Here is a 288358-nt window from a genome sequence, read left to right as displayed (position 1 = left end):
ACAAGCGATTAATAAGTTTGTAGAGTGGGCAGACATGCATAAATTAAGAATTTCCGAAGAAAAAACTACTATGTTGTTTATCGGTAGGAAAAGAAAAATGCGTCGAAATAGGTCTATAAAAATCCATGGAAGGCCAATAAAATGTGCAAACACCTTGAAATATTTAGGCTTTGTTATCAGCAATACGCTGTCTTGGTTTCCACATGTGAAACATCTTAAACAGAGATGTGCCGTTCTTACGAATGGCATGACAAAGACTATGGGCCTTAATTGGGGTACTTCCCCAAAAATCTTGCGGCTGTGGTATAAAACAATCACTGAAAGAGTTCTTTTGTACGGAATCTCCATTTGGGGTTTTGATATGAACAAAACTATGAGTGGCTTACTGAATTCAATACAGAGGCATCAACTATTACTTATTTCCAAAGATTATAGAACAACCTCGACAGCCTCACTGCAGATTTTGGCGGATATACCTCCATTAGATCTGCAGGCTCAAAGAGACTCTTTCTTAGGACGGATCCTACGATTACGATTGAATGGGGATTTATGGAACCAACATCACCTAGTAAATGATTATGAACTACGAGTTCCATCTAATCTTGGCCATCCTGCCTCTTTAAAACTCAAATCTGCAGTCAATTTATACTACACGGCTCCGGTAGCCAATGACATTGCTCTATTTAAAGATGGTTCTAAAACTGAACGTGGAACAGGTTGTGCATTTTGTGTATTTAACAATACTCAAAAGGTATATACATGGACTCGAAGGCTTGGTAACAAAAATACTGTTTTTCAGGCAGAACTTTTAGCAATAAACACTGCTCTCACTTATGTTAAAAGAAATCTATCGGGCAAGACTAAGATCTTCAGTGATTCATTATCTAGTCTGCAGGCTATCTCAGACATTACGAATAGAAATCCGATTGTAAAGTTATTCAAGAGAAATTGCTAAGATTTAATTCATCTGAAAGACCACTTCTTACCTGGGTACCAGCTCATGTTGGCATACTGGGCAACGAAGAAGCAGATACTTTAGCTAAATGGGCTGCTAATCATATCAACAGAATTGAAAACCCAACGAAATTGCCTTTTTCACACTTGAGCAAGACTTTAAATGCATTGCTTCTGAAATGGCAAGAAAGATGGAATAATGACTCCACAGGAAGACGAGTCTTCTCTTTCTTTCCAAAAGTTTCACTCAGTCAAAGAAGCTCATCGAATTTTTATACTCAATTTTTCACTGGTCATGGACCTTTTAATACATATCTCTTTCGATTTGGACTACGTACGACTGAGCTTTGTTCTTGCGGGGAGTTGGGAGACCCTGAACACTTTATCTTTCACTGTCCATTTACTAAAAACCTTCACTTTATCAGGTTCAATGTTCCTTCTAACCTTCTTCGGGAACATACAAGGACCTGACTCGGAACAGAGAGCTTACTAAAGCTATGTTCACTAATTGTGGTAAGTAGACAGGATACAGACGAAGGGTATACAAAACCCTTTATTTTTCTCTATATACAATAACTTCCGTACTTCGGAATACACTGACCCTCCACTCGGGGTCTAACGTAGAAAAGTATAAAAATAAAACTAAACTCTAATTTAACTTTAGAATAATACACGTGGAAGATTGGCCTTATAATAACAGGAAGCGTATGTAGCACAGAGACTGTGAACACTACAATACGTTTAATTTATCAAGAGGATTAAAACCTCTGGCCTGGAAGGCGAACAGCAACTGCGTAACTTCTAAGGTAAGCGGCCTGCGTTGACTTACTGCTTCCTCTCTCTCGCTTGGCAAAAGGCCACACTTAAATACTTGGCGTTCGCCAGACAAACTTTGCATAAAAACCTTCACGCTTATAATTCTGGCCGGAAGTAGAAAATAAGAAGTGATAGTAAAGATTTAAAATAAAATAAACGTTAGTAAAACTTAAGATCCTTACATACTTCCCGCCAGAGTTAATTAGTTTGAAACTGAGGTCTAAAACGACCTTGTTGAAAACTTTTAGCTCTAGAATCTAACGCGAGGCCAACCTTTTACAACCATAACTTCGTTAGAAACTAGAAAATTTAAAAGAAAGAAATTTGTTACAATAGCAGCTCCCAGGATATACAACAATCTTTTTTTCATCTGTACTGCATCTAACCAGGAGCTTTTATTCAATTCTGGTTCCTTCCAGAGATCTGGAAGGAAAACTAGTTTAATGAAATGTTACACAATGACATGGCAAGTAACATATAGAATTATACTGCTCTTAACATTCTTATTTCATTCATGACTATTTTAATTATCTCTCCCCGTGCTCTCTGACATGTGTTGTAAAAGAACACCAAACACGAATGTGTTTCTGTCTACGTGTGCCACACTTCCTCCTACAATCAGAACACTAACGTGTTAAAATTCAACATAACGAGACCTCTTAACACACCCTAAATTCAACTCTAAACCCTGAGGTAGTATTCTAAAAGTGGCTAACTCTAAAGTGTAGCGTCAGAGAGCCTAACTACATCATTCAACCTTTACCACATATTCGCCATGATTTAATCTTTACAGTCACACGAATAACAAATTTTTAACATTACTTTCACTTTTACCATATCACGGTATTTCTTAACATTTAAAATAACAGAACATATCAACATGCCGTTAATTTTACAGATTTGAAAACATACATTAGTAGTACATTGTTAACTTCTAACCTTCTTCGGGAACATACAAGGACCTGACTCGGAACAGAGAGCTTACTAAAGCTATGTTCACTAATTGTGGTAAGTAGACAGGATACAGACGAAGGGTATACAAAACCCTTTATTTTTCTCTATATACAATAACTTCCGTACTTCGGAATACACCCTCCACTCGGGGTCTAACGTAAAAAAGTATAAAAATAAAACTAAACTCTAATTTAACTTTAGAATAATACACGTGGAAGATTGGCCTTATAATAACAGGAAGCGTATGTAGCACAGAGACTGTGAACACTACAATACGTTTAATTTATCAAGAGGATTAAAACCTCTGGCCTGGAAGGCGAACAGCAACTGCGTAACTTCTAAGGTAAGCGGCCTGCGTTGACTTACTGCTTCCTCTCTCTCGCTTGGCAAAAAGGCCACACTTAAATACTTGGCGTTCGCCAGACAAACTTTGCATAAAAACCTTCACGCTTATAATTCTGGCCGGAAGTAGAAAATAAGAAGTGATAGTAAAGATTTAAAATAAAATAAACGTTAGTAAAACTTAAGATCCTTACAACTTGAATAAACCTTTAGATCAACACAGGCCAAAATGGGCTGAATTGATATTAAAAAACTCTAGTGAGAGTAAGAAATGTAAGGAAATTATGCTTTTCTGTCAGGAATTAAATTTTTCTGTAAATAATTCTCTCAGATCATCTCTATTGGGAGTGAGTAATTGACTTTCAGCGACTGTTAGATTTTTACTGTATAATGGTAATTGTTTAACTTTTTGTGTTTGATGCTTATTATTATTCAGTTTTGTTGTTTCCACTACTTATGTTACTGATTTAAAATTAGAAATGGTTTTACGTAGAACAGACGTATCTGACATTGAATGCATCTATGCTCTTATAAATTGTAACGGTTACTTGTAGCCTATTACTTTCTTATATTGTACAAATAGTCGGTTTTATTTGTGATGCACATAGTATTTTTTGTATGGTACTGTAATCGTTCTTAATCATATATATATCATGATTATTTTGTTCAGTTTTGTAATTGTTAATTACATTTAACAGAAAATTTTTGTGACAATTTTATTATTTTGCATATTTTAATGCGTTCTTTTGTAATTGAATTGATTCACTTTGGTGAATTTGATAGGCATTAATTGTGCATTCTATTATAAAAATTTGCATTCATGATAGTTATTTTATATTAATTTTCTTTACTTTAATCTTGAATGCATTTTGTATTTGATTTTGAAATTCTGTAAAATTTTATGTCGGCATTTTTCTAGTATTGCATTTGTCTTAGCGATGCCAGCAAACCTAATCTAGAATAATTATTTTGTATACCTTTTTGCACTTTTCTGAATTGAATAGTTGACCTGTTTTTGTGAATTTGATTGGTTTTACTTGAAATCTCTATTGTAAAATGTGCATTTAAGGCAGTATTTTATAATAATTTTCTTTGACTTATTTTTGAATGTTTGACTTATTTTTGAATGAATGTGGTTTTTGGAATTGGAAATTTTTCATATCTTAATGTTGGCATTATTCTTGTACTGTATTTCTATCGCGTTGCCAGCAAACCTGATGTAGAGTTTTTATACTACTTGGAGTGGTTTTGTTTTTAAACCAAATTTATGTTTTGCATTGTAATAATATGTCAGGTTCAGTGTATTTTATGATAATATTGTTCAGTTATCAAAGTTATTGGTTCTTAATTCTGAATTCATATGAAAAAATTTTATTTGGCAGTTTATTATTGTCTTAGTTTATCTTTATGCTTTTTTTTTTTTTTTTTTTTTCTAAATTGAATGGTTCTTCTTGAAATTGTGAATCTAATTGATATTAATTGTGTATAATGCAGTAATGGATGTATTATATTTTGTTTGTACCATAGTTTTTTTTTTAAATTAGTTGGACTCAGTTTTGAAAGTATTTCGTATTTTCAGTACAAATTATGAAAGTATACTCGGTTTATTGTTTGAATGCTATAGGTACTACTTGTAACATGCTTTCTTTAGGGTCTTTTATGACTACGTTACTTATGTTCTTGTGTTCTTGAAGGCCTTGTATGCCACTGTAAACTTATTCTGCTTAGTCATAATAAATAGCTTCTGGAGGCAGGGGCTTTAATCCGTGTAAGGCAGACATCATGTCAGCTAGGTAATGGAGCCCCTGTTCTCTGGTTAACAGTAACAGTTACGATTATAGAGCCTCATAGATAGTGACTTCGTTATTTATTCATCCTGTCATTTATTTTTAGTTGTACTTTTCTATTTTTGTTTAACCGCCGGGTCGGCGTAGTTTGTGAGCGTCAAGTGAACGCGACTGTGATTTCTAAAGTGAAATAAAAAGGGAGTTAAACCCTTCTTAAAGAGTCTGTGTAATTTCCAGTTCATAGCAGTCACTACTACTATTGCTGACAAGTTGGGGCCTCCCAACATCATAGCGTTTTCAAAGTATTTAGCGTTTTCAATAAAAGGAGTATGTGTTTCTTAAAGTATTCCCACTTGAAATATTATTTGAGCGTCTCATGCAATATTCTTTGCAATATTATTTGAGCGTCATGCGTATCATGCAATATTCTTTGTAATATTATTTGAGCGTCATGCGTCTCATGCAATATTATTTGAGCGTATCATGCATTCTTCTGAAATAAATGCATAGCTACATCTTGAATAATTAAACCTTTTCTTTAATAATTATAAGGTTATGCACAATTTCGTTTAATCTAAACAGCCTTTTTAGTTTACGGGACGGACCATTATCTCTTCTGTATATTTCAGTACCAGAACACAAAATAATTACAGCATAAAACAACAAAAGAATTTAATTGAACTTCGGGTAAAAGTTACAGAACTAAAACAGTTAACGAAATTAAGTTCCGCTTCTTTCGGGTTAAACAGACAACAATGATTCAAAGCATTTACAAGAACAAAACTTTAATTTATAAATTGTAGCAACCTGGTTTCTTTTTTCCCGGACTGACTTAATTTTAATGAAAGGCTCTCACAAGCCCATAAACAATAGCACTAAAGACATTCCCTCTCCTAAACTTAGATTAACTCGTCTCCGTAAAACTCATTTCATTTGCTTATGCTGGTGAAATGGACGAATGAGTAGAAATACAGGAAGGATTTAACATAAGAAATAACGTGTCAACTAAAATAAAGCTTGAAAAAATATGTGCGGAAGCCTCCACGTACAGTTAACTTGCCATTTTATAGTATCACACCTATTCATCTATCGCTTGGCTTCACCGTTTCGAACATCTGATTTTAATATAAGGTTTATGATTTACATTAGCAGTTCTCGACGCTTCCGCGCCACTTTCATTATAGCTACACTATTATTCTCCACCCTTCTTTCCAAAATTAAAAAAATATATACATATTTATTTAAATTAAGATTATTTTTAAAAATTTTTTATATGAAAAAAAGAAAATCTATAGAAAGTAATGATAAATACAAAAATCTGAATAAATATAGCTTTTTACAATCAAAACAAAAATTAAATAGTTAAGAGGTAAATAAAAGGCTGATAACATCCCCCCTGCAGTTATCAAATTCCGCCTGGGGTGGAATTCCTCACCTAATTGAGAAAACTTTAATTTCAAGTCTTAAAAACTAATAAGTCGGTCTGTAATAAATGTTTTGTATAAAATTGTTCCACACCTTGAACTGAAATCGACATATCAAGATCGGATTGCAATTTTGATTTTTACACTTCTTAATATTTTAAATTTTGTTTTCAAAGTTTAAATACTAAACTCTTCAAAGATGTGTTAGCCGATTTAGGCTTAACAAATTTTAGTTTAGGTTAAACAATATGGATCTTAGTGTGTGTTAGCCTAAATCGGCTAACACACACTAAGTTTAGATATTCCTCTTTAATATATTATTGTTACTATTATTTACTTGAAGTTTCAAATAAAAATTCCTGATTCTAAAATTCATTTCGTAATTCATAATTCTCTTTCCAGCTACTGACTGCTATTGTGTTTATATATATTTTAAAAATTAAATAAAAAATTCTCATGTGGACACCACGTTACGTCGTTGTGCAGCCTATTAAATTATGCACATTTTTGCTGCATTTCTTTTAAACTTATTTCCTCGAATTTAATCGGAGATATATTTCTCATCCAATTAATTCAGTTCTCACTTCACGTCAAGGCAAAAATACATAAAAAATCAAAATATCTTCATTAAAAATTCCAAAATATTGGAAAACACAAAACACCACATAGATTAAAAGAAAAAAAAAATAGAATTAAAATTAGAGTTTCTGTGCCAAAAACAACCAATTCGGCCAGCGGGGAAGAAGGCAAATTTTTCAGTGTTTAAAACTGAACTTTTTTTTTTTAGTCCCACTCAGCAAAAAGACACTGAAAGTGCAGAAACTAACTTATTTTACTGTTTTGCTAAGTTTCAAATGTAATCTAACATGGCCGTTCCATTAGGCTTAGCAGCATTTAAACAACTTTTAAATTGTTTATAATTCTGTAAGTATTGCATGTAGATTAACTACAAGGAAGTAGTTAAGGCATAAAAATGTTAAACGGAACATAAGAACAGCATAATTCAGTCATATATATATATATATTTATAAACTTTTGGTGTGACCGATTATAACCAAAAAGGGAAATTTGCGATTGAGTCATTCGAGATACATACGTATATATGTACGTATATATGTACGTATATATGTACAATGTTGTACAGACATCAGGAAAAAATCTCTTCTGAAGCCACCTTACAATTAGTTTTGGGGGGAAAAAAGAGTTCTTGCTGTCCTTACGTAGAGATGTCACTCAGAAACATCATTAAATTGCATTCGATAGTGGTCAAAATGGATATTTTCGTTGAAATATGTTACCGAAAATTTCTCGAGATTACAATAATTTCTTTACTTTTCATACAAGGAAGTAAAAAGAAAACGATTACAGATATTTGTCTGTGTTAGCTTCTCGAGTTTTCTTTTCGGTTTTATCAGAAACAATTTAAACCAGAAAATACTATTCGACATAAGAAGATTCTCCTCTAAAAAACTGACTGTGAAATTCCGAAATAAAACTTGGAAGATGTACATAAATTATCTGGAATATGGAGCAAAAAATAAACTATTTATAAAGTTGCCCGTCTAGAAATGTTTATTGCATTACAAAAAGTCTTCCCAATTTTAAACATTTTATTCTTTTAGTAAGCGTTAAAGATACGTGCACAAAACCTCTATTTCAAATTTGCATTTACATTGAAGCTAAAAATCATCTTACGTTCCACGTGACTTTTTAATCTAATGCTACGTATGCTTAATTTACAAACGATCTATAGTATATTAATGTGACCGAAAAACAGAAGTTTCAGAATATTGCGAGCTATGTTTCAAATAGAACACCCTAAACATCCTGTATAGTAATGTGTTGGTTAAGTCAATAAATAAAAAAAAGAACAGTTAGTATATGCATTTTAACTGTACTACAGTTTTCCAACGTCTATTAACTACTGAAACTTTCACCAGAAAATCTTAGTGGACTTAAAGGCCATTAAGTTGCACACAGTATCTTAGAAAAACTCTTTCTGCAATTGTTTACATGTATCAAAATGGAACACACAGACGTATAGTGTCTTATACATTGTCGGAAAAATTGGTTACATTTATCTTTTGACGATCTTAACAGTTTGCAGAATCCTTCTCAACTCCTTATCTCAAAAAATTGAAACTCATTGTTACAATATGAAAAGAAGTTCATAAGCTTTTTGTCTTCTGAAAATCTTTTGGACGATCTTTCTAAACTTGTTTTCCTTCAAAAACCAGAACTTCTTTTCGTAGTATTTCTTAACTTAGTGATATTAAATATATGAGTCTTGAATTTTGAGCATAGCTCAATCAAAGAGCTCGAACGGAATCCAAGAAGAAGAATCAGTTCCCATTCAATGTCTTTGCTCGAATGCAATGCAACAATTGTTCATTAGTTCTACGCATTGAACAATAGGAGCTACTAAGGTACTAAGATGAACCTTAAATGGTGAGCTGTCGGTCAACTCAATCAGGGAACTTGAATGGAAGTAAAGAACTTGCTCAACAGCGTTGAATGGATACCTCAATCAGAGAATTTGACTGGAATCTTAGAATTGAATCATTCCTATTCAATTTTTTTTTTTTTTTTTTTTTTTCGTGAATGCAACAATAGTTCGTTAGCTCAATGCGTGGTACAATAGGAAGCCCGTTGGTATTACGCATAAACCTTGAATGGAGTGTGGTCGGACAGCTCAATCAAGGAACTCAAATGGAAGGAAAGAACCAATTCAAATTCTTTGAATGGTCGATGTCCCTTTCAAACAGTGCATAGCAGATTAGGATCTCATAATCATTAAGCATCACCCTTGAACAGAAACAAAGAATCAAAGAACTGGAATGAAACCCATGGACCCACTTTTTCTGAATGGGTCACTGGTTCGTTAGCTCTGCCTTACAAAATAAGATCTCCTAAGGCAGCTATCTGTTCAAGGCTGAGGTTAGCCTTGAACTTCAGCCTTGAACAGAGGGCTGCCTGACAGCTCAGTGAAAGAATTCGAATTGAATCAAAGAATACAATCCCATTTAGTATCTCTGTCTGAATTCAACTATGGTCCTTCAGCTTAATGCGTGGCATAATTGGATCGCCTAAGGTATTAAGCATGAGCCACGTATAGAATATTCTCGGCAGCTCAATGAATGAACTCGAATGGAATCAAAGAACCTATTTCTACTCAATGTCTTTGTCTGAATGCAATAATGGTTCCTTAACTCAATTAGTGGCACATTAGGATCTCCTAAGGTATCAAGCATGAGTCCTGTCTGTTGTCGGAAAGGTCTGGAATGGAAGCAAAGAACTGATTCAAAGTCTTTGACTGGATCAATGTTCCTTAAGGATCAGCCTTGAACAGAAACAAAGAATAAGGAAACTTGCGTTTAATGAAAGGAGCGATCCAGTATCTTTGAATAAATCATTTGCTCTTTAGCTTTGCGTAGTAAAATAGGATCACCTGAGGTATTATACCTCAGCCTAGAATAGAAGGCTGCCTGACACCTCAGTCAAAGAACTGAAATGTTGTCAAAAACATATTTAACGTCTTTGTTTGAATGGATCAACTGCACTTTAACTCAGTACGTGGCACAGGAGGATCCCCTAAGTTATTCAACATCAGCCTTCAGCGTAATGCTGTCTGAGACCTGAATCAAAGACATATCAATCAAAGTCCATATGAATTGATCAATGATCCTTTCGGTCAATGCGTAGCAAAATATGATCCCCTAAGGTACCATACATCAAATTGAATAAAGTGCTGCCTGGAAGCTCAATCAAAGACCTAGAGTCAAAGAGCTGTTTGATTAACCGATAATGCACATGTGGGATGTCATAAAGCGGCAGACGCCACGTTGTTGGAATATCTCGACTTACAAATTGTCTCCGGTCATCTACCAAGAACGTCTGACATCCATGCCAAGGCGAGTTGCAGCTGTTTTGCAGGCCAAAGGTCACGCAACGCGTTATTGAATAGATGGTCATAATGTTTTGGCTCTTCAGTGTAAGTTATTCCATTCCCAAGCAACAAGCTGTTAAAGTTGTTCAGGACTTTGTGGACACCCTGTATTATTTATTCAATCAGTTTGTTAATGAAATAAGTTAGATTAGTTCTAATATATAATTAATTTCAAAGATATTGTAATAAAATCTCTGGGGTAAAAAGAAATGGTTCTCCCTAAAACATATTAAAATATTTAACACATGCAAAACGTTTGCATGACATTTCCATGAACTACAGTCAAAAGTCGTTAATCCGGACTCGTCGGGACTTCAGTGATTCCGGATTATCGATTTTTCCCGATTATAGATCATCAGTTTAAATCTCGTAAGATGACATGCAGAAATTCTAAAATTAAAAGTATGAAACCGTAATTTATGAAATAAAGAACAATTATGATCTAAAGGGTATCAAAATTTGCAAAAAGAAAAAGCTTAATATTTATTTGTTTACTTTATTAAACATTTCTTTCAATGTAAGTTGTTTAAGTTTTGCTTGGTTTCATGTGATAATACTTTCTCTTTAATTCTATTAAACAGACATAATTTCTTGTTCAGTTACAAAGTTCCGCTGTTCAAGTCCTATAATTGCTGTGTCGAGAATACTGACTAATTTGTCAATCGAAATTTTTTCGTTTTCAATAACCTCTGTCACTTTCTTCGCTATCGGAAGCGAATTATAATGACGAGGAACTTGTTTTAAATCATATCAAAGACGGAGCACATCGAGATGAAATACTACATTTGATAAGGAATTATAAGCCAAATAAAATAAAAACATCTGCCCTGAAGATAAGGATAGTGCTGACAGATCAACTTCCAATTCATCACGCGCCCGCCGCGGCGTTCCCCCCGACGAGCAGCGTGAAATTGATAAACAGATTTCGGATTTCAAAACATACTTTCGCTTTAGATCCTTTACATATTAACAAATATATATCGGAAATTCTATTTGATATAATCGAAAGTTTAAACTTACTTTTATAAAATTGCTCTTACAGTCTGCAAAAAATAATAAGCCGGATCCAATTCGAAAATTAAGGAACAACGCAATCATCAACATTAACTGAAATAGATAATTATTTAGCTTATACGTCCATTATACATAAAACGCGCACGCGAAAATGTATTCTGCACTTGCGCACACTCATATGCGCAGTCGTAAAAGGTCTTACGCGCATGTGTCAACGCGGCGCATGCGCTGAAAGTTTTAGTTTTGAGGTCCGGATTATAGATCATTCCGAATTATGGGTGTCCGAATTAACGACTTTTGACTGTATAACATGTTACGATAACAAGTATTTTAGTCAATAATTTTTTGTATACTGTTGCTTTTAATATATTAACACTGGACTACATTATGCATACGCTAACTTTATTTCAAAACATAGTTAACACTATTTTCATAAATAATATTTTTAAAAACATTGACCTAGATTCAATAGTCTGAAAAACATAAGACTGTATTTGGCTCTATGAAATCTGTCTAAACTTAAATAAATATCCTTATATGGGCCTTTTGAGCCAGCTTATTATTAATATTAAAAGAATCTTCTAACATATTTTCTCACTAACTTTTCCTTTTTAATTAATTTTGTTCTTAATTAACAAGATATTTTTAATTTCTTAAACCGCATACAATATTTTGTAACTTTACACGCATCGAATCCGGTCAGCAATGCTTCACTAATTGGCCATGTAATCACGTACTTTTACTTTTCAAGTAGTAAATTAAATGTTATTAGTTTTTATGTAGCACTTCTGCTTCGAAATGTAATTTTATTTTATTTTACGAATTTATTCTTCTATGTTGTTAGGTATTGTTTCTAAACAATTTTGAATTAGACTTCAAAATACACTAAACGACATTGGAAAAGCACCACCAAGAAAGAGTGACCAGAAAGTGATGAAACTTGGCAGATAGAGACAACAACGAACAATAAAACTATCTTTATTTCGAAATGATAACCATAATACAGAGCTAGAACAGAGTTGGCCCAGTAGTTTGTTGTTGTAGTTGCCAGTGGTGGAACCCCTGGTCCCTGGGCTAAAACACGTTCAGCCATCAGGCCGTAACAGGGGCCAACCTGTCAAACAATAACGGAGGACAGCAAGCCAACCATGTTCCATCAAAATCCCTACCGTTTCTCTATTCTGATTATAATTCTCATCCTAATTTCTTCAGCTCTTTCTTTAAATTTCTCATACCTTTCAAAATCCCCATTTATATCAAACTGGTGTCTCTGAAATCATGTCTCTCCAGCAAAATAACAAGATTCAAGGAAGTGGCAACATTACAAAATTTTACATTTACATTACAAAATTGACAGTTTTCAAAGTTTATGCTCAGTAGTACAATCCTCGACGACAATACCTGAAATAGTAGCAAACCTACGGAGAATGCAAGAGATTAGATGAGGCATAAACACGAAAATACAAAAGCTGAGTTATTTCTCTGTAATTCAGAGAAATAGCTCTATTCGGAGTAGCAGTTTTGGGCAAACCAATGTCCTCGCGTGAATCCCTCTAAGCGGCAAGGGCGTATATATACGGCCTGGAATATTTATTGTGATATCTGTAAGAACGTATATATACGTGCATATTAAAACATGTCAACGAAATTAAGGCGATATATCAAAAGAAAACAAATCCAGGTATGAAATACCAGGAGACTTTTTGCATTAAAATCAAAAAAATAATTTGTTCTCATAGTATTTTTGGGAAATTCGTGTTTTCTTAGAGAAAACCCTGGCCGCCCAGAGGGTTAAGAAAACTGCAAATAATTCAAAGACCTTTTCTTCTCAATTACATTAGAGAATATAAGACAACACCAAATGCTGCACTGTGACAGATTGTTAAAATTTTCCCTCTCTTCATAGCAGCAGAAAGAGAGTACATTGAAACAGCTGTACTGCACTTACGAAAGATCTGCACTCAATAATGGAAAACAATTCAAAGCAGAATGCCACTCAACTCCCGTAGGAGCGACATCCTGCAGTAAAAAACAATATAACTCTCTGCATCAACAAAGGGCCATTCATGAACAAATTCCCACAAATTTACACATGGCTCCGGTCTAGTATGTGGAAAGGTATTTGTACTAAAAGTATATCTCAACGGCCAGTCAACAGAAGAAAAAACGTTTCAACTAAATATAGAAAATAGTTTTCCCAAACAGAAGCCATCAAATACAGTATTCACCACTCCCTTTAAATACTTCTATCTCTTTTAAGATAGCTTTTCCGCCTTACATTCAATTCGCTCCCTGTCTTTTCAATATAATTTTATAAATGACCTGCTGATCCCTTGAATTCCAAGATTTTAAAATACGCCGATGATACGGTGGTACTTACGGATTCTGTCACCTCGCCTCTTGCCGTGGAAAAACTACAATTTAAAGTCAACATCGTTACGAAATGGTGGGAGGATTGGAAAATCAATTTAAATTCTAGTAAATGCTATGTTGTATTATACAGACGCTACAGGCAGAATGTAGTTGTTAATACGGACAAACAAAATTAAATACGAAACAGTTCTGATGGCAGACTCCTATAAGTATTTAGGAGTTATAATAGATAGCAAGCTCACCTTTAAATATCATGTGACAGCAGTAGCTGAAAACGCGAATGCTGCATTCTGTGCCCTTTATAGCCTGATAGGCAGAAAATCTAAATTGTCATTAAAAATCAAAAGAACTCTGTATCTGTCCTTAATCAGACCAATTATGTTAAACACCGTTGCAGCATGGGCGACGGCCAATAAAAATGAACGCGCAAAACTTGACGTAATACAGAATAAAATACTAAAATCGATTGTGGACTCACCATGGTTTGTGAGGAATTCCCAAATTCAGAATGATCTGAAAGTGAAAGCCATGCATGAGCAAACTTTGACTAATCTTTAGAATATGGTAACAGGTAGTTTGGCGACATTTTGGTAAAGCGATAAAGGTTACTAGCTAGGACTTTAGCAATAATCTGAGAAGTACACAGTTCGAATCGCAGATTATTTTGTCTCAGAGAAATGAGACATCATGAGACACGTCATGTGACATTTTTCGGAAAATTCCGATCGTGATTTTAGCTAATAAGCACTTAGAAACAATTTCGCTGCTAAAGTGCAGAATCGACCACTTATTTGTTTGGCGCTTTTTACAAGAGCAAGAAGAATTGGATTTTTGTCAATTTTCTTTGACTTTTTAAGTGAAAATAGGTCGATGTGTACATAGTTAAAGTCAAGAGTTTGCGCAATGCCGTTTTTGTACAATTCTGGGATGTTTTTTTAAGTGAAAATAGGTCGACGTGTACATGGATACCGTGTATGTGCAATTCTTAAAAACGCGGCAAGCAGTTTGCGATTCTGCACTTTCTCCTTATTTCGCAACTAATCTTCGTCATTATTAAGCATTTTTGTTCCATAAAAGTTCTAGTATAAGCGTAATTCGGCTAGCAGATTGTTGGAATAAATGTTGAGTAAAAAAAAAACATGCCTTTACTTCGTGAAAATAAAATGGCGTCCAAAGCAAAACTGGCAGTTTGCTGTAGCAGGGTTAGTCGCCAAAAAATCGCCAATACGGACTTTGCGTCCGTCGAGGGCAGAGAACTGTGTTTGTAAATATTTACTTATTTATACCTTCATTTATTCAAGATTAGTTTTATTTTACATTTCTTTTGTGAGTTTTTCATGTGTTTACCCAGATGTGCAGTGATAAGTGTGCTTAAATCGTGAATTATCAAAGTATTCAGAATGCGTCCGCCAATCGTAAGACTCGTGTCTAATCATGTGACTTGCAAAATTTATGATTTGCAAATTAAGTTAAAAATTTTTTCACGCATCAGCTTTGTTTTTTTTACTAAAGCTACCTGAACGTTCTTTGGCACGTTGTTTCTGCAAATGTCAAGGACTGATTGACTTTGAATAAAACTGTACTAGACTGAACGCAATACTTGTAACTCGCGTGACTATAGTGCTCTCTAACCCAGAATGCTACTCTTACTTTACACTCCTTATAAGATTGAATACGACCTATTGATATTGTTCCTAATTTATTGAGTGCAACACTTGTCACAACGACCAGAAATGCCAGACCCCAAGGTCTGAAAGTTTTTACGCCTCCGGGTGACAGATGTACCTTAAAGTACAGCTTTTACTTTATTTACTACCGTGATTGGCCTTTGGCAACTTTGAACTTTTGGTAATAACTCTATGTAGTTGAAACCATGTGAGAGCGAAAGCAATGAGCAATGATTACATGCAATAGCCTGCCCAACAAATAGATCCCCAATAATCCAGGAAAACTTCAATACTGCCTCTAACATAGCCAACCAACATTTCCTACTGACGTAGATCAAAGCGCCCATTGGCAGCAAGGGCAATGAGGAATTGGATGCCTTAGGATTATTGCACATATCGCCAAATTTGGTGAAATTAGCGCGTATATCAGAGACTTTTTTTTTTTTTTTAGTCCAAAGGGATTTGAATCCCGAAGGACTATTAGTTTCGTTTTGGCATTTTGCGTCGGACTCATAAATGTCGGTTCACTTTTCAAACTGTTGCCACAAAATGTTAGAGTCCTGCATTATATTTGAAGAAATTAAATAATGAAAAATCTGCATAAATGTATGTATATTTCTCGTATTGTGATAAAACAACGGTACATAGAGTCATCGAATTTTGAATAACGTAATCCTCCAACGAATATGAGTATGTGGAAGACCAAATTTGAAATTTGAAATTTGTTTTATGATTGATTTCCTATTTTTTAAAACTTTGACGAATTTTTGATTAACAAACTCAAGGATTTCAAAGCGAGCAATGGCAACGTTGTGCAGAAAAAACATTTTTATCTCCAGCGCGTGAGTCTCTGTATCGGAAATTCTAAAGATATGCTCGTTTTAAAACTATTTTGCGATATTGCTGTTGCACTGGATCTTATGGTTTAAGTGCGAGGAACATGATATTTAATAAAGAAAGGTAACACTCAAAACGTTAAAAAAAACGCCCCTTTGGACGTAATTTAAAATCTGAAACATTTCAGATTTTTTTTTTTTTTTTTTTTTTTTTTTTTCAAAGTAAAAGTATGCCTTTTCAAAATTGGCAACGAGAATGCGAGTTCTAAAGACGTAATGGTCACATTTGTTTTTGTTTATTAGCCCAAAAGGATAATTTGGCCATAAGGGCTATTAATTTCGTTTCGGTATTTTGCGTTGGCTTACAAACGGCGTTTCACTTTTTAAATTGTTCCTAGCAAATATTAGAGCCCTGCATATTTAAAGAAATTCAATAATGAAGAATCTGCACGATTGTATGTATGTTTCTCGTACTATGGAATAGCAACGGTACCTAGAGACATCAAATTTTGAATAACGTAGTCCTCCACTCGAATATGGACATCAGTAAGCCCAAATTAGGAATATGTTTTATTATTTTTTTCATACTTTGTAAAACTTTAAACGAATTTTGGATTAACATACTCAGCGACTTCAAAGCGAGCAGTGGCAACACTGTACAAGGAAAAAATAATAATTCCAGCGCGCGAGACTGTGTGTCGGAAATTCTAAAGATATGGTATTTTTTAATTATTTTCTGATATTGCTGTTGTATTGAATTTTGTAGTTTGAGTGCGAAGAACGTGATATATCTATAATAATAAAAGCAAGTGTAATGTGTCTGTCTGTCTGTCTGACCGAGCTCTCCAGCCAAATCTATAATAAATAAAGGTAACACAGAAAACTTTAAAAAATTATTATCTCATTTTATCAGTATTTAGAGTATTTATATATAAAAAATAGCTATACCACTTCCAAAGGAAAAACAATTATTGAAAGAATTCGATAACAAATTCGGCGCAACATAATTATAAAAAATACAAAATATCACTAAAAAACTAGCGATTTTTGAAAATAATATAGGTTTGCAATGGAAAATATCATTATTCCTAAGGAGACGTCTAAACACCGACAGCTACCCGAATTCACTAAAAATAAACAGGTACAATAAAATTTGCAGGTATGATTTGTTGTGATGAGCTCATTTATCGCTATTATTTATGACCTTACCGTCCCTTACGTAATCTATTGTGGGAATGTTTATACATGCGTAGTACTATGTATAAATAAGCGGCATAACAAACATACACACATGTAGTAACTCGTATTAGCTATGTTTCCCGCGTTCTACAACCAGTCGATAAAAAACGTTTTACTACGTGATCCGTCCTCTATGCACAGTTGGTGAAAAACGTAGTTTTACGTGTCCCGGCTACAGTGTGTTAAGACATTTTAAATGATATCCGCAGTTTCATACCTTCGTGCTAATTTTAATTCGGTAACAGACTTTTTTAGTATGTGATTTCTTTCGCACGTTGTTTAATTTACATTAAAAATTTGAAATTTGTCGAACATCCATTATTTTTTCCCCTCTTCCATTTGAATATTTTGGCGATTATTTTTATACTTAAAATTTTTCTCTAAATCACGAGCTTTTAACTCTTTGCAGCACAGTGTGTCCGGCCTGGACACACCTAAAAATTTCCTTCTGTACGCACAGGAAAATTGAATGAAAAAAGATTTATAGGTTACTATACGTTACTCTGAACCTTCTTTATTTATAGTAGATGGCAGCTCAACACATACCAGTCCATATATTTTAGCCATGTTTAGTTTTTAAGACCCTCATTTTTCAAAGAAATCTTCCAGATTTTTTTTAGGGTATAAAAGGAATTGTTTGAAAAAAAAATTCTATGTTATTCTTTTGGCTGTATGCTAATCTCCTTATTCTATATTGGTTTTAAATTTTTACCTTGAAATCTTGCTTAAAATCAAAGGATGAACCCTAGGTGTCCCCAGACCGGACCTGTTAATTTTAAATAGCCATTATAAATTTAAAACCAGTGACAAAATGTAATCCGGAAATACCTTAATAGCATAATACGAAAAAGCTAATTTGAGATTTAAAATGGGAGCATTCAAGTTTTTGGCAGACGGCGTTTTTGCATTGGTTTGCAAGCAAACTGGAAAAGTTCAGCATAAAATTCAAATGTATCGATATAAATTGCCTAGTAAACGAATTCTGTTAAATTTTTTAATTATTAAAATATGTTCAACTTATTTATCATTATAGTGAAATTTTAATGAAATTATAAATAGTCTGTAATGTTTTTTCTGCTCAACATAACTTCATTCGGGATAAAAGGAGTTACGAAACTTTATTTAAAATATTACTGCTTCATTCTATGATTATTTTAAAACAATTTAGTAAACATATTTCTTAGCATAATTTCCAGACCAATAACGTAATTAAATTTGGTACTTACGTATTAACGCAACCAGGCCAAAATTCGCATAAATTGCGAAATTTGGCGAACCTACTTACGGCAACCCTACGTGTTATACGTAGTTTTGTAAAAAGAGCATGTGGAGATTCACAAAATTTTCCTGCATTTTCGTGCAAATTTTTGTAATTTATGAGAAAATAGCAGTGTACATGGATAAAGTGACGAGTGTTGCGCAATGCCATTTTTGTGCAATTCTGGGATGTTTTTTTAAGTAAAAATAAGTCGACGTGTACATGGTTATGGCGAATACGGTTTTCAATCAGTGCTAAAAGCAATAGCCAAAAGATTTCCGCCGAAAAAATAATTCTGCAACTTATTCAAATTCGAAACCGGAAGGGTTTAATTGCTATTTTGTATTTTAAAACAAATTAATATAAAAAACTGTATTAAAAATTATCTGTAATTAATAAATGTACATTTTCTTTCTATTCATACTTTTTTACTCAAACTTACAAATCGCGCCAACCTGGTTGCGATAATACGTAAGTAACAGAATGGCACATACACGGTATCATCCATGTACACGTCGACCTATTTTCACTTAAAAAAACATCCCAGAATTGCACAAAAATAGAATTGCGCACACTCTTGACTTTATCCATGTATACTATTAAAGTCCTAGTTAGTAACTTTTATCGCCTTACCAAAATGTCGCCAAACTACCTGTTACCATATTCCAAAGATTAGCTGGGAAAACACTTATTGTATAATATTTTATAAGATAAGAATCAAAAATGTAATTGTAACTATCACGGCGGAGACTCCTTCAAGTCGCAGGGAACTTCTATTACGTAGTTTGTCAACAACATTACGTATTTCTACAGCTGAATAAAATACTCTTCAATGACTTAAAAGTATTCTTTTTATTTAAGTGTTGTTCATCTCTTTGAATTATCTGTGGAAAGCGAGATTTTCGAGAAGCGATGCGAAAGTAGCCACAGTATTTTGTACTCTCAAGAAAATAATTTGTCTTACAAGCATTTTTAGTAATTAAGACACAATAACACGTCGAATAAATACTAATTCAGAAGTCAAACAACAAAAATCAGCGTTATATTCACAAAATTTTCACAGGACTAGTTTCGATGGTTTTACCGAACCATCATCTTCAGCTGCAAAACCGCAAATGAACAAGATAGGAAATAATGATTAGATAAGATAAGGAAGCCTGGACAAGAAAAAGCAAGTGGCGCCATCTGTTGGCGAAACCAGAACTAAAACATAATTTCTCTAAAAGCCGAAGGCAAATTTGGATTGGAATTAGGATCGTTAACTAGAACAGAAAGAATTTTATGAATGTGAAATGCCTCTAGAAAATCCAGTTCTCCAATGGAAGATGTTTTTTGAATAATTTTGGCAGCAGAAAAATTGAAAGTGTGATTTTCGGACCAACAATGTTGAGCAACAGAAGACTTCTGTGTTTCCTTTTTTCTAACATATGCCTCATGTTCTTTGACGCGAAATTTTAAGGCTCTCTTAGTTTGACCAATGTAAATTAAACCACACTGGCAAGGAATCCTATAAATACCCCAGGAATTCATATCCGGAATGGGGTCCTTGAGTATAGAAGTTGGAATTTTATTGATGGGAGAATAAACAACCCGAAAGTTAAATTTCTGCAAAATATGTGCAACTTTATAGCTAATTGATGGAAAGAAGGGAATGACAACAGAATTTTTATAATCTCCTAAAATAAGAGTGTGGCTTTTAGTGTGTTGAGATGACAATTTTTTAACTGCTTGATTAATAATGTTGGGTGAAAAGCCCCTGTCAATAGCTATTGCTTTTAAATAATTTAGTTCTTCATCAAGGGCTAGTTTGGAGGAGCAAACTTGAAGAGCACGGAAAACATAGGAATAAAATGAAGCTAACTTTTGTTTAGTCGGATGACATGATTTAAAGTGTGGTGGAAGGCAAACCGATGAAGGTTTACGGTAAACTGTAGTACTGAAGTTGGATGTGTTACGTGTGACCAGAATGTCGAGAAACGGAAGAGAATTGCAAGTGTCAAGTTCAAAAGTGAACTGAATAGCAGGATCAATAGAATTCATTGTTGAAAGAACTTTATTTAAATCATCTTTATTACCTTCAAACAGGGTAAAAGTATCGTCTACGTAGCGGAACCATGCCGGGAAGTTTAAAGTTTCAAACAATTTTGATTCATAATAATGCATGTAGATATCAGCCAGGATGGGACTGAGGGGGCTTCCCATGGCTAATCCCTCAGTTTGCTTGTAATATTTATTTTGGAAAACAAAATGTGTTTGTTTCAAACAGAGTTGAGTGAGAGAAATTAGCTCATCAATTTCGATGCAAGAGAAATGAAATTCGCGAAGTCTGGTTTCTAGACATCTTAATGCACCCTCCACTGGGACATTGGTGAATAATGATTTTACATCAAAAGAAACCATGAGTAAATTACTAAGAGAAATGTTTTTAACCTTTTTTACAAACTCTATTGAATTTTTTATGGTGTAAATGTTATTGTCTAATAGAGTGGAAAATCTAGAAACTAAATATTTAGCTAATGGATACGAGGCAGTACCTAAATTTGATACAATAGGGCGGAAAGGAATACCACTTTTATGAATTTTGGGAAGAGCATATAATCTGGCACAATTCGCAACAGATGGGATAAGCGAATGTTTTAAGTTGCTTGAAATGATTTGCGAAGATTTGATCGCAGTTTTTATTTTGGATAAATCCGAAGGTGAAGGATCTTTAGGGATCGGATTATATGGTCCTTCGTTTAAGAGTTTAGTGACACCATCGATGTAAGTGTTCTTATCCATGACGACTATCTGGCCACCTTTGTCGGCCTTTGAAATGATAATATCCGGGTGAGAATGAATTTCGCGAATTGTAGCTCTTTCTCTCGCAGTTAGATTTGGTTTCAAAGGTTTATTATTGAATTTCACATTATGAGGGATAAGATGCCTAATCATTTCTTTCTGTGAATCTGAAACTTTACTGAACTTGAAAGCTTTTTCGATAGGAGCCAAAATCTTTGGAATCGAGGGTTTACAGGTTTGTCAGAAGTTAAAATTATACTTTAGAATTCTCTCTTGTTCTTCTGAAAGACTAACATTAGAAATATTAACTACTAGCTTGATGTTTACAATGGGAAGATTTTTTGAGCTACTTGAACTGGAAGACTGTAAAAGAAGTTTTTCGAATTTAACTGCAAGGGTGTTTTTATGACGGATAACTGCATTCTCCGTTCTAGACCAAGACTTTTGTTCAAGGGCAGTGAATTTTGGATAGGATTTAGCGAGTTCCAGATGAAGCTTATAGAGTTCATGTTCAATTTTGGACAATTGTTGACGTGTATCCCTTATCACGGACCGAAGTAAGGCAAGCTTGCAATTTAACAGAATTCTTGAAACGCGACTCGAAGGTTTTTGATTAGATTTGATTTGAATAAAATTGGGGATCAATTTTTTACATTTACATTTAAGTAAAAAGTCAAGATGATTCAGGAATTTTTGCCGTTTCAGGCGTAATTTAGTGAAACGATTAACGGATGAAGGCATGATAAACAATGCAGAAAATCAAACTAAATTAACTGAGCATAAACTAATAGCATAAACATAATTAAATTAAATAATAAAGTACACACAATACAGCAGAAAAATCCCTCACTGAAATGAATAGAAAACAAAACGTTTGTAAGAAAAATGCAATGAAAACTTAAAACATTCGCTTATCCCATCTGTTGCGAATTGTGCCAGATTATATGCTCTTCCCAAAATTCATAAAAGTGGTATTCCTTTCCGCCCTATTGTATCAAATTTAGGTACTGCCTCGTATCCATTAGCTAAATATTTAGTTTCTAGATTTTCCACTCTATTAGACAATAACATTTACACCATAAAAAATTCAATAGAGTTTGTAAAAAAGGTTAAAAACATTTCTCTTAGTAATTTACTCATGGTTTCTTTTGATGTAAAATCATTATTCACCAATGTCCCAGTGGAGGGTGCATTAAGATGTCTAGAAACCAGACTTCGCGAATTTCATTTCTCTTGCATCGAAATTGATGAGCTAATTTCTCTCACTCAACTCTGTTTGAAACAAACACATTTTGTTTTCCAAAATAAATATTACAAGCAAACTGAGGGATTAGCCATGGGAAGCCCCCTCAGTCCCATCCTGGCTGATATCTACATGCATTATTATGAATCAAAATTGTTTGAAACTTTAAACTTCCCGGCATGGTTCCGCTACGTAGACGATACTTTTACCCTGTGTGAAGGTAATAAAGATGATTTAAATAAAGTTCTTTCAACAATGAATTCTATTGATCCTGCTATTCAGTTCACTTTTGAACTTGACACTTGCAATTCTCTTCCGTTTCTCGACATTCTGGTCACACGTAACACATCCAACTTCAGTACTACAGTTTACCGTAAACCTTCATCGGTTTGCCTTCCACCACACTTTAAATCATGTCATCCGACTAAACAAAAGTTAGCTTCATTTTATTCCTATGTTTTCCGTGCTCTTCAAGTTTGCTCCTCCAAACTAGCCCTTGATGAAGAACTAAATTATTTAAAAGCAATAGCTATTGACAGGGGCTTTTCACCCAACATTATTAATCAAGCAGTTAAAAAATTGTCATCTCAACACACTAAAAGCCACACTCTTATTTTAGGAGATTATAAAAATTCTGTTGTCATTCCCTTCTTTCCATCAATTAGCTATAAAGTTGCACATATTTTGCAGAAATTTAACTTTCGGGTTGTTTATTCTCCCATCAATAAAATTCCAACTTCTATACTCAAGGACCCCATTCCGGATATGAATTCCTGGGGTATTTATAGGATTCCTTGCCAGTGTGGTTTAATTTACATTGGTCAAACTAAGAGAGCCTTAAAATTTCGCGTCAAAGAACATAAGGCATATGTTAGAAAAAAGGAAACACAGAAGTCTTCTGTTGCTCAACATTGTTGGTCCGAAAATCACACTTTCAATTTTTCTGCTGCCAAAATTATTCAAAAAACATCTTCCATTGGAGAACTGGATTTTCTAGAGGCATTTCACATTCATAAAAATCTTTCTGTTCTAGTTAACGATCCTAATTCCAATCCAAATTTGCCTTCGGCTTTTAGAGAAATTATGTTTTAGTTCTGGTTTCGCCAACAGATGGCGCCACTTGCTTATTCTTGTCCAGGCTTTCTTATCTTATCTAATCATTATTTCCTATCTTGTTCATTTGCGGTTTTGCAGCTGAAGATGATGGTTCGGTAAAACCATCGAAACTAGTCCTGTGAAAATTTTGTGAATATAACGCTGATTTTTGTTGTTTGACTTCTGAATAAGCATTTTTAGTCTTTTTTATGATTTTTCTATAAACAGCTGTGTCTCTTTTATGCAATTTTATTTCCTTGTACGAAGTAAAAAGGAAGTATTGTAATCGCGAAAAGTTTCAGGCGGCATATTTCAACGAAAACATCCATCTTGACCGCTATCGAATGCAATTTAACGATGTTTTTGCGTGATATCTGTACGTAAGGAATGAATAAAAGACTCTTTTTTTCAAAAAAAAATTATAAAACTGCTTTAAAATGAATTCTGAAGATAATTTTTCGTGGCGTCTGTACGAATGTATGTACGTACGCACGTATCTCGCATGACTCAAAAACGAGTAAGGTCAGAAAGTTGAAATTTTGTATATAGGAAGGCTATAACATGTAGATGTGCACCTCGTATTTTGGTTGCAATCGGCCGCACCAAACGTACATAAATATATTTATATATATATATATACCCTTTGTTACTCGGCTCAGTGATCTCAGTTTCTTTACTCTTATATGTTTCTAAATTGTACATTTTTTGCTTTAAAAATGATTGAATTATGTTGTTCTTCTCTTCCGGTTAAGGATTTTATGCCTTCAGTAAATCTGCATGCAGTATTTTTAAACTTATCAACAATTTTAAGTTGTTCAAGTGCCGCTAAGCCTAATAATTTTCTAATGGCGGCAATTGCTTGTTTACATTTGAAACACCAGGATAGTGGATTTGTTGCCAATCTACAGAAACTTAGCTTCGCAACAACAAAGATAACGCCTTTATTTATTATTGCGAATTAAATCATGCTTAATCCTTTCTGGGATTTTTTCGAGGAAATAAGTGTTTAACATTTACATCGTAATTTTTAATACAGATATTTTGAGCTTTTATGTATTTTTGCCTTGTCGCGAAGTGAGACTGAATTAAATGAATGAGAAATACTCAATCGTCTGTGAAAAACTGTTTCTTTTTGGTTTTGTTTGCTTAATTTCTTTTATACATCGTTCTAGCTTTATTATAGTATTTAAATAAAATATGTGGCAACGAGTAGATAGTTCTTTAAATAATATCAATTTCGTGCATTCTGAGTTATAATAGGAACGAAATATAATACTGTTAAGTGAACCTAGCGCCAGAGTGTCGCTATGGTAAACAAATAGAGTGAATTTAAAAGAATGTATTTATTCTATTGTGGTTTATGCGCTATCGGCGAAGTAGATTTAATTCAATCCAATAAGTTTAAATGAAATGCAAGAAAAAAATGCGTATAATTTAATATTCCGTACAAGGAAATCATGTGGTGTACACATCAGATTTTTTTTTTTTTTTTTTTTTTTTTTTTTTTTTTTTTTTTTTACATTTACGACATTTTTTATCACTTTCGTTGGTTTGAAAGCGCTTTCTTAGAACTGGAGTTCTCCGTTTCAATTATTTTTAAGTTCCGGAGTCCACTAATAAATAAACACTTTTGTCCTTTTCCTTGGGTAATGACAAGTATATTGTTGCGTGGGTTCGGGTTCGTTACGAAATGAATGCACAAGTCCGATGAAAAATGAACAAAAAAAAATTTATTATTATCACAAAATGCTTAAATTCCCTCAGATATTCTTTCAGTTTTACAATATCTCACAGTAGTTATCTTCTAACTACTCAAACGTTCAAAAGAACATAATTCAAAACAGCTAGAGAAAGCTAATCCGTGAATTCGCTACAGTCAACAAGAGCAGTTTTCTAAACAACAACAAACTAAATAACTACAACGAACTGAGAGGTTTTCCTCCTTTTATAAGATTTTAAAATCGCGCGCGAGAATTTTCTAGTACTTTCTCGAAATCAAAAAGAGATATTTATTAAATGTTAAATGCACGCGCTCTTGTATTTTCAATTTTCCGGCTTTGCTTTTTTTTTAATATTCGTCACGCGCTGCACTGCGCGGGAAATAAAACCATTTAATTTACAATTTAACTAACATTAGCTGTTTAAATACCAAATCTGTAACAATATTTTTAGCTTTATCAATAATAAAATTTTCAAAATTTTCAATAAACTCATTAAACCTGTTTTTATCATTAATATTTTTAAGGCAGTTCTTCATGTGAAATATCTTTAACTTGATTAATTCCCAAATCTGCTGATTCTAAAAATATCTCTAGTAAAAATAATATGTGTCTTACATATAACGTGAACACTACAAAATTCAAACGAAATATAACGGTGATCACTGAGACTTTCTTCTTTATAGATCTTCATATCAGTATAAAGAGACGGTATTCCAGACGACCCGAGGCAGCCCACCAGTAAAGTCACTGAACTTGGCCGAGCGGTAAAGTCACTGAACACTGGTAGTTCGTCCGAGGTCCTAATCAAGAGAACGGGCTGACTGCATTGGTGTTTTCGTGATTTTCCCCTTGTGTAACGTGTATACAAGTCAGTTTCCCTTAGAAAGTCCTTCCCGAAGGCAACCCTCGACTTAGGCAGACAATCCTTGAAGCTTTGCCGTATTCTAATAAACCAATCAACCAGAGGAGCCGAGCGTCAAATCTGACCAACCCTCCCGACGGAGGACACAAAAGTAGGTTTTGAATCCATCCAATTAAATAAAATCAAATTTTGCAGCATAAAATTCACAGTTAAAATTTCACGACCCTCCGCACATTTAAAACCCAAATTAGAATTTCTCGAGTTAAAATGGCCAGTAATAATAAACATTTTATATATATTCAAAATATCTTCCGACTTGGTCAAATAAAAGTGTGAATTCTCCGCCGGGAAAAGTAAACCGAAATCATTGCCAAGGTTAAATCTTTAACCCTTGACGAAATGGCAATGATAGCATTTGACTTATAATCGATGATGAAATCACTTTCACCAATCCTGGCAACGCTAGCTGATATATCCTTCTCCTCAAAGATCGCTCTCCATCCATTCTTTTGTTGATGTGACTTATCTCCCTAGGAATGTCTCGAGAGGACTTTCAGCTCGCTGCATATTTAGAGTGTCCCCATGCCGCACGGACACTATACGTCTACAAACATCCATGCCTTCTCCGGGATTCGAACGCGTGCCCTTGTGGCACGGCAGTTAGCGACACTAACCACTGTACCGGTAAGGCGGTATTTCTAATTATAAACTCTACTATTTAAATTAAAGACATTAATATTTCACTTACTTTATGCGATTCGGATTGGTCTCACCGGAAAAATGATGTTGAACTCAGGATTTTTCTTCTCACTCGCACCACACCTGAAATATTATTAATGCAGTTCTTTAGAAATCGGAATATGTGCACCAGCGAATCATGGGTACTTACGTATTATCGCAACCAGGTTGGCGCTATTTGTAAGATTGAGTAAAAAAGTACGAATAGAAAGAAAATGTACATTTATTAATTACAGATAATTTTTAATACAGTTTTATATATTATTTTGTTTTAAAATATAAAATAACAATTAAACCCTTCCGGTTTCGAATTTGAATAAGTTGCAGAATTATTTTTTCGGCGGAAATCTTTTGGCTATTGCTTTTAGCACTGATTGAAAACCGTATTCGCCATAACCATGTACACATCGACTTATTTTTACTTAAAAAAACATCCCAGAATTGCACAAAAATGGCACTGCGCACACTCTTGACTTTATCCATGTACACTACTATTTTCTCATAAATTACAAAAATTTGCACGAAAATGCAGGAAAATTTTGTGAATCTCCACATGCTCTTTTTACAAAACTACGTATAACACGTAGGGTTGCCGTATGTAGGGTCGCCAAATTTCGCAATTTATGAGAATTTTGGCCTGGTTGCGTTAATACGTAAGTACCGAATCATGCAATACCAAAATATGAATACCGGAATATGCGGACTAGCGAATGAGGCAACCAAATTGTTGATTTCAACGCCCATTGACTGTTAAAACATATTATCTTTTAGGGATGTTCTAACGTGAGACAGAACTTAAATATTTTTACGAGTATTCAAACTAAATCTGTAAAGAAATAGTAATATGTCAGTCTTTGAGGTAAAATCTAAAAACCCCAACGTTAGTAGACCAGAACTACTGCCTGGGGTCTACTTTCGAATCCCCCACCCCTTTCCTATTCTACCCCTCTCCCCTTCCACCGAACAACACGACAGGACTTCCGGCTCGCCGCATATTTACAGTGCCGCCATGCCGCGCCGACACTATACATTTACAAGCATCCATGCCCCCTCTCTGGGATTCGAACTCAGGCTCTTCGACGCGGTAGTCACCGACGTTAACCACTACCCCGGTTGGGCGGCAATCCTTCTTTAGATAGGCAAATCTGTTCTCTATCAAATAAGGTTCCTGTATTTTAATCATATCATCTGGTGTGTATTTAATTATGGCAAAGCACACTAGGGCTATCTGCCTAAGGGGGGGGTTGCCTTCGTGGAGGACTTCCTAAGGGAAACTGGCTCGTATACACGTCACACATGGGGAAAACCACGAAAACACCCAGGCAGCCAGCCGTTCGCGGGATTCGAACCTCGGACCGAACTACCAGTGTTCAACGACTTTACCGCTCGGCCGCTAGTGGGCTTAATAATCATACCATGAAGGAGTAAAGTACGAGATAGAAAATGTAATAGCGAAAGGCATACACCAAATATAAAAATACAGTGCAGCCGCAGAGCTTATATTGCGCCAGAGAGCGGCTCGTGTACCTCTTCCTTTTTAGGATAAATCATAATTCTAGCCATAGCGCAGCGAAGCCCTAAATGAGAAGGCTGTTTTATGAATGCATGTTTTGAGCAACAACTTCAGCAGAAATATGATCTCGAAAATTTTGTTTTTAGTAATAAAATTAGATTAATAAAACACAGCAAATAAAAAAAAAATCTAAAAGGTTTCAGATTTTAAATTACGCCCAAAGGAGCGTTTTTTTAACGTTTTGTGGTATACCTTTATTTATTAAATATCATATTCTTCACACTTAAACCATAAATTTTAGTTTAATAGCAATGTCTCAAAATAATTTTAAAATGTGCCTATCTTTAGAATTTCTGATACACAGTTCCGCGGCGCTGAAGATAAAAAGGTATCCCCCCCCGTAGATTGTTGCCATTGCTCGCATTCAAATCGTTGAGTTTGTTACTCAAAAATTCATTAACGTTTTACAAACTATGAAATCGGTAATAAAACAAATTCCAAACTTCAAAGTTTGTTCTTCCACATGCCCATATTCGTAGGAGGATTACGTCATTCAAAATTCGATGGCTCTAGGTACCGTTGTTTCATCGCAATGCGAGAAATATGCACACATTTATGCAGATTTTTCATTATTTAATTTCTTCAAATATAATGCAGGACTCTAACATTGGTTGGCAACAGTTCGAACGGTGAAACGGACATCTATAATGATTGAACGCAAAATCGCTAAACGAAAACCATAGTCCTTCAGGGACAAAGTCCCTTTGGACTAAAAAAAATTCCTTATTAAATTTTAATCTATAAGTTTAAATTTAATTTTAATTATTTAATTACTTTAATCTTAATTATTTAATAATTTTTATCAATTAATTATTAGCCCAAAGGAGATTTAGCCCACGAGGGCTATTAGTCTCAAAACGGGATTTTGCTTTGAAACACTATAGAAATCTGAATCACTTTTCAAATTGTGCCACCAAATATTGTCGCCTTGTATTATATTTAAAGAAATTAGATAATGAAGAATTTTCATGAATGCATGCATGTTTTTCGCATTGCTTAAAAACGATGGTATCTAGAACCCCAAAAATTTTAAGTAACCTAATACTCCACCCGAACATGGGCACATAGAAGCCTGAATTTTGAATTTCGAATTTGTTTTATTATTTATTTCACATTTTATAAAAATATAACTAAGTTTCGGTTAACAAATTTATCAATTTCAAAGCGAGCAGTGGCAACACTGTACAGAAAAACACATTTTTATCTCCAGCAAGCGAGGCTCTCTATAGGAAATTCTAAGGGTATGATGTTTTTAAATATTTTATTGTGCGTTTCAAATTTTGTAAAACTTTAACGAATTTTTGAGTAACAAACTCAACGATTTAAAAGCAAGCAATGGAAAAACTGTAAGGAAAAATGATTTTTATCTCCAGCGCGTGAGTCTGTTTATTGGAACTTCTAAAAGCAGGCTGTTTTTAAATAATTTTAGCTAAGAGGAATATTACCTCAAATGCTCTTAAAACGTGTATGTGCATATAAATAAAAAAAAAAAAAAAAAAAAAAAAAAGGCTCCTTTGAGCGTAATATAAAATCCGAAAGCTTTCAGATTTTTTTTATTATTTTTTTAATTATTGATGATTTTATTAGTCATTTTATTCATTTATTTATTTATCCCTAGGCCTCCGGCACTTTTAAATATCATATTCTTCGCACTTAAACCATAAATTTTAGTTCAAACAGCAATGTCGCAAAATAATTTTAAAATGAGCCTATCTTTAGAATTTCCGATACACAGTTCCGCGGCGCTGGAGATAAAAAGGTATCCCCCCCGTAGATTGCTCGCTTTCAAATTGTTGCCATTGCTCGCTTTCAAATCGTTGAGTTTGTTACTCAAAAATTCGTTAACGTTTTACAAAATATGAAATCGTTTTACAAAATATGAAATTTGAGGACTTTATCTCTGCCCAGTCGCGGGTGAAAATACGTAGATAATGAAAACCTACATTAAATAAAATCTCAAAAAAGAAAATCTTAAAGCTTTTAGATTTTATATTGGGCCTAAAAGTTCGTTTTTATTTTTTAACGTTTAGTGTGTTATCTTTATTTATTAAATATCATGTTCTTCGCAATTAAAGTACATAAAATTCAATTCAACAGCAATATCCCAAAATGCTTTAAAACAGCATATCTTAAGAATTTCCGATAAACAGTTTCGCGCACTGGAGACTTTTTTTTTTTTTTTTTTTTTTTTTTTTTTCGTAGAAGGCTGCCCTTGCTCGCTTTCAAATCGTTGAGTTTGTCCATCAAAAATTCGTTGAAGTTACACAAAATTTGAAGTAGATAATAAAAAAAATTTGAAATTGAAAATTTGGGCTTCCAAGTGTCCATGTTCTGTTGGAGAACTACTTTATTAAAAATTTGATGGCTCTAGGTACCGTTGTTTTTTCACAATACGAGAAACATACACGCATCCATGCAAATTCTTTATTATTTAGTTCCTTTAAATATAATACATGACGATAATATTGATTGGCAACAGTTTGAAAAAAAGAATCTACTCAAAATCCCGTTTCGAAATTAATGGCCCTTCTGGGCTAACATTCTTTGGGCTAATAAAATAATTAAATTCATCAGGCAGGGAGAAGTCGATGTAAAATAGCTAAGTTCTCCGAAATAAATTTGACTTCTCTTTTATATAATTGACAGTTTTTCGATAATGTACTGTGGCCTATACCAAATTTGGTATCAAATCTAACATTAGAGGATTTACAACTAATACGAGTTTGACAATCTTTCTTACAATATTTATTCTCATGTGTCTCCAAGCATTTTGAACAAGTAACTTCGTTCTTACAATGTTTAGTAGTATGTCCCAACCTAAAGAATCGAAAACATCGTTAGGCTGAATAAAAAGTTTGTTCGTGTAGGCCCTATTATCTACCAAAATAGTTGACTTTCACAAAGAATTTACATTGTATGTGCAACTTCATCTTGATCTTTACATCTCAATCTAAAATGTGGATACACGCACGCACTCGGAAAGAATATTGACAATCTTTCTTTAATTTTAGTTACAAGATCTTCATCATCAACTAAATTTTAACCATTCTGAATTATAACTTTAGGTTCTATGAATCTTTTCTTCTGATTATACACTTTCTCTCTTAAATTCTCTTTTGAATTAATCAAAAATTGTAACTTATCAACCTCATTGTGATTCTTAAAATAGAACCACAACGTCGCCATTTGGTCAATATGGGAACTTATTAATCCCTATATTTGCTTCGTTTTTAAATTGGAAATTAACATATCGTAAACGTCCACACCAGGACATGGCAGACTTAACAATAAATTTATTCTCTTTTCATTTTCTTTATCCACCAGTACATTACTTTCCATCTCGATTTCATCACATGTTGTCAATTCTAGAAATTCAAGATCAAATTCTCATCACGGCGCATAACTTCTTTTAATAGTATAAACAATTCTCAAAACGAAGCCATCAAAAATCTTGTAAACTACGACCCTACAATTGAAAGTAAATTCAAACGACCACGCTCCATTCATCATAAATCAAAATGGTGAATGTGTATATAGTGTAAATATTTTCTAGTTTATTTTATTATTTCATTTTGAATTTGTAAAAATTTTTTGCACGTTATTGGACTATAATAACGAATGGACTTTGTGGAAATATGTTTAACTTTGTTTTGTGAATCGTTCGACTTCATGGAAAACTTCAATTCCAAGCTTTCAATTGGACCATGTGATTTCCCGCCCCTTTTACAACTACCGGAAGATACAGAAAATTCTAAGATATATGCTCGACCGAAAATTATTTTTCTACCAAAAGTGCTCTGCCTCAGTACTTCCATTATATTTAAATTAGAACTGAATTAACAAAATTTCGTTAAATCATCAAGAAAGTGATTTTATGCTCATACAAATTCCTACCAATGAAGAAGCAATGCTAGATCACGTGATTCTCGTTCTCCTCTCTCGTATCTGCTGCTAAGTTAGGAACCAGAGACGATATGCTTCCAGCACCTACTCATAAAATTTTAGACTTGAGTACTTGCCTGTTCATTTGTAGAACCCCTCATCTACGCGACCTCCTCTCGCCAACACTATTTAATATTTATGCGAACGACATTCCACATACACACAACACTACACTCGCCATGTACGCAGATGATACAGCGATTCTCACTCAAAGTGCTACACTTAGCTCAGCAATACAACAGATACAAGATCATATTCATGCTATTGAGTCCTGGCTGGTGGCCTGGAAAATACAGATTAACGTCTCCAAATCAGAAGCTATCCTATTCTCCTGGAAAAGAAACATACCTAACAGCTTCATTATGTTTAATGAAAGAATTCCCTGGGTCAAGCAGACCAAATACCTAGGTGTTATTTTGGATAGGAGACCCACATCAACCACTTAATTTCAAAGTTTCGAGGCAGTAGACAGACACTTGCCCCCCTAATCACTCGAAACAGCGTTTTGGACTTAGATCATAAATTACTCATTTACACGGCCGTATTGCGTCCCATCCTAACTTATGCCTGCCCTGCCTGGGGATATCTCTGCAAAACACACCTCAATAGACTCATATCACTGGAAAACAACACACTACGCATCATTTCAAAGGCACACTGGTATGTTAGGAACGAAGCCATCCACAGAGAATTAAACATCACCCAAATCCATGAATTCATGAAAAAGATATCTACCAAATTCTACAAAACTCTGCATAAATCAAATAATCCTAGCATACCAGCACTTACATATAACATCAACCTTCCCGCCAATAGAAGGCGACCCAGAGCAATTTTACGAACTGTGCCTTAGCTACAAATATATTTAAAATATATATATATATATATATATATATATATATAAAACGAATTACATGTATATATATATATGTGTGTATAAATGAGAAAATATACCAAAAAAATATGGAAAAAATGAAAAAAAAATTATATGAAAAAATAGAAAATACTTAGAAAAAATCTTTGACAAAAAAAATAATAAAAAAGAAAAATTTTTCACTCGACTAAGGCACATTACAACATTTAACATACAACACCACCCATTACAAACACTTCCACCAATCAACACTGTTTGCATGTGAAATCCCTCAGCTAAACCACAATCTTTCGCCTTGAAGAGACGCCATTGGATGCCAGAAAGCACGTGACTACCACCAGCTCCTCCAAAGTTCCAGCCCGACTACCTCAGTTCCAGTCAAGCCATCACCAAGGAAGGAAGCTCTGCTGCCCACTACTGCACGCCAACCGTGAAAAGCTGCCTCTGCGGACTTATCCTCCGGCTTCTAATTGCAGTCGCTTTTTATCATCTCACATCTCGATCATGCCATAACATCGACGCACCTACACATTTAAATTGCTTGAAAGATATGCCAGTCAAAAATTATCAGCATCAATAGTCGAAAAGGAAAGAAAAACATCGATAGGGATAGGACCCTTCAGTCCGGGAGCCCTTGGAAACGAACGAAACGTTCACGGATGATGCTCATAAAATTTCCACGACGAAAAATCTTGATAGATAAATTAGTAGATTTTGGATTGGATCCAACTCTTGCTTTCCTGAATGACTTGCCACTCAGACCACTTACGCCTTCGGGCGCGGTGCTCATGCACCTTTAATGTTTTTAAAATTTACGAAAGGCCATAGGCACACTTGAGATATTAGTAAAAACTCTTAGTAGTTGACACTAAAAATGCAACTGAAGATTCAAGATTCATGGACTTTGGATGCTACTTAATGATTAGTAGCGTGCAATATCCTGTATATAGTGTACATATTGTATATATTTTTACTCTTTCTGTATTTGTATTGTACTGTAAGACAATGTGCCTTTTCTTCAATTAACTTAGGACGTTCCACTTGCTGTCCATGATCGCGCGATTCCTCGGTCCCCGCGAGGAATTCCACCTCCTCCTCTCCCTCTAGGATACCACGGGCAGATAGTACCATGTGATGCTCCCATGTAGCAAATTTGATTGAGCCGAAAAAACTGCACATTGTGTGGTAGTCCGGCAATAAATTAATCAGTCAGTGAACTTAATAATTATAATTTATTGGATAATTTTATCATCATTATTTTCGTATATCACGTGACAGTCTACTTCCCTGTGAATATTAAGATATAGGTACGTACTTTCTCCTCAGATAAAAGCACAAAACTTTCTGCGGTCTTGTATATGTTATTTTCTATTTTTACTGTACGATACTGTGTCAAATATACGATAATGTGTAAAAGATATGCCAAAGTTATGCCTGACGATATCTAATTGCTATTATTGATTATCCAACGAAGACTTCATCCGTTGCCGATAGATGGCACCCTGCCTGATCAACTTCTTTACTACTGAAGACCTTGCATTTTTATTATAAATGCACAGGATTTTTCCATTTTTATGGAATTTAACGAACATTTACAGGTCCTTAGGAATATGATAAACATCCTTAGGGAAACAGTGGTAAAGGCCTTCGGGTTGAACATCACTTAAGGAATGATGATGTCCAATCTCCGAACGACATATCTTTCATTCCATGAACTCCGTTATTAGTTAATTGCAATTCATTAATTTTTGTATGCATAAAATCCTCTTCCATAATTTTTAAGTTGTAATAAGTTAACGATCTTATCAGCGCCAGTTGACAAGCCATCAATGATCTCACGTGAAACCTCTTTTTGCTTTCAATTTATCAACAAACGGGAAAAGCGCATTTACCGCTACCAAAACATCCTCGGCGTTACAGTCCACAGATTTATTCACCAACTTTTAGTTTATCCTTTTTCTCAAGCTTCTTTTCAATGATACCACTCCTGCTATGCAGTTCACTCATAATGATAGAACAGTCTGAAATACTTGTTTAATAATTGAAAAGATATAATAAAAATATTTAACCTAAAAAGCTCACCTCTAAATACTGCGACATAGCCGTAAGTATAAGACTCTAAATAATTAAAACATACTTACACACATACATCTCAAGTAAAAGCAATAGGTAGAAAGACCAAAAGCCAGTGCAAAATATTCAACAGGCAGGAAGATTAGACTTCGTGCAAAATACCAAAGTATACGACAATGCAGTACAAATGTACAATTAAAGTTCAGTGATGAAGAAAAAACGGTACTTTTCCGTTTTGAAGGCGCAAACGATGAAGTCGCCAATAATGGTACATCTGAGGCCAAATGGAATATCTTCGCTGGTAACCTTTTACGCTTCATTTTCAAAACAAGTCGCAGCCATTTCTTATCAGATTGATTGTTTCTTTCAATAATTCTTGTATTTAAACTATTATTCCAAATTAAAATTTAAGTTGAAATTAATGTAGATAATTACTGAGCAAATTAGATTTTTCAAGCGTAGTTTACGGAGATGAGATCACTTGGAGTCACGTGATAAGAAACGGCGAATCAGGATGTTGAACCATGAAAGCATAGTAAATTGGGTACTTACGTATTATCGCAACCAGGTTGGCGCGATTTGTAAGTTTGAGTAAAAAAGTATGAATAGAAAGAAAATGTACATTTATTAATTACAGATAATTTTAATACAGTTTTTTATATTATTTTGTTTTAAAATATAAAATAGCAATTAAACCCTTCCGGTTTCGAATAAGTTGCAGAATTATTTTTTCGGCGGAAATCTTTTGGCTATTGCTTTTAGCACTGATTGAAAACCGTATTCGCCATTAACAGCTTGAGGCCACATAAATTCGATAAGGTATGAGTCAAGATGATGACGGTATGAGTCAAGATGATTTTTACAAGTACGTTCGTTCTGTATAATTCCATATCCCCGCAACAATTCAACAGCATCTTTTTCACTCGCAGGCAGATCCCAAATACCCATAGTTAAAGTATTTCAGGGCATTCAATCTAACCAGTAAGAAAAATAATTTCTTTACGAAAACCTACGTATAACACGTAGGGTTGCCGTAAGTAGGGTCGCCAAATTTGGCGATTTATGCGAATTTTGGCCTGGTTGCGTTAATACGTAAGTACTGTAAATTCTTAAATTAATGTCTTTTTACAAATTTATTGTCTTTATTTATTGGCATTTTACAAAATTTTAAATCATATTAAAATTTAACCATATCAAAATAAAAAAATTCTTAGAACTAGCATTTCTTAACATTTTTTATGTGTATACTATATGCTGTCGCCAACAAAATCTGCTTGGCGAGATTTGAGTCGGCGAAAAGGAAAAGTACCGAAAAAACTCTATATTAGCTTTCGAGAGAAGAAAAAGAATCAAAAATAAACACATGTAATCATTTCAATCCTCTTTTCTGAATACATATGTTACCGACAAAGTTTGAAATCAGGCATTATATAGAATGCCTAAGCATTCTATACAGTGTCTAAAACTAGTCGGCAGTGTATGAAACGATTCATATTTCACACATTTCCTAGGCATTCTAGACAACGCCAAATCACAAACCGGCAAAATATGAAGGCTAATCTTTGGAATATGGTAACAGGTAGTTTGGCGACATTTTGGTATGGCGATAAAGGTTACTAGGTAGGACTTTAACAATAATCTGAGAAGTACACAGTTCGAATCACAGATTATTTTGTCTCAAAGAAATGAGAGATCATGAGACATGTAATGTGACATTTTTCGGAAAATTCCGATCGTGATTTTAGCTAATAAGCCCTTAGAAACAATTTCGCTGCTTGCTAAAGTGCAAAATCTCCCACTTATTTGTTTGGCGATTTTTACAAGAGTAAGAAGAATTCGATTTTTGTCAATTTTCTTTTACTTTTTAAGTGAAAATAGGTCGATGTGTACATGGATAAAGTCAAGAGTGTGCGCAATGCCATTTTTGTGCAATTCTGGGATATTTTTTTTAAGTGAAAATAAGTCGACGTGTACATGGATACCGCGTATGTGCAATTCTTAAAAACGCGCTAAGCAGTGGGCGATTCTGTACTTTCTCCCAATTTCGCACCTAATCTTTGTCATGATTAAGCACTTTTGTTCCATAAAAGTTCTAGCATAAGCGTAATTCGGATAGCAGATTGTTGGAAAAAATGTTGAGTTAAAAATAAAGCCTTTACTTCGTGAAAACAAAATGGCGTCCAAAAAAAAAAAACTACCAGGTTGCTGTAGCAGGGTTGGTCGCCAAATTTTCGCCAACAAATCGCCAAGTTACCATAATCCGAAGATTCACCAATATGAAATACATTTCCGATTCGTTTCGAAGAATCCAAACTACTTATCAGAAGTTAATAAATGATGTAAAAACACCAGAATGACTGCTAAGAAGGAACCACGGGAGTACCGGCTGTGCAATCGCTAAGATGCGATGCTTGTAGTAAACAAAAGTGCATTCATTTATGCTGTTAAAGAAAGCGTCTAAGTACTGTACAGTATCACGTCCCGGATGTTATTTCCCGTACTTCATGAAAACTCATTTGATTACCGCACACAGACGACGTGACAGAATATTGAAAGAACTTTCAACCAAATACAAAAAAATTTACACGTAGTTACATAGAACTCTACAGCCACCACTGTGAGCCCTCTCAGAAGAAACAGAAAGGTATTAAAAATTGACATTGTTGTGAAACTTACGACTGTTTCTGGAATGTAATTTCAGTTGCCAGGTAGATCTTACTGCTTTACAGTCTCAGACAGATTACAAATTTATTATGCGGTATCAAGACCATCTCACTATTTTTTTTTACATATTTCGAATCCCAGTTTGGTACTTTTCCGTTTTGCCGGCGCAAACGATAAAGTCGCCAATAATGGTACAACTGACGCCAAACGGAATATCTTCGATGGTAACCTTTTAGGCCTCATTTTCAAAACAAGTGGCAACCATTTCTAATCACATTTATTGTTTCTTTCAATACTGGCATACAATTACATAGAATTTTTACAAGACTAGCTACATTTTATGCCCTAAGACTATTCCGGTAATTAAGTCAATTAGAATTAAATCATACCGCCCACCCGAACGCAAAATATACGAGTAGAAAAGGCAAAATCAAGAGTTAAATTCATCCATTCTAATGAGAATGCACTAGCGAAGTGCACTACGGTTTTACATAATTTCTGAGTAAGCTTACGAATTGACGAATTGAAATAATTCTTGCATTTAAATTTGTATTCCGAATTAAAATTTAACTCGAAATTAATGTAGATAATTACTGAGAGAATTAGATTTTTCTAACGTAGTTTACGTGAGATGAGATAGATCACTTGGGGTTACGAACCGGCGAATCAGGATGTTAAACCATGAAAGCATACTAAATTCTTAAATTAATGTCTTTTTACAAATTTATTGTCGTTATTTATTAGCATTTTACAAAATTTTTAACCATATTAAAATGTTTATGTCTTCAAAATAAAAAATTCTTAGACCTAACATTCGTTAACATTTTGTATGTGTATACTGTATGTTGTTGCCAACTAAGTCTGCTTGGCGAGATTTGCGCCGGCGAAACGGAAAAGTACCAACAGTTTTTTAACGGAACTCTCATTAATTTTTCAAAATAACATTTGCGTTTTTGAGGAATTAATGGCTTTTAAATAATAGCCTTATTATAACCTTCTCTTCATACTTTGCGTCAAGAGCATTTGTCATTCTATAGAATGCCTAGGTATTATATACAATACCTAGGGAAAGTATGTAATAATTCTCATATTCCATACTTTGCCTGAAAACGCCTGCCATTGTATACAATGCCTAGGCATTCTATGGAATGCCGGCATTTCATAGTTTGCCGGTAAGAGATACAAACAAATTTGCATACTAAACTTAAAATGATCTAAGCATATAAAACTACTTTAAAATACATAAAATAGCAAGTACATTACTTATATTAACAGTCGTGAAATAAAAAATAATTAGAAAAAAACGCCATAAATTACCAAAATTAATATAATGTTTCCTTATGCACGTATTCAAAATTTGATAAGCGTAAGAATCATGTAAATCTTTCCAAATTACATATAAAAATGTACTTGCATAGCAGAGAAGGGCATGAAAGTATATAATATTACACAATAATATCAAAAAATGTTTAAAACAGTTAAAAAGAACTTTCACGCACATAATTCTAAGCTGATTCTCATAGAAAAGTCGGTCATGGCAAACCTTCAAAATTACACATAACCTTTAAATTACGTAATAAGGTGTGAAATTGTATAAGTATATACAATAAAATCAAAATTCTCAAAAGCAGTTAAAAAAATGCCTTCATACACAAACTCGGAGTTCGTAAGCATTAAAAAAATCGATCATGTATAGTTTTTTAAATTAAATATGAAAATATCATTGAGTTACATAAAAATACGTGAAAATACATGGAGATACAAAATAATCTCAAAAATGCTTAGAAATACTTAAACACCTTCATGCTCGAACTCAAAGCTGGAAAGTATGGAAAAATCGGGGAAAGTGCAGAATCACTCACTGCTTGAATTGCACATACTTGGTATCCATGTACACATCGATGTATTTTCAGTTAAAAAACATCCCAGAATTGCACAAAAATGGCACTGCGCATTCCCTTGACTTTATTCATGTACACATCGACCAAAAGTCAAACAAAATTGATAAAAATCCAATTCTTCTTACGCTTGTAAAAAGCGCCAAACAAATAAGTGGGCGATTCTGCACTTTAACCGAAAAATCAATCATGTAAATTCTTCCAAATTATCTATAAATATGTCTCTAAATGGCATAAAAAGATGTGAAAGTATGTAAAAATATATAATAATGTCAAAAATTTTCAAAAGCAGTCAAAAAATACTTTCATGCACGAAATTGAAGTTTTGAAAATAGCAACAGTCAAACACGTGAAATTTCTAAACTAAGTCAATCTATGACTATAATATTCAAATTAGACACACTAAAACACCAATTCACACCTATTCTTCAGCTCATTTAAAAAAAAAAAAATTCATAAAATGTCAAACTGAAAAGTAAACATACCCATCAGTTAGGCCTAACAGCGCCAGCACAACAGATAGTTCAAAATTCAATATGCACGCGATGTAATTGTACAAGCCTTTATTAAACGGCACCGGAAAGCAAAAATTAACATCAGAATCCAATCTTACGATCTTATTTACCACATAAATTCACAAGAATCAACAGGGCGAAAAAGCCGAACTGAGGCGATATCTGATCGCCGATTACGTGGAACGGTATAAGAACGCGCAACCAGATTTTGGCGAGATAGCGCAGGTGACTGGCGATTCAATCTCGGAAGTACTATAAACAAAGTAGTACCGACTATTTGTGTTTATTTTTTGATTTTTATTTGTGTTTTCTCTCTCTCTCTCTCTCTCTGTTAGACAATAAGGAGAATTCGTTACCAGAAAAGAAACCTGCAACCTTAAGTTCAAAATATTTTGGAGTATTTCAATTCCATGTTCGTTGATATAGCTCTTAACTTGGTTAAACTTACACACCGAATAACAACTGAGATTCGAAGTTGAAGAAAATCAGCGTAATATTCTATTTCTGCAAATTTATGGATATTACATTGATTTTTGTAGTCTTAGAACCTACAATAGCCTCTAATAATAGCTGAAATAATTAATGTTCAAAAGTGACATGCAATATATTAAAGACATAATTTCTGTCAGCTATTATAATGTTTTCAAAGCTATTAAACTTTATTCTGTAACGAAGGTATAATCGCTTTGTTATTGAAATAATTGCTTAGTGTTGTTTGTTGTGATTTTTCCGCTCGGATATATTTTAAAGTGGTTCGTTAACATCATTCGAAATGGCACAATTTACATAAACTATTTAAGTCGATCCTGTCATTTGTATTTCTGTCACAAATTAAGTCCTAAGGTAACCTGCTTTTGTTGATAATTTATTAATTGAATAGAAATTACAAAGATAGTATTACGGAACTTTTCATCAATCTTCCGCTGTTTTCTTGAAGTATGAAACAAAAAAATTCTGCGTAAACTAGTTTTTAAGTGAATTTCATGTTCCGTCATGCTAGGTGTTGGCACTACGTGGCCCGTCCATTCTCAGAACAGGCACAGGGTTCGTGGGAAAGCAATCCCACCCCCGAACCTTGGAAAGGATTGACACCAGCCTCCATATGTTATGAAGAAGAAAGTTTCGACACCAAGGTTAAATAGCTTTACTTCAGGGTACCATGTTATATCTGAAATTCCTATATGTTAAATGTTAAATATGAAACTACTTGCCGTGAAAGGTAGTGATCGTATAGTGAAACGTGTACATCATTTTTGCGTTGTGAAAAAAATGCATCCCGGGACCGCGCCGTGAGAGGATCGAAACATAAGAAAAACATATACAAGAAATATAGGAAAAAACATATTAAATGTATAAAGAAAACATACTATAAGAGGTTCCAGATTAAATATCAGTTTATTCAATTACATCACAATAAGAAAAATCTTAACCTCATCTGAGAGTCTTTTCATTTAAATTCATAAAAAAAACTTAAGGTTTGTCTGGTAATTTAAAAGAAAGGAAAGGGAAACAATTTAAGGCATGAGAGTTAAATTTTAGATTCGACGTAGTTTTTACTGCTAAGGACGTTTTGAACAGCTTGCCTAAAGTTCAAACACACCAAAAAAAATAAAACTTATCTTGAGGGGACATCTTGAAGTGGAGGACTCTTATCTTATCAAGCGTTGATGCCGGCCGGGCTCATCTTGACACTGGTTCTAAAAATGTAGACTCCACTTCACCACTGTAGAACAGAAACAGGAGCACTGCTGCCCAGGACGGCTATCCGCTTGGTCCTGAAAGTCCTATGTCAACACGCAGGTAACTCGTTCAAATTTCGCCTCTTTACCAGCACGCCGCAAGGAAGAGGGTTTTCAGCCTCAGGTCAGAAACGTTGTTTCTAGGCAATTACGGCTCGCCTGTTCTTACTCATCCCAAGAGCAAGCTTCACGAGTAACGTCCCAAGTAAGTTCCACCCGCCAGTCAGTAAGAGAGAGAATCCAACTCGAATTTCCTTCAAGCCAGTTTTCAAGAGCAACGTCCACTAGTCCAGCCGGCCCGAAAATCAGGGAGTCCAAGAGTGAGTTAGTCAAGAGTAAGTGTGTCAAAAAGTCAGTCCGTCAGTGAGTCCGTGAGTAAGAGAGAGTGAATCCAACTCGAATTTCCTTCGTCTCCTTCACAAAACGGGCTCCCACTATGGCTTCACTTATCGCCCCCTTAATTATGGCAAAATTTTCGCTTTCAACTCCAGAATGCGGAAATAAGGGTGATCGCGCATGCGCGCCCTTCTTCACTTAGCCAACAACCGGACCCTCAATCGCCAAAAACCTGAATGACTTACATTGAAAGACAAGTAGCAACCTTTGACCTTTCTGTCACGTACTTTCCTCTCTTAAGGTCAACTAACAATGAAAATTCTTTCTCGAACATTCTAAAGGACAAAGCGCGCGAAATCATGACTTGGCAAAAATTGCCTCCCTTTCCCTGCTTCTTTCACAATGAATAAAAGTTTGTACAAGATTTGCAAATAAAAGAAAATAAATAATATTCATTTAAACTAAATAATATTTCCAGAAGCATCTGTTTTTCCCCAAAATTAAAGCCTTAAAATAAATAATTCATAATCAAATAAAAATTAAGATTTCCATAAATCATAAAATCATTCACCTAATTTTTATAACGCTATCAGATAATTTCTCTACATAACACATACGACGACGCTGGTCGTATATTTGCTACCAGTCGCTCGGCCTGCCCGTCGCAGAGAGACATTACGTAGCAAACCCGGGACGCTAACTCCGGCCTACTAGAGCCTTCACGTGTAGGACATGCCAGACCCATGGGTCGGCCAATAAGTGGCCATTCTGGGGCCTCCAGAACCGGCACAGGGTTCGTGGGAAACCAATCCCACCCCCGAACCTTGGAAAGGATTGACACCAGCCTCCATACGACGACGCTGGTCGTATATTTGCTACCAGTCGCTCGGACTGCCCGTCGCAGAGAGACATTACGTAGCAAACCCGGGACGCTAACTCCGGCCTACTAGAGCCTTCACGTGTAGGACATGCCAGACCCATGGGTCGGCCAATAAGTGGCCATTCTGGGGCCTCCAGAACCACTAGGTTCGTAATTTGTATACTCCAGCGGCCGTGACTGCCTAGGTAAAGATCCTAGCCCGTAGCTCCTCAGAGTTCTCTGCACAGAACCCCCCCGTGGTGGGGGGAATATTGCGTAAAATATACCAATACATTACTGAAAGCAATTAGTCACATTTTAGACTTCAAAAATTTTAAATGTGTTCCACTACAAAAAATGGTACTACATCTCCTGACACAACCATATCACTCCAGAGGTGGGTCTACCAGGCAGTTTGTCGCTTTGTAGAGCAGCTCACCTAACCAAGACCCAGAACCCACACCTACCCGGGTCGTCGGATTTTTAAATTTACCTTTACTCAACCTTAAACTGTCTCCATGAGGCAGCAAGTCCATGAGCCAGAGATCACGAAAGGGTGGAACTATTTACCTGAAGATTTGACTGCTCGTTATTAAAAGCTACCCACCAGTAAGTACTATGCTGGTTACCCCGCACTGACTGCTGAATTCCTTGTAGTACATCATAACGTTACTTAGAGCATCACCACGGAACTACTGGTACAACCAGCTTGGGAAGTTACACCAACTTGTTCTGTGGAAGTATTGTTGGGTTTTACCCTATCCACCACAAGTTATGGAGAAACGACGAGGCTCCTCTTTTAATACCACGGGCCGAGTTCAGGACTTAGAAGAGTAGGACTGGCTCATAGAGCTTTCTTCTCCCCCTGAAACAGAACTTCACCGCTTTTTCGGATAGCACAGACTGTCTTTCACCATCGAGAGACAGACTTGTATCATCGATAAGCAAGTGAACATTGCTTGTAGTGTCGCTTCAGTTCCGTCAAGTTTCTAATTAAATTTAGTTAAAGCGGAATGGAAACACCTTCTACTCTCCGCGAAGAACGAAGTAAACAAACTTCAAGTTTTTGTCACGCGACACGTATTCCTATACAATAACATTAATAATTCGTCGCTACAGCCTGTCTATCTTGGACCGTATCCTGTAAGAACAAGAAAGGATAAGTACTTCGATATTGAAATCCAAGGAAAAGTTAAAAGAGTTTCAATAGACAGACTAAAGCCATGTTTCCTAGTGCAAAATTCTGATATTCCTTTTCAAAACTCCCATTCCAAGAAAGCGGAACTTGGGGAAACACCTGCACTCAAGAACACTGAAGAAAATTCAGAAACTCATCATAAAGCCAAGACTACTAGAACCGGCAGACATGTGAGGTTTCCCAGTCACTTTAAAGACTATCTTCCATAATCGCTGTCACTAGGAAGGGGGTGTGTAGTGTCGCTTCAGTTCCGTCAAGTTTCTAATTAAATTTAGTTAAAGCGGAATGGCAACACCTAGTCTCCGCGAAGAACGAAGTAAACAAACTTCGAGTTTTTGTCACGCGATGCTACGTGCATGTAAAATGTAAATAAATCTTATGAATAAGAATCTGTAACATCATAAGGAATAAAATATTGGTTCCATAGGAGTCAGAGAAGTGTTATTTTTCTATATTTGCACACCAGACACTTCATTGCTTATCGTTTACGACGTTTTCAAATAAATAAAATTCAATGATTCTGCTTTTACCATACATAAGTATTATTTTAAATCGTACATATACAATCACTAGATGATTGCCAATATCCATTTTATAATTATGCATTAGTTCTGCTTAGACAACATTACAGACATACATTAATTTTCATTATTTCTCAGGCTCATTGCACGCACAGTTGCTGTCTTTAATTAACAAGAGAACTGAAATAAGCATAGGCACGGTGGCGTAGTGGCTAACGCATCGCGCAGCAGTACCACAGGTCCGGGATTCGATCCCGGGATGGGCAAGGTCGACTCAGCCTTTCTTCCCTTGATTTCCATCACTTGGGTCGATAAAATGAATGTATAAAATGGAGGATTTTCTAAGAGAAACTGGCTCGTATACACGTTACACATGGGGAAAACCACAAAAACGCCCGTGCAGCCATACCGTTTGCGGGATTCGAACTTCGGACCGAACTATCAGTGTTCAGCGTCTTTACCGCTCGGCCGCTGGTGGGTCTCGTAAGTTAAGAGAAAATTATGTAGTTCCTGTATTTTATTGAGCACACTGCGTCCGTTCCGATCATAATTTGAATAGTGGCTCTTGTAATTCTATTTCGACTCGTTACTTGTGGAGTGGTTTTTTACGGACTGGTATTATTTAATTGTTTTATTTGTTGCGTGACTTGTAAGAAGCCAGCACTTTTAATAACTGCCACAAGCTCGGAGAGGTTCATGAAGATCTTTTCGGCTTCATTGATGGTCTCTGAGTATATCCCAGATTGAAGTGCTTGAGAATAGGACTTTCCTTCTATAACTCGTTTAGAATAGGATTTTTTTTTTTTTTTTTTTTTTTTTTTTTTTTTTTTTTTTTTTTTAGTATTGGTTTTAGGATGTTTATCTCATCCTTTATGACTTGAAGTGTAGGATTTCTTCTTCTTCTTCTTCTTTTTTTTTTTTTTTTTTTTTTTTTTTAGTATTGGTTTTAGGATGTTTATCTCATCCTTTATGACTTGAAGTGTGGGATCCTCCGCAATTCGCGCAACATAAAGGTTTTTCTGTCAGGGAAATCTTTAATATAAAATTGGCCACTACATCTGACGCATTTGGGTGCATAGTTGCATCCAGCTTGTGTGTGATATCCCTTACAGCGAAAACGCTGTATTAAGCCTTGTCTGCCTTTGTATTCTACGATTTTTACGACACGGTCACACAAATATTTTTCATAATAGATTTGTTTTGATGCTTCTGTCTTAGGGAGAATAACCAGGTAAAGTGAAAGCATGCTAATTTCTCCGCCTCTATGTCTCGACATTTGCTTTATATCTACAATAGCATATTTTAGTTTTTCTAGATCATTACGAATTTCCTCGATTTCTGTGGTGAGCAGAAGCCCATTTAATCAAAACCTTTAAATTCTCTTGAAGAATATAGGAGTGATGTTCTATATCAAGCTCTTTTAGTATAAGAACTATACATCTGTAACTATTCTCATTGTTAGCAAAAATTTTGACTCTATCCCTCAGTATGATACCTGTAAAGTTTAATTTGTTTAGATGGAAAATTTGTTTTATCTTGCTCCATGTACCCTTATGGTACTTACGTATTATCGCAACCAGATTGGCGCGATTTGTAAGTTTGGAGTAAAAAAGTATGAATAGAAAGAAAATGTACATTTATTAATTACAGATAATTTTTAATACAGTTTTTTATATTATTTTGTTTACCCTACTTACGGCAACCTTATGTTAATTTATTAAAGCGAGGTGTGCACAACCTGACAATGAGAGTCGTAGTTCGTAGATTCGTTCGTTGCCTACATTGTGCCATTCGTAGATTTTTTTTTTAAGTTAAAACATGTCACTGTGTACATGGATTCTTGTCAAATATTTTTGGTTAGAAACTTTACGTTTTTGCTATCTAAATTTTTTGTTTTTGTTTCGGATTTTTAGCTGAAATCGTGTGTTCAAAACGTAGTTTTTGCATGTGCGAAAACCGCGTTTTTGGAGATATTTTAGGCTTAAAGTTCGAAATATAGACAAGAATCCATGTACACAGCGACGTGTTTTAACTTAGAAAAACATCTACGAATGGCACAATGTAGGCAACGAACGAATCTACGAACTACGCACACCTCGCTTTAATAAATTAACATAAGGTTGCCGTAAGTAGGGTCCCCAAATTTGGCGATTTATGCGAATTTTGGCCTGGTTGCGTTAATACGTAAGTACCGAACTTATTTTCTTTTAATACTATTAGTGGGAGTTTCGTAGTTTTAGGTGCATTCTCATTGTCAGGTTGTGTTTTGTTTCCGTTGTTATTGCTTTGATTATTTTCCTCAGTATTCGTATCCATGTTAACACTAACGGAGTTAGCTGCATTCGCATGTGCGTCATTGTTAATTTCTTGATTTCCTACATTGATGTTATCTGAGTTATTCGTAATGGTGAGTGAGATTAGTTGTGTACTAGTGCTAAGTTTTACTTTCTTGGCACTCGGTCTGTAAATTTTGGTTCTTACCGTTTGATCACCCTTACGGCGTTCTGGTAAATCATCATCGTATCTTTCTCTAGCGTTATTTCGTCTGCGCTGGTGTTTGAGTCATCACGAATTTTTATTGTGCTACGGGCCCTCTGATTTTCATCATAACTGCTTCTAAAACATGGCACCGGTAAACCTTTAATATCTGAGTTATTTTTACTATGTTCTTTTAAGGCGTTTACAGTATCCAGTGAACTTATTAAGAAAGCATAAAATTTACTTTTAGTGTCTGAAAGAGTGAGTGCCTTTACCATTCTTGACTTGTTCGAGTTCATTAATCTGAGCTATGTAGATCTCTACAAGCCTTTCACTAAGGAACCTACTCAAATCCAACGCCGATCATTATATGCCAACCCAATGGCATATAATCTGCAATGAATCCCACTTTAGACTTAGAGCAGTTGACCATTGGGACCCTTTGTGGGTGGGCTAGGGCGTCACCATCGAGATAGATAAGGCCTGCGCGCTGAGTTACTACGTCACTGCTAGGGGACCGGTCTTCGCGCAGTTTAGCTTCCTTGCTAAACACACGTTTTTCTAAACCTATTCTATGAAATTGGTATCTCATACTATAAAATCAGTCTAAAACAAAATTACAAGCGGCAATATAATGTTTTACAAAGCTTATACGAATATGAAATATTTTCATTTTCTTTTGTTAATATTTATTTTCAAAACAAAATTATTTGAGAATGGTGTGGTGCTTTTAAAAGCAAATCATTTCTTTGAAGAAAAATTGGTTTTAAAATTCAAGTAGCTAAAATTTTTACTTTGATTTTTCTGCACTGTCTTTGTGTCTCTCGTTGATTCTCATCACCGCATCAAATTTTTTTGTTTCACCCACTACTTTAACAAAATGTTTGCCAGTGGGGACACATGTTATCTCTCATTCTATAATTATTGCATATTTTTATATCTATCATATTAATGTAACAGGATTATAAAACATCAAACGAATGCAAGAGACTACTTAATATTTAAATGCCTTACATCAGTCAGAAAATTTTTCTCAATGTAATAAATTAATAAATAGTCTAGTCTTAAAATTATTTCTTACTTACATATTGTATGTTAATCTGTATTACAGTTAATGTTTTCCTCTTAATGCTACATAATTATTCGACAGAATCTGTAGTTAAATTGAGATAATGTTTATTACATAGCTCTGAAGACTGTCAATATTAAAATTCCAAATAAGACAGGAAAAAAGTTTTTTAAATAAAGTTATACACAATTTTTTTGAAAATATTTTAAAAATATACGAAATACTTAAAAAACTTTTAGAAACTGAAATTTCTTGCAAATATTTACATCATACCTATTTAACTATAAGCGTTACCTCTGTTCTGAAAATATTTTTCTATTAATATTCACATGAAAAGAAAATATAAATCCTAACATCATGTTCAAAACTTTTCTGTATAATGTAAGCAATTTTTTTAACTTAACTTACATAGCTTTTGGTGGTGCCACGTACTCAAATTAAAGATTGTAATTTAAAAGATAATTAAAAAAATTGTTTTTAAAATTGCATTGAATTGAAATACAATGAAAACAAGTATGTCTACATATGAATTCAATTACTACTGCTTCTTCAATAACTATACATTTTTAAAATTTCATTTTGCAGTTTCGCAATTTAATTACCTTAATATGAATCTTACATACATTACTTTAGAAACTTTTCTATCATTCTCAGAAAGATTTATATTGCATAACAAATTTTAAACAAACTGATTGCATGATAATAACATATATAAAAGTGAACAGAAGCTATATTAGCTAAACATATGCATTTAAGTTTCATCATGATAAAATGATATTTAATGATTTGCAAAAAACATTGATATTTAAATTTAAGAACACAGTACTCTGTCAAGAATCAAATTTACTCTGCATTTGATATTCTACATATTATGTAATGAAATAAGTGTTATGCTTTTAACCCCTTAGAACAGTTATTTCATACAAAATTAGGTTCCAATTAAAATAAATAATCATAAATTTTGCTGACAATTTTTATATTACTAGTGTTAGTAATTATTACAAGGGATGATGCTTCAGATGTCAAAAGTAAACATGAATTCAATTATTAAAACATGATGAATAAAAAATTACAACTTATAAAAGCCAACAAAAAGTTTGCTGAGGGTCCCTTAACCGTGACGTCACAAGCCAGTTTCGTTTCAGAGCGCAGGCCTTATCTATTTCGATGGTGACGGCTAGGGCCAGTCAAAGGATTCTTTTCATAGTTTTGAGCAGTTACGGTTATAAATTTTAAATGATTTATTCATTATTTTCAATTGCTTGATGAATCTTAAAAATACATTTCCGAGAATTCTCCATCTGTACTGCGGAAGCAACACATCAGAACTATTCATTAAATAATTCTTTGAGAGAATGGGTTCTTTTCATAGTTTTCAGCAGTTATGGTTATAAATTTTAAGTGATTTGTTCAATATTTTTAATTACTTGGTAAATCTTAAAAATACATTTCTGAGAGCTAAACCGTTGTGTTAAATGTAAACAATGAACACAGCATACAATAAAGTAAATTTATAAAAAAGTATCTGAAGGCTTTCAGATTTTATATTACACGCAAAGAAGCCTTTTTTTAACGTTTTGTGTGTTACCTTTATTTATTAAATATCGCACTTAAAATACAATTCAGCAGCAACATCGCAAAATATTTTAAAAAGGCATATCTTTAGAATTTCGGACAGACAGTCTGGCGCGCTGAAGATAAAAATAATTTTTTTCTTACAGTGTTCCTACTGCTCGCTTCGAAATCATTGTGTTAATAAAAAGTACGTTAAAGATTTCCAAAATATTAAATAGATAATAAAAGAAATTCAAATTTCGGGCTTACAGGTGTCTTTTTTCGATTAGAAGAATACGACATTGAAAATTTAATTGCTCTAGGTGTCATGGTTTTATCACAATGCGAGGAACATGCATACATTTCATGTACATTCTTCATCATTTAATTTCTTTAAGTATAATACAGGGCGATATTATTTTTTGGCAACAATTTGAAGAAATGACGCTTTTAGTGTTCCGATGAAAAATGCCGGTTCTGAGACTAATAGCCCTTCTGGACTAACGCTTCTTTGGATTAATAAAAAAATCTCGTGCAGCAACATTATAAACCTAACATTTCAAGTCAGTTAAAATACAATTTAAAATTTCTTCAAATATGAAGCTATAGCATAACTTGTTTCTAGAAAGAGGTGTAGCCAATATTATGTCATAAAAGGCGTATCCAAGCCTACGACAAGTAAGCACCGTCTAGTATCTCCTAGGATTGAGCCAAGTCCTGGTTGAATGCCCGCAGTATGAAGACGTATTTTGTCTTAAATTAAAATTTATATTCATTTCGTTACAATTCAGTTACAGTATCGTATGTAACCATGGACCTTATAAGAGAAGGTCCATGTATGTAACAGTAAATACATAGACCCGCCCATCGCCACACCCACAGACGAATATATTAGCTAAAAGGAGCAGAATTACTGTCTTTACAGTTCATGTTTCTCCATAAAAATGCCAAAGAAGGTTCGTATTTCATCCTTCTGTAAGGTTTTCTTGAAAGTATTAAATACCACTGTTATATTGGTGATCCTATAGAGATAATGACGAATTCAGTAATATCCGTATCCGGTTTCACGATATGGATTTATCAAAGCTTGGAGAAATAAGAAAGCAGTTCGTTTACCTTCTAAGTAAAGAATAAAGAAACAAACAAACAACAACAACAAAACAAAAAAAAAACGGTTTCAGGTTTTAAATTGTGTCCAAAGGACCGTTTTTTAACATTTTATAAGTTACCTTTATGTATTAAATGTCATTTCTTTGCACTTAAACCAAAAATTTCAGTTCAACAGTAATGTCGCAAAATAATTTTAAAATTAGCATATCTTTAGAATTTTCGATACACAGTTCCGTCCGCTGGAGACAAAAAAGTTTTTTTTTTTTTTTTTTTTTTTTTTTTTTTCTGTAGAGTGTTGTCATTGCTCGCTTTGAAATCGTTGAGTTTCTTAATCAAAAATTCGCTAAAGTGTTACAAAATATGAAATCGATAATCAAACTCATTCTAAGTTATGCTTCTAGATGCCCATATTCGAAGGAGAATTACGTTATTTAAAATTTGATGTCTCTAGGTACCGTTGTTTTATCATAATGCAAAAAACATACCTAAACTTTTTAGATTGTTTAATTTCTTTAAATATAACACAGGGCCATAATATTTGGTGGCAATAGTTTAAAAAGTGATACTGACATTACAGTGAATCGACGCAAAACACCAAAACGAAATTAATTACCCCTTCTGAGGAAACAGAGTTTTGAAGCAACAGAGCTCTGAAATAAAAATGAAATTCTTACCCACCGGTCTTGTACTAAAATACGTGTATTAAGATTATTATATTCGGTAAATAATATTAAAGAATCTATAGTGAGAAGAAGTCAAGCTTCGACTGCACAGCAACGCCACGGAGAAAAACTGAGTCTAAAATGTGTCTTTTTTGACAACTTTACAGGCGTAAATTCAGGTTCTCTGAAATTCGTTCACGCATGCGCGCTAGAGCCAGAGAGTTTGTCAACAACATCGTAGAAGTCGTCATAGCGCGCCATATTGAACGCTAAGCACGAGGATTTCAGCAATTTTGAACATTTGGAAATGGAAAAAAATAATGAATCACGCTCTAGTGATCCTGCGTGTGAAAGGTACGTAAAAATATTTAATTCTTATACCTTTTCATAGTAGAATTATTTTTTAATTACCAGAGTTATGTTCAAATCCATTCCATAGCATGGGATGGTAATCAAATATCATGTAATGAACGATTATTAATTAAGTTGGCATTAAAAAAGTTAAAAGTTTCATTGGAACATTTTATTGAAAAATTATAATTCCTACTGTTAAAGAAATCAGAAGTATTTCGAAAAATCTCTATCAAAGCTTCTTACGCAAAATTAGTATATTTGTATATAATTGCGAGGATAAAATCAAGCAATCATGGATGATTTACTATGATTGCTAATGAAAATTATTTCAGTTCTTCATATCCGATCTTTCCTGCAGTTATATGTAATGTATATTGCAACTTCTTCTATTTTCGTTTAACCAGGTATCAATTTTTTAGTTCATGATATTTTCTAATTCTATACATTGAGCATTATTTATAATCAAAGAATCTTTATAATAAACTATTCACAGATATCATTTTTTTGCTACTAAGAACTGCAATATTATCCCAATTTTTAATTATTTTTTAAATTAATTTTTTAATAATTTTTCCAGTTTTAAAAATAAAATTATTAAAGTAAATTAGCTGCATAATTCTGGTGTCATGATATTCATTGGCTCTTTTTTATTTTATTTCAACCTTGCAACTTAAATGTATTCTGTAAATTAATTATTAAATATCCATATTTTATTTTTATATTCAATTTTTATATATTCTGTACTGATGTGATTTAAATCTTTATAATAATAATTCATTTAGGTTAAATGATCCTTCACCAAAGGCTTATGTGCGTTGTGTGGTGTGTAATGCCAATTCTTGGTATTTTCCTGAAAGAAAATTCTTTCGGTTTCCTAAAAATCCAGAGAGGTAAAAATTTAATTTTTATTTTAAGTTATAAGTATTTAAGTACAGTATGACAGATGAAGAAATTTTTTTAACTTTCTGTTATTTAAAAAAATTATTCCTTTTCAAATGAAAACGTTATATTCATTAACATACTTTGTGTGATATTCAATGTTGCCTTATCTGTTTAGCCTAATTATATATACAATAGTAATAAAATATTTATGTAAATATTACAAAATCGTAGAAGCATTAGTTGAATATATGCATCAGCTAAAATGAATTTTTTCATAAGCAGAATGCTTAAAAATTTAACATTAGTTTGAGTAAAATGCATAAATATTAATTTTTTTGTACATAAATTAGTACTTAAATGTTATCTACATGTCAAATTTCTGGAAAAACTAAAATATGTATTTGTTTTGCACAGTAATAAGTTACATTTTAAATGAATGCTTAAAACTAGTGTTCCCTGTGTAAAGTAGGTGTAAATTTCATGTTGTTTTAACTTTTATAGATCAGCACAATGGCTTGAAGCATGTAGAATTTACTTGATTGGACGTGACAAGGAAATATTAAAGAAGCCACCTTCTCTTTTATATCGAAGTCGTCTTTGTTCCGCACATTTTGAAGACAATGCATATTCCACAACTAAGAAGCATTTTTTGCATTCGAGTGCTAAACCAACAAAATTTGGTGAAACAGGTATGCATTAATTTCAAGTTTATATATTTCAAAAATTTTTAAAAATTTAACCTCTTATATATTGTACTGATCAACAACTTACTATGTTATTTTAGAAAGAGAGTAGTCTGCTGTCTTTAAAAAGAGTGATAAATCTTTTTCTGAAGGATAATTTAGTTTAATCTCCCACAGAAATTTCATTTGTTTACATAAATAATATAACTTATTTATTATGAAAGGACTCTTCTGCTGTTTCTTACATAGTCAATTTTGGTATGAGAGAATGTAAAGTAACCCTTTTTTAAAATCCATTAAATTTTCCTTAGTAAATCCTTTATGGATATAGCAGAATGTTCTTAGAATATGATGTAGCAGAATATATTTACCCAAAGTATAATTTTAGGCTTTGAATCAGATTTACAAACTCAGGATAAATGAAATTAACGATAATTAAAAATAAAATTAAAACTTCGGCTAATCTTTGAAATATGGTAACTGGTAGTTTGGCGACATTTTGGTAAGGCGATAAAGTTTACTAGCTAGGACTTTAGCAGTGTAAATGGATAAAGTCAAGAGTGTACGCAATGCCATTTTTGTGCAATTCTGTGATGTTTTTTTAAGTCAAAATAGATCGACGTATACATGGATGATACCGTGTATGTGCAATTCTTAACTCTGCAAGCAGTGGGCGATTCTGCACTTTCTCCCAATTTCGCACCTAATCTTCGTGATGATTAAGCACTTTTGTTCCATAAAAGTTCTAGCATAAGCGTAATTCGGTTAGCAAATTGTTGGAAAAAAATGTTGAGTAGTAAAAAAAAAAAAAAAAAAAAAACAACTAGCAGGGTTGGTCGCCAAAAAATCGCCAAGTTACCATAATCCGAAGATTAACCAAAACTTCTTTTCTTAAAACTAAATGTCAAACCGTGTTAAAGGTTAGTTAAATATTTATTTGTTTAGAGATGAAATATTCATAAAATAATTAATTGATAATGATTATATTATGAATTATTATGCATTAGTCTTGTTATATATATATAAATTTTCTTTTTCCTTCCTAGCTGATGAGCTGTCCAGAAACGAACGACAGAGTTGTAAATGTTCATCAGCTGTCTATGAAGTTGTGCTCGAAATTGCAGCAGCATGCAATCAGTATCGATGATAATTCAAGTCCTTTGGCAGAAACAGATTCTGGCACTTCACAAACAGATTCTGGCTCTCTAGAACTTGGTTCACACCAGCACTCCATAGAACTAAATAATATCACCGAGACACCAAAAAGATTAAAATGCAACAAAAATTTAACACCAAAATCTTTAAAAATAAGGCAGTTAAGTCATAAGCTGGCATATTTAAAACGAAAACATTCAGCAAAAAGGAAAGCAAACAAAGCTGGAGTCGAAAAGGCACTCCAGCTGATTAGCTCATTAGTTAGTTCTGTAGTTTTCACTTTTATAAAATCACAAATAAAAGCATCAAATGTGTCAAAATACGGACGAAGATGGTCACTGATGGATAAAAATTTGTGCCTTCAGATCTATCTTAGTAGTCCAAAATCATATAATACACTGAAGGCTTTTTTGCATTTGCCCAGCAAGCCTACATTATTGAAAGCTGTATCTGGTATAAAAATGGAACCTGGATTTTCAGTTGCTGTGCTCAATGCCATAAAATTAGTTGCTAGCAAACTGAAAATCCATGACAGGTATTGCATCTTATCCTTCGATGAAATCACTTTAAAGCAAAGCTTATCTTATGATAAGAAAAGTGATTACATTGTTGGATTTGAAAATTATGGTTCCTACACTGAACTAAAAATGTTTCCCGAATATGCAACTCATGGTCTTGTTTTTATGGTCCGTGGGCTGTGTAAAAAGTGGAAACAGGTCATTGGCTATTTTTTTTCTTCTCACACTACTCCAGGTTTTATGTTGTGTACTTTGGTCATGGAAGCCCTATCAAAATTATTTGATTGTGGTTTGATACCTGTGGCTGTTGTTTGTGATGGTGGTGCAAACAATGTAGTTTGTTACAAAAAATTTATGAAAGTCACAGAAGAAAGACCATATATTATATGTCAAGACAAAAAGGTATTCACACTTTTTGATGTGCCTCACCTTTTGAAGTGCTTGCGAAATAATTTTAGAAAGTATGATGTTAAATTTCAGGGTGGCAAAATTGCTAGTTGGAACCACATTGTATCTTTGTGGGAATTTGATCGTAAAATGCCTCACAGATGTGTTCCGAAATTAACAGACCGCCATGTAAATGTGGATTGCCTTAGTGCTATGAGTGTAAAATTAGCAGCTCAGGTCTTCAGTCATTCTGTGGCTTCAGGCCTGTGTTACCTTAGTGCACTAAATGGCTTACCCGCATCGGCTAGTCTTACAGCAGATTTCTGTTCAAACATAAATATTTTATTTGACAGTTTGAACAGTAGAACACTTAAGCACTCTAATCCTTTTCTTGCAGGAGTTACCAAGTCATCGATTCACTTAAAAACCTGGAAGGAAAAGATGGATTTCATCAAAGGCATTGAATTTCAAACAGAAAAAAAAATATCTTTCCCAAGTATATTTGGCTGGAAATTAACACTATCAGCAGTTCAGCAGTTAATTCCAGTTCTGTTGGAAGATGTACCATTTGTATTAATGTGTCGTTTCACCCAAGATGCCTTGGAAAATTTTTTCTCTGTTGTTAGACGTAGAGGTGGAAATAATGACCATCCAACTGCATATGATTTTCAACAGAGGATGAGAATACTAATGGCACAGAATATCATAAGCACAAGTAAGCTATCAAACTGTGAACCTGATAACGATACAGTTTTGATACCTACAGAGTTGCTGACAGTTATCGATAACACTGAGCCTGGAAATGGCAGTGATGTAAATGATATGGAAATTGACTTTGATGATCCCTTATTGGTAGCAAATGAAAATTCTGATACTAGTGCTTGTATTGCAAGTACATCATATGATGTATTTTCACAAAATTCAGCAGCTTATGTTGCTGGATATATTGCTGGAAGGGCATTGAAGCAATTTCCTTGCACTTTATGTAAGAATATTCTTCTTGTTGATAAATATTTGGGTGAACACACTTACTTTTTGTATTTTAAAGAATTTGATGTAGTGAAAAATGGATTGTGTTACCCCTCACAACAGTTTACATTTACTGTTTGTGAGATGGGTGAAAAATTTGTAACTTTGTTTGATAAAATATGTAGCCAAAAAGATGTGAAATCCAAAATTATATCCCAACTGAAACTAATTGATCATGAATGGCTTACATGCCATTATCATGCAGTAAAAATGTGGGAATATATTGTCAGTTCATATGCTCAGCTTATGATATATTATAAGCTGAAAAGTATAAATAACAGCTTGAAAAACAGACGTAGAGGAAAGAAAAAAATTACTAAATTACACTAAAAAGTCTTATTTGTATATATTATATGTATTATTTGTAAGAAAAATATATTAATGTAAAGAGTATGTGTGAGAAGTTTTTGATTTTGTATTTTTGCTATATTACTATTTGTTGGATTTTAATGTTTTTGTAATGTAATGTAATTTGTTGAATTTTACAAAAGTTCATGTAATTTAATTCTCTCTCTCTCTGTATATATATGAAATTTCTATTTATGTATATATATGAAATTTGGATTTATGTGTGTATCTTCAAATGTAACTTCAGTATCTAAATTGTCTGTAAGTACAGTGAAACCTCAGTTAACGAATATAGTTTGTTCCTAGAGGTCATCTGAAATCTTTGTAAACCAAACCTAATTCTCCTTTAGGAACTTCTGTAAAATATATTATTGATTCATTCCTTCGCCTCAGATGATTGCAGATTTTAAACTTTTGCATTGGTAACATTTGCACCAGTTTACAATTGAAAAACCAGTGCAAATCATTAAATCTAAACTAGAAAGAAACTAGTTCAGTAGTAGAGAAATATACATGTATTAAAAAGAGTTGGTGATATAATTACAAGATAATGAGAAATGAAAAGGGAAGAAATATTGTTATTAATCTTTAAAATGAAATAGAAATAAATCTTGCTGATAGAAAAAAGGGTTACTTTTCCATTATACTCCCGCAAACTTAACAAATATACTGAATTAATAGAAAATTACGAATTTAAAATAAACAAAAAAATATATATATATGTAAGAATTGCATTATATATAATTTTTTAACATTATTTTACAAGGTAAATCGTCAGAAAAATTTAAAATATAAACATTTATGTAATTTTTCTGTAGCAGTGAAAATATAAGTACCTACATAATAAGGACGTTTGGCTAAATGAGTAAAAAAACTCAGTAAGATAAGAATTAAAAAAATAATGTGTTTTTGTTGTTAAATTTCAAAGAAAAAAAAAATTTGTGACACTGTTCAAAGCATGTTTTGTCTTTTTGGTACATGCATAGACTCACATTCCATGTTTCACACATGTATCTTCTATGAGGTTTCTTCCTTGTGCTACAAAGTATACACTGCCTGGATCTAAATTTCACTGGTATATGTCCAGTGTTATTTAGTTTCTTTTCATCAGATGACGTTTGTGGTTTTTTATGTTAATGGGGAGGGCTTGGTTTTTTTGGCTTTGGTACGGATCATTCGTTTCCCATTCATACTTATTTTATTCATATTTCATCCCAAAATATTCAGAAAATATTTTTAATTTAAATAAAACTTTAAGCGATTTCAATTTTTATTATAGCAAAGTATATTTACATTAAATTTAAACCACAGGAAATAATTTATAAAATCACAATACTAGCTTGGGGAGCAAGTGTGTTGAGGTCAGAGAAAACTCTCTGGTAAAAGATCAGTAATAAATCAATTTTCATTCAAAAATTTCGGAAAGAAGAAAAAAAAAATTCCAAAATTGGTGGTTTCAGGGCACGACCACCGCGCGTCAAAGGATTTAGGCATTATATAGAAACAGAAAAATCCTTAACTGTCAACTTCTTCAAAATCTCTGGTAATAATTTCTTCTAGATTGAATTCATTGTTTCATTAGTTATGTATTACAAGGCTTTGTCCATGAAAATTGAATAATAGAGAATATTAAAACTGCTCATTTTTGTTAGAAGTGACCTCAAAACATGTAGGAAATTCATTTATTGATAGCTTGTATGTTTGTCTTTCGAGACAGTTCTTTTTTTTGGTTAGGAAATTTGTTCATCGTGAAACATATTTGTAACCTGAGGTTCCACTATGCATTGAGCTGTGTTATGCTAATAAATTTTGACAATAACAATGTTTATTTTTTTTTTTTAAATTTACATGTGAAAAAAATTCTGAATGCTGTATTTGCTAACATTGCATCCTGCTCTGTATTTTCTTCTCAAGTTTTTTTTTCAACGTATTTAGACATGTAATTTATAGCTATATACAAAGTATAGAGAGATAAAAAAGTGCATTATGTAACTTAAAAGAATACAGTAGACGCTGCTTATTGTGGTCATGGTTAATGTTATTAATTGGATATTGTCATCGATGTGGTGAAGTCTCACTCATTTGTATATGAAAACTTGGAAAATACTTTGTTTATCGTGATCAACAATTCAGTTAATATTGTTTATTGTGATCAACAATTTAGTTAATATGTCCAGATTCATACAGAATGGATTTTTAAAATTTAACATTGCCAAATTAGAGTAAAATAGATTTTAAAAAATTGTCAGGTGACACGGAAATGTTGCGAAGTGTGAGATTAGGTTTCCAAACACCTTGATTTCAACTTTAGTCATTTATTTAAAATCAGGTTTAAAAAAACAACAACTTTAGTTTGACGTATCCTATGAGGAACTCTATTGATTTTAAGAACAATCACACATAAGTCCTTTCTTTTTCCGATGCCACTCCCCCCCCCCAAAAAAAAATCCTGAAAACACTGATGGCAAATAATGGTTGCATTTTTGCTTAATTTTACACTGGCAGTCTTCAAACAAAAGATGCATTTTTAATTTTAAGATTACGTGTACAGAAGCAGTAAAATAATATCCAGGAACATTATGAGCAGTTCACAAACACATTTTTGCATTTTCTAATTAAAATGCTGTGAAAATACTTGTGTTCTTGATATTTTTTAATTAAATTAGTTAAATTCCATTTTCATTCTGAAGTGCTTTTTTAAAATTAATGTTATTATTCTGCTAATATTATGAAAATAGATATGAAAAAACATGATCACATTAAGTGGCACCTACTATGCAGTGATTTGAAAGTAATATTTGTATGTCTTCTTTGAAAATGTAGTATTTTAATTATTGTTACACCGCTTCATGTGTTCTTTTAAAACTGCTAAATTAATCACTGAATAAATTATAAATAACCATTTGCTTATTACCTTATAAAGTTAGAATTATCTTAAGCAGTATTTCTCACAAATTCTAAAGCATGATGAACAGGAAAGTCTTTGAACTAATATAAAAATGTGCAGAGGTTTTCAGATAGTTTTTAAGTTACATTTTAGGATTGGTAAACAAAGAATAATCTTATCACATATCTTACTTCTTTTCCTTTCAATATGAAATACTTTGTGAAGTGCATAATAGGAAATTTATTGCTACAGTATCTCATTCTATACAAAAAGATTCCATTATTTGAGATTTTATAATAAAAATTTCCTTCTTTTACTAGTTATGCAAATCATTTGAAAATTATCTTAATACAAAATGCATACCAAGCCATTTTTTATGGATAATATATTAAGATATTGTTTTCCATGTAGATGCTTTTATTTGTGATTTGATGAATGGAAATGCATTATACTGCTCAGACCCCTCAGTTGATGATTTTTCTCATACTCTTACAAATGTGCAGTTTTAAGATTCCTGCATTCAGCACGTTAAAAGATATATTTATTGACATTTTTATGAAAATTTGCAGCATTGCTGTAAGCATTGAATAATGGTGCTTTAACATCATGCATTATTATCATTGGTATAGAATGATTTAGTTTGCTTTTCTTTTTGTAAAATATATTTTCTTTTCAAATTTGCCACCCCCTCCTTTTTTGGGGGGAAAGTAAACAATGAATTTAATATGGAAAATAATCCCAAAATTTTCACATTCTCTCAAAACTGTTTTTAGTAGCCATAAGTGACAAATTCAGATTGTTTCCAAAACAATATTGACTGAATCTAAAATTTTCAGTCAGATATTGAATGTTTCTTAAAAAACTAACATAGATTGTTTGTTATTATATAGAAGTTATTTTTTAACTATTATCTCTTAATCTCTAATATGTGCTCCTAAACATTGGGTTAATAATTTGATTTCTAAAAGATATATTATTGTTGTAGTTTCTGCCATTAAAGCTATGCTAAGAATGTATGTTAGTATACATTCTTAGCATAGCTTTAATGGTTTCTCTCCTTTTTTTGTCTTTGCTATTTTTTCTGTATGATAAATCTAAAATTTTATATATCTCTAAAACAAAAATTTATGAATATTTTACCAAATTTTTTGTTTAAATAGTAGAAAAAAGAATTTCTAATAAAACACATAAATTACAATAAAATTTTAAAATGTATTATTCTTAAAAAACACGAAAATAATGTCATCTAATTATTGTTATACTGTGTTAATTGATATATCTTTAAAAGTTAGCTCAGAGAAAACTTATTTGAAACAAAAGAGGGAAAAAGATTTTATCAGCGATTGTATGAAAAATCATACATTTGCTTGTTATATATTATGTCATAGTGATTTGATAATTGTGTATCTTAGTATGAAATTTTGTGTAAATAAATTTTTTAATATCTTAATTTATATGTGTTGTCTTTATTTCTTTCAAGCTGAATAAGCAAAAATCTTTAATAAAATTGTATTGAAGAGTGCATCATTTATTTATTTTAAAATTGCTAACGGTTGATATGTATTTCAGACTATTAAATATATAGCCTTTGTGTGCTTTGCCATATCTCAGTAATTCTGTCATGTGCAATAACAAACGTTACATTTATTAAATTGCGTACATACGTACTACATGGCATTTAAAATTAAATCATATTTTAAAGCCGTAATTAAACGAAGTATTAAACTAATAGTAACCATTTATGAAATATTTAAGTATTAATATGAATAATTATGAAACGAAAAAAGTGGATGTAAAATAAAAAAATCATATACTGCAAAGCAAAATTTTCAAAAAAAATAGTAAAAGCTAATTATCAAATAAAAGATTTACGCTTTCTGCTTCACGAGCGTTTAAAGTAAGATCGATTTTCCGCCTCGACTACACCCTGCGTGTTTGCTTCACCGCATACTGACTTGGATTCGAAATTTGCCTGAGGGCGAGCCAACTGGTTTACATTGTGTCTACGAGAGCTTGCCTTCTTTTCCCCTAGAGATTCTTTGATAATATTGTCTCTTCTGCAACCTCAAATTTCTTAAAAACGGCGTGGCACTGGATACTGTGTCACGGCTGTAGGTAAGTGTCAGTTTCACCCCTTGCGTGAAAAACGAAGCCAAAGAATGTTTAAAGAACCTCCTTGACGAAGCGAAGGTACGGGACCGAATACTCTGAAATGGAACTCCGCCCTCGCCCCACTCATACTCAGCAATTAAGCCTATTTTTACAAAAAATTCGTATAAAATCCGCACTTAAATATAATGACCTCAATTTTTGAAGTTACGTACGTATTATATTAATATAAAGAACATCACAGTAATAGAAATACATGAAACATGCGAAATATTAACATTATAACTATAAGCATGAAAATAAGGGGTACAGTCTCTGAACACTGGTAATTAAGACATATGCTCGATTTCAGGCTGCATAAAGTGGCGTTATTGTGGTTTTCCCCTTGTGTAAGTGTACACGATTCAGTTTCCCTTAGGAAGTCCTCCATGAGGGCATCCCTCCCTTTGGCGGCTAGCTCTAGAGTGCTTTCCCGTAATCTTAACAATATGATGTAAACTGGTGTTCCTTTCATTTGATGAACATTCCATTTCCGCGACCCTGCATGGCGATCACCTCCACTCTAGGACCTTAGAAGAAAAGGGCTAATTCATTGAACTCCACCCCCCGAAACAGGAAGTGAGGAGTGATGACGTAGTTATGTTGATACTGACGCCAAAGACGCAAGTCTCAGCAAAGAAATAAACAATTTAAATTTGAAAAAATAGCCTTAAAAAAACTGTGCGTGATAACTGCGAGAATTGTGTTACTCTTTCTAAGATAATTATAATAATAGCTTTTCGAATGTTGGGGGGGGGGCGTAGTTTTGAATATATGTATATGTTATTATTTTTCCCACTTAAAGTAGAGGAACCTATGTTTGACTGAACTTGAAAATGATAGTTTTATTCAAAATTTAATATAATTGTAATATAAGATTGATTTTTGATCTAATTATAAATTTTACATCGATATGTTTCTCTTCCAATTATATATAATAACAGATATTGTAAAAAATGATTGTCTAACTGATATTTATACACATTACATAATATTTAAATAAATACAATATTGCTGCGTTAGGTTTGAAGAAACAACTTTACTCGCAATATATAAAGAGAAATACTTAATCTTTCAAAACAGGGGCAAAGGTGAAATTTCTTTCTATTAAAAATTTACGTATTTGTAAAAACGTACAAATAAAAATATCCCAAAGAAAATATCAAATTTCTACTTACATTTTGCAGATTGGTATGTGCAAGAAATATCTGTTGGTCACAATTCGGAATTCAAGCAGACGTTAAATATTAAAATTTGACAGCTAAATACACTGCTGGCCATTAAAATTGCAACACCAGGGAGGAATGTTCTGACGAAAGTCAAAATCACAAGAAAGGACGAAAAGTTTGGGATATGCAAATGACTAGTATTTCAGGTATAAAAGAAAAGTTTTAAAGTGGATTTCTCATTCGGAAAGTGCTTTGTAAGGTTGGAGTTCGCTCAAGATATCGTATCATGCCTCGAATAAGAAAAGGAAATGCTTACAAGCAAATTTCGATATTCGATAGAGGCAAAATCGTTGCCTAATCGAAAGAAATGACCGGTCCGTGATATCGCCAGTAGCATTGATCGACATCCAACCACTGTCATGCGAATATGCTATCAATGGATCGCTGAGGGTCATACTGAACGGCATGCAGGATCTCAACGCACTCCCGTGACTAAGGCCAGAGAGGACAGACATATTGTGAGGTCAGCCCTTCAAAACCGTACGATCACATCACGCACCACTAGTCAGGAAATGGGGATGTTTGCAGCACGCCTAGTATCATCCTCGTAAGGTGCTGATACTAGGCGACGTCTGCAGCAGCGTGGACTGTCAGCGGGGTTGACTATTACTTCGGTTTCCCTTGACAATGCAGCGTAGCGAGAGACGGCAACCCCTGTGCGTCAAAATTTTTCGGCCAATCACCTGATGAAAAAAGAAGCAAATTCTTGTGAGGATGCTGCTCAGTAGATGGACATTTTGTTTCTTCTTTGCTGATTTGTGGTTTGTGCATTGATTTCACTGTTTAAAGAAAGTACGTTTGAACCTACAGCATTCAGTAATAACGAACTTTAAATTAAATTAAGTTTCTATATTTAGCTATGTAATTTCGGCATAATATTTTTATGTAATTTCGGCTGAGGTGAATGAATAATGAAAAAGAATGAAATGCAGTAAAGTTTGCTAAACATGTGAATTAAGTTATTAGCATTATATTGTAAATTAAATATATATTTAATATAATTCACGAGTGAATACTTATTTCATCTTCAGATTTTGTTTTTTGCATAATGAAAATTTAAATCATACATATTCTGGGTATTTACAACACAGAACGTTAAATCCACTGTTAAAGAAATGCTTCTTATTTTATTTATGAAAAATAACTAAAAGGGAAGAATACTATTTGAAAAAAATTTATAATAAAAAAATATAATAAGAATTCTAAAAGGATGTTGTAGAATAAAATACAAAACATCAGAAAGCTTTCAGATTTTAGGGCGATTTTTTAACGTTTTATGTGTTACCTTTATTTATTAAACATTATATTCTTTTCACTTAAACCATAAAAATTCAGTTCAACAGCAATATGACAAAATGGTTTAAAAAGAGCATATCTTTAGAATTTCTGATACACAGTCTCGCTCGCTGGTTGGCATTGCTCGCTTTGAAATCTTTGAGTTAGTTAATCAAAAAATTGGTTAAAGTTTATGGATTGTAAAACACATTCTAAATTCGGGCTTCCGGATGCCGATATTCGAGTGGAGGACTACGTTATTCAGAACTGGATGTCTCTAGGTACCGTTGTTTTTTCACAGCGCGAGAAGCGTACATATATTCATGCAAATTCGCCATTATTTAATGTCCTGAAATATAACGCAGGGGTGCTAATATTTGGTGGCAACAATCTAAAAAGTGGAACGTTGTTCGTAGCGCACCAACGCGAAATGCCAAAACGAAATTAACAGTCCTTCTAGGCAAATTGTTCCTTTATGCTGAAAATTTTCCATATCATATTTAACAGAATTTGAATATTGCTTAATCGTTGCTACATTTTATATACACAGGAAAATATAGGCTCAAATTGATTCCGAAATTAATCGGTAGCAATTCTGACTACATGAACGCCTGGAAATAGCTAAATTTTCATCAAAAGATACCATCAGAATTGCATTAGTATTAAAAAAAACACAGCTGATCTCTATTATAATGCATGACATGCGTGATATTTATTTTTTAGCTAATATTGTAGCAGACGCAAGGACACGAATATTACATTTTGTCCAAGGACTGTTATCAAGAACTTTTAATGATAGCATACCTGACACCTTCATTTTAAATGAGAATAAGGAAAAGCGTTTTTCCTAACATAAATTTCAAAATACACTTAAAAATAATTGTCCTAATACATGTAACCATTATTCTTATATCTACGTTACTTTATGAGTTTGCAGGTCTTGATTTTATCAGTTAGCCACTAATGCCTCACAGAACCACTTAAAGATTAAATTTTTATCTTCTTTCTGATTCTTTGTCAGTCATAGTTATTCCTTACTTTTCAAGACATGCTAAAGTTGTATTTGTACTAAACCGTATTTTCTAGTGTCAACAATGCTAAATATTTTAGCCGAATCCAATTATCTTTTAGCCGAATGATGGTAAAACCAATAAAGAGTTCTGAAAAGGAAGTGTTAGTTAGTTCGTTAGCGTTCAGTGTTGGCATATATATATGTTGGCATATATATGTGATGTACCAGCTTTTGTCCGGAATAAATAGATTGGTGAAGAATCATAGATGTAGTCGTAGCTTAAATTATAAGACGATAAGTTTAAAAAACAGAGGAAATAGCAAATACAAAAATCTGATCTCCGGAGTAAATAAAAAAGAATTACTAATAACTTTTTGTATGAAGTTTACTGCATCGTTACATTAAAGAAAAAACCCCGATATTCCTTTACGAGTCCTTTTATAGCCTCTGGAAAGGCGGAGCTTCCAAGAAATGACGTCAGCCTCGTCAGCGATTCCAGTTCGCTTTAAATATCTCCAGAACATTCTATAAATGCACGTGTAGCAAAAGGCAGGAAAAACAACTTGACTACGAGGCTGTGAATTTAATTCCACACGTACTTTCAAATAAGAGACCGTCGCCATTAAAAAATGAAAAGAACATACAGTTAGAATTTTAAGTGTATTCTTGACTATGGAATTTTATTATTACATATATATTACATATTATTACATATATATATATATATATATTTCACTCTTTTCTCAGTTTATGATATAAATGTTCAGTTTTCTTACTAGGATGTTTTTGCAAAACTTTTGTCTTTGTATTATTAACGGTTATGTGTTTATTTTAGACATTTTTTCCCACTCTTCGCGCTTATGCCACACACAATTCGATTCAACAGCAAAGTCACAAAATATTTTAAAACAGCATATCTCTGGAATTTCCGATTGACAGTCCCGCGGGCTAAATTAGTTAAAAATGTGTTATTTCTTACACTGTTGCCACCTCTCGCTTTGAAATCGTTGAGTTTGTTAATCGAAAATTTGTTAAAGTTTTACAATTTATGAAGTGGACAATAAATTAAACTTCAGATTCCAAATTCAGCCTTCTAGGTGCCCATATTCGGGTGGAGGATTACGTCATTCACAATTTGATGGCTCTAGCTACCATTGTTTTTACACAATGCGAGAAACATACATATATTCACGGACTAAACGCATGCACGCAACTAATTTTAAATCTATATAAGCAAATAATATTAAATATATTCTACTTAATTTCTAATTTAACAAGCAACCGGGAATCCATGAAATATGCAACCGTAAAAAACAAATTCCTTCAAAAGGTTCACACTTTTACACTGCCGAGAGGACCTCCGTTCCAGGCAGTAATGCTGGAATTAGGCACGGGATCAAATTTGGTGACGGAAAATCTTCCCACACGAAGCCTTTGGGAAAAAAAAAAATATACTCTTGCCGCCAATCATCTGCTTGTAATCCGAAGTGACATACAAAGAGTTCGGATGTCTCCTGGGCTAAAATAATATCTGGGACTACTTCAACACCTTAAAAAAAAGGAAAATAAATTCGATTAAATTTCCACTTCATTGATGCCCGAGAGTGTGCTTTGGGTGCTCTCTTGAACAGATAGACACAATTTCATTCTTTCCGAATAAAACAGCAATCTTCTTAAAAGCTGTCATTCATGGACTGACTGCTACAAAAATCCACAAACCATATGGAAGGAGCTTACTGACAAGGAATACCCAGTCATAAAGTTAAATCAGTTCAAAGCAAACTGACAAGACCGGAACTTGTATTGCAAAACAGGTAACAATTACGGACGGTTTAATCTTTCCTCGTTGTCGGTATTGTTACCACGTAGCCGAAGACTTTATAAACAATTGTACGACTTCGAACATGGTCGCAGAGAAGGGATGAATGAAGCGGGCTGGTCGTACTGAGCAGTAGGCTGTCCCATGCACCGTACGGACACGTGTGTGCAAAAGTGCTGACAACAATCGCTGGTGCAATGTACTCTTGAGTGGAATCAAGGTTTTGAAGGTGCGCGAATGCTAGGCAATATCAGATGATTGTGCGACAGGTCCGAACTACCTCAACGACATCATTGTCTTATTAGCGTGCTGCAGCCTCTTCCATACCACTCGTGGCACCTTCCACCATGCCACAGTGCTTGCCTGAGACTGGGTTGCTTTCCTGGCCTTTAACCCCGCAACATCCACACATCCTCTGCAATAGTGTCGAACCCGATCATTATAACTGCCAGCCCATTGGCATCGCACACTGTTCAGCGATTAATCCCGCTTTAGTATTAAACCAGATCCAGATCCTGCGTGGATGGGCTAGGGCCAGCGAAAAGGTTCTTCTCATAGTTGTCAGCAGTTAAGGTTATAAATTTTAAATGATTTATTCAATATTTTCAATCGCTTGGTAAATCTTAAAAATATATTTCTGAGAGCTAACTAGTTGTGTTAAATATAAACAATGCACAGAGCACACAATGAACTAAATTTATAAAAATAAAATCTGAAGGCTTTCGGATTTTATGCTACACCCAAAGAGGAATCTTTTTCCCTGCGCATGCTGGAATCCATGTTGGATCGCCGTTTGTGTGCTCTATTTTAAAAGTGTTATATCTTGGTGAATTTTACTACTGTGATTGTGAAAGTGCTTTATTTCGATTGGTTTTATGTTCCGGTTTTGTTATTTGTACTACTTGTTTAAATAAGTGCAATATTCTTGAGGATAGAACGTTTTGAAAATTGAAGCTTGCCGAGCTGGTCATTTGCATGCGCACGTAAGTTTTTTTATTGATATCTCTTTCTATTTACTGTGCAAATTGAATTTGTGTACTGATTTAAGTTCGGTTTTATATTATTTAGCTCTGTTTTTAAAAGCACAAAACCAACTTTTATGGTTTTCGAATTATGTTATGTTATTTGTCTGAGTACTGTTAAGCCTAACGAGGCGGACAGTTGTTGACATTAGAACGTATTCGAGTTAGAGTAAATTTAAGCGATTTGCTGCACCACTCTAGTTAGTCTCTCTGCCCGGCGAAAGGAAAGTGTGCTTATTTTTGGGAAAATAGTTCAATACTAAAGATAAAATTGCGCGGAAAATTCCTAAAATTATTTTAAGCTATTCTAAAGCTTTTTAGTTAGCTTTTACTGTGATTTTGCTAATATTGAATTTTCTGGAAATTTTTAAAGATTGGATGATACATGTTTTAAGTGTTTTAGAAATATTATATTTCTCCCTACACCGCAGTAATTGTTTATTATTATATCATTGTAAATCGGATGATTTTATCAAAGACACTGAGGGAAAATGATAAAGAAATTTTCGAAGTAGTTAAAGAAATGTACAAAATTATTGAGGAAATAAAGACTAAACGTATACCACGAGAATTAGCGGGAGATCTCTGTAAACAGGTTGAAGCCGTTTCTAAATGGGCTCATAGGAATTCTTTGAAATTACTAGAAAAGGAAATGGTGAGAAGTAATGAAGAAACACTATCGGACTTTAAAGAAGAAATGAGACAGATGATCGAGGATAAATTTAATGGGAAAATGAATGAAGAAAGTAAAAATGTCTTTCCTGATAAACTAACAAAAGGAAAAAGGGAACAAGGAAATGAATTAATTATTAAATCTCTGGCCGAAGATGTCTATGAAGAATTAAGTAATCAAATACATCCCAACGAAATAGGTGTTAAGAACTTTAGCTCCTGTAGAAGAAAGAACGGGGACATGTTCCTTAACTTGAGGGATCGATTGGATATCTCTAAACTTGAGAATGCGATTCAAGATCATGCACAGCTAAACAATTTGGTTCGTACTCGTCGTAATAAATTTATTAAATCGAAAATAATCATTTATAATGTTAGTGATATGGTTGAGAATGATATCCTTACTACTACAATAAAAAGAGGACTGCTTTTGCGATGGTGATTGTGCTCGTTTACTCTTTCGTATGAAAACAAGTGAATATGGAATATGGCATAGGATATATGAGATTTCTGCTAAATGTCAAGAGATTGTAAAGAGGCTTTGAAAAAATTTGGTAAAGAAGAGGATTATAATCATGATACTTTCTGGAGAGACTGTCCGTCCCTGATAAAAGAGAAGTTTATTAGAGATCATTTGGATTTAGATCCTTAGAATTTTATTATATACATAATTGTCTGCGGTGGGGAGAATTTTTATGAGTTTTTCCTTTTCTTTTATTTTATTTTAAATTTGAGGAAGTTTCTTATAACTTCCTACGGCTTCTGCTTTAATTGACGAAATACTTTGTAATATATAATAAAGAATTTATTGTAAACGTTTCGAGTAATTAATTAGCAAGAATAAAAGACTGCTTATTCTGAAGGAACGACTAGAAGAAGAATTTATTTCCCTTGCCTTCCAGGGGGGTCAAATAAAATATTGATTTGATTATATTGAATTTTATTTTTGTAAATATTGATTTTAACTCTGTAAATACTGGATTTTAGAATTTTATATAACTATTTGGTTTTAATGATTTTACTTTAGATTATTTTACTCATTAAAATTTTAAACTGCAATGAGAATCATTGTAATGCTGCCGCATGCCGGCTTTCTGCGATTGATAATATCTTTGAAAGTACACCAGATATCATAACGCTGCAAGAACCCTATTATATTGGTGAAAATGTTGCTTTATAGTTGGAGAATTATCAATGCAAAAGCAGGGAGGGCAGCTATAGTGGTGATTGATCCGACAATTGAGTTTTCTGCTAAAGTTGTTACTGACATAATAGTTGATTTAGATCATAATAGTGATCGAAGTTTATGAGGATGGCAAAACTTTTGGAATAAGATCGGTCTACTTTTCCCCGGTGGAAAATTTAAATACCTACTTATTGAAATTGGAAGGAGTTTTAACTGTTTACACTGGAGATTTTATAATTGTGGGAGATTTTAAATCGAAGATTTTTGAGGGAGCGGGGGAGGCCAAGTTTTAAGGGGCTCATACACCATAAATCCCTTATAATCTTCGAATATGTGACTCTTGCAAGAATTGGGATATTTTATTTATTTTAAAAGCAATTACTTCCAACTTTTTATAGCTGACTACATAATATAGCTGCTTTGGGAACTACTGACCAGAAAGTTTGTGTTGCCAGAAATATTTTTGTAATTTAATCCGCTTTGTGACAAAATTGCTAATTACCATTTCCGAAATATTATGTAGTTAGCTGTAAAATGTTGGAAGTAATTGCTTTTAAAATAAATAAGTTATCCCAATTGTTGCAACAGTCACATATTCGAAGATCTTATGGGTTTTTAGGCGTATGATCGTGGTATTTTAACAGGCGATTTTATTTTACAAAATGATTTAGTTCTATTTAATACTGTTGACTCTAAACCTACTTTTTCTTCACCTGTTGGGGAAGGATGGACGAATTTGGTCCTAGGATCTCCAAGAATTGAGATTGACAAAATCAAGGTGGAGATACTTGAGAAGCCTACACTGAGCGATCATAATTATATTCTGATAGAAGTTGGAGTTGTAGTTGAGAGGACTGAGGAGAGATTCACTTTGATAAATAAAGAGGTGTTGTAGAAAATTGAAAAGTAAAATATTTGATATTGAAGATCAACTCATAAATATTTGTACAAAGGAAGATCTTAATGGATTGATTACTACAATGGAAAAGGATATAGTTTGTCATATGTGGAAAGATCTGAAATGCCGTATTAAAAGAGACATAACCTCCCCCTGCTGGAATCATGAATTGGATCATTACAGATGTAAAATTATAGCTACGCAAAAATGCTATCAATTCAAGGGCTTAGATTATATCATAATACTAAAACCGTTAGAAAAATTGAATTTAAAAAATGTCTTGCCTCCTACAAAAAAAAAAAAAAATGTATCAAACGGGTTAAGAAAGAGTATAAAATGCAATTTTTATGCAAAACAAAGAGTATTATGACAATTCTCTTAGAATGGCTACCAATAAGGCTAGAAAACCGATCATTATGAAAGATAATGAGAATTTGAACTTCAGATTCAAAAAATAGCTAACTCAAGATATGACCATATAAGGAAGCTAATTAATTATGATCCTACCCTGGAATGTGCTGCAAAAAGGCCCAGAAGCATCTTCCATAATGTGAAGTGGTGAATTGTAAATAATGTATATAAAAAATTATATAACATGAGACTGTATAATATCCCACAGCATCGGACTTTGGATTAAAGCTCATTTATTCTTCGTATTTTCAACTACCTCAGATGAACATTGCGACATCCCAATGGATAATGGCATTGCTCTTTGGTAGCTTTTTATATTTTTTATGTTCAATTTGTTTTCTACTACTTATGATTGACTTTGCGACATCCAAATGGGTAATGGCTTAGCTCATAGGTATCTGCTTCTGTGTACATATTGTGTATATAAAGAAATTCACCACTTCGCGTTTTGAGAATAACAGCTACAGAGTACAAGACTAAAACCACTGTGTTGTTGGTTCATCAAGTGTTCTCTTGCTGTTTCATTGTGTATACATTTAATTTACTATGCTTTACAAGTATTGTGTGTCTTCAAGTGTGAATTCTTCATTTTCACTTTATAATTTGACTATGCTTACCTGCAAGTACTGTTTTCTTTTTCCACCGGAATGTGAACTTTCAAGAAGTATTGGCCGAGGTCAGTTTACGGGAGGGTGACTCCTGTCATAACTGCCGCCGACCCACGACGTTTCAAGCCACACCCACTGGGTAGAACTCATTGCAATTCAGCCTGGCAAGTGCCATTTGATTTAATTTATGAAATTCGAAGTATTAGTGATTTAATTAGGATTGTTCATCACTAGCTTACTACATAACTTAATATATTTTCATATTTTGTTGCCAGCTCTAACAGTTTTCCCAGATGCACTTCTAAATTTCATTGTGTACTCATGTACTATTCTAGCTCCGCCTACAGAGGCGCGGCGGTTACCGCCTTATTCTCATTTTTCCAAGCCTTAGGGCAATACCACGACAGGCAGTTAAAGCAGTGGGCTGCTAAATGCTGTCTAAACCAGATAACTAAACTGAACTTCAGATTTACAGCGCTACGATGCCTGGATACCTCATCGCCAACCAGATGTCTTATCGCTTATCACGTGACATAGTTCTCGTAGTCGTACCCCCTGCATCTGCTATCCTGTCTCCAGTATATCACAGTATATCAGTATATCTCAGTATATCTCAGAAGAGCGGGGAATCTCAAAGGGAAAAGACGTCGTGCCGGTCTCGTGCCTGCCACCAATCCGACTACGATAAGATCTCTGTGCCTGATAAGATCTCCCTGTCTGGCGTTATCTGACTGCGATCTTTCACTTGCTGACTTTCTTTCACCATGAATGCTCAGTAGCCACCGCGTCTTGCAAGATTATGCCTTTAATTGTTGTGACTTTTTATGCCACTGCTTATCATTGACAGCGTATCTGCGGCGCGTTTTTAATTTATTTTGGTTGTTAATCTATCTAGTTACCCCCAAGTTCACTTAGTTAGGAGTGAGTCAGGGGCCTGATAGATTTCCTCTTGCTCATCCGTCTGCCGGAACGCCGTCGTGCGGGTCCGGTTCCGGTGCGCAGGCTCTTTCTCTTGCTGGGGCGCAGGATCTATGGATTCAAGGCGTCGAAATGGATGCGCACCAGACAATTGAAAAGCTTATAGAGTTTTACAACATACAAATCAGAGAGTTAGAAAAATCGAAACAACTCAATGGATCTTTTACCGATATTGAGGAGAAATTTCATTCCTTTCTAATCAGCTCACTGGGCATGATTAAGATTCTCAATGAGGAGAACCTTAAAAAATGCCAAGAGCACATTAACACACATCATAATCTTGATGCACATATTGATAATAATTCTCTTTCAGATAACGATAGAGGCCGTAGCCCTATCAAGCTGCACGATAATTCGTCAAATAACACCGATGATGAAATTACTTTAGACAAAGATATATCTTCGGACGAAGATATAACATGTAAGCGCAGAGGCGACCAAACTGTTAGAATTCGAAATTCGCACCTTGCGGCAAAGAAACTAAAACTTAGCATAAAGCATGCTAATTCTTCACAGCTAATTGATAATAAAAACCAAGGAACAAAAAATACTGCTAATGACCAAACCGACAGCAATGCCAAACAATCTATTACTAAAACCATCAGAGAACAAGCGGATAATCCGATCATGGACACTTCCAATCAGGAAGATGCTACTATCAATCTTGATAATACATCGACCAATTCTAACAACAAAAATCAGGAAACCAAATCAAATAAACTCCCTCCAATCATACTTCGAGAAAACAAATTCTCATATAGTAAAATTAGGAATATCTTTAATCAAAAGCACTTCAAATTTATAGGTAATAGTATTCCTGATGGAATTAAAATTACTACCACAGACCCTGATACCTATAGGGCTATGGTTAAAATTCTTAAAGACCTGGGGGTGGAACACCACTCCTACATTCTCCCCCAGGATAGAAAACTTAAAGTTGTAATCAAAGAACTCCTTAGGCGTACGGAGACAGAAGAAATCAAAGAAGAACTCGAGGAACAAAATTTCAAACCTGAGGAAATCAAACAGCTAACTAAAAGAAGGAATGGAGAAGTTACTAAACTTCCCTTATTTTTAATAACTCTACCTAAAGACGAAGCCTCCAAGGAGATTTACCAAACTAAATACTTATGCGGACTCAGAATTAACGTTGAGGAGTACAGAGGCAGACAAGGTCCCTTACAATGTTTTAAATGTCAGGGCTTTAACCATACACAGATTGGATGTAACTACCAACCCCGTTGCGTCAGATGTGCAGGCTCGCACGAATCTAGAGACTGCCCTGACAAAAACAATAAGGATAAACCCCTGCTCTGTGCTAACTGCGGCCAGAATCATACTTCTAGTTTCAAAGGGTGTGTAAAGTTCCCCAAACCTAAACAGGAAAAGCAGAAAACATACCAAAGCCGAATCATCGAAGGTAAGTCATATGCGCAAACTCTAGCTTCTGGCACTTACAACGAAACTATCAGTGAAGCAAAAAAGATTTTCTCTGACCTTGCGGAACTAGTTTCCATCATCAAAAGTGCAGGATTCCTGCAAATCACACAGCAAATTAAGCAGATAAATACTACCAATGAGGAGAAGAAAACTAATACCAATCTAAATAATGGGTCTTAACTCTATTATTAAAGCACCCATACAAGTTATGATCTGGAATGCTAATAACATCCTCAATAAAATCCCGGAACTTCAAAATTTTCTTCTAACTAAAGATATTGATATTGCATTAATTACAGAAACACATGCAAATCCCAGCAAACGGATAAATATTCCAAACTACCGGTGCTACCGGTGTGACAGACTTAGCCACAAAGGTGGAGGGGCTGCCATTTTAGTCAAAAGCTCTATACAATTCTGCCTCATAAAGGAAGATAGATCTAATAATCACGAATTAGTTACGGTTTCTGTTTTACTGCCTTCATACGGCATCATCTACTTCAGCTCTCTCTATAATCCACCACAAAACCCTCTCGACGAAGAAATTCTGAAGAACATCCTTTGTAATAATGATAATAATATTCTGGCTGGAGACCTCAATGCGAAAAATACTGAATGGGCCTGCCGGCGGACCAATAGCAATGGCAATACGCTCAAAAATTTCATTACCAACTATCCTGTTTATTTATACGCTCCAGACAACTATACCTACCTCCCTGAGAATGTGAGAGAAGGAGATATTCTCGACATTCTCCTCACCAATATTTCCATACCTATCTTTATTGATTCTACTATAGACCTCACCTCTGATCATATTCCTGTTATTGCTACCCTTGGCACCAACAAAATTGCTAATGAAAAATCCATCAATAAAACTGACTGGAAACAATTCTATGAAATTCTTGAAAATAACCCACCTAAACTCAATAGCCTCAAAACTACGTGTGACATCGAAGTTGCCATTGATATGCTCACTAACAGTATCAAGAAAGCCTACAATTCTGCCATACAGAAGATTCCAGCCAACAAATTCCAGGAGATTCTCCCCCATAGTATTAGAACACTTAATTAAAGAAAGAAATAAGCTCAGGAAACGCTGGAACCGGTCCTGGGACCCTCAAATTAAATCCGAACTTAATAAAATTAACCGATTAATCAAGAAAAATATTACTAACTACAAGACTGAGCTATGGCAAAATAAAATCCAAAAATTCAATGAACCCGGAAATGAATTCTGGAGCTTTGCCAAGCGCCTCAGAATTACTCCCACCTGTAATAAGCCCATCAAAAAAGATGACAAGATTGCAATTACTAACAAAGACAAAGCTACTCTTATGGCGGAGCACTTTGAAAATCAATTTATCCCGAATGAGACTCCTTCAGACCCTACCTTCACATATGATGTAAGGTACTTTGTTCAGGATTACTGATTTTACTAATCCGAAAGAGGTCATCGATATCATTAAACGTCTCAAAAATAGAAAAGCTCCAGGATATGATGAAATTAATAACATCGCAATTAAAAATCTTCCACTCAGCACTATCTCTAAGCTCATCAGTATTTATAATGCTTCATTGGACAAGTCCTACTTTCCCATGAAATGGAAAATAGCAAAAATTATACTCATCCCTAAACCAGGCAAAGATACCACTTCTCCCGACGGCTACCGACCTATCAGCCTACTGCCCGGACTTGGAAAGATACTAGAAAGAATCATTCTCAATAGAATGCAACAATATATTAGCAGACTTCCTCCTGAACAGTTTGGCTTTAGAAAAACATTATCCACCACCAAACAGCTTGTTCGATTAGTTGAATTTATCGGCAGTGCTCTACACAACCATCAGAAAGTTGCACTACTCATGCTCGATGTGGCCAAAGCTTTTGACCGCGTCTGGCATGAGGGGCTTATTTTCAAACTAATCAAGCTCAATTTCTCACCGGAAATGACCAAGTTAATTTATTCTTTTATCAAAAATAGAAAATTCTACGTCTCCTTCGGACAAGATAATTCAAGCTTCAAATACATCCGTGCCTCTGTGGCCCAAAGCTCTATTTTAGGACCCATCCTTTATCTTTTTTATGTCTCCGACTTTCCAAATCCTGACTACGAAATCAATAGATTCCTTGGCTGCTATGCGGATGATACTGCTCTTGCAGTAAAATCCCTTAGCCCCAATGCTGCAATATTAAAACTTCAAAATATCATGCCCTCCATCGAGCAATGGTGCAAACAATGGCGTATTGTAATTAATGCTGAGAAATCTCAACTACTCATTATCAGCAGAAATAGAAAGACGCATCAAATCATCACTAAGGATCTTAAACTCTTTGATAAGAATATACCCATTGTCAATAAAGCCAAATACCTTGGAATCACTATTAATCAACGACTTACCTGGACTGACCACATCAATATAATTAAAGGCAAGGCCTATGGCAACATGAAAAACCTCATGTCTCTGCTGGGAAAGTTCTCCGAGCTTAATCTCAAAAGTAAAAAGCATATATATACAGCAATCATCAGGCCCACCCTTTGTTATGCGTCGCCTGCCTGGGCTGCTATCAAAGATAAGGATATTAAACAAATCCAAATAATACAAAACAAGTTTTTAAGACTTATCACGAATGCGCATTTCTATGTTTCAAATGCTACCCTGCATAAGGACTTAAAGATTGACTACATTAAAGATTTCATCTTGAAGATGAACGATAAATTTTTCAATAAAGCTCTCAACTGTCCATTTATGAATCACTTTCAAGTTTTTAACTACGCTCCTTTACCTGAAGATAGAGACCTGAGGCCCTGGGCGGCCCATCAGTACAACCAAAATTTCCCAACTTGACATTACTGTACATATCTGTATATATTTATTTTGCAATCGTATCCTTATATATTAATCCAGATTTTGCATTTATTCCAGCTTTTTATAGTTTATTATTTGCCATGTATTACTTTTAATTGTGTTGTACATATGTATTATATTTAATTTTCTTTATTTTCAGGAACTCTATACATTATGCATGTTTTATCCTTATATATCCCAGAATTACTTTACGCAAGTATTTATGTTTATTCACTACTTTATTGATTTATTCAAATGTTTTATATTATGTATTTCTCCTCAATCTTGTACATTATTAGGAAATTATCAGGAATAGATAATGCTTTCCCACCACCGCGTTCTCCAATAAGTCTGGTTCTCATTCTGTGACGCAGGGTCACCCCCTTTTCTCTTGACCTTTAGTTACCACCACCTAACTGTAAGAACGACTGATTTCAGGTGCCACCACTCATCAGGAGCCGGTAAAGCGGCATCCACTAGCTGCACACCGGCCATAGCAACATGGATGGATGGATGGATCCTGTCTCCATGAGAACTACGTTCGGCATTTCCTTACCTGCAGCGCTTCTAGAAGCACCAAAGTTCGATAGCCGGAACACAACCTGCAATTTCGCAGGTTAATCGCGGCAAATAAAGCAAGTTAGAGTTGGATTTGACTATTGAAGAAAAATATAATCGTATTATTAGGGAGACTGTAAATATTGAAGATACTGACCATGAGGACGGGATTGATAATATTGCTTTTTTGAACTGTAGTGATAAAGAACCTGATTTTACATATGAAGAATTATATGAAGTAATCAGATGCTTGGGGGATAGATCTGCACCTGGGTTAGATGGAATTGGGGCTAGACTCGTTTTGAAATATCCTTCTCTTTTTCTTACGTTATATAATAAGTGTTTAAGATTTGTATGTCTTTCCTGGGGCTTAGAAAACTGGAAAACTAATTTTATTTCCAAAAATATAAACCATCGTTTTTATTAGCGAAGCACGACCCGTGAAGGCCTTTACCAATCTATTATTCTTTCCTATATACAGGATATTGTCATCTAAGAATATGAAAGAAAAGTTTCTGAGTGATCAGGAGAAACTTTGCGCTTTTCGCGTGTCACTTCTCGAGTTCTAGTTGTACTAAGTTGCACCAGGGCCAACTTATACTGAAGGCCTGCCAGTGTGAAAATATTCTTTTGTGTTTTCGGCGGCCTCCGTGAAATTTCTATTGATCGCAAGAGGGCGCTACTATTCCGCTACGCTTTGCGACGTTAACAATGAACAGAATGGTACCCCAGACAAATAAATGTTTTGTTATATGCAAAATTTAGAAACGATTAATCTGTAGTAGTCAGCAATTATACATTTCTTTTTAATAAAAATATTTTTATTTAGAAAGAAAGCATGAAATTTCAAATTACCCCCTTTTTTTTCGTATATAATCTCAGCTACTTGATTCTGATTTTAATTCCTGCTTGCAACTAGATATACGCTATATTTAATTGTACTTATTTGAGTTACCTATTCTAATTTAAGGGTAAGTTAGAGCACATGTTTTACTTTTAAATTATTTATATAGTACGAAGTTAGCAGGTAGCTTCAGAACATAAACTATTTCAGCGCAAAATTTCCATCGTATTAATGTGAGTTGTCCTGTGCAATAAAATAATTTGGAGCCACTATTAAATATGAAATTAATAAATGATGATCTAAAATTAATACATAAGAGAAAAAGTATTTCTAAAAGAGATTTGGTTTTAGGTACTGAAGGTTTTTTCTCTTTTTTAATTAATATAAAATACTTTTTTAGGAAATTTTAGACAAGTAAAATTTTAAATGATGCAGATTTAGAGTTCTGAAGAGTAAACACAGCACTACAGATATTCAAAATAATGCCAAGTATTTCAGTATTACCAAGTATTTCAATATCACCTACAGCATATAATAATGACATTAATTCCGATGAATCTTATATAAAATTTTAAGTCTGTTAGTGATGAATACCAAGCATTTCAATATTACCAACAGCATATAATTATAACATGTAGGACATTAATCACAATGCATCATATACTCCCTCTGTCCCAAATTAGTTGCTACATTTGAGTACTGATTATTGATACTGAAGATGTTATGATTCTGTTTGCACATTTTCCAATGTTTTAGGGTGCCAAGTTATCAATCAACAACAATTTTACTTACAAAGCATTCCCTCCTTAAATCAGTACCAAATTAGTTTCAAAAATCCAGCTTTCGCACACCCTTAAGCCGCGCCCCATTTTGTAAGGATTCATCCATCTGTAATCGCTTAAAATCTTCAGACTAATTAAATGTAAGTTAATGATCTGCCTCGTCTATACGAGCCAGTTTGCCTCATATATTTTTCCACGAAGTCATCCTTCACCTTAGGCAGAGAGCCCTCGAGGATTTGCCTTAATCACATAAACACGATCTTTCTGAAATACGGGCCTTACAGATCCCTTACAAAATGGGGCGTGGCTTAACAGCATGCGAACCCTCTACATTAGCGTCTATAAAATTGTCCCAAAATAAGTGTTACATTTGTGGAAAGTAGAAACTGGGAATGAAAATCTAGTATGCAGCGTTACATTCCTTGTAGCACATTGCGTAATTTTACTGATGGTTATCTACTAAACTGCATCGAAAGTTATTTTGACTCCACCTACTTGAAATGTAGCAAATAATTTGGGACAAAACTTTCGACAAGTGTAGCAACTTTTTTGGGAAGGAGGGAATATAATATTTTGAGACTGCTAGTGTTGAATACTAAGTATTTCAATATCATTGACCGCATATTTTAAAAAATAAAGCCATATTCCCTAAAACAAAAAGTATTACCTCAATTAATTATATAGTATATATATATATATATATATATATATATAATGTTGTATGATCTTAAATTCATTTAGTGCGAGATTAAGTTATTCTACTACATGCGCAATTGCTGCAAAGTAAGTTAATAATAATTTATTTACTAAATAAAATTGATTATATTATCTCCTAAGATTAATTACAGTAGAATGATCTGAAAAGAGTGAATCCATTCTTAGTAAGTTCTATTTCGAAGGATGTTTTTAAGTAACTTGAATGTAAATTGTTAAAAATGTTTAACGGGGACTGGATATAAATCATGAATAACAATTGTAAAAGGAATAAATTAAAATCAAGTAATCATTGTCATTGATCGGAAATTAGTTGACTTTTCAAAAGGAACAAACCAACTCCCGTTCAATGAACAATTATTAAGGAAAAAATACGAAGGTATTTCGTCCTTTACTCGAGCAATAAGGCGATGTCAAACCGGCAATTCAAGTCAGGCCAAACATTTCCGTGAATAGAAGGGATTAAGAACCAATCCAGAGATCCAAAGAACTCATTCCGATTAAGTATTTTAGCTAATTCAATTTTGAGTGAAAAGCAATTTCTGTAGTAAATGTGATATCGCTTGAGTAAGCATTCCCCGACACCCTCGTGTTTATGCATTAGAGTTCAATATTATTTGTAAAAATTAAACATTGGAAATTGTCATTATGAAATATAATTCAAAATAGTTGAAATAAATATTGGAAAATTACAAAATATAAGAAAATAATGCAATCTTTGTAAAAACAAATCAAAAAATAAAAAATGTATATAATAAGAAAAGTGAATGTACATGAAGATATAAAGGCCAGAAAAAGCATTAATTAACTTACGTTCTTCTAGTTGGGAGTGGGTAAAGTGTTCTCTTCGCGTCTGACTCAGAAGTGATGTGTTCAGAAAATTCTTTAGCGGCAGCGGGGGCTTTGAATTATATCAGTCGGTAAGACTTGTGTGAAGTAATTTATGGTGTGGGAGATACATCACACTAATTAAAATGAGGTATGTGCTTTAAAATTTTGAAGCTAGTACAGACAGCATTCAAATGTTTCTGCATAAAAGATAACCAATACGAGAGCTAAAAAGTAATAATATATATATATATATATAAGAATTTAATGCAATTAAAATTTAAAAATGCATACACATATATATTTTATACGAAATGCTAATATATATATATGATAGGTTAAAATAACATTTATGCAGGAAACAAATTATCTCCCGTATGATAAAAAAAAAAAAAAATTATGGTATATTTGTTTCAGGAAGACGAAAAAATGATATGAAGCTGAACACACATACACACACATATTCAGAAGCTTGTTTATATACAAAAGCTGAAGGAAAGAAACATATTAAAAGAATTTTAAAGCTTTAAAATTTTACGTGATGATAGCTTTTGTTTAAGAAATTTTGTATTTATGTATTTGTATTAAATCTGTATTACATGAAACTGATGGAAATGCTATCCGTCCAACATTTACATGTTGGCAATAATTATTTAAATACAATCGTAAAAAAAAAAATTTAAAAAGGAAAAATCTTTGCAGTATAGCACGCAACAATATACCATCCTATGTTACTATTAGTTACAGCGGCACGTTTTAATAAAATACACTTTTTGTTAATAACAAGCCACATTACAAATAGAGAACGTATAGCAAAAGTGTAGCAGAATGCGAGCGCCACCTAGTGATGAATTTCGCGAAAGCTACTAAAAACTGGGAACCGGAATTTCGTTCAGTCTGGCAGGCCTTGAGTATATAAGTTGGCCTTGCTTATACTCAGGGCCTACCAAACTAGTGGCTCTCGCGAAATTCATCACTAGATGGCGCTCGCATTCTGCTACACTTTTGCCATACGTTCTCTATTTGTAACGTGGCTCGTTATTATTAACAAACCCTGTATTTTATTAAAACGTGCCTCTGTAACTCACAGTAACATAGGATGGTATATTGTTGCGTGCTATACTGCAAAGTTTTCTTCCTTTAAAAAAATTAAACTCATAAGTTGGCTATGTAGCAACTTATCTTATCTCTTCTCTCCTGCTCCTGATTGGCTCCCGCTCTCTACTGCCTCCTTCTCGAATCGGTGAAGTGACGCGATTTCCGATTTATTTTTCTTTCTGAAAATACAACTCAACGGCTACTGCAATAAAACCTGACCGGCAGATGCGTACACCTGCGGCAAAGAATATGTATTGTTAAGAAGGAAAGCTTCGCAGCAGCAGGGGTGGCTCCCTCCGAAAGAAAAGGGACACAACTGCGCATGCGTTAAATATCTGGCGCCAAAGCTCAAAGTTGATGTCGAAGTTCGAACAGGTTCAACGGTCACGTTTGTCAAGAGTTTAAAGCTGTGTGACTCCATTTTTTTCCCTACATTTTGACAGATATAAAATCAGACATGAAACTGCGATATGGATAATACAAATTCGACTAGTAAAGCAAAAAAGCACGAAAATTCGAGTTTAAATTATCGCGAAAAGTCAAAGAACGATTCATCTTAACCCATCTTCCTCAATTTCCTGTACACGTGGCGAAAGTGGAAAATCTCGGCCAGATCTATCACAAAGGGTGAAATTCTCGCCAACAGGTTCCGTCGCCAAATCCCTTGGCGATAATAGTGCCTCTTCTTTCTAGCGGCGTAGAAGACAAACTGGTTTACGTTACGTCTATGGAGCCTTTCCTTCTTTACATAGACTTTCTTTGCCTGCGGTTTACTTCATGATTTCTCTGGCTATTGAACTCTTACTGAGACAAAGTGTCTCAAATTTCTCGCATACACGTTCGCGTTTTGAGCACTTTACTAAGGAATTTTCATAACAAGGCCCATTGTGGACAACATTGATAGAACAAGAAAGTACTGTCTTATGCAGTAGAATGCCTGTATAAAGTACCCTATATGGTCAATAATTTTTTAGTAAAGGCCGTATACTCCTACTCACCATATAAATTCAGAGTTCCCCACAGCACAATATAATTAGAAAGGAGTTTTCCTGGTGGATGCATTACCTTCTTTTGATAACTTTTTGAGTCCCTGTATTACGTCTATGAAATGCCCTTTAAATATATTAATACTTCTATCGTTCTGAGACCAGCGTGTGTCACATAAGTTTGGAATATTTACAATATATCTTCCTCATAGAACAGATTCACGAAAAAAGTTTATAATATCCTTTACAGTAGCAATAGTATTTCTAATTTCCGATATGTAGCTGAAATCGTTTAAAACTAAATTTAGTTTGTGACTGGCACAATGGAGAAACAAGGCTTAGCTGAAATAAAAAAGTTGCTGTTGAAGGTGTAAATTGTGAAGTTCAGTTGTTGAAGGTGTAAATGTACCTCCCTGCATCCCCCTGGCTACACCCATGGTTCTGAATAAAACAAAGCTTTAAAAAATATTTAGTCCAAAGGGGCAATTTGCCCTGAATGATAATTATTTTCGTTTTGGCATTTTGCATCGATTTACTATAAACTTTGATTCACTTTTAAAATTGTTGCCACCAAATATTATCGCCCTGTATTATATTTAAAGAAATTAAATAATGAAGAACATGCATAAATGTATGTATGTTTTTCGCATTGTTATAAAACAAGGATATTTAGAACCATCCAATTTTGAATGATGTAGGTTTCTACCCGAATATGGGCATCTGGAAACCCAAATTTGGAATTTGCTTTTTATTTATTTCATATTTTGTAAAACTTTAACGAATTTTTAATTAATAAACTCAACGATTACAAAGCGAGCAATGGCAACACTCTACGGAGGAGGGGGGGGGGAACCTTATCTCTAGAGTGCGGAACTCTGTATCGGAAATTCTAAAGATATACTCATTTTAAAACTATTTTGCGATATTGCTGTTGAACTGAATTTTATGGTTTAAGTGCGAAGAACGTGATATTCAATAAATAAAGGTAATAGACAAAACGTTAAAAAAACACCCTTTTGGACGTAATTTAAAATCTGAATCTTTTCAGATTTTTTGTTTTCTTTTTCTTTTTTATTCTTTTTTTTTACTTCTAAATTAGCATTATGCAACATTTTTATTTCTATAAACATCAACCTAAATAAGTATTTTAAGCGTAGCCGTGGTCAATAAAAGAAAGTATTGCAGAATCGCGCGTCCAATCCCAAGACACTTAATATCACAAAGGTGACGAAAATTTGCTTTATTTAGCATAGAACTAGCGGAATGAGGCGATTCATTCCGCTAGTTCTATGCTAGATAATGCTAAATTACGTTTTAGTGCATACAAGATCTTCTTTTAGAAATATCTGTGCGTGCATATATATACGGTGAAAATAGTTTAACACGAAACTGAGGGGACTGAAATATTTTATCGTTTTAAAACAATTTCATGTTAAAGGATATTTAAAAAAAAAAAAAAAAAAGCCATATATTCAACAAATTAAGTTTATTATAGTATATTTTATTTACGTAGGTATGGATATATGCATGTATTTAATAAGAATCAATGAAACAAAAACATCCACAAAAACTTAATTTAATACAAAATTTTCAAGTTTTTTTGAAAAAAACATTTATTGGAAAATAGTCTGATATTTTTCTGCACATTTTCTTTTTTAGCATCAAATGGTCAACAAATTTTTCGATGCCATCCATTTTGTTATTCATTTCACCATGGGAATGTGCGTGTAAATTACTTCACATACTTTTCATGAAGTTCCTCATTTCGGATGACGTGGGAACAGGAGCTGCATTTTTCATTTCATTTTCGTCGTCGGAATCTGCATCAATGATATTTTTTTAGCTTTGGAGAAACTCCAAAATGCTTTTGTCTGCCATAATTGGGCTATACACATATTATCATCATCTACCGCAACGAATTCTTCCGATAATACAGTAGGAGAGTCCAATAATACAGAAACTTTCTCAAACAATTTCATCAAGTGTCGGCTTAGATTCAATATCGTCCTTCTTTACTTCTTTTGGCGCGAATCAAACTCACTGATTTTTACACACACTACAATGTACTCGTCACCAAATTCCAAAGCCAATTGATGAGAGATGAGATGTTTTTGTGTGGCGTTTGTAGGGGTGGAGGGGGAAAGTACCTTAGAAAAACAAAATTGGCTCGTGTCACAAGGCGAGGGTATTTCAAAGCCAAGTTAGCCTTTTTTCTACGAAAACATGCGAAACCACCTCTCTTTCATTTTACATCTTTCTTAACCCTTTCGCAATCCTCTCCTGTCCACGAAAATTACTCCCCAGCGGCCCTTCGTTTTTCGCAGCGTGTAATGTTGTTTTCTCTATACATACATAACTTTCGCAGTGGATGAATGTAAATGAAAATTAAGTAAAATTATAAGGAAATAAAGCATAATGGAAAAGTAATAATATCTCTGCTTATTTCTAACAGCAGGACAATTTGATAACATCTGTTCCAGGCGGTCCACTCCTCCCATTTTGTTGTTGTAATCTTTTACAATTATTGGTGTTTTACAGTTCTTTTCCGTGTTTTAACATCAATCATAGAGTTATTATGGACTGTACACTATCAAACGTATATCCTTCTTGTCTTTCCAATTCTTAACATCATTTTTTCTCTTTTTCTGGTGAGAAGACGTTGAAGATCTCTCACTGTCTTGTATCTTATGTAAAAAGGCGCGAATATTCATAAAACCCGGTGAGGGGGAGAATTCAGTTAGAAATAGAATGCCTGATTAGTACTGCCCTCTAGGAGGTATTAGAACAAACAAAAATAAAAACTCAAACAAGTAAACATTTAGAAAGCGTTTTAAAATGTAGAAGAACGCTTGAAGCGCCTTACAAACGCACTGCAGAAGTTTCACTAGAACGTTTCCAAACTTCGGATTCCAAACATTTTTTTTTTTTTTTTTCCAGATTAAATTGACATACGGAATATATACTGTCCTTCTAGCCTCAACATTCGAAAGTTTTTGTTAGCACTTTAAAACATTATGCCAAGGGCGATTAGCTCTAGTTCCTAAACTAGAGGTGCATGTCTTACATACACGACGGCCGAAGCGTGAGAATCAAAGAATCAGTAGATAGCAATTTGACGGTCATATTCTGATAAGCAGTCGATGAGATGAAGTAGTAATTATAGTAGGATAAGCAATCAGTAGTATGCTGAGCAATGCAGCAGCAGAAACTTTAGCAATTACGGCACTTGAAGGAGCAGACGACTAAACTAGACCGTCAATCCCGGAACGGCTGCTTTTGTTAGCTGAGCGAGTTGAATATACGCTGAAAAAAGCAAAGATACCTGAATGGCTTTCAACGGAAAGAATTTTCGTTGTGGAATGGCTGTCTTTGGTTACTAGAGATGTGCTCGCTGGTTTATACCTAAATCGTGGAGGAACTTTCACTGCATATGTTTATGCTCTCTGTTTTATCGAGCATTTTGTTTAAGGAAAAAATTAATTTTTATCAATTCGTGAAATAAAAATAATATTTTGAAGAGAAATACATGTTTCCAGTGTGAAATTTAAGCATAAAATATTCTTAAATCATAACATTTTCGCAAAATTACATAATCTTATTTATTCCAATATTTACTAGAACTCTTATTTCGGTATAGTAACTAAGGGTTACATGACGCCATTTGCAATAAGATTAACTGTAAGCTTTATATTTATTTAATATGTCGCAGAAAATTTTAACAGTACATTTTTGATATATTTAATATTTGCTGCTAATATGATGATTGTACAACAAAACAAAATTATTTAGGTTTTTTTTTTTTCCCTGGTAGACAAAATAAATAATATTTTTTAGTATGATATATTTTGATGGAGCTTTCAAAGGCCTATCATTATATGAAAAGAGTACTGTATTCACTTGTAAAAGAAAATTCGAGTTTACACAGAAAAAAAGTTGTTTCTTGAAATAAGATATAGTAAAAAGGTCCAGGCATAAAGTAGACAGTACTTTATTATAATTAATTACCATCGAACCCTGTGCACTTTTTCAGTTGTTCATTAAGATGCGCTACAGTTTTGAGTCTACACATTTTGAAAATTAACTGTAAAACAGCTTTTGAAGATTTAGACGATTCAATCATTGGTAATCAAAAGGTCTTTCAAATTTCATTTTTCAAATGCATTTATTCTACATAGTGGAATATAAATGGTTATCTTGATAATTTCGCATTATTACAGAAGTATTTAAACAAAATTTATATTGTGCACTGAGAATTAATAAAAAATTCGTAATAAATATTTCTTATTTAAATTACCTTTTATAAGAAAAACTAAAGAAGTGTAATATATAAACTTGTATAAGGAAAACCCATATCCAAAATATCACATGTTTGGCATTAATGATAGCCATGAATATAAAATAACCAAGTGGTTGGCAATAATGATAATTAAAATTGCAGTATTGATGGTTGAAATGATATGTTCAGAAAAGAAATTATGTGAGGATAAGGTAAAGAAAATTTTAAGCATCTGAAAAAAATAATTTAACCGAAAAAAAAAAAAAAAAAAAAGGAAGAAGAAATAAAAAGAAAAACTACACAATCAGAATGCTAAATAAAAGTGTGAAAAATTTTTTGCAATTGAATGTGCAAGCAATAAGAAAATGAATATACTTTTTAAAATAAAATTATCTGAACTGTAAAGGAAAAGAGAATATTTTTCGCGCAAGTAAATTAATTAATGGATTAGTTATTTTGAGCAAAAAGAAAAGTAGAAAAATCCGAGTTTAAATTATCGCGGAAAGTCAATGAAGAAACATTTTCTCAAAGAGCGTTTCTTCTTAATACTTGCTCCTCAATTTCTTGTACACATCGGGAAGGAGGAAATTCTCGCCACCGAATTTACCCCCTCTTTCCAAATGCGTAATAGTATACTGCTTTAAAATACGCCTATGGAACTTTTCCTTCTCTATACAGACGTTCTGATGCATTTTCAAACGCTCCGCCCAGAAATATTCTGTTCTAGAAGCAGAGCGATTTCATTTTAATACTGCTAACGTGAATAATATAATATAAACGCATCTCTCTCGGTACTCAAAATATTCTTCAGAGATTAATTTTAGTGAAAGAGGGGTAGGTACTCTAAAAACCTTCCGATGGATTCTCAATCAAAAGTGAACAGGGGAAAATTGCGACTAATCAAAAGCGGAAGTCAACACAACCAAAATGCAAAAGCGACTGTTCAATGGCCTCTCTGTTATTGGTTTTTGCAACAGTTTATTTTTGTAAATAATAACCTAAATAAGATTTTTAAGCGAGTGGCATGGTCAATATAAAAGAGGTGTAACAGAACCGCGGTTTTAATTCCAAGATTTTAAATCACAAAGGTGACGAAGATTTGCTTTATTCAGCATAGAAATAGAGGAATGTGGTGATGCCTTAGGTTTTAGTCACCGAATTTCAAAGCCAACTGATGAGAGATGAGATGTTTTTGTGTGGCGTTTGTAGAGGTGGAGGGTGAATTAGCTTAGAAAAAAAAAAATTGGCTCGTGTCACAAGGCTATTTCGAGGGTATTTCAAAGCCAAGTTAGCCTTTATTCTAGGAAAACATGCGAAACCACCTCTCTTTCATTTTACACCTTTCTTAACACTTTCGCCGTCCTCTCCTGTCCTCCCCAGCGGCCCTTTGTTTTTCGCAGCGTGTAATGTTTTCTCTATACATACATAACTTTCGTAGTAGATGAATGTAAATGAATATTAAGTAAAATTATAAGGAAATAAAGCATGATGGAAAAATAATAATATCTTGCTTATTTCTAACAGGAGGATAATTTGATAACATCTGTTCCAGGCGGTCCACTCCTCCCATTTTTTTGTTGTTGTAATCTTTTACAATTATTGGTTTTTTACAGTTCTTTTTCGTGTTTTAACCTCAATCATAGAGTTATTATGGACTGTGTTCATCAAACGTATATCCTACTTGTCTTTCCAATTCACAACATCATTTTTTCTGCTGAGAAGACGTTGAAGATCTCGCACTGCCTTGTATCTTATGTAAAATGGCACAAATATTCATAAACCCCGGGGGGGGGGGAATTCAATTAGAAATAGAATGCCTGATTAGTACTGCCATCTAGGAGGTATTAGAGCAAACACGAATAAAAACTTAAACAAGTAAACATTTAGAAAGCGTTTTAAACGTTTAAAGGTTTTAAAATGCAGAAGAACGCTTGAAGTGCGTTACGAACACCCTGCAGAAGTTTCACTTCAGCGTGCGAGACGCGTTACGGGTGATGAAGAGGTTAAATCTCATGGGCGTGGCTAGTGTTTTCCGTATTTTGTTCATTTCCAGAAGGGAAGTCATGTTAAGTAATTTTCTTTTTGTGTTAAGAAGGGGAAAAATTCATGGAAATACATTAGTTCGTCGGGACCGTTGTATTATTTCGTTTCAAGTCTTAAGCGTTTGCGCGTTAAATTTTGTCTTAAGCGTTTGCGCGTTAAATGTATTTCACTCTTTATACACAGTCACGCATAAATTGTTTTCAGCATAAGATCGCCATGATACACTTTCCTACAATGGAAAAAAGGAAAATAAGCTATCGCAGCGGAAGATAAATTATTTCTAACCATTCTAATATGCCATATTCGATTGCTGTTATATTACTCAGTGTTATAAAGTACTTTACTTTCTCAAGGAACAGTATGAGATAACAACAGAGTGTTATTTAAGATGTACAATATTTGTAATCTAAATTATCAGCTCCATTTTTATTGGTAATCATATTATAGTGAACCTTTTCATAACCATTTCCCGTAGATGACCACCTATGAAAGTGAACAATAATTACTACAGTCGCCCTGTTGGCATGGTGGTGGTGCCTGGGTTTCGAATCCCAAAGAGGTTTTTTTTTACAGATTAAATTGTCATACGGAATATATACTGTCCTTCTAGCCTCAACATTCAAAAGTTTTTTTAGCACTTTAAAACATTATGCCAACGGCGATTAGCTCTAGTTCCTAAACTAGAGGTGCATGTCTTACATACACGACTGCCGAAGCGCGAGAATCAAAGAATCAGTAGATAGCAATTTGACAGTCATATCCTGATAAGCAGTCGATGAGATGAAGTAGTAATTATAGTAGTATGCTGAGCAATGCAGCAGCAGAAACTTTAGCAATTACGCCACTTGCAGGAGCGGTCAACTAAACTAGACCGTCAATCCCGGAACGGCTGCTTTTATTAGCTGAGCGAGTTTAATACACGCTGGAAAAAGCAAAGATACCCGAATGACTTTCAAAGGAAAGAATTTTCATTGTGGAATTGTTGTCTTTGGTTATTAAAGATGTGCTCGCTGGTTTATTCCTAAATCGTGGAGGAACGTTCACTGCGTATGTTTATGCTCTCTGTTTTATCGAGCATTTTATTTAAGGAAAAAATTAATTTTAATCAATTCGTGAAATAAAAATAATATTTTGAAGAGAAATACATGTTTCCAATGTGAAATTAAAGCATAAAATATTCTTAAATCATAACATTTTGACGAAATTACATTATCTTATTTATTCCAATATTTACTAGAACTCTTATTTCGGTATAGTGACTAAGTATTACATGAAGTCATTTGCAATAAGATTAACTGTAAGCTTTATATTTATTTATCATGTCGCAGAAAATTTTAACAGTACATTTTTGGTAAATGTATTTAATATTTGCTGCTAATATGATTGATTGTACAACAAAACAAAATTATATAGCTGGTTTTTTTTTTCTTTGATACACAAAATAAATAATATTTTTTAGTATGATATATTTTGATGGAGCCTTTAAAAGGCCTACCATTATATGAAAAGAGTATTGTATTCACTTGTAAAAGAAAATTCCACTTTACATAGAACAAAAGTTGTTTCATGAAATAAAAATGAATAATAAAAATGAATGTTTCATGAAATAAAAAGGTCCAGGTATAAAGTAGACAGTACTTTATTATAATTAATTACCATCAAATCCTGTGCACTTTTTCAGTTGTTCATCAAGATGTGTTACAGTTTTGAGTCTACACGTTTTGAAAATTAACTGTAAAACAACTTTTGAAGATTTAAAGGATTCAATCATTGGTAATCACAAAGTCTTTCAAATTTCATTTTTCAAATGCATTTATTCTACATAGTGGAATATAAATGGTGATCTTAATAATTTTACATTATTACAGAAGTGTTAAACAAAATTTATATTGTGCACTGAGAATTAATAAAAAAACTCGTAATAAATATTTCTTATTTAAATTACCTTTTATAAGAAAAACTAAAGAAGTGTAATATATAAACTTATATAAGGAAAACCCATATCCAAAATTTCACATATTTGGCAAGAATGATAGCCATGAATGTAAAATAACCAAGTGGCTGGCAATAGTGATAATTAAAATTGCAGTATTGATGGTTGAAGTGACGTGTTCGGAAAAGAAATTATCTCGGGATAAGGTAAAGAAAATTGGAAACATTTGAAAAAAATAATTTAACCGAAAAAAAAGAAAAACTACACAATTAAGACTGCTAAATAAAAGCGTGAAACATTTTTTCCAATTGAATGTGCAAGCAATAAGAGAATGAATATACTTCTTACAATACTTTTTAGAATAAACTTCTCTGAACTCAACAGAAAATCACAATTGTTCCTGTTTTAAAGTGTGCTACGCAATGCAATTGTTTTATGCGTCATCACTAAATTTGGAACTTGCGAGTTGAAAGCAAATTTGCAATGTAAAATATTGCATATATAATCAAAACACTTCAATTTAAAATTCAATTAAACTATGAAAAACACATTTATAATACAGAATGAATAAAAAATCGTTCTTGATTTTCAGCCGATATAGAGCGTGACATTCATTACACATGTTGAACCCACTCGCAGTTTTATGTGGTAAAAATAAGAGTAATACATATTATACTGGAACTTACTAAGGGAAAATTTCGCCTGAAAACTTTCTTATCTTATTATCATCCTGGCTTGGGCAGCATTTAGTGGCCTCTTCTACTTTCACTTCCAGACTTGGTAGCTTGCCCTAGGGCTTGGTTTTATTAAGAAAACTTGGGAGATACTCCCCGCCTAAAAAGGCGAAGCACGATCAAATACACAAACGGTATGCGATTTTGAAGAACTTTACATGGGAAAATTTTCTTCAGTTCATGCAAGGCCAACAAGTATAAGAGCAAGGCGAACTTATACTCAAGGCCTGCCAGTGTGAAAATATTCTTTTGTGTTTTTGGTGGCCTCCGTGAAATTTCTACTTACCGCAAGAAGGCGCTACTATTCTGCTACGCTTTGCTACATTACAATGAGCAGAATGATACCCGAGACAAATAATTATCTTGTTATATGTAAAATTTAAAAACGATTAATCTGTAGTAGTCAGAAATTATACATTTCTTTTCAACAAAAATATTTTTATTTGGAATGAAATTTCCAAGTTATCCCATTGGTCTTTTTTTTTTTTTTTTTTTTTTTTTTTTTTTTTTTGATATATGTACAAGAATTGATTCTGATTTTAATTTCTGCTTGCATCTAGAGTTATCTATTCCAATTTAAGGGTAATTTAAACCACGTGTTTTACTTATAAATTATTTATATAGTACAAAGTTAGCAGGTAGCTTCAGAACATAAACTATTTCAGTGCAAAATTTTTATTGTGTTAATATAAGTTGTCCTGCGCAACAAAATAATTTAGAGCCACTATTAAGCACGCAATTAAGAAATTAATAAATGATGAACCAAAATTTTTCATTGTGTACTCATGTACTATTCTAGCTCCGCCTATAGAGGCGCGGCGGTTACCTTCTTATTCTCATTTTTCCAAGCCTTCGGGCAATACCATGACAGGCAGTTAAAGCAGTGGGCTGCTAAATGCTGTCTAAATCAAATAACTGAACTGTTAGTACATAAAAGAAAAAGTATTTATAAAAGTGATTTGGTTTTAGGTACTGAAGATTATTTCATTAATATACCATACTTTTTTAGGAAATATTAAAAAGTAAAATTTTAAATAATGCAGATTTAGAGCTCTGAAGAGTAATTGCAACACTACAGATATTCAAAATAATACCAAATATTTCAATATCACCGACAGCAAATAATAATGATTAACACGACATTAATCACAATGAATCTTATATAAAGTTTTAAGCCTGTTAGTGATGAATACCAAGTATTTCAATATCACCTACGGCATATAATAATAACATGTATGACATTAATTCACAGTTAATCATATACTCCCTCTGTCCCAAATTAGTTGCTACATTCGAGTACTGATTATTTATACTGAAGATTTTATGATTTTGTTTGAACATTTTCCAGAAATTTCAGGCGCTACGTTATCTATCAAGAACAACTTTAGTTACAACGCATTCCCTCCTTAAATCAGTACCAAATTAGTTTCAAAAATACAGCTTTCGCACACCCTCAAGCCACGCCCCTTTTTGTAAGGACTCTTTCATCAGTAATCGATTAAAATCTTCCGGCTAATTAAATATAAATTCAATGATCTGTCTTGTCTATACGAGCCAGTTCGCCTTAGAAATTCTTTCACGAAGGCATCCCTCATTTTAGGCAGACAGCCCTGGAGGCTTCGCCTTAATCACATAAACACAATCTTTCTGAAATACGGGCGGTATAGTCCTTGCAAAATGGGGCGTGTCTTAAAAGCGTGTGAACCGTTTAAATTTGCGTCGATTAAATTCTCCCAAAATAAGTGCTACATTTGTGGAAAGTAAAAACTGAGAATGAACACCTAGTAATGCAGCTTTACAGTCCTTGTAGTACACATTATAATTTTACTAATGTCCATCTACTAAACTGCAACGAAAGTTATTTATGACTCCACCTACTTGAAATGTAGCACCTAATTTGGGCCAAAACTTTGGACCTAAGTGTAGCAACTAGTTTGGGAGGGAGGGAATATAAAATTTTGAGACTGCTAGTGTTGAATACCAAGTATTTCAATATCATTGACAGCATATTTTAAAAATAAAGCCATATTCCCTAAAACAAAAAATCTTAGCTCTATTAATTACATATATGGATTAATAGAGGATATATGGATTAACGGATTCGACATGAATCTCTATTACTTCAAGTGTTACCACAAAACACTCAACCAGGTAGACATAAATTCATACACAGCATACTGATACATTAACAACAATGAGATATGCGCTTTAAATTTTTGAAGCTAGTACAGATAGCATTCATATGTTTCTGGATCAAAGATAACAAATACGAGATCTAAAAATTAATAAATTTCGTAAAAAAGCTAACGCAATTAACATCTCTTATAAAATATATACGTGAATTCATTCTTAAATTTTAATTGCATTAAATTCATATATATATATATATGATAGGTAAAAATATCGTTTATGCAGAAAACATAGATTTCTGATTAAAAAAATTATGATATTTTTATTTCAGAAAGACGAAAAAATGACACGAAGCTGAACACACGTACACACACATATTAAGAATCTTGTTTATAAACATAGGCTGAGGAAACGATACATATCAAAAGAAAATTAAAGATATAACATTTTACGTGATGATGGCTTTTGTTTAAGAAATTTTTTATTATTTATTTATATTAAATCTGTATTACACGAAACTAATAGAAATGCTATCCGTCCAACAGTTATATGTTGCGAATAATAATTTAAATACAATGGTAAAAATTTTTTTAAAGGAAGAAAACTTTGCAGTATAGCACGCAACAATATACCATCCTATGTTAGTGTTAGTTACAGCGGCACGTTTTAATAAAATACACTTTTTGTCACTAACGAGCCACATTACAAATAGAGAACGTATAGCAAAAGTGTAGCAGAATGCGAGTGCCACCTAGTGATGAATTTCGCGAAAGCCATTGAAAACAAGGCCCGCCCAGTTTTCAGTTAGCCAATTTACGTTTTCAGCTCTAACTCTCAAGACCGAAGATAAATGGCGACTCCTATGTACGAGCCAAAGAACATGTATTACTTTCTTTGGCATAAGCTTAATTCTATATTCTCCATTGCAGCAAGGCTGTCCTTGCATAGACATAGTGTGAAGTATTTTTACTGTAAACTTCCAAACAGTCTGATGCGTATTATTGTTTCATACCTTTATGTAAATATGGATTGACGAATGCTCCTAGAGACCAGTATATGATTTATATATGCAAATGTCAAACCTATTAATACATAGTAGACAGTACTGTACCTTTCTGTTTAATGAAAATATGCTTAGGGTGGAACAATTCATGAAATTTCAGGTTATCCTACTTTAAAATATGTAAACACAGGCTAATTGATCGCAGTTTTAATTTCTTCCTTGTGTACCTCAGTGTCAGCTATTTTCAGTTGCATGTATGTGATATTTTATTTTATTTAAAGCATATATTTAATATATTTTTTTAATTATTTATATTGTAAGTTAGTAGACTGCTATAGAACATAGTATAATATTTTCAATATTTATTCTATTTTTCATCTGCAAGAGTAAATTATCGCACTCGATTAATTATTTAAATAACATATTAAGAGATTATGACAAAAATAAAATACTGTGTCTTTATGTACATAAGCGTAAAGGTGTGTATTTAATTTAATTATGGCAAAGCACACGAGGGCTATCTGCCTAAGGGGAGGGATGCCTTTCGTGGAGGACTTTCTGAGGGAAACTGGCTCGTATACACGTTACACATGGGGAAAACCACGAAAACGCCCATGCAGCCAGCCCGTTCGCGGGATTCGAAACTCGGACCGAACTACCAGTGTTCAGCGACTTTACCGCTCGGCCGCTGAAGTATTTCTAAAAGAGATTTGATTTCAGGTGTTAAGGGTTTCCCCCCCCCCCAAGATGATGATGGTGAAATAAGCGATTGTAGGAAATTTTAAGAAACAAAACCTTTAAATGATGCAAATTTAGAGGTCTGAACATAAATGCAATGTTACTGATATTCAAAGTAAGTTATAATTGTTGGGGGGGGGGGGGACTATGTCGGAACAGGTTTTGATGAAACTTGAAATTAGTCGTTTCCTTGTTGGTGTAATTTTAATGTTACATTGGAATGGAATTTAAAGCGACACTGGAATTTAATGTTGCATTCGAAAAAGCTACTCTAATTTTAATGCTACATTGGAATGGAATTTATTGTTACATTGTAATTTAATATTACATTGGGAAAAGTTCCTTGTTGGTGTAATTTTAATGTTACATTCGAATGTTTAGCATGCATTTCCAACTTTTCTTTTCATAGGTGGTCACAGTAAAAATATTATAAATTAAACAAAACATACTGCAGCAACTTACAGTTTTAAAACCTCATAAATAACACATAGTCATACATAAAAGACAATTACAAAGAAGATGAGTTACTCTCATTAATACCAATTAATAATTTCTTTATCGAATATCTGTGGAGAACCGTGACCTTCGAGCAATTCCATGTAAAGTGAAAAAACGATGGCAAAATGTTCGTAATAAAGGCTATACGAAATGAGGCAAGGCCGTCGATGTCGAAGCTTGTATAAAAAGCACCGAATGGATAAGTGGGAGTACTAAGATGGGTCAAATGTTTTTTTTTTTTTTTTTTGTTCCTCTTTCTTAATTGAACGAGGCGGATATAAAAATTAGTTATGCCGGGCTGTCGCTGTAAAGCACGCGACGTAGCCGGCTCGATGACACTTGTCCCGGAGTGGGCACATGACGTTGAAAAGTCTGGACGGGTAAGTAGGCGGAGTCGGAGACGGAAAGAGGGAGGTGACAGCTGGACGCCACAGGTAGAGGAGGGACTGCGGACTTGATCATAAGGCGCATCCAGCAGAAGTGTCCATCAGGTAGCGCCATCCATCGGAATCTATGGAACTAGAAGATAAAACTAGTAAAATCATCTTACCGAGAAAAAGGAGAAATTATAAGTCCATTTTCAGCATTTGCTCTACCATTCCCAGAGCAAGTAGAACTTTTTCTTGCGGAGATTCAATATTCTTGCATTTTTGCACAAATTCTAAGAATTTGAGAGCAATCAACTGTAGACTTTCATCCATCGTAATATCAGTCTTTGCAGATGTAGCATCTGAGTGGGAATTTGATGGTAAATTTTCATGTTTCGAAGCAGGGAATTCAGACAATGGCGGCGGTGTATTTGATGAAGTTTTTCGCGCAGGATTCAATTTCTTCTTAGTAGCTGCTTCACGAATTTTCGGCCAAAATTCGCACATCTTTGACGTCGCAATATGTTCCTTTTTGCAGTTCGAGCAAGTAGGTTTCTGATCTTTATGAAGTTTGCAGGTGTAGGTCAGGTGACCCTGTCCACACTTGAGACATCTGGGTGCATTATTGCAGAAAATTTGGCCATGGCCATAATGCTGGTATCTAAAGCATATCATCGTGCTTCGGTTACCTCGGAATCTTCGGAACTTGACCCGGAGATCAAGCAGCGTTTTCTTTCTGAAAATGCTCCTGCCTTCGTCATTCCTCTTGAATGAAGCAAAGAAAACTGGGAGCTTTACTTCCTTTCTCTCGATTTTCCTTGTGAACTGTGAGACGCTAAGTACAGGAAATCCATCTCTGATAAGTTCAGCTTTAATTTCTTCAACAGCTGAATCTTCAGGAAGTCCGTGGATAACAACTTTAAGAGGTGTTTCCTTCTTCTGCCTAAACGTGCTAAATTGCACCTCATCCTTCATGAGCACAGCTAATGCTCTGTCTCTTTGATCGATTGAGTTAAAAATCAGAGTAATTTTGTCTCTAGTCAGGACACCGATGTAATCCATAACGCCGTGTTTGTTGAACTTTCTCTCAGATCACTCCATGTCACCTTTGGTCTAGGACAGATAATCGGAGGAGGTGTTACATTTTTTCCATCAGTCTTATTCGGCATATCATGCGAACTATTGGTAACTACTTTTTCTGCAATCTCAACACAGTCCAAGGAGCTGTAGTAAGTGCTTCGAAACTATTCTTCGTGACTAACTTGGAAGCCGAGGCAGCAGCAGGAGTCATTTTGGTATTGGATTTCATCGGTTCCGGGCCGGAGCTGTGATTTTCTTCGCTACTTTGGTCGGAGTTTTCCACTCGACATCTTTAGGCTTATCAGGTTTGAGAAACTGCTTTCTCTTCCTTTCAGCTTGTCTTCTATTAATTTCCATCACTACCGGATCACTCTTCGGATAATCCTTAAAGTAATATTTTTCATAAAGTTGCTCCGCACCACAATGCTCCCTTAACATTATGGCGTAGAAAGACTTTTCAGCTTTGTGCAGCGCCGATTTCACAGGCTTGCCATTTCTTAATTCCTCTTGCAAAGCATCTACTTTATGTAGAGCTTCAAAAATCTCTTTGATGTCAGGATCATCAATTTCACGACCAAACGACTTGGCTGACAATGACCGAGCAATGTTCATTAGACATAGCGAAAATGCAAGACATGGGACGTACATCTATAAAAATAGCACGTGGTAAAAGCCAGATCGCAGCGTAGAAGCAGACAACCTTCACGTGTGAAGGCCTCCCCCCGAATGTCAAATGTTTTTACGTGATCGAAGGCTTAATCTGAATGGTCTGGTCTGGTCTGCACGGTATAGACGAAATATCGCGCAGATGCGCAACTTGTCCGGCTCTTGATTGAGCCCAGTGCGCACATGACTTTAAAGTTTCTTGACAATTTGGTAAGGTCAAAGGTGGTTACAGGGGGCGACCGTGAGTCGCAAAGCCTTGGAGAGGCAGAGCAGTGAGTGCGCGCGAAACAGGAGCTGTGAGGATACTGTGGTATGTTTGTGTTTTTGCATCAAGAAAGATAAAGAGCCTATCAGACAAATTATTTCATGACATATAAAACACAAGATAAGATACATATAAATGCAATAATGATAAAATTATACACAATTATGATACATACAATGTTGAAATATGATTTGATATAATACAAGAGAAAATTAAATATATACATAATGTACAGGATCTTTACACAGTCAGCATATACAAATTACGTAGGGAAATTTAAATCCCGGGCGAGGTGGGCCGCGAGGGGTCTTAACATAGCATCTTCTTCCAGTATCACATAATTTAAAACATTAAGGTCGGTCATGTGATTGCAATCCTGCGCTTTCTTAAAGAAGTTAATATTGGCTTTATGCAAGTACACTTCTAGTGAATCCATTTTTAGATCTCGATGGAGAGTCTGATTTGACACATAATAGTGTATGTTTATAATCATGCGTAACACTTTGTTCTGAGTAACCTGAAGTTTATTCAGCTCCTTCTTCTGAACCGTAGCCCATGCGGGAGACGCATACGCAAAAATTGGCCGTATTATGGAGATATAAATATGTCTTTTCCGCTTTATATCCAGTTTAGAATTTGCAGAAAGAAGTGGCATAAGACTTTGGATAATACCTATAGTCTTACCTCTGACATAACTAACATGATCCTTCCATAGGAAGTTAGAATTGTACTTAAGTCTCAAATACGTAGCGCTTTCGACCACTGGTATAACGGTATCAAAAAGTTTCAACTGGGCAGTCAATGGATTGTTCATCTTCTTTCTTCTGAAGATTCAAAGTTTGGACTTATCTGCATTAATGGCGATTTTCCACATAGCACACCATTGTTCGAGTTTGGCATGAATCTTTGCAGTTTATTGACAGCAAAATTGGGCAACCCAGACATGACAGCGAAAGCTGTGTCGTCTGCTTAGCATCCCATGAAGCAGTTCTGGTCCAGGTGTTCTGCAGGTATGTCTGCCACATAAAATAAATAGAGCACAGGTCCAAGAACAGATCCTTGAGGGACCCCGGCTTTCACATGCATCTTGTTTGAAATATCTTTACCAATTTGGATAAAGAAAGTCCTATTTGTAAGAAAAGAGTGGATAATCTTTATCAACTCGTTGCTGAACTTTAGGTTAATTAACTTGAAGATTATCCCCTCATGCCAGACGCGGTCGAATGCCTTCGCCACGTCCAGCATGAGTAAGGCAACGTATCTTTTGTTGTGCAATGCACTGCCTATAAACTCATTCAGTCTTACCAGCTGCTTTGTCGTAGAAAGAGCTTTCCGAAATCTGAATTGTTCGAGAGGAAGCTTATCAAGATGGGGCTGAATTCAGCTAAGGATAATTCTTTCAAGTATCTTACTCATGCTGGGTAGCAGGCTGGTGGGTCTGTATCCATCTGTCCTCGTCAGATCTTTTCCCAGTTTGGGGAGCACTATCATCTTAGCAGTCTTCCACAACTTAGGAAAGTAACTACTCGTATTATACAGGCAAGCATTTAAGATGCCCGTGAAACGGTTGGCAATATTAATAGGCAGCCACTTCAAAGCCACATTGTTCACATTGCCAAGCCCAGGTGCCTTCCTATTTCTGAGCTTTTTGATGATGTTCAAGATTTCTTGAGGCGAAGTGAGATCAAGTCGATTTTGCATGACCTTTGTATGAAACCAGTTGGTCACTGTGGAGCTGATTCGAAAACTCTTGGTTGCACAGAGCCGGTATTTGGGGTGAATTGCTTATCAAAGTGCTCTGCAAGAGTGTTCGCTTCTCAAAGTCCGTGAGTGCAATGCCGTGATCATGGTAAATAGGTCTATTAACAGTGGTCTTATTCTTTCTTATCACTGTACAACTTATCACATTTAATAATTAAAAAGAGTTATGTTATACAAACGCCGTAGGTTTTTCAGTGTTAAAGTAAACCAGATCGTCCTTACTCTTTCTTGCCGACATGTCGGTGATGCGCGTCCCGCCCACTGGGTTAGTCTATTTCTTATAAGGTATGATTGATGGTCCATGATTGAGATGCCTTCTGTGCAGTCCAAGAGAAATCAAAAAGAAAAGGGGGCATGGCCTTAGTAGTCGTGGCTATAGAAAGATTGACGTGCCTTAACCACACCCAACTTCGTTCCTGGCACCAGAAGTACTAGAACCCAACCATACCAAAATTCATTCCTGCCAGTCATAAATTAAAGAAAGCAGATTTTTCGAGTCCTTTTTCCTTTACTTCGCGCCATTTCACTTTAATTCTACATTTTCTAGATTACGAAATTGCATTAATTTATACATTATGTATCTGCATGCTATCATTAATGAATGCTAGCGTTAAAAGTATTATGAACGACAATAACAATAATAATAACGAAGAACTCAAACCATAAATTGATTATATTTTAGTTTTTCTAAATATATATAATTCTCAAATTCCCCATGTTATAAATAGTACTTATGCTTTGAAAAATTTTAACTGTAATAAAAAAGTATGTAAATTCTACATTGTTATTTTTAAAACTCATACAACAAAATGTGGCTAAAAATCAAATCCTGTTATTACATATTTACTTAAGAATAAAATAAACTTGTATATATAAAAAATAAGACTTTAAGGGAAACTTTCCTTTCCCATGGTGAACTAGCCATTCCCCTTCCCCATTTTTACCTACCGTTTTGCTGTCACATCCAAGTTAATTACGAGTATCACATTTATTATTATTATGAAGAGGAAAAATCTGAGAACTATATATTCTTTTTTCGCGCACGTTACATAAAAAAATACTCAAACTCTTTCTTGAAGGTCTTTCAAACACACATTTCGATTATTCTACTTTTCTGTGCATCTTGAAAAACATTCTTTTACATGGAAATGCAATCGGAAATGTAGACATTATATGGTTGTAACTATTCAATATCTTTTAGGCCTCTCTTCGCATAGAAAACAAGAAACACACTGAGAACTTAAAACCAGCTGATATTTAACTTCACTTGGCTCAGCGTTTTCTAGCCCTCATGGGGCGTGGCTTATTTTCTTCTTGCGCCTTCACTCTCTTCGTACTGCAATAGCAGAGATTCTGCCTTTAGCATACCAAAACTCTTGGTCATACGTCAAATTCGTCCTGGCAGACTGCTTGTGTCTTACTGCTCGTCTTGAATATTAGTAAGGAGAATTATGATTTTTTGCTTTTTTCCCCGAATGCTTTACGATATTACTTAAAGGACTCGATGACTCACAGCTGTCAAGCATGGAGGACGGAAAACCTGGATCAATTTACTCATTATTCGCGCATTATTATACGCTTAAAGATGTTGATAAACTTCAAGAACTAAAGGTATCGACAGGTATTACCGAGGAACAGGAAAAATGTCTTAGCTCTATGCGAGCCGAATTGGAAGCTAAACATTATATGTTATATCGCAAAGATGGTGCAGTAGTTCTAAATCAGGCATTTTCTAACACTAATAATAGGAAAAATTCGCAAAAAATCAGACAACGGTTAGCAGGATGCACCCGTTTCAAAACGCGGTAGGAAACGTAACAATTCGAACAAGGAAACGTGCGCGAGGAAAACATAGATGACAACAGAATGGAAGAGGACAATATGCCTAACCCAACCCCTTTCGTACAGCCAAAAAAATAAAAAAATTCCCCCGTTAGTGATAACACAAATGATTAATTGGAAGGAAATGAGAAAGGAAATAAAAGAAAATCGAAAAGATCGAAGGCAAAAAGGAAAGTAACAATTTAGTCATTAAACTAAGCACAGTTGAGGATTATAAAAAAAGTTCAAGACCGGTTAGAAAAGAAAGCAATGCCCCTTGTTTTAAATTCGGACAAGTGTAATAGACTCGTAATAAAAGGTCTCACAACAGAATATATACTGCTGACGAAATTAAGGAGGAGCTGAAATCTCAAAAAGTTCCAGCTATAAAAGTCAAGCCGATTATCATCCTCTCATAAGTTTAACATTTAAATATGAATTATATAGAAATGTCACCAATTTTCGAAAGCAGATTTTATTTGAAATTATTTAAATATATAACAGCTATAAACCTTCGGAGAAAGCCACAAGTTCTAGACAAATTTCCTAAACATTCTACACGTATCTATAAATTCTGGAGTTGATGATATTACTTTCAGTTCGACTCAACATATGCCTCAAGGGCTACATAACAGGGGATCTCAAACGTATTTGCTCTATGCACCTCTTTCACCACTACTAGATATCATTCCCACCCCCTTCTTTCGAAAAAGCTCCTCTTGACTTACTCGTAAGTATCATTTTTCTCCTCGTTGTTGGGCAAAGAGCTACCAGATCGTCTCTGGGCAAATAGGCATGATAGTGAAGATGATTTAATGGACTCAAACTATTCTATGAATTCAACTTCTAGCAAACCCAGCCGTAATGACTTCCTCAAAAATGAAAAACAGGACTCTACATCAAACCGCAAATTAATCAAAACAAGCCATTAAGAAAATAAAGAAAGCTAAGAATACTCCCGCAAATCTTGAAAAGTTTAAAAACGTACTTCTAAATTTGATCGCAGGCCATGCAGAAAATAATACTAATCAAACTCCCGCACAGAAAAGGAAGGACCGCTCATTTTCAGATATCCCTCCCGAAGACAGAGTAGCACAGATAAAATCAATCTATGATGAAATTTCGCAGTTTGAACAAAATTCACCAGCTCATGAAACTTATCGGCAATTTTTAGCTTTATGTGCAAAAAATATCGGAAATAAAATTCCAATTCCGTCCACGAAAGCAGATTCTCTTACTAATTCACTCACGAAGATGTTAACTCCGGAAACTTCTATTAATACCTCAGAAGAAAATAAAACTTTCAGAACACTTGGCTATCGCCTAAGAAAACAGCCAAAATTACTCAGACACCCCCGCCACCTGAAATCTTTCAAAATAATAGGTTTAAAGCACTTAAAGAATCGAGTGAAGCTATGTAAACCTCATAAAATAAATATGAAAATACGACGCTACTAACACCGCCCAGTCTATTCTACTAACGCCGCCCAGTCGGCTTAGTGGTCAGGAAAGCTGACTGCGATGCCGAAGGGCCTGGTTTCGAATTCCCGAGAAAGCATGGTTGTAACTGTTCGTCACTTCATAGGAAAGGCGATGGTGCCCACCTATTTAGGTGCCTCCGTAATAAAGAGACCACCACATCCGGCCTTGTGTAGATTAATGGAGTGGGTTACATTTGAAATTGTTCACAATCTGCCATTGGACAAAAATAATAATAATAATAATAATAATAATAATAATAAAAATAATAATTCTACTCACTCAGTAAAAATTCCTGCCATCGTTATGCCAGAAAACGAAATAGATTGGCCCGCAATAGATGCAATGCTGAGAAAAACCTATAAGAATGATTTCGAAGCTACAACAAGGCAAGACAGATTTATCTTTATAAGCGATAAGCGACGGGGGACGTAGACACCATCCCTTTGCCATTATGGTTAATTGGATTAGCGCCACGTCCACCATTATCTAGTCTGGTCGAGGGAGCACATGGGAGCCTCGCACGAGGCACCCAGACTCAGCGCCTGATTCACCCGGTTGGCAGTCATGCTGACCAAATGCCACCGGGGAGTACTCTCACCCAAAGTGCCCGGGCCCAACGTTTGTTGAAATTCAAAAATAAAAGCTGTACATGGCCATACAGGGGCAGTAGGGCATATGCAGTGGTATACATATTTCTCAGTTTGCATTATTCATTAAAACGTTACATTATTCATTAGATAATAACATTATGTATTAGAACGTTGTTAAAGTTGACTCAGGTCTGTGCCTAAATCCATGAGTTTGTCCATGATTTTGATTAATTTGTTGGCAATGTGCCTGTTGGAAACTATAAATTTACTGAAGGCTTGGGTGCTGGTTGCAGGTATTGGCAGATGGAGATCTGTGGTTAGCGAGCACTCTGCAACATAGTGCTCTGGAGTGCCAGTGGCACCACAGATGCATGGGGCAGTGCTTGTAATTCCGCGTTTTTCAAAGTACACGGGAAATGGACCGTGTCCTGTGATGAACCGTACTAATTGCGCGTGCACGATGGGGCGTTCAGGATCTATTTTTAGAAGGGGCGCGTCGGCCCGTGTCTCTAGTGTCCCACTCCTCCTGCCAGAGGGAGTTTGTAATGTTGTGGAGCTCTATTTTTAGCCAAGATATTGGCCATGGGATTTCAATTTGTTCTGCATCAACATTTTGTGCAGCTTCTTTAGCTAATTTGTCTGCAATCTCATTCCCTGTGTTGCCAGCGTGGGCCTTAATCCACTCCATACGGATGTTTAATTGCCTGTTTATTGCATTGGGTTTAGTATGGCATATAGGGATGAGAGGCTGTTACATTGTTGCTGCTGGACTCCACGACTGAAGCAGATTTGAAAATCACCACTGAAAACTTCAAGAAAGCGCAAAGTAATTTCCACACCTATCAAATCTTTACAGGCCCACCAGCGGCCGGGCGGTAAAGTCGCTGAACACTGGTAGTTCGATCCGAGGTTCGAATTCCGTGAACGAGCTGGCTGCATGGGCGTTTTTGTGGTTTTCCCCATGTGTAACGTGTATATGAGCCAGTTCCCTTAGAAAGTCCTCCGCGAAGGCATCCCTCTCCTTAGGCAGATAGTCCTAGTGTGCTTTGCCATAATTAAATAAACCAAACCAATTAAATCTCTACAGAACCCTCAGTTAAAGTTATTCTAAAAAATTTACCAAGATCCTTCACAGAACAAGCTATTTTCGATTACTTAGAACGTAGAAACTTCCCCGATGATCAAAGTAAAGCATTTCACTAAGAAAATAGATGATACTTCTAATTTATTTCCTCAAATTAAAAAAAAAAAAAAAAAAAAAAAAAAAACAATAGGAGGAAAAATTCACCAATTAATAACATGTTCGACTTTAGCATCTTAACTGAAAAATACCAGCCTAGGAAACGTCCAATACAGTGCTTTAACTTCCAAGAATTCGGCCATTCCCAAATTAATTGTTTCATAAAAGTAAGATGTAAATGTGGAAAAAAATCACCGTTCGAATACTTGTAATTTAAAGCCTGAGGATAAACCCACATGCATTTTTTGCCATGAAAATCACGTATCTTCCTATCGTGGATGTAAGTTTTAGAAGAAAAGCTTCAATCAGCCTGAAAAAATAGAAACTGCGCAAACGATACCCACCAAAGACAATTTTCCAGAATTTATTCAAGCCTCAAAAATACCTAATCAAGAAACTACCAGCGAGCTCTTCAGTTATAACAGAAAATTTTGCTGAAATCTTCAACATATTTAAAAAATCAGAGAATTCCCTTCTTCATGAGCTCGATAACTTCAATTACTCAGAAAATCAAAGGGTAAAATTATATTTTAGGGTACCCCTTGGCGAAACTTAATGATTTTTAGAGGTACATGGATACCGAGTTTGTGCAATTCTTTGACTTTTATTTTGGCTTGCATAGCGGCGATTTTTGCTACACAAAGCCAAAATAACAAGACAACGAATTGCACAAACTTGGTCGGTATCCATGTACACATCGACCTATTTTTCCCTAAAAAAAAAAATAAATCTCAGAATTGCACAAAAATGGCATTATGCATTCCCTTTATCCATGTACACATTGACCTAGTTTCACTTAAAAAAACATCAGAGAATTGCGCAAACTATGCCTTACGCACTTCCTTGAGTTTGTCCATGTACACATCGATATATTTTCAATTAAAAAGTCAAAAGAGCACTCAATTCTACAGCAGAGGCAAACAAAAAATACATAATCTCAATAAACTACATTTTAAACTAGCAGTAAACTAACATAAAAAAGGAAAAACCTTTTATGCATTTAAGCACTACACAAAGCACTTACCTTACTTAGAAATTCGTTCGTCTTCAGTCTGTGGCACGCAAAATTCCTTAGCAGCCACCAAAAACTTACTAAAATTATCTGAATTAAGAATCCGTATATCGGCGTCGCCACATAAATTCGCAAAAGTAAAAGTCAAAAATAAACTACGTAGTTACGGATTGTCCTGAAAAATGGCCACTAAGTAAGCCTTCATTCGTACACCAGTCAATTAATGCACTTTTCCCCTTTCGTTCCAAATTGTACAGAAACTTCAAATTAATCTTACTACATCCAGCCATTGTACCGTCTAAACAGTGAAACAAGCAATGTACTTCCTAAGCAATACACACCACAAAAGCCCCTGCAAAACATCCCATGATTCAAAATTTCTCGGAATAATGCAAACGATTACGTCATAATAGGGTTTCCATAACATTCAACTACTCAGGTTGCCATAAATGATACAACTTAACGATAAACGAAACAACAACTTGGCGATAAATGAAACGACAACATCGCCATAATACAAGGGGTCCCTAAAGTCAACTCTAACCAATCAAAGCACCAAAATCACAAAATGGAAAAACTTATCTGTCTAGCCTTGCTTAAATGCTAATTGCTTATGCTTATATTAGCCCAGTTGGGCTTTAATAAGCTATATTGATCTAATCCTTTAAGGACAATCAGAGTATCAACTATCAGCTAGCCGGGAAATCGGAGCAGGTAAGGAAAAGAGGGCCCATAGGCCATAGTGACAAAAAGTCCAATAATCAAAGTAACTTAATTCTCACTAAAGAGTAATAATCACGTGTATGGAGCTGTGAAGATGCAAAAGAAGGAAAATACATGAAATGTGCATAGGATACACTGTTAAACAGGTAATAAACAAATAAAAGTGAAGTAATGTACGCATGAAAATGTGTTATTTACAATATTTAAAAAGGAGTGGGCTAAGTGACAAAATTGTGATCCCTCATTCTGGGGTTAGCCGTAAAAGGCATGATATTGTAGTCCTCAGGAATGCAGGCATAGTTTCCTTTACCGCAATTCAAACCCTTGTCAAAGAACTTGCTGTTAAGTTTTTGCAGATATTTCTCAATATATTCAACTTGTAAAATCATCGTGCAGAAGTTTGTTACGGATGTAAAAATGCGCTCCTGTAATGGTAGGTAAGATTGTATTTTGAGTCACCTGCAGTTTGTTGATATCTGAGCTAGTATGTCTAGCCTTGAAAGCAGTAGAAATTATCTTAAATTTCGCAGAACAAGATTAGTAAACTCACTCAAGTGATGCATAGCTAAGCGGTGTTAAACACTGCGCTATGGATCAAAACATCGAGAGTTTGGGCCTCGCCCGCAATTTCAACTACTGTTTTTGATTATTTCAGATTGCTAATTCTCCAAGATTCCTAGATTATTTGCGGACTTTTTTCAGTGTCAAATTTGATGTTTTTTGAGTCTAACTTTTGTACTATCTCCCAGATTATGACATCTTTCCATAATTGCTCAGCTTCTACAAAACTTTTCTTATCCTACTTTCGTACAGATGACGACTCAAGAGCAGAATACCTCTTCAATAGTTCTCGCCATGTTCAGGAGATGGCGCCACAGCACGCAACTAAAACTCAAGAACTTTCCACTTTTTAAAAGTGGACTTTATTCTTCCCCAAGACGCACCCCGCAGGGTAAATAATTGCTGGGTAAAGTTTTAGGACTAAATACTCATTCTTACCTCAATTCACGCCAAGTATCTATAAATTCTGGAGTTGATAACTTTTGCTTTGCGTCTGACTCAACATACGCCTTAAAGGCTACATTAACGGGGTACTCAGACTTTTTCACCCATGCACCTCTTTCATTACTGATAAAATATTATATCCTTCTTCCTTTCCAAAACATTCTATACGTATGTATAAATCAAGGCCCACCAGCGGCCGAGCAGTAAAGTCGCTGCACACTGGTATTTTGATCCGAGGTTCGAATCGCACGAACAGGTTGGTTGCACGGACACTTTCATGGTTTTACCCCATGTGTAACGTATATACGAGCCAATGCTTCTTGGAAAGTTCTTCACGAAGGAATCCTTCCCCTTAGACATTTAGCCCTCGAGGCTTTGTCGTGATCAAATAAACCAAACCAAGCGTATCTATAAATTCTGGAGACATTGCTTTGAGTCTGACTCAACATATGCCTCAAAGACTATATAACAGAGGTTGTCAAATTTTTTGCCCCATGCATTCCTTTCACCATTACTAGATCATTCCCCCTTTTTCCCAAAACTCGAAAAATAAATATACAGGGGTTGGACAAAAATATGGAAACACCTTTAAAAAAACATGTTTCTTTGCTTAATATGGTGTAGGAAACTCGTTGGCATCCAAAACAGCTTTCAGTCTTCTCGGAATGGATAAATACAGTTCCTGTATGTTTGCCAAGGGAATATTATACCATTCTTCCTAGAAAACGGTGGCAAGTTCAGATAACGATGTTGGTGGTGGATAACGAGAACGCACTTTCCGTTCCAATGTAGACCACAAAGGTTCGATAATATTCAGGTCTAGTGACTGTGGTGGGCAGGGGAAATGGGAGAACTCATCCTCGTGCTCAGAAAACCAGCCCTGGACAATGTGAGCTGTGTGAACAGGGGCTTTGTCGTCTTGGAAGACACCATCACCATCGGGGAACAAAGTTTGTACCATGGGATGAACTTGATCGGCCAAAATGTTCACATAAGTCTTGGCAGTCATGTGCCCTGACACAGTTATCATGGGGCTAGCAGAGAACCACGATATGGCTGCCCAAACCATAACAGAACCCCCGCCATGTTTCACTCTTGGCAACAAGCAGTCTGTATTATAGGCTTGAGATGGCGTTCTTCAGGCGTAAACTCGGCCAGAAGTGGGAAACAATGTGAAAGAAGACTCGTCAGACCATATTACTCGCTTCCACTGCTCCATAGTCCAGGCTTTATGACCTTTTCCTGTTACGGGCATTAGCATCACTGATGAATGGCTTCTCAATTGCAGCACGGCCAGCAATTCCCTGTTTATGAAGCTCTCTTCTAATTGTTTTGGTACTCACAAGGTTCGGTAACACAACATTCATTTCAGCAGTAACTTTTGCAGCTGTGGTCTTCTTATTTTTCGTCACAATTGCCCTTAATGATCGTCTGTCACGATCACTCAAGACACACTTTCGTCCGCGCTGTGATTTAGCAGATGATGTTTTTCCGCTTTTCAAATATGCGGAATAAATCTTCGATACAGTACCTCTTGAAACACTAAACACCTCGGCTACCTTGCTTACGGAAGCACCTACCATACGTGCTCCAACAATTTGCCTACGTTCGAAGTCTGTTAACTCTGACATAATGAAATGACAACCTCACATAACAGTACTCCGACAACAACTGAACTGTTTAGCACATTTACGAAGTTGTATAGGTGGCGTCAGTAGTCAAAAACGCCAGCGCCACCTACATGTTTCATTAAAATCAATTTTTCTTTTCAATCATGCATTTCACAAGGTGTTTCCATATTTTTGTCCATCCACTGTATATATTTCGTCGCGCAGCTGCTCCACAGGTCCGGGATTCGATCCCCGAGCTGAGCAAGGTTACTTCAGCCTTTCATCTCTTGAGTGGGTCGATAAAATGAGTACCAAGTTCGCTTGGGGACTAAACACCGGGGGTCCTGCGACAAGTTGACCACTTACCCAGAGCATATACTGTAGCAGTCCGGGGCTCAAAGTTTAAGAAAGCAGAAAAAGGGCACTGTAGGCCGTGGCCCACTAGGGCTGTTGCGCCACTGAGTTTAGTTTAGTATATATATATATTTACGTATTATGTGAATTTTTAACGTGTTTCATGAATTAAACAACAAATGTGTAGAAAATGTTGACAAATACCAAAACTTGAACAAAAGTAGTTATTTATATTCATAAATAAAAACTAAATATTTAACAGGTAAATAAAAGGCTGATCGCATATTAATTATGAAAATAAAATTATGAAATCCCCTCGGTTGAGAACACCGGCTACACAATAATTATCCATTTGCAGGTTCTAATTAGTGTTGAATGATGAAACTCTGTTGCTCTTTTTTAAGAATCCTTTCCCTGCAGATAAATATTTAAAAACCCAGTAACGTATTAAGAAAAGGAACTAAGAAGTAGCAACATCAACTCAGTAGCCGAAGGTACAAGAATGTGAATCATTTTTAAAGTTTTTAAGATGCGCATAGCAACATATTTCCATTGTGCCAAGTTGACGATGCTGCTTACAGTGAGTGTAGGAATTATTCATACAAGAGTGGTTTCGCAGAAAAAAGTACTGTTTTGACGTGCTACTTCTATGGAAACTTCGTCAAAAGGCAATAACTAATTAAAAAATTTACCAAATACGAGTTGTAGGTTTTATATTTATTTTAACTAACATTTATTTTAAGTTTAAACTATCTTTCCTGTCAAGCCTTACTTTCCCCTGGAACTGCCAATGCCAAAATATGTAAATTTGAGTAGAACGCGCAAGCATTCAAATTATCAGCGGAAGTAGTATGATTTAAATAGAAGGAAACAAGTTCGGCGAGAGAGAGTTATTCTTACTTCGCGAGCGCGGAGGTAGAAATCGAGAATTAAAGAACCCCGCGTTGCGGCCTATGTGCTTGGCGGGAAGTAGTTGCAATTGTTCCAGTGAGCTTCAAGTCTGCTGAATTAGCTGCGGTATTTGTAAAACGCGGTGAGTTAGTTATTTTAGAGAGCCTCGTAGTTAGAATCTTGTCTTTATTTTCTTTTCAGGTTATTATTTTATTTTGACTGCCTAGTTGGCAAAGTTTGTAAGCATCAAGAGGACGCAATTGTAAATTAGTACGTTGAATAAAAAGGGACTTAAACCCTTTATAAGACTCTGTGGTTTATACAAGCTTTCACAGTCACCTCTTGGTTGCGTGCTAGTTAGAGGCGCGCAACGTTATATTGGCGCCCGAACACTTATCGAACTGAAATGGCCGAAAATTGGATGGAAGCCGCTGGACAACACCAAGAAATGACAACTCAGTTAGAAGGATTTGGATACCTGGTCCAGACTTTGAGAGCATCAATCAAGCCAAACGTCTATTTCGACGGAAAAAATTCGGTGGCGGTATTTCTCGAAGGTATAGAAAACCACTTTCAGCTCTACCCTGTGCCTGAAAGACAAAAAGTTGCCATCGCCACATCAGCACTAAGAGGACAGGCCGCGCTATGGTGGAAAAATATAGGCAAATTTCTTCTAGGTGAATTTGGAAGCCCGACGTATACTTTTGAAAATTTCAAAAAATCGTTAGTAAAGGCCTTCCCCATAGTGAAAGATCGCGCACGGCTGGAAGCCGAACTATATAGTTTCTATCAACGGGATACAGCAGAATTGACGGACTTTATTTTACGAAAAATCAAGCTAACGGATATGCTGTATGGCAAGAAACCCGATGCGGAGATTATTGAAATAATATTACCAAGATTGTTACCCGCTGTCCAAGACTACTTTGAAATTAGAAACCCAACCACATTGCAGGAACTTTTCGAATTGGCGGTGAAGTTTCAAAATCGCAGAATCGCGGAATCGCGGAAAGAGCGAGAGGGGAAACATATTCTCAAAGTACCAGAAGGAAGGAGGAAACAAGAAATGGAAATCGCTCATATGGGGGAAAGAAATATCAAGCTAACGCATCGAAACTCGAAGGTCAAGGCCCAAAAAGAAAATTTGAAAATAAGCATCCGCGTACCCAGAAGACACAGATTGAAAGGAAAGCTTTAAACGACTAGAGGGGCCTGTGAAAGGGAGGGTCCAGACCCCGGAAGTTTTAGAAAAACCCTCAAATAGACATCTAAATACAGTCATCGTAAAAAACTCACAGCTACCAATTATACAAGTCCTGGTTGGCGATGTACCAGTAGAAGCCCTCATCGATACAGGAGCAGAAGGAAATTTCATGAGTGAAAAGTTCTTCAAAAAGAATTTTTATAGGATACGACTCTTTAAAACCAGAAATACGGAAATTATAGCGGCGCAAGGAAAAACATGTCACTGCATCGGGAAAGTATCATTAAACATACAGGTAAAAGAGGAAAATCTCAAAGTATTAATTTTTGTGGTGAAACACCTCCAACACTCTCTTATTTTAGGTATGGACTTTTTAAGGGCCGCGAGGGCCAAATTAAATTTTCAAGATAGTTCCGTGGTGCTGGAGATGGACCAGAGGGTGGTGGAACCGGTGGAGACACCTGAATTGGACCTTAGCCATTTGAATGACCAGGAAAGTAAAGCAATACAGCAAGTGGTGAGTAATTTTTCTCATTTGTTTTCAGAAAAACCGGGAAACTGTCAGATCGTGACTCACAAGATTCAATTAAATGCCGAAAAACTTTGTAGGACTAAACCTTACCGCTATGACAAACAAAAAGACGTAATCATCGAAGAACATATTCAGGAGATGTTAAAGAATAAAATAATAACGCCCATAAATAGTGAATACGCGAGTCCAGTCGTATTATGTAGGAAAAAGAACGAGTTTCCTCCTTCGGATAAAAGGGCTTGGAGGTTTGCTATCGATTATAGAAAACTAAATAGCATAACTAAATTCCCAGTTTACCCTTTGCCGGTTACAGACGAGATCATTAGACAGATCAAATCGACGAGATATATGTCTACTTTGGACTTAACGTCTGGCTACTATCAAATAGCTATGAGACCCGAAGATATACATAAAACTGCGTTTATAACAAAATCGGGCACTTATGCATTTTTACGCATGCCTTTTGGGTTGTGTGGGGCCCCATCAACATTCCAGAGAGCTATGGACATTGTTCTAAAGCCTGTCCTAGGAAAATCAACTTTAATTTATCTAGATGATATAATTATAACGAGTAATACGTTGGAACAACACGTTAATGACCTCGAACAAGTTTTTAAATTATTAAAAGAGGCCGGTCTTACAATTAACGCCTCAAAATGCAAGTTCGCAACTAAAGAACTTAAATATCTCGGTTATAAAATTTCGCAAAAGGGTATAGAAACGCAAGATTCAAAAATAAAAGCTATTAAGAATTTCCCACCGCCCAACACCGCCAAGAAACTTTCGTCTTTCCTTGGACTATGTTCTTACTATCGATCTTTCATAAAAGATTTCGCTAATATTGTTGAACCACTCTTAGTAATCAAAAGAAAAAAGAGTAAATTTACGTGGACAGCTGAAGCTAACACAGCTTTTGAAAGATTAAAAGAAGCGCTTATTAATGCCCCTGTTTTAAAATTCCCTGAGGGGGACGAAAACCTGGAAATTGCGGCAGATGCATCAGACTATGCGGTGGGTCGGTTCTTATGCAAAATAACCATCCGCTGGCATTTTTTAGTAAAACATTGAATCAAACACAAAGGAATTATACAGCTACAGAAAGAGAAACATTAGCCGTATTAATGGCTGTACACAAATTTCGAGTTTATTTCGGCAAATCGCCAGTAACAGTCTTTTCGGATCATGCGGCTGTTGGTAGACTTTACTCGGGAAAAAACCTAACGCCCAGGTTAATAAGATGGGCTTTAAAACTCCAAGAATATAATATCACAATAAAATATAAACCGGGTAAGGAAAACAATGTAGCTGACGCACTTTCTCGTATAAAACTGGACGAGGAAGGTAATGAACTTAAATGCGCTGTGTTGACTTCAAAAATTTTAGATTCTAGAGATACGGTTATTACTGAACTGAAAGCTGATCCTGAATTCGGAAATATCTATGCTTATTTGAAAGACCCCGAAGGCTTTGAGCATACAGATATCGATGCGATAAGAAATAGAGCAAAAAACTATGAAATAATAGATAATTTATTATTCTATACGAAAACAACGAACGAAAATCTTGAGTATAAGCCAGTCATCCTAGCCTCGCTTCGATTAAGCATTTTGAAGGAGTTGCACGAAAAAAAAACAGCGGGCCACCTCGGGGTCAGAAAGACTTTAAAAAGGGTACGCGAGGCGGTATATTTCCCGCAATTATACAAAATAGTAACGGCGTATGTCAGGTCCTGCAATCAATGTCAGTTAATAAATGATATTAATTACAGCCCGGCCGGGTACTTAAATAGCATTCGCGCTACATTTCCGAATGAAATTTTAGGCATAGATCTCCTTGGTCCCTTCCCCCAGAGCGAGTTAAATAAAAATCGTTTTCTTTTAGTAATAGTAGATCATTTTTCAAAATGGATAGAAATTGTTCCACTTAAACGCGCGTCAGCCAAAACAGTCGCAGATGCATTCTTACACAGATACATTTTAAAATACGGTGCACCGATAAAAGTCATTAGCGATAACGGAAAACAATTCATTAGTCAAATATTTGAAAACATATGCAATGGACTTGATATACGCCATATCAAAATGGTTCCGTATAGACCACAGGCTAACATAGCAGAAAGAGTTAATAAAAACATTGTAAAAATAATTCGCAGTTACGTTAGTACACATCACAAGCGCTGGGATGGCTACATAAATGAATTAGCTTATGCTTTAAGAACGGCACATCATGATACTACGGGAAAAACTCCAGCAGAATTATTTTTAGGCAGAAAGTTAATTACTCCTTTAGATAAATTATTCTTTGTGCAACAAAGAGAGCAGGAATTTAGACAAAAGGACGTGCAAAAACTAATTGATCAGGCGCTTAAAACTTCGGATACGGCAAGAAATAGACAAAAGTTATATTACGATAGAAAACGCCGTGAAGCAGATTTTAAAGTTGGGGATAAAGTATTGAAACGGAAATTTTCTTTATCAAGTGCCCCAGACAATTTTATGGCAAAGCTAGCTCCAAAGTGTGAAGGCCCCTATGTAATTCAGGAAATCAAAGGAGTAGTCTTATATCTTAAAAACGAGAGAGGGGAAATCTGTAAAGCAAGTCCCGACCAGGTGAAAAAATACTATAATCCAAATGATTTTAAAATCCTTAAAAGTTTCTTGCAGGACTCAAGTCTAAACGAAATAGAAGGGCCAGAGACTGCAACAAGTATTCCACCACCCAAGAAACGGAGAACTGAAGAGAGAACTAGCACTTCTACAACCCGGACGTCGGTATCAAAAAGAAAAAATGAGTTTCAAACTCCGGCGTTTAAGAAAAACAAAAATACAGATGAACCGGGTAAAGAAACCGTGGTAAAGACGAAAACACCACCTACAAAAGATGGCAGGAGAAATTACACATCAAGGAGAACGCGCACACGGCCACAGAGTCAGGTGCCAGCAAGGCCGCCGTTCCGGAAACTGAAACGCCAACAGGAGGCACAGAAGTACGAGGAACAGAAGAAATTCAAGGACTCCAGACCGGAGGACGTCAAGACCAGCCGTCCCAGGCAGAAACGCAAAGGACAACAACCAGACGATTACTCCGTCAAGAGGCCAGCATGTAGAGGACGCAAAAGAAAGATCAACGGGGACGACACGCGGAGATCAACAAGGAGAAGATTGACATCCATGACACCTCTAACTTGGGATCAATTTTGCCAAAAACGGATGACGGAATTTCAAGCATCGAAAACTCAAAGATAAGTTAAAACCTTCTATAAATATTTTTTCTCTTTTGTTCCGAAATGTTATGCATAAGTACGAAGTTCTATGTTTTGACGAAAGTCAATATGTCTCGGTTGAGACTTAGTTTTGTTTTACTTTATTTAGCTAAGGCAAAAGTATTATTTTCTTTAAGTGTAAAAGCTAAAAACAAGCATTTTCTGTTGGTCGAAAGACTAATTCTGTTATGTTAAAGCCAAAATTTGGCCGAAGATAAAAATAACTTCGTATTCTTGTATTAATAAGAATTTTACTTTCAGTGCCGCCAGCTTGGCGAAGAATGAGTAAAGTAAAAATTTATTTTCTCTTATTCATTTTATGGTAAATTGTAAAAAGCATATGTATTAAACTTTTGTAAATGTATGTAAATCCTTGAAGGTTATGTAAAAGTAGAATTTAGTCTAGAAGCATAAAATTGTAGATGCTAAAAGTGAATGCTTAAAAGCAATGAAGTCAAAATTTAAGTATTAAACTGTAAAGTCATGCTTTAGAGCGAAAGCCTGCATGTTTAAAGATGAATGAGGGGGAAGTTAGAATGAATGTGTTTCGTAGGGTTCTCCACCTACATTTGAATTTTTAAGAATATTAAAGTAGCTCATTGAGTTGTAGAATGTCGAGTAAGGTGTGTCTATTTGGTTGATGAATTCTAACAAATCATGGTGGTTAGGGGAAGTGTTGTAAGACTAAAACACGAATATTCCCGTTTGACACCACACACGGTGGAGAGCCTAGGTAAAGTTAAATTAATGCTTGAAAAATTGAATGAATGTGAAGTAAGCAATAACTAAGAAAAACGAAACGTTAAAAACAAAAATTTATTGTGTCAAGAAAGTGTAAATTATAATGTATGTAGAAAGATACTGATACTTATTCCTTCCAGATGCTGGAAGGAAAGACCAAGATTGATTGATGAAGTCCAGGAAAAGTTGCTGTAAGAAGAAAGCTTTGTAACGACTAACAGAATTTTAATTGTTACATAAGATTTTTTTTTGTGTAAACGAGGCTTTCGCCAGTTAGTTCAGAATTAGATAAACTTACAACAGGTCGTTTGTAGGACCTGCTTCCAAGTTTTCCAAATTCTGGCAGCGGCAAATGTAGGGTTTATATTTATTTTAACTAACATTTATTTTAAGTTTAAACTATCTTTCCTGTCAAGCCTTACTTTCCCCTGGAACTGCCAATGCCAGAATATGTAAATTTGAGTAGAACGCGCAAGCATTCAAATTATCAGCGGAAGTAGTATGATTTAAATAGAAGGAAACAAGTTCGGTGAGAGAGAGTTATTCTTACTTCGCGAGCGCGGAGGTAGAAATCGAGAATTAAAGAACCCCGCGTTGCGGCCTATGTGCTTGGCGGGAAGTAGTTGCAATTGTTCCAGTGAGCTTCAAGTCTGCTGAATTAGCTGCGGTATTTGTAAAACGCGGTGAGTTAGTTATTTTAGAGAGCCTCGTAGTTAGAATCTTGTCTTTATTTTCTTTTCAGGTTATTATTTTATTTTGACTGCCTAGTTGGCAAAGTTTGTAAGCGTCAAGAGGACGCAATTGTAAATTAGTACGTTGAATAAAAAGGGACTTAAACCCTTTATAAGACTCTGTGGTTTATACAAGCTTTCACAGTCACCTCTTGGTTGCGTGCTAGTTAGAGGCGCGCAACGTTATAGAGTGAAAAAAAAAATGCACGGGAAAGGCATTGAACTAGCTTCAAATATACGGGAAAGTTAAAATTGGTAATTTATTGGCGTCTAAAAAATATTCGTGCAACAAATGAAAAACTTTGGTAGAATTTTCTAATTGTTTTAATCAGTTTTTTTATTGATAGTTGATGTCATTTATCTTGCCGGGTTATATAAAATGTCAGGATGGGATAAGAAAAGTAACATTTTAATAAGGATCCTAGAGGTAAAGAACGAGTGCTTTCGAAATTAATCTTAAAGCTTCGTAAATACGATAAATCGTAGATTCAAAATTTAAGACAGAACTGCCAGTCGATTATTCAAAAGTGTGCAGTCGATCACTGAAAGTGTGCACTCGATTATTCAAAAGTTTGGTAGCAGAACAAAGCAAAATAATGCTCATTCTGGAAGACCGTACCTACTTACACCCGTTAGCAGATGATTTCTGGCACGTTCGTTGAAGAAAGATCCGAAAGAAAGTGCTCCTAAGCAGGGCTTAATTTCTAAGATTAGAAGTGCCGGAACCCTATGGAAGACCGTCAGTAGAGAGGAACGAGAGTAAATAAATAAATAAAGTGACTATTAAACTCATTAATAACATTAAAATTAAATAGTTAATTATTATCAAATTAATTAATAGATATTTAATTAATGTTTACAAATTGTTATGTAATCAATAATTATTATATAATTAATTAATTGTAATTTAATTGATAATTAATTATTACTTATTGAAATAATTAAAGATTGAAATAATTAACTAATTAAAATAAAATAAAATGTAAAGAGATAAATTGAAATTTAATACGCTATTTTTAACATAATTTTATCCTTACAATAAAATTTTCGAGATAAAATTTCTACTGAAATTGTTATTCAATTACATAAAAGAAGTGCCGCAGCCTTCTTATTCAGAGCTCCGGTGCGTTCCGGCTAGAATTATGATTTATTACAAAAACTAAGAAGCACCGGAGCCGAGATCCGGTGGGTTCCGGCCCAATTTAAGTTCTGATTGTAGCGAAGGAGCATGGAGGTAGGAAGTAAGATGGAGTCGCCCTAAACAAGTTTCTCCGTACCCTGCTCTGAAGCACCGGCGATCCCTACGTGGTGACCAAAACATTGGGTCATTTACCATTGAGTTCTATGGGATTTGACGCGTTCGGGTATAAATATTTTGTAATTACGTCGCAAATATACATATAAATGTATATATTTTCTTTTTCTACAACACTTCAGAGTCCTAAGTATGTGAAAACAACATATTTTTAAACAACATTTCATTCTGAATGAAATTAAATGCTATACTTTTCACAGGACAGTTTTCTCAGAATGGTTTAATTTGAATGAAATATTTTCACAAGTTTTCGTTAATTACATTAGAAAAAAAAATTAAGGTAATTCGATTTTATTCGGTTAAGGTACAAAAATTAAGATCAAAGTTTATTGTATTATTAATATTAAAATTATGCATTATTTCTTTTCTATTTATAGAGCTTCTTCCTAAAATACTTTCTTAAATATGACATGATTTTTTGGCTTCTTTTAAATCGAAAAATGTAAGTCAATTTATAATTAATGCTCTATTCGGTTCATTTTAAATTAGAGAATTATTAGGAATTAGCGAAATACTTTAAATAAGTATTTCGCTAATTCCTAATAATTAAATAGGTATTAAATAGTATTTGACTTTCTCTGAACATTTCTGAAAGGGAATAAAATAAGTTTTTTTTTAAGTATTATTTAAAACTTGTAACTGAGTTATTATAAAATGTAAAGGGAATAATTCTTTTAATTATACTTATCAGATTTTTTTTTTTTTTTTACCCTTCATTTCAACAATACATATTCCAAAACTCTTTATTACGTTCTTAAGTGCGCATCTCATAGCATTTGCTTTACAATACCTTTTAACAGATTGCTTTCCAATACGAACAATTCTTGCTTAAATAGTTTTATAACGTATTTGTCAACAGGATTTCAATTTATGTTTACAATTCAATATTAAGGTTATTATATATTTAGATAACATTTATAATCATTATAAATTAGATACATTTAATCATTAGATTTCTTCACAGTACTTTCACAGTTGTTTATAAGTGAATAAATTCTTCATTTCAAATACATTTATAAATAATTTAATGAATATTTAAGTATTTTGTCAAAGGCAGATACATGCTTTTTGCAAGCACATGCATAAATACCCGTACATATTTCCTATTTATCATTTCCGGCATGTGCAAATCTTTAATTTCTGTGCATTCACTATATTTTTCGTGTAAAGAAATTTACACTAATTTAGCATACACCCGAAAGTTTTACATAAAAAATATATATGAATATAATTTGAATGAAAATTATAAGTATTATTTTTAATACCCACTCAAAGGTCAGTTTTTCTTCAAAATTCCTTCACTATGGCATCTCTCTCTTTAGGCAGATAGCCCTTGCATGCGTTACTCTATTTAATAAAAACTTAATCTGACCTATGTGCCTAATTACAAATATTTTAACATACATAATTTTATATTTACATTTAACCATCAAGTTTCAAACTTTTCAAATCTTCTAGAAAATAAATTTTGGCAGATCTCTTTTAGCAATTTTCTTAAAATCTTTATTTTTGTAGTGCAACAGCTTAGAATTTTATAAAACAAATTCATAATCAAAATCGCTGTTGTTAGTTATCGAAAAATAACCAAGATGTGATTTTTGCGTAAATGTCAGTAAACTATACAAATTGCTATTATCCATCACACTATGAATGTTTCTTTCATGCGAGAGTGTCCCTTTTTCGATTTCTATGGAACTGTCGTGTGTCGAAATACTATCAGAATCTTGTCAAGCGAGCTTCTGAATGTAAACAAAGAACACCCCGTCTGGTGACCCAAGCTTCAAAGTAGTGCTTCACTTCTAGCGCGGAATGGCCCCTCCTCCCTTTCCTACCTCCATGGGGAGGAGAGTTCTTTTATCATCACAAAATTTAAATATACTTAAAGTATAGCTGATGGAGTAAATGCTGAGATTTCTGGAAGAACATAATTTTTTCAGACTAAAGTAAATTCAATATTTTTGGATCGTCTGGGAGGCGAATTGTGTGGAGGAAATAATATCCAGAAACGCATCCAAGGAATTAACTACCAACAGCGAATTACGGAGTTGAAGACGGATTAATTTGGGATTGTTATGGGTGCTTCCGGGATCGGTAATTTAGATATCATTAGTGACATTATGAACCATCTGCTTTACATGCATATTCTGAAAAATAATTTACGGACTTGTGTTACAAAATGGGTTTGGAAAGTGAACATGTTTCCATGCGTGATAACGACTCCAGGCATACAACCATATATACACGGCTCTGGCTATTATATAACATCCTAAAGTTTATGAAATTTCCTCCTCAGTCATCCGACCTAAATCTCATTGAGAATTTATGGGTAACTCTTGATAAAAATGTTAGATCTAGACACATTTATAATAAAAATGACTTAATAACTGCTCTTAAATAAGAATGGGAGCCCATGTATAGCTCATAAGAGCAAATTTGATCGAATCAATGTCAAAGATACTCCAAGCATTTATTCACGCTAAAGGATATCATACAAGGTATTAATTTAAATATGTCTAAGAAAGTGTTCAGCATTATGTATAATGTAAGAATACTTTTGTAGCGGCAGCGCCAAACAGGCGATACAGACTCAAAAGCTCTGGAGAAAAGCGCCAATTGGTGAAACAGTAAACCTGCTTGACAACCCTACGGGCTGACGGGAAGAGAAGAATTTTCCCCGGCAGTTCTGGGTAACGACTTCAGTCTCTGTGTGTGTGCGTCTGTGAAACAACTCGTCTTGTGCCTTCCACGTGATATGTAACTTCGATATGGGACTGTACGCTTCCTTAAGCCATTATTATGTATCTATATTACTTCTCCTTATTAAATCTCATTCTTAATGTTAAATGCCTATCTCAATTAAGATTCCTATTTTTCTAGGTAAGGTTATCTATACTTTTGTAGGCACGCGTACCTCACTTTTTACCATAAGATGGTTGATAATTTTTGTTTTGTGTGTGTCTTACTTATGCATGCATTTATTTCACCCAAATTTTACATGGAAATATTAAAGTGTATCCCATTATACATATTCAATTACTTGTCGCGGAATTTAGATTCATAGTTTTTATTAGTGAGGCATATTTAGATCATAACATTTACTGTACGAATAATTTACTCGTATTCGTACAGTAAATAACACGCATATTATACTACATTCACTGTACGTAGATTGCCGAGACAATGGCTGGTTATACAAACCACGATATTTTCAAGGTGATGGATTGGTGGAGGTGGTCCCATAGCTTGTCTTCCAAGATCACCGGATCATTAAACTTTTTCCTATGGGGCCATATGAAAAGCCTAATCTACGAATGCCCGGTTGAAACGATCATGTATTTAGTCGTCAGGTTCGCCGTTGTTGCCGGCGATACTCGGGAAATGCACGATGTATTCGCAAATGTACGTCAGCCTCTATCGTGCAAGTCTAAAGCTTTACATTACAGCTGGCAGAAGGTCTTTTGAGGAATTTCTTTGAACATGTAGATCAGTTACATTCCTGTTCACAAAATATGAAGTATATTCTTTTGATATTTGCGTTAATTCTTTAAATGTTTCAGTGAAAAATTATCTTTTAACTTCTCACCGTTTGCGTTCCGACCAGACATTCTACAACGAATCTTGCTCGTATAGCTGCGTTCTATCACCCCGTAAAGTTTTGCCCCCTTGTTCAGATTCACCCTGTATATCATGCATACTCAGGTGTCCCGTAAATGGTGCAAAAAATTTCTGGGGGAGGTAGGGCACCTCATGAGGATTAAGAATTACATAGGAACCCATGCCCGCAAATGCCAGAGGTAAGTGGTAGCAGAGCTAGAAGATGGGAAAGGAAACAAGAGAGTGATTAATTTGAAACATTTATTGGACATGAATACAAAGGGTATACGACAGTTTGAATGTTACAACAGATGCTCGAAGTTTGCACCATCAGACGCCAAACATGCCTGACACGAACAGACCATTGATTGCCGGACATGTTCAAACACACCGGGAGTTACTTTGATTGTAGCAGCTGTGCAGGTGAGTCTTGTCACAATATCAATTCAGACACAACAGGATCGGGATACACGACACTTTTGACGGCTCCCCACAAAACGAAATCAAGGCTCGATAAAACCGGTGATCGTGGGGCCCAGGGAATCGGTCTACCACACCCAACCCATCGATGAGTGAATGATCTGTTTAAATGGCTACGAAAATCCAGTCAAAAATGAGCAAGCGCCCACACATTAACTTTGAAGCGTTGTTGTGCCGCACACTGTGGTGGGGGGGGTTTCTTGAACCCACAAATACAGATTGTGGTGATTGAATACGTCATCCCTATCGAATCTGTCTTCATCCATGAACAACACATAAACTGGGAAATTAACATCACGGGTACTTTCTTGCAGAAACCAGTGGGCGAAACTCACACGTTCAGAATGGTCATCCAGGGAGCAGTAACTGAATCCTTTGGAGACAAAAGGCGTGGAAAGACTCGGCGTTAAAGACACGCTGAACACTAGTACGAGACATTCTTAATTGAGAGGAAATGGCACGTATGCTGGTCCTTGGCTTACTCTGCACCGTATCCACCGCACTTTCTTCCCTAACGACCGAGCCAGTCCATCGTGGCCTGCCCTTATCCTGCCATTTCTTAATGACCCGTAGTCGCACAAATTTTGATACAGACGGGCAAACAAACTGTGGTGTGGTTGATGTTTGTCGGGGAAACGTTCTCGATAAATGCGTGCCGCGGCTCGTCCATTACCCTAAACTATGCCATAGACTAAGTGCATGTCTGCAAGTTCTACGTTCGTATAGTGTTCCATACTCTTCGTATGGTGCCTACCGCTCGAATGAAGCAATCCTCACTTTCCACTAACAGTCTCCTATACAGAACCCCCGGGCGGCGTAGAGTAAAGTTTCTGGGCATGGGTTCCTATGCAATTCTTAATCTTTATAATGTGCCCTACGACCCGCAGAAGTTTGTCGCATCATTTACGAGACACCCTGTATATCCATATATATAAATACATCCTCTAGCCCGGTACTGGAGCCGTTGCACGTAACGTTAGAGGGGCAGAATTTGCAGGGAAAACGGGGAAACAAAATTTTCAGAATTTAGGGAATTACAAAAAGGCAAAGTTTACGAAGGGCAAAAATTTTAGAATTTAGGGTGGTATCGGATAGCAAAATAATATCTACAAAGATTCCACTGGATGGCAAAATCTTTAACGCTGGCCTCGTATATCCCTTATATACTATATAAGATAAAGGCTTAAATATATAAGATTAAACTTATATATATAAGATAAAAACTAATCGACTAAACCAAACTAAACCAATAAACAGATCCTTCAATAAAGCAGAATCATCAAAGGATCAACATTACTTCGAAATAGAGATTCGAAAAGCATTGAAGAAATTCTAAGCTTACAGCAACGAGAACAAAAAGCTTGTACTATCAAGGCGATGGAAAATAAAATAAACTTTATAAAAGGCAACGATACATTTCAGATTACAGATTTACCACCAGGAAAATTGCAGTAGGCAGCAAATGGGTGTTTGAAACCTAATACGGTGAAACTAGTAAGATAAAAATAAAGCAAGATTAGTAGCCAAAGGATTTACTAAAAAAAATACGACAATAGGTATAATGGAACATTTTTCACCAGTCGCACCACAATTAGAGTTTTCTTAGCTTGGGCAGAGGATATTAATGCAAACATACATCAACTAGATGTTAAATTAGAATTTCCTGCATGACAAGTTTAATAAAGAAACGTACATGGAGCAAGCAGAAGGATTGGTAGATTTAGAAGAAAGAAAAAAAGTTTGGAAATTAAAGAGGTCGATTTATGATCTAAATAAGCAGGTAGGTGCGAAATGCAAATATGAAAGTACCCTAAAAGAATTATGGGGCCCACCAGCTTCTGAGCGGTCAAGTCGTTGAACACTGGTAGTTCGGTTCGAGGTTCGAATCCCGTGAACGGGATGGCTGCATGGGCGCTTTCGTGGTTTTCCCCATGTGTAAAGTGTATAACAGCCAGTTTCCCTTAGAAAGTCCTCCACGAAGGCATCCCTCCTCTTAGGCAGATAGCCCTCTAGTTTTTGCCGTATTCACATAAAAAAACCAAGCCAAAAATATTGGACGTAGTCAAAGTAAAGCAAAACCGTGTCTTTTTAAGAAAGGGGGTGGTGATAAAAGAATTAATATAATTATCTGTATAGAGGATATTCTAATACATTCTAAAGAAAAAAGACTAATTCTTCATGTAATTAACGATTTAAAGAAACGCTATCAAATAACAGATCTTGGCGAAACTAAATATTTTTTAGGCATAGAAATCAATCGAAAGGAAGATGGAATTTATTTACCTTTTCAAAAAAAATTTAAATAAACCAATTAATCAAGCAGTTATTGTCAACTTGAAGAAGGAAACTTACTAGTAAACCAAAGAAAACAGATTATTATAGTCTAAAGAAGAAAAGCTCGTACCTTGAAATGATTAATTTCGCCGAGCTATAGGAAGTCTTTTGTATATATCGTTTATCATAATACCAGATGCCACAGTTTCAACTCACTCAGCAGAAGTTACAATAACCCGCGTCAAAAGGACACAACTGCTAAAAAAGAACCATTAGATATTTAAATAAAAAAAAAAGGTCGATCTGTACATATTTTGGTCGACTGAAGAATTTAATCTTACCATTTATTAAGAAGATGATTGTGGACAAGGTACTGAAGATAGAAAATCCACATTAGAAGATAGAAAATCCACATTAGAAGATAGAAAATCCACATTAGAAGATAGAAAATCCACATTAGAAGATAGAAAATCCACATTAGAAGATAGAAAATCCACACATGTGCGGCCCACCAGCGGATGAAAGGTAAAATCACTGAACACTGGTATTTCGGTCCGAGGTTCGAATCCTGCGAAAGCGCTGGCTGCATGGACGTTTTCGTGGTTTTCCCCATGTGTCATGTGGATACGAGCCAGTTTCCCGTAGAAAGTTCTCCACGAAATCATTCCACCCCTTAGACAGATAGCCCTCGAGGCTTTGCATAATTAAGTAAACGAAACCACATACATGCTTTTATTCGGATTCTTAGAGGGCCCACCAGCGGCCGAGCGGTAAAGTCGCTGAACACTGGTAGTTCGGTCCGAGGTTCGAATCCCGCGAACGGGCTTGCTGCATGGGCGTTTTCGTGGGTTACGTGTATGCGAGCCAGTTTCCCTTAGAAAGGCCTCCACGAAGGCATCCCTCCCCTTAGGCAGATAGCCCTAGTGTGCTTTGCCGTAATTAAATAAACCAAAACCAAAACGGGTCCTTAGAAGCCTAGCAAATTCACCGTGGCTTGTCAGAAATCAACAGGTATATCAGGATATAAAAGTGCCCAAGATTATTTACTGATGACCGCGCATAATTTCTTCAGAAGCGTACAAAATTCAGAACATCATCATACATAGCACAACTCTCAAACTAGGATCCAGCAATTGTGCATCCATTCAAGCGTCCTTGTACTATTCATCATAATATTATTATTCGCCAACGTAGGCCAAAAATGCAATAACCTTCGTTTTCTTCCTGCTCCGTAGTTAAATAAATCTCATCAAAGCAATAGATATTAGATTAAAGACCGTGATTTAACATTGGCAAAGTATTAGGACTTTTGTTTTGAATTCTCCAAAGTCGGACTAGAACTTTGTTATACCTTACCTTAACTCATATTATTACTCTCCAACGCATTTTCATTATTCTAGTATTAGCGCATTTAAACTTGGCAAATAATTGTCAAGTCCTCATCGCAAGAATACAATTTCATGGTATATAATTTACTTTATCTATGTTTATTAAACTTCAACTTTATTACTCATTTCCCATATAGCAAATGACATTTTCATGTTTGTTTTACTTAGATACTAATCTAAGTCGCGTAAAAGCGCTTATTCTTCTATTTCCAGCCAAAGGGTTCAGAGCACAGCCCCAACTAGAGGTCAAAACTTGCGGTTGATGCATCAAGAACCACCAGCGATGTCCGGTGTCCGACTTTTATTCGGTAGCAACTGTATTTTGTGGTTTTTAAAGTAAACAAGCGTGTCTCCGAGACGGTATAGTGGTTAGGGAAGCCGACTGCGATACCAAAGGACCCGGAGTCGAAAGCCCGAGAAGGCATGGTTGTAAATGTCCGCCCCTACATAGGAGGCGAAAGTGGTCCACCTATCAGGGTGCCTCCATAAAGTAGTGACCACCACTTCTGCCCTTAGATGTGGCCAAGCCGAAGTTGCCTGAGGGCGCACCATTGAAAAAAGATTTAAAAAAAAAAGGGGGAGTCTGTTTATCCTCAGGTAGAAACTAGGGGCGTAGCTAGAGTTTACAGCACCGGGGGGCAATTGAAGAATTTGCGCCCCTTTCTGTGTGCCAAGAATGGAAAACATTGCATTAAAATATTCCGTAGCATCAATTTGGCGCCCTTGGATGCTGCGCCGGGAACAGATGTCTTCCCTTTCCCCACCCTAGCTACGCCACTGGTAGAAGCTGAATATGTTGCATTTTCGCAAGCTACACAAGGGTTGTAGTGGCTGTTAAAAAAAATCTAACACAAAATTTTGATCTAAACCAAACTCTATCGATAAAATTTTTTGAAGATTATCAATCAACAGTAAAACTTGTAGAATCTGAAAAGTACAGCTCGCGTACAAAACACATTGATATAAAATGTCTTCATATTCGCAACGTGTTTAATAACAGCATTATAAAACTGTCTCGTCTTTCAGCATAGCAAAATGATTGCCACAAAATCAAATGTTAAAGCAAAACTTCAATTTTTCAGGAATCAGTTAAACTGTATGTATTTGTATGAGTTTCATTAGCAAAACGGGGCTTAGACTCTGACTCTGACTAACGTTGACCGCCGCGATTATCTTGCAGTGAGCAAGCTATTTTAAGGCTGCTGAGGTATGTTGTTTCTAGAGCGTTTGAGGTAAAAAGAATGCACGAACGGTGGGTCCAGGAGACATCTTTCAAGTAGAGGGAGAATTCTAAAATAAACATCTAAATACAGTATGAGTACAGTATGAATACATCTAAATACAGTACTCATGAATTCTAAAAAATATATGTTGAAATATTAAATAAAGGCATTATGTCAGGGTGTGAAATCTTAATTTTCATTTAGCAGGAATGGTCTTAAATGTCTGTCTTTACCAAGAATGTCATAGTGGAAAAGTCAGAAATAATTCATAAAAATCACAAGTTCTGGTTTTATGAAAGGTTTTTCTGTTAGTATTCTTAAGAAACTTTTCATGGGGTCAATTTTGAGGTCAGCAGTGCTAGAATAAATTAGTGTTCCTTTTGCATAATGGAACTGGGAAGCAGAAAACTAACATGCGCCAAGCTACACATTGGCGAGAGAGGATTCACCCTATGCCTTGTATCTGTTTTGTACCTGCTTCAGAGTCCTCAGTGGCCCAGTGTGTTTCTTTTAGCCTTGTTACATTCTGCCGTGGGAAGTAGTCCTGCAGTTATCCCCTAATAGGTAAGCCTTAAGATATTTATGATTCATTATGAGTCTATGTAAGTTAATTTTTTAACATCTCAATTTTAAATGTCTCTGTAAGGATTGTTGATTTTATTTTTCTTCTACTTAACTTAAGTAAAGCTCTCTTACTAATTTGATAAAGATTTCATAGTTGTTTTGACTTGCCATTCTTTAATGAAACTGTGCTAGATAGAGAATATCGCACTAAAAACGCCTTAACTATGTTATTGTACAATATATCACATAGGATTCTAATTTTATTCAATTCGCGAATGGCTTATGTAATCTCTGAGGAAACATTTTTCATCAAGCAGAAATCTGTTTTGTTGTTTGATCGATTACACAGGGACATATATGCTGGGAAGAACTCGATTCGGTGAAAGAAATGTTGTCTGTTGATGATCTTAGCCTTCCTGGCATTCGATGATCTCACACTCCTGACATGTCCTTTCCGAAAATTTGTAGCCCAGTTTTAAACTGTACTACGATTAGGCCTAGTCATTACGAACTTCATACAATGCACATTACTAGTCTTTTATAGGCACCGGATTCAGAAATATATGTATGTACATGGATATTTATGTGCGTGTATATGTATGTATGTGCGCATATGTGTATATGCTTTTATGTATATTTATATATGCATACATGAACACATACATCCATCCCCACATAAATGCATAATATATCCATTTCTGAATTCGGTCCTGATACCAAAGCACGCTGCGTGAAAAGCATTCTGCGTGTTCTCCATGCACCATGAAAGTCCGTGGAAGTTTCGTTAAAATAAACTTTCAGTAGGAAGTATGTATGATCTTTGACTTTTGCAGTCATACTACCCTAATCCAGATGCTTTCTATTTCAATGTCATACCCTTGAGGACTCACACGAGCACAGTCCATACATACAATTTTCTTTCTTTATTTGAAATTATTACCCAAGAGGTACTTTTCCGTTTCGTCGGCGCAAATCTCGCCAAGCAGACTTTATTGGCGACAACAGTATACACATTAAAAATGTTAATTCTAAGAATTTTTTGGGTTTGAATTTTATTATTTTTTCATTTTAATATCTTTTAAAATTTTGTAAAAAGCCAATAAATAAACACAATAAATTTGTAAAAAGACATTAATTTAAGAATTTACTATGCTTTACATCCTGATTCTTAGGTTTATATCACGTGACCCCCAAGTGATCTCATCTCACGTAAACTACGCTACAAAAATATAATTCTCTCAGTAATTATCTACATTAATTTCAAGTTAAATCTTAATTTGGAGTACAAGTTTAGATGCAAGAATTATTTCAATTTGTACGCATAGCTTACTCAGAAATTACGTAGAACCGCAGTGCTTTACTTCGCTACTGCATTGTCATTAGAATGGACGAATTTAATCCTTGACCTTGCCTTTTCTGTATTTTCAGATGAGCCGTATGATTGCATCCTAATTGACTTAATTACCGAAAATGGCCTTAGGCATAAAATTGAACTATCTGGTAAAAATTCTATGTAATTGTATGCCAGTATTGACAGAAACCATCAATATGATAAGAAATAGCTAAGAATTGTTTTGAAAACGAGGCGTTAAAAGATTCCCAGTGAGGATATTCCATTTGGCATCAGTTTTATCATTACAGGCGATTTTATCGCCTGCGCCGGCAAAACGGAAAAGTACCTTACAAGATTTTCTTTATATGCTTTGAAGTGGAGTGGAATCCACCATAATATTAGTGATATCGATTCTCGACTTGCAACATAGATGCTATAAAAATTTACACTAAATATTCCATAATATATCGGAAAATGTTCATTAGTAGTAAAAGCTTTATTCAAATATATGTTTTGTAAGAACATTTGGCAGGAATATGGTGGGAATCTTCCTTTGCATGACTGATCATCCCATATGTTCTACTATTCAGTTACACTTAGCTCAAGAAGCTTCATTTTATTGCTATCATATGAGCTTACATAATGAAGTTAATATCAAGCGTAAATTTCATTCCGGTTGCATCCCCCAATTTGCAGTGTGTTCATTACTTGGTACTTACGTACTATGGCGACTACCTAGATACCTCGCCAAAACTGGCGACCCTTGTATGTTATACAGGTTAATCCTAAATAGGTTATAGAATGCGTTAAAATAAAGAGTATTTATCCCGCACCTATTCAGCGTTCCAGACCGGAAGGCAACAACATTAATGCATGAAATCCAAATTAATATTGCTGAAGGCTCAGCAATAATGTCAGGTTCATGGCCTGGATATCAGGAGCTCATTGCTACCGGTTTTGAACATTTTAAGGTGAATGAATCATCGATACAGTTTTGTTAACCCATCTACGCAGAATCATACTCAACACGTTGAAAGGATGTGGGTTTCCGCAAAATGGACGAACAAGCGACAACGTGGGACAAGCCGTCATCATTTGGATACCTATTTAGCTGAGTTTATTTGGCGGGGAAAAAAAAAAAAAAAAAAAAAAAAAAAAAACAGGAAACGCCTTCGATGCTATTTTGAAAGCTATTTCCCGCCACTTTCCTCAACGTTTTCTTTTAACCAGTTTTCAGTAAGTTCATTTTAATTCGTATTTAGTATATACTTTATATATGTGATATTTTGGCAGTCGTGACGAATCTCGGCATCAAAGTTCTGGCAGACTGGTAAGGACGATATCCAAAGACGACGCAAACTGATTTAGCTTTTAATTGCTCATTTTTATTTATTCCAATTAGATCATTTTCCTTTTTAGATGACACTCTTTAAATTACATATCCATAATGGTTTTTAACTAAGTATGATTGAATTTAAACTTTGTGTTATAACTAATTCTAACAAAGGAATTAAAGATGGACAGGGCAACGTAGTCTTGTAGCAGCGAGATTGGGAAGCAATCTGACTGAAAAATGGCGCGTACTTGGTATTTATACTAGCGGTTGCGTAATAGGCTAGCAAATTCTAGAAGGTACTGGTCTAGGGGGAAGATCCTGAATTTCAGAAAGTTACTTAAAGGTTGCGTGTTCGCGAAAAGCAAAGCCATCGTACTTTTCTATATTGTAAGGTTCTAAAACTCGTAATAACTTCCCTGCATTCTAGATCATTCTATGGCCTGCGCAGCTCTGATGACTTAATAATTGGGAACTGAAACTACATTAATAATTGTAAACCGAAACCATTCTCTTCGCGTGCTTCCATCTTTCATAACTACGCACATCAAATTCTGTCTGTGCTGTGCTTGGACGCAATTTCGCTATGCTGCTTCCTGTTGCAAAAATATCAATAATGTAAATGTTCTTGAACAGGCACGAATAGGGTGCCAAGTGATCTGTGGACACATAATGTCAATTGGAAATAAAAATGGAATTAAAATCGCCTCGACTGCCAAGTTTTATTTGCGAAGTCAGCACATTAGCTTACGACGCAATCAGAATACTTGCTCTTCAATATAGGATAACTACGCATCAACAATGCTCCGTCTTTTCCTTTCCTGTGCTTTTATTATAACATATATATATACGTTTATTTATAATATGTATATATATATATATTCGGGACTTTTGGTTTTTAAGTTTTTGTTCCTTTATAATTAGAGCTTTTATTTTTAAAAGAATTTATAAACATAAACCAAAGAACGCTAATGAAGATGGCTAGTCTTTAGAATATGGTAACAGCATGTTTGGCGACATTTTGAAAAGGCGATAAAGGTTACTAGCAATAATCTGAGAAGTACACAGTTCGAATCACAGATTATTTTGTCTCAGAGAAATGAGAGATCATGAGACATGTCATGTGACATTTTCCGGAAAATTCCGATTGTGATTTTATCTAATAAGCACTTAGAAACAATTTCGCTGCTAAAGTGCAGAATCGCCCACTTATTTGTTTGGCACTTTTTACAAGAGTAAGAAGAATTGCATTTTTGTCAATTTCCTTTGACTTTTGAAAATAGGTCGATGTGTACATAGATAAAGTCAAGAGTGTGCTCAATGCCATTTTTGTGCAATTCTGGGATGTTTTTTTAAGTGAAAATAGGTCGACATGTACATGGATACCGTGTATGTGGAATTCTTAAAAATGCGGCAAGCAGTTTGCGATTCTGCATCTTCTCCCAATTTCGCACCTAATCTTCGTCATGATTAAGCATTTTTGTGCCATAAAAGTTCTAGTATAAGCGTAATTGGGCTATCAGATTGTTGAAAAAATGTTGAGTTAAAAAAAAAAAAAGTGCCTTTACTTCGTGAAGACAAAATGGCGTCCAAAACAAAAACTAACAGATTGCTGTAGCAGGGTTGGTCGCCAAATTATCGCCAAGTTACCATAATGTAAAGATTCAACATGAAGATTTTTATCGGCAAATGTAGCCAAGGTAGTCGTCATAGTACGTAAGTACCCATTTTTTTTTTATATTACCCATGTCCAGAATTTTTTAAGTCCCGCGTTCATATTTATATCAGTACGCATTACGATGTGCTCATGATGTGTCTCAAATTTTAAGAGTACAACGAATATGTATAGCTCTTAACTTCTTTAATGGTTGGAAAGCCCTGGTGGGCCCTGGCCTTCTCCAGATATCTTTACTTTTCGCAACTGTTTTCCATTTCTTAACATTTAAATATTAAGATCTTTTTCGACACAATCAATCCATCTTAGAGGGGATCTATTTCCCATGAGCTTTGCCAGAAAGATTTTCTTAGAGCAAGGATCTTCATTCATTCTAGCCAAATGGCCAGTCCATTTAATTCTCTGTAATTTGACGAATTTTACAATATCAGGTTGTGTAAATTTTATATAGAGTTCTAAATTAAATCTTCTCTGTTATGCATTCACTTGGACCCCTCCAAGAATGCAACTTAAGATTTTTCGCTTAAAAATTCCCTCCTTATCACGTAAAGTCAATGTCCAAGCTCGTAATTTAGATTGGAAAAAATTAGAGGCTAAATTTTTTCGAATCTAAAACCATCCTGCGTAATAACGAATATTCCAAATAAGCATCATTTGGTTTAATCCTAGTATCCGGTGCACACGGGATTTGGCTACTTTTGGCGACTTTATGATGAGCAGTAAAAACGGGACATATATGATGAGTAGTTAACGGGTCATTCAAAGAAAATATACAGTTAAACATAGTATATAATATGTATATAGTATATATACTATGTGTGTATAATATATATATAGACGTTCTTTGGATAATTTTTGGTGTTGGCGATAATTTTCAAAGTCGCGCCAAGGCTGCACCGTATACTAGGATTTTACCCATCATTTAAGAAAGAGGGCAAGAGCTTTTATTTAGCATTAAAGGTTTTTAAAGAGGGGAAAAATTGAAATATCGTTTAAAGAACTTAACGATAATACAGCTATATTTATTAAACTATACAAAAATTAAACGGTAAGAAATTTAAATTATCAAAATTATAAATCAGGAAAACATTTCGGAAAATTATTAAATTGCAGAAAGATTAGAAAAAGGATATATTTTAAGGGCCTAATCCTTATTTAATAATTCGAATTTGTATTTTAAATTGTTAAAGTATGCTTTCTTTTCCTACATTTATATTGTTTACCGAACTTACTAGAAATACCGATAGTTTGGGAATCTTTCTAAAAAAGAAAGCCTCGAAAACTACCAACTTGCACATGCTAAGTAACTTTCACATTTTCTTCTGTAAAAAATTGCCAAATTGCGCCAAGATGGTAGCGATAGTACTTAAGTATCATTTTGACAACTTCAGAAACATTTAAAATGAATTAATAGTAAACAAAATGTTCAAAAAATACTTTGGTACTATTCGGTTTTGAGGGCCGTAAAAAATGGCCAAACTGTTGTTGATGCCAAAAATAATTGCGGCAACCCTAACGCAAGAAAGGAAGTATAATAGTAAATAACTATTTAAGATTCATGTTTTAATTTAGATGAAATGTTAATTTTGTATAATAGTTTTTTAGGTTAATCTTTGGATTATGGTAACTTGGCAATTTTTTGGCGAAAATTTGGCGACCAACCCTGCTACAGCAAACTACTGGTTTTTGTTTGGACGCCATTTTGCTTTCACGAAGTAAAGGCATTTTTTTTTTTTTTTACTCAACATTTTTTTCCAACAATCTGCTAGCCGAATTACGCTTATGCTAAAACTTTTACGGAACAAAAGTGCTTAATCATGACGAAGATTAGGTGCGAAATTGGGAGAAAGTGCAAAATCGCCCACTGCTTGCCGCGTTTTTAAGAATTGCACATACACGGTATCATCTATGTACACGTCGACCTATTTTCACTTAAAAAAACATCTCAGAATTGCACAAAAATGGCATTGCGCACACTCTTGACTTTATACATGTACACTGCTAAAGTCCTAGCTAGTAACCTTTATCGCCTTACCAAAATGTCGCCAAACTACCTGTTACCATATTCCAAAGATTAGTTTTTTATTATGAGAACTTATATAAAAAAGGCTAAACATGATTAAATGGAAGCATAAGAGTAAATAACTATTTCAGATCATTATTATAATTTATATAAAAATTGCTAAACATAACTGAATGGATGCCTGCATCGCTATTTCGCTATTGAGTTATCGCTAAAGCATAGTTTCATCTTGTTGATTGTTCAAACGTAAGTTTCGATAATGAATGATGCCTTTTCTCTGAAAAAATTCTCGGTTAAAGTGCAGAATCGCCCACTTATTTGTTTGCCGCTTTTTACAAGGGTAAAAACAATTGGATTTTTGTCAATTTTCTTTTACTTTTTAAGTGAAAATAGGTCGATGTGTACATAGATAAAGTCAAGGTGTGTACAGTGCCATTTTTGTGCAATTCTGTTTTTTTTTTTTTTTTTTTAGTGCAAGGTGTACATGGATACCGAGTACCGAGTATGTGCAATTCTTTAAAACGCGTCAAGCAGTGGGTGATTCTGCCACTTTATCCAAAATTCTATTGCATACTCTTCGTCATGGGCAATTCCCAAATTGTTAAATCCGTAGGATATCAGAAAAGGATTTAAAAATTAAACTAGTATTTCAATGTCGTCTTAAGAAATATAGAACTATGAAAACTTACGCAATTTGAAATCAGCGCGTGCTCAAGATTTGTCGCGCTGTTAAATGGGCGCGTTTGCTAGATTTGGCGCTTTTGCGCATACATTTTCGCTGCAATTTTTTACGGTCCCCAAAACGGAATAGTACCCTCAGTTCTTTTAAAAAATAACATCAGTTTTATCTTTTAGGCAGCCTCAATTCCGAAAAGACGGATGAAAGAATTAATTATATGGCAGAACTTCCATCTAGTCCTGTAGAGAGAATACGGGAAGACAGAAACTTAACAATGGTTGGCTATTGCAGCGCCTATAATCGTTAAGGAAACGCTGGTGGCAGCGCCTCATTTCACAAGTAAGAATTTTTAGATATTTCTATTTTTGAAACTTTGAAACATGTTTTTCAAGCATAATTAGCGTTTCAAATAATTATAAAGCTATTGCATGCTTTCAGGTATATATTTCTTTTTAGCTTTTCCTATGGGGTAGGGAAATTTGTAGATATTTCTGTTAGAAAATATTTTTAATTTGAACTAACAGAAAAATTGAAACAAACGGTTTGAAATTTTTATGCTTTTCTTTGGTGTAAATAAGTGCAAATTACAGAAAGTTTCGAAAGTTTTTGTTTAAAACTTTAAATTGTCCTGCTGCTTTTTTAAAATTATAGGTGAATACTATAGATAATATTCTGCAGAAGAGTTTTATTTCAATTGTATTTCATAATACATCATGATTTTAATAGTTTTTATACACTTATTCTAACGTTAAAAATTGTATTTAACTCTAATAATTAATTGTGCTAGTATTTTAGAGTGATTGGTTTTCAAAATTTATTTGTAGTTCTGTGTAAGATTTTTTTTATGTGCTGTGAATTTATTTTTATTTTTCATTACATTTAGAAAAATTTGTGCTTCGAATTTTACGAATTATTAAAATTAATAATCATGTTATGATCATCTTGTAGTTTTTATAATAATTTTAAAAAAACACTACCTGAAAATCTCGTGAAATTTTTAAAAATTATCAAATCTTGCGTAACCTTACCTTATTTGTTTCAAAGTACTATCAATATTACTTAATTTTGTACTTATTTAATTATTTGTACACAAAGGTAAGTTCAAAAATTTTGTGTTTAGCGTTTTTACCATTTTACTGAAGTAAAGATGTTTATATAATAATTACGAGTGAAAAAATTGCGCAAAATGCAGTAAAAAGTGTTTTTATGAGAGAAAACAATCTTATTTGAAAAAGCTGTGACTTTCATTATCCCATCACTTATACAACGTATCACTTTTAATAATTAAAACATTTATGTGATACAAACGCCATAGGTGTTAATGTAAACCAGATCGTCCTTACACCTTCTTGTAGACATGCGGTTCAAGATTTGGGTTAGTCTATGTCTTATACGATCCATGGTACTGTCTCACCAATTTTAGATGTTTTGGCGTTCTTTAGATTGAATTTTATTGTGGAAAATTACTCAATTCTTCTAGCATTGCCCACATTTTGCTAATGAAACTCAAACTACTTCTGATTCCTAAAAAACTGACGTTTTGGCTGAAGAAATAGTTTAGTCACTATTTTCGCAATCGTCTGCTCTGATTAAAGGCGGGTTTATAATGTTCTTGTTACGCAGGTCACTTATATAATGAAATTTCGTATCAGTATGTTTTGTAACGTGAGCGTTACATAGTCTAAAACTTGTAGAATCTGAAATGTGCACTTTTTAGATTCTACAAGTTTTATTGTTGATTGATTAACTTCGAAAATATTTATCGGTATATTTTGAGTTATATTAAAATATTCTGTTAGCTTTAACACCCGTAAAACCTCTTGCTTAGCTTCCGAAAATGCAATGTTATTACGAATTACAATTGTTACCTAAAAAAATTATGCTTCCTGAGGAAGATTTTCTGTCTTGGTTCCAAATCATTATCTGAGTAGACTAGAAGATTTGATGGTTCACTTTTGTTGAGTTTAAAATATCTAATAATTGCTTTTACAGAATTCCAGTCTTTCTCACATGGCTTATCCCATCTTCCGCTAAGTATACGGGATAAAGCTGTGATATCTGGTTTTGTGATAGATAATATATACAAAAATAAAAAGATGTGATAATTTAGCGAAATTTATCATTTGAAGACAGAAGATCTTCTTCTTTTCCTAGACTATAATAATTTTTTTCCATTGGTACTACATTCAAAAGTCTTTAATCCGGACTCGTCGGGACTTCGGCGATTCCGAATTATCGATTTTGCCGGATTATAGATCATCAGTTTAAATCTGGTAAGATGGCATGCAGAAATTATAAAATTAAAAATATGAAACCGTAATTTATGAAATAAAGAACAATTATGATCTAAAGGGTATCAAAATTTACAAAAAAAAAAAAAAGCTTAATATTTATTTGTTTACTTTATTAAACATTTCTTTCAACGCGCGCATGCGTAAAGCATACATTACGCACATAGTCGAAATTAGAAAATTGCAACCAGAAAACTATTTGTGTATTCGTTATATTTATAATGACGAGGAATTTGATTTAAATCATATCAAAGACGGAGTACATCGAGATGAAATACTACATTTAGTAATGAATTATAAGCGGAGTAAAATAGAAACATCTGCCCTGAAGATAAGGACAGTGCTGACAGATCAACTTCCAGTTCATTGCGTGCGGCGACGTTCCCCTTCCCCGCAGAGCAGCGTGAAATTGATAAACAGATTTCGGAATGGTTAGAGAAACAAAGGATAAGCCTTTATCCATTTTTTGCAGCAATTCCACTTTTTGTTTGATGGACATCGAAACGTGCTTTCGCTTTGCAGATATACAACTTTAAATTTCAAAAGTTATTCATCGCACATCATGATTTCTATCATAAGCAATAAAAAATTGAAGAAATTAAACTGCATGTATAAAAAAAAAACTCTCTATATGTATGGCATTTGCTATGTGGTTTCAGGGCGCGAGCACTGCGCTACCAGAGCATTGTGTCACAATGCTTACGATCTTCTAGAGGCTCGTGGTCGCGCCTTGAAACCACTGGCATTTGCTTCTCAATGGCGTTCGCTTGCTTTTCAAATAGGAATGTTTATTTTTACCCGGATATAGATAAAGGGCTTTGAAACCGCAGAGTTATTTTATTACTAAACAATACATGCACCTGCCCAGTAAAAAGGTCTTTCTTTTCCAAATACCTTTCTCTGACATCAACACACTTGCTCCCCAAGCTAGTATTGTGATTTTATAAATTATTTTCTGTGGTTTAAATTTAATGTAAATATACTTGGCTATAATTAAAAATAGAAATTGCGTAAAAGTTTTATTTAAATTAAAAATATTTTCTGAATATTTTGGGACGAAATACGAGTAAAATAAGTATGAATGGGAAACGAACGATCAGTACAAAGCCAAAAAGACCAAGCCCCCCCCCCCATTAACATAAAAAACCACAAATTTCATGTGCCAGATGAAAAGAAACTAAATAACGCTGGACATATACAGTGAAATTTAAATCCAGGCAGTGTACATTTTGTAGCACAAGGAAGAAAACCTCATAGAACAACATGTATAGTGTCTCACAAAAGTGATGGGACACTTGTGCTTAACGAAAGGAAACTGTAGTAAAATAAATTAAAAAAACATGTAAAAATTTTTTGTGGGTGTCTTTCATACTTAAATTTAGTAACAATTATTACATAACATACATTTTCTCAAAATATTAAAATAGTAATTTAATAAAAATACAATTGTTTAGAACGGAGCAAAAAATGGCTCACATAAGTGATGGGACACTTACTTTTCCATCAAATATTTATCCAAAAATTTTACTTTTTCAAAGGTTTTAATATTTTGTTGGATATCCTTTCACTTTTAAAACGTGATTTAATCTTCTTGGGATGGATTCGACTAATTTTTTTGTGATTTCTGGGGTGATTTTACCCCATTCTTCTTGAAGCAAAGATTTTGATTGTTGTTTTGAAGAAATGGTGTGTTTGCGAATTCTTGATTCTATTTCTTGGCAAATATTCTCTATGGGATTTAAGTGTGGAGATTGTGGTGGTGTTTTTATTATTTCAGGACAGTTATACAGCAGCCAGAGTCTAACGTTCAAAGCAGTGTACTTGGGGTCATTGTCCTGGTAGAATTTAAAATCGCTATGAAGGATCAATTTTCGTGCTGAAGATTTCAAATTTTGATTTAAAATATCAATATACTTGTTCTGATCCATTATACTGTCAATAAAAACAAGATTACCAACTCCAGCGGACGACATACACCCCCATACCATAACTCCTCCTCCACGATGTTTTACTGTTACCAAGTTCTGTTTGCGAAATTCTTTCCTGGGTTTTCTCTACACCAAGATTCTACCGTCAAAACCAAATATATTAAATTTACTCTCACCAGCAAATATAACTTCATTCCAGTAATCAGAGTTCTTATTTATGTTGGATTTTGCGAAAGCCAGTCTGAGTTTTCTATTCTTTTCACTTGCGAAGAATTTTTTCCCGGCTGCTCTACTGTGATATCCAGCAGATCGAATTACTCTTCTAATATTCTCAGGATTAACAGTTACTCCATATAATGCTCGTAAATCAGCAGCAACTTTAGGAACACTCATTCTTGGATTTTTTTAATATTTCGAACAATAATTCGCTTTATTCCATTGGATAGCTTTGATGGTCGGCCAGGTCTTCTTTTATCCTGAATCATATGATTCTTTTTATATCGTTTAATGATATTGAAAATTGTTGAATGACTCATGTTAACTGTTTCAGCAGTTTCTCTAATAGATTTTCCACGTTCAATATGCAAATTAATAACTAATTTTCGAATTTCAGGCAAAGTTTCTTTTCGTTTAGAATTCATGGCTGCACAGAGCTAAAAAACACAAAAATTCCAAAACAAATTGGAGAGAAACACTACAGACGAATTTTTATCATAGTATGTAGTAGTATCTAATGGTGTCCCATCACTTATGTGAGCCATTATTTTTTGCTCCGTTCTAAACAACTGTATTTTTATTAAATTAATATTTTAATATTTTGAGAAAATGTATGTTAAGTAATAATTGTTACTAAATTTAAGTATGAAACACACCCACAAAAAATGTTTACATGTTTTTTAATTTATTTTATTACAGTTTCCTTTTGTAAAGCACAAGTGTCCCATCACTTTTGTGAGACACTGTATGTGCGAAACGTGCAGTGTGAGTCTATGCATGTACTAAAGAGACAAAACATGCTTTGAACAGTGTCACTTTAAAAAAAAAAAAAAAAAAAAAAAAAAAAAAAAAAAACTTCATTTATCCAAATGTCCTTATTATGTAGGTACTTATATTTTCACTGCTATAGAAAAATTACATAAATGCTTATTTTTAATTTTTCTGACGATTTACTTTGTAAAATAATGTAAAACAATTATATATAATGCAATTCTTACATATATATTTTTTTAAATCCGTAAATTTCGTCATTTATTGGAAACGCTTGTGGAAAATAGTAAGTTTCTTTTTCCTTACTACATCAGTAAGTTTCAAAGTCCTAGACGCGCGGTGGTTTCACAGTGCGACCACCACCCACAGAACAATAGGCAAGAGTAGATTTTTTTAATTCATATATTATTTGTCTCTAGGATCATAATGTTCAATTTCTAGAGTTTTTAGTTAAAAAAAATTATAAAAATAATATCGCGCGCGTCAAAGGCTTAAGGACTCAACGCAGGGTCTTACTTTGAAAGTTTTTTGAAACTTGAAGTTTTTTCATGTGTGTTTTTGCAGCTGTACCCCAGATGGTGCAAGCATACAAAAATATTGGTCGAATGATGGAAGTATAGAGAAGAGCTTTGTTTTTAATTGACAGAGGGCGCTTTCAGCCTAGAAGGGGGTTAAAGTTGGGTTCTGATGGTCCTTGCTTTATTGAGTGCATAATCAATATGAAGACGTCGATTAATTTGGAATCAAGTATCACTCTTAGATACTTATATGAATTTGACCAGGGGATATAGTCATCGAAGAACTTTATAATAATGGTAGGATACGGGATTCGTTAGCGTGTGAATATCATGGCAGCACATTTAGCGACGTTAATTTTGATTTTCCAAGTAATGAGCCAGTGCTCATGGCTATGGAGATAACTGAATATTGTGAACCAGAACATTCAAATGTTTGTGTTTTGTTAGGATGGCCGTGTCATCTGCATAGAGTGCTAGAGTAACACTGGGTGATTTTGGAATGCCGTTGATAAAGATGTTGAGTATAATCGGTTCAAGTAGACTACCTTGAGCTACGCCACTTAGGATTGGAGGGGAGCCGAAATGGTAGATAATTGTATTGAGAAAGACCTATTAGTGAGATGAGTTAATTATGTGAATAAGTTAGCCGGAGTAACAAGTCGCATGAGCTGAAGTGAATTCGATATGTTGTATGTTCATGATAATTGGGTGATCAGAAGAAAATACACGATACAGCAAAATACATTAACAGTTTTATTTAGTGGACATCAAATGTATACAATAAATCAGATAAGCTCAAAATAAACATTTTAAAGAGTACGTACAATATATGCAGGGAAGTTCAACGAAATGCTGAAATTTAGGTCAGAAAGATTTGTATAGACAAGTTACTCAAGCCCATGCTATGTCATATAATATTATGCCTGCCCGGTACGGGCCTATTTATGTAAATCCTTTCGAAAAAAATTACAAGTTGCCCAAAGCGGTGTTTTGACACAAATCTCTGATGCTTCATGGTATGTGAGAAACCACAAGGTACACCAAGAACTACGTATCGAGTTGTTAAGCACTTTTTTATTGTCATATTGCACGGAAATTCTATAGTGACCACGAACCAATTAAGAATCCTGCCAATCAATCAGACAAATTATTGCTGGAATAGCTGTTTTCAGCTCATGAAGAGTTGCGTATAAGCACATGACTTTAAAATTCTGAAGTTGAAGCTGAACTATTGAAGTGATAAAAAAAGAAAGCCCAAAGCATGGCAGGCGTAGAGGGAGGTGTCAGTCATGAGAAGTAGGCGTGTCTACTAACCAGAGCAGGAACGCAGAGTCCGGAGGGCGGTGCTATCCCCTGAAGCCCAAGCAAAATCGAAATTAAGCAAAGTTAACATCAAATTCATCATGCAAAAGAATAATAGAAAATTTACAAGTCCAATTTTATCATCTGTTCAACCATTCCCAGGGCAAGTAATACTTTGTCCTGCGGCGAGTCAATTTTCTTACATTTTTCAACAAATTCTAGGAATTTGATTGCAATCTTCTGAAGGTTTTTATCCATCGCGAAATCCACTTTAGCTGGAGTACTAGCATCTGAGTGGGAGTCTGATGGCATACTATTTTCTTTCTGTAATGGTATTTCAGTCAACGGAGACATGACTGCGACTTCCGCGCTGAAATCCTTTTCATCCTGTCAGAGACAACACGAATTTTTGGTTTAAATTCGCATAACTTCGAAGTAGCAATATGATCCTTTTTACAGTTCGCGCAAGTAGGTTTCAGTTCTTTGGCTAATTTGCATGTGTAGGTCAGGTGTCCCTGCCCACACTTGAGACATCTTGGCGAATTGTTACAAAACATCTGACCGTGACCATATCGTTGACATCTGAAGCAAATCATGTTGCTTAGATTGCATCTGTATCTTCTAAACTTGACTCTAAGGTCCAGCAGAGTTTTCTTTCTGTAGATGTTTCTACTCACTTCGTTCCTTTTGAATGATGCAAAGAAAACTGGTAACTGTATTTCTTTTCCATCAATTTTCTTGGTAAACTGCGTTACGTTTAATACAGGGAATCCATCTTTAACCAACTCAGCCTTGATTTCTTCCACAGACGAGTCGTCAGGCAATCCGCGAATAACCACTTTAAGCGGTGTATCTTTCTTAGGGCGAAAGGTGCTAAATTGCACTTCATCTTTCATTAGCACAGCTAGTGCTCTATCTCTTTGATCGGCTGTATTAAAAGTGTGATTTTTATCGTTAGTCAAAACACCAACGTAATCCTTGACATAATTTGTTAAATTGTCCTCTCAATTCGCTCCATTTCACATCTGGTCTTGGGCAGAAAATCGGTGGAAGTCGTTCACTTTTATGATCAGTCTTCTTAGCGTTAGAAACAAACATAAGATCTTTATCAGCTTTCTCGGAATTATCAGCACAGTCCATAGCCACTGGATCAGGAACTGTAGCGAGAGCTTCAAAACAATTCGACGTTACTACTTTGGAAATCTCAGTAGCAGCGGAAGTCTGCTTCGTAGAGGTTTTCAACGGTTCCTTAACAGGAGCAGCGAAAATCTTAGCAGTCTTCGTAGGCGTTTACCATTCATCATCTGTAGTTTTATCTGATATGAGAAACTGCTTTCTCTTCCTTTCAGCTTGCCTTCAGTGAAATTCAATCACAATCGGATGCTTTTTGGGAAATTCTTTCATGCAATCTTTATCACAGAATTGATCCAATGAAAGGCTTTCCTTCTCCATGGAAAATCTTCTCCGCTTTCCTTCTCCGCTTCATAGTTGAAGATTTTTAAAGTCATATTGCGGGGAATTCTTGACTGCTTCTTTTTCATTACTATATGTTGTGACTTCTGTCCGTTAATAGAAATCTGCCATTTGGTGCACCATTTCTTTACTGCTGGTCTCAGGTTCTGTAACTTTTTAATTACGTGTTATCGGTATGCGACTTCACAGCCAGACCTGTGTCGTCAGCATAACATCCGAGATATGAATTGTGATCCGTGCAAACCTTGGAGAAGTCAGATACGTAAAATAAATATTGGCCCTAAAATTGAGCCCTGTGCTACTCCAGGATTTAGGCGTTTGGAATCTGAGATATCATTACCTATATTAACGAGGAATTTTCTGTTTTTGATAAATGAATATATCAGAAGAATCAAGTCTCTGTCCAAGATTATTATGAAATGCAGAACCTGTAAATTCACATAGTCTGACCAGTTGTTTTGTTGTAGAAAGTTTCTTCCTGAAACCGAACTATTCTGGCGGTAATTTACTCATATAAGGCTCGATTCTGTGCAAAATTACTTTCTCAAAAAATTTTCCTAGTCCAGGGAATGGGTCCTTCACGCCCGATCCATCGATGCGGGAATGATTTGTTCAAATGGCTATGAACATCCAGTCTAAAATGAGCAGGCACCCACACATTTAGCTTTGAAGTGTTGTTGTGCCGGGTGGTACCTCACACCGTAGGCGTTTTCTTGAGCTCACAAATGGTGATTGGGGTGATTGAATACTTCATCCTTATTGAATATGGCCTCATCTGTGAACAGCACATAAGCTGGAAAGTGAACATCACTGGCACTTTCTTGCAAAAACCCCTGTAAGAAACGCACACATTCAAGATGGTCATCCGGGAAGAGTAACGGAACCGTTTGGAGACAAAAGGTGTGAAAGGACTCGGCGTTCAAGGTACGCAGACACTGGTAGGGGACATTCTTAATTGAGAGGCAATGGCACGTTTTCTCGTCATTGGATTACTCTCCATCGTATCCAACACACTTTCTTCCCTAACGACCGAGCCAGTGGAACGTGGCCTGCCCTCACTTGTCCTGCCATTTCTTACTGACCCGTAGTCGCACAAATTTTGATGCACATGTGCAAACCAACTGTGGTGTGGTTAATGATTGTCGGGGTAACGTTCGCGATAAATGCGTGCAGCGGCTCGTCCATTACCCTCAGCTATGCCGTATCCTAAGTGTATGACTTCAAGTTCTGCAATGGTATAGCTTGGTATGTTCTTTGTATCGTGCCTATCGCTCGAATGAGGCAATTCTCACTTTCCACTAGGACTCCCCTGTACAGCATCCCCTGACGGCGTACAGCAGGGATGTCAAACTCATAGGTACACTTGGGCTAAACAAACAAGGTTTAAATTTAGGCGGGCCGCAAAAAAAAAAAAAAAAATCAATATTCATAGAAACGTAGATTTATTTCGAATAATACAATAATAAACACACATATATATATAGAGAGAGAGAGAGAGAGATTGAGAGAAAAGAACAAGAAAAATTTAATGTTTACGTCCTGATACTTGACATCTCTTCTCTGCTATTATCTTTCCTATTTCGGGAGAAATTTTGTTTGCAGTGATAACTTTCAACGCTGACCCAAGGTGAGCATCATTAATACGGTTCCTAATAGCAGACTTATTACCCTTCATGACTGAAAATAACTGCTCGCACCGATAAGTGCTACCAAACATGGAAATAATTTCATATGCGAATTTTCGAGTATTTTCAAACCTGGCTGGTAAATATTTGTAAAATTCAGGCACGCCCACTTCAATGAATTTTGCTTTCAAATTTGAGTTGCATTGAATCTCGATCACCTCCATTTGCATATGGCTGGGTACTGAGTCAATACTTGTTGAGAAAATCGAAGAAAACAACAACAAAAAAAATTGTCTTCGAGGGAACTAAAATCATTAAACCTCACCGCAAAAATATTCTAATTCCCATTTTACTTGGAATATTCTATGTTCGTCAGCGATTTTTCGTTTAATTTTACTACCACTTGGTTTTGATATAGACATACTGAATACAAAGGGCTGGAATAAACACGGTTAACGTTAAAAAAATTAACAAAAATTTATTCTTTCCACAAGAGATAAATCAAAATGCTGAAATATTTCTTCAAAATTATTCTAACAATATCACAAAATGTCAAACGTTTAGCAAAAATCAATTCAAAACAGAGAAACTAATTCTATCTCGCAGCGAAATCGCTACAAATCAATCACAGCATTAAGTAAACAAACAGTTCGCTAGAACTACAGCTACTACTGAGATGAGTTGTTTGTTCTCGGCTTTTATAAACTTTATAATTAATTTCTCGAATATACTGGAAACATCTATAAATATCTGAATTTTTGTGGATGGCAACAGCAATTACGAGATATTTATTTATTAGGTATTAAATGCACGCGCTGTTCTATTTTTAACCTTCCAACGCAGCTGTCTTTTCAAAAATCGTCTACGTTTCTAAGGCAACATGAAGCAAATCTAATTACAATTCTAAATAAAAACAGCTAAATAAATAAATAACTATGAAATCCTTAACAATATATGAATTAAGTAATAATTAATAATAAAGCAAAGTGCATGCACATGCATGCACCAATATATCGTACAAAACAATGATTGGAAAACCGAGACCATGAGTTCGGCCACATTCGGCTATCGGGGGATGCGTACAAGTTCTGAGTGCACGTGTTCCCCAAAAGCCGAAGGTAGCTGAACGCAAGCTACTCACACGCATTTGTAATTTAAGTAGTGTGTGTGTGTCAGCTCGCTGTGAGTAATCTAACAACACTGAATAAATTATCGTTAATTACTTAGCAATAAACATTTCATTTTTTTCTTCGTCGATATGTTATTTTATTATTATATATTATTATTTGCCGATATATTGGCCGGGCCGCAAAAATATTTGTTGCGGGCCGCGAGTTTGACATCCTTGGCGTACAGTCACGTTTCTGGGCATGGGTTCCTATGCAGTTCTTAATCCTTATGATGTGCCCCACCTCCCCCAGAAGTTTGTCGCAACATTTACGGGGCACCCTGTATATATATATAAATAGAAACAAAAGAATCTGATTACGTAATAAAGAACAATATTGGTTAAATGTACAAGAAAAAATAAAAGCAGGTCAGGAGTAAACTGGAACTCGAGCTCTCGAACTGGAGTAGAGCATTACATCTATTGCACCTCTGAGATGCGTAATAAAAAGAAAAAAAAAAAAAAAAAAGCTATATGTTCAGAAATCACGTAGGGTTGTCATGCACAGTACAGAATCGTGTGTACGGTGTCCAAACCGTGTGATCATATTTTAGTATTTCTGAGATATCAACGTCGTTAGAAGTGAGCATTGTGTTGAAACATTTGTAGTCTTGCAAGTTTTTTCTTCGACGTTAGTAATTTTTAAATCAGCGTATATTATGCTCTTTCGCAGGAACAAAGAAGAAAATATCGGAAATAATTCGTAAAAAATTATTCCGCAGCACTTTTTCGGTTTGAAGTTCCGACTCATGCTGAAGCTGCATATAAAATAATGGGGCGGATTGTAATAAGATATAAATAAGCCTTTTGGTTTCTATATTAAGTTGAGAATTTCTGTTAAGGATGGGATAGATGGCCATGAATGCTTTGTGATCTTTGATGAAGATCCTATTGATATGTTCATCGAAGTTTAGACAACCCAGATATTTGAGAGAGTTGTAGAGAGTCACTTCAGTATTATTGCGATGTTGTTTAGAGATGACAAGTGGTCTTATCTTATACCGGGTGATCAAAAAGTCAGTATAAATTTGAAAACTTAATAAATCACGGAATAATGTAGATAGAGAGGTAAAAATTGACACACATACTTAGAATGACATGGGGTTTTATTAGAAAAGAAATAATCTGATCAGAAAAGCAATAATTAGCATAACAAATTAAGACAAAGCAAAGATGATGTTCTTTACAGGAAATGCTCATTATGTTTACCATCATTCCTCAACAATAGCTGTAGTCGAGGAATAATGTTGTGAACAGCACTGTAAAGCATGTCCGGAGTTATGGTGAGGCATTGGCGTCGGATGCTTTCAGCATCTCTAGAGATGTCTGTCGATCACAATACACTTGCGACTTCAGGTAACCCGAAAGCCAATAATCGCACGGACTGAGGTCTGGGGACCTGGGAGGCCAAGCATGACGAAAGTGGCGGCTGAGCACAAGGTCATCACCAAACGACGCGCGCAAGAGATCTTTCACGCGTCTGGCAATATGGGGTGGAGCGCCATCCTGCATAAAAATCGTACGTTCTAGCAGGTGTTTGTCATCCAGGCTGGGCACGATGCGATTCTGTAACATATCGGCGTACCTCTCACCCGTCACGGTAGTAGTTACAAAACCAGAATCGCGCATTTCCTCGAAGAAAAAAGGCCCGATAACAGTACTTTTTTTAAACTTTTTTTTGGTTCTAATAAAACCCCATGTCATTCTAAGTATGTGTGTCAATTTTTACCTCTCTATCTACATTATTCCGTGATTTATTAAGTTTTCAAATTTATACTGACTTTTTGATCACCCGGTAGATTCGGAAAAGGATAGAAACCCATTTGAAATGACTGATTTTAATCTCCATAATGGTGCACCAATTTGCCACTTCGTAAAATTCGTTTTGAAGGATGTGAAAAGGAATGTCAGAATTTTTACATTTGCATAATAATGCCATGTTGTCGCTGAGAGTTTGATATTACGTTGATGTAGTCATCTGTTCAGTCTCTTCAGTAGCTACATAGACTTCGATCATGCAGCACGCTCCTGCTTTCATGTAAGCATGCCCTTCTTATTTAATCTCTCCTGACTGAAACGGTGCTCTAGATTCCCCTTGATACTTTGCCCTACCTGCCTGTCTTTAATTCTTCAAGATCTTCGAAGTTCGCATGATGTTATGCTTCTTTACTTATCATCAGGCTATTACTAGGACTGCTTTAGTGTAACAATGGAAATGTTATTCTACTATTACACCAACAAACGATCGAAAAGTGTCGCAGATGTTAGTTAAGATAGTTAAGTTAGGGTCACCAAACCGACTCGCCATTTGAAGCCGGACATGTTCGTTTACATATAGACATTGAAAATTGGCGTCGAAAGAACTGATTCTTGCGGAATGCCAGCTTCAGTGTATCCGACTACGTTCTGATCGTCAATTTTGAAGAAATGTTTCAAAAAATTTTTATTACCTTAATTTAAAGCTTATATTTTTAGCTTCCAAAAACTATTTTTGTTTTGTCTCTCCGGTGGTTAGAAGTAGAGTTATGGCTGTTTTTGTTCTACACCATGAAACGGAAGTTGCTGTTTAAATGGCCGGAAGTTGATATTTAAGGGACATAGACTGCTCTATGTCCCTTAAATATCAACTACCGGCCATTTAAACAGCAAAGAACAAGAATATTTCATTTGAATACTGTTGGCGATATTCAAAAGATGATTTTGAAATATATGTATTATTATTATGTGCTTGAAAGCAAGATTACTTTCGAAATTTCAGTATCGTATTTGGCCACATTTCCGTTTGTCTTTACATTCTGATTTGATTACACTCTGATTTAGCGTGCTTGCTGTTATTCAGTATTATTTTTATCTCATTCTGCTTTGTTGTTTTAACATTGTGGTAAAAATATTTTCTTTTTATTATTGTAAACTTCGCAATGGGTCGGCGTGGAACTTTTCGTTCTAAAAAACGGCGATTTGCTGGAAACAGATATACTGTGAAAGCTTCTGCCAGTGAATCGAAACTAGAAAACAATAAAACATTTTCTGAAAATTATAAGGAAGCTAATAATGCTGCTGGTAATGAAGCTGGTAATAGAATATTCGATGTTGAAATTCTAAAATCTGTATTTTCTGCATTATCCTGTCCAGTGTGTTTCGAAACTCAAAACAATGAGACTTTTAATAACGTATCATACCAAAAGTATCATACAAAAACAAGTGTTTGTTGAGTTGACAACATTGTGTCTTGGTTCTTATATAGGAGTAATACAGTTTAATAATGGATTTTTGGGTATGTTAAAAATATTGGCAAAACTTAATATGAAACATGGACAATATACTGTCAAGGGATATAACTGTATTGATAAAACTCGGATTGTCGATTCGAAACGGCATTCTTTACATTCCGCAAAAATCACAAGAAAAAAATTAAGAGCTTCTTTAAAGAAAAATTCTTCTAAAATGGAGTTAATAGAAGGTGTAATATATAAAACAGGGCAGTTTTAGCAATATAATATATGAATTTCTAATATATTTTCTAAAGCTAATACTTTAAATTGGTTTTTCGAAAAACTTGTTTTTGTCAACATTTTTAATACGAAACACCGTAACTTAAAATATTACTATAGCAATTTTATGATACTTCACACAAATATCCTATAGAATATTGGGAATTAAATGCACTAAAAGTTTAGGTTTATATACATTTAAGATTTTTGCAGACAATTTTGTAGATGAAGAGAGAAAAATTTCTCGAAAAATAGCTAGCATGTGTACTCAAACAGGAACATTTAATAGACATTTTGCTTTATGACTTAGATTTTAGACCATTTTATTCCTTATGCTTTAATAAATATAAGTGAAAAAAATAAAAGTAAAATATTGATAAATAATTTTGAGGGAACTAATTTCGTGATACTGAAAATTGAATACATTTTTTATCCAAAATGTGAGAAAAAAGTAAAAATTACATTTTAATAATACATTTATAAACTGTTTCTATCATTTTAGGTAGCATTCTGCTAATTAACACCAAAAATGAATTTATTTGTACACTTTTTTTAAAATTAGGATATCGAACGTAGTCGGATATCTTAAGTTAGGGTCATCAAACCGAGTCGCCATTTGAAGCCGGACATGTTCGTTTACATGTAGACATTTAAAATTGGCGTCGAAAGAACTGATTTTTGCGGAATGCCAGCTTCAGTTAATTTAGTATTTGAGAAGAATTATTAACTTTAATCATGAATTTTCTGTTTTGGAAATCATTGTAGATGATTTTGATCAAATATAAAGGCTTATTTGGTTTGGTTTATGGGATTACGGCAAAGCACCCGAGGGATATTTGCCTAAAGGGAGGGATGCCTTCGAGGAGGACTTTCTAAGGGAAACTGGCTCGTATACACGCTACAAATAGGAAACACCTCGAAAACGCACCTTCAATGAGCCTGTTCGTAGGATTCGAACTTCGTACCGAACTAACAGTCCTCAGAGACTTTAGCGCTCCTCCGTTGGTGGGCCTAAGTATAGACAGAAATAATAACTGATAAGCCTGTAAATAATGCCAGGTGCCAGACCTTTTTAAATGCTTTTTCTATGTCGAGGAAACATATCGCTACACATTCTTTATTATTAAGACTTGTGCTGATGTGTTCGAGGATATGTAGAAATTCTTCAGTATTTGAATAATTTTCTCAAAATCAAAATGAGTGGGAGAAATGATGGAGTTGGCGTTTATGAAAGCCTGGAATGTAATAAAAATTATCTTTTCGAAGGCTCTAGCGATAGCTGGGAGCAATCTATTTGGCCTGTAGTTAGCAGGGTTACGAGAATCCTTTCCAGGCTTTTTAAGGAGGATAATTGACGCTATTTTCCAAATATTTGGGAAGTAATTTAATCTGAAGCTTACTTTGAAAATATTCGCTAACGAAACGAAAGCTTCTCTTTTCCTAGTACGAAGCAAAGAAAGTACTGTAAACACGATAAATTTCGGGTATCATATTTCAACGAAAATATCCATTTTGACCATTCTCAAATCCATTTGAACGATGTTTTTGCGTGTCATCTGTACGTGCGGAGAAAAGAAAAGGAGCCCCCTTTTCAGTAAGGATTGTAAAATGGATTTAAAATTGCTTCCAAAGAGAGTTTTTAGTGAAATCTGTACATATGTATCTTGCATAACTCAAAAACGTGTAGCCGTAAGAACGTTGAAATACTGTACATGAAATTGCTGTATCATGTAGTTGTGCACCTCCGTTTTTGGGTTGCAATCGGGGGCACCAAATGTATATATATACATACCACTCTGTTACCCGGCTTGGTGAGCTCAGACATATATTCATATATATTGGTAAATTGTGCCTTTTTTTACTTTAAAAGGGATTTAATTACGTTATTCTTATGTTCGAGTTAAGGTTTTATGTCCGTAGTTAATTTGCATATAATAGTTGTAGAATTATCAACAGTTTAAAAGCTGAAGTGTCGCTAGGCCTAACGAGGCTATCATTTATTTACGTATGAAACTCTTAGTATAATAGTCAATTAAGTTATCTGGTGCTACAACTTCAGTGCCCTTTTGCATACTGGGGCCAAAATTTAACTTTTAATTTCGGGAACCCGAAATTTGGTCTTTCTGCCCGTTGGCCGAATTGCTTTTTTCGCGTATATATTGTAATCGTATAATTTTGCAATTTTAACATGTAACAGTTAAATGTTTTTTTAACTGCTACAATATTTTGTGAAGATGTTTTGGTTTTTTATTTATTTTTGCTTTGCCATAAAGTGTGAGAACTGAATTGATTGAATGAAGTATATCTAATGAAATTCGAGGAAATAAATTTACATGAAATGTTGCAGGAAATGTGTATAATTTAACAGGCCGTTTAGGAAAGTCGTGGTGTCTGCATCAAATATTTTTATTCACGGTATAAAACAGCAAAACATTTTATAACTGAAAAAATTCCACTCAGTTAACCAAAGAGAAAGCTGATGTACGCTTCTTTCCATAGATTTTACTACGCAGACAACATATCTACGTGGGATAATTATTCTGTGGGAATTTCGCCGGCAGTATATGGAATAGGTGAATAAACACGTGATATTTTAATAGCAGTGTTATTTTTAGAATCTTGATTCCAAAATTCTGCAGTTTGGTACCACATCAGAAGCTGGTCACCGTCTTCGAGAATTAAATTTTCAGGACCTAAAAGGAATAGTTGATGAAAATTAAAGGCCAGTTTGTTACGTTTTATAATAAAAAATGAAGATTCAAATACATTAGAAAATTATCAAAATTAATCCATAGCAATGTATTAATATCAAATACTTAGGTTTAGTAACTTCTCTTCAATAATTAATAACAGAATGTAAATGAAAGTAAGAATAACGAACAAGAATCCGCATAGTGTGAGTAAGTTCGCTTTACAGTAGTTTCGAAGGCGAAACACAACCGGAATGTGGCAAAAAGTATGTCGTAAAATCCTGGTGGTAAACAGGGATTAAAATTCTAATCTAATTCTTCGGGAAGGCTAATTCTTTTGCTGAAGACGTTTTTTGAGTCCTTTTGGCTACAGAGAAATGGAAGTATAATTTTTTTTAAACACAAGTTTGAGTTTTCTTTTAATTTTTTTTAAACGCTCGGCTAACAAAATGATATGAGAATTCTCTTCCAGGTGCAATCGTTTTGTTGAGTTTGTAGTCCTATACTGACTCAGAAAAGCAAACGTTTGAGTGAATGGGAAAGCGGAAAATTACAATCGTGATCTACGTTATAACATTGATCAAGATCTTACATTGACAATGGATTGCTTCGGTTTTGCACTTATTCTTGATCTACTTTATACCATTGATCATAATCTTGCTTTGAGAATGGTTTGGTTTTGTACTTATTCGTGATCTACTTTGTACCTGCATTGAGATTGGTTTGGTTTGGCTTAGTTGAATATGACAGAGCACACTAAGGCTATCTGCCTAAGGTGAGGGATATCTTCACGAAACACTTTCCAAAGGAAATTGGAGTATACACGTTACACATGGGGAAAACGACTAAAACGCTCATGCAGCCAGTCTATTCGCCTGGAATCGAAACCAGGTCTGAACTACCAGTGTTTAGCGATTTTACCGCTCGGCCACTGGTCGGACTGCATTGAACGGATGAAGATAGTATTGAGAATGTGTGTAATTATGGCAAAGCCTCGAGGGCTATCTTCCTAAGAGGAGGGATGCCTTCGCGGAGGACTTTCTAAGGGAAACTGGCTCGTATACACGTGGGGAAAACCACGAAAACGCTCATGCAGCCAGCCCGTTCGCGGGATTCGAACCTCGGACCGAACTACCAGTGTTCAGCGACTTTACCGCTCGGCCGCTGGTGGGCCGATAGTATTGAGAAAGCGATGAATGTAAACGAGAAGCTCTCAGTAATTCTTGATTTTACTGACTTGGGAATTATGTTTCAGTTACTGAGTTTGAAACGAAGTCGAACACAATATTGAAGATGAGGAAAACGTAACGGAAACAGTCTATTAACTGGTTTAATTAGTCATGCTCTAAATTGCTAATTAAGTCGTACTCTAAAGTTAAGAGGAAAGTAGTTTTCTAAGAGGATCAAGGATTAGTGAAATACAAATTAATAAAAAAATCAAGGATTCTAAAACAATATAGCTTGCAAGATATGTTAAAATATAGTTAAAAAGCGTACAAGGGAGGAGTTAATTCTTCAGAACGTAGAACTTTCAGCCTTGTTCTTCCAGATGAGCTGCCACTATCATCGTCACGATTTCTGACATTTCAGTCGTCGTCCAAGATGCAGAACATAGCAGTTAATAGCTCTTTAACTAACAAAATTCACTTTAATTTTCTTTTTTGGTGCAAAACATCATTTTCTGCCTTAAAAACAGCGACGTCTTTCTTATGTAAACCAAGTAACGTTACTTGTATTTCATCAAAATTCCCTTGATTTTCACTTTAATGTCCTTGCTTATTTTATTAGCCCAAAGAGAGTTAGCCCAGATTAATTTCGTTTTGGCATTTTGTGTCGAAGACTTTAAATGTCCTTTTTTGCTGCCTCCAAATATTATCGCCCTGTGTTATATTTAAAGAAATTAAATAATGAGGAATCTGCGTAAATGTATGTATGTTTCTCGCAATGTGATAAAACAACGGTACCTAGAGCCAGCAAATTTTGTATAACGTAATCCTCCTTCGAATATGGTCATCTCGAAGCCCGAATATGGAATTTCTTTTTTTAGCTATTTTGTAAAGCATTTATGTGTTATTGATAAATAAAAGCGAGAAATAGCGATATTGTACGAAAAAAAAAAAAAAAAAAAAAACATTTTTATCTCCAGCGCGCGAAAATGTGTATTGGGAATCCTATGTGGTCATTAAATTATTTTCCGATATTGCTATTGAATTGAATTTTATGGTTTAAGTGCGAAGAACATATTTAATAAATAAAGGTAACACACAAAACGTTAAAACTTGATAAGTGTAAACATGATTGATAATATAAGCATCAGTGATGCTTATGCTTTACTTTCACTACAGGCACTACAGGTTTAAACCTGATTATTCTAACTTGCCATACGGCCATTCATGGTTGTAGAAAAAAATTTAGGACGCTATCACGCCACTCACCCGATGGCGAAAATAAGAGTCAATTAGGCAATCATGTAATCAGAGCTTTAAGGTGGCATGTCAAGGTGGCGTACACTAACATAATAGCAACAATCTCAATTTTTAAGTCATGAAAATCAACTGAGTCCTGATTGAAGAACATAAAACTGCTTAGTGAGAGATTTGAGAGAATAATCCAATTCTTGAGAATTCATGGTATGAGTATCACGTGACCTGTACTAGCCAATACCGTTGTATCCACAGTGGTAGGCATGGTGAGTTCAATTATTTACACTTTGTACAAATAACACTAAAAGTCTTTGCCTGTCGGGGCACTAAGTCCATATTCTTAGTAAACACAAATTCACAAACATGAAATAAATCTTCGTTAAATACTTGGATAAATACTAGGATTAAATGCTCGTTTAAATACTTCAATAAAATGAGATAAGTTGGATAAAACTATATACATATTTACAGCTACCACTTTACATTGTGGTGAATTGACCTAAGTCGTTTCACGACGCTTTTCACAGTGGGATCATAGTTCGTAAGTTCTCTCAAAGTATTGACTGGCGAATTCTCCATTTTCTCAAAAAAGTTGTGAGCATCCATTAGGATCTGATCCGGTATTGGTTTAATTTTTAAATCTTCATAAATGATCGTATTTCTAACATACCAAGGCGCATTAACCATCGATCTTAGTATTTTATTTTGCAGGAGGTTAACTTTCTTTCGTTCAGTCTTTAACGCCGTGGCCCAGGCCGGGGCTGCATAAAGCAAAATTGGTCTAATAAGTGCTAAATACAGAGTACGTTTAATTTTTAAGCTAAGTTTAGATTTCCGTCCTATGAGATTATAGAGAGACATGTAAGCTCTACTTGCTTTGGTAACTTGGTTAATTACATGGTCTTTAACGCTAAGTCGTTCATCAAGAATCACTCCGAGATATTTAGCGGACGAAGAGACTGGGATGATATCATTTCCAATTTTTATGTGATTATTTGTTCTCTCATTTTTCCTGTAACGACGAAAGTGAACAATATTGCCTTTTGAGGTATTAATTTTTACCTTCCAGAGCTGACACCAGGTGGCGAACAACGTTCACGTAGAGTTGGAGGTTGTTTAGAGCTAACTGCGGGCTTCTTGATTGCGACAAAATCACTGTGTCATCTGCATATTTTAGTGTTTTAGACCCCAATGGATTAGGTAAGTCATTTATAAAAATATTAAAAAGCTTTGGTGCGATAACTGAGCCTTGCGGAACCCCACTTTGTATTACTTTCTTACATCAGTAATCTTGTGAAATGCCTATAATGCCAGTGATATGATGTTACTACATATGTTTAACTGTGCTTTTATCTCATAAAAGAGATATGCCAATCCCGAAATGTTTCTTTAATTCCGATTTATTCATAGAATTATTTTAAAATACAACCACATTTGCTTTATATTCATAGTTTAATATATAAAAATATATAAGCAGAGCTAAAATGTGTTTTGTTCGATACTACTAGTTTAATATAGGAGTATGTAATAAGAGTTTAATATTACCTATTAGTAATTAATAATGTAAAATACAGTCCAGCTTAACTATAATGGGGGAGAAATACTATATTGAAACGTAAATTTGGAAAACCAAATATCTTTTTCTTTTCGCAAACCAAAATTTCCTAGTCGTTTTAGAAACGAACAAATTATGCTTTTTCTCCTTGAGCTAAACAAGTGATATCAGTATTTTATTCCCTCCAAAATTAGGCATTCTCTTCAACGACTAGCTTAAATTATAAGCATTCGTTGACTGAGATATGTTATCAATACGAATAAGTTATCCGACATCCTGACGGAAACACCAGGCGACTTTGTTGACTAAATTTTTCATCATTACTCTAGCCAATGTCTAAGTCTGTTTCAGTAGTAACATTCAGTAGTTGTTTTAAACAGCTGTATAAATATACAGCTATAAATTACTAATTTAGTAACTTCTTGGTGACAAATGAAAATACTCACTGGCATCATATGAAAATTACTCTCTGTTTAGAATGCTAGTCTTAAGCACGGAAATATCAGGCAACATTGTTGTCAGAATTTTTCATCCTTACTCTAAACAATGTCTAATGTTATTGTTTGTTTCTGAGCATTCATTAGTTGTTTTATCCACCCATATAAATATAGGATGTGTAAATTGCTAATTTAATGTATCATCTGATGTCAAGTCAAAATTACTCACTCTTTAGAATGCCAGTCTTACGCGCCGAAACATCAGGCGACTTTGTTGACTGAATTTTTCAATATTACTCTAATTAGTGTTTCTGAGCATTCGTTGGCTGTTTTACCCAACTATATAAATACATCTTGTATGAATTACTTATTTACTTAGTATCTGGTATTTTTGACGTCAGCAAACACAAAACTATTAAAACAATTGATATAACTATTAAAATCAAATTTCGAAGCAATTACAGAGGTAGAAAGTAACGCGCTTTTGCGAAATTTTCGAATGGGTCGCCTGAATTGTTTTAAACTGCGTAAATTCAGGTAAAGAACTTTTTCAACAATCATCTAAAATACCAAATCCTATAATTACGAAACAAATTAAATTTTGGAAAGTTCAAGATACCCTAGGGCGTGTTCACATATTTTTGTAACGGTTTTGCAAAGGTTTATATATAAACAAATCTTAGAATTTTATTTTCTAATATGTTCTGCCTCATAGCCCTTTTGTTGAACTATCATATTACATCTTCATTTCCAAGATAAATGTTCTTTTCTTTAAACATCAAGGTTGATTTTATCCAATTCCTCCTTCACAATCTTCTAGAGTCGATCCAACGTTTTGGGATGTTGTTTTCATTATCTCTAAATCAATTTTATAATTTTGTTCACAGGATTTTGCAATAGCTCTTTGGGGGGGGGCTGGATTTTTCTTCAAAACAGGAAATGCGATTCCGTATTTAATAAGAGCTGTACGTACCTTTGTTGGGTATGAAATTTCTGCCTTTTCTAAGTCAGATGTACATACTTGAAGTTTTTTTTTTTCTTTCGTATTAGTTATGAAACTTAATTTATGATTAGAAATATTAAAACTATGCTTTTGATATTAATTGAATAAGATAAAAAAAGAATTTCTCTTCGGACAGCGGAAATATTAGCCTTCGATCCATTGTTTATTTTTCAGCATAATTTTAAAGAAAAGAATGAATATAGTTTAAAATGAATATTTAAATTCATGAAGAAAATCAAAATCGTTACAAAAGTGTGTAAACACCCTCGTGTTCTGGAACATTATGTAAAAATGAGATCGTTAACTGTATAAAGAGTTATTGTATTCCCTCGTGAATGGTATTGAGGTGTAACTGGTTAGTACCTCCCGCTAATGAGTTGGAGATTCATAATTTCGGCGAAATTCTGGTTTTGTTTCCAAACACAATTCACACCACATAATGAAGGGATTTTTCCTAATACCGCAAATTCCTTCCAACTAGATGTTGAAAAATTCTAAACTCTTCATGTCAGAGAGACATACAATATACAACCATGCACGAAGTTAGAGAATATATCGCTAAATTAAATCCTAAGAAAGCGCCTCGATTGGACTCTACTTCTAACCGCATGATTAAATACCTACCCACCAGCTATCTATTTTTCTTAGTAATGCTCATAAATTATATGTTGCTGCATTGCTATTTTCCTCAAAGCTGGAAGAGAGCACTTATTGTACCTATTTCGAAACCTGGCCAGTGCCATTCAAATCCTCAAAATTATAGACCTATTAGCCTCCTATCTTTGTTATCAATGATTTACAAATTTGTGCTACTTAAACGCCTGAATGATTTTCTCCGGAGCGAAAAAAAGTCCTTATTGACGAGCAATTTGGTTTCCGAACAAAACACTGCACAACGCACCAGCTTCTGAGGACAGTGGAGTTCATTCACGAAGGCTTTCGTAGCAAAATGCTTATTGGCGCCATTTTTCTTGACATAGCCAAAGCATTTGATAGGACTTGGCATACGGGTATTATTATCAAGCTCATGCGACTTGGTATTCCGGCTCAACTTATTCACATAATTAACCCGTATCTCGCTAATCTATCTTTCTCAGTACAAGTTAATTCTATCATTTCGGCTCCCCGTCCAATCTTAAGTGGCGTAGCTCAAGGTAGTCTACTTGGACCGACTATATTCAACATTTTTATCAACGACATTCCAAAATCACCCAGTGTTATTCTAGTACTCTATGCAAATGACACGGCCATCCTAACAAAACACAAACATTTGAATGTTCTGGTTCACAATATTCAGAATTATTTCCATAGCCTTGAGCACCGGCTCATAACCTGGAAAATCAAAATTTACGTCGCTAAATGTGCTGCCATGATATTCACACACTAACGAATCCCGTACCCTACCATTATTATAAAGTTCTTCGATGACTATATCCCCTGGTCAAATTCATATAAGTATCTAGGAGTGATACTTGATTCCAAATTAATCTGGCGTCTTCATATTGATTATACACTCCGTCAGAAGCGAAGACCGTAAGAATTCAATTTTACTCCCTTCTAGGCCGAAAGAGCCCTCTGTCAATAAAAAAAAAAAAAAAAGCTCTACTCTATACTTCCATCATTCGACCAATATTTTTGTATGCTTGCACCATCTGGGGAACAGCTGCAAAAACACACATCAAAAAAACTTCAAAGTTTCCAAAGTAAGACCCTGCGTTTAGTCCTTAAATGCAGCCTATTATGTCCGTACTGATGTGATTCATTCGAATCGTAACATTAAACCCATATACGTTGTTATTAAAAAACTTAGTCAAAATTTATTCCTAAAATTTGAACAGACTGATAACCGTGCACTTCAACAGTTACCGGCCTACGATCCTGCTATTTGCAGCTTGCAGAAAAGACCTCGCTCCATCATGAGACGCGAATACGGCATCTATCCTCCAGCTAAAAGGCGTAGACACGCCCCTCTGTTCTCATTTCCAGCGCCCGGCCGCATATAAGCAAAATGTACACTGCTAGGACAACAGCTTAAGTTTGGCCAATGACAATCCAGATAAGGGTCACCATTAACTCTGCCCACATGAGTGATGTCACATTTTTGACGTTTGTTTACATTCTGTTATTCGGCGTTACGAAGTGCGTTGTTTGAATGAAAAACATTTTTACTTTGCAACGTAAATTTGTTCTAGTGACACTATTTTTAAAATTTTCTTTAAAGTATTATTTCCTTAATGTTCCAGAAAGAATATAAATTTATGTCTCAAACATTAAAAAAATTCTCACTATATGCGTGAGTGTGTATACACACGCATGCTCACATACATATATTTTCAATATATAATTAATCATATGTGAATTATATCTATCAATATGTGTGTGTTTTATGCATATAAATATGAGTGAGTGTGTGTGCATGCGTGTATTCATTTTTCAAAATGTCAGATTTCCTAGCAAATAGTCTACAAAGCTTTTTTCTCTTAATTTTTCCCATCTTCACATTCAGTTTTTTTTAAATAATTAAGATTAATGTATTCATATTTAATATTTCTGCACAACTTGATTTATCAATAAAAAATGCATTTATTTAATTTTCGATAAAGTGAGATGTTAATTCTAGTAGTATATGATTTTTAATAGTAGAATAATTTCTCTAAAGAAGCTTTTGTTTGTTTTTATTTTTTAATTCCTTTATAAGAAAATTACTTAATAATATTAGAAATAATTAATCTGTTACTCCTTACACATGTCTGATATATGTTAACAGAAAATTTTCATTCAATAGCTTTATAAATTTATTTTAAGCAGTATTTTAATTTAATAAGAACTACTGTTGATAAGTGAATTTCCATTGCTTTCTTTATACATTTAGTTTAAAATTCAGTTTTCAGTGCATGTAATTATTTTCCTTCATGGCCCTCGAGCACAACAGCGCGAGCAGTAAAGTCGCTGAAAATTGGTAGTTCGGTCCGAGGTTTGAATCCCGTGAGTGGGCTGGCAGCATGGGCGTTTTCGTGGTTTTCCCCATGTGTAACATGTATACGAGCCAGTTTCCCTTAGAAAGTCCTCCACGAAGACATCCCTCCCCTTTGGCAGTTAGCCTTCGAGGCTTTCTCGTAATTAAATAACCTAACCTTCATGCCTCTCCCCACATAGCCCAACAGCGGCTGAGTGGTAAAGTGACTGGAACGCTGATAGTTTGATCTGAGTTTGATTTCAATTGGACAGGCTGGCTACATGAGCACTTACCTGGTTTTCCTATGCGTAACATGGATATGAGAGTTTTCCCTTAGAAAATCCTCCACAAAGACATCCCTTCCACATAGACCTTGTATGCTTTCCATAATCAAACAAACTAAACCAACCCTCCAAGAAAAACAGCTCCTCAAAAGAAATTCTTCATATCTGTCAAGCAAATGACATTCGTTAATGTAATAAACTGTAATCATACATACTAAATCAAACTTGGAAGTTGTTATTAATTATGCTTACAAAGTACTTAATACCAGATTTTGTTGATTAATTTGCATTTTTAGAAATAGTTGAATAAATTTCTAACTTTTAATAAATACAGTGAACCCTCTCTACGATGACCACCAGCAGTTCTACATGATTTTAATTTTGTGTAAATCTTGTCATTTTAAAAAGAAGATGTTCAGTACCAGAATTTGTATATTGAGGAGAAGTAGTGTTTCAGAAGTGATCACAAAGAAAAAGTTTATTGTGTTAAAATGATAATCTGTTCCTAACTTTTTTCAGGGTTTGATTTGGTTTATGTGATTTATAGCAATTTATAGCTTGAGGGCTATCTGCCTAAGCAGAGGGATGCCTTCATGAATGACTTTCTAAGGGAAACTGGCTCGTATACACGTTACACATGGGGAAAACCATGAAAACACCCATGCAGCCAGCCCGTTCGCGGGATTCGAACCTCAGACCGAACTACCAGTGTTCAGCGACTTAACCGCTTGACACTGGTGGGCCCCTTTTTTTGTAGGGAAGGAAGTGTAGGACATAACATATCTAAATAGTCCATGTTAAGATTTAATCTAGGAAATGAATAATGTTGAAGCTGAAATTAAAATTATATAAATTTGAATATCATGTAGTGTTAATTTCAAATTTCGTTTCCTGTGATGTGATTTTTTTTAATGTAAAGATCAGGCTCTGGTTTATTGATATATATATATAAACTTTAAATATAGTATGATGTCTTATATTTGAGTATAATACTGAAAAAGGTTCGACATATGAGAAAATAAATATATGTTTTCTTCACATGTTATGGAATATTCATCCTTGACTTAAGGGAACATGAAGTTACACAGTTTTAAATTAAAGTTTACAGAAAAATGTATGATAGTCACAAGTTTGACAAAAGATCCTTTGCTCAAATGATAAAAGGCTTTGGGGAACATAGATGCTAATTAGAAATGTGTGCTAAATATGAGGCAATTGGCATCCACAAAATTGCAGTGTATTAATTTTAATACTGTTTTAGGTTCTTACATTATCTCTTTGACCGGCCAAGTAGCATGATTTAGTGCCCTTGATTTAGTGATTTTTTTGCCCTCGGTTTGGTTTGGTTTATTTAATTATGCAAAGCACTCGAGTGCTATCTGCTTAACAGGAGGGATGCTTGTATGGAAGACTTTCAAAAGGAAACTGGCTCTTAAACACATTACACTTGAGGAAAACCATGAAAGCACCCATGCATTCGGCAAAATTGGAACCCTGGGCTAAATATCTAGTATTCAGTGACTTTACCACTCAGGTACTGGTGGTCTGGCCTCGGTTCTATTAAATTAAAATTCATCTATATTTATAAACGGCCTATCAAAAAAATGCACACACTTTAATAATAAAAGAAAATTCGGTTAATCTTCGGATTATGGTAACTTGGTGAAAATTTGGCGACCAACTCTGCTACAGCAACCTGCTAGTTTTTTTTTTTCCAACAATCTGCTAGCCAAATTACGCTTATGCTAGAACTTTTATGGAACAAAAGTGCTTAATCATGACGAAGATTAGGTGCGAAATTGGGAAAAAGTGCAGAATCGCTTGCCGCGTTTTTAAGAATTGCACAAACACGGTATCCATGTACACGTCGACCTATTTTCACTTAAAAAAACATCCCAGAATTACACAAAAATGGCATTGACTTTATCCATGTACACTGCTTAAGTCCTAGCTAGTAACATTTATCACCTTACCCAAATGTCGCCAAACTACCTGTTACCATATTCCAAAGATTAGCCAAAAATTCTTGTGCTTTAGTATTGAACTTAATTATAATTAAATCATACATATCAGAGGCTATGCTAGGTTTAATAAAAATATTTATGAATATGTACCTGTACAGTTACTTAGATTGCTCAGTCACAGCGATAGCCATTAACAGCTAGAGTTATAACACAATACTGAGCAGCTATTTGAACAATGTTTAGTCGATGTGTCTGAGGCGACTGCTGCACATTCTGCCATAATTTTTTGATGAAGGACCTCTAGCCTAACCGATTTCTTGTACTCCACAACATCCCTCAGAGTTCTCCAAATCTATTTTGATTCACTGTCATGTATTACATATATGCGAGAGTACGAACATGTTAAGGAAATATCATACTACATACTAGAAAGATAATTCAACTTAGAAACCAATATATAGATATCATCTATTAAAGTTTCTATGTATTTTTCTGACAGATCCTGTATGTGAAGTTGTACATTTCATTAGTTTCACCTATTAATTAACTTAGGTATTTATTGTATGGAATATCTATGAAACTGAACTGATAAATTTTCATATCTGTTCATTTGTTTGCTTTTCATATATTTTTTAATAGTTTTATTTTTTATGTTGCTTTACATGACGTCAATTTAAACATAAGAAAGCAGAGAAGAAAAGAAATTCACACTGAAATTAAATTTAAAATTAGTCTGAAGATTACTGATGTAAAATGAATAGTGTCTAATTTATCAAAATTACATAAGAGGGCAAATAAATAATTAGCATATTCATATATTTATTATAAGCAAAAATTTTATATTCTTAACAGTAAAAATGCACATATTACAATGCAATTAATTTATTACTTGCAACCACCCGAGTAGAACTCCTCAAATTTTTAAAATGTGTCAAACTCTAGCAACCATGATCATAACAATCCTTTAATAGAACAATGTTGCCATTTTTGTATACATTCTTTGTGCTGTATTTCAAGTTTCAACATTTTTTATGAACAAATTGTGATATTTTTTGCCTTAATTTTAAAATATGCTCTTTGGAATTTATCAACAATGGAAAAAACTACAGTGGAAACTCTACAGGAATACAAAATTTCTAAAAGAAAGAAAAAGGAAATGCATTTGGTAGATAGCCGATGCTGCTGAAGTTTGTGTAATGCCGAGTCTCAGAAATTATTTAATTTTTTTTCCAAGCAAAAACAAACCTCTTGGGGAAAAGAATAGGGCAAACCAATTACAGAAAGATTTGGAGATGAACGTGCTTTATTTCCTAATTTAATAATTAAAATTTATATTTCAAATTCTAAAGTAAGTTTTCTTTTCATAATTTGATAATCTTAGCCAACTTATGATAGATATCAATAATTTGGGTATCTATTTAAGAAAAGTTGTGAAAACCATCAACTTGCACCCAATGAATAATTTTTACATTTTCATGTGTTAAATCCAAATTGAGCTGGTGGTTGTGTTAATCTGTAAGTATCATTAATTTTACAGGCAATACACTGTATTCTTTTATATACTGTAATATTTAGTTCGTGCTGAAATTATGTAGTGGCAATAATTTTACTTAAGAGAGAAATTTTTCAATATTACAAGTTTACATTTTGGTTAATTTTTTTATGTGATAAAAAGCAGCATGTTAAAAGTTGGAGTTCTTAAATTTTGTAATAGTACTAAGTATTATATTTTAAACTACTCGATGACTAATCCAGAAATAAATAATTTAATTCTGTATACTCGAAGAAAATCATTTCTGACTGGCATAAAAATCAGAATTTTGAAACAGTAGTAGAAAAATCATTAAAAATACTTAGTTTTAAAACTCGAATGCAATAAAAACAGGTTAGCATGAAATGTCTGAATAAAAGATAACTTGTTATCATTATGTATATGTTACCGTGAAAGACCGAAATTGGAGAATGTCAACATTCACCAAATGCGTTGGTGAAAGATCGAATATTGCACTACATTCTTGTACTTTGATCCTCACCGGTGTATGTTGACAATCACAGATATGCTCTGGTGTAGGTCAAAAAGAGAGGAGTATATGTACATGCTGTCATTGCAAAAGGAAGTGTTCCATAAATAAATGCAGTTGTAAAAGCAAGGACCTCTTATGCAATTCAAAGGGTAATAATAGTTTATGTTTTTGCAATAAATAAGATTGGAATCACATAATTCATAAAGTTTTTAACTTCTATTATTTTCCTTTCTCATTTTGAATGTACTGTGTGTTTTAAGTTCTTATTTTAAGTCTCAAGTGCGTTTTTTCGAGACTGAATTACGGAAGAAAATATAATATTCTTATATGTTCAACATTCACCATTGGCACATGGTGAATGTCGACATTTACCGGTGTAAGTCAGAAATAAGAGTATTTGCAAAATATTTCGGACATACACCAAGCGACTATGTGAATGTTGGCATTCACCGGTGAATGTCGACATTCTCCAGATTTCGGTGTTTCACCGTAACATATATACAGTGATTCTTATGTAAAATAAATGTTACACGATTTCTTAGACCCGCTGCTTTTCAAACTTTATCTATTAATCTGAGAATTTGATTATTTTAGTGTAGTAAATTAATAAGTTTTAATAAATGTGTTATAGACGTCAATATGTTTGTTTTTTGTAACATATACTTTGAACATTTTAATTAAATAATTTTTCATCAATAATGTGTGCATATATTTTACTTATGATGAAGAGAAATTAACATTTAAAAAAGGAATTATAGACTGAAAGTATTTTGTAAAAGAAGATATTGGAAAAGGAAATTATTGCAATTCATAGAACTTGTAAATGAATAAATGTAATAATTAGTATCATATTGTTCTTATTTATTAAGAATGGATATTAAATTATTGATAATAGAATGGATTTATAAATGTGAAGTACTTATGCAAACAATAATACTAATTCATAACATTCTGATCTTGATTTCAGTACTTAATGTAAAGCATTATTGACAGCTCAGTGGAACTCATATTAAATAGTTACAGTGCAATCTTAAGTCCAATGTATTTATTACAAGATAATGAAATTATAGTCTGGATTTTAATTCAAAACTCTTTTCACAATCTTTAAAAGCCCAATTTTAACCGGTACTTTTCTGTTAACGGGACAGGATTCAGACATGTAATGTATGTATCCATGAGTGGTTTGGGTTTCATTTTAGTTTAGTATGGCAAAGTACACTAGGTCTATCTGCCTGTGGGAAGGGATGCCTTTGTGGAGGACTTTATAAAGGAAACTGGCTGGTATACACTTTACAAATGGAGAAAACCACGAAAACGCGCATGAAGCCAAAGAATTTGCCTGGATTCGAATTCAGAGTTCAAAGATTTTACCACTCGGCCACTGGTGCGCCTATGCACGTGTGTATAAGTGTGTGTGCATACACACACGTAACATGAATACATCCATCCATCCATACAAAATCTGGTTCCGAAAATAAAATAGTACCTTTTAACCATATATCTTACAGTTTTAATTAATTTTATGTACTGTCATCAATAATACATCTTATTAGATACATCAATGCATCTTATTATCATTAATTTCTTACTAACAATTCAATTTCAATTGCCATGAGTTAATGCATGACTCGTACATATATAATATATAAGTTGTTTCAATATCAAGATCACAATATAAGTTACATAGCATATTTACAATAATTATTTATTACTCATACATGTAATGTATAAAATCAGGCAATAAATTGTAAAAAAATACTTTTAATGAAATTGGAAATAAATGAAAATATAATAATCTGCATGTCATTACAATTTTTAAATGCACAAACTTCACAGTTAAAAATACATACTAATGTAAGAAAATCAATATTAAATGCTTTTTCTCAAAAGAAAAAAAATTTTTTGCCTGTTCAAGACATATTTTATCAAGTCTAACCATCAGTGGAAACCCAGGTAATCAGTCTTTAATATGACAAAATGTAAAATTTGAATAAGTTTTTTTGGTACTTTTCCGTTTTGCCGGCGCAAGCGATAAAGTCGCCAATAATGGTACAACCGATGCCAAACGGAATATTCTCGCTGGTAACCTTTTAAGCCTCATTTTCAAAACAAGTCGCAGCTTTTTCTTATCAGATTGATTGTTTCTTTCAATACTGGCATATAATTACATAGAATTTTTATCAGATAGTTCAGTTTTATGTCTAAGGCCATTTTCGGTAATTAAGTCAATCAGGATGCAATCACAGCGCTTAACCCGAAGCCGAAAATATAGAAAAGGTAAAGTCAAGTGTTAAATTCATCAATTCTAACGAGAATGCATTAGCAAAATAAAGCACTGCAGTTTTAATAATTTCTGAGTAAGCTATTCGTACGAATTGAAATATTTCTTGCATTTAAACTTGTGTTCCAAATTAAGATTTAACTTGAAATTAATGTAGATAATTACTGAGAGCATTAGATTTTTGTAGAGTAGTTTACGTGAGATGAGATCGCTTGTGTCACGTGATATAAACCGGCGAATCAGGATGTTGAACCATGAAAGCATAGTAAATTCTTAAATTAATGTCTTTTTACAAATTTATTGTCTTTATTTATTGGCTTTTTATAAAATTTTAAGCGATATTAAAATGTTTATGCCTTCGAAAAAGGAATTCTTAGAACTAACATTTTTTTAATATTTTTTTATGTGTATACTGTATGTTGTCGCCAATAAAGTCTGCTTGGCGAGATTTGCGCCGGCGAAACGGAAAAGTACTGTTTTTTTTTTTTAATCCATTCAGTTTTGGCTTATGTAAGTTTCACTGTATTTAACTAGATGTAAAGAACTGTAAACACACATTCACACAATTCACTTGAAGGTATGTTTCCAGGAAATAAAAGTATACTTATTGGAATCAATTCGACATTACACCTTAGAACACGTAATGATACCTCATTGTTAGGCATTTTCGATACTCTTGAAATAGCATAACATATCTTTCTAAATTCAGTTCTTGTTAAATTATGTTCAGCATTATTTAGCATTTGCAGTTTTATAACTAAATTAGATTTCAGTAGGTCTATTACATTAAGCACTTACAGTTATTCACTATTATTTTCTTAACATTTCAACAAAACAATGAACTTCCTTTCTAAGAATGCATACTGAACAATGAAAATTCCAAATATATGCTTTATCAGAACTATAATGTCAGTTAATAGTGATTTTTTTAAATTGAATTTGATTAATTCAAGCAATTCACTTGAAGGTATGTTTCCTGGAAATAAAAGTATACTTATTCAATTCAGCACTACACCTTAGAACAGGTAATGATACCTCATTGTTAGGCATTTTCGATAGTCTTGAAATATCATTACTGGTAGTATATCTTACTAAATTTTGTTCAGCATCATTTAGCATTTGCAGTTTTATAGCTAAATTAGATTTCAGTAGGTCTATTACACTAAGCACTTACAGTTATCCAGTATTATTTTCTTTACATTTCAGAAAAACAATGAACTTCCTTTCTACGATTCCAAATATGATATATGCTTTACCAGAACCATAATTTGTCAGTTAATAGTGATTTAATCTTCATAGATAAGCATATCCAACAGTCTTGAAATATCAGAGCTGGTAGCATATCTTAAATATATTCAGTTCTTATTAAATAACATGTTCATCGTTTAACTTCAGTAGTTTCACAGCTAAATTACATTCCAATATGTTCATTAGAGTGGACACACTTTTTCATCTTTTATACTCTTTACATTCTAAAATGAAATGAAGTTTATTTCTAAGAAAGCATATTGAATCCTGTAAAGCATATTGTTTTCTTAATCAAAGCACAATTAATGTTGTAAATATTCAGATAGATATATGTGAAATGTATTTTAAGGATTTCTTGACACACACTATGTCAATTCATTGCAATAGTTACTGGTGGCATTTTGATTCAAAATATTTACTGCACAAAATAATTACTGACACAAAATAGCACTTGGATTCACTAACTGAACATTAACTTCACTTGGTTTAATTCCCGCAGGTACATTTTATATAGTAGATGATTTAAGTCATTATCACTTAAAAGTTTCTGATTATCAATATGCAGAATAATTTGTAAACCACACTTTACATGCATCTTCCAGCCATCAGTAACTTCTATCTGACTAGATCTAATTTTGTATTGGAACAGTAGAATAATCCTTAATATTCCGAAACAATATTAAATCGGTTATATACAGATATATACGCGTATATATACACTTTTATTCCGAAAAACTAAATGTACATTCAAAAAACGCACTTCGTAACTCTGAACAGTAGAATGTAAACAAACGTCAGAAATATGACGTCACTCATGTGGGCGGAGTTAATGAAACCCTCATCTGGACTGTCATTGGCCAAATTCAAGCCGTTGTCCTAGCAGTGTACATTTTGCTTATATGCCGCCCGGCCCATGTAATAGCCATGTAATTGCTCTACCATTCTCCTACTCCAGTGTGTGTGAAAAGTGGCCATCTTTGCATTCTTATCAGTCTGTTCACTATTTAATCACATCATGCCCTCTGCCCTGGATATTTCTTCGCGAAAATTTAATCTTTACTTCGCTATGATTAGTGCCATATGCAAATGAGCCTATTAAGCTGTAAAATCTTTCCTTTCCGCTTTTTGCTTTAGTGTCGTATTTATGTGTTATAAAATTAAATATATATATATATATATACCAAAAAAATTTATCTAAAATCAAAACTTGATTTTTCCTATCTCTAAACTTTTTCGAGCTAATGTAGCTCCCTCTAGTGTGCATCATGATAACCAATTATGCAATTTTTCTATTTCTGCTCACTACTTATTTTTCTGTTGTGGAGGTACATGGTTTTGAACCATAGGCACTCCGTAACGTATAATCATTGATTGGCAATTTATATCATTTTGATACGCCCCATTCTCTTATATGCCATTCCAGTTTGGGCAATTATCTTTAAAACTTACAGAAATCGATTGCAAGTTTTTCAGAATAAAATTCTTCGCGAGATTGTAAACGCACTATGGTTTATACGAAACCTTCAAATTCACAAGAAACTTAGAATACGATCGATAGTAGACTAAATTCTCAGTACAAGCCACAACTTCTTCAATAAGATAGAAAAGTCGAGTTGCGATCATCTGCGAGAACTGTTAAACTATGATTCTACTACTGATAATGCGAGAAAAAGACCACGAAGCATTTTTCACAACGATAGGTGGTGACCTGTATGTATGCATATATTTTAATTTCAATTTCTAATTTTGTGTGCATTTTACCTACCATGAGACACTTCTCTGCAAAGAAGAAAAAGAAGAACTTGTACACTTTGCTTTAACTCAACTAGTAGTTTTAGTTAGTGTTTGTATTTGTTTATTTATATCTTGCTCTGCACTGAGGGGAGTTTGGACTTTGCAAAGAGGGACTTTTGGACTGTGCGTTTTGTTTTAATGTATAATATTGTGCTAAAAACAAAATGAACAATCTGTTAGAAATATGCTTTACTATTGACTTTGAATCTTCTGTGAAGCAAGAACTTTACCTCAGTTTCAAGATGCAGCGGTCGAGGTCAGTTTCGAGAGGGTGACCTCCTCGTGACTGACTCCGCCCATTCGTTTGCGTTCTTCAAAAGAACTCTGAAAATTTCGTGCATATTCGTCTCTAGTGTGCCATTCGCGCTGATCAATTACCTTATTTCAAGTGTTATATGATTTATTTAATAAACTTTTAAACTGAATGTAAAGTAAATAATTTATTATGTTTCAATCTGAAAATAGTAAGGTGGGCGTTACCCACGTTGTAGGCGTTACCGCTATCAGCTTGTAAAAGTATTTTCATATTCATAGCTCGAACGGCTTTCTCAGATGCTGCTTCTAAATTGTTTCAATTTAGGTACTATTGTACCTTTCCAGCTTCGCCTCTTTAGGCGGGGAAGTTATCTCCTATGAATGTTAGCCCTACGGGCAATCTCCAAGTTAGGCAGTAAAAGTAGCAGACGCTACTAAAGGCTGCTCTTGCTAATTTCATAAGATAGCTTTAGATGTAAATGATAAATGCCTGCCTTACGTACTCCTATTTCCCAAATATTTGTAAGAACGCAAAAGTAATTATGCTGCCCAAACCTGGATAAGATCTCACTAAGCCTGACGGATATAGACCCATCAGCCTTCTTCGAGGACTAGCGAAAATTTATGAAAGAATTATTCTCGATAGAGTAAATTGCTACTTGGCAAAGTTACCGCCAGAACAATTTAGCTTCCTACAATAGTTTTCAATCACCAAGCAACTCATGAGAATCACGGAATTCATTGGTGCAGCACGACATAATCAGCTCAATATTGCACTTCTCATGCTAGACGTAGCGAAAGCTTTTGATCGTGGGGTGATCATCGCAAAGCTCATTGACCTTCCATCTCCCAAGACAATTCATATTGCTCATCCATTCGTTTCTTCGAAATCGATGTTTCTCTGGTACGCACACTTCCGAAAAAACACCTATCCTCGGAGGAGTAGCCCAGGGCAGTATCCTCAACCCATATTTATATCTCTTTTACGTTGCCGACTTCCCAAATCCTACAAATTTAAATTCGATGCTGGCTTGCTACGCGGATGATACCGCAATTGCGGTTAAATCAGCAAACACCAACCACGCTATTCGCAAACTTCAAAATTTCATCCTTCTACTTGAAGCCGGAGATGGAAAGTTTGCATCAACGCACAAAAGTCTCAAATATTAATCATAAGACGGAAGAAAAAATCCCAAACTACGAGGAAACAACTTCTCATCTTTAAGTTGCCGGTCCCGACAACCTCACCTGGGCGAAATCACATTCAGCATGTCAAGAAGAAATCTAATTAGCTTTTCCACTGCCTTCTCCCACAACTAGGTAAATACTCAAGACTCGACTTTAAAAAGAAAAGGCATATGTATCTCTCAATCATAAGACCAGTAATGACTTATGCCTCCCCTGAAACGGAAGCAAGCATCAACCAGTTACAAATTCTACAGTCTAAAATCCTAAGATGTATGACAAATGCGCACTACTTTGTGAGAAACGAACACTTCATCAGAATCTGAAAACTGATTATGTGAAAGACTATCACCTTTTAACAAACAGAAAATGCTTTAACTGTGCCAAGCAATGCTTAGTTATTTTGGAACCTTCCATTAGGAGTTGGTAAATGAGGATAAATATCTCCGACATCATGCAGCTCATATGATTGCGGAAAATCAGAATTTTTCCCACCTAACTGAATTTATCGTGCATTTTCAGGACTTTGAATATACTTTTTGTTGAACAATCAACACCAGAGCATTTGTAATTAGGTACCTTTATATGAAGGCCGGACTTGTATAGTTTTTAAATGGCGACCTGTTTTGAAACTTTTAATCTTACTTATTTTAGTTTTTATCTACATGTTTTGTATATACGATTATTTTGAGGTATAATATGTGCCATTTAAGTGAAAATTCAGAGGTCTTTGCATGTTTTTCGCTGTTTTCTGATTTCACATGCAATCTAAATGACGTTAGCACTCTACTGAGATGTCACCTGATCTGGATTGACCAATTGGTGCACAGATGATTCCACAGGAGCCGAGTCATGGTTTGAGTTTGCTTCGATTACAAATCTATCAATCAAATCTTCATTAACTTATATTTTACTTCATGAATGAAATTTTGTGAGCATAACTATAAGCCATTTGCCTTATTTGTACATATTTTCATCGGCATAAGTGACTCCCCACTAGAGAAGGACTACAGGACATGACGTCACTGTCTACCATCAGTTTATTATTCCCACTCCAGTATGTACTGTCATTTCTCATACCTGTGCTGTCTTGCGGTTTCCTCTTCTTCCCATCAAAGCCTCGCTTTCAAGCACCATGCACCAGGGAAAACTCTACTGTCAGGTCCCAATCACATTATGTTTCGGCTACGCGGGACTTGACGTCGAAAGAGACAATTCTCAGACCCGCAGAATTCCAGGAAACACACGTAGCTAGGTTACCCTTCTCATTTACTACAAAAACTTGAACGCCAAGCAGTAATCAATTATCGCTCAGATTGGGATCACGTGAGGCTTCAGAAGGAGTACTTTCGTCTGATTGGTTGTCTCTACCCGGAACTGAGGTCCAGACAAGACATTTTCTGTGAGGTTTGAAAAATCCCGCGTAGCCACAACATTGTTTTCATAGCTAGGTGGGACTTCGCTTCAGGCGGGGCTCTTTTTTTCTAGGAATCCTCCCTTTGAAACCAGTGCTACCAGAATCTCGTTTCTCAAAAACGTCCCGTCTAGCAGGGACTGTAACCATGTGTGATAACCTCTTCAGGTGGCCCACAGGGAAATTATTTCAAAGAGCCAGAACACGTCATACAAATAGTATGATATTCGCGGCATATCAGCGGCACTTGGAATTGGAGACAAAAATGATTTATTTTTTTAATATATTTTGAATTGTTTGATAAGAAATTCATCATTTTAAATTATTATATTTGTGGCTATTATTATTATGTTTGTGCCTTGCGTTTTGCTTTAAACACGGTTGTAAAAGTTTAATTTTTATTTAAGTAAGGTTAAGTACGTATTCTGTATTTATTAATAACTTATAATAACTATTGTAGGTCTTCCTTTAGCTCACCACACCTACGACACTGGGTGGACCTCATCGCCTTGCAAAAATTAGAACTAGCCCTCACGCATGATATAAATGGAAGAGTTTTATTTATTATTACAATGTTGCTAGGGTAAAACCAATTCGAATTCCACAATGCCACAGTTCGTTTTTCATGCTTCTCGGGTTGGTAAAAAACTAATAATCTTGTATCTATTATATAAATGGATGCATTTGGTAAAAACTAATAAATCTCTAAATTGTATGTATTATATAAATGGTAGCATTTTATTTTATTACTATCTTGTTAGTGTAAAACAATTAGAATTCGACAATGCCACAGCTGGTTTTTCATGCTTCTCTGCTTGGCATAAATAAAGAAATCTCTAAACTGTATGTTATATAAATGAAAGCGCTTTATTTATTATTCCAATTTTGTTAGGGTAAAGCCAAATCAAATTCGAGGATACCACATTTGGTTTTTCATGCTTCTCAGTTCTCATGTTATACAAATGTCTCTAAATTGTAGCTGTTATACAAATGGAAGCGTTTTATTTATTTTATTGCTATCCTGTTAGCGTAAAACCAATTCGAATTTGGCAGTACAGTTGCTTTTTCATGTTGCTCGGCTTGGTAAAAACTAATGTCTCTAAACTGTATCTGTTACATAAATTGATGCATTTATTTTATTACAATCCTGTTAGTGTAAATAATTTTGAAAGATATCTCATCATTAGAAAGTAAATAAGGTCGATATAAATTGATTGCATGTTAACCACATAAATATGTTGAAGAATATGCATTTGTTAGATAGTGTTATACAGTCAAAAGTCGTTAATCCGGACTCGTCGGGACTTCGGCGATTCCGGATTATAGATCATCAGTTTAAATCTGGTAAAATGGCATGCAGAAATTATAAAAGTAAAAATATGAAACCGTAATTTACGAAATAAAGAACAATTATGATCTAAATGGTATCAAAATTTAAAAAAAAAAAGCTTAATATTTATTTGTTTACTTTATTAAACATTTCTTTCAATGTAAGTTGTTTCAGTTGCTTCGTTTTTTATGTGATAATACATTCTCTTTAATTCTATAAACAGACATAATTTCTTGTTCAGTTACAAAGTTCCGCTGTTCAAGTCCTATAATTGCTGTGTCGAGAATACCGACTAATTTGTCAATCGAAATTTTTTCGTTTTCAATAACCTATGTCACTTTCTTCGCTATCGGAAGCGAATTATAATGACGAGGCATTTGATTTAATCATATCAAAGACGGAGTACATCAAGATGAAATACTACATTGAGTAAGCAATTATAAGCCAAATAAAATAAAAACATCTGCCCTTAAGATAAGGATAGTGCTGACAAATCAACTTCCAATTCATTGCACGCCGCCGCCACGTTAAAGATAAACAAAGTTTAGATAAACAAACGTTTAAGTTTAGATAAACAAAGAATATGCCTTTATCCATTTTTTGCAGCAATTCCATTTTTTGTTTAATGGACTCAGAAAGATACTTTCGCTTTGTATATCCTTTACATATTAGTAAATACATATCGGAAATTCTATTTGACATAATCGAAAGTTCAAGCTTACTTTTATAAAATTGCTCTAACAGTCTGCAAAAAATAATAATCCGGATCCAACTCGAAGATTAAGGAACAACGCAATCTGCAACATTAACAGAAATAGATAATTAGGTAATTTTAGCTTAGCTTATCCCGTCCGTTATACATTAAACGCGCATTCGTAAACGTATTTTGCGCACGCGCACACGCAAATTCGCAGCGGTAAAGGTCTTACGCGCATGCGTCAATGCGACGCATGCGCAGAAAGTTTGTAGCTTTGAGGTCCGGATTATAGATCATTCCGAATTAATGGTGTCCGAATTAACGACTTTTGACTGTATAATAACTTATTTCTGCTTTTAATCATTGAAAATACGGGTTATCCGGAAAAAGTGATTTTCGAAATGGTTTCGGGAATATATTTAAGGTAAACGGAGACTTGCAAGTTAATATCTTTCTCTTATGTAGATCAGATAGGTAATTGGTTTGGTTTATGTAATTACGGCAAGGCCTCAAGGGCTACCTGCCTAAGGGAAGGGACGCCTTCGTGAAGGACTTTCTGAAGGAAACTGGTTTGTATGAACATTACACATGGGAAAAACCATTAAAACGCACTATCGCCGGATTCGAACCTCGAACCGAACTAAGAGTGTTCAGTTGCTTTGCTGCCAGATAGGTAATTAACCTGCCTGCTTTGACCAAATGTCTTAATCGCAAGAGCAGAAGAATACACTCACTTTCAGTAGAAATGGAAAAGGTTCCATTCTGATTGCCACCAGTCCAATATAATATCCAATATTTTCCTGCTTCGGGGTCATTAGTCATATTGGCTATTTCATATATGTACATCTTGCCCGACATGTATTTCCACTTGAATCTGAAAAAAAAAAGTAGTGCATTTAGTTGATTTAGATTAGCAATGACTTTTACGCATAAAACTAACATTTCACCAAAACTGGAGCTTGCAAATATGCTACATCGATCTGGTCAGTCAGAAATATGGCTGTATGTGTAATTGCGTCATGCAAGGAGTGTTATGACTAGGGAAAATATGGTAATGCCGCTGGAAAATCCAATCTTCAAAGCGAAGAACATTTACAATGGTACCGGCGAGACACATTTCAAATCTCTGGCCGTTTCGGGGACGTTTCCAGTCTTTATGGATGTTGCTATTTCAGTGCTTACTATTGAGTTCTTTCAGGAGATTTTTTCGCTGCGTGTTTCCCTTTCTCAGCAGTCATTTTCTTCACCTTTCTGTAGTCCAAGGCAAGAATGTTGTATTGCAGTGTCTCGTGGTTAAAATCCTCCCAGGCAATGATCAGTTGCAGAAAAAGGTGATTAAAAATTTTAGCTGCTGCGTTGAAGCTGTAAATTTTAAATCCACGTTCGACGAAATCCGTTTAAGAACATAAAGTCAGGATGATATTTTTATTTAAACCTTTAAAAAAATTAAAAATTTCAAATTAACATTACCACTTGCCCTTTCCCTCTACATTATACAGACAGTAACACACAAGCTACTTCAAAAGCGTAACAATGTTTCTGCTAACCCTGTATATATAGATCAGATGAACCACAGCAATTCACTCTGTAAAATAACAAGCATAAAATCGTCATGATACAATATCCTACAATGGGAAAAAGGAAAATAAGAGATCGCAGAGGAAGATAATTTATTTCTAAGCATTCTAATGAGCCATATACCATTGTTGTCATATTATTCACTTGTTATAAAGTACTTCCATCTTTCTTAACGAGCAGTTTGCGACAACAATATCTACTAATTTGCAACTAACTTCATGTTTTGCAAATTCGCAATATTTTTCATACTCTGGAACTGCCATTTAATTACCTATTCATCATCATTTGCTATCATCTGCCTCACCCTTCAGCGACCACCAAATATCTTGGGATGCCAGACTCTAATGTTTATCGCCTATTTTGGCGGCGCTCTGTGCACTGCTTCATCACTACAAATGCTCAACCTAAATTAATACTCGTACAAGCAAACAGCCATAAGGACTTGCTTCTAATAAAATGATTCGAATTATTTGAGATAGGCAACACTATTGATATTTGTTATCTAAACATCAGCTCCACTTTTATTGGTAATTATATTATAGCGACACCTTTCATGGTGACGATTTCTCATAGATGGCAACCTCTAAAGAGTGACCAGTAACCCAACATTAGAGCTGGAGCAAATCACATGTATTCGTTACTGAGTAACGGGTACATCGGTTGACTCGAAGTACCGATTCGGTACTCACAAATTCATTTCGTTACTCGCATCTGTCGTACGATGTGGTTTATTTGAATACGAATGATGCGGTTGTGTCACAATGCGCTCAGATTTTTCATAGATAATTTTGAATTTTTTTGGGCATCGGACAAACTCTTGTTTACATTATGTGTTTTAGTTGAAATATTATTTACTTATTGATATTTAAGAAGATGAGCAATTTTGATAGTGTGAAGCGTTATTTTGTATTTGCTTTTTACATTAAGATTTATGTTTGCAATTTGAAAATTTAGGTGATTATTGATTTTTTTCCTTGAGCGTGCCATAGTGAGATTTTATTGATTTGAAATATTTATATACTGCACTTAGGTATTGTTTATATAAGAATATGTAGGTTAATATAGGTTCTTTACTTCCTTGTACGAAATAAAAAGGTAGTAAGTATTGTAATCGAGAAAACTTTTGGGTACCATATTTTAATGGAAATATCCATTTTTGACGATTACGGAATCCATGTGAATTTTTTTTTTGGGGGTGACGTCTAAGGACTCTTTTTTTTTTTTTTTTTTTTTTTTTACAAAAACGGATTGTTAAATCTAATCCCATTTACTCTAAGCTGATACTTATGATTAATGATTATGACTCTAAGTAAAAACGATTAGTTGTAGAACGTTGAAATTTTGTATATGGGTCCGTTATAACATCTAGATGTGTACCTCTCTTTTTATTGCAATCGGTAATACTACCAAACATATATATGTATATATATATATGTGTGTGTGTGTGTGGACATTCGATCTTATAACGTATCCACCTTTCTCCTTCCTGCACCTGGCAACCGCATCAGCAGCTAGATGATTCTCGAAGCTGTGTGATAAGCTAACTACTCCACTTCTGCTCATGAGAGATGCTGCGACGGCAACGTGGTGAACGGATACTAAAAACTATTACGTAGTAGCTAGAGACTTTAAAAACGTTCCCATTTGGTGTGAGGATTACCACTATTATGATGCCACCCTATGGAGCTAAATTTTTATCTTACTTCCTTTCACTCTGTACATACCATAATCATGTTTATTCTTTCATCATTAAATACCTTTCAAATGGCACTGCCTTCCTCTATTTTAATCCTAACCTCATCCCACATGGGGGCTCGGCCCCTGGAACTTCCACCCTTTGAACTAACCACCCTAGACATATACCTATCAATGATGGAATACCTTGGAAACAACCTCTACCACTGCGCTTATCATAAGATCCATGGTTCGACCCTCAGCGGAACCCAAAAACGCAAAGGACTTGTATATATTTTAAAACTAAATTTTAGCATATAATCAAGAAAACCTATTACTGTTATCAAGAATCAAATGTAATTATGTACATAGAATTATTGAAATCATTAGTAAAAAGAATTATAGAAAAGAAAGAATGCACGTTATTTAATCAGGAAAAATGTACATAAAATTATTGAAAATATTAGTTAAAAGAATTGTAGAATAGAAAAAATGCACCTTATCTACTAAGGATGGAAATGTATATAGAATTATTGAAATTATTAGTAAATAATAATTAATAAATTTCTTATTTCTCATAACAAAAATTTCTCCAGAAAAAACAAAACATAACATAACAAAAATTTCTCCAGAAAGCCCCTGATCATTCAGGTTCTCTATATCAGATGATTTTTCCTAAAAGGAAACAATAATAGATTGGTAAAGGCCCTCACAGGTCGTACACCTCTTATAAACGTGACGGTCTATGGTCTATAATATCGCAAGATCCCAGTTGTTGTGATTCATCAGCACGTAAGTAGAGCTAATTTTATTTGATGAAATAATACTAATGTGGAAGTAATATTCTTTCAAGTTATTATGAATATTTGATGACGCCTTTTTATGAAGTTTATTTGAAGAAGCAAAAGGCATTTGATTTTGATAAAAATTCATTTTATTTTTGAATGATTATTACTTTGAAGAATTAACACTTCCGTTTTCGAATTTGATGTTGATGATAATTAATTAAACGGTTTTGATGAAGTTTAATTGAATAAACTAAAGGTATTTGATTTTGATGGAAATACATTACTGTCTATTTACAGAATTGTGATATATTAAAAAAGTTACTTTGAAGAAGTACTTTCGTTTTCGAATTTGGTGCATAAATAATAAATTTCTTATTTCTTGTGATGCCTATATTTTACAAGGACTGTACAATATTAATCGAAGTTATTAATTTTGATATCATATCTTAACGTGAAATTATATTTTCCATTCTTAACATAGTCTTATATGAAGATTTGTTTGACGATATATTTTACCATTTGTTTGAATCATATGTTCACAATTTCATTTATGATTTTTGAGTGTTTTAACATCATAGTTATTGTGTAATACACTAAGAAGAATTAATATTATTGTGAAGAATAAGAAAAATTAAGAATATATTTTGGTATGCTGATTTCTGATAAATATTTAATACCAGATACATATTTGATGAAATCGAAACACACATATTTTGTGAATTTCATATTTGGTAAAAACAAAACTGATAAATAATGGCTACACTTAACGATTATCCCAACATTGCACAGTCATTAAACACTCCTAGTACCAAGCATATCAAGCTTTTACATCGTTTAGTTTTTGGCTCAGATGGTGATCGGCAGAATCGTGCTAGGTTATGCAATTTTTCTGGTTTTCCCAAACCATTTAACTTTGAAGATACGAAACAAAAAATTATCAAAGAATTTTCTCTCACAGATTTAATTGCCATATGTAACTTATCATATTTAGAATTTTCGACCGATATTGAAAACTGTGCTAACAATATTCTTACGAATCTAGCTGATGTATCGTTATTAAAATCAGATTCCGCTGATCACAGCGACCTTGAAGAAGACGCTTTGGTGCAAAGTTCACCCTCGACGCATGGCGTCGCCCAAACAGCCATTAATCACACTCCAGATGACTCTTTATGTAAACAAATGGAGGCAAAAATCTCTCTTGAAAGTGCGCCTGCAAATTTATTGGTATCAACTAACCCGCAAACACAGACAGACTGTTCCGTTTCAATGTTTTGGCTTAAAGGACATTGTTGATTTGATCAAACCCTTTTCCTCTCGGGATAATTACAGCGTTGAAACTTTCATTTCTGACATAGAAGATATTTTTAATCTCTAAGAAATCATGAATCCTGTACACCAAGTTAGCCGTTATGTGCTTTTTCATAATAAAGTCGTGCCCACCAGCGGCATAGCGGTAAAGTCGCTGAACGCTGGTAGTTCGGTCCGAGGTTCGAATCCCGCGAACGGGCTGGATGCACGGGTGTTTTCGAGGTTTTCCCTATATGTAACGTGTATACGAGCCAGTTTCCCATAGAAAGTCCTCCACGAAGGCATCCCTCCTCTTAGGCAGATAGTCCTAGTGTGCTTTGCCATAATTAAATACATCACACCTATTTTCCTGACGGCCTTCCGTAGGCTCTTCTGACTTTAGAAACTAAGCCCTGACAGCAATAGAAAATTTAATAATGAATCATATCCAGTGCGCCAAAATAAAGCGAATTATTTCTACCCAAAAATGCGACGCAAAACTCCCTATCCCGCGGGGTAGAATAGCTCACGTGATTCAATGCAATGCGACGTTTCAAGGCCCTTTGACCGATAAAATAGACTCAGGGTACGGATACCGATCGATTATACCGAAAGTAACGAGTACTGGTTCACCGAGTAACGAACACATACGGGTACGCAATTTCTTGTTACTTTCTACAACACTAGTCTTGAGCCCCTGCTTCGAACCCCTAACAATTTCTGCTGCTCGTACATTTAGTACGGGCAGGAGAGTTTTAGTCCTTGAACCCGGTTATTTATATATAGAAGCTAACTACCAAGAGCTTACTGCCCAATCATACAATATCGCTTCCGAAAAACATGTTTAGAGAATACTTTTAGTGAAAAAGGGGTAGCTACTCTTAAATCCTTCTTTATCATAATTCGGACAGAGGAAAGCGGAGTAAAAATTACCAAAATGGTAAAGCGCCTGTTGAATGACATCTTTATCATTTGTGTAAAAGTAATTCCGATTGTATCAATTGATATCGATTGTTATAATATTAGTTCTGTCACATGTCATTTCCTAACTCGACTAAGATCATCAAATATTTATTAAAGTGGGCAACAAATATCTGTTTTATTGATATCCTTTGTGCACTAACAGATAAAAAAAAATCAAGAAATAGCATTTCCAAGTCTTAATATGTCCAGAGAACTATTTTAATGGAAAACAGTCATTGTAGCGTTTGTTTCCTTTTGTAGTATTAATGCAGCAGGCGATCTACCTGTTATTTATTAGTTAATCCTCAGATGGCGCTACCAGCGCGGAATGTGAAAAGGTGTTAGCAACGAAACAGCTCCTCTTTATTCATTATTTAGGTAGTTCTGAGCATTTTAGTACTCACCATGAATTCTCATGAATTGAAGTATCGATGAGTATTTAGTCCCAGGGACTTTGACTCAGAAGTTATTTACCCTACGGGGTACGTCTTAGTGATGAAGAATCCACTTTAGTAATTTAAAGTGGAAATTTCTTGACTGGAAGATACTCAGGATCCGGTGGCTCTATCTGTTGGTCGAGGTACAAGTAGTTGGCGGGGGTAGCATTGGATGAGTAAAGCAATTATTGGATAGGCATGTTATTAGATGATGAATGATGTCGATGATTAGCACTTGAGATAAAACATTTGTAAGATAAGTAAAATATAAGTAAAGTAAAGAAAAAAGTAATAGGTACAAGTCTCTAAATATTTGAATTTGAGAGGACGAAAGCCAATCAGAAACTTTTTCGGTACTATTCGGTTTCGAGGGCCGTAAAAAATCGCCAAACTAATGTTAATGCCAATGCTGTCAAAAATAATTGCGGCAACCCTAATAATTGCGGCAAGAAAGGAAGTATAATAGTAAATAACTATTTAAGATTGATGTTTTAATTTAGATGAAAGGTTAATTTTATATGAAAAAGGCTAAACATGACTGAATGGAAGTATAATAGTAAATAACTATTTCAGATCATTATTATAATTTACATAAAAATTGCTAAACATAACTGAATGGATGCCTGCATCGCTATTTCGCTACGACTAATCGCTAAAGCATAATTTCATCCGTTGGTTGTTCAAACGTAATTTTCTATAATGAATGATGCCTTTTCTTTGAAAATATTCTCGGCAAAGTGCAGAATCGCTCACTTATTTGTTTGCCGCTTTTTACAAGGATAAAAACAATTGGATTTTTGTCAATTTTCTCTTACTTTTTAAGTGAAAAACAATTGAAGTGATGAAAAAGAAGGCCTAAAGCATGGCAGGCGTAGAGGGAGGTGTCAGTCATGATAAGTAGGCGTGTCTACTAACCAGAGCAGGAACGCAGAGTCCGGAGGGCGGTGCTATCCCCTGAAGCCCGAAAAAATAACTCTACGGCTAGGATTCGAACCCGCCATCTCTGAGACCTGAACGTTACCACACGGCTACTCCCTCGAAATTGAATACTACCACTTTTTCGTTATCACATGATCACATACACTGAAATTGGACTTAGAAGAAATTTTTTTAACTTAATGCGAGACAATTGTAGTAAAAATAACGTAAGATAATCTTGAATAACTAAGTCTTGATTAAATAGATGAGTAAATAATTGATAGATAATAAAATAAATAATAAAATTAGTGCACAACAAGTCCATATGCCTGCTTGATCAGGCGGAAAGATTATTCCTGCTTGCCCAGGATAAATGAGAATATACATTTATTTACATGACGATTAAGGGAGTTATTTCCAGTTATTATTGTAAAATATTGAACGTGGTTTTTTGAAGGTTTGGTTAATTTTGCTGTCGTAGTTTCCTAATTTTCTGATAACTTGGTTAAAATGATGATCACACTTATGATGAAATTTTTCAGATATTTTATGAATTTCTTCGTTTATTGAATCTATTTTCAGGCTTCTATGAATAACCGAGTTCCGCACGTACCAGGAGGGAATTGGAAATTATTCTGAGATGGATGTTTTCTTGTCTTTGGAGAATTGAACGGTTAGTTTTTGCAGTGGCTGCCCAGGCAGGTACCGCGTAGAGAATAATAGAACGAATAGTTTGAAGATAAACAAGCCTTTTTGTGGCTAAATTTAGTTGTGAATTTCTTCCTAAAATTGCGTACAGGGACATAAACGCTTTCTGTGCTTTATTTTTGATATAGTTTGTGTGGTATCCAAAAGTTAGTCTTTTATCCAGATGTACTCTTAGGTATTTGACGTGCGGCTCTTTATTGATGATGACATTATTAATTTTGATGTCTTGAAGGTTTTTTTGATTCCGATTGAAGATGATAACGGAGGATTTTTCTGCATTAATTTTAATTTTCCATTGTTCAAACCAGTTGGTAAGGGTGTCAGTTGATTCTTGAAGTTTTCTTAAAGCTAATTTTGTGTTGAAAGATTTACAGAGAATAGCAGAACATGCACAGTTGGCAAGTCGTTAGTAAAAATATTATAAAGGGTCGGTGAGAGGATCTCTCTTATTTTTCTGATGCTGGAAAGATGGTTATTTACTTTGTTTTGGAAGGTACTATTTTTAAGGAAGTCTGCTATTAAGATGACAATTTCAGCTGGGAATTTTTGTTGGATAAGTTTGATAAGGAGGGCGTCATGCCATACCTTATTGAAAGCTTTTTCTACATCAAAGAAGAGTGCGGCGACTGTTTCCTTTTTATTTAGTTCTCTAATATATTCTATTAGCCTTGTGATCTGATGCGTTGTAGAGAAGCCAGAACGGAAACCGAACTGCTGATCTCATAGGATGCTATTTGCTGCGATGAAATTTTGGATGCGTTTCAGGATGATTTTTTCGAAAATTTTTGCCGTAGTATGCAGAAGACTTAAGGTCTGTAATTTTTAGTGAGTGTACCTTCTTTTCCGGGCTTTTTGATGACTGTAATTAAAACATGTTTCCATTTGTTAGGAAAAATACAAAGCTGTAGACAACTGTTGATAATATTTGTAAGGAGATCTGCTCCTTTTTGTGGGAGATTTTTAATAGCTTTGTTAGAGATATTATCGAAGCCTGCAGATTTTTTGGGATGGTGGCAAGACAGTTGGAGTCTAGGAAATTATTCACCTGTTCAGAGATGGAGTAATTGATATTAGGAGTTTGAGGATCGCTGTTGATTTTGAATTGATTTTTGTAATCTTCAGCAAAGATTTCGGTGATTTCTTGAGAGTTGTGAATGTCATTTTTCTTGAGAGGTCCAATTTTATTATAGTTGCTGCGTAAGGATTTAGCTAATTTCCAAACGGAATGGTCTTTTAGCGATAAGCTTAGGATGAATTTTTGCCAATTTTCGTTTCTATAATCTTGCATGATAATTCTGAGTTCACATTGGGCAGCATTTAGTCTGGTTTTGATGGCAGGGTTTTGGGAATGTTGAAATTCTTTTCTTAGGCAATTTTTGTGATTAATTTTTTGCTGGATATGAAGAGGAAGAGTGACATTTTCGTTGTTGATAGCTGATTTTGAGTTGTCTATTGCGTGTTGGATGCTGATATTGAAATAATAAATTGCTTCATTAATATCTTCTCTATTTTGAAGTGGAGGTTTAGCAGAGATGGTAGATTCTAATATAGTAGTAAATTTAGTCCAATTTATGCGGGAATTTAGTGGAGGGAGTCCGTGGCGAAAGCCATACATGGTAAAATGTACAGGCAAATGATCCAAAGAAAGATTAGTACTCACCGAAAACGAATGGTGCTAAAATAAAATAAGTGTTAATTTAATGTTGTATTGGGTATTTCGTTCTGCAAGTCGTGAGGTGTATTTTTCAATGTAATCAGTTATATATATATATTTTTAACTTTTCGCAACATGTTTTAAGAATTTATAAATATTCACGCAATTTAACAGCAAAAATATGTTCTCAAAATAAACAAAGCTGAGCATCAAAGTATTAAAGTTACAACATTTAAAACTGGTAGAAAAAGCTTTATTTTGAGCTAAGTTATTTTAAGTTTGATAAATTCGTGTAAAAAATTAAGAATGTAATGTTTAAAATTAAGAATGAAATGACAAAAATAAGAATGTAATCATTATTCATTACTTATTTATGTACTTACTGGTTAATCAAGGAATCATTCTTTAATGAACGACGTAAATATTTCAACCATATTATTTAATGTCGTTGAGGTTACTGAACGACAAAAAATAAATATTATTAAATTATATAACTAATATTTAATTATATTATTTATTAGCCGGAAGGGCGTTAACATAGAAGTGCTATTAATATCGTTTTGGCATTTTCCGTTGAAAACTTTAAATGCCCGTTTCACTTTTCAAATTGTTGTCACCAAATATTATCGGTTTGTGTTATATTTAAATAAATTGAAGAATCTGCATAAATGTATGTATGATTTTTCGCTCTGTGATAAAGCAGCGGTAACTAGAGCCATCAAATTTTGAGTAACGTAATCCTCCACCGAATATGATAGCTAATTGGTATAGCTAATAATATTACTTAATATTATTACTCATAAACCTGAAATTCTGGTTCCTCAAATGTCAAAGACAGTTCCCGCCAAGAATAAAAGAAGCAATAGTACTCTCTTACAAGGAGGTTAAAACTCATAGAGTTGCCCTCCACACAGTGGAAGTGAAGCCAAAAAAAGGGGGGAAGCATGCCCTTAGTAGTCGTGGCTTAGAAAGATTGACGTACTCTAACCACACCCAATTTTGTTCCCGGTAGTCGCAGAGGATCGCAGATTCTTCACGCCCTCTTTACTTTTTCTCGCCATTTCATTTATTTCTACATTATGTAATAGCATTAAAAGTATTGTGAACACGAAACAGTAACTATGTACTCAAACTATAATTTTATTATACTTTACTTATTCTAAGTATATATAATTCTCAAATTTTGTCATGTTATAAATATTACTTATCTTTCGCAAAAACTTAATTTAATAAATAATGAAAGAAATATGTAAATTTTACGTCGTTATTTTAAAACTCGCACAACAAATATGACTAAAAATCAAGTTCAGTTATTATATATTTACTTGAGCACAAAATAAAATGTAGTTAAACTCATAAAAGGTAAGACCTGTGATGTAATTATGATAAGACCATGGACCTTATAAGAAATAGACTAACCCAGTGGGCGGGGCGCGTCACCGACATGCCGGCAAGAAAGAGTAGGGACGATCTGGTTTACTTTAACACTGAAACCTATGGCGTTTGTATCACATAACCCTTTTTAATTATTAAATGTGATACGTTGTATAGTGATGAGATTATAAAAGCCACAGTTTTTTCCAAATAGGATTTAATATATTTAATTAAAGCACTTTTTACTGCATTTCGCGCATTTTTTTCACACGTAATTCTTGTACAAACATCTTTACTTTGGTAAAACGGTAAAAACTCTAAGCACAAAATTTATGAACTTAATTTTGCTTAAACATAAAGTAAAATTAAATAAAGTGATAGTATGCGATGCTTTGAAATAAATAAGGTAAAATTAAGCAAGATCTGATATTTTTTTTTTAATTTAATGAACATTTTCAGGCAGTGATTTTCCAAACTATATAACATTACAAAACGATCATATTTATTTGATTATATGATCATTAAATTATTAACATTAAAGTAGATTAGTTATTTAAATAACTCATAAAATTCAGAGGATAAAATTTTCTGAGTGTAATGAAGGGAAAAAAAAAAGATAAAATAAAATCTAGAAGTACTCTTTTTTTTTTTTAAAGTTTTGTGTGTTACCTATATTTATTGAATATCATGTTCTTCGCCCGTAAACCACATACATTTGAAAACAGCATATCTTTAGAATTTCTGCACTGGAGATAAAACTGTTATTTTCCGTGCAGTGCTCCTTCTGAACTCCTTGAGTTTGTTAATCAAAAATTCCTTAAAGTTTTACAAAATATGAAATAGATTAAAACAAATTCGAAATTCGGCCGTCCACATGCCTATGTTCGGGTGGAGGTTTACATTATTCAAAATTTGATGGCTCTAGATACTGTCGTTTTTGTCACATTGCGAGAAACATACATGTATTCATGCAGATTCTTCATTATTTAATTTTTTCACATATAATACAGGGCGATAATATTTGGTAACAACAATTTGGAAGGAGACACGGACATTTATAGTAAAACGGCGAAAAATGACGCTTCGAAACCAACAGCCTTTCTAGACTACTGCCCTTTTGGGCTAATAAATTAACACTAAATGAAAAAAAATCTTATGCAGAACTAAAAATAAATTTAAAAAAATAATCACTATAAAATACAAGCAAAATTACGGTTAAATGCAATTTTAATATTACAATTAAATGCATAAAAATTTTTAAGTGTCAAAGTGTTTATCACTATGATAACTTATGAAATATAATTGAAATAAAATTCCTTTATAGAAATTGTGTTATAATACTCATCTATAATTTAAAAAAAGCAGCACAATTTAGAATTTTAAACAAAACTTGTAAGGTCTACCATTAAAGTCAAAGTTTATCATTAAAGTAAACTGTTTCCTTTTCCATGGAGAGCTAGCCACGCCCCCTCCCCTTGTTTACTTATCGTTTTGCCATCACATATATGTTAATTTCGAATATAACTTTTATTATTATTATGAAAAGGTAAATCTGAGAACTATATATGTTTCTTCGTGTACTTTACACAAAGAAAATACTCAAAATCTTTCTTGTCCTTGCCCTCACGTCAGGACCCTTGCCTCACGTGGCGTGGCTTATTTCCTTCCCCTGGCATCAGTTTCTGCCTACTGCAATAGCAGAGACGCCATCTCCATGTATTCTAAGAAGAACCTCCTTGTCTAACAATGATATAAACCTGGAGCGCCATCTAAGTGCAAAACGAGACGTGAAATATGAATATTATAATATTGTTAGCCTACGTGGAGAAAACTGGATTCCGTATTGAAAATAAGAGAAACAAACTTACACACGCTATTTTCACATGAACCGTATTACGAGACGGATTTCGCATCCCGTAGAATGCGCGAGAGACGTACGCTGTGGGTTTTAATACATCATGACATACTAAGGTGTTTTTATTTTAAAATAAATGTCAACGAATCGATTATATATAAATCAATTTCAAACATTTATTTTTTTAATAAAAATGTGTAAATTTAGATACTTTTATAGTTTGCGTTTGGGATGCATTTTAAAGATTTTTGGGCCGTATGTGGCCTGTGGGCCGCACTCGTCTATGATTTAGGACATATTAATTGTTATCCCGTTAATAATTTTTCATTTTTTCAGGAAATTCTTCAATTGCGTTGATTTATTCAATTTCAGCTACAATTTGTTGTTCACTGTTATGGTAAGTGCCCATGACACAAACATACCTTTAGAATTAGAAAATTTTATCAAAAATTGTTATCCTATTTTAGGCCATAATTTACAGACAGTACGGTGTTGCATTTTATTCGGAGTTTCCATTTGACATTATATTAAATACTGTATTTCAACCAGCAAAATTAAGATATTAACCGCAAATACTGTAATATTCCAAAAAGGATTTTCGCCACTAGCAACAATCTGAAGTATTGATGATATTTATCCATGAATTGAAAAGGATATTATTGCATAAAATTTTTAACACTGGAAAATTTTTCTTCATTAAGCATTTAACCAACAGGACTTAAGAGACATGTCTTTTTTTTTAACAAAAAGCTGTCCATTCTTATCCGACCAGAGAATATAAATATAAGTATAGCTGAAGCTGGATGACAGCAACTTTTACAAAATAGGAAGAGTGAAAATTTTGTTTTTGCAAAAATGTATGAATTTCTGAATAAAAGAAAACTTTTGAAAATATTTTACTTCTAAATTAGCGTTTTGAAACAGTTTATTTCTGTAAATATTAACCTAAATAAGTTTTTTAAGCGAGAAGCGTGGTCAATATAAAAAAGGTGTAACAGAATCGCGAGTTTAATTTCAAGATTTTTGAATCTCACAAAGCTGACGAAAATTTGCTTTTTTTAGCATAGAAATAGCGAAATGAGGCAACTCCTTATGTTTAAATGTGTACAACGACCTACTTTTAGAAAATAAAACGAGTTGTAAACACTTACATACGTATATATATAAACTATTTAAAGTTTTTAATTAAATATGGATGTGTTAAAGCCACCCAGTAATCTAAATTTCGAAGGTAATTTAAGGGAAAATTGGAAGAAGTGGAAACAAAAATTCCAAATTTATATGTTAGCGTCTGGTGGTATTACTAAATCACCTGAAATTAAAGTAGCTATTTTATTACATGTTATTGGTGAAGAAGCACTTGAAAAGTTTAATACTTTTAATTTAAGTGAAGAAGATAAGAAGGATGTTGACAAAGTAATTGAAGCGTTCGAAAATTGTTGCATACCGAAAGCAAACGAAAGTGTTGATAGACATACTATATTTTTCTGTTGAACACAACATGTAGATGAATCGTTTGATGACTTTTTAACAGATTTAAAGAAATTAAGCTGTAACTGTGGATTTGCAAAATTAAAGATAGAATAGTAAGTGGAATTCTAAATAAAAATCTGAAAGATATATTATTAAGGGTAAGTTAACATTGGAGAAATGCATTAAAATGTGTAAAGCTTCTGAATTAGTAGAACTTCAGCTGAAAACTTTAACTGAAGAAGATAAGATAGAAGTGATCAAACGGAATAAAATTCCATATTTTAGGGTCAGTAGCAGATGCAAATCCAATTTCTAAAAATAGAACAGAACGGTTTGAAAGACTAAAAGTAAACATATCTAAATATTTACATGGCCGCTACACAAAACCAAAATAATAAGTCAACGAAATCGCACAAGATCTGTGTCCATGTACACATCGTTCTGTTTTTACTTAACATCCTAGAATTGCACAAACTAGGCATTGCGCACTGCTTTAAATATGTCCACGTACACATAATCTATTTTCATTTAAATAAAATCGGGAAGCTAAAAATGAGGTTAAAACTATCATTGCAACCAGAAGTGAGGTTTTATCACCAAAATTTAAAAAAAAAAAAAAATGTCGCCAATCGAAGGGGCACCCAATTCTACACTAGAGCCATGCAATTTAATTTGGTCTTAAAAATTCCTTAAAAATTTTTTTGAGATTAATTTTTTGGAATATTATGGATTTTTTCATGGTTTTAGATACGTGCACTTAATTTACATATGCTCTTAGAATTTAAATGATATTGTAAATTAGTTCGTAGCAATAATTAATTTTTATTTTTGCTATTAAATTTTTAATTTATATTAGCTTTATACGAACAGAGAATATTTGTTAAACTCAAATTTCATTCCTTGCAGCAATGGTGCAAGAGAATTATTTAAATTTATTTTAAGGATCGTTATTTCTGCGATTTTTAAGAACTTGCTATTTATTTTTATTCAATTAACCTTGATATGGCTAAGCCCATTTTTCACGCTTCTTTCATGCTTCCCGGGAACTAACAGAAATCCTTCACTGGTACTCGGGCGTCAATTATCAGAGTATAACATGCACATGAGTATAACCCGCATATTTCAGGCTTTTTTCTAGGGAAATATCGGAAATCATTTGCTGGTATAAAGGCGCCAATTGGAGTATTAACCTGTAATATGGCATGTGGCTATAAGCGTTGGCGGTATTTTAGAATTTAGCGCTATTGAGCAACTCTGAGAAATTTAAGTTAAACAAAGATGCGGGCATCCCCGGACAGGGCCGTTCTTAGGTGGTATGTGGCTGTAGGCGAAACGGGGGTGAAATCTTCAACTGTTAGGGGGGCGAATTCCCCACAGCCCCACCCGAAGTCAAAAACGGAAAGTGTGAAAATTGACTGGACACGCTTTCCAGAAGAGCAAAATTCATTAGCGTACGTAATGTACGGAGTTCGTTGGAAAACGCCACTAGTCTGGCCATTTCGTGGACGCCGTGAGACGGCATAAATGAGGATTTTATCCGTATATATATATATATACGCATATATATATATATATGCGTGTCTTATATATCATACAGTCAAAAGTCGTTAATTCGGACACCCATAATTCGGAATGATCTATAATCCGGACCTCAAAACTAAAAACTTTCTGCGCATGCGCCGCGTTTACACACGCGCATAGGCGTTTACGCGTGCGCATAAGACCTTTTACGACTGCGCATATGAGTGTGCGCAAGTGCAGAATACGTTTTCGCGTGCGCTTTTTATGTATAATGGACGTATAAGCTAAAATTATCTAATTATCTATTTCAGTTAATGTTGATGATTGCGTTGTTCCTTAATTTTCGAATTGGATCCGGCTTATTATTTTTTGCAGACTGTAAGAGCAATTTTATAAAAGTAAGCTTAAACTTTCGATTATATCAAATAGAATTTCCGATATATATTTGTTAATATGTAAAGGATCTAAAGCGAAAGTATGTTTTGAAATCCGAAATCTGTTTATCAATTTCACGCTGCTCGGCGGGGGGAACGCCGTGGCGGGCGCGTAATGAATTGGAAGTTGATCTGTCAGCACTATCCTTATCTTTAGCGCAGATGTTTTTATTTTATTTGGCTTATAATTCCTTACCAAATGTAATATTTCATCTCGATATGCTCCGTCTTTGATATGATTTAAAACAAGTTCCTCGTCATTATAATTCGCTTCCGATAGCGAAGAAAGTGACAGAGGTTATTGAAAACGAAAAAATTTCGATTGACAAATTAGTCGGTGTTCTCGACACAGCAATTATAGGACTTGAACAGCGGAACTTTGTAACTGAACAAGAAATTATATCTGTTTAATAGAATTAAAGAGAAAATATTATCACATGAAACGAAGCAAAACTTAAACAACTTACATTGAAAAAAATGTTTAATAAAGTAAACAAATAAATATTAAGCTTTTTCTTTTTGCAAATTTTGAAACCCTTTAGATCATAATTGTTCTTTATTTCATAAATTACGGTTTCATATTTTTAATTTTAGAATTTCTGCATGCCATCTTACGAGATTTAAACTGATGATCTATAATCCGGAAAAATCGATAATCCGGAATCGCCGAAATCCCGACGAGTCCGGATTAACGACTTTTGACTGTATTATGTTATATATTATATACATTACATTATATATTATATTACAGGACCTTTGTCGTCCAAAATAATAGTTGGAATCTGCTGACATTCTTGTGGTCTAGTGATACCCACGAAGTCTTCTAGCCATGGCCTGTATACATGAAAGCTCTTTCTCACTTTTCAGCAATGTACTATTTCCATTTGTAACAATGTAGATATTAACTCTAGACAAGTCACCATATATAATTAGGGTAGCCACTCTAAACAATGTGAAATGTCTATTGCAGTAAAGGATAGTTGCAGGGTTCGGACAACACCCGAGTAGTCTTAGAAAGCCCTCCGGGTGTCCGGCCCTGCCGTCACCTGTCTACCGAGTACTGAAGACGTGAGTAACCGAGCATTACCTAATGTACTATATAGCATTGTAGGCTAGTATGCAATTCAAACCTTAATGTAAAAACACCGTGTATGTGTACATGTAAATGCATAATAATTATTTTATCCGTATGTATATCTTATCTTCTATATCATATTACAGGATTTAGGATAACTCAGTATTACCTAATTTACTGAGTATCACGTAATGTATTATGTATATGTAGCATTGTAGCCTGATATACAATTCAAACCTTACTATAAAAACACCTTGCGTAGTTTCATTTTGACAGATTCTTTTATTAAATCTGCATAATCAACAGAGTCGACGATTTTGTGCTCAATTGATATTAATGCTAAGCCATTCAAACTGTCTTACGTCATGCTTGTTCGCTGGTCATTCATAATCAGCTTAGCAGACGCGACAGTTACAGGAATTGTAAAAGTGATACGTAATGCAACAGAGATGTTTGGGAATGAATCTTGCAAATTGTTCTCATACATGAATTGTACACTTTTAAAGGCCCCGGCACTTTGTGGTACCTGCAGAGTTTCACAACCTGCTGAGTTATGCAATTCGGCACATAAATCATGAGCATCAGCATCCGACCCAGTAATTTCATTTCTTAAGATATCGCTGAGAACATCGCAACACTTCCTCAAGTCAGTTTCGCTCATTCCCGTAATGTATCCGAAATTGTGCTGGAAACTAAACTTGTCATAATAGGCTTTCATCAGGTCAAATCCTTCAGTCATTATCATTACGGCTTGATCAAGCAAGACGTTGAAAAATTCAACGCGGAATCACATATTGGCTAAAAATGGGCTTCATAATCGAGTTGCCTCCGGGTCCTCGTTTAGGCCCAACAGCGGCTGCGCGGTAAAGACGCTGCACACTGGTAGTTCGGTCCAAGATTCGAATCTCGCGAACGGGCTGGCTGCATGGGCGTTTTTGTGGTTTTCCCCATGTGTAACGTGTATACGAGCCAGTTACCCTTAGAAAGTACTCCACAAAGGCATCCCTCCTTTAGGCAGATAGCCTTCGTTTGCTTTGCCATAATTGAATAATCCTAATCCGGACCCTCCTCTTCGGCCAAATCGAAACCCCTTTCTTTGTAGGATTTCAGGAAGTCTATTGTGTTCTGAATGCAATTCAAAGCGACATCGAATTGCATGTCCTTTGCAACATTTTGCTCCCAACATTAACTTTCTCCAAGAGATAGTACCATATTACCAACGATACCAAGAAAGGCTAGCGTTTAATTTGGTTTGCCAAATTGCACTCTCAGAGACCTCAATCAATGCATCATCCAAATTGATCCTATCTGAAATTTTACAGTTTTAACGAAATCTATATTTTTAAATAGCTAATAAAGTCAGGAAATTGAAACAAGGAGGTTAGAATACATGGAGATGCCATCTCTGCTACTGCAGCAGGAAGAGATTTAAGCCACTTGACTTAGAAAGTCCCCCACGAAAGGCATCCCTCCCCTTAGGCAGATAGCCCTAGAGTGTTTTGCCATAATTAAATACGCACCACACCAAGCCACTTGAAGAAAATAAGCCACGCCCCATGAGGTCTAGAAAACGCTGCCCTTGCTAAGCGAAGTGAGATTAAACCTCAGCTGGTTTCAAGTGCTCAGTGTGTTTTCTTGTTTTCTACGCGAAGATTGAGAGGCCGAGAAGGTATTGAATAGTTACAACGATATAATGTCTACATTTCCGATTGCATTTCCATGTAAAAGAATGTTTTTCAAGATGCATACAAAAGTAGAATAATCGATATGTGTGTTTGAAAGGAAGAAGAAAGAGTTTGAGTATTTTCTTTACGTAACGTGCTCAAAAGAATGTATATAGTTCTCAGGTTTCCCTTTTCATAAAAATAATAAATGTGATACTCGTAATTAACTTGGATGTGGCAGCAAAATGGTAAGTAAACAAGGGGAGGGGCAGTGGCTAGCTCCTCCTATTCTACTGTCCTTGAATGGAAATTTTCTAAGTGGGAGGAGCGAAACGAGTTTATATATCGAACAAGGAGGTAAAATTTTGAAATATCTATTGAGCATCAAGTAAATCGCTTATGCCAAATTTTTCCTATTTCTGCTCACTTTTAGTAATTCTGATGTGGAGGTACATGGTTTTGAACCATAGGCACTCCGAAAATTGCAAATCATTGGCATTGGCATTTTTGAAATCGATAGAAGAGACATATTAGAAAATAAATGTCATTAAATATAGAAGAAATAGTATTGTATAGTAAGTATTCAGAGAAGCCCAGTTTAATAGATAATTAATGCAGATACAAAGCGAAAATGTGAATAAGTGTAATGCCTTGAATTTTTCTTTATTTCTCCTTTTTGAAAATAAGATTCATTTTCTCTGACGAGAAATTTCAAATCTTTTCCAGCTCGATATGTTAAATCAGCCTAGAACGAAACATCGAAATGGGATCTTTGAGTAGAAGTTTTAGTAAAAAAAAAAAAAAAAAAAAAAAAAAAAAAAAAAAAAAAAAAAAAAAAAAAAATGTAGAATTATAGCAAGTTTGTGGTTGATAGAAATATTAAATATTTGTTGGAGGCATGAGGACAAAATACTAAAATCGTGTGATTCTGAATGCAGGCATTGTCTGCCAAACCTGCTGCCGTCTAAAGGTGGTGTCCGTAAACCATCTGTCAGTTAAAAATTTTGTGTAAGCTAAATATCTTAACAAATTATAAATCCTGTTTAGTATTTTCAGAACATTCAGTGTTTAAATTATGTGTTATTATTACTTGAAAACTTCTAAGGAAGTATTTCAAAGTTATATTTCTTCTGGTTAATCATATTCTTCGAAGGAAGTATGTTAAATTTCAATTTTCTTTTAATTAATCACTTCCTTTTTTAAAACAGATTGATTCTCATGATTTAACTTAACTATTTTATAAGTGTGAGGTCATCTATAATACTTCTGCCTATTTCCTTTGCTACAAACTGCATCTCTAATAACTATTAATCATATTTCAAAGTTTATTATTTTTACTTATTCTTAGATATTTTAATCCAAACTCACTGAAACAGTTTCATCATTGAGCTACTAAATTCGAAATAAATACGTCCGAATACAATTATTTCATAACCCTTTCAGGGGCGCAATGTTATGATTTTTAAAAGTTAGGAAAAATTAAGCATAATGACATGCAATGGTCCTATAGACAACATAAATGAGTTAAAAAAATTTTTTTCGTCCCCCTTTCCGGTTTCGTCTTGAAACCAGCGCCCCTCTAGAGCATTTAAGACTAAGCATCTGCTTATTTATCTTTACTTTGCTGAAAAGTATCTGAACGTAATCCAAATTGCAGATTATACTAGTAAATTACTGAACAACTAATGAAGTAAGTAATATTTGCATAAACATGCATTTTTAATTATAAATAAAAAATTAAAACAGGATACAAAAAAGTATGAAACAAAAAGTAACTAATAATGCACTAAATTACTTACATAAAACTATGAAATATTTTTAAAAATTATATTAAAACTAAGAAAATTATATGCAAAGATAAAATAAATTAAGATGCATACAATCATTTTACTATGAACTAGAAGCATGAGAAAAGCGACCGCTAAGAGAAGCATAATAAAAACGCAACTGTGAGTGTTTTTCAGTGTGCTCTGTAAAAAATAAGAAATGTTTTCCCTCTCTCAAAAGCTCCATAAATTCTCATCTTTGAAGCCACTCAATTGAAGATATGGTGCAACTGTTTACAGCAGTCACTCGAAAGCAATAAACACAACTGCAAAAAATTTCGCGACTGCGTCAACTGATCCTTTCTTCGATGAGTCAGAGGGGCGGTGGTTTCATACTGAAACCGCAATGAAAACATTCAAAATTAAAAGGGTTCCATTACTTTTTTTTGTGAACTAAGGACATTTCATTACTCATTGATGCCTGCTTATAAAATATATTGTGGAAAAGTTAAAAATTTGTGTGTTTTTTGTTTTTAAAATGAGTCAAAAAGAGTAGTGTGGAAAAGAAGCTATTTTTGAATGATTCGTATCAATTAATGGATGCCCAGAAAGGTTTGGTGTTGCCATCTGTTATCAGCTTTAAGTAGTAATTTAATTTTAGCAGCGGTTTTGAGAAAAAAATACCAAATTTTCTAAATTAAAAAAAAAAAAAAAAAAAAAAAAAAAAAGAAAGAAAAAAAAATGTTGAAAATGCGGTTTTAAGGCGAAACTACCGCCCCTGAAAGGGATAAACAAAAATGAATTCCCTTCATCCCGGTTGAACATTGATTTGTTATATGCCACCTGCCGCTCAAAACTTATATTAATGAAATCATTTTTAAAATGTGATAAATTATTTAAAGATTGCTCTCTCAAAGCCACCGAGTGAAGCCAACATGATAAATTCTATCTAGCATAGAACTGATAAAATAATAAAAGGCTATTAATGTAGCAGGAGATCTATTATTTATTTGTTTATTTAGTTAGTTCATAGATGGCGCTACTGGCGAAAAATTTCAGATGATGTTGATAACTAGGTATATACAAGTTCCTGCCCATATATTAGTTATTTAAGTTAGTTTTGAGCATGTCTTAACAACTCGTTTTATCTCTAAAAGAAGTTTGTTGTATACACTAAAACCTAAGGCATCACCACATTCCTCTATTTCTATGCTGAATAAAGCAAATCTTCGTCACCTTTGTGATTTAAAATCTTGGAATTAAAACCGCGGTTCTGTTACACCTCTTTTATATTGACCATGCCACTCGCTTAAAAATCTTATTTAGGCTATTATTTACAAAAATAAACTGTTGCAAAAACCAATAACAGAGAGGCCATTGAACAGTCGCTTTTGCATTTTGGTTGTGTTGACTTCCGCTTTTGATTAGTCGCAATTTTCCCCTGTTCACTTTTGATTGAGAATCCATCGGAAGGTTTTTTAGAGTACCTACCCCTCTTTCACTAAAATTAATCTCTCAAGAACATTTTGAGTACGGAGAGAGAACCGTTCGTATACATAGTGTTAATGTTGGCAGTATTAAAAAAAAAATCGCACTGCTTCTAGGACAGAATATATCTGGGCGGAGCGTTTGGAAATGTATCAGAACGTCTGTATAGAGGAAGAAAGATAACAAGCGCCTAGACATTGGGTTCTTATCTATCCCAGAGCCAAAGAATCTCTCTCCCCACTCTCGGTTGCTCGCCAGACGTCACTTCCGTTTCAGAAGATGTAAATAAGTTGGGAGGGGGGGGGGTTGAACCAAAGCTAACGTGGTTGTCGTCTTCTCAGAGCCGTATTATTCCATGCAGCTCTTAAATATCGTGTGCCCTCAAAATATACATTTTTAAATGGTTAATGAAGTAGTGTTTTTTATTTCTGTTGTTATAATGTTACCTATAATATTAAGCAGATAAGTTTTTATGAGTAACATTATAATGAAATAATATATTTCGAATGATATTTTTTTTTAATATTTACCATTCGGAAGATGTTAGGTGTTACATCCAATAAGTGATTTCAGTAAAATAAAGATTATTATCATTTTATTGGCTCTGTGAGATGACTGAGAAGTTTTATGCACTCCCAAAGTCACCAAAATTAACAAACTGGTGTGGTGTAATCTAAATTCAAATGACTTCAAACTGCATAAAAATAACAAAATGTATAATTTTTCTATTTTATTTATAATGATGTTCTAAGGAATTTAAATGCTATTTAAAATCTGTGGTATTGTTAAGTATGTTATGAATAAGGACAGGCAGTTGTATCAAACTAAAATGCTGAAAGCGGTAGGTAAATAGATAAAGAAAAATGTCTTTAAAATATAGTTTGGGAAAAATGAATATGTTAACTGTGTTAAGTTGTGAATTCATTAACGCACTTCATGTACTATAACTAGCACTGATAAAGATAAAGTTTTCTTAATATCGATAAACAAAGTACATAAAAATATATTCCTACATATCATTAAAATATTAGTATTTTTCATGAATTCCAGAGAAAATATGCTAATGAATAATAAATACCATGGTCAAGAATTACCTAAACAAACAGCAAAAAAAAAAAAAAAAAAAAAAAAAAGATTCCCTACCTTGATACATAAGAAAGGAATATCACCATGTAACACATTGTTCACTTGTGTCAATATCACAGGCATTTTCTTCAGATTTTCCTTTGACAAGTTGTATCTGTTAAAATGCCCCTGAGGCAGGAAAACAATCATCTGCTGATGGGACAGGTGCATATTTAAAACATAGAGATTCACAGCATTCGTAACGATATCAAACATGTTTTCACAATGCTTGAACCTACACCTTTTTCAACGTAAATATTGAGACACATTTTTCATCACATCAAATGCATACAAAGAGGCTACTAAATTTAGATTCTGTTTCTCCAGGGAAGCTTGTATTTGAGAGAAATATGAAGCTATAAATGTGAGACTCTTATTTAGAGATGTCTTTTTAAATAATGCCTAAACATTTTAATCGAAGAACATAAAAAATATTGACAGCATCTGTGGTTTTGACAAAATACTAGTCATTAGGGCCAACCTTACTGTATTTTCTGCCCACGAAAGCATACAGAAAGTAAAAATCTGTTAATCACCCTTCACTGAAACCAGAAATAACTGAATAAAGATAGAACATTTCACAAAGAAATCTATAAAAAAAACTTCAGTATTTGGCATTCTGTGCAATCACCCTACCTCCACCTCTTAAAAACGCTACTACTCGCCAAAATAGCAAGCTCACGCTACCATATTCCTCACTTTTTCAAAACTGGATTTAAAGGCAACAATATATCAACTGCAAATCTCTCTAAAGACTTTTGCTCTAGCAGATAATTCTAAAAACATCCTTTTTACATTAGAAATAAGTTTGCAATTGTCTGTGAACAATTCATGAAACTTTTCGGCAAGGTGTACAGGGTGTGCATTTTAGATACATTATTTTGAGAAACGACCCTGTAAATGCCTCACATTTTTTATACATCTCATCATTCAGGAAACGAATGGCATAGTCATGTTTACTTCTATTAAGGCGAAATAAATTCTATTGATGAAACTTGAGATATACCGAAACTGTTGGTTTCTTTCTACATCTGCTATCAGGAGGAATATATCTGATATTTTAGGGTGTAAGGTTTTAGTTGCAATGTTACATATGAATTTTACCACAGCATTCATTCATGAAAATGAATTGCTGTTCAAAATCACACTTTGGATATCCTAAACTGCACCAATGTAAGCAGTATGTCAATATGTTCTTCTTAAAATAGATTTATAGGGAATTTATCACTTTCAAAATATCTTTTTGCAGATGGACTTTTAACTTTCCAAAATGTCATTCAATTCAAATCATTCATGAACTACTTATGACATGACATGCAGCTGTAAACACTAGTAAATGTTTTGTTGTTTCACTGACATTACACTTCCTCTTAATTGTATGTTTGTGCTATGCTACAAAATAAAATTTTTGAGCACTAAGTGGTTTTTCTGGTGCTTATGTATCAATAAAAGTGTCCATTCCAAATTCTTTTGAAAAATTGTTCATTTTCCCTATCATTGAAAGCTTATTCTTAAGCTTGGCAGTATAGCACATAAGGCAAAGCAAAGAAACAAATGAAACTGAGAGAAGAAATTTTGACAGAACCTAGTCATCACTCTGGCATTCATGCTGCTAAGTTCGTCAACAATAACCTTCCTGAAAAGGAGCATTTCATCCATTTATTTTTTTAGGTAATTTCTAATTATCACACCCCACCACCACCAAAAATTATAAATTTGTTGCCAACTTTGGGGAGAGATGTTTATTTGAGTACTTTTGTGTCTATTTTAATAATGCATCCAGTGCCACCTATTTCTTTTTTTCTACAATACACACATAATCCTTTTTTTTTTTTTTTTTTTTTTTTTTTTTTGTGCTACTGTTTGATTTCTTGGACACAGCATTGAAATCAAAATTTTAAAATAAGAAGGTAAAAAAAAGAGGTCCATAAAGCCTTTAACCCTTTGATGGGCGGCAGGATGGCTTTTTTTATCAGTTTTTATACCTTTCAGTTTCCTAAATATATAACAGATGGTGGCACTAGTAATTCATAGAAATCATGTAGGAAAAAATTCTTTGCAGGTCTAATTTTGAAGCATTTTTTGTTTTAATTTCTTATGCAATTTAAATCATTTGGACAACTTTTGGTATTAGAATGAATATTTTTTTTCTTGCAGAGAAAAAGTATTATTTGAATTCATATATATATATTAATTAAAAATGGTTGAAATGAAAAGGTGGGACAAATTTGTCCTATCACGCATGTAGGAAATACTGCTACTAGGGGACAGGACTATTGAAAATGTTTTCCGAACATTTGTTCCATTGTGATTTTGTACTTTCGGTTTAATTTTCTGAAATTTTTTTGGTAGGTTTATGGTTATTTCTAAGGTATCACAAACTATAATAATCATATGAGATATGCTGATTAATTTGACCACTTAAAAATGTCTATATCAGACTGAGAGAAAAAGTGTCAAATGGTGGCACAGAATTTTTTTTCATTTCCTTGATGTTTGTGTAGTTAATTCATTCATATTGTGTAAACAGTTACCCGCAGAGTGAGAACATTTAAAATATCTAAAATTGTTTAAAATGTATATAGCTGGAAATTTACTGAATATGAGTTCTATAAAGAGAAAAAAATACCAGAGTCCTGTACATGTAAAGTAATAGTAAAATTAATATAAGTTAATTTTACTAAGACATAGGTCATCAAATGAATTTTCAATATAATGTAATTTTTAAACAATGAAAATTTTAAGAAGAAAGTTGCCCCTGAATATTTATTTGTCTTGTTGTTTATCATAACTGTGAGAGGAAAATTTTGTACTGATGTCCGAATTAAATTTTTCATTATTTTTCTTCTTTTTGTTTGTTTAAAGGTTCCTTTCTGTACAATTTTTTTATTAGCTGGTATGTTTACAGTTGGAGGTTCAAAGTGTGGTATACTCGTATTTATTGCAGATTTATAAATTTTCTCCATTTTAGTTACTTCATTAGGTGTTGTTATTGAGTTTAGTAAGCTTGTAAATTTATTCAGCAGTGCTATTTTTCTTTCTGCTAATGTCAAAGTTTGTGATGTACTTTGCATTAATTAATTTACTATTACTATATCATTTGTGTCGTCTATTATCAATGAAGGATCATTACAGGAATCATGAACTATATCTGCTGGACTGTTTTTCTGCATCTGGCATAAATAATGAATATGCTTACACATATTCCACTTAATTGAAGAATCTATACATGTGCACATATATGTGTGTATGCATACATTACATTCAGTACACTTCAATTCACAGTTACCCTCACTGATCACTTTTTGTATGGTATACAAATCTAAATTGCTTTCTGATGAAATAATCCAGCCACTTTCATTTTGTATAATTTGTGATGACAGTGTTAAGCTGGTTTTATATCTGTTTCTCAAGTCTCTAATTTTACTTGTCAATTTTCCTTTATTTGATGTAATGATTCTATCAAACATTTTATCCCTAATAAATTTCATAATTGCATGCACAGCCTTATCAAATCTTTTAACATTTTTTCCATGTAAATAAATATATGTACTTTAATGTTTGATGCATTCTTTCAATATGTGTATTTGTATTTAATCCAGAATGAACTCTGTGACAATAAGCCCAAGTAGTTGCATCTTTTAAATAATGTGTCGAAAAATAATTATCAAAATCAAGTGTATCGGGATCAGTTTTCAAGAAATTTAACACAACTTCTGCTGCAGTATTAAAACTCTGTATACACATTCTTGTAAAGAAGTGCAGAAAACTTGATACTCTTGGGCTTGTTTTTCTCTACCACCGATTTTTTTAAAATTCTTTTGCCATGCATGGTCAACATGCCATGCACAAAAGAAGCATTTTTCACGTATGCCCGTCTCTGAAACCTATACATTAAAAAAAGAATCAGCCATATCTGACATGAAAACTTTTGGTTATTATGTGCCAATGCTTTGCTTGATTATTGAGAAGAATATAGACAAAACTGGTTGGTCACTTCGATTCGAAATTAAAAATGCACAAGGAAATCCTTCTCTTAAATTGTTGACAGTTAATAAAACTATAAGCTCAAAGCCATATGCATTCATGCCATGAGTGCCATCTATACATACAGTTAGTCAATAAAGTCTGCGTACATCAAGAAAAGTAATATCAAATCCAAATTTATGGTGCGAAAAGGGTAGTTTCTTAAAGTTTTTTTTTTAAATGTTTAGTTTCAATAAGGGACTTTGAAATTATTTAACTGTAATATTTTCATATCTAATAATTTATGCACACTAAATTTTAAAAGATAAGTGGTCAGAAATCAAAGGCAATAAAGTTTGCGTACAACGCGAAGGAGGCGGGGTATTTCTTAAACTTTTAAACTTTAAACTTGAGAATGCAAAGAAGGTTACACTTTCAAGGTCATTGACTTCCGAAGCAAATTTCACATTGATTGGAAGTTGTTATTTCTATTTTCTTTGACAAAAATGACAACCAATAAAGAAATTTAGTTACGAGACAACTAATTATCAAATTGAGAGATGAAGATAAAACTCTTCGTTATATTGGTAAAACCATTTTCTAGTGGGCAAAGAGTTATTCAAAACTATCTTGACACTGATAGTCTTGCTGTAAAACCAAGATGTGGGAGACCGAAGAAGCTAACGCAGAGGGAAAAAAGAACAATTCTTTTACGAATTAAACAAAATCCTAAACTTTCTGCTGCAAGCATTGCAAAAGACATTTTTTTAACTAGCAACAAGGAAATTTCTCCTGAAACTGTACGAAAAGTGCTGCGAAAGGCCGATTATCATGGACGCAAACCTAGGTCTAAGCCATACATTTCCGGGACAAATAGAAAGAAAAGAATTGCTTTTGCCAAAACATATTTAAACTCTTCGCAGGACTTCTAGAACAATGTAATTTGGTCAGATGAAAGTAAATTTACAATATTTAAAGTTAATGGCCACCCTATTGTATGGAGAAAACGAGGAACATAACTGAATCTGAGAAATTTAAATCCAACTGTCAAACATGGAGCTGGCGGTGTAATGGTATGGGGGTGTATGTCGTCGAAAGGAGATGGAAATTTTCACATTATTGATAAAGTCATGGATAAGTATGTTTATCTGGATATTCTGAAGAAAAATCTATGAGACAGTGCCCGAAATTTAAACCTTTCTAATACCTTTATTTTCCAACAAGACAACGACCCAAAACATAGAGCTAAAATTGTGAAGGAATATCTCCTCTATCACACTCCAAGACAATTGTGTACTCCTCCACAGTCACCAGACCTCAATCCAATCGAACATTTGTGGGCAAAATTGGAGAAACGAATTCGAAAACACAATATTACATCACGAAATGATCTAATTAGTAAATTGCAGAAAGAATGGGCGAAATTTATGTCGGATGACACTTAAAAACTAGTTCAGTCAATGCCCAGACGTCTGCAGGCTGTTTTGAAGAATAAAGGATATCCTATAAAGTATTGAAGTAATGTAAAAAACTTATATTTTACTTTTTTTTTTTTTTGAAAGTGTACGCAGACTTATTGGATGGAATTTCTGAGTTTTTTGAAAAAATTTAAAAAGTATTACACTGATATTATTTACTTTTTATTTAAGCTTACAATTTTAGCTAAAAGAAGAAAAATATGCAATGATTAAAAAACATTTTTCTATGCTTTAAGTGTTTTTTTTAATTTAAAATTTAGTCTGTACACAGACTTTTGTAGCTAACTGTATGCAGTCTGAGCTAAATTTTTTTAGCATTTCACTTTGTGATTATTGTCATCATATTTGTCATTATGATGAAAATAAAATCTTCATCGTTAAGGAATGTATGTGTTGGGGATATTACACCTTGTGCCTTATAATATAACACGCATGAAATCTGTGAACTAAGCATTTCATTCACCCACATGTCAACCCTCACATAGTCATTACTATGCTTTAGCCGACCAGCAGTCGAGCAGTAAAGTCGCTGAACACTGGTAGTTCGGTCTGAGGTTCGAATCACGCGAATGAGCTGGCTGCATGGGCGTTTTCGTGGTTTTCCCCATGTGTAACGTGTATACGAGCCAGTTTCCCTTAGAAAGTTCTCCACAAAGGCATCCCTTCCCTTAGGCAGATAGCCCTCGTGTGCTTTGCCATAATTAAATACACCAATACCATTACTATGCTTTACTGCACTGGAAGCTAACTCAAAACTTCGTTCAATGTTTTGCAGATCTTTTTTTGTTATTAGATGCAATCGTTCGAGGCCAGAATCAGATATGGAATTGTGAATGTCATCCAAAATTGCATCAAATGGTACTTTAGCAGCTATTCTTGATGCAATAAAGGTTCTATCCTTACATGAAAGGAAAAGATGACCCATATCATTTTCTTGGCCTACATGTGTTTTCTGGAAATATGCATAGTATTCCTCTCGTTTTGATTTGACCAATTTTATTTTCGCAGGACAATAAGCATTAATTTTTTTACTGCCCAGTAGCTTTATGTGTCGCTTTCCAGAACTCTGTGAATGAAAATGCCCTGAACGGTGACATGTAAAATATGTAACTGTACCAGTGGCATTTGGTTTTCAGATACATGTATTATAAATTTCGACTTTATTTTCTAAATCATCTTTCCATTCAAAAAAACTTTCATAGGATTCAAATTTTAATTCTGATGTTTCAAGTTTTACATCATGAACTTGTAAAAAGTGTTCATTTATCAACTCATTTTCAAAATCCCCTTTACACAAAGGATATTTATACTGTCTCTTAGTTGATATGTGATCACCATTACAACTAGAGTCACATATTTTGAGTTTGGATGTTTCACATACTTTTAAATTTAGAGACTGCAATATGTGTTCATCCGTTGGATGGCATTTTATTACATGCCTTTTCAAATTAAATTTGGAAAAAAAGAATTTCCCACGTCCGCATGGAAACTTGTTTGATGTAATCATATCCGTAGAAATATCCGAATTAGTTTGATTTTTTTCATCAAATTGAACATTTGGCTCTGAAAAGGGCCCTTTATTAAAGTGATCACTTGGTCCTGAAAAGGACCGTTTTGTTTTAAAATGATCAGAGATGTTTGATCAAATTAGCTTGCAAACACTCGACTACGAAAATTGCAATACGAGGATTTCCGTTCACTAGCTATTCTATCATTTGAGATCCCTCTCCACAACCGGAAATGACATACTGCGAGCGAAGAGAGTGTGGAACTCTGGGATAGATGAGAACCCAATATCTAGGCGCTTGTAGAAAGATAAAGCATCCTTCCCGATGTGTACGAGAAATTGAGGAGCATGTGTTAAGAATAAACGCTCTCTGAGAAAATGTTTCTTCATTGACTTTTCGCGATAATTTAAACTCGGATTTTTCTACTTTTCTTTTTGCTCAAAATAACTAATCCATTAATTAATTTACTTGCGCGAAAAATATTCTCTTTTCCTTTACAGTTCAGATAATTTTATTTTAAAAAGTATATTCATTTTCTTATTGCTTGCACATTCAATTGCAAAAAATTTTTCACACTTTTATTTAGCATTCTGATTGTGTAGTTTTTCTTTTTATTTCTTCTTCCTTTTTTTTTTTTCGGTTAAATTATTTTTTTCAGATGCTTAAAATTTTCTTTACCTTATCCTCACATAATTTCTTTTCCGAACATATCATTTCAACCATCAATACTGCAATTTTAATTATCATTATTGCCAACCACTTGGTTATTTTATATTCATGGCTATCATTAATGCCAAACATGTGATATTTTGGATATGGGTTTTCCTTATACAAGTTTATATATTACACTTCTTTAGTTTTTCTTATAAAAGGTAATTTAAATAAGAAATATTTATTACGAATTTTTTATTAATTCTCAGTGCACAATATAAATTTTGTTTAAATACTTCTGTAATAATGCGAAATTATCAAGATAACCATTTATATTCCACTATGTAGAATAAATGCATTTGAAAAATGAAATTTGAAAGACCTTTTGATTACCAATGATTGAATCGTCTAAATCTTCAAAAGCTGTTTTACAGTTAATTTTCAAAATGTGTAGACTCAAAACTGTAGCGCATCTTAATGAACAACTGAAAAAGTGCACAGGGTTCGATGGTAATTAATTATAATAAAGTACTGTCTACTTTATGCCTGGACCTTTTTACTATATCTTATTTCAAGAAACAACTTTTTTTCTGTGTAAACTCGAATTTTCTTTTACAAGTGAATACAGTACTCTTTTCATATAATGATAGGCCTTTGAAAGCTCCATCAAAATATATCATACTAAAAAATATTATTTATTTTGTCTACCAGGGAAAAAAAAAAAACCTAAATAATTTTGTTTTGTTGTACAATCATCATATTAGCAGCAAATATTAAATATATCAAAAATGTACTGTTAAAATTTTCTGCGACATATTAAATAAATATAAAGCTTACAGTTAATCTTATTGCAAATGGCGTCATGTAACCCTTAGTTACTATACCGAAATAAGAGTTCTAGTAAATATTGGAATAAATAAGATTATGTAATTTTGCCAAAATGTTATGATTTAAGAATATTTTATGCTTAAATTTCACACTGGAAACATGTATTTCTCTTCAAAATATTATTTTTATTTCACGAATTGATAAAAATTAATTTTTTCCTTAAACAAAATGCTCGATAAAACAGAGAGCATAAACATATGCAGTGAAAGTTCCTCCACGATTTAGGTATAAACCAGCGAGCACATCTCTAGTAACCAAAGACAGCCATTCCACAACGAAAATTCTTTCCGTTGAAAGCCATTCGGGTATCTTTGCTTTTTTCAGCGTATATTCAACTCGCTCAGCTAACAAAAGCAGCCGTTCCGGGATTGACGGTCTAGTTTAGTCGTCTGCTCCTTCAAGTGCCGTAATTGCTAAAGTTTCTGCTGCTGCATTGCTCATCGACTGCTTATCAGAATATGACCGTCAAATTGCTATCTACTGATTCTTTGATTCTCACGCTTCGGCCGTCGTGTATGTAAGACATGCACCTCTAGTTTAGGAACTAGAGCTAATCGCCCTTGGCATAATGTTTTAAAGTGCTAACAAAAACTTTCGAATGTTGAGGCTAGAAGGACAGTATATATTCCGTATGTCAATTTAATCTAGAAAAAAAAAAAAAAAAAAAAAAAAAAATGTTTGGAATCCGAAGTTTGGAAACGTTCTAGTGAAACTTCTGCAGTGCGTTTGTAAGGCGCTTCAAGCGTTCTTCTACATTTTAAAACGCTTTCTAAATGTTTACTTGTTTGAGTTTTTATTTTTGTTTGTTCTAATACCTCCTAGAGGGCAGTACTAATCAGGCATTCTATTTCTAACTGAATTCTCCCCCTCACCGGGTTTTATGAATATTCGCGCCTTTTTACATAAGATACAAGACAGTGAGAGATCTTCAACGTCTTCTCACCAGAAAAAGAGAAAAAATGATGTTAAGAATTGGAAAGACAAGAAGGATATACGTTTGATAGTGTACAGTCCATAATAACTCTATGATTGATGTTAAAACACGGAAAAGAACTGTAAAACACCAATAATTGTAAAAGATTACAACAACAAAATGGGAGGAGTGGACCGCCTGGAACAGATGTTATCAAATTGTCCTGCTGTTAGAAATAAGCAGAGATATTATTACTTTTCCATTATGCTTTATTTCCTTATAATTTTACTTAATTTTCATTTACATTCATCCACTGCGAAAGTTATGTATGTATAGAGAAAACAACATTACACGCTGCGAAAAGCAAAGGGCCGCTGGGGAGAAATTTTCGCGGACAGGAGAGGATTGCGAAAGGGTTAAGAAAGGTGTAAAATGAAAGAGAGGTGGTTTCGCATGTTTTCGTAGAAAAAAGGCTAACTTGGCTTTGAAATACCCTCGCCTTGTGACACGAGCCAATTTTGTTTTTCTAAGGTACTTTCCCCCTCCACCCCTACAAACGCCACACAAAAACATCTCATCTCTCATCAATTGGCTTTGGAATTTGGTGACGAGTACATTGTAGTGTGTGTAAAAATCAGTGAGTTTGATTCGCGCCAAAAGAAGTAAAGAAGGACGATATTGAAACTAAGCCGACACTTGATGAAATTGTTTGAGAAAGTTTCTGTATTATTGGACTCTCCTACTGTATTATCGGAAGAATTCGTTGCGGTAGATGATGATAATATGTGTATAGCCCCAATAATGGCAGACAAAGACATTTTGGAGTTTGTCCAAAGCTAAAAAGATATCATTGATACAGATTCCGACGACGAAAATGAAATGAAAAGTGCAGCTCCTGTTTCCACGTCTATGTCGTTAAAAGTCTTTTAAGTGCGATAAGAGTCTTTTGTACAGATACATAACATTTTGTGCGATGCACGAACTAGATTAAATAAGATAAAATCAATTTTTGGTGAAATAAGGGATAAAAGGTGCGAAAAACGATAATAATAGTGAATATTTACAAATATTTACAGGCATTTTACGAAATGTTTTCTTGTTTACTTTTTTAGAAATTCTGATGGGCGAACTTAAAATGAATCGACGTTCGGGTACAGAACCCGTAAACTTTGTAGCTTCAGATGCCTGGGTTAACACCACTAGGCTGCGGTATCTTTTTGAACTTCTGAGGAAATAGAGTTTAAATGCAGGTTACCATTTGTGGTTGTGATGGATAGTGCGCGGTCTGCGGTAATTTCGAATAATTGTAAATCATAATTTCCAATCTCTTTGATAGTGATATTACTGTGTTTATCACAGGAGTAGAAGAAGTTGTGGTTGGTACGTATGCAATCTTCATCAATGGTGTTAATTTTAAGGTCATTATGTAGAACAGAGTTGCGGACGAACCGAGGAGCGTTAGTGATAATTCTAAGAGCTTTGTTTTGGAAGACTTGCAGAACTTTTCTACAGTCAAAAGTCGTTAATTCGGACACCCATAATTCGGAATGATCTATAATCCGGACCTCAAAACTAAAAACTTTCTGCGCATGCGCCGCGTTGACACATGCGCATAGACGTTTACGCGTGCGCGTAAGACCTTTTACGACTGCGCATATGAGTGTGCGCAAGTGCAGAATAGGTTTTCGCGTGCGCGTTTTATGTATAATGGACGTATAAGCTAAAATTATCTAATTATCTATTTCAGTTAATGCTGATGATTGCATTGTTCCTTAATTTTCGAATTGGATCCGGCTTATTATTTTTTGCAGACTGCAAGAGCAATTTTATAAAAGTAAGCTTAAACTTTCGATTATATCAAATAGAATTTCCGATATATATTTGTTAATATGTAAAGAATCTAAAGCGAAAGTATGTTTTGAAATCCGAAATTTGTTTATCAATTTCACGTTGCTCGGTGGGGGGATCGCCGCGGCGGGCGCGTAATGAATTGGAAGTTGATCTGTCAGCACTATCCTTATTTTCAGCGCAGATGTTTTTATTTTATTTGGCTTATAATTCCTTACGAAATGTAGTATTTCATCTCTGTATGCTCCGTCTTTGATATGATTTAAATCAAATGCCTCGTCATTATAATTCGCTTCCGATAGCGAAGAAAGTAACAGAGGTTATTGAAAACGAAAAAATTTCGATTGACAAATTAGTCGGTGTTCTCGACACAGCAATTATAGGACTTGAACAGCGGAACTTTGTAACTGAACAAGAAATTATGTCTGTTTAATAGAATTAAAGAGAAAGTATTATCACATGAAACGAAGCAAAACTTAAACAACTTACATTGAAAAAAATGTTTAATAAAGTAAACAAATAAATATTAAGCTTTTTCTTTTTGCAACTTTTGATACCCTTTAGATCATAATTGTTCTTTATTTCATAAATTACGGTTTCATATTTTTAATTTTAGAATTTCTGCATGCCATCTTACGAGATTTAAACTGATGATCTATAATCCGGAAAAATCGATAATCCGGAATCGCCGAAGTCCCGACGAGTCCGGATTAACGACTTTTGACTGTATTTGTTTTTGCTGCAGCTGACCAAGCAGGGGCGGCGTAAAGAAGAATGTATTTGATGCATTAGAGGTAGAGGAGTCTTTTGGTGTTCAGATTTAATTTGGAGGACCTCGCCATGAGTGGGTAAATATTCATGAGGGCTTTGTTAGCTCTTTCTTTAGCGTAAAGGATGTGCTTTTTAAAAGTGAGTTTTTCATCCAGTATGACTCCGAGGTATTTGACCTCTGAGTCGCGTGCGTTGTTGATGATAAGATCAGTGATGTTGTTAACTTTATTTCTTCGGAAGTAGACGACTGGGACTCACTTTGAAAAATTAAAGTGGTAATTTCTTGATTCTTAGTGATTTAGATTAGATTCAGTAAGAGAACCGTTAATGGCCTGGCAAAAAATGGCGCTTGTCGGAGAAAACCGGTCCGAACTTTGGGCCGAGGTCCGAACTCATGAAGCGCTATCTGAATTTATTATCTGCGTAGGACTAGCTGCAAAATATTTGGCTCTGGTAGAACCTGTTTCTAATATTTTACAGTTGAAAAATTTAAATATGATACAATGTGTAGACGACATAAACAGAATTTTGATGCTTGTAAAAGAACATCGTATTGCAACAAATGTTTCATGGCAGGAAGTTCTGTATTTCGCAAGTGCAATGGCTTAGTGCATCGGCTCTGAACTGCAAGCATCGAGAATTGTAAAACTGCAAAAACATCGCTCAAATCCTCCAGCATCTACAACCGATGAATTCTGGAAAAGGCCTCTTACTATCCCTTATCCGGATTTCTTAATACTATCACTGGAAGACTTTCCAACAATAATTTACCAGCATTTCCTTTTTTGGTATTACATCCGGTGGTTATAGGAGGGGGTGGGGAGTGCTTTCGCGATTTTTATAATTTGAAAAATTTTGACAGAGAGAGTGAGAGAGAACTCTGGTACAATTGCTGGAAAACAAAGAAACTAAAGATCGACAACATGGAGTTAACTATGGAAGATTTGGTAAAAGAAATGACAATTTCTTTCCCAGAAATGAAACGTTCCCAGGAAAAAAAAAAAAAAAAAAAAAAAAAAAAAAAAAAAAAAAAAACTTATATCTTTACCTCAACCATGTACAATTCAGCGCTAATTTAGTACCCTGTGCAGAATAAAAATTTGGTTGTGTTCTACAGAAAAATGGTGTGGTTTCGGGGAAACCAGCATTCAGCCCTCAAAATCTAAAATTCATCGTAAACTCGACCATCATCAGGAAGTATCGTAGACTCGACCAAATTAAAACTCAAGTCCTACTTTTTGGCTCTCCATTCCCAAGGGTCAACAAAACAAGCTACCTCGCAGTTATCTTCGATAGTAGTTTCTCATCGAACTATCACATAACCCAAGTATGTGGAAAGGACTACAGAATTATATTCAGACTGTTCCCGCTGTTAAAATGTGAACAGCTATCTGTACATCTGAAAAAAGGACTTTATATTACGGTCATTCGACCGATTCTCACATAGGCTTTCCCTGTTTGGGCAAACGGATAAGGACTACAAAAAAAATTTTAACTCCTTCAAAACAAGTTCTTAAGAATAATCCCGGAGCTCCCTACTTCGTCAGAAATCGTAGTCTGCACTTGGATTTAAACTTAGAACAAATTGAAGAATTTATTAATCGCATCAATGAAAGATTCTTCAACAGAGCGATTGGCTCAAAATCAAGCTTGTACTACCAATTTTGAATTTGTCTGTTACAAATGCTTAAATTGCATGAATATTTAAAAATTCTTAAAACATACTGAGAAAAGTAAAAAATATATATATAACTCATTATATTGAAAAATACATCTAACGACTTGTGAAACGTAATATACAGTTTTACATTAATTAACAACTGTAATCTATTTTTAGCACCATTGAATTTCGGTAAATACTCATTATGCGTGCTCACCATGGACCTTATAATAAATAGACTAACCCAAACGGGTTTTCTCCCTCGTTTGAGGCGTTGCCGGCTGTCACCTTCATCACATCCGGAGGAGTAGGGACGACTTGCAGAAATTTAAAATTGGTTGGCTATTGCAGGGTGTATAATTGTCGTGAAAAAGCTGGTTGTAGCGCCTCATTTCACAAATTAGAATTTCTATATATTTTTATTTTTGAAATTGAGATTGATTTTTAAAAATTTAGCATAATTTTCAAGCATAATTAACGTTCCAAATAATTATAAAGCTACTGCATGCTTTCAGGGTTGGATGTTTTTTTAGCTTTTCCTATACTGTAAGGAAATTTGTAACTACTTCTTTTAGAAAATCATATTTTAAATCTGAACTAATAGAAAATTTCAAACAAGCAATTTTCTCTTGCAATTTTTATGCTTTTTATTGGTGTAAATAAGTAAAAAATATTAAAATATTTAAAAACGAATTTTTTAAAGTTTTGCTTAAAATTCTAAATTGTGCTGCTTTTTTTTTTTTAAATTATAGATGAGTATTATAACACAATTTCTATAAAGGAATTTTATTTCAATTATATTTCATAATACATCATAGAGATAAACACTTTTGACTCCTTAATAGTTTTTATACATTTAATTCTAATATTAAAATTGTATTTAACCATAATAATTAATTTTGCTTGTATTTTATAATAACTATTTTTTAAATTTATTTTTATTTCCGCATAAGATTTTTTTAAAATTTATTGTTAATTTAATTTATTAGCCCATGCATGAATACATGTATGTTTCTCGTACTGTGACAAAAACGACAGTATCTAGAGCCATCGAATTTTCAATAATGTATTCCTCCACTCGAACATAGACATCTGGACGACCGAATTTCGAATTTGTTTTAATCTATTTCACATTTTGTAAAATTTTAACGAATTTTGGATTAACAAACTCAGCGAGTTCAGAGTCAGCACTGTACGGATATGCTGTTTTCAAATGCATGTTGTTTACGGGTGAAGAACATGATATTCAATAAATATAGGTAACACACAAAACTTTAAAAAAAATGAGTGCTTCTAGATTTTATTTTATCTTTTTTTTTTTTTTTTTTTCCATTCATTACGCTCAGAAAATGTTATGCTCCGAATTTTATGAATTATTAAAATAACTAATCCACTTTAATGCTAATAATTTAATGATCACATAATCAAAGAAATATGCTCGTTTTGTAATGTTATTATAGATTGGAAAATCATTGCCTGAAAATGCTCCTTATATTTAAAAAAAATTATCAGATCTTGTTTAATTTTACCTTATTTATTTCAAAGCATCGCGTACTATCAATCATACTTAATTTTACTTTATTTTTAAGCAAAATTAAGCTCATAAATTTTGTGCTTAGAGATTTTACAGTTTTACCAAAGTAAAGATGTTTGTACAAGAATTACGCTTGAAAGAAATGCGCTGCGCGAAATGCAGTAAAAAGTGCTTTAATGAGATATATTAAATCCTATATGGAAAAAACTATGGCTGTCATAATCTCATCACTATACAACATATCACATTTAATAATTAAAAAGAGTTATGTGATACAAACGCCATAGGTTTCAGTGTTAAAGTAAACCAGATCGTCCCTACTCTTTCTTGCCGATATGTCGGTGACGCGCGCCCCGCCCACTGGGTTAGTCTATCTCTTATAAGGTCCATTGTGCTCACACCCCAATCCAAGTTGTTTAGTGGGTGGAGTTTTGAAATGTCCAGCCGGAGTTGGATGTCAATACCTTTTTCGAAATACGAAGTGTGAAAACTTAGTGTTTGCGAAAATTAATTCACTCCTGAATAAAAAAAAAAACCTTTTAAGTAATATTTTTCTTCTAAGTTAACATTATGCAACATTATACAAACTTTAACTTTTCTAAGCAACATTTTAAGCGAGAAGAGTAGTCAATCAAAATGATGTTACAGCGAGAAGAGTGGTCATTCAAACATATTTCAAGCCAGAAGAGTGGTCAATCAGAATGATGTTCATGTATTTTATTCGAAGAATTCTAATTTCACTAAGATGATACGATTTGCGTACATACTTAATTTAAATATAACGGATGTTTTGGCTGTAGCGTAGAATTGTGCCCCTTCAATTGGCGACGATTTTGTTCAGTTTTGGTGATGAAACTCCTTTTCTGGTTACCATGATAGTTTTAACTTGGTTTTAGCTTCCTCATTTTCTTCAAGTGAAAATACGTCGAAGTGTACATGGATAAAGTTAAGGCAGTGCGCAATGCCAAGTTTGTGCAATTCTCTATTTTTTTTTAAGTGAAAATAGACCGATGGAAACCGAGTTTGTGCAATTCTTTGACTTCTTGTTTTGGTTTTGTGTAGCGGCCATCTTCATATGGTGCCTTCTTGATCAAATCGCCAAAAACAAAGGCACTAAATTGTAAACTTTTACCGAAATTTTCTATATTTAATTTAAAAATAACTGAATGAAGTGTATTACAGAGGTTACGAAGAATAGAAGAACGTAGATCGAAGTGTGTTAGTAGGTGGAACCTAAGACATGAACACTAACATTGTATATATATACACAAATCATATATATATACACAAATTCATGTTTTACCCTACATAAAAATTATACAATCGTTCAGCTCTCTCAATATTAACTTTCGAAATCGTATCTTAGTGGCGAAACGTGGTAGGTAACAATGTTTACAGACGGGCGTGCCCTATTCCGACGCTTTAATGGAATTGCTAATTTTTGTATCGTGGAATAAACTACCTGGTGAAATTGAGGTAGCGAGAAGTCTAGCCTAAAATGCAATTCTCATTTGAAAAGACGAATATCAAAATCTTGAATCATGCTTATGGACAAGATTTCGACGCATGATCACGACTTAGCAGTGACGAAATCGTAACGTCCATTACGCTATATTTTACAAAACGAAATGTTCTCTCAAGCTTATAGACAAGGATTTTGACCAATATTCCCATGCTCATAATGACTATGGACCATGGGCATGGTCATTACGGATAAATATCTTGCTCATTATGAGCGGCTATTGTAGAAAACTAAGGTTCCATCCTAGTTCACAATTTGTATGGATTATTTCATAATGACCATGGGCCATGGGTATGGTCATTACGGACAAATATCTTGCTCATTATGGGAAACTAAGGTTCCATCATAGAGAACAAATTATTATGGATTATTTGCAATGCTTTTCAAGCTTTTCTTTAGGCCATCTGTCATTAATGAACACAAACTAGTTTTTAAGAACATCTTACTTATATTTGGAATCAGCAGCTTCTGCAAGTTTCATTATTTCCAAAACTGTTACATTCTCTGCTGCTACGAGAGATATCGTATGCACTATGTTCAAATCATCACCGATGGACAAGAAATATTGAACATATATTTTGGGTCCCAGTTTGTTGTTAATGTCTTCTACTGTCAGACCTTTAAAAAAAAGGACAGAAATTTTTAACTGAAATGCTGTAATTTGAATATAGTAAACTCTAAATTTATCGTAAATTTAAGAAATTGAAATTATGTTTTTAATTCGTCTTTAATTAGTTCCAAACGGCACTTAAATTATAAATGTTATTTTTTACAAAATCGAAAGAAAATCATTTTTAACAGACAGCTCAATCTAATGTTATCAAGTTTAATAAAATATGTCAAGGTATTATTTAAACTTACAAGTTTTTTATAACTATTACTAATTTAACTATTTCTAACTTTACTATAACATCTCCTTTTTCTGTTCCTCACTAGAATACAAATAAGATAGCCAATATTTAAATTTAGGTTATGGGAGGGGCCTGTGCTCTGGCTTCACGTGCATGTTGTACGTTAGTTTCCTGCCAGCTGTGGTAGTTGTAATTATTCGGCTTTGCGTTCTGTCGCTGCTGACACTTTGATTTTGACTCTCCGATAGAATTATCGGAGAATTATTCTATCCGATAGAATTATGCTGATATTGGAGCCAACTTTGACTAACATTTAATTATATAGTCTTTGATTATTCCAAGTTTAACTTAGATTTCGTTGTTCTTTCAGTTGCATCACCTTGAGCTGTTGCTGATATTGTTAGCACAGGAGTGGGCGTTTATATTCTGAATTCTGTTTAAATAACAAGGTTATTTAAAACTTTCTCACGACTTGTAGTTGCTTCAGGCATAGCGATAATTTGCTTCACGTCTGATGGGATTATTAGATCAAATAAAATCCTACAAATAATATAAAAATAGTTTTATGACATATAATGCCCTTTTGTTTCTAAAATATGTTACTTGAATTAACAAATCTTACGTTTTCATACCTTGCTATGGTATACAAATCTATGTTTAATGAAAAAAAAAATTAAGAACAAATTATTTAAAAGATACACGTAGTATTTATAAGGAAATTGTAAATGATATTTAGTAAATAAAATACGACATTAAAAGTCTTCTACCTAGAGGCCCATTTTCTCAATATACTCTGGGATTAAAATTCAATGGCAACTTTGCCATTTTTATCTCCAGCGCACGACACTGTGTATCAAAAATTCTGAAAATGTGCCCTTTTAATATTATTTTGAGATATTGCTGTTGAATTTGCAAGGAAAATGATATTTAATAAATAAAGGTAACGCACGAAACGTTAAAAAACCCCTTTAGGGCATAATATAAAATCTGAAAGCCTCAGATTTTATTTATTTATCTATTTATTTAGAGCGGGGAAATGTTAAAAATAAAACTCACGTTGGCAAACTACACAAGTAAAAAAAAAAAAAAAAAAAATTTTCCTCTGGCTTACTAAAATAATACAATCACCTATTTTTTCCATTTCATTTCCACTCTGAATTTGAAATTTATTTTATATTATTGTCATTTTTAAGATTATTCGCATTTTTTAGTCCAAAGCGGCTCCCATGCAGCCAGCCCGTTTGCTTTGAATTGAGCCCATGGGCGGAACTACCCGTGTTCAGAGATTTTACCGCTCGATAGCTGGTAGGTGCTAACTGAGATACGGTATCTGCTTATATTGCTATGCTTGCAAAATGCTTGAAGAGCTATTTTATTTTCACGAATACCACTTCATTTGAAAAAAAAATCCCATATCATCTGTTAACAAATGCAATGTATGGTGCAGATATAGCATAAGTCACACCATTAATTAATTGATATAATGCGTTCCCGTTTTTAATTAGGAAATTTTCCGAATTTAAATTTTAGTACAATATATTTCTTCTTTAAATACGTGAAGTATTATTCCTTTTCAATTAGCGACGCCATTAATCTTTTCGAAGAGCCATTTGTAGGGTACTTTCTTTTGTCGATCGAACACAAAATCTCTAAGATCTTACTGCGATGAATTTCGTGGGCTTGCTCTAATGCTCTACTGTCAGACAAATGAGATAAGTCACAGATCTGTCGTGTTGTTGTTACAACACGACAGATCAACAAGTGAGTTATCACACTTACAGAGTGATGAAATTAATGAACGGCAAAACAAACCTTTAATACAACTTTTTTTTTATTTAAAACAAGAACTTAACAATGGCGCAGTCTGTGCATACAAATCAAACTCCGACAAGTGCGGGTATTAAACAACAGAAAATTGAATTTATAAATTAAAGTGGATTCGTAGCTGGACATTGCAATAACAGGCCAATAAGCTTTATCTCAAACTTTAATTGCACAATTTAACATTGGCTAGAGAAATTGCTAATGCCGGAATACTAATTTAATATAACTGGAAGGAAAAGTACAAAATGCGAACATCGTTGCCAAAAGCTCTATATTTGGAACATTTAAAAACTTCGCCTTAAATATTCTTACCTCATTTGCATTCTGGTGAGGGTCATTGAAAGAAGAAACGACAGGACTGATCTAAATCAGGGTTTCTTTAACTTTTTTTAGTCAAGACCCCATTTTATGACTGAGATTTTTTCGCGACCCTCAGGACCCCATAATATTTACAAAAATTTTGTGGGACCCCGTAAGTATTGCGCAAATCCGACACACGCGTGAGGAGTAAAATTGTCAATTTTTTTTCACTTGTACTGTAACGTACTATTGCAGTTTTAGGTCATTAACTTTAATTTCTAATTTTAAGACACAGAACAATGTGAAAATTTTAAATAAGTAACAGGCAATATGACAGCGTCACGTGCAAAGCAAGGAAAATGAACGTTTATATTATAAAAGAATGCGTCGAAACGTTTCTGTTTTTTTCTTTGTCTGTATTTTGCTATCTTTATCTATTTTCAGATACACTGTGTAAAAATATTTGGTAATTGTAAAATTATTATAATAAGTTAAAGAAATATCAAAACTGCTAAAATTTTGGCGACCTCCTGCTGTAGGTCCCGCGACCCACAGTTTAAGAAACCCTGATCTAAACCATAAGAAAGTGGGTTAATTAATAGGACTGATCTATATCAGAAGAAAATCGGTTAATTAACATAAACCGTACGTAAAGCAAGTGACATTTATTAAAATGTTGCTGTTGTGAAATAATGGTGTTTCTAACTAACATAAACCGTACGTAAAGCAAGTGACATTTATATTAAAATAATGCTGATGTGAAATAGTGATGTTTCTAATTAACATAAATCGTACGCAAAGCAAGTGACATTTATTAAAATGTTGCTGATATGAATTAATGGTGTTTCTAACGTACAATTATTTAATTTAAGTAGCACTTACCATATAATTACTTTTTAGTCGTATACAGCGTTAGCCGTTAGAATAAGCAATACTATCAATATGATAATAATTACTTTATGAGGAAGCGAATGTAAATACTATTATTCAAATCTGAAATGAAATTCGATCTCTTTCTTCTGATTTTGAAGCTTAACTTCACACGTTGAATCTTTAAAGTGCAAGAGAAAGTACGACTGCTTAAAATACCTATATTTCCACAATTTTATAGTTGTATATTAGTAATAAATAGTAGTTTTATATACTATAGCAAGTATAGTATATAGTAATAAATAGTATATAGCAGCGGTTTTCAACCTTTTGACTATCCGAATCCGAACAAGTATGGTTGGAGTAGCGCGCTGTTTCCAGCACATGAAGAGAACCAGTAGGCACATGACAGTAGTAGCAGTAGTAGCAGTAGTAAGTCTGACGTGGTAGGAGTGAGAGAATGAGGTGAGGCAGAAGGGGGGCGAGCAAGATGCCGCAAACCTAGGAATTAGGCCAGACAAGAAGACGCGCCTCAGACGGAGCAGTGCAAGGTAAATCAATCATGAGTTTTTATGATAAGATACTGTGAGAGCATACTACATGACAGAACGAGTTTGTAAGAATACAAACTCTCAAAAGCATACATTTGCAAATATAAAGTTACAGTACCAAAAATGCAGTTTGTAAAATCAGATATCATATAGAAGTTTCGATGAAATAATGAGAAAAGTATTCATAAATACTATATACAATATATACAACTATATACGGGAATATTCTACTTTATGTAGAAAAATTCAGATCTCTAGCTAGGTGGGCTGCCAGCGGTTGTAACTCTTTATCTTCCGGCCTTTTTGACTAACGCGTACCATCTAAACAAAAACTGAAAATTTTAGTACCACCACTACATTTTATAATGATTATTTTTCAATTTCTCAATGGAATTATTAAAAAAATATATTATACAATTTCCATTTTTATTACCCAGTTCGCGCAGAATTCTGATGACGGGATCCTATGCAGTTCCAGCTTGGGCTGCTACCGCCAAAACCCACAAATCCAAATTACAAAGCCAACAAACTATTCACTTACGAATTATGTCAGACTCTCAATGGTTCGTCACCGCATTAACTAGCTATTCAAACGTCCTAGGACAATTTTCTATAATTATAATTGGAAGTAGTCAAGCATCTATGTACGCATTTGTATACATTTACTCAAGAAATTTCGTTATTTATCCTGTTATCTATCCCAGAAGATCAAGTTTAATTAGAACTCGTAACGTGTTGTAAAGAATCTTTGCTAAATCTTTTTAGCTCCAATTGCTAATATTCATCCCAGAAGTTCAAGTTTTATTGAAATCATATCGTATTGTAAATAATCTTTGCTTAAGTTACTCAGAATGTGTTTTCGTCAGATGACTATTGGACATCATAGTCCCGCCCATCATCAAGGCTAAGTCCCACCCACAATTTTTTTCCCCCATTAATTCTACTTCATCTTTTTTTAAATTTTGGTATTTTTCCATGACCTTTGAGCATTTATCTTACGAAAAATACAAAAACTTTATTACTCGGACAATTTTTAATGATATTGGAAGTCATTATTCTTCACTTGACTATACTCTGCATGTTCAATCAATCAGAATGCACTAGGTGTTGTATTTAATCTCGCTAAGTTTCGCCATCATCTATTGCTTCGTCAAGGAAGACGTACAAATTGTACTGTTTAAGATTTTCACTAAGACAGCCCAGCAGGGATACTAAATTTTCGAGTAAAGGCCGATAAGCCGAATACTTCAGACTACCGTAATTCACCGCGGAAACTTTTTTCTTAAAAAGTGTGTTCATTCCAGTACTTTGTACAGTGTGAACTGTTTGTGAAAACTGTTAATTTATATGACTTTAACATTTCTCAAACGAGAACTTTTGAAATTCACCAGAAATATATTACTGTTCACTTATTCCTCATTTGAGCCACTCCTACCAGTATAATTATGATCCATTTCATTCTGAACCTGTTTCAAAACCATACTTAATTTAAATTAGTAGTAGTAGGAACAGTTTAAATTAGCAGTAGGGATACTAATTTTTCGAGTAAAGGCCGAATATTTCAGACTACCGTAATTCACCGTAAAAAAATATAAATTTTGACATTTGCACAACCAATTCGCTAAATGCCAATGATTAAAAATTGCGGAGTGCCTATGGTTCAAAATCATGTACCTCCTCATCAGAATTACATAAAAGCGAGCAGAAATAGGAAAATTGCATAAGTAGTAAACGTGATGCTCAATAGATGAAGCTACATGGCTGGAGAAAGTTTAGGGATAGCGAGAATTTATAAAACTTAAGAATACATAATTTTGTTGTAAGTTTTTAGATTTTTAATAATTTTTTTGAAATTTTGATTTTTTATAATTTTTGGTACTTAAAAATTTTTTTTTTATAAACACGATACAACACAAAAGCATAAAGCGGAGAGGAAAGATTTTACGATTAATAGGCTCATTGGCATGTGGCATACAGTGTTAGTGCAAATAATAATGTCAACGCGAGGAAATATTCAAGGCAGAATTAAATTCTGCGAGAGATGTGATTTTACAAGGGACAGAATGATATGCATAATGACCACTTCGCAGGTTGCAGAGAAGGATGATGTTTAGTAAAATAAGCAGCTGGCTGAGGGGACGTCCTTCGCTCACGGGGCGGTGTCTGAACTGGTGTTAGAGGGGCGTGTCTACGATTTTTAGGTGGTGGGTAGATGCGAATAACTCTGGTAGCTGTTGCAATGCTCAGTTATAACATAATCCACAGGTTTAATGTTTAGTCCGAATGAATCACATCTGTACGGACGTACCAGACTGCGTTCAGGGCCATACGTAGTGTTTTACTCTGAAAGGATTGAAGTTTTTTCACATGAGTTTTGGCAGCCATACCCCAGATAATACAAGCATATATAAATACGAGTATAACAGAGGTATAGATAATACAGCACGTAATTACTGCGTGCTAATCGCGGCTTAAAGAGGAACTTGGAAGGTATAAAGAAAGATTTTGTTTTTAATTGACAGATGACTCTTTCGAGCTAAAAAGGGGCAGCCTTCGCTTTATTCAACCAAGGCCAACTTGATTGATTCAACCTATTTGCTATTCATTCATTCATTCATTATGTGTTATGCCGAAATATCACATTATAATGCGACGTGTTATTCGCTATTTGAATATGTCTATGTCTATGTCATAACACAATTAAGAGGCAATCGGCCTAGTGCGGACTTTACCAATATATTATAAGTAGGGTGTCTTTAATGATGAGTTGAATCCAGTAAGATGAAACGTACTTTTTGCACCTAGTGCAGAGTCTCTAGAAGAGAAGTAAACGTGGCTCCACGATGTGAGGATCTGCAACTTCAGAATTTCTGCCGCTCGGCTATGCTTGTCTTGAGAGAAGCTGCGAATTAATCTTTATCTGCAAAGTTCAGAATCATCTCAATGGCTTGAAAAGCTAGGCAAAGTTTCTGCATATTTGATTTAGCTGATTTAATTCTCTGAACTATTGTGGTTATTGATTTCATGAGAAAAAGGGTTTTCTGATCTTTGAAAATGTTAATGATTTCTGCTAAATTTTCCTGCGGGTTTTTCTGCTTAACTTTGTCACTGTAAAAGTTTTTAGGCATTTCTTGATTAGTTTGGCCTGAAGCTTGAATAAATTCGGGGAAGTCATCTTTAGTGGGAATTTCTTGTGGTTTTTCTATCTTCTCTAAATGATTGAATCTTTTTCTGTATACCTTACAACCACGATAAGAAGAAACGTGATTTTCGTTACAGTAAATGCAAATTGGTTTTTCATCTGGTTTTAATTTACAGGTATTGATCTGTGATTTTGTCCGCACTTACAGCACCTGACCTTTTTAAAGCAGTTATTTTGGGAGTGCCCGAACTCCTGGCAATTGAAACATTGAATTGAGCGTTTTCTGGGCTGATATTTTTATTTTGTGATATTGAATCCGAACATATTGTTTAATTGATGAATTTTCTCTCCTGCAGAATTTCTTTTTAGTTCAAGGAAAAATATAGGTAAATGGATAATTTGGTCTTCTGCTTTCTTTGTGAATTGCTTTACTTTAATTATAGGGAAGCTTCTGCGTTCTAAGTCTGCGTGAATTGCTTGCTCTGTGTAGGATCTTGGGATATTCTTAAGTATAACTTTAATTGAATAGGCTGAGGAAATTTGGTACGTATGAAAACTAATTTGTGCTTTCTTGAATTTATCAACTGTAGCTTTATAATCGGCTTCGGGGGTAGTGTAAAGGAAAATCTGTCTGGCTTCGATTGTAACTTCAAATTCGTTTTACATATATCTCTGAGCATTTTGTCAATTTCAGGCCAATCAACATCGTTTTCTGGAATGATTAATGGGGAAATTTTCGTTTTATTTTCTGCTTTAGTCTGTGTTGTAGTCATTTGCGTTTCATCTGTAACTTCCATATCTTTGTTATTTTCGTTAAGAGTTTCAAATCTGTTATTTTGCGGAATAGCTGCTGGTGGGATAAACTTAGAATTTTTCGCGGTTTTCTTTGGAGTTTGCCAATCCTTCTGATTTATTGTTTTATCATCTGTTTTAGAATTTGGGAGCTTCGGGGTGTTCTGAATGCTTACTAAAATGAACTGATTTTGTTGAATTTCTTCTTGTAACTTTGAACGGATTTCTATCGCTGGTGGGGAGGTTAATATCTTCATAGACTCAATACAGTTTAATTTATCGGCGATTTCGTTTTCTAATTTGAGTGAGAGATCTTTTGGGTTAGTCGGAAGCTGAGTATTAAAATATTCTTGCGAGATAGCTTCTGTTAAATTAGGAAAAACTTTTCTGTGTTTGTTAACTACTGCTTCAAAATTTGAAGGGAAGGGTTTGAATTTCTTAGTATTATCGGCCATTTTCTTAGGACTTCCTGCGGTTTTCTTTTCTTTTCTCTGGGATTTACTTTTCTTAGTAGAAATTCGCTATTTAAATTAAATATGCACACATTAAAATAATATTAAATTAAAATTTGGTTGCCATTTATTTTATCAAAATTTAAGTTTAAAATTAAGTGTAATCTTTAATTTTAAAATTAAGTGTGAAATTTAGGCCTGTTAAAGAGAGATCAATTTCTTTATGACTGGTCTTAATTTCACTTAGCTTTTACTGTAAATTAGGATGCACATTTAATTTTGTTTTGTATTCAAACATAACATGGAAGAAAATCCTTATTCACACAAATAAATTGTGCAGAAACCCAATAAAAATTTGATAATTTATTTGAAATATTCTTACACTTTTTTTTTTTTGTTTTTGTTTCTGGTTCAGCCAAAAGTTAGCAAGCGTGTTATTTGTGAACTCTTCAGTTAGAGTTCGATCACAGGAAATTTCCATCAATTGTTCTTTTTCGTCAGGAGATTTTTGAATTTAATTGTTAAAAATACTTTGTTTCTTTGAGTACCACCTACTTTTCTCTTGAGTACCACCAGTGGTACGCGTACTACTGGTTGAAAATCGCTGATATATAGTAATAATAATAAATAGTATACAGTATTAAATAATATGTAGTAGTAAATAATATAGCAATAAATAATATGCAGTAGTAAATAGTATAGCAATAAATAGTATACAGTAGTAAATAGTATAGCAATAAATAGTATATAGTAATAAATAGAAGTTATATATAGTAGAGCAATATATATAGCAGTTGTATATAGTATAGTATAGCAAATAGTATTATAGTAATAAATAGTAGTCGTATATAGTATACTATAGCAATAAATAGTATATAGAATTAAATAGTAGTTGTATATAGTATAGTAATAAATAATATACGAGGTGTGACACAAAAACTAAGTGTGTAGCTCGAAAAAAGAGTGTAGTTGGCAACAACTGTTGTGATGACATCATGCCGCACAACTCCTCTATCCATGCGTCCAGTTTCGATTTAACCCATCACGCCAGTTGGGAGTACTGCGTCATTGAGTAAACACGTGCGACTGGATTCTGCCGGAGAAATGTGTAATGTAAAAACCGAACAGCGAATCAACATCAAGTTTCTTGCGAAACTTAAGGAATCAGCTACGGAGAAAACATTTCAAATGTTAACCGAGGCTTATGGAGATGAAACTTTGGCTAATCTTTGGAATATGGTAACAGGTAGTTTGGCGACATTTTGGTAAGGCGATAAAGGTTACTAGCTAGGACTTTAGCAGTGTACATGGATAAAGTCAAGAGTGTGCGCAATGCCATTTTTGTGCAAATCTGGGATGTTTATTAAGTGAAAATAGGTCGACGTGTAAATGGATGATACCGTGTATGTGCAATTCGTAAAAACGCAGCAAGCAGTGGGCGATTCTGCACTTTCTCCCAATTTCGCTCCTAATCTTCGTCATGATTAAGCACTTTTGTTCCATAAAATTTCTAGCATAAGTGTAATTCGGCTAGCAGATTGTTGGAAAGAAAAAGTTGAGTATAAAAAAAAAAAAAAAAAAAACAAAAAAAAAAAAACTAGCATATTGCTGTAGCAGGATAGGTCGCCAAATTTTCTCCAAAAATCGCCAAGTTACCATAATCCGACGATTAACCGAAACGGGAAACTTTGCCTCGTGCACGTGTGTTTGAATGGCATGGTTTTTAAGGTGGCTTGGCAAATGCGGTCAAGAGCAGGAGACTGACGTTAATTACGGAAGGGGAAAGTAAACGGCCGTGTCAGGGATCATAAGGGGAGATATATTTAAAAAAAGAAGTGTTTTTAGGTCTCATTCAGTATCAGTATATCAGAAATAAATGATGCACATGGTATCAGAATGGAGACAAATTACATAAGATACGAAAGTTATATTTATTTGTTTATTAACATTTCATTATTACATTGTTTTCGTTCAGGAATTTCCTTCCACCCCCTCTGAGCAATACATACAGGTACATGTAAGTCGGCTGAAAAGCACTGCTATAAACAAATAATCCAACCCAATTCCAGTTGAACAGCGCTTATTAATACTAATTGTTTGCGGAAAGCATCCTAGTTTTTGAAAAGCTTCGTATCATCTAACATAAAATTAATTAATTAATCATCTTAAGTATGATTTTGTGTTGAATATGGCAAAACATATGAGGGTTGGCTAGGCATGATTTCATGGAGAATTTTTTAAGGAAAATCGGCTCATATTTACATACTTTAAGGAAATCCACGAAAATGCTTACACAAAGTGGTACGTTGCAGTAGGGTTCCTTCAATCCATCTGTTAAATTTGCATCTAATTGTCAAGTGTTCAATTTTTTTGGCTAGTTTATACATTCAAAGGAAAATACAAGTTACTCACTGAACTTCTCACGTTAGTCTGAATAACCTTTAAACCCGATGAACAGTATATTTCTGTGACAAGGCGAGTTTTCTGACGGTACAATCTGTTTTACATTTAGCAAGCTTGTGCCGAATAAGTTTATTCACTATTTTACGTAATTTCTGCAATATTTTGTAATTCTTTTATTTTTTTCATTTAAATTTTATTTTTTTTAAGATAATTTCTTTTTATTCACAAATATTTATATTTTCTATTTTTCTAATAAGTGAAACATTTAATTAGATTCTGATATTTTGTTTTCATAAGATAAAGTAAGAAACCTTTCTAAAAATTTTCATTGCTCAATGTAGTTCAGTGACCGTATTTTAATGTGCTATTTTATTCGCGAGTCCATTCATCCGATTTGAAACTTGGAAATGAATTAACAAATCGATCTTTCCATTCAATTGGTCCTATCGACTTGAATACAGTGAGCCTGAGTAAACGGGAAGTATCTTTCGTAAATATAAAAACCATTATAAGCGCATTTCTAAATAATAATTTTAAAATATAATTTTGACAGCTGTTTGACGCTGCTTTCAAAAGATTTCTTAATTATAAATATAAATATATATATTGAAAATTACGAAGAGAATAACACGTACGTATCTGTTATTACGAGAATAAGTATTTCTAATATATGCAATAGGGCAATTTATTTACTGTATCGATTTATTACTTATTGTAACGAATTGGAATATCTGAATATGAATTAGCTGAATATTTAAGAAAAATATTATGACTGCGAGAATAGGGAAAAAAAAAAAAAAAACATTTTTTTGAATATTTACTTTCTTATAGAATGCAGATGAATTAATTTTTACTCAACGAAAATCAAAGTTTAGTAGCTAATTAATCTGTCCTGTATTAATGTGATCTGTATTAATGTGCGCTTTTTTTAAAAAAAATTTAAATGCTTCAAGAATAATTAGAAAAGGGCATAATTCTCTTCTTACCCTTAAATTCTTCAATAAAAAAACTGCATTTTCAGCTATAACCAAGTGAAATAATTTTCTAAATGTAATTCAAAGCATGAAAAATAAGGTACATAAACAGCTTGGAAATGGAACTAGCATTGAGATTCTCTTTAAGAAATATCGTGAAGCTTAACAAAAAGTCTACGAAGTGAAGTAATTCCGTAGAATATTTTCTAACTCTTTATGATTAAATTGCACTCAATTATACTTTATAAACGACATGTAAATACTATTTAATGTATATGTGTGGATGTGTGTGTGTGTGGGGGGCTCACTAGCGGCTGAGCTGTAAAGTCGTTGAACTCTGGCAGGTCGATCTGGGGTTCGAATCCGGATCAACGGGGATGGCTGTATTGGCGTTTTCGAGGTTTTCCCCACGTGTAACGTGCATAAGAGACAGTTTTGCTTAGAAAGTTCTCCACGAGGCACCTTTACCCTTAGGCAAATAACCGTCGAATGCTTTGCTATAATCAAACAAACCAGACCAAACAATAGATATATAAATAAGTAGCTTAAAAAACTGCTATATTTTATGTATACTTATCAAGTAGTATTTCAATATATATATAATGATTAAAAGAAAGGAAAAGTCGGATCCTAACTGATTGTATATAATGTAATCCCTATGAAGGCCCTAACAATTCTTTCTCACTTAAAGTCGTAACCTAAAAAGAGAACAAATTAAACTTCAGATACGTATACAATACTGTATCTAATACAAAAAATACAAATATAAAAATAAATTATATATGTACGAAACCTAACTAACTATTTATATTGATATTACGTAAATATACGTATGATAATGAACATTGTATAATAAAGATATTTTATACATTGTTCTATATTTGGTTCCATTTATATATACCTATACATAGATATATATAATTTAAGGATTCCATTTAAGGATTATAGTAGTAGTTAATACTACTACATATAAAACACAAAAGTGCATCAATAATGTATTTTTCAGTATTATTTAACTTCATTCTTAAGAATTTTCTGCAGTCTAGTTTGCGTTATTTTATTCATAAGTCTCAAATAAAAACAATTATTGCTTATGTCATTAGAAAATTAAATAGGTCGACGTGTACATGGATGATACCGTGTATGTGTTACCAAAAAGCAACGACCATAATGTAATTGAGAAACAGTCCTTAGCCGTGAAAAGGTTGAAAGCCATTCGGTTATGACTATTATCTCACATACTCAGCTACTTCGCATACATGGAACATAGCATTCGAAATGAAAAATTCAGTATTTACTACAAATTCATTCGTGTAACAAATATCTGTCTTTCTACACCTATGGCTTTAAAAAAAGATGTTATTTATCTTACAGTTTATCGTTAAGTAATACATTTTCATTGTACAAAATTGCATTCATTCGAAGAATTCAATTTGTATTTTCCTCTGTATAAAACTGAATGTAGAGAAGTTAGATATTTAAACGACCCCCACATTTTGTCAAGAGCAGTAGCAAGATTATCCCCTACTTTTTAGGCCCCCCGTGAAAAAAGGGGTTCTAAATTTACGACCTGACCGCATATGAAGGTATTTCGGTTTTTAGGGGGAAGGGACAGTGTGGAAGATGATGAATGTGCTGGGGACCCACGTTCATCATGATTAAGTGGGTTCCCGTTGGTCAAATTGTTAATCAACACTACTACATTGAAGTACTAAAAAGACGTCGGGAAAAAATTAAGAAAAAAAGGCCACAGTTTTGGAGTGATGGATGGCTGTTGCACCAGAACAATGCACCCGCTCACACGGTCCTATCTGTCAAGCAGTTTCTAACCAGCAAAAACATTACTGTAATGGGACATCCTCCTTATTCACCTGATTTGGCTCCATGCGACTTTTTTTTAATTACTAAAGTTAAATCTTGCTTAAAGAGAACGCATTTTACCTCAGTTGAAGAGGTTTAGGCAAAAACGGAGAATCTCCTGAAGGGGGCTTCCAAAAACCTCGTTCCAGAACTGTTACCAACAATGGCACCACCGAATGCAGAAGTGGGTGAATGCTTTGAAGGCGATAATGCCTCGGAGAACTGATTTCTGTAAGTACAGTGAGATAATGGATCGAAGAATTAATGAAATGAGTTAATGAAAGTTCAGTAGAAAAGGAAAGTGCTGGCGCTTCTTGAATAATTAAAATCTTATTTATTATTATTACTAGAAGCTATGCCGCCAGCGTTCGTCTGGCTTTTTGCATCACACATCATATAGTAATAAATAGTAGTTGTGTATAATATAGTATTAATAAATAGTAGTTGTATATAGTATAGTAAATGTGTATGAATTCAGAGATGATTTAATATTGTTACGTTTTTCTTTCATCTGACACCAGTTGTTACGTTATTTTCTCCTTCACGTTCGTACGGGGTTCGTGTGGATTTGGAGTGAAAAACTACGACCCTTCATGAAACACACTTTATTTAGGCAATATTAATCAGGACAGCTCCAATAACACTTTTCACAGTCGTCGAAAATCTACTCTAAACACGCTGACACGATCAGCGACACAGCCTTCAGGTTATCAGGCTATCACGGTGGAGACAGCTTCACCGCAAAGCACCAGAGTACAGCTTCCGACTCTGTTTGGTCGTTCTCGGAACTACACGTACTCTCGAGACTCTCCATGTGATGCACTTGACGATGCACAAGAGTATAGCTCTCGACTCAGCACAGTCTAAGACAAAACTCGACGATGCACAAGAGTATAGCTCTCGACTCAGCACAGTCTAAGACAAAACTCGACGATGCACTAAAAGACTCTCTCGATGGACTCGACGACCAACTCGGAGTTAGACTTCCAGACACTCGCTCAATAACTATCAGCTCGCTAGACAAGGCACACACACTAACTGACTGCGGACCAGCAGGGTTTATATAGCTTTCGGCTTGTATTCGGGAACATTCTGGCTAAACCGGTAAGAATTCGTTCGAGAAGGTTCTCCAACCGTCCATGGTATATGGCCAATTTTGTCGCCAAATGGGCGATTGCTCGCCAAATATGACAACCCTGCCTTCCTTTGCCATTTTATGGCAACCCTAAAACTGCTTTGTGGGGAAGCTATCTTACCGCGAATGCTCGTACATTTCGTAACAATATTTACATCATAATTCTTTGTGGAAGATAAAAAACACCAAAACTTTAGATTAGTATCACCTGTCACAACTGAAATTCCTGTAATAAAAATGTCCCGCAACTTATTTACAGATTTAGCTCTCGATTCGTTATACATAGAAACACAGTAAAAATATCATATACAAATCAGGATTTTTTTCATTTACAATTAATGTAATAAGAGTAACTACCTTCTCCCCGGGCTTTGTTCTTCTTAGTGCAGTTGACTTTAGCAATATCGGCAAGACTTTTGTTATTCAGGATTGGCAGTATCAAATGAATTGCTAGAAAATCTTCAGAAGCCGAATTCAGTTGATTCATAAGGTACTTAACCGATTTTTCAAGATTCCAGTCTTTGCTGTTCTCCTGCCCACTAGACAGCAGTGCCTATAAAATATAAATAATTCATACGAAATATAAATATTTCAGAATGCTGCGTAAAGAACATTATCCCAGATTAAGCAATAAATTACGATAACTAAGTTTGAACTGGTAAAATTATTTACCTGTTCAAATCTCACACACTTACCAATTTTCCTCTCACACACTTTAGCAATTTAGTTTCTATTCTGTGGGCTTGGCTATCTACTTTACCGTCTGGGACGGTAAATACTTCTTTGTGCCAAGTAATCCAATGTAACCAAGTATACTTCCTTGTAACCAAGTAAAGGAAGTATTTTTACTTTCTTTACTTCGTACAAGGAAGTAAAAATAAGTCTAATTTTTCATATGCCTAGCTACTACATATGCATTTTAAGTTCTATAACTTTCTTACAAATATTTAATTATGCAATTTTAAATAATACCACCTGAATCACTAAGGCTGTGGTGTAAACATTTCCGAAACTTCCATCTTGTTGCTGAAAACTTTTCAAAGAGTTTACTGCTTCTGTGTACTTATCCAATGTTGTAGAGCCGTTAAGAAAATGCATGCTGGTTTCTTCTGTTCTGGATTTTAGGCATGATAATGCCATCAGAGCAAAAGCTTTCATATCTGAAATTTAAAAAAATCTGATGTGTACACCACATGACTTCCTTGTACGGAATTTTAAATTATACGCATTTTTTCTTGCATTTCTTTAAACTTATTGGATTGAATTAAATCTATTTCGCCGACAGCGCATAAACCACAATAGAATAAATGCATTCTTTAAAATTCACTCTAGTCTTTGTTTACCATAGCAACACTCCGGCGCTAGATTCACTTAACAGTATTAGTAATTATATAACAGTTAACTTATATAATAATTATATAACGGAAACTAAGTTAACTGTTATATAATCCAATAATTATATAACAGTTAACTTATATATTTCGTTCATATTACAACTCATAATGCACAAAATTTATATCATTTAAAGAATAGAATTATCTAATCGTTGCCACATGTTCTATTCAAATACTATAATAAAGCTAGAATGATGTATAAAAGAAATTAAGCAAACAAAACAAAAAAAGAAACAGTTTTTCACAGACGATTGAGTATTTCTCATTTAATTAATTCAGTTCTCACTTCGCGAGAAGGCAAAAATACATAAAAACTCAAAATATGTATATTAAAAATTACGAAGTAAATCTTAAACACTTATTTCCTCGAAAAAATTCCAGAAAGGATTAAGCGTGATTTAATTGGCAATAATAAATGAATGCGTTATCTATGTTGTTGCGAAGCTAAGTTTCTCTAGATTGGCAACAAATCGACTAGTCTCCTGTTTCAAATATAAACATCCATGGCCGCCGTAAAAAAAGGCTTAGCGGCACTTAGACAACTTTAAAATTGTTGATAATTCTAAAAATATTGCATACAAATTTACTAAAGGCATAAAAACCTTAACCGGAGGATAAAAACAACATAATACAATCATTTTTAAAGCAAAAAATGTACAATTTACAAACATATAAGAGTAAAGAAACTGAGATCACTGAGCCGGGTAACAGAGTGGCTATATATATATAAATATATTTATATACGTTTGGTGCGGTCGATTGCAACCAAAATACGAGGTGCACATCTACATGTTATTAGGTCCACATCTACATATTATTATGAACGTTGAAATTTTGTATATGTTATAGCAGTCCTATATACAGGGGTTGGACAAAAATATGGAAACACCTTTAAAAAAACATGTTTCTTTGCTTAATATGGTGTAGGAAACCCATTGGCATCCAAAACAGCTTGCACTCTTCTCGGAATGGATAAATACAGTTCCTGTATGTTTGCCAAGGGAATATTTTACCATTCTTCCTGCAAAACGGCGGCAAGTTTAGATAACGATGTTGGCAGTGGATAACGAGAACGCACTTTCCGTTCCAATGTAGACCACAAAGGTTCGATAATATTCAGGTCTGGTGACTGTGGTGACCAGGGGAGATGAGACAACTCATCCTCGTGCTCAGAAAACCAGTCATGGACAATGTGAGCTGTGTGAACAGGGGCTTTGTCGTCTTGGAAGACACCATCACCATCGGGGAACAAAGTTTGTACCATGGGATGAACTTGATCGGCCAAAATGTTCACATAAGTCTTGGCAGTCATGTGCTCTGACACAGTTATCATGGGGCTAGCAGAGAACCACGATATGGCTGCCCAAACCATAACAGAACCCCCGTCATGTTTCACTCTTGGCAACAAGCAGTCTGTATTATAGGCTTGAGATGGCGTTCTCCAGACGTAAACTCAGCCAGAAGTGGGAAACAATGTGAAAGAAGACTCGGCAGACCATATTACTCGCTTCCACTGCTCTACAGTCCAGGCTTTATTACTTAAACACGACCTTTTCCTGTTACGGGCTTTAGCATCACTGATGAGTGGCTTCTCAATCGCAGCACGGCCAGCAATTCCCTGTTTATGAAGCTCCTTCTAATTGTTTTGGTACTCACAGGGTTCGGTAACACAACATTCATTTCAGCAGTAACTTTTGCAGCTGTGGTCTTCTTATTTTTCGTCACAATTGCCCTTAATGATTGTCTGTCACGATCACTCAGGACACACTTTCGTCCGCGCTGTGATTTAACAGATGATATTTTTCCGCTTTTCAAATATGCGGAATAAATCTTCGATACAGTACCTCTTGAAACACTAAACACCTCGGCTACCTTGCTTACGGAAGCACCTACCATACGTGCTCCAACAATTTGCCCACGTTCGAAGTCTGTTAACTCTGACATAATGCAATGACAACCTCACATAACAGTACTCCGACAACAACTGAACTGTTTAGCACATTTACGAAGTTGTATAGGTGGCGTCAGTAGTCAAAAATGCTAGCGCCACCTACATATTTCATTAAAATCAATCTTTCTTTTCAAACATGCATTTCACAAGGTGTTTCCATATTTTTGTCCATCCACTGTACAAAATTTCAACGTTCTGAGGCTACTCGTTTTTGAGTTATGCGAGATACGTACATACGTTCGTACAGACGCCACGAAAAATTCTCTTCAGAATTCATTTTAAAGCAGTTTTATAATTTCTTTCAAGGAAAAGAGTATTTTATTCTATCCTTACGTACTGATATGACGCAAAAACATCGTTAAATTGCATTCGATAGCGGTCAAAATGGATATTTTCGTTGAAATATGCTGCCTGAAACTTTTCGCGATTACAATGCTTCCTTTTTACTTCGTACAAGGAAGTAAAAAATGTATCTGTACTACAAATGAAAATTGTATATTAACATGTAAAATCTACAGATTGGTATTAAAAGATTCTTAATTTTTCCATAAAATTTGTTGTTTGGAACAAATGAGGAAATATCACCCGTTTATTTCTAATACAAATTTTTGCCAAATCTAAACACGCTGTAGAAACATTTTAGAAATCGCTTCGGAATATCTGAATTTATGTGTTATTGTGTTTCACTAAATGAATTACGTGTGCTGGGAAGATTGAAATTTTCCTTACTTCATCTTGCGAGAAATAGTTATGTCCGAAAGTTCAGTAGAAAAGGAAAGTGAATTTTTGAATAATTAAAATCTTATTTATTATTATTATTACTAGCAGCTACGCCGCCAGCGTTCGTCTGGCTTTTAAATGTACCGGAAAAATGCCTGAAGGGAAACACCAAACGTTAAATTTAAAAACTGCGTAGAATTTTACTCCGCAGAACTTAAAAAATAAAAAACAATGAAATAAGCAATATCCCTTAATAGAAACATTAATTGTAATAAATATATTATCCATCTTCCCGTTGCCTTAAACAAACGTCCGATATCCGAGAGAAGCATTAAATTTAAAAACTGCACAGAATTATCGCCTTCATTTTTCCAAGTGGCAACAGTGCTGATTTTCGACAGTCAGCAGTCCAGTATACAATTGAATGAAAAACTGTTTCCAAAACCACATTTCTAAAAGAATGAAGCTATTCAAAATGATGCGATAAAATCGAAAAGATAAAATTAAAAAAAATCTGATTCGAATTTTGAAAAAATCGCTTCAAGGTGCACTGGCTCTTGTCTAGATGCACCTATATATTAAATTTCGTAGCCCTGGGTCTATTAGCTTACGCGCAACATGAACGAAAAACACACAGATTTTTCTTTTATTATATGTAAAGATTATTTTTTTTTATTACGTAAGTACAAAACTTCCCAAGCAGTGATATTACATGTAAATTAGTAGTAGTGATATTATATGTAAGATTAATGTTTGCAAAGTTTACTTTTCTCTCGTTTTTAACGAGTTATCAAACATGTTATGGTTGTTGATTTCTAACATAATTTCAGCTGCACTGCAGGGTTTTACCTTATTTCAAGTAACCAAGTTATAAGGTATTTCTCCTGCTTTCTCAGCAGGCCTTCGTTGTGTAGTGGTCAGCACGCTCGGTCCGTATTCGAGAGGTCCGTCGTTCGAGTCCTGGCTAGGACATTGCTCATTTTTCATCTCTCCTGCTTCGAAATAACCTAATGACTCTACAAAGTATTCAAAATTTTGTTATCTTTCCTGAACTTCTCAACTTCCCATGGCATTTCCTCGCCAGGATGCTAAGCAAAGTGAAGTGAGTATTTAAAGGGGTGAATATTAGTTTATTCAGAGCGTGTTTTCGATAGCCAGTGCACGTTTCGATTCTGACCTTACTGTTGCACGGATTTGCTGGTATGCTTTTTGGACATTTAAACAATTATCGCGCCGGGTGGGTTGTCGAATCAACCTAGTTAGCCGTAACTTTAAGTCCTACTCCAGTACTACTCTTTAGACTTCAGTTTATTAAGTAACGATTCTTAAGTTTCCCCGCAAGTTGTTGGTGTTATTATAAACATGAAGTACGTGCTCTTCTGTTCATAGTTAAGAATAATAAAGAGTTATTTTTACCCTTCTTCTGTGTTGGTTTCCTTTACGCCTGGAGAGAAGACGCCAGGTTTCTTAGTAGGATCTTGTAGATTTTATGTGGCCAAAGAGAGTAAGATCCTATAACGCAATGTGACGAAAAGTGTTTATAAAGTACAGTAAATGCATCGTCATGTTTAATAATGCTCGAAACGTCTTATAATTTACTAGTTTTTCCATTTTTTGTATCTTTGTGTGTTAAGCTGTTAGAATAAGTACCATTCGCGTGGCCAGTTCTGAGATGAATTGCCATGCGTAGCATAATATTCTTATTTACCTCGCGAATAAAAATTATTCCCGAGCTAGGCAACGGGCTTCTAAGTAATTAAAATTTTTATTTTAGTTTTTCAAAAAGTACTTTTAATTAATTTAATTTGGATAAATATAATTCAAGTCCTCCCCAGAATATCTCAGAGAAATCGGCTGAAATATCTGAAAGAACAGAAGGTATACTTGAATAATGAAGACCCGGTTGCCTTGCTGAAAAAGTAAGCAACAGCAACAGGGAGTGAACACTAATTATAGTCTTTTCGTTTGAATTGAAGACTGAAGAAGAATTCATTGTTAGATCTCCTACATTCTTGGATTAAGGTATTAATATACGAAAGAAAAGTTTTGTAGCCTTAGCGCTTTGGCCTATTTCGTTTCGTTTATCTCTATTTGAGGGTGTTTCTGTACGCTCAACACGATATATTGTTATGTTATTTCAGGGCTTAGCGATAGCCGAATGGTTAAGATCGCTGAATACTGGGAGTTTGACCTGGTTTGGGTTCAAACCCAAGCAGCGGGCCGGCTGCAGGGTTGGTTTTCGCTGTATTCCACATGTGTAACGTAAATGCGAGACAATTTCTTTAAGAAAGTCTGTAGGTTTTTTTGTTGAAGCAGGAGACGTGAAAAATGTGCAATGCCCTTGCCGGAAATCGAACCCTACACCTCTCGAATATTCTTCAAATTACACCACCCCCCACCAGCGGCCGAGCAGTAATGTTGCTGAACATCGGTAGTCCGCTCCGAGGTTCGAACCCCGCGAATGAGCTGATTGCATGGGCGTTTTCGTGGATTTTCCTCATGTGTAACGAGGCAGCTTGTCCAAAGTACTCCATCAAGGCATCCCTCCCCTTAGGTATATAGCCCCAGAGGCTTTGCTGTAATCACATAAAAACGAAAAACTAAACCAATTACACAGCGAAGGTGTGCTGAAAGGAGAGAGAAAATATCATTTAAGGATGTTCTCCAGGATGGCACACTCTTTTTTTTTGGGGGGGGGGGGGCTGATAGCTCTCGTGGCTTTATTCAAATAACCTAACCTATTTTGCTTTTTTTTTAATAAATGATGAGTCATTTTCCAGTTTAATTTACGATATTGTCGTTTATTGCTACAATTTTCATTTTTTAGCCCAAAGGGCTATTAATTTGGTTTTGGCATTTTGCGTTGGTTCACTATAAATGTCGGTTCATTTTTCAAATTGTTGCCACCAAATATTATCGCCTTGTGTTATATTTAAAGAAATTAAGTAATGAAGAATCTGCATATGTATGTAGGTTGCTCGCATTATTATAAAACAATGGTACCTACAGCCATCCAATTTTCAACAACGTACGTCTCTACCCGAATACGCGCATGCGCAAGCCCGAATATGAAATTTGTTTTATTATCGATTTCATATTTTGTAACACTTTAACGAATTTTTGATTAATCCTTTCCGGCACACTACCTTTTTAAAGTTGGAGTTTTGATAAAAAAAAGGTAGGCAGTCTAATTAGGCCTAGAGGAGTACACAAGTAAAATTTTGTGAACACAGCACTTATCGTTTTAATTCTGTGGGCACACTGATAGAATAGAGCTTCGAAAAGAGTGCTGAAACGAGCATTGTTGTCAATGAACTGACCGATGAGATGCGGAGAAACAAAGAATACACACTCTGTTCTAGACTATCGGTGAGCCCCATCTGGGCACACCTAGGGTTCGCTGTTTGATTTTAGGCAAGATTTCAAGGTAAAAATATAAAACTAATATAGAATAAAGAGATTAGCATACAGCCAAAAAATAACATAGAAATTTCTTTTCAAACAATTCCTTTTATACCCTAAAATAAAATCTGGAAGATTTCTTTGAAAAATGAGGGTCTTAAAAACTATAAACATGGCTAAAATGTATGGACGGTTTGTGTTGAGCTGCCATCTACTATAAATAAAGAAGGTTCAGAGTAACCTATAGTAATTTATAAATCCATTCAATTTTTCTGTGCGTACACAAGGAAATTTTTAGGTGTGTCCAGACCGGACACACTGTGCCGCAAAGGGTTAACGAACTGGACAACTCCAAAGCGAGCAGTGGCGATACTGTACGGAAACAAAAACATTTTTATTTCCAGCGCGCGAAACTGTGTATAGGAAATTCTAAAGATATGATCATGTAATATTGCTGCTGAATTAAATTTTATGGTTTAAGTGCGAAGAACATGATATTTAATAAATAAAGGTAAAACACAAAACGTTAAAAAAAGCCCGCTTTGGCCGTATTGTAAAATCTGAAAGCTTTCAAAATTTTTTACCTTTATTTTTTTATTAATGAATATTTCTTAATTTTAATCTCAATTCTGACTTGAGTGCGAATCGTCGTAAACTGGATAGCGTCTAATGGATGTTGACTACGTGTATTTATTTGAATTTGCGATATCTTCATTTTCAATCCCGATGAGCAAGAAGAGGTACAGTGAATTTACTCGCATAATAGATAATATCTCTCTAAGAATGAAATCAAATACTTGAACAAATTTCCTACAGTTGTATATAGTTGTAGATAGATCAAACTGTTTCTGTATTTAATCTAAATTAAATTACTTTGCAGTTTTTTTTTCCTCATGCCTCAAGTTTCAAGTTCAACAATTTATTTATGATATATTCTTTTAGTAAAGTCCTGCAGTCTTTAGATGATATCCATGAATTAAAATTTAATTTTCTTAAATTTTATGTAGTCTTAACAATTTCAGAGTGATCTAATTACACGGTTTTCTGAATATTCACTTTAGAAACCTTTTTTGTGTACTTCTACGAGGAAAAATTATTTCGAAAAAAAAAAAAAAATTATTTGATATAATTACATTGGCTAGTAAAATACAATTAATTTCACACGATCGTCTCTTTCTTTATGCTTTCTTCCTTATGCTTTTTTATCAGTAATAGATAAAACTATCAACTCTTATCGTTCCATTATAAATAATACGGCGAAAGCATGTAAACCGAGTGTTTTCTCTTTGTTAATAAATTTGAAAATTATTTTCCAATAACAAATAGAATTTATCAGTACTTTAATAATGCCAGATATTACGATAAGACGGAAGGAAGAAATATCTTTTAAGCCTAAGAACTGCAGTTTAAAAAGTAGAAGTCAAATAAGGTAGTAGGTAAAAAAGTAGGGGTCTTAGCAAAAACACATACATTCGTAATGAATGAATGCTTTATACTTACCAACAACAAAAACAACAAGATTTTGGCTTCCCTGCCTCTTGAACTAAGTCAAACTACAGGTCTACTCCCCCTTTGGGCACTTCGTGGAGGTTCAACCTCCACTATTACCCTTCCAGGGGAGTAGCGCACCACCTGAAAAACTCACCAGGCAGCACCGGTCGTCAAAGTGCTCCTACCCAGTCGCATGGGCGAGCCCGTCGCAGTAGGCCGTTACCCAGCAAACCGGGGGAACTAGCCCTCCGGCTACGGTTCCACACCGCTCAGGACATGCCAGTCCCCGAGGCCGGCCAATAAATGATCTTTCCCAGGGGCTTCAGAACCACCAAGTTCATAAATTTTATCCCCCGTGGCCGAGACTGCCTAGGTACAGATCCTAGCCAGTAGCTTCGCAGAGTTCTCTACGTCGACCCCCGGGGGGGAATATACTTACCAAGAATAACAAATAGAATTTATCAGTACTTTAATGCCAGATATTATAATAAGACGGAAGGAAGAAATATATGTTAAGTCTACGAACTGCAGTTTAAAAAGTAGAGGTCAAATAAGGTAGTAGGTAGAAAAGTAGGGGTCTTGGCAAAAACGCATACATTCGTAATGAATGAAAGCTTTATACTTACCAAGAATAAAAGGATACTCGGAATCATTATTAAGTATTTTCAACAATATTTCGGGTGTCGCTTCACTTATAGTTTCGTGAGCATTGCAGAGAGCCAAGTATGCTGATGGGTGTACTGTGACAGGAGCTGCTTTTACTTGTTCTTTCAGCATCTTGACTAAATCATAACCGTAAAAATAATGAGGACTGAGACACGTGACCAAAAGAGAGTTCACGAACATACTGAGGTCGACAGGGCGGATCGTATCTGTGTTTTTCCTGGAAAGTAAAATCCGGTATTTTAATTCTCTTTACCTTACACCTTTTACATGTCTCGAAAGCGTGACTTAGGATATATATTAGATTTATATATAACATTGCTCTAACATAGGTATTTTGACAGAAAATAGGACTTTTCTGAAGTGACAGGACAATTGTTTTCCATATTTCCGTTCTACGTCTTAAATTATGCCTAAATGTGAAATTTTGTAAAATTTGGTACGAAATTTACGGAGAATTGGAAAATTTATTTTGGCGCATTTTTTTTTTCAGTTTGCGCAAAGAATAATTTACCTGGCGATATTCGTAATTTTCAGTGATCTGTTTTCCTTTCCTTTTTACTTCCTTGTACGAAGTAAAAAGGAAGTATTTTAATCGCGAAAAGTTTCAGGCAACATATTTCAACGAAAATATCCATTTTGACCGCTATCGAATCCAATTTAACGATGTTTTTGCATGATATCTGTGCGTAAGGACAGAATAAAAGACACCTTTCCTCCAAAAAAATTATAAAACTGCTTTAAAATTAATTCTGAAGAGAATTTTTTCGTGGCGTCTGTACGAACGTATGTACGTACGTATCTCGCATAACCCAAAACGAGTAGCCTCAGAACGTTGAAATTTTGTATATAGGACTGCTATAACATGTAGATGTGCACCTTGTATTTTGGTTGCAATCGGCCGCACCAAACGTATATAAATATATTTATATATATACAGTGGATGGACAAAAATATGGAAACACCTTGTTAAATGCATGTTTGAAAAGAAAGATTGATTTTAATAAAATATGTAGGTGGCGCTGGCGTTTTTGACTACTGACGCCACCTATACAACTTCGTAAATGTGCTAAACAGTTCAGTTGTTGTCGGAGTACTGTTATGTGAGGTTGTCATTGCATTATGTCTGAGTTAACAGACTTCGAACGTGGGTAAATTGTTGGAGCACGTATGGTAGGTGCTTCCGTAAGCAAGGTAGCCGAGGTGTTTAGTGTTTCAAGAGGTACTGTATCGAAGATTTATTCCGCATATTTGAAAAGCGGAAAAACATCATCTGCTAAATCACAGCGCGGACGAAAGTGTGTCCTGAGTGATCGTGACAGACGATCATTAAGGGCAATTGTGACGAAAAATAAGAAGACCACAGCTGCAAAAGTTACTGCTGAAATGAATGTTGTGTTACCGAACCCTGTGAGTACCAAAACAATTAGAAGGAGCTTCATAAACAGGGAATTGCTGGCCGTGCTGCGATTGAGAAGCCACTCATCAGTGATGCTAAAGCCCGTAACAGGAAAAGGTCGTGTTTAAGTAATAAAGCCTGGACTATAGAGCAGTGGAAGCGAGTAATATGGTCTGCCGAGTCTTCTTTCACATTGTTTCCCACTTCTGGCTGAGTTTACGTCAGGAGAACGCCATCTCAAGCCTATAATACAGACTGCTTGTTGCCAAGAGTGAAACACGGCGGGGGTTCTGTTATGGTTTGGGCAGCCATATCGTGGTTCTCTGCTAGCCCCATGATAACTGTGTCAGGGCACATGACTGCCAAGACTTATGTGAACATTTTGGCCGATCAAGTTCATCCCATGGTACAAACTTTGTTCCCCGATGGTGATGGTGTCTTCCAAGACGACAAAGCCCCTGTTCACACAGCTCACATTGTCCAGGACTAATTTTCTGAGCACGAGGATGAGTTGTCCCATCTCCCCTGGCCACCACAGTCACCAGACCTGAATATTTTCGAACCTTTGTGGTCTACATTGGAACGGAAAGTGCGTTCTCGTTATCCAGCGCCAACATCGTTATCTGAACTTGCCACCGTTTTGCAGGAAGAATGGTATAATATTCCCTTGGCAAACATACAGCAACTGTATTTATTCATTCCGAGAAGACTGCAAGCTGTTTTGGATGCCAACGGGTTTCCTACACCATATTAAGCAAAGAAACATGTTTTTTTAAAGGTGTTTCCATATTTTTGTCCAACCCCTGTATATCCACTCTGTTACCCGGCTCAGTGATCTAAGTATCTTTACTCTTATATGTTTGTAAATTGTACATTTTTTGCTTGATGAATTCTGTTGAATGATTGAATATGATTTAAAAATGATTGAATTATGTTGTTTTTATCTTCCGGTTAAGGTTTTTATGCCTTTCGTAATTCTGGAAGCAATATTTGTACAATTATCAACAATTTAAAAGCTGTTTATGTGCGGTTAAGTTTTAAATAACATGGCGGACATATTTGTTTACATTTGAAACAGCAGAATTGTAGATTTGTTGCCAATCTAGAGAGACTAAGCTTCGCAACACAAAAATAACGCCTTCATTTATTATTGCGACTTAAATCATGCTTAATACTTTCTGGAATTTTTTTGAGGAAATAAGTGTTTAAGATTTACTTCGTAATTTTTAATGCAGATATTTTGAGTTTTTATGTATTTTTGCCTTGTCGCGAAGTGAGAGCTGAATTAAGTGAATGAGAAATACTAAATCGTCTGTGAAAAACTGTTTCTTTTCTGTTTTGTTTGCTTAATTTCTTTCATACATCGTTTTAGCTTTATTATAGTATTTGAATAGAACATGTGGCAACGATAATTCTTCAAATGAAAAAAATTTTGTGCATTCAGAGTGTCGTTATAGTAAACAAATATAGTGAATTTTAAAGAATGCATTTATTCTATTGTGGTTTATGCGCTGTCGACGAAGTAGATTTAATTCAATCCAATCAATTTAAGTGAAATTCAAGAAAAAATGCGTATAATTTAATATTCCAATACAAGGAAGTCATGTTGTGTACACATGAGGTTTTTTTCATTGATGGAAGAGAGGAAAAAACGTCTATCGGTAATTTTTCAAATAATTTTTAAAATTGCGTAAACTACATTTTCTTTAAAATCGTTTATAATAAATACGCCAAATTTCTAAACGCGCAATTATATAAATTCTTGGCAAAAATATATCTTGGCAAATTTTCAATAGAATAATTTTTCGGAGGTATGCTTAGAAATACATCTACTTTAAGATGGTAAATCTTTACAGATAATAATTCAAACGTTTTTCGAAAATTTTTTAAAAATTATTTAAAAATACAAATTTTAAATATAAATCATAAAAAATGTGCGAATTATGTTTGGATTAGACCTAAATTTCGAATTATGGAAGAAGGGATGAAGTAAGTTTATTAAAAAAAGTTATATTAATAAATGTATATCAAATTTAATTACCATTGACGAGCTAAAATTTTGAAAGCTAATTTTTTAAAAATACTCGTGCGAGTTTTACAAAACTTGGCATTTTGGCATAATTTGAGTCGTAGAATTGAAATATGGGAAAAAAAATTCGCGTGCCACTTCTGAAAAAGTCGGATTTTGTGCCAAAATACCTATATTAGAAAGAGGCTATATATAAATCTAATACATATCCTAAGTCGCACTTTCGAGACATAAAAAACGCAAGTTGAATTTTGTGGAGAATATAGAATGCGGAGAGATATAGGACGGGATAGAGAACAGAAGATATAGAACTGTCCTTCCCCCCTTCCGCAGTGTATCACAATTTTAATGTATATCTTTCACAAAAAAATGAACAATAAACGGGGGGACTGTTCTATATCTTCCATTCTACTAGAACGACTAAGGAAATTTAAACTTGCATTTTTCGGTCTCGAAAGCTCGACTTGGGATATATGTTACATTTATATATACTATTTTTCTAACGTAGGTATTTTGACACAAAATCAGATTTTTTCTGAAATGACACACCTATTTGTTTCCATGTTTCGATTTTACGACTCTGTATATGCCCATAGTGCCACTTTTGGGAAAATCGCACGAGTAGATTTTAGAAAATTAGCTCTCAGAATTTTAGCTTCTCATTAGTAATTGAATATGGCATATATTTATTAATATCTTTTTTCTTTAAACTTACTGGATTCCTTCTTTCCCAATTCGAAATTTAAGTTATATCCAAATAAAAATTGCAGTTATTTTCCGATTTGTTTTTAAAATTTATATTTAGTAATTTTTATAAATTTTTCGAAAAAAATTTGATTTTATTAAATATTTCCAAAGATATACATAAATTTATATATTCGCGCGTTTTGAAATTCGGTGTATTTGTAGTACACCAAATTTCCAAAATGGTTTACGCATGCGTTAAAATTATTTGAAAGAATGAACGATACACTATTATTCTGCTCGTGCACAATTAAAGTTAAAAGAAAATTGAAATCTCCTTTCCATAAAAAAAAAATCCTTGCTTTTCTGTATTTTGCCGAATTAGCCGATGAACCACTTTTATGAAAGTGAGATTTCAATTGATTTCAATGTCCCTCCTCCTGACGAAGTGGCATTGAGGATGATTGAATTCCTCTTATTTTGTATTTTTTAAATTGCATTAATTTTTTTAAATAAGGGTATTTCTTGTTTGTATTTTAGTTCCAACAGTTTTAGTTATTAATTTTTTTTACATTTATTATGAAATTTATTACTTATGCATTTCAGTTTTGGTCTTTGTGAAAAACTAGTTCTAAATTTCTAACTTTATGTCTTCACTAATAATTTTTCAGCAGCTTAATGCTCGAAAATAGTAGGCATAATTATATTATGTTTTTAAAAATTTGGTTTGTACATATATATATTGTATTCGCACTAAATGGATTTATGTTCATACAACATTATATATATATATATATATATATATATATATACACCACTGGTGTGCAAAAATTAAGGACGAAGTCGAAAAATTAGCATATCAGATGAACGAAGAGGCAGAGCGGACAGGAAGACCAATCAGGAGATTAAGTAAGGTGATATACGGTAGCACATGCGCAGATATGCAGGTAGACGTAATGGGGGAGTGTCTGAGTAGTATAAAGCATGTTGTCGGTGTAAGATCAGTATTTCTGGCAAAGAGATTGCACGCCATATAGCAGTTAAAATCACACCGAGTTGCTGCCTCAGCGAGAAACGGCGAATAATCAATCTGTTAGACGACATCTGGATGCTTTTAGCCGAGGTCGAATCATTGGGAAGTTGGAGGAAGGCCGCAGTGTGACAAGGGGGCTGCAGAGTTCGGAATTGCTCACAGCATCGTTTCACGACTTTGGAGACAATTTCAAACTACAGGAACAGGTGACGGAGGACGGGGACGCCTGGTGTTTAACAGGGGTAAGCAGGCATATGTCCCACGCCCTCCACTAACCAGATGCAACAACTCCCTGGAGCCGCACAAGGCCGCACCTAGAGCTTATTGATATTCCATTCAGATTAAACATGGCCATACAAGGGCGACATTGTGCTACATTGAAATTTGATGTACATTTGTACTACAGGAACAACAGGAACAACTACAGGAACAGCTATCAGGGTTTAGTAGTGTCGTCCACGAGGAACCACACTCGCAGATGACCGGTATATTGCCTTACAGGCCAGAAGAAACAGGCGGCAGACAGCCGGAGAAATCGCTAGACACACGACACAGGCGACTGGACGACCGATATCGCGTTTTACCGTGGCCAGAAGACTGCACGGTGGTGGTCTGTTTGCACGACGGCCTGTACGGTGTGTACCTCTAACGCCTGCCCATCGGAGAAGGCGTTCTCTGTGGTGCCGGGAACACCGGAATTGGAGAGACAATGAATGGGGACGAGTACTCTTTACAGATGAGAGCAGATTCAGTCTGAGTAGCGATTCTCATCGCATACTCATCTGGAGAGAGCGGGGAAGCCGCAATCATCCCTCGAACATCATTGAAGGGGCAGGTATGGAGGTGGCGGTGTTCTCGTTTGGGGAGGCATCATACTTGGCAGTCGTACAGACCTTCACATCTTCGACGCAGGTTCAGTCAACGGTACCCGTTATTGTAACGAGATTCTTCTTCCATATGTGCGTCTTTTTAGAGGCGCTATGGGTCCGCAGTTCCTTTTCATGGACGACAATGCACCATGTCATCGCACAGTAGCTGCCGAACAGCTCTTAGAGAGTGAGGATATTGAACGTATGGATTGGCCGGCACGATCTCCGGATCTCAATCCCATCGAGCATGTATGGGATTTTCTAGGCTTGGCAACTCGTACCTTACCACCAGTAACGATTCCGGAACTTCGATTGGCGCTGCAAGACGAATGGGCAGCAATGCCTCAACAACTCATTGACACCCTCATTCTCAGCATGGGCAGACGCTGTGAAACCTGCCTAGCAGTCAGGGGAGATCATATCCCCTATTAAAGACCGGATGTTTCTTGCTGGACGCCCATCACAGGGATGTTTCGGCCTTCAGTCGCATTGCGCTCCATGCTACTTTTTCAATAAAGCTTCTTTTTATCCCTCTGATTTCTCTTTTAGTAAGTGTTGCTTACATTACTCATGTCCTTACGTATTGGGGATCTTACGGTATTAAATGTGTTGATTTGGAAAGCTTTTGTACAAAGTTATATTGAAAAAACCGTCTCGTCCTTAATTTTTGCACACCAGTGTCTATATATAACATAAAAATTAAAAACAAAAATTTTTACATCCGTCCTACGCTATAGCTGCAGGAATGAAGTAAAATAAGTTGATACTAAATTAGAATCAAAGCAAGGCTATTTCTCAACAATATTAATAATGGCAACCATGTTTAAGAGGTTTAACACAATATCGAAACAAATCAAAATTAAAATAAGATTTGATAGTAGAACAAACTCGAAAATATACAAAAAATAAAAAGTAATCCCTTTTTACTGAAACAGCGGCCGAGCAGTAAAGTCGCTGAACACTGCTAGTTCGGTCCGAGGCTCGAACCGCGCGAACGGGCTGGCTGCATGGGTGGTTTCGTGGTTTTCCCCATGTGTAACGTATATACGAGCCAGTTTCCTTTAGAAAGTCCTCCACGAAGGCATCCCTCCCCTTAGGCAGATAGCACTAGTGTGCTTTGCCATAATTAAATACACCAACACCAACACCTTTTACTAAAACTCCAATTCAGAACTCATCAGGGGAGAATGAATTAAGCTTCACAAAAGTCGTTTAATATGTTTCGAAAACAGGTTTCGTTCTCTTGTTCATTTGAGATCAAAAAACCAAAAAAAAAAAAAAAAAAAAAAAAAAAAAAAAGATTCAATTAATGTTTCATTTAAGACATTGAAATTCATATAAAACCGAAAAGGCGAATCTCAAATGTACCAGAATTTCCCCTACACGCTTTCGAAAGACTTCTTGAAAAAAAGAATAAAACAGAATAATGTGCCCAAATTTACTACTAAAATAAACCCATAAAACTTTACATTATGCAGATTGGAAAAAAAAAAGATAAAAAATCATTATATGCAAATTAGAAATTCAAAAGCAATTGCAAATAAAGAGTAAATCAAATATACTTAAACCAAATTGTCGTTTAAACAACACTCGAAAACTGGGTGGTCCCCGATTATGTTATACTATACTTTTAATAATACCAAGATAACGATAAACATTTCATAGAGTTTTATAAATAATAAAATATAATCTAAGCCATATATATATATATGTAATAATAAAATTCCATAGTCAAAATTACACTTAAATTTCTAACTGTATGTTCTTTTCCTTTTTAATGGCGACGTTCTCTTATTTGAAAGTACGTGGAATTAAATCCACAGCCCCGTAGTCAAGTTGTTTTTCTACACGTACAGTTATAGAATGTTCTGGAAATATTTAAAGCGAACTGGATTGGCTGACGAGGCTGACGTCATTTCTTGGAAGCTCCGCCTTTCCAGAAGCTATAAACGGACTCGCAAAGGAATATCGAAGGCTTTTTCTTAAATATAACGATGCAGTAAACTTCATACAGTAAGTTATTAGTAATTCTTTTTTATTTACTCCGGAAATATGATTTTGTGACTGCTATTTCTCCTGACCAATAATAAATGGATCCTGTTTTTTAAACTTATCGTCTGATAATTTAAGCTACGACTACATTTATGATTCTTCACCATTCTATTTATTCCGGACAAAAGCTGGTACATCACATATATATATATACATATTATAAATTTTCGATTTAAAAGTCTTTAAAATAGAAAATTATTTTGGAAAGTTACTTCACAGAAATTTTAATCCCTCCTTAAATCTATTAAATTGTGTTACGTGTTCTATAATTTTATATTGATCACACGCTGGATTAAAATTAATTTGTTTAGTAACGATTTAGAATTTTCTAAAGAAAAGGCGTACCGTAAAAGAGTAAGAGATGTTTTCAACTCGAGTTGTTTGACCATTAGTTCTTCCTCCAAACTACTTCCGTTAAAATTGACTCCTGAAGCTAAGTATAGAGCCACGATAGCTCTGTGTGTATCTTCACGCCATCCCCATGATGAAATCTTCTTGTTTTTCAGCCGAGAAATGGCTGTCCGCTTCGTTTTTTCCACACCCTTGATAGCCATTATTCCTTTATCTGAAACAAACATTATCTAATTCATAAAGTTATGGTTCATATGCCATTAATTATATTAATACTAATATAAGATTATGGTTCATATAAGTTTTTAAAACGCTTACAATGTTGTGTGTACTTATAAGGATGCCGTAGTTTTTCCATTTCATAATTTCTTTCTTTTCGCATTAGTTTCAGTATAACTCTATATATTACAAATCATAAATTTTTATTAGTCCAAAGGGATTTGAATCCCGAACGACTATTAGTTTCGTTTTGGCATTTTGCGTCGGACTCATAAACGTCGGTTCACTTTTCAAACTGTTGCCACAAAATGTTAGAGTCCTGCATTATATTTGAAGAAATTAAATAATGAAAAATCTGCATAAATGTATGTATATTTCTCGTATTGTGATAAAACAACGGTACATAGAGTCATCGAATTTTGAATAACGTAATCCTCCAACGAATATGAGCACGTGGAAGACCAAATTTGAAATTTGAAATTTGTTTTATGATCGATTTCCTATTTTTTAAAACTTTGACGAATTTTTGATTAACAAACTCAAGGATTTCAAAGCGAGCAATGGCAACGTTATGCGGAAAAAACATTTTTATCTCCGGTGCGTGAGTTTTGTATCGGAAATTCTAAAGATATGCTCATTTTAAAACTATTTTGCGATATTCCTGTTGAAATGAATTTTATGGTTTAAGTACGAAGAACATGATGTTTGACAAATAAAGATAACGCACAAAACGTTAAAAAAACTTAATTTAATTTGGACGTAATTTAAAATCTGAAACATTTCAGACTTTTTTTTTTATTTTTATATATTTTTATTTTAAACTAATAAATGAAATCTTACTTTTCCGGACACCAACAAAATAATCTGCTAACGCATTTTTATAAATTTTAACATTTGGTACTCTTCTGTTATAGGAAATGGATTCAAAAATGTATGTATGTATGCGTGTATATGTTACCGTGAAAGACCGAAATTGGAGAATGTCGACTTTCACCGGAGAATGTCAACATTCACCAAATACGTTGGTGAAAGATCGAATATTGCACTACATTCTTGTACATTCGGACTCTCACCGGTGTATGTCGACAATCACAGATATGCTTTAGTGTAGGTCGAAAAGAGAGGAGTATATGCACATGCTGTTATTGCAAAAGGTGGTGTGGTGTATTTAATTATGGCAAAACACACTAGGGCTATCTGCATAAGGGGAGAGATGCCTTCGTGGAGGACTTTCTTAGGGAACCGGCTCGTATACATGTTACACATGGGGAAAACCACGAAAACACCCATACAGCCAACCCGTTCGCGGGATTTGAACCTCGGACCCAACTACCAGTGTTCAGCGACTTTACCGCTCGGCCGCTGGTGGGCCATTGCGAAAGGAAGTGTTCCACAAATAAATGCAGTTGTAAAAGCAAGGACCTCTTGTGCAATTCAAAGTGTAATAATAGTTTATGTTGTTGCAATAAATAAGATTGGAATCACATAATTTATTAAGTTTTTAACTTCTATTATTTTCCTTTTTCATTTTGAATGTACTTTGTGATTTAAGTTCTTATTTTAAGTCTCAAGTGCCTTTTTTTCGAGACTGAATTACGGAGAAGAAAATATAATATTCTTATATATTCAACATTCACCATTGGCACATGGTGAATGTCGACATTTACCGGTGTAAGTCAGAAATAAGAGTATTTGGAAAATATTTCGGACATACACCAAGCGACTATGTGAATGTTGACATTCACCGGTGAATGACGACATTCTCCAGATTTCGGTGTTTCACGTAACATATATACACACTATACACACACCTACGTACGTACTGACGTAGATATATTCACACACACATATGCATGCATGCATGCATGCATACAGAAGGTGCTCATACATTTTTGTAACGATTTTCATTTTCTACGTGAATTTAAATATGAATTTTAAAATGTAAACCTGATTAGCATCTAATTCGAATCGGTTTTAATTATCGTCTGCAGCATTAGCAGTATTCTTTTCTTTAAAATGTCGCTGAAAAATAAACAATGGATCGAAGGCTATATTTCTGCGATGTCCGAAGAGAAATACTCATATTCAGTTATTAAAAAAATGTAAAAAGCATGGTTTTAATATTTCTACACGTAAAATAAGTGACATAATTAATATGAAAGGAAAGAAACGTCAAACTTTACATCTGATTGGTGAAAAGGCAAAACATGCATACCCAATAAGGGTACGCACAGCTCGTATTAAAGTCGCATCTCATGCTTTAAAGAAAAATCCAACCCCCCCAAAGAGCTATTGCAAAATCTTTAAATATCTCCTTGGGAACTGTGAGCAAAATTATAAAATCTGATTTAAAGCTAATCAAAACAAAGAAACATGATGTTCATCGCCTAACACCGAAACATGCTCCTCGGTTAAGACTGTGTGGAGATTGCTGTACGAAAATTATTTGGCAGTTGAAAAATGGAAATATACAGTTACAATTGATCAACTATTCCAGTATATATTCAGACTCAGCCTCTAGCCTCCAGGCAATCCAAGGCACATGTACTAAAAATCCACTCGTCAGGGCCATACAAAAACGTTTGCTAAGAACACCAAAATAATATAGGTGGGACGCATCGCTTCAGACAACTGAACTCCAGTGAGTATCTGCCCACACCGGAATACTGGGTAATGAAATTGCAGATGCAATAGCCAAAAGAGCAGCAACTGACCCCCACGTTCGCACACTTGACGTGCCTCTCCCGGGTTCGTTCTTAAAAGCTGAGCTCGAGATAGAATTACTCAAGCGTTGGCAACATCTGTGGGAGACAGAGACCACCGGCAGAAGAGTTTACAGATTTTTTCCAAAAGTCTGCCGGCTTCTAAAAAGTGGCTCGTCTCACTTCACTCAATTTCTAACAGGACATGGTCCCTTCATGACTTTCCTGCATCGCTTCAGACGACGCGAAAATGATCATTGCTCATTCGGGATGGCAGGAGATCCGGACCACTATCTGTTCGCTTGCAGAGAGACTGCCAAACATCATCTTAGGCAACCAGTAGCAAACCACATCCATGGATGGGCCGAAGCTACTTCGAAAAATCGCTATGCATTGAAACGCATATGCGACTGCATAAATATTGCACGCAGAATCTCAGACAGGCTGGAGTTATTTTCAGCTGCCATCCTCGTCACCAGCACAGCCCCTGTATACTCTGTACCTGTAATGAATTAATTTTATCTCAAGTTAGCTTATTCGGCTTTTCTTATTCCCTGTATATACTTATCTCCTTGAAATGTAAACCCTGAATTATAAACCTTGAATTATGTATTTTGCCTTATTTTATGTATTGTTTTTCATTGTTTTGCCTTTTTTTATTTTATGTATTATTTCGCTTTTTAGTATTTTACTTCTTATTATTTTTAGTATTTAGCCCTATTTTAGATATTACTTTTACTGTTTTATCACTCACTCTGTTAATTGCTCATATATTGTATGTAAGCCCTGAATATAGATAGCAAATGCTGATCACTGCACTCATTTATTGTTCACGTTGTGGATGTCTTTTGTAACCACCTATCCATAACTTTGTAAATATGGTAACTGAAATTGTTCTTCTCACCCGCAATGCACCCTTCTTCCATCACTGCACTATCGTCTCATCCAGCATTTGTTTGCACTGCCCCCAGCACTCGTCTTGAGCTCAATATGTATATATAAGTTGATCAAGTTATTTCCGTCTGCGTTGCTACCTGGCCGATATGCTAACTACCCAGTGGACCGGCTGCCTCGCTGTCGGTGGAAAGAAAGAAAGTTGCAGTTGATAATGCTTGAATACACTTATCTGACTGCAATAGAAAAAGATCGATTTACTACCGAAAAAGAGAAGAAAAAGACTTTATATGTTGGTTCAGAGAAAACAAGGAAAGTTTTTCTAAAGGTTTTATGGTTATTACTGGATTCTATTATAAGGGAAAACTTAAAATAAGGAAATTAGAAAAAATGTCAAACTTAATTTGGATTAATATCAGAAATATGTTTTAACACCTATTTTCAAAAAAGAAATTCCATCTCTTTATACAAATCTTCACTGCGTTATGTTCCATTAGGGTAAGGCTCCAAGCCAAAACGAAACCGTAATTGAAGCTATTCCCTTTAAATATATTCCAACCGAGTCCCCTGATGTGTCTCCTATAGATTACTGTACATTTTGACCTTTAAAACGAGCTGTTTATAAGCGACAACTCAAAACACTGGATGGACTCTAGAAGATTGTAAAGGAGGAGTGGAATAAAATCAACCTTGATGTTTTAAGAAAAGGACTTTTATCTTGGAAATCAAGATGTAATATGGTAGTTCAACAAAAGGCTATCAGACTTAGCGTATTAGAACATAAAATTCTAAGGTTTGTTTATGTATAAATCTTTGCAAAATCTTTACAAAAATGTGTGAACCCTCTGCATGTACATACGTTTCTGATTCCGATCTCGATAACCGAAAAGAGTACGGAAGATTTTTACTACAGAATTTCTTTGGTAGAATTTCTTTTGTGTATGCATATCATTTAATAAAAGGCTTTGAAAAGAAACAAAATGGCTAAACAAGTACTCTAGTAGGGTTTCTCTTGTTTCACATAACAAATTATTTAAAGTTTTGTACCTTGCCTGAACCTCTCATTTTCTCCTCTCATTTCCTCGTCAAGATGCAAATTTAAAGTCAGGTGAAAAGAATATTGGAACAAACGGATCTTGTAGTTTATTCAGAGCGTGATTTCGCTTGCTGTTACGCGAGACGTCTTTTGGCCATTTCATAAATACTATATCGCCGAATAGGCTGCTGAGTCTGCCTAGTTAGCTGACGCTCCATTATTTTAGACGTCATAAGAAAATTTTTAATGACAATAAACTGAGGAGATTTTCCTGAAAAAATATTTCCAAATTATTTATGATTAAAATTTAGAAGCAACTGTTATCTCGTTAAACCGATTTCTAGAAACGTTATTTTTCTAAAAACTTAAATCTTTGCGCCATGTCATTCATTCATAAGCAAAAATAAATAAATAATTTAAACGAAACATGGGTGTTCATTTAAATTTTAACTACACAAATTCTATTTAATGCTAATAGATATGCATGTTAAATGTTTGTTTTAAAATATTTTTATTCCCTGTAATTGCATATTTTTGTATATAAAACAGCGCAGATATGTTTATCTTTCCACACATTTGTCATTCTGCTTTTATACACTTTTTCCAACCTCGAAGGATACATTTATAACAAAACTTAACTATTAATTTAGAAGTCAAACAACAAAAATCAGCGTTATATTTTCAAATTTTTACAGGACTAGTTTCGATGGTTTCCTGGGAATTCCTAGATATGAATTCCTTGGGTATTTACAGGATTCCTTGACAGTGTGGTTTAATTTACTTAGAGAGCCTTAAAATTTCGCGTTAGGCATATGTTAAAAAAAAGGAAGTACAGAAGTCTTCTGTTGCCCAACACTGTTGGTCCGAAAATCATACTTTCAATTTTTCTGCTGCCAAAATTATTCAAAAAGCATCTTCCATTGGTGAAGTGGATTGTCTAGAGGCGTTTCACATTCAAAAAATCTTTCTGTTCTAGTTAACGACTCTAATTCCAATCCATCTTTGCCTTCAGCCTTTAAAGAAATTATGTTTTAGTTCTGGTTTCAATAACAGATGGCGCCAGTAGCTTATCTCCTGTCCAAGCTTTCTTATCTTATCTAATCATTATATCTTACCTGTTCATTTGCGCTTTTGCAGCTGAGAATGATGGTTCGGTAAAACTATCGAAACTAGTCCTGTGAAAATTTACAAATATAACGCTGATTTTTGTTGTTTGACTTCTAAATTAATTTTTGTTCGGCATGTTATTGTATCTTAAACCTTAACTATATTAACCCTTAAACGCATGAATTTTTAGTTTTGTTCTTAAAGTAAAAAATACATTAGAATTGATATCAAATAAAATAGAAAAAAAACTGAATAAATCTAAACTAAGTTTTCATTCCACTTTTGGAAAAAATATTATTAACTTTTACCAAAAAAATATATATGATAGGCAAATGTGTAATAACAATTTTGTGTAATAAAACGTACCTTATAAACTTGTTGACACAATTTTAAATCTTTAAAAACATCAAAATAACAACAAACGCAAAATCAAAAATTCGTAAACATAAATGATGTCCACATCCTGTATATCAACTCACAATAATGATCGTTACATCGTTAGTGGTGTCACCACTCTGAAACTTTCAAAACTGTATATGTAAACAGTATGTGTCCAATTGGTTACACTATGCAGTAAGCTAAAGCTAGTGTTTTGATTTGATTATTTACATGCGTAAATATGAGTATGTTGTCAAATGGCAATTGCATGCATTTAAGGGTTAATATTGCTGCTAAATAACGTTGCTTTTCGGTTGCCTTCAGATATCAGTGAAAAAGAGAAAGTGCTTTAAAAGTTAAAATAGGAATTTTTGTCAGATTCGTTAATAATAAAATCAATTGCGGGATTTTTACTGAAACAATGCTAAAAATGTATAAAAGAAAAAATATATTACCACATCCAGTTTCATCTAATCCATTTTCGCAATTCAGTTCTCCGTCACAGACTTGGGATGCCAGAATGCAAGAGTGTGGCGAACATCGAAAAATATCGTCTCTCAGGCAGAGAATATCCTCTATGGAATGATAAAAATTAAAATTAAAATTATACAATTTAAATTAACACCTGTTGAACAGCTGTAGAATTAACACATGATTATGAATTTAATAAACAGATAATATGAGAGACATCCATTATCCAACAAAATCCACCGAGATTTTACTTAACGCAAAACTGAACGCGAAGTTTTAGAACATTAAACCTTTAAACGAGTTTCAAATTTTATATTCTTTGCGAAAATAATTCAGATGTGCCCAAATAATTACTTTAAACTTTTAACATTAAACTCATACATACAAAAACTTGTGTTTCCTCTTTACTTCCTTGTACGAAGTGAAAAGGAAGCATTGTAATCGCGAAAAGTTTCAGGCATCATATTTCAAAGCAAATATCCATTTTCACTGCCATCGAATGCAATTTAACGATGTTTTTTGCGTGATATCTGTACGTAAGGACAGAATAAAAGACTCTTTTCTTTCAAAAAATTATAAAACTGCTTTAAAATTAATTCTGAAGAATAATTTTCGTGGCGTCTGTACGAACGTATGTACGTACGTACGTACCTATCTCGCATAACTCAAAAACGAGTAGCCTCAAGAACGTTGAAATTTTGTATATAGGACTGCTATAACATGTAGATGTGCACCTCGTATTTTGGTTGCAATCGGCCGCACCAAACGTATATAAATATATTTATATATATATCCACTCTGTTACTCGGCTCAGTGATCTCACTTTCTTTATTCTTATATGTTTGTGAATTGTGCATTTTTTTGCTTTAAAAATAATTGAATTATGCTGTTCTTATCTTCCGGTTAAGGTTTTTATGCCCTTAGTAAATCTGTCTGTAATATTTTTAGAATTACCAACAATTTAAAAGTTGTTTAAGTGCCGCTAAGCCTATTTTGATGGCGGCCATTGCTTGTTTACATTTGAAACAGCTGAGTAGTGAATTTGTTGCCAATCTAGAGAAACGTAGCTTTGCAACAACAAAGATAAACGCCTTCAATTATTATTGCGATTTAAATCATGGTTAATCCTTTCTGGAATTTTTTCAAGGAAATAAGTGTTGCTTTTTAGTAGAGATATTTTGACTTTTTATGTATTTTTGTCTTGTCGCGAAGTGAGAACTAAATTAATTGAATGAGAAATACTCAATCGTCTGTGAAAAACTGTTTCTTTTTTGTTTTGTTTTCTTAATTTCTTTTATACATCGTTCTAGCTTTATTATAGTACTTGAATAGAACACGTGGCAACGATTAGATAATTCTTTAAATGATACAAATTTTGTGCATTCTGAGTTATAATATAAACGAAATATAATACTGTTAAGTGAACCTAGCGCCAGAATGTCGCTATGGTAAACAAATAGATTGAATTTTAAAGAATGCACTCATTCTATTGTGGTTTATGCGCTGTCGGCGAAGTAGATATAATTAAACCCAATAAGTTTAAACAAAATGCAAGAAAAAATGCGTATAATTTAATATTCCGTACAAGGAAGTCATGTGGTGTACACATCAGATTTTTTATAGTAAAAAAGCATCACATACATCTTCAGATATTTCACTCATTTTCAAATCAATATAACATTTTACATGTGCAACGAAGTAGAAAACTATCTTCACAAAATATGAAAGCTGAATGTTATCTTTTAAGCACATGCTCATTTGAGACAATCGGATGAGTGTTGCCGGATATATAGGCATCAACACCATCTAGTGGCAAAAAATCGCGGATTTATGATGCAGTATTTATTTTTAGACTAATATATATATATATATATATATATAAACTGTTATTATATATATAGTTAGATTTCGTTATTATCGAATTTTACATTTCATATTTTGTAGATTTTGAATGAATTTTTGATTACCAAACTCAACTATTTGAAAGCCAGCAGTGGCAGTACTGTACGGAATAAAACATTTTCTTCTCCAGCGCGTGACTTTGTCTATCGGGAATTCTAAAGACATGCTGTTTTTAAATATTTTGTCGCCCAATCGAATTTTATGTGACGTAAGTGCGAAGAACGTGATATCTAATAAATAAAATCAACACATAAAACGTAATATTGAAAAGACACACAAAAAGTTTTGTAACCCATCTTACAAAGAAAACTGAACATTGATATGATGAATTGAAAAAAGACTAAAAAGAAAAAATAGAAAAGCATATGCCAAAACTTAACACGGCATCGGGAATTCTAATCATGCTGCTGTTAAAATTCTTATAATTTTGATGTTGAATCGTATATGGCGTAAATGCAAAGAAAATGGTGCTTAATAATGAAGCTAAAAATCCAAAAATAAATGAAGAGCTGGCCGGTAGACTGCCAGCGAAATCGTGAAAGTCCTCAGCGAATTCTTTTGGGCGATCGTGAAATCTGAACTCTTTCAGATTTTTACTTCCTTGTATGCATAATGCATATGTATCTCGCATAACTTAAAAAACAAGTAGCCTCAGAACGTTGAAGTTTTGTATATAAGACTGCTATAGCATGTAGTTGTGCACCTCCCTTTTTGGTGCAATCGGCTGCACCAAAAGTATATAAATATATCTATATACCCACATTGGTACTCGGTTCCTTGAGTTCAGTTATTTTAACCTCTTATATGTTGGTAAATTGTGCATTTTTTGCTTTAAAAATGATTGAGTTACGATGCTCTTATCTTCCGGTTAAGGTTTTTATGCCTTTAGTTAACCCGTATGTTATAGTTGTAGAATTATCAACAATTTAAAATTGTTTAAGTGCGGCTAAGCCTAATTTGTTTTACCAAAGCAGCCATATTTGTTTACCCATCTTACAAAGGTGGATTTGTTGCCAATCAGAAAAGTGGATTTGTTGATAATCCAGAGAAACTAAGCTTCGCAACAGGAAACTTTTATCATTTCCTTTTATCATTTCGAATTAAATCATGTTTAACTCATTCTGGAATATCATTTAAGTTATTAAATTATCCTATATATTGACTCAGCATAGCGTCCACAACAAATTCAGTTTCTACGCCTTCAGTGTATTTTTAGCGAGTGAGACCAAATGTAAACTTTCAGTTTTGTGCACTGAAAAATCTGCCTTCTTGTACGCTGGCCGAACTGCTTGTTTTTGCGTAGAAACTGTAATTTTAATTCTTTTAACTATATTTGGTGTTTTATGTTTTTCTATATCGTTCAATTTTTAACATAGATGTTCTGAGTATATATATATTTTTGCCTTGTCGCGAAGTGAGAACAGAATTAATTGAATGAGAAATCTATTTCTAATGAAATTCGAGGAAATAAGTTTAAATCAAATGCAGGAAAATGTGCGTATATTTAATATTCTGTGCAAGGAAGTCATGTGGTGTCCACAACAGATTTTTTTTTTTTTTTTTTATGCAAGCCTTTCCACTGCAGTGATTTTTCAGTTTGGCTTTGTCATGTGTCAGTATACGTATTTTTCCACGCACATATGCCCACCAGCGGCCGAGCGGTAAAGTCGCTGAACACTAGTAGTTCGGTCCGAGGTTCGAATCCCGCGAACGGGCTGGCTGCATGGGTGTTTTCGTGGTTTTCCCCATGTGTAACGTGTATACGAGCCAGTTTCCCTTAAAAAGTCCTCCACGAAGGCATCCCTCCCTTAAGGCAGATAGACCTAGTGTGCTTTGCCATAATTAAATACAACAACCCACGTACGTATATCTTTTCTTATTGTTTTCCTAGAAATTCTAGGAACGCAGCTTACACGAGTAAATAAAATATATCAATGTTCGAATCCCGCAGAACGGGCTGGCTGCATGTGTGTTTTCGTGGTTTTCCCCATGTGTAACGTGTATACGAGCCAGTTTCCCTTAAAAAGTCCTCCACGAAGGCATCCCTCCCTTAAGGCAGATAGCCCTCAAGTGCTTTGCCGTAATCTAATAAACCAAACCAAACCATAATGGTCATAACAGAATCCATTGATGAAAAGATTAAAAATGAGATTTTTCAGAATATGAATTATGACAAACAGAGCACATTTTCAGAAACCTATATAACCTAAAACCTTAACATTCTTATGAAGTAAACTTAGGATTCAAAATTTCATCTATACCTATTAAATAAGACATTCTAAAAATATAGAACATTTAGTATGCTCAACAGAGGTTAAAAATATATTTTCCTCAAATCAATAAATTGATTTAAGGAAAAGTGATATAAAAAACTGAGCATTATTAACCTGGAAAGTTCGAAGATTAAGAGAAGCCGTATGTGCACTTGAGCAATATTCTATACCATACTGCACAATCGTTTATTATTCTGTCTTAATAATAATGCCTATTATGATTAATAATGTCTATTAATTATGCCTTATTTTGTAGATAATTGTTTCATATATGTTACAGGCAAATTATAAAACGCTGGCCTTCTATAGAATGCCTAGGCATCGTATATAATGCCGGACGATTTTAGGCAAAGTATGAAGTATGATAATTATTACATACTTTAACTAGGCATTATATATAGTACCTAGACATTCCATAGAATGACAAATGCTCTTTAGATAAATTATGAAAGAAGGTTATGATAAGGCTATGATTTAAAAGATGTTCGTTCCTCAAAATTGCAAATGTTATTTTGAAAAATCAATCAAAGAGTGCCATTAAAAAACTGTTATTGAAAATATGTAGAAAAAGGATAATGAGATGATCTTGATACAACATCATAAATTTGTATTTCCTATCTGGTCGAGACTGGGAATCAATAAGATCTACTTGACATCGGAAATTAAATTCAGAAACAGTCATAAGTTTCACAACAATGCCGTTTTTAATACCTTTTTGACTTTTCTGGAGGACTCACAAAGATGGTTGTACAGTTCAATATCATTAGCGTGTAACGTTTTTGTATTTGGTTGATAGTTCTTTCAACATTCTGTCACGTCGTCCGTGCCCAGTACTCAAATGAGTTTTCGTTAAGTACGAGAAATAACTCGGCGTCCATGAGGTATTACTGCATAGTACTGCCGTTTTCTTTAACCAGATAAATGAATGTACTTTTGTTTTCCACAAACATTGCACCCTAGCGATTCGGCAGCCAGTAATCCCGTGGTTCCTTCTTAGCAGTCACTTTGGCTTTTTTACATCATTTATTAACTTCTGGTAAGTAGTTTCGGTTCTTCTAACCGAATCGGAAATGTATTTCATAATTTGCCGGTTTGTCATTTGCCATCCTATACATTGCCTAGGAAATGTGTGAATATGAATCGTTTCATATATTGCCGGATAGATTTAAGCATTGTATAGAATGCTGGATTTCAAACTTTGCCGATAACATATATCAGAAAGTCAAGACAGAATTTTTAGACAAATCAAGACAGACTAAATATCAAGACAGAATTTTTAAGACAAATCAAGACAGACTAAATATCAAGACAGAATTTTTAAGACAAATCAAGACAGATTAAATGTCAAGACAGCATTTTTAGACAGAATTATTTTTTAAAAACGTATATGAAGGCTGAATTTTTTTTGCAAGTTATTATTATTTTTTTAATGCAAAGTACTTTACGGCAACTCAAAGCTTTGTAAGCGACAGCGTTTAATAGAACTTAAAAACAAATTAATTACTAAAATTTTAACAATTAATTTTATTGATTAAAACTTAAGTAATTACAATGAGTTAACAAACTAAAACTAATTTTAATAATTAAAAGTAATTTTTAGTTTATTACTTCATTTAATAACTAGGCTAAATTTTCTTGCAAAATAATATGCAGAACTGCAGTAGTTAAATTTTCTTAGCAAATAACATTGACGAAACAGAGGAGATAAAAACAGTTGTATTATTGCATATTGCAAACAGCAGAAGGATTATCTGTGTAAGAGAAAAGCTGCCTTCGTGGAGGACTTCATAAGATAAAATGGCTGGTATTGACATCGTGCATACAGAAAATCCCGGAAAACCACTTCTGCAAGCAGCCTGTAATACCATTTTCTGAAATTCTCAGATACATAAGATGCAAAAATATGCATGAAAATGTTTTACGTAAATGCAGTTTCTTTTCAGAAAAAAAGAGCTCTCCAGCGGCCGAGCGGTAAAGTAGCTGAACACTGGTAGTTCGGTCCGACGTTCGAATCCCGCGAACGGGGTGGCTGCATTGGGTGTTTTCGTGATTTTCCCGATGTGTAACGTGTATACGAGCCAGTTTCCCTTAGAAAGTCCTCCACGAAGGCATCCCTTCCCTTAGGCAGATAGCCCTAGTGTGCTTTGCCATAATTACAGAATAATACACCACACCACCACTTTCAGAAAAGAAAATCAGCCAAATGGAATTAAATCTTAGAGTTGCGAATAAAGAATGCAATATGTAAGGGAAAATCAGTACACATTGGCTCTATTTTGAAGACGGTTAGGATTATTTACAATGTAAGTTTACAATAGTGCCAATGTACCCCTTGTACTATCTAATATATTACATAGAAGATTCTCAAACATTATTTTAATTCAATCTTCTCCGCATCTTGAAATATGAGTATTAACACAATTAAAAAGTTTTAAAAATTGAATATTTTACCTATGGTGTAATTAAGATCCATAAAATACCGATAACCTTGAAGCCTTCCTTCTCTCCTTGAAAATTTTATTAATACATCACTTAATGATGTTACAATCCTCTTTGTTTGAAGATCATTGCAATAATGGTGAAACTCATCCGTTTTTCGTACGTATAGATCTAGTTCGACAGAGCAGTCCTGCAAGTAAAAGTGCAAAAATTAAGTTATATAATATCATGCAGGCTTATTGAACTTTATTTTTAAACATTTTTGGGTACTATTCAATAATCTAAGATCTGTAATTTAGTATCTCTTAAGTAATTTAGTGGTAAGTGTAATTTGAAAATATATAAAAAGATAATATTGTTACGAAATGTACAGGCTTGGTAAGATGGCTTCCCCGCAAAGCAGTTTTAGGGTTGCCACATTTGGCGAGACATCGCCCATTTGGCGACAAAATTGGCGATATGCTTTGGATTGATGGAGAACCTTCTGGAACGAATTCTTACCGGTTTAGCCCAGAATGTTCTCGAACACAAGCCGAAAAGCTATATAAACCCTGCTGGTCCGCAGTCAGGCAGTAGTATTGAGAGTGTGTCTCGTCCAGCGAGTCAGTCCGTGCGGAGTCGATCGAGTTGACAGCCGGGCAGCGAGTGCCGAGTGCACCGAAGGAGTCTGTTAGTGTATCGCGGTTAGTGCATCGTCGAGAGAACGTGTTGAGCTCCAGGAACGACTGAACCGAAGAGTCGGGAGCTGTGCTCGTGCGTCGTCGAGTGCATCGCGAATTGTAGCGTGGAGAGTCTCGAGAGTACGTCGAGTTCCGAGAACGACCAAGCAGATTCGGGAGCTGTACTCCGGAAAGCAGAGTCGGGTGCTTTACAGGAAGCTGTCTCCACAGTGATAGCCTGATAACCTGAAGGATGTGTCGCTGATCGTGTCAGCGTGTTAATAGTAGTTCATCGACCACTGTAAAACGTGTTTTGGAGCTGTCCTGACAGTACTGACCAATAAAGTGTGTTTCGATACTTCATCAAGTGTCGTCGTTATTCACTCTAAATTCACACGAACCCCGTACGAACGTAACAACTGGTGTCAGAAGAAAAGAGAAAAACGCAACAACTGGTGTCAGAAGTATAACAACGCAAGAACATTAACAACTTAAGACATTTGTAAATAGAATTAGCTCGAATGCGAGCTGATGTAATGACTTAAAGCATTTTAGGTACATATCACATACGCATTTATTTCACACGAACAACTGTTTCGGACAATTTCTCCGTCTGGTTTATTATTGAAAGAAAGACGAAAGATTTTTTCCTACATTTCGAAAAAAATTGCAAGTTGTTCGTTTTCAATCAATCAGTTATTGGCTTCGAATGCTGTTAGCTTGTTCGTAATGGAGAACCAGTTTCCCCTGTGTTACCCTAAGGTGATCTGTGGTGAGTGGCTGTTGTGTAACAGTTAAATTGTTCCAAACAGTTGTTCTTCCGAAACAAACGGATGTGTGACAGCAGTTTTATATCAAATTAGTATTTAATGTATAGAGCTGGAAATAAGTTAGCTTATACAGATATTAGGATTTTTTTCCGAAGCAGGAGAGATGAAAAATGAGCAACGCCTTCGCCGGGAATCGAACCATGGACCAATGGAATACGCGCCCAGACTACCACACCACGAAGGCATGCTAAGAAGGCGGGAGAAATACCTTATATACTCCATCTTTTAAAGGGCAACTGGGGTTTTTAGAGGACCTAGTTGCGAAATCCTGGGTGTGGAGAAATATCATCCACCACCCTTTAGTTCGGGCGTCACTGTAGATATAATAGGTAATTTTTTGGAAGCAGGAGAAGTGAAAAACGAGCAACGCCTTCGTCGGGAATCGATTTATGGACTTATGGAATACGCGCCCAGCGTGCAGACCACCACACCACGAAGGCATGCTAAGAAGGCGGAAGAAATACCTTATAAGCTAACTTAAAGCAACACGACTGATTCTCTACCGTTTCGCAGACCTGTTCTTTGTAGCATACACACAATAGTGCGTAAAAGAACGGATATTCAAGCGTTTAAAGATGCTTGTTTAGCTTCCAGATAAAATTAAACTCTTGTTTTCAGTCCTATCATACCACACAAGCAAATCTGGCTTCAGAGCCATTGACAAGATATGGTACTAACAAAAAAATTATTTCCTCATAAATGAAAAACAAATTACCTCTTATTCAATATTTCAATTAATCTAGCGATTCACCAGAAGCTGAATGGCTTTGAATAATGGTTGTCGGGTAGAGTAGTGAGAGTCGCTGAGGTCCTAAATCACTGTTAAAGCCGAATCTACTGTGACCAGAAAAACGCAATCCTGTTGTCTTATTCTTACTCAGTCTCATTGTACTCGTACTTAATCCTTGTATTTGCAGTATACATAAGAATCCGACGGACAGGTCCCCTTTTATATAGTAGTTTATATAGAGTAAGCCATAATATTTGGTGATCCATTCTCCTGCATAGGTAGTAGGCTATGATTTCCGTTTAGTATCAAAGCAATTATCACTACTCTTCGTTGATAATATAGGGTGCGGCAGGGTTCATAGTAGGATATTAACGTATTCCCTGGGACATTGCCGACGGCAGTTCGGATGCGATCCTTCTACTCAAGAATGGTGGCACAAAGTGTTCGGAAAACTTCTTGCTTCAGGTAGCCCCAAAGTCGACACAGGTGAGCGAGGCGGGTAGGAAATGTCACCAAAACGGGAAATTACTGTACCTAGAAATGTCTGTCGCAATGGTCCGTCCATCTGGAACTTTCCCATAACGTCCCAAGTTGAAATGTTGCTGAAATAGACACTGGACTAGACTCCACCAATCCATATCACTGTCACATTCGAAATGGCAGCTCATTAGTACAAGAATGCGGCACGAGATGGCGCGCATTCATGCAGTACGTCATTGTGCTACTCAAGTCAAATTACGCTATGAACGCTGCCGCACCCTGTACAACCTACTTTACGCTAACCTCAAGAAATGTTTCAAATAGCTACAGGGGATAAAAACCGTCCAAGTATGTTACATACTGATAGGGGTAATATTAAACATGTCTGCCAATGTTGTCTTCTCGTGCTTTCCACTTATTTAACAGGCCCACCAGCGGCCGAGCGGTAAAGTCGCTGAACACTGGTAGTTCGGTCCGAGGTTCGAATCCCGCGAACGGGCTGGCTGCATGGGCGTTTTCGTGGTTTTCCCCATGTGTAACGTGTATACGAGCCATTTTCCCTTAGAAAGTCCTCCACGAAAGGCATCCCTCCCCTTAGGCAGATAGCCCTCGTGTGCTCTGCCATAATTAAAATACACACACCACTTATTTAACTGGAGTGAAGTCAACTAATTGCTTCTTTGTGGCATTTCATTCGCTGCAATCGGAAACAAACTTTATAGTGGTCTGCAACAATCGTGCTCACCATTTAGGAAGTTTAATGAGAATTTAGTGCTGTGAGTTATCACCTTTCATTCTGAAGTCATGATTCTAAACTTGTTATAGAACAGGGGGTGACCAAAGTGCAGCTCGCGAGCCTGATATGGATCTCGCAGACAGTTTAGCGGCTCGTGCATATAAAATATATGTATGAAATATGGTAAACTAAAACTATTCAGTGTCAAAAAAGAAGTAATTAATTAGTTTAGACTCTTTTTACAAAGTTATCAGGGATTTCTTTCTGTTTAAAACCTCCTCCACTACTTCTATAATGATGTTATAAGGTATTTCTCCCACTTCCCTAGCGAGCCCTCGTGGTGTAATGGTTCTGCACACTGAGCCGGTATTTCAGAAGTCCGTGGTTCAATTCACAGGGAAGGCGGTTGCATATTTTTCATCTTTTCTGCTTCCAATTAACCTAATGTCTCTACAAGTGGTGCCCGAACTAAAAAAGGGTTGTGGATGATGATTCTCCGCACCCAGGATTTGGCGACTAGGTCACCTAAAACCCTACTCGCCCTTTAAAAAGGGGAGTATATAAGGTATTTCTTCCACTTCCCTAGCGAGCCTTCGTGGTGTAGTGGTTCTGTACACTGAGCCGGTATTTCAGAGGTCCGTGGTTCGATTCCCGGCGAAGGCGGTTGCATATTTTTCATCTTTTCTGCTTCCAATTAACCTAATGTCTCTACAAGTGGCGCCCGAACTAAAAAAGGGTTGTGGATGATGATTCTCCGCACCCAGGATTTGGCGACTAGGTCACCTAAAACCCTACTCGCCCTTTAAAAAGGGGAGTACATAAGGTATTTCTCCCACTTCCCTAGCGAGCCTTCGTGGTGTAGTGGTTCTGTACACTGAGCCGGTATTTCAGAGGTCCGTGGTTCGATTCCCGGCGAAGGCGGTTGCATATTTTTCATCTTTTCTGCTTCCAATTAACCTAATGTCTCTACAATGTAAATATGAACTTGTGGCTTTTAGAAAATCTAGATGCGGCTCTCGAACATTCCTGAATTCAAACGTGCGGCTCCTACTGACATGAAGTTTGGCCAACCCTGTTACAGAATCATGATTTTGGTCATGCTTCTAGAATCATTCTAGATTATAGATCAGTCTAGAATGTACGCCCTGCCATGAAAAAATAAATGTTCTTCAAATTCGAAAAATTTCTAAAATTGTATAACATACTAAAAGTAAATTTAGCAAACGGAAAACAGCGAACAAACATTCGGGAAAATCTCGAAAAAGCTGCCCGAAATTCGTGTTTTTATTATCATCGTCTATAAAAGGCTAAAGTCAGAGAGTTTATTCAGATTTGAAGGAATGTAGCAATCCCGATGTACCCTAACTCATCAGGGGATCACCCTTTTGCTGAGATGGGGATCACGATTCCGGAGCGCCAGTGATGTTTCCTCTTGTTATCTGTTAATTATCCAGTTTTCCTTTTCGGAAGCTGTAGCTCAAAGTGAGATGCTGTTACATACCTTTAATTCTATTTTTTCATGCAGAGAAAACTTCTTACGCGTTTGACGTTCGAGGAGATCCGTAAGGTTGGAAAACAGAGGCTAGTTGGGCGAAACTGTCGTCTGTTTCAGATTGAAATGGTAGGCATTCACTAGCGTCAATCTGTTGGTCACTGATCTTTAGTGTCAGTGGCTCAAGGATAAACGATCGGGAGGACCTGCTTTCAGAAAAGCCCATTAATAGGCTTCAGTGAGCGTATAGGCTCGGTTAGCATTAGCGCAGCAACCCGTGTCTCTTTACAGGGCTCTGTAATGGGAAAAGCAACTGCCAGGAAATATTATAATTTACACTTAGTGAGTTTATTCAAGGAAGAATAAATCTTTATAATCTTAATCGAATCTCTTAATGCTGTTTAACAGATATGCTATGCATTTTGTCTGCTTTTATATTACTTGTGTTTATATTTCATGTTTCATCCATTTCGTGCATCTCATTTTAACCGTTTGAGTGCGGTGCACGCTTCACTTGTCGTATGCCAAAAATACGGCGTAGCGCGATAGCGCTTCTCTTATCGAGAATGCGAAGACGCTGCTGTTGGTTAGTATCCCCCCCGGGGGTCGACGTAAAGAATTCTGCAAAGCTACTGGCTAGAATCTGTACCTAGGCAGTTTCGGCCACGGGGGTATAAAATTTATGAACTTGGTGGTTCTGAAGGCTCTGGGAAGGGTCATTCATTGGCCGGCCTCGGAGTCTGGCACGTCCTAGCGCGGCGTGGTACTAGTAGCCCGGGGGATTTCCCCCGGGTTCGCTGGGTAATGTCCCACTGCGACGGGCTCGCCCAAGCGACTGGTAGGAGCAACTTGACGACCGGTGCTGCCTGGTGCCTTATCCAGGAGGTGCGCCGCTCCCTTGGAAGGGTAATAGTGGAGGTTGAACCTCCACGAGGTGCCCAAAGGGGAAGTGGACCTGTTATGTGATTGAGTTACACGAGGCAGGGAAGCCCTAATTGTTGTTTTTGGTTAGTATACATGAAAAAAAAATATTGAAAATTGAAAAAAAAAAATATTAAAATATTCAATTGGTTTCGCATCAAGAGGAGGGGCATGCTTTGGTCCAGGTACTTCAAAAAAAGTATTCGATTCGTTCGAAAAAATTGTATCCACGAGTTAAAAACTCATCAATAATATCGTCATCGGAGGTACTTGCAGTTACTTCATCATCATCACTGCTATCACTAATAACTCGTAATCTCTTAGAACGAATGACGATGTCACTTCCACTATCACTTTCAAGGTCATTACTATACTCTTCATTATCACTTCTCATAGCATAGTCACTTTCAAATGAATCTGAACTTGACATGGGTTCTTTCGTAATTATCAGTATAACACTTGGTAAAAAAAAATGAAAACAATTTCCAATTCCTATAAAACAACTGCTACTGATATCACTACAACTGCTCTCAATAATTGCGTAAAGTATACTAACCAACAGCAGCGTCTTCGCATTCTCGATACAAAACAAGAGAAGCGCGATCGCGCAGCGCCGTATTTTTGGCATACGACAAGTGAAACGCGATAGCGCTTCGCCGGACTCAAACGGTTAAAAGTATTATGAAAATACTTTAACATTTGTTTTTAATATATTGTTACGAAATGCGGCAAGATAGTTTCCCCGCAAAGCAGGTTGCGAAATTTGGCGCAAAATACCCCATTTGGCGACAAAATCGGCGATATGACAGACGGAGCGACAACATTCTAGAACGAATTCTTACCGGTTTGCTTCAGCATGTTGCTGCTAGACATCTCATTGTCTCTCGTAGTGTAATCCACCGACTATGGAGGCAGACCTGTGTCTAGAAGACATGTTCCAGGCAGTGTTACAACACCTGAAGGAGACCGTTATTTAGCTCTTTCGGCCCGAAGGAGGAGTAACGTGACTGTGCCTGAGCTCATGGCAGATCATTTAATGGAAACAGGAATAAGAATCTCAGCTACTACAGTGCGCAGACGCCTGCACAATACTTCCAGAACTGTATGGCAAGACGACCAGTTGTTTTTGGGGCCTTGACCCGAGGGCACAGAGGTGCCCGTTTAGGTTGTGCAATAGAACACGTCTCCTGGAACAGTCAACAATGGGCGTCTGTTCTCTTAACAGACGAGTGCAGTTTCACACTGGATAGTGATTCAAGTCGTCAGCTGATCTGGAGGGAAAAACGCACCAGATACAACCAATCCCACATAGTGGAAAGACACAGCTACAGAGGTGGTGGAATAATGGTTTGGGTTGGGGTCTTTCTCGGTGGTCACACTGCTCTTCATGTGTTCCGTGGAGGAACTTTGACCGGTGTGAGATATCGAGAAGAGATCCTTGTTCAGTATGCCTGCCCATATGCCGCTCTATTAGTCCCGGATTTCTTCTGATGGACAACAATGCGCGACTGAAGTTCGGGTTGTTGAAGAATATCTTGAGGGTCACGGTATGGAGTGGATGGAATGGCCAGCTCAGTTCCCAGACCCGAATCCGATAATGCCTTTGAGACTACCTTGTGAGACAGGTTGCTGTAAGTACTCCAAGGTCGTTAGATAAGCTTGAACAAGGATTACACCGTGTCTGGTCGTTGCTTCTTATTTCACTGATCGACAATTTACGCTCATGTCCATAAATTAAGGATAATTCGGAGTCACGCGGAAATCGAACTCTGAAATAAATATATCACCTGTAAAATCACTACACACATCTTCAAGAATCATACACAAATTTCAGGAAGAAACCAGATGACACCGATGGTACGTCACAATGACGAGAGTGTAAGAGAGTGATATATAAGGAATACAGGCAAAGAAGTAAAATTGTTCGCAAGCGCTTTATGAGCATTTCAGTGCAATAACCGAATAGTTATGACACAAAGGACGCATTTGGATGATTTTTTACGTGGTAGAATTATCGGCCGTCTGGAATGTGCGCGTACCCAACTGGAAGTATCAGACGAACTTGGAATTGCCCAGAGTGTCATCTCCAGGCTTTAGCAACAATTCCAAGATGATGGTATTGTGAGTAGACGTTACAGCACAGGTCGCCCCAGAGTTACAACGCCGAATGAGGACCGGTATTTGGCAGTTACTGCCAAAGAAACAGGCGGAGCACAGCCTCAGACCTGTCTCGTCAGCTCTCTTCAGCCACTGGTACGACAATTTCAAGGCAGACCGTGTACAGACGCTTAGGGCAGATTGGCCTATATGCTCGTAGACCTGTCAGATGCGTTCCACTTACTGCAACTCACTGTCGCCTGCAGTTAGCCTGCAGTAGAGAGCATGCTTTGTGGACACCGCAACAGTGGGCTTGTGTGATATTTTCCGACGAGTCCAGGTTTAGCTTGCAGTCTGATTTTTGCCGTACTTTCATATGGAGAACTCCAGGTACCCGTTACCACCAAGAAAACGTCACTGAAAGACACCGTTACGGCAGTGCAGGTGTGCTCGTTTGGGGTGGAATTATTCTGGGTTCCAGAACTAACGTGTATGTTCAAATTGGAACCATGACAAGCCAAATCTATCGGGACGTCATTCTGTAACAACATGTACGTTTGTTTCGGGGCGCTATGGCCGCACAATTTGTGTTTATGGATGACAACGCCCGTCCCCACCGTGCAAACATTGTAAGCGAATGCCTTCAATCGGAGGATACCATCCGTATGGACTGGCCAGCATTCTCACCGGACTTGAATCTAGTAGAGCACATGTTGGCCGACAAGTTCCAGCCCGTCAACCTCCTCCTACATGTCTACCGGAACTTTGGAGAGCATTGCTTTTTGAGTATCGTAATATTCCCCAAGATCAGATCGATAATTAGATACTCGGCATGCCTAGGCGTTGTACGGACTGAATTGCATCGTCTGGGAGACATACAATGTATTAACAATCATACCAACTATGTAATATTGGTTTTTTGTAAATAGGTTTTTTTTTGTAATTTGCTCCAGGGAGAAAAAACCGCTAATTTTTTTAATAATATCAAACATATAGCATCGTTTTTTGCTCTTTACCTTTTGTTTAATAAATAAGTTTTACAAATAAGTCAAATTTGTTTCGCTTCTAACTCTTCCTTTGCCTGATTTTGCATTATTCTTAATTTATGGACATGAGTGTAATTGACAGCATGGAACGTTGCTGCCGCCAGTGTATTGCAGCTAGGAGAGGACACAGTCCTTATTAGAACCCATTTTTGTAATGTTACCACCCCATTGTTTTTTTAAAAAAAACTGTGATATACCGTTTCTCCAAGACTGAATTCCTCTGTCAAGAGTGCAATTTTTTTGTTTATGTTTGTGTTGAACTTTAGAACATCCTATATTGCATTCATTAAAGAACTGTTTAGTGAACACTTCCTCTAAATTTCTGGTTTCTATGTTGCTTCATTCACAAATTAGACACAGAAAACATGCTGTTCCTTAACATTTGGAGGGCAGTATACAACACAGAATATATGCACAGTACGTTTGGCGCATCGTAACCTTTTTAGGTTATTCATTGTTCCCTATCCTTTTCTCGGAGCACTGATTTCTCTGAGATTACCAGTATAATAATCACATTTGAATAGTTGTTACCGAGGTCATGTATTGGCGGTTGTCTTCCGTTTTTTTCAAAGCTAGTAGATTAGCTTGTTATATTCTACGTCAATTTACAAATACTTTGAAGCTGCAGAATATTTGCGTGTCTACGTAAATAACTGCACTTTTTAAGAATTGAAAGACTTCAAAATATTTTACGTCGTGCCCTATGTGTACTTTATTTATTCCTGTTTTTAAACTGCGAAGTTTTTGAACCGCTTTATTTTCGACGACGATATTTTGTACCGCGATGTTTTAGAACTGCGATGTTTTCTCTTTGCGATGTTTTCTCCCCCGAGGCTGGCCAATAAGTGACCTTTCCCAGAGCCTTCAGAACCACCAAGTTCATAAATTTTATACCCCCGTGGCCGAGACTGTCTAGGTACAGATCCTAGCCAGTAGCTTCGCAGAGTTCTCTACGTCGACCCTCGGGGGGGGGTGGCAAGAAGAGCAGGATTACTCCTGTCGTTGGCAATTTTTGGCCCCCCCGTTGGCCCCTTTTTTCTGCGCAGTGTACCTAGTCGAGATAAGATTGCAAGCAAAATTGAAAACGTATCGAATGATTTTTGGCTTGGCTCTTAATGTTGTTCGGTGAAATTCGAAGTAAAACATTGATAATGAGCCTTATCAACGTATTTATCTTTTCAGGTGTTCCATTAGCCTACCTATGCAAGCAAGTTAGCCTAAATTTGATCATCGTCTTGGCAATACTCGTGCTACTAAAGGAAGAATAGCAATACTTGCTATTGCCCTAAAAGGTGATTTACGGAGCCGTATCTATTAGAACAGGTGAGCTACCCTGCATTTTCCTTTGATTGTGAATATAAATGTTACCGGCAAAATTTGAAATCTGGCATTGTATAGGCTGCCTAGGCATTGTATATAATGCCTGAAACTAGCCTGCAGTGTATGAAACCATTCATATTTCACACATTTTCTTAAGCATTCTATAGAATGCGGGCGTTTCATAATTTGCCGGTAACATAAATATGAATCTCGCGATACAATCAGGTGACAGCCAGATCCTGAAATGACTTATGTTGATCTTGCTATGGTGTCCAAACTCAAACGACAGAATGTCTGTGGAAGGGATGGCGAACCTTTTTCGAATAGTGTGCCAGCTAAATTACGGTTTATTATTTTCAGGTGTCCTGTGTGCCACTTGTTATGTTTCTTTTCGAAAATCATCCTTAAAGCCTCCGCATTGATTTCAGTAACCAGTAATGATTTCTATAATAATATGACTTCATATAATTCATCAAAGAACCAGAAGTTTTAAACTTCCCAACTCTTTCTCACATTGACGAGGAGCATCGAATCTACATAAAAATGTTTAAGTTTCAAAATTATTTTTTATGCATTTATTCCTTTGGTACTTACGTATTATCGCAACCAGGTTGGCGCTATTTGTAAGTTTGAGTAAAAAAGTATGAATAGAAAGAAAATGCACATTTATTAATTACAGATAATTTTAATACAGTTTTTTATATTATTTTGTTTTAAAATATAAAATAGCAATTAAACCCTTCCGGTTTCGAATTTGAATAAATTGCAGAATTTTTTTTTCGGCGGAAATCTTTTGGCTATTGCTTTTAGCACCGATTGAAAACCGTATTTGCCATAACCATGTACACGTCGACTTATTTTTACTTAAAAAAACATTATGCGTTTATCCATGTACACTGCTATTTTCTCATAAATTACAAAAATTTGCACGAAAATGCAGGAAAATTTTGTGAATCTCCACATGCTCTTTTTACAAAACTACGTATAACACGTAGGGTTGCCGTAAGTAGGGTCGCCAAATTTGGCAATTTATGCGAATTTTGGCCTGGTTGCGTTAATACGTAAGTACCATTCCTTTTATGCACTTGGCACAGTGGGAGAACTACCATTCTAATTTAAAGGTTTTACGTGATATTTATTTAAAAATGAAGTTTTTGTGTGGTACAGAAACCTTTTATCTTGTCACTTTTTCAGATTGTTATATTTAGAAAGTCAAATTGTCCGAATCAATAAAGGAGAAGATAATCGAGTAACAGAGTGGATATATACAGATATTTATATACTTTCGGTGCGGTCGATTGCAACCAAAATATGAGATGTACATCTACTTGTTATAGCAGTCGTATTTACAAAATTTCAACGTTCTCGAGGCTATTTGTTTTTGAGTTACAGGGGATAAATATATACGTACGTACAGGAAAATCTCACGAAAAATCTCTTCTGAATCTATTTTAAATCCTGTTTGCAACACATTTTGGGAAAAAGAGTCTTTTGTTCGAGCCATATGTACAGATGTGACGCAAAAACATCGTTCAATTGATGGAAATTTTCGTTGAAATATGACACCCGAAAATTTTTGCGATTACAATACTTATTTTTACTTCGTACAAGAAAATAAAAAAACTATGGTATTCGTTATCTTTCCTTCATCCGTATACTAAGTACGAGAATTTTATTGCTCTTTCTAAGATAATTATAAGATAATTATAATGACAGTTTTTTTAAAGTTAGGCAAAAAAAAAAAAAAAAAAAAAAAAGTTTAGTTTGGCGTAGGTTTGAATACATATGTCAGTTTTTTTTCTGCAGCTAAAGAACAGGAACTTACCCTTGACTATTCTTGTCACAGAAATTATACTAATATAAACGGCACAGCACGAGCATGCGCAGCATGCATCATGTATAGTTTAAAAGTGGGTGATTATTTTGTACTGGTAGCTGATTACATAATTGAAGACTAGTACCTTGCAATTTATCATAACTTAAAATATTCGTATTTTTCCAGAAAAATTATATTTTAGGACCTTTCTACTGAGTTACCTCTCACCCAATCATGGTGTCTTCAGAGCACACTTGGCAAGTATTCACACGCCTATGCTCACCTGCTTGTCTGTCTCCCGGGACACATCACCAACATTCATCTACTTGAAGTACCTTAATAGTATATTAATTTAGAATGGAAAAGGGGATTGGGATTATTCAATTATGGCAAAGCACACGAGGGTTATCTGCCTAAAGGGAGGGATGCCTTCGTGGGAAACTGGCTCGTATACACGTTACACATGGGGAAAAGCACGAAAACTCCCTTGCAGCCAGCTCGTTCGCGGGATTCGAACCTCGGAACGAACTACCAGTGTTCAGCGTCTTTACCGTACCTTGGTGGGCCTAGATGGAAAGACTACAAAAAACTTCAGGTATTGCAAAGTAAAGCTCTTAGAATTATCACAGGTGCCCCGTATTTTATAAGAAACAGAAGCCTGCATTCGAATTTAAAAATAGATCGAATGAAAGATTTCGCCACACTGCTTAATGGAAGGTTTTATGAGCGAACTTTAAGAAATAATCCAGCAAATTTCGCAAAAATCACGGAGTACGATATTCTGGAGCAGCGGTCGCCAACCGGTAGCCCGTGAGAAACCTTTTGATGGTCGGCAGAAAAACTGGGACAGTATTTATATTTTTATAAAGATTCAGTTTAAAAAAATGACGAGTAACAAACCCTATTGTGGAATATGGATTATACTTTTTTAATTTTAGCTACTACTATTCGCGAAATTCCGTCTGAATTTAGCAACTTTTGCAGGTGTATCTAGAGACATTTGAAAGTGAGAGTTGGCATCCATGAATATGCTGCTATTATCAATAATAGCGCGAACTGAAATTCTCTTTCCTTTTTCATTACAAACATATGATATTGCAGTCGTTAATAACACAGTTTTTCTCCGTGTCAATAGGCAACTTGTTATGGATTTTTATGAGAACCACATGCATTCTTGTTTATATTTGTATACCTGGAAATTTCTGTTTTTGTTTTGTCTAATTGTTGGACGATGGCGCTACTGCGATGATTATTATGTTTACAATAATTAAAAATTGGTGGTAGAACACTTTCAGTTTATTGAACTGCTTTCGCGTTTGCCGGTTTGTTCTTGCTTTTCGTGAAGTTCCTTTTCAGGGAAATTTTTTGTACAAGAAGGTAAGATTTTTGTACTTTTCAAATAATTTTTCACTGTGAACCAAATATGTGATTCAGTGAGATGTTAAAAGGGGGCTCATACACCTTAAACCCTTTATGCTCTTCGAATATGGGACTGTTGCAAGAATTGGGATATTTTATTTATTTTAAAAGCAATTACTCCCAACTTTTTACAGCTGTCTACATAATATAGCTGCTTTGTAAACTAGTGATCAGAAAGTTTGTATGCCACAAATATTTTTGTAATTTAATCCCCTTTGCGACAAAAGTTTTCGCCATTTTTTCACTTTGCGCACATGATATTTTAAAAATGGCTAATGGTGCATACTTGAAATTGGATAGAATTCTTTATATGGGCACTATTTTCTAACTGAACCAAAAATCTGATGAATATTTTAATATTAAAAAATTTTATGCGCGAAAATATTACAGATTTTTTTAATAAAATACAATTTTAAACTCGACTCCAAATAAAATAAAAACTTAACATGAAATTCTTAGAATTTTTGGTTTACAGTAGTTTCCAAATGTTATCAAAGCTATATATTAAATATGGAATTAAATTATGCAACAGAATGTTTTAAACTGTGCGTGGAATGTGGAAACATGACGAAAAATGTTGTCACAAAGCGGATTAAATTATAAAAATATTTGTGGCAACACAAACTTTCTGATTACTCTTTTAGAAAGCAGACATATTATGTAGTCAGCTGTAAAAAGTTGGAAATAAGTGCCTTTAAAATAAATAAGTTATCCCCATTCTTGCAACATTCACATATTCGAAAATCTTATGGGTTTTAAGGTGTACGAGTCCCCTTAATAGTGTTTTAATTGTTACTCATAACCAGGGGCGTAGCCTTTATTTCCATAAAGCTTAACAACAAATGCTTCGAAAATTATATTAAAGAATAAAAATTAGAATTACATGTATTGAAAAGTTTAACATTGTTTTTACGTATTAATATGTTGTCTTTAAGGTTTGCTTTAAGGTTTGTTTTTAATTCATATTAGTCGTCCGCCAAATATAGAATTATATATGTAGCGGTCCGTGAAGTTCTAAGGATTGGCGACCGCTGTTTTAGAGGAAGATAGATTTTTTTAGGCCCTACACTGCTGCGCATTGCAATCACTGAGCAATCAGAATGACTAATGAGAAAGCAGAATTCCATAGCGTTTTTACCACTCAGTTTGATATTGTGTCTTTGCAAATGCATGAATTCTGGGAGAACACCAGCATCGGCACCGACCAGTCTCCAGACCTATCCGGTCTTCAATTTTTAGAAGCAAAGCGCTTCAATCTGTTCTTTCCCCGTCAGGTACTTATCTCTTTTGGAGAATATTCTTTACGGTTGTATCACAAGCCAAGCCCTAATGGGACTCTTTCAATAACTAGCAAGACTTGGAATCACTATCCCCTGCTGCGAGCCAGTATACCGACCAAGCATCAATTTAGGATACTAGAACACAGCTTGCAGTGTAGCAAACTAATCACGGCTTATTATGGCGGAACTGGGATTGGGTAGCTTCTGCTGATGAAACTTCCACGATGCGGGTGTCCAAGAGACTGAAACTGCTTTTCATTCGGTTGCCATTATTTCCATCGCCAAGTGGGCAATGCTTTTGTGCAAGGAGAATTGCTCATCCTCAATCAAAGATTTCAACTGCTTACCCAAGTGTCGTTATTTGGAGTCAACAAGGAATTATCGATACAGAAGAGTGATGACCCGGATGTGATTGGTGACGGGGGAAACTATGAATGAACAAAGGTTGGAAAGTGGGTGAGTAGCTAACTCTTTAATTCCTTTACAAGTAGTAAGGCATTTGATTGAAATTAGTTGTAGCTTGAAGAATATTTTTTGAAAGTCGCTTGCTTAGACTTTATAATTGCTGAAAGAAAACGACAGATTGGAATGAAAAACATTTTGCTATGGTTTTTCATCCCAAAAGCAGTTGCTATAGTTGTTATGATTTTTCGGCTAATCTTTGGAATATGGTAACAGGTAGTTTGGCGACATTTTGGTAAGGCGATAAAGGTTACTAGCTAGGACTTTAGCAATAATTTGAAAAGTACACAGTTCCAGTCACAGATTATTTTGTGGTGACTTTTATAACGGATAATTTACAGGGAAAAGAAAATTAATGTAATTTCTTGCATATTTTATTTATTTTATACGTGCAAATGTTCATCCTTGGAAAGGGTATATGCAAGCTGAAGATATAAAAGCTTGCATAGTATACATACTTTTTAGCGATCAGGTAATTTCATACATGTCATTTTTACCGACTTCAAAGATTCACATAATTTTCCTGCATTTTCGTGCAATTTTTTCTATTTTATGAAAAAAATTATTTACATGTTTCATATATAAATTTGCCCTGTAAAAATAAATTTTTGTGCACGTTTCTTCCACTACTTTCCGGAAACTTCCGATCGTGATTTTAGCTAAATAAGCACTTAGAAACAATTTCGCACCTAATCTTCGTCATGATTAAGCACTTTTGTTCCATAAAAGTTCTAAGCGTAATTCGGCTAGCAGATTGTTGGAAAAAATGTTGAGTGAACACAAAAACAAACATGCCTTTACTTCGTAAAAACAAAAGGGCGTCAAAAAAAAAAAAAAAAAAAAAAAAAAATCTGAAATGTTTCAGATTTTAAATTACGTCCAAAGGGGCGTTTTTTAACATTTTGTGTGTTACCTTTCTTTATTAAATATCATGTTCCTCGCACTTAAACCATAAGATCCAGTGCAACAGCAATATCGCAAAATAGTTTTAAAACGAGCATATCTTTAGAATTTCCGATACAGAGACTCACGCGCTGGAGATAAAAATGTTTTTTCTGCACAACGTTGCCATTGCTCGCTTTGAAATCCTTGAGTTTGTTAATCAAAAATTCGTCAAAGTTTTAAAAAATAGGAAATCGATCATAAAACAAATTTCAAATTTCAAATTTGGTCTTCCACATGCTCACATTCGTTGGAGGATTACGTTATTCAAAATTCGATGACTCTATGTACCGTTGTTTTATCACAATACGAGAAATATACATACATTTATGCAGATTTTTCATTATTTAATTTCTTCAAATATAATGCAGGACTCTAACATTTTGTGGGAACAGTTTGAAAAGTGAACCGACATTTATGAGTCCGACGCAAAATGCCAAAACGAAACTAATAGTCCTTCGGGATTCAAATCCCTTTGGACTAAAAAAAATAAATAAAAATAACTAAAAATCTGAAATGTTTCAGATTTTAAATTACGTCCAAAGGGGCGTTTTTTCAACGTTTTGAGTGTTACCTTTATTTATTAAATATCATGTTCTTTGCACTTAAACCATAAAATTCAGTTCAAGAGCAATATCGCAAAATAATGTTAAATTAAGCATATCTTTAGAATTTTCGATATACACAGTCTCGCGAGCTGGAGATAAAAGTATTTTTTTTCTATATAACGTTGCCATTTCTCGCTTTTAAAGCATTGAGTTTGTAAATCAAAAATTCGTTAAAGTTTTACAAAATATAAAATCTATAATAAAACAAATTCCAAATTTGGGATTTCAGATGCCCATATTCGCAGTAGGATTTCGTCATTCAAAATTCGATGGCTCTATGTACCATTGTTTTATCACAATGCAAGAAATAGACAATCATTTATACAGATTTTTCATTATTTAATTTCTTCAAATATAATGCAGGACTCTAACATTTTGTGGCAACAGTTTGAAAAGTGAACCGACGTTTATGAGTCCGACGCAAAATCGCAAAACGAAAACAATAGTCCTTCAGGGACAAAGCCCCTTTGGACTAAAAAAAAAAAAAAAAAAAAAACCTAGCAGGTTGTTTGTTGTAGCAGGGTTGGTCGCCAAATTTTCGACAAAAAATCGCCGAGTTACCATAATCCAAAGATTCATTGATTTTTCATCCCAAAAGCAGTTGCTATACATGTTATGACTTTTCATTCCGAAAGCATTCAATAGCATTTGTTTTTTCCTTTATTTTATTCCAATAGCACTGCAGCCCACCAGCGTCCGAGCAGTAAAGTCGCTGAATACTGGTAGTTCGGTCCGAGGTTCGAATCCGCGAACGGGCTGGCTGCATGGGCTTTTTTTGTGGTTTTCCCCATGTTTAACGTGTATACAAGCCAGTTTCCTTTAGAAAGTAATCCACGAAGGCAACCCTCCCTTTAGGCAGATAGCCCTCGAGAATTTTGCCGTAATCACATAAACAAAAACAATAGCATGAAACCGTCAATTTCTTCACTTGTACTGTAACATGCTATTGCAGTTTTAAGTCATTAACTTTAATTTGTAATTTTAAGACATAGAACAATGTGAAAATTTTAAATAAGTAAGAGACGAAATGACAGCGTTCCTCAAAGCAAGTAAAATGAACGTTTATATTACACAGAGAGTGCGTCGAATTTTTCTTTGTTTGTATTGTCGGTACTATTCCGTTTTGAGGACCGTAAAAAAATTGCAGCAAAAATGTATGCGCAAAAGCTCCAAATCTAGCAAACGCGCCCGTTTAACAGGGCGCCAAATCTAACGTACGCGCTGATTTCAGATTGAGTAAGTTTATATTGTTCTATATTTCTTAAGACGCCATTGAAATACTAGTTTAATTTTTAAATCCTTTTTTGATATCCTATGGATTTACGAATTTGGGAATTGCCCATGACGAAAAGTGTGCAATAGAATTTTGGGTAAAGTGCAGAAACACCCACTGCTTGACGCGTTTTTAAGAATTGCACATACTCGGTATCCATGCACACATCGACCTATTTTCACTTAAAAAAAAATCTCAGAATTGCACAAAAATGGCACTGCGCACACCCTTGACCTTTATCTATGTACACATCTATTTTCACTTGGAAAGTAAAAGAAAATTGGCAAAAATTCACTTGTTTTTACCATTGAAAAAGCGGCAAACAAATAAGTGGGCGATTCTGCACTTTACCGAGAATTTTTTGAAAGAAAAGGCATCATTCATTATAGAAAATTACGTTTAAACAACCAACGAGATAAAACTATGCTTTAGCGATAACTCGGTATCGAAATAGCGATGCAGGCATCCATTCAGTTATGTTTAGCAATTTTTATATAAATTATAATAGCGATCTGAAATAGTTATTTACTCTTATGCTTACATTCAGTCATGTTTAGCCTTTTTTTATATAAATTATAATAATAAAAATGTATTGTATTAAATTTACCTTTTATCTAAATTACAACACCAATCTTAGATAGTTATTTACTATTATGCTTCCTTTCTTGCGTTAGGGTTGCCGCAATTATTTTTGGCAGTACTGACATCAACAATAGTTTGGCGATTTTTTTACGGCCCTCGAAACCGAATAGTACTGTATTGTCTTACCTTTATCTATTCTCAGATATATTGTGTAAAAATATTTGGTAATTGTAAAATTATTATAATAAGTTAAAGAAATATCGAAACTGCTAAAATTTTTGGCGACCCACAGTTTAAGAAATTCTGCAATAGAGGAAAGCAGAAATGGGAAGTTGTTAGACAAAGTTAATTTCAAAAATAGAAATGACTTTAAAATGAGCCGTTTACAGATACACATAATAGAGGTTGCAAAGATTAAAGAATTGCATAATCTCTGTATCGATTTAAATTAAAAGTTAATTCGCTAAAATTTTTAGATAACGAAATCGTGAAACATGTAGATTTAAATGAATTGGAACAGAAAGTTACACTTAGCCAATATTATCAAGAAGTCACCAAATGGTTAGGGAGAGTAAATATTGTATTCCGGTAGCTATCGAAGTGTTAATACTTCCCAGAATATAACTTCTGACAAATTTTCTAGAAGTAAACCTTGCGCAAAAAAATGGGAACAGTTCTATATCTCCAGTTCTGTTGGACCGATTGTCGAAAGTTAACTTGCGTCTCTATGTCTCGCAAGCGCGACTTAGGATGTGTATTAGGTTTATATACAGCACTGTTCTAATATACAGTGGTGGCCAAAATTGTGGACACTTTTAGAAATTTTTATGTGTTTGAACTTTGTATGCTTATAGAAAACGTTACGTTTCACAAAATGCAAACTTGTATGTATCATTTTAAAGAGAATTTATTACTGAATTCAATACAAAACACAAAATTCAATTATTTGCAATACAAAAAAAGTTAAAGGATAATAGTTATCGATATACATTAGATAGTGATGATTGCAGTGAGTTATCAGTACTTAGTAGGGTACCCTTTATTTTTGATTACAGCTTCACATCGACGTTTCATTGAGCTGAGAAGAGTTTTAAGCTCTTCTTTAGTTATTACATGATGCCAGGAAACAATTATAGCCTCAATTAGTTTCCTTTTATTTGATGGGCGCCTCGTTCGGACAAGAGTTTTCAAACGGTGCCACAAATTTTTGATAGGATTGAGGTCAGGACTGTTTCCTGACCATGACAACAATTTAATGCTCTTTGTACGAAACCATTCTTTCGATATTTTGGCCGTGAGGCAAGGAGCAGAATTCTGCTGAAAAATAAACGAAGCATTGTTGGGAAAGAGATCTCTGATGGAAGGTAGAAGTTTTGGTTCTATAATAGTGTCAATGTATTTTCTCGCATTCAGTGTCCCATCGATGAGATGAAGGCGACCAATACCATCTGCTGACATGCATGACCAAATCATAACACTAACTGGGTTCTTCACAGTTGCTTGAATGCAGTCAGGATGTAGCTCTTCTCCTATTCTACATCTTACATATTTTCGCTCATCACTACCGAATAACGATATCTTAGTTTCATCACTCTTTATAACTTGTGACCACTGATTATCTGTCCAATTAATGTGTTCCTTTGCCCACTGTAGTCTTTTTTTTTTTTTTTTCGTTGCTGGAAATTAAGATAAGGCATTTTTCTTGGAATTCTACCTCTCAGTCCAACATCTGTTAATCTTCTCCTGATTGTTCTTGAACTGACAGAAACACCAGCATCATTCAGATCACTTCTGATGGCCGCTGATGACATTTTTCTATCTTGGAGACAGTCTTTTTATTCTTCTGTCATCAATACATGTGCACCTTTTTCGGCCTTTTCCTTCTTTGTTTTTTATTGAATTTGTCTCCTGATATCGTAAACAAAACTTTCGGACTCCATATGTAGTCACTGAAGCACCCACCTGTCTTGCAATTTCAGCATAGGAAAGACCACTTTCTCGTAACACAATAATATTACATCTCTTTCTAGGTGTCCGTTCTACTCTTTTATTTGATGTCATTGCTTGTTGACTACATATTAAAAATTTTTACAAAAAATTCCTACTCGTAATTGCAGTGTATAAGAAACAGGTCCTCCTTCTACAGAACAAAGCAAAATAATGAATTGTTTCAAGTGTAAACATGACGTCAAATTCTACTGGCAGTTACTAACATTTCATTGGTTCTCAGAACAAGAACAGTGATTGGCCAGGAAAGCTACACATTACAAACCACTTCATAACTATGTTTATTATTTATATTAAAGTACATATAACTTTTTTTGTATTGCAAATAATTGAATTTTGTGTTTTGTATTGAATTCAGTGATAAATTATCTTTAAAATGATATATACAAGTTTGCATTTTGCGATACGTAACATTTTCTATAAGCATACAAATTTCAAAAACATAAAAATTTCCAAAAGTGTCCACAATTTTGGCCACCACTGTAGGTATTTTGACACAAACTCTAAATTTTCTAAAATGACATACAATTTTTGGTGAATCTTCGGAATATGGTAACGTGGCGAATTTTTGGCGTAACTTTGGCGACCAAACCTGCTAGTTTTTTATTTGGGGGGGGGGTTGACGCCATTTTGTTTTCACGAAGTAAAGGCATGTGTTTTTTTCCCCCCCTCAAAATTTTTTCCAACAATCTACTAGCCGAATTACGCTTATGCTAGAACTTTTATGAAACAAAAGTGCTTAATCATGACGAAGATTAGGTGCGAAATTTTCAGAAAGTGTAGAATTGCCGCGTTTTTAAGAATTGCATATACACGGTATCCATGTACGCATCGACCTATTTTCACTTAAAAGAACATCCCAGAATTGCACAAAAATGGCATTGCGCACACTCTTGACTTTATCCATGTACACATCGACCTATTTTCACTTAAAAAGTCAAAGAAAATTGACAAAAATCCAGTTCTTCTTACTCTTGTAAAAAGCGCCAAACAAATAAGTGGACGATTCTGCACTTTAGCACCGAAATCGTTTCTAAGTGCTTATTAGCTAAAATCATAATCGCAATTTTCCGGAAAATGTCACATTATATGTCTCATGATCTCTCATTTCTCTGAGACAAAATAATCTGTGATTCGAACTGTGTACTTCTCAGATTATTGCTAAAGTCCTAGCTAGTAACCTTTATCGCCTTACCAAAATGTCGCCAAACTACCTGTTACCATATTCCAAAGATTAGCCCAATTTTTTTCCGTATTTCTATTCTACGACTCTAATTATGCCTAAATTTTAATTTTTAGTTTCATGTTTGTGAATTGAACTTTTTGTTAGTACAAAGAGGCAGTTTGCCCTGAAGGATTATTAATTTCGGTTTGGCATTTTGCGTTGAAATCAATAAACGGCGAATCACGTTTCAAATTGTTGCCACCAAATATTATCGCGCTGTGTTATATTTAAAGAAATTAAACACGTAAGAATCTGCATAAATGTATGTGTGCTTCTCGCATTGGGATAAAACGACGGTACCTAGAGCCATCGAATTTTGAATAACGTACGTTTCCACCCGAATATGGGCATTTGGGAGCCCAAATTTGGAATTTGTTTTATTATCTATTTCATATTTTGTAAATTTTGAATGAATTTTTCATTAACAAACTAAACGATTTCAAAGCGAGCCATGGCAACACTGTAAGGAGAAAAGAAACATTTTTATCTCCAGCGCACAAGACTGTGTATCGGAAGTTTTTAAGATAGGCTCATTTTAAAATTATTTTGCGATATTGCTGTTAAACTGAATCTTATGGTTTGAGTTCGCAGAACATAAATAAAGGACCCTTTGGACTTAATTTAAAATCTGAAACCTTTCAGATTATATTTTTTTAGTTTTTAGTTCATTTTTAAATTGTTTTATTTTGTTGCAATTTATGCATTTAGCGTCATTTTCGTTTCGTGATGTTAGATGTTACATCATCGCCGTTTCTTTTTGCAACTGGTAGTTGCAAACTGAAACGGCGATCTGAAGTTTGACATGGCCAACGAAAAGAGTTTGAAACGCCGACTTTCCCCGCTTATGTAAGATTAGCCAATAATTGTGTAACTTATATTCATATTTATACCTAAACATTACATTTAAATAAATACAAAATCGCTGTTCAACAAAAACAACTTTGTTTACGGTACCTAAAGAGAATTACTTAATCTTTCAAGAGGCTCAAAGGAGGAAGATTTTTTAATCCGAAAATAGTATGATATTTAATAAATAAAGCTTACACACAAAACGTTAAAAAAAAGCCCCTTCGTAGTATATAATCTGAAAATTCAGATTTTTTGAATTATGAGATCGAAATTGGCAAAAATAAAAACAAGGTAATGCTATTTAACTTACATAACTGATTGAAAGCAGCAAAGCATAGAAACAGGAATAATTTGGCACCCATCGTGAAGAAATGGCCAGCTCTGTACTGTGAAGAATGATTCGACGAACTGACCGCGTAAGGTCAATGAAAGAAGTTTATGCGATGCTTCATTTAATATTGCTCTTATCTTGCAAATATAAACATCAGAAAATGATAAGGATGGTTTTAGTTTGCAATTCGTACAGACGTCTTAATAAGGCAAGCAGAAGGTGCATGAAACAGTGTTATTTATATTTATTTAATATCTCTCCTCTCTATAAGAGTATCTAGTGAATCATACACGTTGTGGTTATCATGAAGGGATACCAAAGTCTTGTGATATAATAAACGACCGAAAAATTATTAATAAAAAAAAGCTGAAAGTTTTCAGATTCTATATTACATCCAAATGGGCGGTTTTTTTTTTTACGTTTTGTGTGTTACCTTTATTGATTAACTATCATATTCTTCGGACTTAAAACATACAAAATTCAATTCAACAGCAATAGCACAAAAAATTTAGAAAGCGCTGTAGAATTTCCGATACACAGTCTCGCGCGTTGGAGATAAAATTTTTTTTTCCGTACAGTGTTGCCATTGCTCGCTTTGAAATCGTTGTATTTCTTAATGAAAAATTCGTTAAAGTTTTACAAAATTTGAAATAGGTAATAAAGGAAATTCGAAATTCAAAATTCGGGCTTCCAAGTGCCTATATTCGGTTGGAGAACTATGTTATTCAAAATTGGATGGCTCTAGGTACCGTTGTTTCTTCACAATGGGAAAAACATTCATACCGATTCTTGGTTATTTAGTTTCTTTAAATATAACACATTTCGATGATATTTGGTGGCAACAATTTGAAAAATGACTCAGACTTTTAAAGCTTTCGAAGCAGAATGTCAAAACGAAATTAATAGCCCTTCTGGGCTAACGGCCTTTGGGCTAAAAATTATATGGAAAAATAAATAATTGTATTTCTTAGCCTTATAAAATAAATAATTGTATCTATAAAGCCGAATTAGAAATAGATGTATTTTTAAAGGCAAAATCTGATAATCATTAAAAAGAGCGTTATTGTAATGTAAAAGGTTGGTTTGGTTTATGTGATTATGGCAAAACCTGGAGAGCTATCTGCCTAAGTGGTGGGATGCCTTCGTGGAGGATTTTCTAATGGAAACTGGCTCGTATAAATTAAACATGAGAGAAACCACGAAAACGCCCATTCAGACTACCTGTTCGCCAGATTCGAACATCGGACCGAACTACCAGTGTTCAGCGACTTTGCCCCTCGGCCGATGGTGGAGCGTGTAATGTAAAAAGATCTACATAAAGCGATCAGAAGTTTTTAGTGAATGATATTGTTAAATAAATTTCTGAATTTAACAATCACGAATTTTGTTCGGTAAACCTAATTTCTAAAGACTAAAACAAAATTAATGCTTAATATATTTAAATGTGGAAAGATGAGCAGTTCGTTTTACACAGTTACCATGTTACATGATAGCAAAAAGAATCCG

At 34.6% G+C, this 288358-nt stretch overlaps 2 protein-coding genes across 3 annotated transcripts; one reads left to right on the top strand and one right to left on the bottom strand.

Annotated features, from left to right (window-relative positions):
• Positions 1-52317: 52317 nt before the first annotated feature.
• Positions 52318-162667, top strand: LOC146996600 (uncharacterized). The gene is made up of 4 exons (XM_085821189.1): positions 52318-52469; positions 53252-53359; positions 53853-53940; positions 162506-162667. The coding sequence occupies exons 1-4, from the start codon at positions 52423-52425 to the stop codon at positions 162596-162598; spliced, it is 336 nt and encodes a 111-aa protein (XP_085677315.1). The 5' UTR covers positions 52318-52422; the 3' UTR covers positions 162599-162667.
• LOC146996599 (uncharacterized protein CG3556-like) lies at positions 153459-286973 on the bottom strand. Of its 2 annotated transcripts, XR_015042297.1 has the most exons (11): positions 286832-286973; positions 263760-263937; positions 257118-257237; positions 250321-250540; positions 241873-242129; positions 233264-233448; positions 232646-232841; positions 217581-217752; positions 177345-177484; positions 162428-162583; positions 153626-153763 (listed from the first exon to the last, which is right to left on the bottom strand). XR_015042297.1 is itself a non-coding variant. In XM_085821188.1 (10 exons), exons 2-10 carry the CDS (start codon positions 263779-263781, stop codon positions 153606-153608), a joined length of 1470 nt encoding a protein of 489 aa, XP_085677314.1. In that variant the 5' UTR covers positions 263782-263937; positions 286832-286973; the 3' UTR covers positions 153459-153605. The 2 variants fall into 2 exon arrangements, 1 of the variants encoding a protein (XP_085677314.1); XM_085821188.1 differs by lacking the exon at positions 162428-162583 and having other exon boundaries at positions 153459-153763.
• Positions 286974-288358: the final 1385 nt, after the last annotated feature.

The sequence above is a fragment of the Stegodyphus dumicola genome, chromosome 7 (genome assembly GCF_044657685.1).
Source record: "Stegodyphus dumicola isolate Sdum_Otavi_A_Nest chromosome 7, ASM4465768v1".
NCBI classification, from domain to species: Eukaryota; Metazoa; Arthropoda; class Arachnida; order Araneae; family Eresidae; genus Stegodyphus; species Stegodyphus dumicola.
Note: the sequence above shows the minus strand (reverse complement) of the source record. Positions and strands in the feature narration are given on the sequence as shown.

What these genes read in the sequence shown, in the direction of transcription:
- LOC146996599 (XM_085821188.1), bottom strand. Translation starts at nt 263,781, where the DNA reads ATGGATCTTAATTACACCATAG. An exon ending in GGATCTTAATTACACCATAG is followed by an intron (nt 257,238 to 263,759) that starts GTAAAATATTCA and finishes ATCATTCCATAG; the next exon opens with AGGATATTCTCTGCCTGAGA. An exon ending in GCTGCTGATTCCAAATATAA is followed by an intron (nt 177,485 to 217,580) that starts GTAAGATGTTCT and finishes TTTTTTTTTCAG; the next exon opens with ATTCAAGTGGAAATACATGT.
- LOC146996600 (XM_085821189.1), top strand. Translation starts at nt 52,423, where the DNA reads ATGGAAAAAAATAATGAATCACGCTCTAGTGATCCTGCGTGTGAAAG. An exon ending in AGTGATCCTGCGTGTGAAAG is followed by an intron (nt 52,470 to 53,251) that starts GTACGTAAAAAT and finishes TAATTCATTTAG; the next exon opens with GTTAAATGATCCTTCACCAA. An exon ending in TTTCCTAAAAATCCAGAGAG is followed by an intron (nt 53,360 to 53,852) that starts GTAAAAATTTAA and finishes TAACTTTTATAG; the next exon opens with ATCAGCACAATGGCTTGAAG.